This window comes from Notamacropus eugenii, chromosome 5, assembly GCF_028372415.1.
Source record: "Notamacropus eugenii isolate mMacEug1 chromosome 5, mMacEug1.pri_v2, whole genome shotgun sequence".
In the NCBI taxonomy this organism is placed as follows: domain Eukaryota; kingdom Metazoa; phylum Chordata; class Mammalia; order Diprotodontia; family Macropodidae; genus Notamacropus; species Notamacropus eugenii.
This window is the reverse complement of record NC_092876.1, coordinates 334741425-334975477: the sequence shown is the minus strand read 5'-3', so window position 1 is coordinate 334975477 and position 234053 is coordinate 334741425. Positions and strand designations below refer to the sequence as shown.

The window sequence follows — 234053 nt, the reverse complement described above, 5'->3', positions numbered from 1 at the left end:
TTTGTGCGAGGGAAAAGCCGGCCTGGGACCAGTAATCAAGGCAAATAAAGAAACAGGCCAGTGCTTGGAGTCTGAATAGGAGACGGTGCAGGTTAGAGGCCTTGAGAGCTCTCCTTCAGCTTACTGCTCCGTATTCTGGGATCACCTTTTTTGTGTTTTTGATAAATAGTAAAAAAATAAAATATTTTATGTTTTATATATAAATTATGTATGATATATACTAAATAAACATACACATTGTTTTCAAAGCTGCCCATCTTTGCTTCCTTTTTTTAAAAAATTTTGAGTTCCAAGTTCTTCTCCCTCCTTTTCCTCTCTCCCCCCTCCCTAAAATAGTAAGCAATTTGATATAGGTTATATATGTGCAATCATGTAAAACACATTTCCATGTTAGTCATGTTTTCTCAAATGGGAAAAGAAACCCACAAAATATAAAGTGAAAATTGTATGCTTCAATCTGCATCCAGATTCTACAGTTCTTTCTCCAGATGCAGACAGCATTTTCTATCATGAGTCCTTTGTACTTGTCTTGGATAGTTGCTGAGAAGAGCTGTCCTTCACAGCTGATCATCATACAATGTGGCTATTACTGTGTACAATGTTCTCCTGATTCTGCTGACTTCACTAAGCATCGGTTCATGTAAGTCTTTCCAGGTTTTTCTGAAGTCTGCCTGCTCATCATTTCTTATAGCACAATAGTATTCCATTTACATTCATATACCACAACTTGTTCAGCCATTCTCCAACTGATGGGCATTCCCTCAATTTCCAATGCTTTGCCACCATAAAAAGAGCTATATAAATTTTTATGTACAGGTGGGTCCTTTTCCCTTTTTTATGATCTCTTTGGGATATAGACCTAGAAGTGGTATTGCTGGATCAAAATTTTATAGCCTCTTGGGCATAGTTCCAAATTTGAGCCACCTATTTTCAAAAAGAGGATCAGGTGGCATGGCTAGTGTTTGAGCAGCCACTGGGGTTTGGCTGCTGTAGCTGCCACATCTGAGAGCTTTAGATCAAGCCAAGACGTATGTCTGGGTCTACCAGTCATTGCTGGACTTCCCATTTGAAAAAACTGGTAATGAGATAATTCCTTCCACTGTTCTGTAAAATTTGTTCACATTAATTTGTTCAATTAACATGGAAAAGACAGCATAAGATAAAAATATAATAGATTACAACAATTCTGATTTGTAGGTATTTTATTATTGGGAATAAATGATATCATGGGGGGCACTGACTGGCATAGCACATGGAGAGAAAACTAAGGTAATGGGCTTCCTTTTGAAAATTACTGGAATTTGTCCCAGCTGAGGACTCAGGAGCAAAATAAAAGAGAATCTTAATTGATTTGTATTCCATAAAAGCCGAGTAATGGCATAAATTTAGTTTTTCCCTTAGGCAAAAAAAGGTGATCCCAAAAGTAGTTTCTGTCTGGCATGGGAATGAAGGAGCTGAGCAAGTGGCTGCTTTGGGCTATATATGTCTCATTGTTCTACTCGAGGGAGTCTGAAAGATGCCCAAAGATGGGAGGGTGGGCACTAGAGAGTGATTCATACCCACTGGGTGGGGAAGGGGAGCGACAAGAATAGACTGGCAACACCCACATTCCGGAGGGGGAAAAATAAAAATTCTAAATCTTCCTCTCTTTTTTTTTTTGTTTTATTTTTGTTTTGTTTTGTTTTTTTAATTAAATTTATTTATTTAACTTTTAACATTCATTTTCACAAAATTTGGGGTTACAAATTTTCTCCCCTTTTATCCCCTCCCCCCCAAACACCAAGCATTCTAATTGCCCCTATGACCAATCTGCTCTCTCTTCTATCATCCCTCTCTGCCCTTGTCTCCGTCTTCTCTTTTGTCCTGTAAGGCCAGACAGCTTTCTATACCCCTTTACCTGTATTTCTTATTTCCTAGTGGCAAGAACATTACTCGACAGTTGATCCTAACACTTTGAGTTCCAACTTCTTTACCTCCCTCCCTCTCCACCCCTTCCCTTTGGAAGGCAAGCAATTCAATATGGGCCAAATCTGTGTGGTTTTGCAAATGACTTCCATAATAGTTGTGTTGTATAGGACTAACTATATTTCCCTCCATCCTATCCTGTCCCCCATTACTTCTATTCTCTTTTGATCCTATCCCTCCCCATGAGTGTTGACCTCGAATTGCACTCTCCTCCCCATGCCCTCCCTTCTATCATGCCCCCCATCCTGCTTGTCCCCTTATCCCCCACTTTCCTGTATTGTGAGATAGGTTTTCCTACCAAAATGAGTGTGCATTTTATTCTTTCCTTTAGTGGAATGTGATGAGAGTAGACTTCATGTTTTTCTCTCACCTCCCCTCTTTATCCCTCCACTAATAAGTCTTTTGCTTGCCTCTTTTATGAGAGATAATTTGCCCCATTCAATTTCTCCCTTTCTCCTCCCAATATATTTCTCTCTCACTGCTTGATTTCATTTTTTTTTTAAGATATGATCCCATTCTCTTCAATTCACTCTGTGCACTCTGTCTCTATGTATGTGTGCGTGTGTGCATGTGTGTGTGTGTAATCCCATCCAGTACCCAGATACTGAAATGTTTCAAGAGTTACAAATATTGTCTTTCCATGTAGGAATGTAAACAGTTCAGCTTTAGTAAGTCCCTTATGACTTCTCTTTGCTGTTCACCTTTTCATGCTTCTCTTCATTCTTGTGTTTGAAAGTCAAATTTTCTTTTCAGCTCTGGTCTTTTCATCAAGAATACTTGAAAATCCTCTATTTCATTGAAAGACCAATTTTTCCCCTGAAGTATTATACTCAGTTTTGCTGGGTAGGTGATTCTTGCTTTTAGTCCTAGTTCCTTTGACTTCTGGAATATCCTATTCCATGCCCTTCGATCCCTTAATGTAGAAGCTGCTAGATCTTGTGTTATCCTGATTGTATTTCCACAATACTTGAATTGTTTCTTTCTAGCTGCTTGCAATATTTTCTCTTTCACCTGGGAGTTCTGGAATTTGGCCACAATGTTCCTAGGAGTTTCTCTTTTTGGATCTCTTTCATGCGGTGTTCTGTGGATTCCTTGAATGTTTATTTTGCCCTCTGGTTCTAGAATCTCAGGGCAGTTTTCATTGATAATTTCATGAAAGATGATGTCTAGGCTCTTCTTTTGATCATGGCTTTCAGGTAGTCCCATAATTTTTAAATTGTCTCTCCTGGACCTATTTTCCAGGTCAGTTGTTTTTCCAATGAGATATTTCACATTATCTTCCATTTTTCCATTCTTCTCTCTTTGTTCTGTGATTTCTTGGTTTTGCATAAAGTCATTAGCCTCCATCTGTGCCATTCTAATTTTGAAAGAACTATTTTCTTCAGTGAGCTTTTGAATCTCCTTTTCCATCTGGCTAATTCTGCTTTTGAAAGCATTCTTCTCCTCATTGGCTTTTTGAACCTCTTTTGCCAATTGAGTTAGGCTAGTTTTCAAGGTGTTAATTTCTTCAACATTTTTTTGGGTCTCCTTTAGCAGGGAGCTGATCTGCTGTTCATGCTTTGACTTCATGTCTCTCATTTCTCTTCCCAGCTTTTCCTCCACCTCTCTAACTTGATTTTCAAAATTCTTTTTGAGCTCTTCCATGGCCTGAGCCCATTGCGTGGGCTGGGACACAGAAGCCTTGATTTCTGTGTCTTTGCCTGATGGTAAGCATTGTTCTTCCTGATCAGAAAGGAAGGGAGGAAATGTCTGTTCACCAAGAAAGTAACCTTCTATAGTCTTATTTCTTTTCCCTTTTCTGGGCATTTTCCCAGCCAGTGACTTGACCTCTGAATATTCTCCTCACACCCACCTCACCTCCTGATCCTCCCAGCCAGCATTTGGGGTCTGAGATTCAAATGCTGCTTCCCGCCTTAGGGCTTTTGGCGGGGGCAGGACTGCTATTCAGTGTGAGATTAAGTTCAGGTGGTCAGGTCAGGGCAGGGCCTCCTCGCAGGCTCACTTCCCTCAGGGGGTTTATGCACAGACCTTCCACAATGGATCCAGGCTCCCGCCCCCTTGGGGAGCCCCAGTCTGCAGCTGCCTCTCAGCTTCTACCTGGGGGGGGGGCCTGAGTTATGGGGGCACCCCACTCTCCTCTCAACCCTCCAAAGAGACTCTCTCACAGACCCCTGTCCCCTGTGGGTGGAGGGACTTGTGCGGCTGCTGGAGCTCCTGTCCCTGAAGCCTGCTCAAATCTGTATCTCTTGGTGCTGTGGCCGCGGCAGGTCTGGGCTGGGCTCCGCGTCTGCAGCGCGATGGACCTTTTGCGAGAGGTTTGCAGGTCCCTCTGTGGGTGGAGGGACCCGTGTGGCCGCTGGAGATCCCGTCCCTGAAGCCCGCTCGGATCTTTTCCTCTCGGTTCCGTGGCCGTGGCAGGGCTGCATTCCGCTCCCAGTCCCCGCGCCCAGTCCACAGTGCAAAGGACCCCCCGCGAGAGGTTTGCAGGTCTCTCCAGAACAGAAATCTCCCTCGCTCCAATATTCCGTGGCCTCTGGGTGCAGAATTCACCGTGAGTTACTTCCCTGTAGCTGTTCTATGGGTTGTGGGTTCGGAGCTATGTGTATGTGTGTCTTTCTACTCCACCATCTTGGCTCCGCCTACTAAACCTTCCTCTCTTGCAGTAGCACAGAAGGACCCTCTCTTCACTTATACAGACAACCCTTCACAAACACAGTGGTGCATTCACATCTAGAATATCCTGGTAATAGCCATATTCTATGTTTTTACTAAAAACAGGCCCCAAATGTCTAGTAATTACATGAACAAATATTGTATCTTTTCATGCTTTTTTTTTTTTTTACAATATGAGGGGTTTAATACCTACAAAGCATATAAGCAAAATTTTTGACAATTTCATTTTAAGACACTTCACTGGTTTCCCATACAATGCAAACTCCTCAAGAACAGACATAGTTTTGTTTCTCTCTTTGTATTTCCCAGAACCTATCATATAGTAGAGGCTTAAGAATGCATGTTGAAAAAAAATATGAGAAGACTCTTCTCTGCCTGTCCCTAACTTTGTCCAACACCCACCCCCATCGCCAATCTTCTCTGCAGAGGTGGGAGACTGTGGGTATGTAATACTGCATATAAAGGCAGAGTTTTCAAAATGTTGGTCAATTAATTTTTTTTCTTTTAAACTTTTTGTTATAAAGGACTTCTCTATGAGGGAGGGTACATTGGGAAATGTAGGTGACATAAAAACAAAAAGCAACAAATGGATTTTTTAAAAATACAAAAAGAATTTGGAAAAGAAAAAGGGAAATACTAATTGAATTAAGTTAATTTCCCATTCTTTTACTTATATTTTGTTATGAGTTGAATTTTCTACAAAGGAGATCCCAGATGACCAGATCTAGTGACAGTGCAGTCATTCCAACTTGAAGCTCTGGGAAATCCCAGAAGTCAACCAGTGACCTTTGTGTCCTTGGGGCTCCACAGAACCTCTTGTCTTTTCTCTTTTTTCTTGCTTTCTGTTCAGGGTCTGACTTGTCCCAATCCCTTTCATTTATTACTCTTATGGAAGAGAGATAAACAGCTGCGACCTTGGTTTTAGTACTTCAGTCACAGAAAGGCCATTATTAATTTTATGCCTTTCTAATTTTTGAATAAGCTTTTTTCCCTTCAGTTTTCCCTTTCTCCCAGATGATTCCCTCTGAATATATCCTTCTCTGTAGTTTCCTTCTTCCTTCTTTCCTTTGGTAATGTAGGCTCTACTTCTTTCTCACAAAATCCTTCATCAACCTAGCAGCCTTCTCGCTTTTTCAGGATGGCATATATTTTCCCTTTTGGCTTTTCTTTTTACTCATTTTACATTCTGAACATCAATCATCATATTGCCTTGCAATTTTCACTCTTCCTTTCCGAAGGGGCCCCCTGGTATTGAAGTGTGAGGTTTAATGGGGCATTGAACATCCATCTTTCATGGGGCTTGATTCTTTCACTAATATAAATCAGTAGAAGCCACCCAAAGGTTTATTAGACACTGGTCTTTCTACAAACAACCTTTCTCTGCTAAGTATCAGATCTGGGAGGCATGGGGCTCAGCTATCAGTGGTGAAAAATCATTGCAAATTTGGGGACATTATTGTGACATTATAATATGTGAGAGACACTGTAGAGGCACACACATCCATCTTTTGACTGGGCAATCTACTTTTCTATGTTACACAGGCCTTACAGACCTTCTCCATCTTTTGAAGATTGTAGGAATCTCCCAATCAATTAATTAGCAAGTGCTTACTAAATGTCTGATATTACATATTCCAGGCACCATACTAGGTTTGGGGGATACAAGGACAAAAATGAAATAAATCTCTTACCATTAAGGAGCTTATGTTCTACTATGTACATAAATAAGTGTATACAAACTATATATAATTTGGGGAGTGGTACATCAGTAGTTGGGAGCTTCTATATCAGGGGGTTCTTAACTTGGTACCTATAGATATTCAGTGGGTCTGTGGATACATTTCAGAGGGTCTGCGAACTTGGATGGGAAAAATCACATCTTTATTTTCACTAACATCTAGCTGAATTTTAGCATTTTCTTGAGCTATTTGAAAGCATTCTGAGAAGTCCATAGGTCTTAACTGGCTGCCAAAGAGGTTTGTGACACACAAAAAGGCTTAAGCATATCTGTATCAATGTATGCTAAAGAATTATTATTAATCAGATAGCATGAGGTCTGCAGGACAAGATCTTTGGCTCAAATTCTTCTGAATCTGTCCTCAGAACTAAACTATATGGGCTAGCCAGGTGGCACAGTAGCATCCTGAGGCGAGAGTGGGGAAGACCTGAGTTCACATCTTGCCTCAGACACTTAATAGCTCAGTTAACCTCTGTTGGCTTCAGTTTCCTCATCTGTAAAATGAAGATAATAACAGCAGCAACCTCGCAGGGTTGCTGCAAGGATCAAATGAGAGAATATTTGTGAAGTACTTAGCACAGTACCTGTTACATACACAGTAGATGTTAGGTGGCACAGTGCTGGGCCTGCAATCAGGAAGACTCATCTTTGCGAATTCAGATCCAAGCTCAGACATTGACTAGCTGTGTGACCCTGGACAAGTCCCTTTACGTCTGTTTGCCTTAGTTTCTGTACTGTAAATGAGCTGGAGAAGGAAATGGCAAACCACTCCAGTATCTTTGCCAAGAAAACCCCAAATGGGGTCACAAAGAGGTGGACACAACTGAAAAATATCTGAACATTGTTCGCCTACATTAATTGTAGAGATATTAATTGCCCAGGTATAGTTCTTTCTGAATGATGACCAAGAATGATTTAACCTATTTTCCAAAAAGGAGATAGATGAGTCTGTTGGACATAACTACAAAAAGCTATATTTGCTTTTTCCTCAATAAGTTCAAAGACTATGTCTGACCCAGTTGGGCAATCATTCTGGTCACTGGTCATTGTTACAACTGTTGCCTCATATTTTACTGAAAAAAAAAACCCACCAAACTGAGGTCATTCTCTAAGAGCTCCTTCTTCTCTTCCCCTCATCTCATATCACCTACATGCCTTCTGCCATTATCTCCTTCATTACTGACTGATATTATTGAATGACATTTTTCATTACCAAGGAAAACACCTCTGTAATCATTCACAAGCAATCCTCTTCCATCCTGTCTTCTCCACCGTCCCCACTCTCTCACTTACCTTCAGTCTCTCCTTATCGGTTGCTTGCCTATTGCCAAAAATATGCCCATGTCTTCCATCCTCAAAAACCCCTCACTTGATCCATCCACCCTCACTAGTTATCGTCCCATAGCTCTCTCCTTTGTGGCTAAACACCTTGAGAAAGCCATCTACAATCAGTGCCTCTGCTTCCTTCTTCTTAACTCTCTATAGTCTGGCTCCTGATCTCATCATTCAAACAAAAGTGCTCTCTTCAAAGTTACTAACACTCTCTTAGAACAGATGGCTTTTTGTCCATGGTCACCCTTGACCTCTCTGCAGCCTTTGACTGTTATTTGCCCTTTCTCTTTGATTGTCTCTTCTTTTCAGGTTTTTGTGGCACCATTCTCTCCTGGTTCTACTACCTATCTGGCTCTTCCTTCTCATTCTTCTTGTTTTCTTTACCTGGGTCACATTAGCTTCCTGAACATTCTGTAGGGCTTTGCCCTGAATTCTCTTTCTATACTTTTCCTTGTGATCTCAACAATTTCCATGGATTCAATTATCTTCTCTATGCTGATGATATTCACATCTACTTATTCATCCCTAATCTCCACTGACCACCTGTTGGATATCTCATACTGGATGTCCCATAAACATCTTCAGCTTAAGATGTTGAAAACTGAACTCATGATCTTTCCCCCTCAAACCCTCCACTCTTCCTAACTTCCCTATTACTGTTGCTGATACCATCATTCTCCTAGTCCTTCAGTCTCTCAACATACTGGTCATGTTGGATTCTTCATACCATCATTCTCCTAGTCCTTCAGTCTCTCAACATACTGGTCATGTTGGATTCTTCATTCCCTCTGACCCTGATATCCAGTATGTGGACTTCACCTTTGTAACATCTCTTATATGTGCCCCCTTCTGATACCACTGGCATATTTAGACCATCCTGGTTCAGACTCTCATTACCCTATACTGAACTATTGCAATAGCCTGCTGGTTGAGCCAGTTACAAGTCTCTCTCCATCCCAGTTCACCTTCCACTCACCCATCAACGTGATCTTCCTAAAGCTCAGATGTGATTATGTTGACCTTCCCCCACCTCCCACTCCCTAAACTCCAGTGGTTCTCTACCAAACATGAAATCCTCTGTTTGGTGTTCAAAGCCCTTCCTAATCTGGCTCCTTCCTATCTTTCCAGGCTTCTTACACCTACATTCCATCACATACTCTGCAAATCATTAAGAGTAGCCTTCTTTCTGTTCTTCAGAAAAGATATTCCATCTCTCAACACTTTCATTGATTGTCCTCCATGCTTGGAATACTCTCCCTCCTCATCTCTGGAATACTCTACCTCCTGGCTTCTCAAGCTTCCTTCAAGTCCCAACTACAATCCTACCTTCTACAGGAAACCTTTTCTGATCTCCCTTAATTCTAGTGCCTTCCTCAGCTGATAATCTCTAATTTATCTTCTATAGCTTGTTTGTACATAGTTGTCTACAGATTGAATGCCCCATTAGATTGTGAGGGCGTTGAGGGCAGGGGCTGTTTTTTGCCCCTTTTTTGAATCTCTGGTACTTAGCACAGTGCCTAGTACATATTAGGTCCTTAAGAAATATTTATTACTTGACTGACTGACTCACCTCATTGAAAAAAAAGTAACAGCCAAAACTCTTCACTGTTCTATCAGCAGCCTTTGTATTAATAGAGATCTATTCATGAACCAAAGCACATGACTTCAACATTGATTTCATACTGTGAATATATTTTTCAGAGCTATTAACAAAAACCATTGTTAAAACTGTAACAGTTTTGTAATAGATGAAATTGCAGTTTCCAATGGCATAAATTGGATGGTGTTTTAAGAATTCTATTTTTTAATTGCATCTAAAAATTTTTGAGAGGTGTAATGGATAGAGAGCTAGTGTAAAATTCAGGAAGCCCTGTATTCAAGTCATGCTTCCAATATATATAGTTTTATGAATCAGGGCAACTCCTTTAACCCTCATGGTACTAGGCAACACTAAGATAATTGTTTGTACAATATTTATTTCCATTGGTAGAAGGAATTTCTTCATTGGGAGTTCCCTAATACCTTTAAAAGCACAGAACTAATAAAAAAATAAATAATCTGATGCTTTTATTAGCAGAATCAGATACATGTCCTTCAAGTAGGAATACGAATATTACTCTGTATTCTTAAGACATTATCTTTTACTAGGGATGGGTTTAAAGAGAAATTAGATTTGTTGACCAGTTATTGCCATATGGACCAATTAAGCATCAATCACTGGGCAAGCGTCCACTAACTCTTAATTGGTCAACTGCATTAAATAACCAAAACTATTCAGTTATTTTATATTATTAGTTATTTTATATTTTAGTCAACTCATTCTGGTGGGCCCAATAAGGTGCATTTTTTGGTGTGACCACCAGGTGTCTCTATGGGACAAAGTTTGGCTAGATACCTTTTTTTTTTTCTTTAAAAAAAAATTCTCTCCTCCCAAGAAAATGGAACAGGTGGGTTCCACATTTGCAGAGGATGCATGGGCAGGGGAAGAGAATGTGATAAAACAAGCTCATCTCTTCCACGTAAGATGTCATGAAGCTTTGGGACTTTGACCCTGAACAAAAGCTTCCAGAGTGTCTTCTGGGGAAAAAAAATTAATGCCTCTCTCTATAGATATTCTTCTGCCCAAGACCTCGCTAAAATAAGTTGGCCTTGTGGGGCAAGAATACCAGTCTAGTGCATAGACTTCTGTAGCAGAAAGTCAGTGCTAGCCTGCCCTGCTGCACCTCTCACTAGAATCAATAGCATAGAACATCTGCTATATTCTGGTGGGTGCTTTTTAGAGATGCTGATTGGGAGCTGAATGGGAGTCTGATACTTGTGCAGAGCTTGCTTAGGACATTGGGTATCTGAGAAAGAAAGTGTAAAGGCCTTGAGAACCATCTGTTTATTTTAATTCTCCACATTCTATCCCTGCTGTAAACGAAATCAATGGAAGGCCAAGGAACTAGCTGGACAACATTTTTCTCAGCCTTTCACAGAAAGACCTTCTGGGAGAGACAGTTTAAAGTTAGGCTTCCTGCCTATACAGAGGGTATTACAGAACTACTGACTTAAACAGAATCTCTGCATTTTTGGTAGAACCTTGGGAATGCTACCAGGATCCTCTCACAATAAACTCCTGATGGAATTTTGTCCCAAGAAAAGTTTGCATGTTATCTGTTGTCAGAGAATGAAAACAAAGTAATGCAAAAGTTTTCCTTGTCAGAGCTGATAGAAAGTTTACAATCAAATTTATTTTTGTAGTTAAGGGCCCTGTGAGCACCTCCTTCACTTCCTCCAAATGGACTCTGATTCTGTTTTTAAATGTTTGGCCTTTAAAATGAGGTAACTGCTCAGTTTCAAGATTATGGCGATCTGGTTAACATTGTTAAGTTGGATTTGTAGGTTCGTCTTAGAATGGGTCGCTTGTATACCTTTCCTTCCAAGATCCCTTGCCCCCATCATCTATTGTTAGGGAGCAGCAGCCTTGTCAAGTGAACTTGGCCTAACAGAGAGGACTGGACTGGATATGATATCAGAACACCACCTTTAACACTTTCTAGTTCTGTGACCTTAGACAGTAATAAGATAGAGGTGAATTTTCATTGAATTTTTAAAAATTGGTACTATGATTTTACCACTATAGGAAACTTCTGGTGAAGAACTTTCTCTGCTCTAAAATTTATAACCTTAAAGAGCTGCCCAAGACTGTGTGTGGCCCACGACACTCCCAAGTATGACTTGAAGCAGATTAAAATGTATTGGGAAATATTTAACAAATAATATATTTTTTTAATATATTAGAATTTCTAAGTCAGTACATGGCCTTGAGAGATCCTTATATATGGTTTAGTGGCCCCCGTTTCTATTCGAGTTTGACTGATCCAAGGCATTCAGAGGCTAAGAAATTATCTGTCCAGGGTCACATAGTCAGACAGCATGTGATACAGGTGAGACTCAAACTCAGGTTTCCTGTACTCTGATGTCACCCTCAATCATATCACGTTGCCTTTTCATCATAATTCTAGAGCCAGAAGGAATCACAAAGATTAACAAGTCTCATCCCTTCATTTTATAGATGAGGAAATTGAGATCCGGAGCAGTGATGTGATATGGCTTGTCCATGGTTACCCATGTGAGAAAGTCAGAATTTGAACTCAGGTCCTCTCATTCCCCAACCATTTCTTCTCCCCACCCTTCCTATCCAACCCCCCACCCCCAGCCCCCCATGTTGCCAGTAAATATGAAAATCAGAATTTGAACTGTGGTCCTGGAACTCAAGAGCCAGAGTTGTTTCTGTTATGTACCACCTTTCTTAGCTTTAGTTCTTTAGTCTTTAAGATGTGAATGATAATACTTCCTGGGTGGTTGTTAGGATCAGGTGAGCTAATGTATGCAAGGTGCTTTGTAAAAAAATGAAAAGAAAAAAGGGGAAGGCCACTGAAACATTTTTAAAAATGCACAGAGGTGCAGAAGGAAGCACAGATAGGCAAGGCAATTTTGAAAGTAATGGGTCAAATTTATCATATATTTTTAAAAGCAAGTTTTATGGAAGAGAAATTCATGGTTTCTTCTACAGTCCTCTTTCTGTAGTTCTACTTGGGGTATGGAAATGTTCAAGGGTTTTTGGTGTTTGTTAAGTTCAAATTTTAAAATAAGAAACTCCCCAATATCCTTTGTAAATGTAAAGCACAAGACAAATGTCGGTGATTATTTTTACTATTGTGTTGGATCCATAAGGCATTGGAAGGGAGGATCGCGAAGTCATGCTGGGTGCTGAGATCTGTACCTAACGGGCAGGAACGCTGGCCATGCTGGCTCCCAGGTCACTGAGTCACCGGGACTCAAAGTAACCTGGAGTCTAGTGACTATATCTGGAGTCAACCCCATAGTGCACTTTGCATCATTAACAAATCTTGTGCATACGGTCCCCTCCATCACACCATAAGGGAGAGGAAGGGGCTGCACATGCTAAATGCCAAGTTTAGAAACCCTTTATTCCACTTTCTTACTATTTTAATTAATCACCTGGTGGGGGGATATTGGTATGGTTTCTTTATTGTCTTAATATCATTTATCATATCCTAATATTATATATCATCTAGTATAATACAAACTCCTTGAGGGTCATTTTGTATCCCCATCACCAAACCTGGTACTTTGTTGGTGTTTCTTTAATACTTGTTGAACATCCTCTAGCTATTAATTTGGTTTTCCAGCAATTTTAGGCCAAAATTAATGGCTAGATACATTTACCTCCAGACTCTTCCTCCTTTCACCCTTGCTCTCCCAGGTACCTATCTTGTCTTCATGTCACATCTGGCCAACTGCTTCCCTAGGATGACAGGAGAGGTTTAGGGTGACTGAGTAACCACAGCCTGCCTCCATTTCTTCAGGAGGTGGTAGGGTGAGTGGAGATCTCTCAGAATGAAGGGAGGGAAGGAGGGAAAAAGAGAGAGCCAGTAGATTCTGACCAACAGAAAAATGCAAACCTGGGGAGTGCCTTAAGATTTCCCCTTGCCACATCCTGAAACCCAAGGGTCTCATAGGGCTCCAGAATAAAAAGGACTATCAGAAAAGCAGGGCAGCCTGGATCTCTCCTAGGCTTTATGTCCTCTTGTGTAGTCAGCTGGCTCCCTAGTGAGACAGAAAATGTCTCAGAAGAGCCTTGACCTCTTGGTAGATATTTTAGAAAAAGGATGGCCCAGAGCTGGACTGAATCTCCCTGGGATGCTACAGATTAGGGGCTTCCTTCTCTTCCCAACCCCTCCAGGATGACCCTCATCCTGGACCCCACCCTCTAGTTCTGGCCAATGTCAGACCTATTCTGAGCCTGTGGGCTGAGGGAGTGGGGTGGCTTTGCTTAAAATGTTCATGGGGGAATGGACAGAGTTCCAGATTTGGAACCAGATCTGAGTGTGAATCCTACCTCAGGCCCTTTAGTAAGTACCTTAACTTCTTAAGTCACTTAACCTCTATCAGCTTGTCTTCTTGTCTGTAAAATGGGGATAATGATAGCCCTTAGCTTACAGGGTTGTTGTGAAGGTCAAATGAGAATATTCATATGTCTGTATATGTATGTATATATGTATATGTATATGTATATGTATACATATATATAACTTTGAAAATCTTAAAGCACTGTATAAACGTTAGCTACTATTATGTTAGCTCTCAGATAGTCTGTCAGTTATCATTTTCTGTTCTTAGCTCTGATGGACTTTCTGTAGACAAGAAAAAGGAAGGGAGGTGAAGCTAACTGGCATATCCATGGTTATGGAAGATAACAGAAACCCAAAGCTGGAGAACCCTTCAGAGGAAATCTAGCTCAACTCCCAAGCCTGAAGCTTGAATTCCTTCATTGTTGCCTGATTGGGAAAGCAGCAATACTTTAAACACACAATCTCTTGGCTTCTTATTAGCCAAAAATTTCCCCTTCCTCTTACCGCGTCCTTCTCCCTCCACCAACTAGAGTTATTATCACAAAGAATAATTTGAATATATTTCCTTTAGGCTACCCCTGTCTACCTCTACAACGTGGTGCTGATGAGGGCAATGGTGAAAGGATGGCTATTTTTCCTTTCCAGTGAGGAGGAAGGGATATGTCAGCTTCCATACAATTAAAAACTCAACCATTCTTTCGTGTCTAGGTTTCATAGGAATATTAGACAAGAGACACTGTATTGAGAATTAAGACAGTTTATTGTTTGATTGACCAACATGCTAAGTCTTCAGTTTTTTTTTACACAGTTTTATGGAAAGTCAATATGGCCACTTGTACCTCCTGAGCCAGTAAGAGACGGACATGCCACCATCAGAGCTTCCAACGGCCAGCCAAGTTACAGGGGAGGATTGGGAGGAAGGAAATGAGGGAAGGGGGCAAGAGGATAGTGAAGGAAGAAGATGACTCAAAGCTCCTCAGTTCCCATATCAAGATGTAGACTAATGTCCATGTTATGGAAACTATGACTTGATACTGATGTAAAACTACCAAGATGGTGCCCTGGCTCCCTCTCCTGAGGCTGACTTATTGAGTTATGCTCAACCACATTAATTAGCTTAAAGTGGGTTCAGTCAGGTGAATTTGTACAATAAGACCCAAGATGGTTGGAATCTAGAAGTATCTTACTAAAAACAAATTTATCTAAATCTTAAACATCCACAAACTTCAGGCTGCTTTTCATTCTGACATCATTAAGACATTTAGGTCATTGGCCAATGCTGAGGGTCCTCTAATCTGTTTATCCACCTTCAGGGATATCAGAATGGTCATGGAAAGCCTCCCTGCTTTGGAGTCCAAATCTCTCTTGTATTATCTCCCTACTTACACAGATGTTAGGTAGTATCTGATTCCTACTTATCAAGTTGGATGAAGAAATGACTATAAGACTTTATTTTCATCTATTACCCCAAGCACAAAGGCTCTAAAATTTGTGTTCTGTATATAATACACATATAGACACATCATCTGTATATAAATCTGGAGCCCCAGTTCTACACATATAAACGGGCACTGGATAAAGAATGCCATGTCCTGGCTTCTGAGACCAGAACAAATTCTGACATATGACTTTGGGTAGGTCACTTTATTCTTCTGTCAGTTTTCCTGTTTGTGAAATAGGGAGAATTACAATCCCTATCTCCTCTTACCTTGTAGGAATGTATCAAGAATAATTAAGAGACAGGAAAATGTTGTTATTCTTTGGGGGAAAGGTGATCTAGAAATCCAAGACCTTGGGGCTATCACTTAGCCATCCTTCTGATAATATTCTTCCCCTATTTTCCTAGTCTACTTTTCAATGTTTCAGTCAATCCTTTAAGGTGATATTACCCCCTTCTTTTTTGCCTGCTTCTCATCTCATAGGATAAGACATGAAAAGATCTGATTGTGATGTAATAAAACCTTCCAATAGTTGAAGTTTCATTACTTTATGACATGCCTTTGAGTATTTAGAAGCCAAGTGTCTTTAATTCCAGGCCAGTGTAGATAAACTACAAGGAGAATATCATTCAAAGACTTCAGAGTTCTGAGTTCTTTTCTTCTTGGGGTCTGATTTCTCTTTCTAGTTCTCATATATATCCCAGAACAATGGAATCTCAGAGTAGGAAGGGACCTTAGAGATCACCACACATCCTACCTGAAGCTTGAATCCCCTCTTTATTTTCTAATACATAATGAATACATCAGAGTGAGGAGAGATATGTTAGCCTAAGCATATATCTGGCCCTATGCCTTAGGGTAGCGCCATGGCAAGAACTTCTGCTTATGTTCATTAAAGAATCTTGTGACATGATGGAGGGAACAGAGTGGCTGGCTTGGGGGTGAAAATGATGGTGGTGAAGCCATTCAAAGAAAAGATTATAAGCTTACTGGATACCCGAGGTGGTCAGGTGCTCCCCAGTTGGAGTACATGACGACAGTTCTGATGTTTGGATTACTGACTTACTTTCTGATGCTATTACCCTTGACAGGCTTCCCCAACTATGCTCTCTTGTATGTTCCATTAGACCATTTTGGTTGTGGTTCAGTCCCCCAAAACACTTCTTTAAATGTTGCAATCCTGGAACTATTATGATCCTGATTCCACCTTAGCTATCCTGGAACCCAAATATTGAGGGCCAGCTGAAGACCCTGTCCAAATTGGAACCTCTCTTCTCAGTCCTTATGAGGGGAAATCACTAACTCGATTGAGGTCATCTCTGTAAAGGTATCAACTTTGCCCTTCTCTATCCTATTTGGATTTAGCATTTGTAAACCATTCTTTCTCGGGATATTGAGGGGGTTTCTCCTGAGGCTTTCTTCTAGGGAACAGATCCACTTTCTTCTTGGACCAAGTATGGTCCAGATCCCGAGATAAAGTCAAGAGATCACTGAGGTAGAGTTAAACCCCAGGGTGTTCTCAATCAAGGTTCCACTCTGGTTCTCCAAGCAAGAGCATGGTGATGCTACCTGGTTAGGATGGGAGAAAAAGGAGAAATGCACTTTTGTGAAGGAGGTTTGATTGCTGGAACAACAGTCCATGAGAAAGGAATTATGGAAGAAGGGAGGTGTAGAAAAAGGAAAAGGTCATGGAATGGAAATCAATAAGACAGGACGAAATAAAGGCCCTAACCTTTAAAAGGAGCATTCAAATGGGAGGGGCAGGTTTGAGTAAGGGAGAGAAGGAGAGGAGAGGGGAGAGCAGGGAAGGGCACAGGAAAGAGAAAGGGAATTGCTGTGTACACACCTGGAAAACCATGGCTGGCTGCAGGCAACACTAAGACAAGCTATATCTTCCACTGTGCACCAAGCATAGTTCCTCTATGGCTACTGATGGAAACAGGTTACTGTTCCCCTGATTTTGTGCACGTGTGAAGGGAAATGTCTTTCTCGGCTTGTTTTACAGGAATGTCACAAGAGAAAAAATGCTACTCTATGATGCAAAAAGAATCCATACATTCATTCATTGAACACACAGTGGAGATCACTGCAAATCTGTCCAGGACAGAGGTCACAAGTACTTCACTGCAAATAAAAGACCATACATTGTAACCCAGGGACATGAACGCCTTTAAGGTATCATGAGGTAACTAAGCGATCTTCCACCAAGCACCACGGTAAAGTGTGCGGCATGCGTATGCATGGAGCCACATCCACACATGTGCATCCACACACACATATGTACATATGATATATATATGTATATATAATGTGGAGATATTCTCATGTGCTATGTTTTTCCTCTAGTTGAACACATCGATGCATTAGTTTATTGATGGCAAGACAATTCACAAGTTATCTGACAAATATTAATTACCTCTTATTTTGACAGTTGCAGCACTTTTCATTTTCCAAGACTGTCATCACAAAGCAAATTCCAACTTGATAACAGTAGGAGAAACAAAAATATACATTGTGTGTGCACGCATGCACACGTGCATGTACGTGTGTGTGGCATATACACAATCTAGCTATGTATATATACTTATGTACACACATATATAAAAATTAAGCATGTGACACATCTGATTTTGGTGAGCACATTGATCTTTGTCCTTTGGGGAGAGAAACTCTTTTGGAAATTCTGTTTCCCCTCATGCTCACCTAAAGATAAGTTTCACTTCAAAGATCAGCCCCTATGCACCAGTACCTAATGCTGAAATGATGGGCAGGCGGACCTCTCAGGACAAATAAAAGAGGGTATTACAGAGTTCTCCTCTACTTGATAACTGTTGGGTGCCATTTTGGATTGGTTTCTGAGAAGTTCATTCCAGATGTGTTTTTATTCAGACTGTCTCCCTCTTGTGGAGGGATTCTTAAAGAAATCCAATTAGCCTGTCTAAAGGGCTGCCATGATTTTTTTCCCCTCATTTTCCCATCTCCCAGTGAAAACGCATCAGTAGCCTGAAGGTATTCTAAGTCAGGACCATGTTGGGGTGGGGGGATGTTACAGTTTCTGGTGTTGTATACAGCCAGATTTCTTTAAGGCTGAGTTTTCGTTTCTCCTTGGTCTTGGTTTCATGGGCCCATCCATATTTATTAGCATGGTTGGCCCATGGGGAAATGTTACTTAGTTTATAAAAGTCATTTCCAAAGGTGTTAAAATGGTCTTGGGGACTGAGACTTTCTCAGGAGTGAATCAAAAATGGCAAACACAGCTCTCCTTGAAAGGTGTGGATGTCACCAGCACCACTCCCCTACGCAGGCCATCAGAGGTCCCTGCAGCTCAACCATACCATAAAGTGACAACAGTGTAACCTTGATATTCATGACAGAGTGTGCGTATAGCTCATGTTTATACTACACAAGTGGAATGAAAAAACATCAAGAAATAATGTTTTTGTAGAACAGTACCCAACAATAGTAGCAACTAAAGGTCTAAAAACATTTATTCCTATAGTAGTTCTGCAGATACCATGCCCTCCCCACCCCCACCCCAAAATCATGTATGGAATAATACTGTATGATACACAATAGTGAGCTTGGGACACACTTCATCCCACTGATCTTGAGTTCACCAATCATCCCGAACTCACAGAGAAAGCAGGTGTTGTACACTGCTCAACATCAAACATTTTCTTTTCTTTCTGCACATCCCTTATAATGGATCCAAATATACATGTATATCAGTTTGGCAGGTAGGTCAGGAAAATGTTCAGGCCCATGGATATTTTCACCAGCCTGTAAAATTTACATTGGTCCTACCCACATTTGCTAATATAATTGCTTCCTCCCACTGTCCACTTACGCTTTAAATCTAACCATGTCCCATTTAGCAAAATATTCTCCAGACTCCCCCCTAAGGTTTTCAGGGGGATGGAATGGAGAAGTAATAGAAAGTTGATTTCGATCCCTTTAGGCCTGCTGCCAGATTTCCCATGGACCATCAAAGTAGCTTTTCTTTGAGGCTCAGGGCTTAGAGCCCAGACCCATTTCAACAGCTGATATACATGTATGTAGATATATATGGCCACAGAAGAGGAGTAAAGACATAATTACAGCTGTACTTGGCAGCATGCTTTTTTAGAGTCAGTGTTTGGTTTTAACCACTTGGAGTCTGTAGTAGGGGGACATGTTCTGGGTCAGATTGCCCGGGGTCAGAGCTTAATCAAGTTGCCTGGTTTTATTTATTTATAATGGACAGGATGGGGTAGGGGCAGTGAGAGATCAAGGAGTATGAGAAGGAGGTGTTGGGGGCAGGGAGAGGAAGGTCAAGTGATGGAAGAAGGACAGAATGTGGAAGGGGGGAAAATCTTCTCTATAAGTTTACAAATATACAAAAACAAAAGGCCCAACCTCTTTCAAATAAAAATGACTACATTTTCATCTGGCAAAAAGTTGTATACACATGATTTAAATTTTTTTAATTTTAACAGTTTTTGGCAATCTTAATAAAGTACAATATATTACAACCAAACCAAAAAATAGTTGTTTAAGTAACAGCTGTTAAGAGTGACATGAGCCCCAACACCCACCCTCCCTCACCCATCCCATCCCACCCACAAGAGACAGAGAGAAAAAAAAAATCCTCCCATCTTGATAAACTTTTTTTTCTTTTAGGAAGCTAACCAATAGGAAGCAACACAACAAGCGGGTAGTGTCAAATGAAGCTGACCAATCCAGGGCTCTGTATTAGCAGGAGCATCCGCCTTCACTAGCTGGGGGTTCTTGTGGTTTGTCCAACTTGATGTCAATCACTATGGATGATTCCATGCTAAGGAAGAATGTATCTCACCAAAAAGAAATCCAGTTAATTTGCTGGGCATCTTGGGAGTAACAGTCCATTCCCATTTTCCCCAGAGGCTGTTTCTAATCATTCATTGCTTTGCAAATATTTTTCTTTGGAAATACACTTACCTTCTTTGCTAATAGACTAGTAGACAATTAGAGAAATTACAAATTTATACATGAAAGAAGGGTCATATCACACAAGTATAGAATTTAAGGAATAGAAGGCACCTCAGCACTCACCTAACCCAACCTGTATAAGAAAGGCATCCTCGATATATATATATATATATATATATATATATATATATATATATATATATATATATATATATATATATAATATAACCAACTGACAAGTCTTCTAAGGAAACCCAACTCCATTGAAACAAATAGCAAAGTACAAGCATGTGGCGAGAAGTCATGTCCACGAGTCTATACTGAGCACACCCTCTCTGCCAAAGCTTTATTCACTCTCATAGTTGTGGAATCTCATTTCCACGTATCCAACTGCCTGGTGGACATCTCCACCTGGATGTCTTTTGGCCTCTCAAACTCAATATATCCGAAAAGAACTGATTCTTTCCGCTCTCTGAAATCCCTTAAATTGTAAGATTGACTTCAGACTTGACTTCAATGTAAATACTGAATCACTTGGTCCCTTAACCACTCTGGTCCATTATTTAAACAGCCTTCTCAGCTCCTAAGTTTCATTCAACCTTAGCCACACCCGGGGATGGCCATACCTAGATATCTCTGCCATCCAGAACTGTGCTGTCTCCAACATCTTGAATTCTGAAATTCCTCTTTGTCATTAGAATTTCCTTTCCTTTCTTTTCTCCCCCAGTCTCACACGTCCTAAACTCATCCTCTGCGTCTGCTCCCCCCCTCTCTATTCTCCCCATCCATCACACAAAATACAATTTTGCTTTCCACAGTTCACTCTAAGTTCAACTCTAGTTTTTTTCAACTAGTTTTCAACTAGTGGTAGTTTTTACCACTACTGGTATTTTACCTTCTTGGCCAATCAGGAGTGTGCTGGTAAATGTTTAATAATGATGTTTAACAAAAAAGAAAAATGTGTTGGACATACTTTTAAATTTTATCTGAATTATTAATATTTTATTTATTATTTTAAGTCCAGACAATCCATAATACAATAAATTAAGCCCTAATCTGTAGCATTCAAAAATTTCTGGTGTTTGAATGCTCGTGCTAAAAATTTAACAATTGACTTTAAGACTGGCTCAGATCAGTCTTCAACCTTGGTTTCATTGCTATCTGCTTTCTTCACTCCTACTCTCATATTACTATACAACACTAAAGGAAGTTTGTAATTGGGCCAAGAGGATTCATTACATATTCATTTTATTCTCATTTCAATGAACCCTCACTGCCACAGAGCAATCTTCTTACTCTGCTCTGATTATATATTTCGATCACACTCCCCAAAATGGTTGTTTCAAACATTCTCTCTTCTCATGCCTCCTATGTCTTCCTCATCTCGCTCTGCCTTAACAGATGGCCTCACTTTTCAATTTACTGGAAAAAAATGAGGTCATTTATCTTGAGTTCCCTCATTTCAAACACTCCATACCTCAAAATCCCTTATATATCTTCAGCTATCCTTAACTCCCTTTTCCAGTCTCTGAGGAAGAGATGGGCTCTTTTCCTTGCCCTTTTTTCCTTTCTCTAACCTTTCTTCATGTGTCTTTGATCCCAATCCTCTCCTATATTCTCTGAGAGTTTGGTCAGCTTCCCTTCCTTTTCAAGCTCTCCTTTTCCAATCGTTGTGTACATAAACAAGCTCTCATCACCCTATTCTTAAAAACCTTTACTTGACCCCATCATTCCCTCTAATCAGTATTCTTTTTTCCATATTATTGCCAAGCTCACAGAAAGACATGTCTGTCCTTGCTGCCTCCACTTCCACACCACCCACTCACTTCTCAACTATTTATAAACACACTTCTGACCTCACCTCAACTGAAACTGCTTCATTCAAGATTGCCAAGTTTAAACACCAAGTCCATTGGTCTTTTCTGAGACCTCAAACCTCCTTGACCTCTCTTTAGCTTTTAATTTGCTTTTTTTTAGGCAATCAGGGTTAAGCGATTTGCCCAGGATCACATAGCTGCTAAGTGTCTGAGGATGGATTTGAACACAGGTCCTCCTGACTACAGGCCTAGTGCTCTATGCACTGTGTCACCCAGCTGCCCCTCATATTTCTACTTCCCTTGACTTCTGAGACTCTGCTTTCTCTTTTCTTTCTTCTTCTGTTTACCTGACTTAGCATTTTCAGTATCCCAGATCACCATCTGTCTCCCACTCACCAAGCCTGACTGTCCTTCAAGGCTCTGATCTTAGTTCTTTTTATGTCTCTCTATATTCATCCATCCATCTATCCATCCATCCATCCATCCATCCATCCATCCATCCATCCATCCAATCTATATAGCACCACCATCTCTATCTTCTTCAATATCCTATCTTTATATGTCTTTCTATATCTATCATCATGATCCCTGTCATCTCTATCATCATCACATCTATCATTTCTGCCTATATTTCTATAATATCTATATATCATCACCATTTCTATCTTCACCATCATCTCTATATCTGTCTATATCTATCATCACGATCTCTATCATCTCTATTTAACATTACATCTATCTTTCTACCTACTGCACTCTCTCTCTCTCTTCATTTTATCCTTCTAGCAAAAATGTAAGTCCCTTGAAGGCAAGGTCTGTCCTGTTCTTTTTGGTTTTCACATCCCCAGCATACTACAGACTCAATGAATATTTGTTGAATTGAATTCAATATCAAGCCTGGTTGCTCAGTCATGGGACCACAATACCTGTTTATTTTGTTGATCAGAGGAGTGAAGGATGAGCACAAGACTCTGAAAGACCCTCCCCCAGTTCAATGCTTCTAATACAGCACTTCTCACAATGATCCTCCACAGCTCATGTCTTCTCCATATGTAAGAATAAAGATGGGGATAGCACTTACATAGTGCTTTAGGGTTTTCAAAACTACCCAATACACTTTCCATAACTGTATTCTATGAAAACGTTCAAAACTTACAACCTTGTCTGGTTTCTGAAAATATCTCACAGCCTGAAGGAAAAATTTTGCAGGGAGCAGCGGGGGACTAGGGGAATGGCAAAGGTGGTTTGCCAGATTCTGTGGTGGGCATTCAGTGTTAGGCCAAAGTCCAGTATACCTTTGGCATCTCCCAAGCTGCTTTGTTTGTATTCTAGCACAACTTGGAGATCACTAGAGCTAGGAAGGACAGGGGCTGTTTGGTTGAAAGGGTTGATCTGGGGAGGACACCTGATTTCATTTTTGGTGGGGATGGAGATAATGGAGTGGCAATAACCAGAAATTGAATGAGACTGAATCATGAACCTTATTAATTTGCTGAACTCAAGGAATATTAATTTTTTTTACTTTGTTATGAGTATAATCAAAGCCTTAAAAAAATCACTGGTTGGAATCATTTGAACTTGAACTAATATATTCTCTGAGACTTCTGTATTGAATCATTACAAAACTGGAACAAAGTATTCTGCAAATTGAACCCAAACTGAACTGATATTGATTTGACTTGAGTCTCTGTTAATAATTCCAAGAGCCTGGAGGCTGTTATAATACTTAGGTGGCAGAATGTCCTGCCATCTTTACTTCTCTCTTTCTTCTTCCTCCCTATTTCCTACTGGGTAATGAAGGGGACTTCTAATGGGAGCAGGAAATCAGGAATCATTTGGGAGGCTTCCACCCAATCCCACATTCCACCCATTCACAACGTTACTTCTTTAATAGGAACAAAAGAGTAACTAACCATCTAGGTTAGGCACTCAATACAATGGAATAAATAATTCAGGGATTTTTTTTTTAATGTCTCAGGGACTGAGTTGAATGATATGGCCAACATACAGAGAAGTCTGAGGTTTGTCATGGGAAATAGGTGCAGATAGCCCCACTAAATGATAATGATTTTAACTACTCTTTCCCAGCCCTCTGTGGGTTGTTATTGTTGTTAATTGTGTCCAACTCTTCATGAACCCATTTGGGGTTTTCTTGGCAAAGATACTAGAGTGGTTTGCCATTTCTTCATTTTACAGATGAGAAAACTGAGGCAGAGTGGAGTGACTTGCCCACCTTCATGAAGCTACTAAGCGTCTGAGACCAGATTTGAACTCGGGAAGATGAGTTTTCCTGACTCCAGGCCCCACGCTCTATCCACTGCACCTCAAAGCTTCCCTACCCTCTTTGTTTTAGGGTACCGTGAAAAGAGCATTGTAGTCAGATGACCTATATTCAAAATGTTTCTCAGCCACTTCCTACTTGTGTGACCTTGGGCAAGTAATTTCACATGTTGGGGCTTTATTTTTCTCATTTCTAAAAGCAGGGGATTGGTTCTCTAAGGAAACTCAGTTCTAAAGTATGATTCTATGACCCTCCTACCATCCTCCTCATCTATCAGTACCTGTTGAAGCAAAGGGCGCTATTATTAGTTTACAAGTTTGTTAGGAGTATAAAATCTCTGACCTAGGGGCAGGACGATTTAGGGCATTGACTTTGAACTCAAACAGACATGAAGGCCTTTGACTTAGAAAGTCACACACTGACGTCTGTGCGCTATTATATTAATATTTAATTTGTTAAATACTCTCCAATTCCATTTTTATCTGATTCTGGGAGTGCTGCAGGCCTCATTTTGCCCATTGGTATCTGATAACTGGTGTAGTGGATGGGGTCCTGTCTCTGGAGGTAGGAAGACCTCAGTTCCAAACCTGCCTCAGATATGTAATACCTGTAGGACCCTAGGGAAGTCACTAAACCTCCCAAAGCCTTAGTTTTTCCTTCTGTAAAATAAGGGGCTTACATTCACAGTGGTTTTTAACATTCCTTCCATCTCCTGTGATGATGTTTGGAACTGAATGCCGAGCTCCGGCTGTATTTAACATTCCCTGTCACTTTTCTTATCAGGTCCTCATTTCTGGCATGCAGAGGGAACATCCCAGTCTTTTCTCATTTTGGTAACACAGCCTTCATCTCAGCCCCCTTGTTTTTGTCTCTTATTTTTGCTTTCTGTGTCTTTTTTTGATATTATCTTGTAAACCTTAAACAGCTGTTCACTATCCCACCCTCTAATTATACTTCTTTCCCCTCATCATTCCCTCTTCTGTGCCCACTTAGCTATCAGAGAATCTGAGAATCCCTACATCAGAAGGGATCACCTGAGGGTCATTTAGGCTGGTGGTTCTGCCTCCATGCAGATTTATTATCAATTCTAGCCTGTGCCTAATCTGCGATGAAGCAGATGTTACTTCTCTCCTTCATATCCCAAAGGGAGGGAGGCCATGTGATTCAGTGGAAAGAGTTGGAATGAAGAACTAAGTTCACATTTTGCTTCAGAAACTCACAAGGTGGGTGATCCAGGCAAGTCTTTTAACCTCCCCACTTTCTGCTTCACTTTCCTTATTCATAAAGCAAGGGAAATAACATCACTTACTTCACTGGGTTATGGTGAGGGTTGAATAAGCGTTTTGAAAACCCTGAAGTGCTACAGAAATATTAGTTATTATTAATATTATTATTACTACTACCACTACCATTACTACTACTACTATTACTCCACTGCTCTTGGATCTCAAAGTTCTCACCATCTAGAAGTTCTATATTATAGAATCAAAGACTTTTAGGGGTGGAAGGGACTCGGGGGCTACCTATTTGAGTCCATACTCTAAAAAGAGACCCTCTGTCCCCTTATTACATATCCGAGAAACAATCACCCATGTTCTGTTTGAAGGCCTCCAATGGGGTCAGGCCCTCTACCTCCAGAGGCAGCCTATTAGATTTTTAGACAACTGTGGTAAGAAGATTATTTTTTGACAAGAAGCTTAAATTGGTCTCTTGAAAATGACCATTCCTTGATCCCAGTTCTCTTCGCTCTAGAGCCAAGGGGAACAAGTCTAATTCTTGTTCTTTAAATATTTTCAGAGAGCTATCATGTCCCTAGGAGCTGTGGTGGGAGAGTGGGGGAGGAAAACCATAAAAAGTTTTCCAGTCAACACATTCTCAGTTCCTTCAACTAATCCTTACATGACGTTGTCTCAAAGCCCTTCACTGCCCTCCAGTTGATATTGAACCCAACTTTCTCCTGTCACCATCTTAAGCCTCTCCCATCTTTGTCTAATGGATAGTCTTTCCCTCCTTACTCATTTCCTCCCAATTTATGTTGGGGCAGCTAGGTGGTGCAGTGGATAGAACACCAGTGCAGGAGTCAGGAGGAGCTGAGTTCAAATCTCACCACAGACACTTGACACTCACTAGCTGTGTGACCTTTGGCAAGTCACCTACCCCACTTGCCTCATCCTGGGTCATCTCCAGTCATTCTGACAAATATCTGGTCACTAGATTCCGATGGCTCTGGAGGAGAAGTATGTGACCTGCACAGCCCTCACTCACTCAAAAAAACAAAGTCAAGTGCAAGTCATGTCATTATTTCTCTGATGGTCTTCTTTGGGAATGAAGGATGAACACACACGCATAGCTGACATGTACTGTACTTCACATGCACAATCTGACTGGAGCCTAATAACCCTGTTAGTATTATTATGCCCATTTTACAGATGAAGGAAACTGAAGCTCTGAGAGACTGCTCAAGTCATAGAGCTACAAAGTGTCCAAAGTAGGATTCGAACCTAGATTTTCCTGACTCCAGGTCCTGCTCTCTATACACTATTGTTGTCCAGTCGTGTCTGACTCTTTATGGCCCCATTTAGGGTTTTCTTGGTGAAGATACTGGAGTGGTTTGACATTTTCTTTTCTAACTCATTTTACAGAAGAGGAAACTGAGGCAAACAGGGTGAAGTGGCTTGTTCAGCATCATATAGCTAGTAAGTGTCTGAGGCTGGATTTGAACTCAGGTCTTCCTGACTCCAGACTTGGCATTCTATCCATAGCTGTCACCTAGCTGCCCCTATTTGTAAGCATGAAACAGTGAAAAGAGTACTGAACTATCCCCAGCAGGCTTGGGTTCTAATCCCAGATCTCTTACTAACCAGCTGTGTGACACTGATCAAATCACTTTTCCTCCCTCTGGGTCTCAGTTTCCTTACCTATAAAGTGAGGGGAGCAGATTAGATGATCTCTAAGTCCCTTTCTGGTCTAAAAATCTATGATTTCAAACAACTTCTTTTCTTTAAAAAATTTTTTTAAAGACCACTTATTTTCTAAGACTTCCATCTTTGTTGTTTTTTCTGAGTTTCTCCTTAGGTTTCTATGGCCCTGGAATCATGGATTAAAGACTCACCAGTGCCAAGAATCATGGGAATATTCCCTTTCATGGATAACTTTGGAACTATAAAATGCTACATAAATATGAAAGAATATGGATGTAAAATCCCCACAAGCTGGCACCTTTGAAAAGATATTGCTCATAACTGGTGCGCATGGATAACGGACAGAGAAAAGGGGTTTATCCATTTGATTACATGTGATGTCTCTGAAGGTAAATGATTGAATCAGGATTTGAATCCACATCTTATCAGCTCTGAGTCCAGCACTCTATCCATTTTCCTATGATGCAATCTTGAGCACTAGACCTGGAATACCTGAGTTCAAATCCAGCCTATGCTACTTACTAGCTATAGGACCACTGAAAACTCATTTAACCTTAGTTTCCTTAACCATAAAATGGTAAGATAATAACAGCCTTAGCTCCCAGGGTTGTTGTGTTGTGAGATAACACTTATGACGCACTTTGGTTGTTCCCCTTCCCTATACTAGGCTGGCTATATCTTTAAACTACTTACGAAAATGAAAGCAGATAGGGTTAAGTGACTGCTAGCTGGCTCAGTCCAGCACCGTATTCATTTTCCTATAATGCTATCTAAATTTTCTATCTCCTCCAGATTATTCTGGATGCAGAAAGCCCTCAATAAATATTAGCTGAATTGAACAAGTTAAACCTGGACCGTTGTCTTTCTTGCCCATCCCTAGTTCTGGCTCTAGGTGTATGGTCCTAGAGTGCTAGATGTCCCTAGATGCCATGGGTATCATTATTTACAAATGTAGTTCCATCTGTGACTGTAGATCTATTGAATTCTTCTGTCCAGAAAGATTAGGCCTTCACATGTGGAGAGCAAACATTTGACAATGTGCTTTCCCTCCCATTTCTGGCATCCCTTCCCCCTCCCAATTTCCTTCTACCTGTATGAAGAACACTCTTGCGTCCAGCTCACTTAAGGAATTGCTGGAAGCGCTTGGCATTCTCAAGTCCAATGAGAGTCATGATGGTTAGGTTCAATTTTAAAAGACAGTGGTTCCTTTTCAAGAAATCTATTTTAATTAGAAGGAAACCATTAGCTGGCTTTGGGGGAAAATGCCACATCAGCATTTCCATGTTTCCCCTCTATTCTGTAATGGTTGGCAGAACCCACAAGTGGAACTGATTCAATGGTTGGCAGAGCCCTGGGCCTCTTAAGAGATTGAGACCCAAAGAAGGGGTACTAGTGCTGTTATGTTAGAGACTCAGGAACGACTTTCTGGATTTGATGATTCTAAGGAAATGGAAGAGGGACCCAGTTGCTTAATTGGACCAGTCCAAAGGCTATTTTGTTGTCTTCTTTGGCCAAGATTGCACTTAAGCCTTTCGAAAGAATTCTACCCTTTAAAAAAGCACTTTTGAGGATGATTTTTGTCTTTTTCGATAGCACATGTTAAGATTTCCAATCTAAGGTCCATTTCTAGCTCAGCTAGTTACTTCTTATTTCTGGCTCAGCTAGTTTACTACATGTCCTTGGGCAATTTACAGACAGCCAGGTTAGTGGATTGAGCGCTCCATTTGGAGAAGGGATGGGCCTGAATCTTCCCTTCTATATTCACTGGCTGTGTGACCTTATGAAAGTAAATAAGCCTCTCTGGGCCTTGGTTTCCTCATCTGTAAATGGGGTTAATAGTAGCACAAATCTCTTAGGGTGGTTGGGAAGTTCCAGTGATATAATGTACATAAAATACTTTACCAACCTTGAAGGGCTTTTCATGTCAGCTATAACTAGGGAATTCTTCCAGCCTTACTTTGCTCACATATCATGATGAGGAGGCTGGATAAGATGTCCACTAAGGTCCCTCCCAGCTCTAAATCCTATGATCCGTGGTGTGAGGGCTTCCTCCATGGAGGCTAATCATGACTCTTCCATGCCTTGTCATTTTATTAGCTACTAGGGTAAAAAAGAAAATAATACATCACCTCATGGCCAACACTCTGGCCTCTCCAAATTTAACTAGGATGGTCCTAATATGGCAGACACGCAGTCCACTGGTGAACTCAAACTTAAAGTCTTTTCAGTTTGGGAATAACTTCTAGATCCCCAGTGGCATAATCTTCAAGACCCGCCGCCCCCCCCCCCCCCCAATGACCTCAAGCCCTAGGCTCAAATCCAACCTCTTCCATTTACCAGCTATAAGACCCTGAACAAGCCAACCTCACTGGACCTCATTTTATACACCTATAAAAATGAGGGAATTGGGCTCAGTAGCTTCCAAAATTCCTTCTGGCTCTAACGCTATGATTTTATACCTCAATGAAGCAAATATTCAGCACCTCTGAAGAGTATAAGCAAAGAGAATCATCAATTTGCTTCCATCCTCGATCAGACTCCTTGGTGACATTGAAAAAGAAAACTCCCATTTTGCTTTATTACATGTTTGAAAGCAGTTTTATTTAAACCCTATATTAACCCTTCAGAGGTTTTTTAAGAATGCTAGAGAGCCCTTTAAATGTGCCCATCACCTGAAAAAACAAAACTGGTCAACAAACAAAAATAAGGATCTACTTTGCTTTATTTCTGAATTTGGGATGATTTCTTTAGGCCAGTTCAATCATGCTGTACATGTCACTGACAGAGATTTCTTCAAGAGTTCATGGCTTCGGGGAAGGAGGCAGAGGAAGGGAAGCCTTCTCTCTCCCTTCCCCAGGTTAACTAGGTCATTCTCTTTAAGGAAGGACTCAGAAGCCAATTAAAGCCAGCTAGGGGCAGAATGGATGGGGCACTGGATTTGTAGTGAGGAAGACTGAGTTCAAATCCTACTTCAGACTCCTACTAGCTATATGACCCTGGACAAGTCACTTAATCCTAGTATAATAACACCTGCCTAAGGTAAGGTTGTGAGGATAAAATGAGATAATATTTGTAAAACAGCCTCAAATCTTAAAACACTACAGAAATTCTACCATTCTTATCATTACTATTCTCATTACCTCATGGGCCAGATAATCAAGAAAGTCTACTTGCAAACCTATATTCCTGCAGCTGCACTGATAGCTCATCCCCACCTTAACTCTGCCAGATCAATCTAGATTTGTTTCTGAGAGACCTTGGTAGCAGTGCCAGCTGGCAAAGCAGTGAGTGAAGGCAGAGTATGCATGATGAATATGTGGAATAATTCTGCAGGGAGACCAATGAAAGGGTCTTGGTTCTTTCAGGCCACTAGATTCCATTAGTAAAATTCCTTCTTGGAAGGCACTAGGTAGCATTTTGGTGTCCAGCATTTCAGCACTTTTTATTTATGCATTAATGTATTCATTCAACCATCCAATGTGTAAGGTCCTATGAAAGGGAGATACAAAATTGAATAAGATCCGGCCCTAGCCTTAGGGAGTTTGAAATTATACTTTCAGAAACGAATTGTTTATTCCCCTTTAACAGATAGCATCTGAGGATTTAGAATGGAAAGAGGTTCTCAATTTAGATGTTCTCTGGTCCAAGCTTCTCATTTTACAAATAAACAGAGTCAGATTTAACCAGATTAAGGGATTTGCCCAAGGTCACACAGGTAGAAAGTTCTTGAGGTTATAAAATCATAGATCTCGAGTCAGAAGGAATCTTTTGGTCAATCCACATTTTGGTACCCTTCACATATCCCCTTTCCCAGATCTCCTTCTTGCTAATGCACTTCTTCTGAGATTATTTCCAATTCATCCTTTTTATATGTTGCTTATACGTAATTGTCAACATGTTGTTTCTCCAGTTAGATTCTGAGCTCCTTGAGAAGGGCAGGAACTGATTGTTCTCTTTGGTTTGTTTGCTTGTTTTTGTATCCCCAATATTTAGCACAATCCCTGGCACACAGTAGGCACTTCAAACTTGTCCCATGCCTTCATTTTATGGATGAGGAGGCAGAGGCCTAGACTGGTTATTGTGTCTCCTTTGCTCTCGAAGGTCATCCCAGACCAGTTAATTGACTTGTCCAAAGTCACACATAAAGTAAAGGGCAGAGCTAGGATTATGAATTTGGGTCCTTGTGGTCCTAAGCTCTTTCCACTCTACAGCACACTCCTTATTTTTGTTTGCTGGTCAGTTTTGTTTTTTCAGGTGATGGGTATATTTCAAGGATTCTCTAGCATTATTAAGCAACCTCTTAGGGCTTAATATAGAGTAGGTTTAAATAAAACTGGTTGCTTTCAAGCATATAGTGCAGTAGAAATAACAATGGCTGGAGTCCAAGGATAAAGTTTATTGTGTGACTTTGGGCAAATCACTTAAAATCCTGGGGTTTCAGTTGCCTCATCTGTAAAATGTGTGGTGTTGAACTACATGGCCTCTGAGGTCCCTTCCAGTCTTGGCGCTATGGCCCTATGACTTCTATTATCCTTTACCTACATGAAGTGATAACAATCTTTGATGAACTCCAATCTGCACATCAATGGATCAGTATTCTTTAAAGAACACCATTCACAATGCGGTAGATCAAGTGCCCTATGAAACTCACGGATCTTTTAACAAGGAACAATTTTTTTTTTATGTCCAAACTTGTGATTTTATCAGGGTTGGAAACTCCTGATATGGAAACTCCAGCTTCCAGTGTGGACTGGCAACTCATCTGTGACTTAACAGTTTTAGAGGAATGTCAATGTCATTGGGCAATGGATAGGCAAATGGTAATACACAAATGGAATGGAATTATTAACCAAAGAAATAATGGTCATGGAGAAGTCTGAGGAGTCTAGTAAGACATGAACTTCTGCAGGGTAAAATGAATAGAACCATGAAAATAATATGCAGAATAATTACAACAATGTAAATAGAAACAATACCACCTTCCACATCCCCCCACTACCCCCAATCCCTTCTTTAATTTGTAGAAGTGGGGGACTATGGTGGTGGAATACTGTTTATATGATCAAACACTAAGGATGAATTGATTGGTCTGGAAGAGCCAATTACTAAATCTTAGCGTAAGCATTTATATCTCAGAAATTGGTAAAAAGCTACAATTCAGGGCTTGATCTACTGCTTGCTGATTTGCTTTGTTTCATAGACTTAAGTGATGGAGAAATAATAATAATGCAAGTTAAGCTTAATAATTTGTAGGCTTTTTTTCCCCTGTAGAGCTGCTTATTGAACATTTTCTAGAGTATCCATGCTGAATGTTTAAGCAAGTTGTTTGTGTTCACAAGTCTTATGTGTCAGGGACAGGACTTGAACTCAGATCCTTCCTGTTTCACAGCGCCTCTCAACAATAATCCTGCCTGCTCCTTTTGCTGTATTTTGACTGATTATGCCTTGTGCCTCAGGCAGCTCTCAAGTAGAAATATTACTCCTCCTCTCAGGTATTATTCCTCAAGTATTTCCTAAGTCTTTCATAGCCATTGACTATCTGTGGAATGGGTGGATTGGTACACTGGAGGTGGGAGAGGGGGATATATACTCCAAAGAATGGCTTGCATTGGCCAGTCTACCCATGCTCTTTGCCATTGACAGAGATCCCTCATACCAGAGAGTCCACAGCAGAAAGAAGGTTGATGGAGAGGAAGGAAAAATTAAATCAAAGGATTTAGAGGTAGAAGGGGCCATAAAGGCAACCAAGTCTTATTTCTCCATTTGATCATTTAGCCCAGATAGGTGAGGCAACTTGTTCAAGGACATAGACATAAGTAAGTGGCAGGTCCATGATTCAAGCTTATGACTCCAAATTGATTTTCATCACTCCCCAACAGAGGACAGTGTAGAGTATGTAGGTAGGACCATGGAGAGTGTCCTGAGGCTGGGATACCTATCCTCTTTTTGAAGCAGAGATTAAAGAACGGTAGTATAGCATTAGGTGGTATGTCACAGTGGTGAGGTAGTACAGCGATTAGACTAGGAATCAGGAAGACATGAGGTTAAATCTTGCTCAGACACATTAGCTTTGTGACCCAAGACAAGTCACTTAACCTCCTTGGTTTCTCAGTTTCTTCCTATATAAAACAGAGGTAATAATAGCACCTATTCCTTAGATTTATAGTAAGGATAAGAGGAGATAATATATCTCCTTTGCAAACCTTGAAATGCTATGAAAATATTAGCTATTATTATCACTCAGAGATTCAGCCTTTCAATAGATTTGACTCTGATTTTGCCTAAGGCAAGTTTTGGCAGGTAAAATATTTTGGGCTAGATGGGACTGACCACAGAATCACAGGATCACAGATTTAGTGCTGAAAGGGACTTCAGAGGCAAACTAGTCCAACTCCTTCATTTGACAGCTGGGGAAACTGAGGCTCAGAAAAGATAAAGGATCTGTTTCAGATCTCACAAGTAGCAAATATCAAAGGGAAGATCACAAGACTCTTCTTGTTTCCTACTGGAGGCTCCTCCAGGGAAAGTGTAGAATTCCTTTTTGTTCACTATCTACCCCTTTGTTATCCTGATAAGATGGGACAGTTGCTGGCAGTTTTTCCCTAGAGGATCTATTTCCCTGAAGCTCATTTGCTCTACCATCAGACAGTATGGTTTGGGTATAGGCCAGAGATCTAAGAGCTTTATCATGCTACTGAAGAGTTGACATGTAAAACTCTGTCAGGAAAAGCTGAAGAAACTGTGATAATCTGCTATACCTTGTCTGAAACACAAAATTCCTAGCCATAAGTGACTCCTCTGGCACAAGGCAAATGAGAGGGAGCGACATAATGCAAAATACAGAGGGTCAGTCTTAGTTGAGCTGCAGCAAAGATCTGAGCTCGAATCCTGTTTCAGATAAGCACCAGTTGTATGACCATTGCTAAACTCTTTGCTTTAGTTCTGCTACCTCCGTTAATCTTATTAGTCCCATCTGTAAAATGGAGGTGATATGATGATCAAAGGAATTCCACAAATCACTATATAAAGGCTAGCAATTATTATGTTCCATAGAGCTTCTGGTTAGGAATCCTCATAAGACAGTATGACCCAACAGAAAAGGTCAGACTTGGAATCTAATTTCTGTCACGGATGACCTTAAGTAAATCATTTGCCCTCTCTGGACTTCAGCCTTCTCATCTACAAAATGTGGGGGCTAGTCTAGAATTCAGGGGTTCTTCACCTCTTTTTTTGTCCTGTATTCCTTGGACAGCCTAGGGAAGCCTATGAATCTCTTCTCAGAATAACGCTTTTAAATGCATAAAATAAAACACATAGGATTACAAAGGAAACCAAAGGTTAGTGAAAAAGAAAAATGCTGCTTTTTCCCATCCAAGTTCACTGACCCTGTGAAATCTAGCTATTCATGGACCCCACATTAAGAATCTTTAGTCTAAATGATCCTAAGGATCCTTTCTAGCCCCAATATTCTGATTTTTTAATCCTTTTAGGAATTCAACTGCTTTTTCTCCCCATTTCTTCTTTCTTCAATGTGTTCTCCTATGAAATCCTTGAATTTCGAGGCTGATAGTATTTTCTATGGACTATCTAATCCATCCTCTAGACAGATTATAATTTTCAAAGTCCACCAGAGGAATAATTTTCATATCGCTTTAAAGAATCCACTCTAGTATTAAGAAACTCAGTTCAAATCCTGCCTCACATATTTACTGTCTGTGTGACACTGGGCAAGTCACTTAACCTCACTTTGCTCCTTTGTAAAATGGGAATAATAATAACACCTACTTCACAAGGTTGTCATGAGGACCAAATGAAATAATGTCTAAGAAGTGTATAGTAAACTTAAAGGGCTATATAAATGTTAGCTATTATTTTTCATTATTACGTGAGAGCCAATTTTTGTTTTTGCATGTTAATAAAAGGAGAAGAGTCCTAGATAACATGTGTCTGCTTCCTTTCCATCCTTCTTCTACTCATATACAACCTTGGAAATAGTTCTCTGCTGCTTGGCTGAGAAACAATTTATCCCCTGGAAATAAGTACAAGAGAATGCTTGTTTCATTTATTTTACTAAGCATGCATTTCCACAGAGTACTGTGGCTTGACAAAGGCCATCAAGAATTTGGTAAATGTTTTGGGATGTACTTAGTGACAAGGCTCTTTGCAGGGAATACTGAGAATGCAGTAAAGGGTCTCAGCTTCTTTTCCTTGCAGAAAATGTCCAAGCTTTCTTTGTCTGCAGTCAGAAGTATTCTAGAATCATATGGTTCACTCAGGATCCTAGGCACTGACTCATAGGTCACTGGCAGGGGAGCTAAGATTTCAAGAAGGCCAGTACCATCATTTGGATATGATTCCTTCAGATATGATAAATAGATACTACCAGTTATTATACTTTTAATATTTTGTTCAGACTTGTTATTTCTTTGGTGTCTAGGGCTCCCCATCAAAGAACCTTCTTCCACAAATAATGAACCAACCACAACTGCTCTACCACTTAAGTCTTATGAAACTGATTGGGAATGCTTTAGAAGGTTAAATAACTTGCCCAGGGGTCTCATAGACAGTATGAATTGGAGAGAGGACATGAACCCAAATCATCCTGACTTTGGGTGCAATTCACTGGCCACTATTCTACATTCTTCTGCATAGATTAATATAACCTGAAATTTCTAGGATTATACGATGGAGGGAAAACCCATTAAAACAAACTCTGGATTCATCTGGATTGTTTTCTTCTAAAGGGATTTTGTGTCAGTGAGTACATTGGTGAAAACCGTATTCCCAATCTACAAGAATTGGAGACAAGAGAGGGAATACCAGACCTTCTGTAGTTAATTAGCAAATGTAAAGAAATTTTAAATCTGTTTTGAAAAAGAAAGATAAGCTTTGTGGGACTGGATTAGATTGGATATACCAATCAGCCCCACCCATGCCCTCCATATTTCTGGACATTTATCTGTATCTGTAAGCTACTATTTATTTTGGTGGGCTATCTGGGAGCTTAAGTGGACTTGTATAAAGAGGGTCACTGGGAGAGGAACAGATGAGGTGATATAAAGGATGAAGAGATAATTTTTACGTGTTAGAACTGGAAGGGAAACCTTCCTACCTTCTTGCTGATCGTACAAATCACACATGCTCTGGTCTCTTGGTCATTCAGAGCAACTATTACATGAACTGGGACTAGTGAATGATTTATTGTACAGGATTATTCCCTGCACAGAATTCATGGCACTCATATCAGCAGGACACTATTACCATGCTGAGACATGGAGCAGTAGGTTATATAGAGATCTCTGTCTGAATGAAATTTTACTAATGTACCCAGAATCTTGAAGGTGTAGGACTCCAGCCCAGTGCCTATCCCAGAAGGACAAAGAACTCACAGTTTCACTCCAGTTATATGCTCTTTTACCTTTCCCTCCTCCCAATACATCTAGCTTTCAATTTCCAAGCAGGTCGACTCACTGGTTCCAGGAAAAGGATACTCCCCTCTTTGCTCTTCTCCTGAACATTCTCCATTCCAGGGAGAGCTGATGCAACACGCCGGAATAGCTGGGAATTGGGGGTAGGGGATGGGGGAAGAAACACAACATGAAAGGCATCAGAATGAGTGTTGTCTTCCCCTCCCCTCCTTCCCTCCCCCTCTGCCTTCCTTGTGGTGTTTTCCATCCACCTTCTGGGAGCTGTAGCCTTTCAGAGCAATGTGGGAGATTGGTAGCCAGGGACAACGAGAGGCTCGTCATGGAAATAAGGAACTTGAGAATAAAGAGGGATGTGGTTGCTGAGGTCCATACAAGGGCTGACTCTGTAGTCAGGAAAAAGAATTTTGGCAAGGCACTATCAGAAGGCCAGACTCCTTCTCAAAGAAACTGTAAGTCCCAGGAATAGGGAGCTGAAATTCTGTCCTGTGCACTAAGAAACTAAATTTGAGCCAGGTGCATTGTTGTCACAAAGGTCGAGTGGTGTCTAGGAATACACATAAGCCACAGTATCATGGAATCATGGCATGACAGTTTTGTGTATGTGTGTGTGTGCATGCACCCACAGCCCTAGACCTCAATGCACTGTGAAACTGAATAATGACATATGGGAAGTCTGTCAGGAAGGGCAGGCAGGGGTTCTAGTAGATACCAGAAACATCTTTACTTACCCGATAATTTAAAACAATCACAACCATCAGGAGGTGTTGATGCTCATATGACAATGCAAAGTTTCCTGGTTTTCTCTCTGGGGCTTTGTGGACTCTAAGACTGTAGGATTTGGAAAGGCTATGTGATAAGTTAATAGAGAGCTAGCCTTGGAGTCTGGAATCCTGCTTGTGACACATATCACCTGTGGGGTCGTGGCCAAATCACTAACCTTTCCAATGCCTCCAGCCAATTCTTCAAGGTTAGAATTATAGGTTAGTTGCTGATCTGCCCTGGTGAATGAATTTTTCACCTTAGGAGTTCTTGACTTTGATGAAATCCCAGCTTTGCATTTTCCCCAAATCAGAGACTTTAGAGCTGGGAAGGAACCTGAAGGTGGTATTTATATCCAGTTCCTCTGACTTGAGATTCTATCCTCATTAAAAAAAAAATACTAGGTTGTCTTGTTAGAGTAGATCATGGGGTGTATGAGAATGAGTCCTGAGCTAGGAGCCAGACCTGCTTCTAGTACTGGCTTCACTTCTTACTACCTATGTAACCTCCACTGGGTTACTTAAAATGTCTCAGAACTTCAATGTTCTTGACCGTCAAAAGGACATAGCAATATATTAACCTACTGCAGAGAGGATCTCTTAAGTATAGGATGAGATCATAGGATCATAGATTTGGAGCTGGAAGAGATCTTAGAGGCCATCTAGTCCAAACCCCTCATTTTCTAGATGAAGCAACAGAGTCTAGAGAGTTTATGTGACTTGCCCCAAGTTACAGAGACAGTTAATAAAAAAAAACACCAGGATTTGAACCCAGCTTTGTAACTCCAAATTTGGCACCCATCACTGAACCGTGCTGCCACTTCTATAGCTTTACTGATGAATTAAGGGGGAAAGTAAAATAAAACAAAATAAACTAGAGAAGCCTCTTTGAAGAGGGGACAATTTTTCATTTCATTTTCCTCTCCCTGGTCCCTAGGATTGAGCATCGTACACAATAGGCACTAATAACTAATTCCTAATTGAAATAAATTAAGGAGACCAAACTAGATGTTCTCTAAGGTTCCTTTACCTCTAATGAGCTAATCAGACTTGGTCTAGTGTTTAATGAATTCTTGATCCCTAGCAAAGTCCTAAAATGAGGAGGTTCATCTCCCTGGAGCTTCCTTGAGAAGTTGTTTTTCCTTTGAACATAGTGGATGGTCCACCCTGGAATGGTACACTTAACCTCTTGTCTAAGTTTTCTTGGATTCACTTTTTTCCCTAGTGAGAACAGTCTTTTCCCCAGCTCTTTGTCATTTGATCATATAAATGGTAATTTGTTAGTAAATGCTCACACTTCCCTTTTTATAATATTGCTGTTGCATATGGTAAACAATCTCACTTTACTTGTCTGGTCTGATAGTTGCATGAGATAGAGTAAAAGTTTAATTGTTAGAGATTAATAGATGATTCATAGAGCTGGGAGGGAGCTGGAGATCCTCCAATCCAAAGATTCCTCAAACTGACAAAGAACACCATGAAACTAAAAAAGGCTTAAGAACCTCTGGACTCTCAATATGTTTTTAAAGGCTTAAAATAAAATACATAAGATTACAAAGGAAACCAACCATATTGAAATATAGTTATCAAAAAAAATTCTTTTAAGAACAAACCAAGTTCCTGGAATCAAAATGAAGAGTCCTCATTTCTAGTCCCATTCCCCTTCCCCCACTTTACAGATAAGAAAACTGAGGTCCATTTTCGAGAAACAATTGGAAGCTGCAAATGTAGTTAGGAACCAGTATCTTTATTATGAATCATTATTATGCCAAAGTTCAGTTTCTGTGTTTAAGAGGACTTTTTTCTACGTTTTAGGAGCTGATATTTTAAATGGCATTTTTCCATTTAAGAAAATGGAGTGATTCTGTATCTTGACATGATTTATTGTTTCAAGGAGAAGCAGATACTGTTGGAAACTAATGGAAATTATTGACTCCGGGTATACTGCTAAATCATTTGCATAACAGCCAGCACAGAAATGCACAAGTTTTTACATTAACATGCATTTTCCTCCCCACTCCCACTACCATCACTGAACAAGATGAAATGTAATAGAGATAAGTGTAAAGTCTTACAACTGAGTTCAAAAAGTAGATTTTGCAAGTACAAGATGGGGGAAGCCTAGCTAGGAAACAGCTTGCTTGAAAAAGCTCTGGAGGGGGGGGTGTTAATGGATTGTAAGCTCAATATGAGATTCAATGGCGTGTTATAGAGATCACCCTTCCAAAAATTATTTTAGGCCTCATTTGGAAAAGCACAGCTTCTAGGAATATGTAGGTGTTAGTCATCTTGTACTTAGTCAAACTTCATCTGGTATACTGATTGTCTAGTTCTGGGCACAATGTTTTAAGAAGGACACTGGTAAGTTGAAGAGTGTCCAGAGAGGGGCAATCAAGAGGGTAGAGGCTCCTGAGATCATGTCATATGAGAACTGGTTCAGGGAAGTGGAGGAGGGAAGACTTAGGGAGACATAATTAGATGTCTTTTGTGAAGACTTAAAATTATTTTGAGTCTCTTTAAAAAGTCAAAAGAGAATCCACTTTATTGGTTCCTCTACCTGTAGCACTATATGTACTATATTATATACCATTGTACTATAATATATGCTATATATTATTACAATTCCTATAGTATTAAAATGATTTCTTCAAAACTCAAGTGCTCAATGTGAGTACTTATTGTGAAATGTCTTGCAGATATCTATGTAAAGGAGCTGTAAACCAATGTCAATTGCCCCAGGCAGTTGTGGAAGGCAGGATTTTGTTATCCATTACCAGGGTAGAAGCAGCATGGGAAAGTGGAAGGTGGAATAGAATAGGTAAGAATAAATAGGCTCCAATCCTGGCTCTCCCACTTACTCTCTACGTGACTTTGAACCACAAAGGAATGATGTCTCTAGCTCTCAGATGGTTTTCTCTGGAAAATGAGGGGTTGGACTTACCAGTCTTTTCAACTCTAATATTCTGTGATTCTATGACGTTGCTATAGCAAGTAGCAGTATAGTGTGGTGGAAAAGGCATTGAATTTGGAGCTATGAGATCTGGCTTCAAATCCTACCTCTGATTTTTATTCTGGGCCTCAGTTTCATCATCTGTAAAAGGGAGTTGGATGAGGGGACCTCTAAGGTCCCTTCCAGTTTTATATCTATGATTTGATGAATCAAAAAGAAGCTGGGTCTGGCTGCATTAATAGAATACCAGTTTTAATGGGAACAGGCTACAGTAAGGGCAAAGTGAGTGTTTGGACCATCTGGTGACAAAGAAAGTGCCTTCTTTTTTCTAATGCATTGATTTAAACCTCTTTTGAGCTATTAAAGGAGCTCTGAACACTCAGCAAAAGATCTTGGAGTGCAGCTGGGATGAGCAATTGCATCTAATGGACTTAAGGCTGTTTGTTAAATCTGGGCTGAAGATAGGTCCTAAGTACTGACTAAGAATGGGATGCTGTCTGCTGGAAAATCATAGAGGTTCAGAGCTGGCAGATAGTTCAACTAGGGCCATCTAGTCCAACCCATACCCAAGCAGAAATCACTTTGACAATAAAAAAATCCAGGGCCATTGAATCTCTTGAATCTTATCCTCCACTCCCTCAATATCTCAATATTGCTTCCATATGGAGGTCTCAGAGCCTTGGACCTTGAGCAACTGTCCCATTTCCACGATTCTGTATCATATTTACTTAAATCACAAACCTTTCAATTCAACTCTGAATGCGAATGTCCCTTGTTTCAATAGCATGGCTCCTTTTTGCTTCCTGACAATTGACCTTGGGGGCATTGTGTACATGAAAAGACAACTTGCATAGCGACTGGGGGCACATTCAAATAACCCTGCATTATTGGGCATAAGATCTTGCCCATAGTCACAAAAATGAAAGGATATGGAGTTGAAGGGGTCTTAACAATTATGTAGTTAAATTCCTTAGACTTTACAACACTCCCAATAAAAAGTCCTTCAAACACCACTGATGATAGCATAACTTCATTTCATTTTTGGCTCACATAGGCTTCCTAAGCTTTCAGCTCAAGAATTCAATCTCTCCACTGTGAGAGTTTGCAGAGAAATTTTGCAACAAGTGGCACACTGAGCTGCTCTCCTATCCTCACTCTATACCATTCTAATACCCACCTCCACACCTTTGTGGATTCTTCTGGCCTGGAATACCATTTCCTATTCACCATTCATCCAAACCCTACCAAACAATTTTTTAAGGTTTAAGTAAACTTTCATCCCTGCATGAAGTACTCTCTTTTCCCCTAACTGCTTTCAGCTCACAGGGCTCCTTATCTTCTATGAACTCCTTCCCATGGAATTTAGAGTTTGCACTGCTCATTCAGGCATGTAATTATATAAGGTTTTGCATTGTTCTCTATCTTCTGTGTAAATGTTTCCCCATCGTGTTAGCTTGGCACAGTCGACAGAGTGCTAGGTTTGGGGTCAGGGAGACACGAATTCAGTTGTCACTTCTGATACTACCTAGTTATGTGAACCTGAATGAATCATCTAACTTCTATGTGTCTCAAGAAAATCCACTAAGTCACCAATGGAGTTTAATCTACACTGATGAAAGGTGTTGCCAATTTTCAAGTTTCCTATGCTGATGAAGTCACAGCTCCTTTAAGTCTCTTCAAATAGTAATTCAATGGCAAGAAATAATAGCGTAGTGTTGAATACATAGGAGATATTCATTGAATTGACTGGAATTGACTGATTTCTTCTTCCTACACTGGGAAAAGACTTTAGAAAATTCTATCTTCCTCAGAGCAAACAAAAATCACTAGGTCAACACCCTTTGAGAGTAAACTCTGTCAACAGAATCATCTTCAAGCACAAAGGACAAGTAGATAGGATAAAGTGAGTGGCAATATGCCACTATAACAGGGAGGTATATGTGTATATGAATGTTACGGCTGATGTCTGACATTAGCCTGAGGGACTGTCTCATGAGACTTACACCTTCCATCCTGTGATTGTCTTTTCTTTGATCAAACTTGTAAGTTGGATTCACACCTTAGGTGGGTGTTTTAGTTTATTTCCAGCATTTGACAGCCCTCCTGGCTAATGTATGACATAGCTCTATAAACCTTAACTGAATTGTGTATATTCTCTAGGTGAATATGTTGGATCAGAAGCCATAGATCTCTTACCTGCTTTACGTTGTATCCTGTCTTGGCACTGGTTTCAATAAACATGACACTCAATTCTTTGGCGCGCTGTTCTCCTTCTTCAATTGTTATTTGCCTATAGACACCACAGAGAAGGGGAAATTACAAGTGGCCCATCACAGTTTCACACTGGGGAAAGAAATGATGTCCCGCAATGGCTGTGGGTCCCAAATTCGATGTCCCACAATGATGGTGGCAGGAGAGCATTGGAGTGGGAAATAGCAAAATGAGCAAGCAGACTGGACACCGATCAGGCTTTTTTCACTATTCCAAATCAATGGGATGCCATCAGCACCTTGGACAGCTATCCCAGTATTGTGGGGCATCTGTTTTATGATGCCATATTATGTTGCTCCATGAATGGAAGATGATGATAAACTCCCAACCTTCACTCCATCTTTGCATGTGTTTCTCAGTCTCCATGGATTTACCTTTTCTGGTAATCTGGGATATGATGGACATTTTTCATTTTAAAATTCACAGCACATTTCACAACTTGCTAGGTGAAGGGTAGGTGAGACTGTGATTTTGGGTGTTGGAGTTGATTAAATTTCATTTAGCTTGACTGACAAAAATTGAATTTTTTTAGGAGGGAGATCTCTGTTCTCACCAGGCAAGTTTAATTAAATTGTATGCAAATTAGCATTCTACATTGGAGTAAGATCTAGCACTTTTTATTTTGAGGATGGCTGTGGTGATATTGAGCTTTGCCCAGGAGAATCAATCCACTGCCTGTTATAGTCCTTTCTCTGCTGCTACAACATCCTCATTTTCTGACTTTTGAACATAGCTGCTGCCTTATGAGGCCCTAAGGAAATGCACGCTTGTGACCTCCTGTCAGAGAACGTAGAAACCCCACAGTTTAATTCTACACACAGTTCTGCCTTGGTATATGGCACACAATCCCATGTTCACAGCTGAATAAGCATTGGTAAAGAACATGTCAGTTCTGCCTTGAACCAAAGTAAAAATATCCTGTGAAATACCCTAAGTTAGGGTAGGTTGGATAAGGACTACATTTTTGTATTTTGTAGAGTTAGAAACCTTTTTTCCTTTTGAAGGACTATCACAGGCAGAGACATCAAATGGTTCCAGAAACCGTTAGTCAGAAGTTGGAGAAGTCCAATTAGGAACTTTTTGGGGGGTTAAAGGTGGCTAGATTAGCCAACCTGGCAACAGAGGAGCTGAGGATACAAGCTTTGGTTTTTACAGATTAAAGTTACTACTCGACTGTAAACTCCATGAGGATTAGAATATCTCTTATCTAAATTCTGTATCTCCTTCATTATCTGGCACAGTGCTCTGCAAATGGCAGAAGTGAATAAATAACCACTGAATAAATGGATTAAAAAGAATGAAAAAATGGATTAAAAAGAATGAAATCCAGTATCTGGAGAATTAAACATATACACACACAGAGCACCACAGAATGTAAAAGTGAAATGAGGCTTATGGCAAATGTGAGATTGAGTGACTCTTCCATCTGAGAAAAGCTGATATGCCATAACCAGGCACATGTCAACCTGCAAGCTGGGAAACGTGAGGAGGAATATGTCAAGTGTATGGAGTGCTAGCAGCTACTGGCACCCTGGTAAAAGTTTGAAAATATCCACAGCAGCTGCAGTATGGAGAGATACTCCAATTGCTCGGGGCCATAGGAATTCCCAATGCAGCCATGTCCAGCCTTGACCCAGAAAAGAAACTTCTGCCCACAGCAGACCTTTTTTTTCCCACTTAGTCATGTGTAGGCATCAGGAGCATCAATTCTGATTCATTTTAGGTGTGATTCCTGAGGTTTCAAGTTTAGGTTTCAGTTTCTCCACCTTCTGGAGCTTTTCCCCTCCCGCTCTTACCTCTTATCTGCTAGATCTGTTTTGTTGCCCACCAGCATGATGATGACATCACTTCCTCTTTCTGTCCTGACATCATCAATCCACTTGGAGGTCTGTTGGAAGGAGTTGAGATCTGAGGGTGGAAAACAAATATAGAACTAGAGATAAGTATGGAAGAGAGAAAGGAGGGGGAATAATTAAGGGAAGGAAAAAAAAGAGAACAGCAGAAGAGAGACAGAAACAGAGAGATGGTACACTTCTTGGTAGAAGATGAAGTACTTGAGGTATGGAGATATTCCAGTAATAGAAGAAAGATGTTCTTTTTCAGCACAGAAGGAGAAAGAGAAAAGAGAAAACAGGATTCAAGTAGTATCTTTTACTGTGTACTAATAGTACATCTTAGAACCTTCCTGAGGACTAAATCTACTTTACAATGTGGTGATAATAATGAAGCTGCGATGTGGCAATACAATGAATTTACCATCCTGCCAACATGAATAAATTTAAGTTTCTTTCAGGGACATTTGGGGGACATTTCTCAGAAATGCTAGCGAATAATTTCACTTAATCAGGAATGATTAATTTTCTCTGGAACTTATTTTTCTTTAACATTTGCTAGTGAATCACTCTCTCTTTGCTTTTATAGACAAGTGATTTCATGAATTCAGATGTGAAAATCCATATGATGACTGGGAATATTAACTGTTTTAGTCAGTGCTATATTGTGGGGCTTATTTTATTTCCATGGAAGCCCAAATTTACCAAGAGTCCTATTTCTTTGTTTTCTATGTCTATGGCCTCTGTGTTTATGAAAGACAGACAGAAGTAGCCATTCGTTGGAGGTGTGTGTGTGTGTGTGTGTGTGTGTGTGTGTGTGTGTGTGTGTGTGTGTGTGTGTAGGCCTACAGATAGAGAAAGGGACTACAAGATGGGTTCTGGAGGACAGCTCAGCTCAAAGGCTTGATTAAAGGGAAGCCAGGACAGAGTAAACAAGGACATGATGCTGGCAAAGAGTTGTAGTGTAGAGGATCCTGTCATGGGTACAGTCTGACTCCCTGCCTCAGGTCTCTCCCCACTCCGATCCATCTTCCACACAGTCACCAAAGTGACTTTTCCTACAGATAGCCCAGACTATGTCACCTCCCTGTTCAGTAAACTTTAATGGTTTCCTGCTATCTATAGGATCCCATATAAACCCCTGTTTGGTATTTAAAGCTCTTCACCACTTGGCCCTCCCTTCCTGACTCTGTGGTCTTAAAGGGCATCACTCTCTTTTGTCTACTTTATGGTCTAGTCATACTAGTCTATTTGTTGTTCTGCATGTTACCCATCTCCCATCTCTGAGCCTTTGTAATGACAGTCTCTCATGCCTGGAATGCTCTTCTTCCTTATCTTCAGTTCCTTGGTTTCCTTTAAAACTCATTTCAGGTGTCATCTGCTGCAGGAAGGCTTTTCATGGTCCCTCCAAGCTGCAAGGGCCTTCCCTTCTCAGGCTTTCTGTATGTATCTTGTATGTCTGTTTATGTATATGGTGTCTCCTCCTATTTGAACTTATAAGCTTTTTAGGGGTAGGAATTGCTTTTATTTTTTCTTTATATTCTCAGGTTTAGCACAGTGCCCAGCACATACTAAGTAAGCACTTAATGAATGCTTGCTGATGGACTGATGGCATGTTGCAAAAAAGAACCTGCTTCCATCTCCCTAGACTTGGACTTTGGCATTTGATTCCTCTGCACCAGCACTGATGGGTACCATTGTTTCAATTGCTTACATATATTCTAGCCTGTGCTTTTCCAGCCTTGACCTGGGTGCTGGCTGTCTTTGCTGTGCATTGTGTATCTTGGTTGCAAGAGCAGCTGCAGCCAGGAGAGGCCAGCTCTGTCTACAGAAATGAAGGCCTTTCTTCTCCACACCCTCTTTCCTTACTTCATTTCCTTCCAGATTAACCTCAAGGAGGAATCTTAATTCAGTACAAAATAAAGCACCTGCCCACATTCAGCATCTCTATCATCTTCACAAACACCTGTAAAATTATCTATAACCATCTTTAATATAATGAGTTTTAGTAATCTTTTAGGGCTATGGAAAATTCCTCATGGAATTAGGATAAAAAAAAAAGAAAGTAGCAAACCCATCTAGAGTCTACCTAACAGTTCTTAACTATTTTTGAGTCACAGACCTGGGAGGCTGGTGAAGCCTATGGATCCCTTCTCACAATAATATTTTTAAATGCATGAGATAATGTACATAGAATTCCAAAGGAAACCAATTCTACTTAAATACAGTTATCAATTAAGAAAAAAAACCAGTTCATGAACCCCAGGTAAAGAACGCAAACAAAATATACATATCCATGCTCATGCCCTGAGCACCAAAATATTTCTGAGAAATTATAGTGTGGTACTGTTTTTCTCTACCCCCTCCCTACCCCCTCCCCACCATGAATTGCAAGCAATAGGTAACCTGGGCAGATGCAGGAAATAAATTGTGGTGTGCCTGGTGTTAAAATGAAGTCTCTAGACTCCTGCTGCTCAGCAAATGTACCAGGTGTTGCTGAGTGATCCCTAACACTGCCTTCTGCCAGGGTCTCATTACTTGCAATGCCATAATGACTACATAAAAGCCACTGCCACACCTAGATGTAAGGATCAGAAGATTTAAATTTTCCCCTTTAACTATGTAGTTGGGGCATTTTTGCTGGGTCACCATTTGGCCTGAAACACCAGCATGATATCTGCTACACTCATGCTACACTCACTTGTGATGTCATACACCACCACCGCCACAGTGGAGTCCCGGATGTAACTGGGGATTAGGCTGCGGAATCTCTCCTGTCCAGCAGTATCCCAAAGCTGCAATCGGACCTGCCAATGCGACAAAAAGAAAAAAGGAGGCAGGAAAGAAAAGGAAGAAGAGATGGGATATTAATTCTTTGTATGCCCAGTGCCCAGCCCAGAGTAGTCTAGCACATAGTATGGTACTCAAGAAAATTCCTATTGGATTGATTATGCAAAGGGATTGCATAAAGCAGGGCTAGCCCAGAAAGAGAATTATCAAAGGTATTATCACTTGAGGTTCTATACTTTTGGAGGGGGGGAAATGGGAGAAAGAGCTTCTTCTTAGCTTCCCAATCACTGGCACTAGTGCTGTCATAATAGCTAGCACTTACATTAACACCTTAAAGTTTGCAAAGGACTTTACAAATATTATCTCATTTGATCCTAACAACTTTCTGAGGTGGGTGATATTATACTCGTTTTATAGATGAGTAAACTAAGGCTAGAAGGTTAAGTGACTTGCCTGGGCCCATATAGTAAGTCTAAAGCAAGATTTGAACTCAGGTCCTCCTGATTCTAAATCCCATGCTCTATCCACTAAACTCCTTTGCTTGGGGCAGCAAGAGAAACCCAGTGCATTGGTTTTCCTCACTCTGCTTTGTCTTAGAAGTCATTGTGACCAGGTGGGGTGTCATGTACCGGGACATAGACTCCTCTTCCCCAGGCTCTGCCTTTGCAGGTAGAAAAGTTATCCTAGTTCTCAAATCTGGCACTTACCGTACGATCCTCCAAATACATAGTTTTTGATAAGAAGTCAATCCCAATGGTTGCCTTTAAGAAAGGAAAGATAGGGACAAGGTGAGAAAAATCCAAAGTTTTAGAGACCATAGAGAACAGAACTACATATTGAGCAAAAGGTTTGGTAACCTTGAATGTGAAAAAGAAGGAGGAGGAGAAAAGAAGAAGAAGAAGAAGAAGAAGAAGAAGAAGAAGAAGAAGAAGAAGAAGAAGAAGGAGGAGGAGGAGGAGGAGGAGGAGGAGGAGGAGGAGAAGGAGGAGGAGAAGGAGAAGGAGAAGGAGGAGGAGGAGGAGAAGGAGGAGGAGAAGGAGGAGGAGAAGAAAGAAGGAAAGAATGAAAAAGAAAGAAAGAATGAAAGAAAGAAAGAGAAAAAGGAAAGAAAAAGAAAGAAAGAAAAAGAAAAAGGAAAGAAAAAGAAAGAAAGAAAGAAAGAAAGAAAAAGAAAATGTTGCATAGAACAAACATCAGTCAGAGTCCCTCTTTTGAACCATCTGACTTTCAGGGAATCTTATACCATCCTTTAATAGTAATTATTATTCTTTTCCAACTAACAAACACTTGTTTTCTCTTTGTTTCCTCTCAACCCCTATCCAACTTCTGGGGATGAAGTGCATAGCCAAGCAAAAGAAATTCTTACATTGGCAAAGTCCATGCCTCATTGTGCATCTTGAGTCTTATTCCTCTGCCAGGAGGAAGGGAGCTTGTTTCATCAATTCTCTGGAATCATGGCTGGAAACCGCAGTGATCAGAGTTCCTAAGTCTTTCAAAAATTGTCTTTACCATATTGTTGTCATTAAAACTGTTCTCCTAGTTCTGCCTACTGCACTCTGCATCAGTTCATACAAGTCTTCCCAGGTTTCTCTGAGACTAAGCTTTTCATCATTTCTCACAGCACAATAATATTATATTACACTCAATTACTAAAAAAACTTGTTCAGTCATTCCTTGATTGATGGGCATGACCTAGTTTCTGGTCACCTTCCACTGCAAAAAAGAGCTGCTAAAGACATATTTGTCCACATGAGTCATTTTCCTATTTATTTGATCTCTTTAGGAAATATAGGCCTAGTATTGGTATCTCTAGGTCAAAGAATACCATCTTTCCTGTTGCCTTGATGAATTCTCTTCCTAAAGAACTTGAATTTACTCTCCCTTCCCCCAACAGAATAACAATAATAGCATTATCAGTATCAACTAAAATTAGTTGTTCACTGAGTGCAGACACTGAACTGGATAGCGTGATAGGGTAGAAAGGACTTGGAGTTAGAAGACCTGGTCTTCTCATCTTGGCTTTGCCATTTATTAACTGTATTCACAGGTACCTAAAATTCCCCAAGTCTCAGGTTTCTCATCTGTAAAATGGAAATAACAACTAACAATACACACAAACACACATACATATAGGGCTGCTGTAAGGAAAGTAAATTTTAAAAACTGTAAAGTATTATATAAGTGAGTTTATATTCCTGCTTTCAAAATGCAGGCAAACACCTGTTTTATTCTAGGTTCAATGGCTCTGATTTGCAATGACATGAATTTATCCTGCTCTCATACTACCTTTAAAAAATGGGACCAGTGACCTTCATGACCAATGAAGGAGGCTCTCTTTCAGTCTCTTCCTCTGTCCTCTTCCTTCTGGGGACCCTGGACAGGGAGGAAGGTACTACTGTCCACTACTGATCTCTTGGTCACGCCCTCCCAGTTTCCACTATTTTCAAGCTCTCATCTCAAAGCTGCTTAGCTTCTTGTTGCTGTCAATGGTAGAGGCCCAGCCTCAACTCCAACAGGGGCATGCAGCATCTTCTCATTGATCCTTTTCCACAGAACACTTCCTACTATTCTTTTTCCTTTCCTTGGACTGATCTGAATTCCTACATTCATTACACCGCAGGCACATATGTATCAAAACCATTTGTTTTTTAAAGGAAATTAACTTCAAGTGATGAATTGGGATGCACTAACATGAGAGGTCAGAAAGCAATTACTCCACACAGATAATGGTTTTATCTTCATTATGAAACATGGATTATGAAGGTATCAGTGGTTACTGACTTAGCTAACAGTATAACACAAAGGAAGGGATGCTAGCTCTGGGGTCAAAGGACTTAGGTTCCATCTCCACTAATGACAATAACTGTCTACCCATGACATCACAAGGTCACCTCTGTGACCTCACAAAGGTCACTAAACTTTCCTGGGTCTCAGTTTCTCCAAGATGGCCTCTGAGATCCCTTTCAGCTCTAGATTTATAGTCTTTCATGAGTGGAAACCAAAGCTTAACCAAATGGAATGATGACTCCTAATTGGCTCAAGGATGGAGGGCGGGGAGAATGAGCATTTATATAAAATTTACCATGTGCAGAATTGTAGTAGCTCAAAAAAAACGAGATGCACAAATTTTGAGACATCTCCACTTCAAATGTTCACATTGATTACTTGTACCCAATCTGTGAGTGAGCCTCCCAAAATCATGTTGGTTTATTCACCGACAGTTGGACATACTGTACCTTAACCCCAACCTAGTGATGTCATTTGGATTCTCTTTGAAAACAAAGGACAACAATCAACCACTATGTGCCAGGAACTGTGCTAGATGTTCCACAAAATATCTCATTTTATCCTAACGATAACTATGAGAGATGAATGCTGTCATTATCCTCATTTTACAGATGAGTAAACTGAGGCACCCAGCAGCTTAGTGACTTGCCACACAGGTAGTAAGTATCTGAGAATGGATTTAAATTCAGGTCTTCCTAACTCCAGATCCAAAGCTCTAGCTATTACACCACCTTGCTGATTCAAGTTTGGCAAGTGTTTAGTTTAAATCAAACCTTTGAGCTCCACCAGAGATGCTACAAGAGTAGATCTAAAATCCCCAAACTGGGGATTTCTGAGAAAGTCAAGACCTTTTCTGGGTTCAAGCCAAGAATGGAGCAGGCAAGTAGGGGTCACTGCCTTGATCTGGGGTCTCATGGAAAAAGCCAAAAGCAGGATCAAGCAAGAAGATCTGATAGCTAGACTGATATATGTGTTAGCAAGCTGTGAGCTCTGACTTCACTTACACACTTTTAATTAATTGTTCTTTTACACAATTTACTCTCTTCCCTTGTAAATAAACAGATAAATAATAACCAACATTTATATAGTGCTATAAGGTTTGCAAAGCACTTAACAAATATTTAATCCTTTCAACAGTTCTGAGAGGTAGGTGCTATTATTTGGGTGACTAAGGACACAAGTAGACTTAAAAGTGTGCTGGGGCAAGACAAGAAAGAGTTTTTGTTGTTAACGTTTGTGTTCAGTTGTATCTGAAACCTCATTTGGAGTTTTCTTGGCAGAGATGTTGAAGTGGTCTGCCATTTCCCTCTCCAGCTCATTTTGCCGATGAGGAAACTGAGGCAAAAAAGGTTAGGTGACTTGTTCAGGGTCACATAGCTAGTAAGTGTCTGAAACTAGATTTGAACTCAGATCTTCCTGACAGGCATAGTGTTCTATCCATTGAACCACCTATAAGTCCCATAAGGAAGCGTAGTAGTCAAGGGACAGAAATATCTCATGGTGGCAGTAGCATGTTGCTTAATGATAAGTATGTGGTGGAAAACTGCTTCAGTCTAGGTCAGAATTTACAAGAAGCATAAGGTTTCCAAAGGGAAGCTATTAGTCAAGGCAGTTTTCCCCTTCGGAATAGACAGAAAGTGGACCATATTCCCTGGGAACTGGAGGATGGTAGGCACAGAATTTCCCCATAGGGAATAATTCCATGGAAAAGACAATCTAATAGATTTATTTCATCCCGGGTCACTCAGAATTCAGTAGAATTAGGTGATCGCTGAGAGCTGAAATTCTACTTATCCATGAATCTATGGATGGTTCTGTCTTATCACTTCTTCTTTGACTGTATGTATAGTGACAGATACCTTTAGATCTTTTGTCTCTCTAGCACAGGAGATTCTGCTCAGTCCATGTTAGAATTCTCTTCTTGATCCTACCCAGTTCTATCTTCTTTCCCTAGAAGTCTCTCAGACATCTCCCTTCCTCTTTCAGTTCTTGGTGGATGAATAGACATGAAGACAATATATTGTTCTCAGTTTGCAAAGGAACCCCAGAGAACTGAGTACTCTGACCTTTAATTCATAATCATGATAACACAGGCAGCATGGTCTAGTGGACAGAGAGCCTGGTAGGCAGAAAAACCTGGGTTCAAATCTAACTTCAGAAAGATACTGGTTGTGTGACTTTGGGCATGTTACTTTAACCCACAATACCCCAGCTGTCTCTCTAAGGATGTAAATTGTATAAAATTTGTAGAGGAAGGTCCCTATGCCAATGAAACCCCACGTTCATAGCAGGCTGAACTTGAAGTCAGAAAGATAGGTTCAAGCCTTGGATATACTAGTGTTGTCATCCTGGGAAAACTAATTTCTCAGTATTCTAGGGACTTTTCTAGGAATGTAAGTTAGAGAGAATTGTTGGTCTGCAGTGGTTCTATACCAAGAATTCCCTATGAAATCACACATTCAGACTTTTTAAAAAAAGTTAACACTGTAGCACATCTCCAATATTACAAGACACTCCATCTCTCGGTTTCAGACATTTTTGCTGGCTGTCCCTCAGACCTGGAAAGCTCTCCTTCCTCATCTCTGACTCCCAGTTTCCCTGACTCCCTCCAAGTCCCCAAGTAAAATGACATCTTCCCTAAAGAAGCCTTTCCTTTTACCTCTTAATTCTAGTGCCTTCCCTCTCAATCACTTCCTATTTATCCTGCATATAGCCTATTTGTACATATTTGTTTACATGTTACATCAGATTGTAAGCTCCTTGAGGTCAGGGACTGTCTTTTGCTTTTCTTTGCATCCCTAGCACGTGGTATATAGTAAGCATTTAACAATGCTTACTGCCTGACTGACAGCCCTTCAGGAAGGCCAAGAGACTTCTTCCTCACTCATCTCTCTGGGCATTTTTCTTTTTCTTAAACCTTCTGTCTTGTTTCCTGCTCTTTCTCCTGTGTCCCTCTCTCCCCTGCCCTCAATTTGTTTGTCTCTCTTTTTCTGGGATCATATGCACAAAACTGGCAGCCCCCAAAAGTTTGGCTAAGCACAATAGCAAACGTCTGCATCCAGAGATCAGATGCCAAAAAAAAAAAAAAAACCATTCAGCGGCCTCAGTCTGTAGCCTGTGTGCTGGCTGCCGCCCAGAGAGAGAGAGAAAAAAACTCACCCACTGAGGCGGATTCAGATGAGGGAGCAGAGAATGGTCTGATCTCTTTGGAAAGAAAACAAGAAAACAACTTATTGTTAGTCCCTACTTGAGGACCCCTAGTACATTTAAAGACATATAGGTCAGCCTCAAACACCCTTTTCCCAGATTGTATAACTGCGGTTTCCTAGGGCAGTTATGTGCAGAGAAGAAAGTGAGCTGGATTCATGGTCGGAAGAGCTTTGAATCCTGGTGCAACCCTATGCCACCCATGTGACCTTGGCAACCTCATTTCTCTAGGGCTCTCTCTGCTTCCTCATTTTTAAAATAAAGGGTCTGGAACAAGATGGCCTCGGAGGTCCTTTCTACCTCTAATCTATGATTCTACGATTCTTTTATGTCTAATGGTAGCCATCTCTAGGGTGAGGGGAGGAGAGGGAAGAAAGAAAAAAGAAAAAAAAGAAATTTACATAATAACTTTATTATCTATTTCAAATGAATAGCAGATTGTACATAGGAGAACTGCAGTTTCATGTGCAATCATCTTTTTTATTATACTAAGTTATGGAAATGCTTGCTTTATTCCATAAATTAAAAATAAAATACATTTAAAATATTCTCATTTTTCAACATTAGCATGCTCTTGTGCCCCTGCGAATGCATAGTTTAGAATTTAATACATTATGGTGCGCAGATGAGTAGAACAGTGGGTAGAGCACTGGATTTGGAGACAGGAGACCTGAGTTCAAACTGACCTCAGACACTTACTCAGTCCAGGCATTTCAGTTGCGTCTGACTCTCTATGTCCCCATTTGGGGTTTTCTTGGCAAAGATACCGGAGTGTTTTCCATTTCCCTCTCCAGTTTATCTTACAGATGAGGAAACTGAGGCAAACAGGTTTAAGTGACTTGCCCATGGGTCACTTAATTTGCCTTCTTGGCCTGCGCAAGTCACTTAACCTCTCTTTGCCTCAGCTTTCTCCTCTGTAAAATGGGGATAATAAACCACTCCTTCCCAGTGTTATTGTAAAGATCAAATTAGATAACCCATGTGATATACTTTGCAAACCTTAAAGTGCTAGCTATTGTTATTACTCTTACTGTAATATGAATCTGACCATACATAAAAGGCAATACGGTAGAGGGCAAAGAACACTGACCTTGGAGGGAGAGGGTCGAGTCCTGGAAAGTTTAAGTGATTTGCTCATGGTCACTCACAGGTAGAAAGTGGATTCAAATCCTGAAGCTTCAAATTCAGTGCTCCAAATCTATTAAGTCACTTCCTAGGTGTGTGACCTTGGGTAAGTGGCTTAAAGTCTCAGTTTCTTCATCTGTCAAATGGGGACAATAAGCTTTGTACTACTTGCAGCATGGGGTCTGTGATGAGAAAGCTTTCTAAATGACACAAAGCTATATAAATATGAGACATTATTATTTTTATTGTCAGAAACATTAGAAAGACATCTGAGGTGTAGTATATATGGAGCTGATCTCAGAGTCATGAAAATCTGGGTTTGAGTCACCTCTGACGCAGAATGTTCATGTGACTGGCCAATTCATCTCAATTCTTTGGTAAATTTTTAAGACTAAGAACAAACAGGTGCTGATGTGTATTAGTGGAGGGAGTTGACTCACCAGGAGTTCCCTACAACATGAAATCACAAATAGGAGCCCTTTCCCCCACCCCCAAAACCTGAACTTGAGTTCATGTAGTACCTTGTTCCCAAAGCATTTAAAATATGTGCTCAAATGCTAAACAATGATTTCTGCTTCCCTTCTCCTGCTTGAAATGCCTTAATTTGGAATGCCGTCCCTAAGACCCTGCAGACCAGAAGGCCTGCTCCTTGAGTCCAAGTGCCAGCATGTGTCAATAAGTGTGAGAAGAAGCCCACATCCTGCCTGCCTTTTTAGTCTGTTAATTCCATGACCATTAGCCTGCAATCTGTCAGCGTGACGATTTTCATTTTAGAAGAAAAATGTGCTCGCTCTTTATGGCTGGCCCAGAAATGGGGATGTTTCTGCAGGTCACTAACTGGGCCCTTGGTAACAAGTTAAAAGGTTCTATTCATTTAGCATCATCAACATCCCCAAATCCCAAAGAACAAAATCTGCTGCCTGGAAACTGGGCCACACAGCCTGGAGCAGCGATCATTACTGGGAGTGTCAGAGGCATTATAACATATTCACAGATTTCACACCACTGCTCTTAAATCCTGATAGGTACCTCCTCCTTGAAGATTGCAACCCATCCAGGGTTTAGCAATCAGTCTGTTAACAAGCATTTATTAAAAATTTGCTATGCATCAAGTACTGTCTAATCTATAGGATGGTTGGAGAAGGGCAGGGGGGAATCCCTGCCTTCAGGGAGCTTATATTCTAACGGGAGAGGCAAACAATTATGTACACAAAAGATATATTTGTGTGTATATACATTTATATACACATCCATCCATCCATCCATCCATCCATCCATCCATCCATCCATCCATCAATCCATCCACACACATAGTGTAAGTGTAAGGTAATCTCACAGGGAAGGTACTTGGGGGATGGGAAGGGAAGTTGATCTAGAAGGCCTCCTCTCTTTCTACAAAAGGTGAGATTTGAGCTGAATCTTGAAGGAAGCCAAGACATGGACGTGAGGATGGAGAGACTTCCAGGCAACGGGGAAAATCAGTGCAAAGGCACTAAGTTGGAAGGAGTGTCCTCTGTGAGGAACAACAGAAAGCAAATATTGTTGGACTGCAGAGTGTGCAGAGGGGAGAAAAGTATAAGAAAACTGGAAAGACAGGAATAGGCCAAGTTGTGACGACCTTTAAATGCCAAATAGAGCATTTTTATAGAGGTTTTTTATGAGCTTTTGTTGTTCTGTTGTTTCAACTGTCCAACTCTTCATAATCCCATTTGGGATTTTTTCTTTGGCAAAGTCATTGGAGTGGTTTGCCATTTCCTTCTCCAGCTCATTTTACAGATAAGAAAACTGAGGCAAACAAAGTTAAGTGACTTGCGTAGGGTCAAATAGCTACAAGTATCTCAGGGCAGATTTGAACTCAGGTCTTCCTGACTCCAGGGAGCTCTAAACACTGCATCACCTAGCTGCCTTTTTAATGAACCAATGTATCTTTAAAAAAATCATCCCTTACCTGGTGGTCATCTTTTTGGAAATGAAGTCTCTCCACACTTGACTAAGGCTGGTCCTCTGACAACACACACAGTCTATTTGCTGGGCTCTCCAGTTAGGTGGGACAGTCCAGAGCTTGATGCACTAGGTTTTTGAGAACTCAAGACCATCTCTATGCCATGATGAAGCATTGGGGGTAGGGCATCAGTGAAGGAAGGGTCATGATAATAATATATATTGAACCTGAGCAGCAGCATGGTGTTAGAGAGTTGGCTTCAGGCTCTGGAAGACTTGGGCTCCAATCCTAACTCTGCCCCATGCCAGCTGGGCATCACTCTGCTGAGTATCAACATCCCAGGCATTATCTAAGACCATTAAGTTACAGACAAGGTGCTGATCTGTTTTGGTAAAGGAAACTTCCTTTCTGGGAATTTCCCACAGAAATTAAATCATAGGTCCAAGCCAAATACATACATAGAGAGATTATACATAACTCGTACAAATTTATACACATACGTATAGGAGAAGCAACATGGCATAGTATGGATAAACAACCAGCTCTGGAGTCAAGATGATCTGGGTCCCAGGTCTCTAACACACATTGGCTGTGTGACCCTGAGCAAGTCACTGTGTTGTTGTCCAGTCATTTCAGTTGTGTCCAACTCTTCATAAACACATTTGGGGTTTTCTTGGCAAAGATACTAGAGAGGTTCTATTCATTTAGCATCAACATCCCTAAATCACAAAGTACATTTTCTTCTCTAGCTCACATTACAGAGGAGAAAACTGAGGCAAACAGAGTTTAAATGTCTTGCCCAGAGTCACACAGCTAATGTCTGAGGCCAGATTTGAACTCATGAAGATGAGTCTTCCTGACTTCAGGTCTAGAACTCTATCCACTGTGCCACGCAGTTGTCAAGTCACTTAATGTGCATTAATTAACTGATTGATACACAAGTCTTTATTAGACACCTACCGGTATATGCTACATGCTGAGGGATACAAGGATGAGTATCTCTATCCTAATAGATCTCACACTCTTGCTGAGGATTTGAGATACATATACAAACATTACTATGTCAGGCAAAATGTAATATATTCCACAAAAGAGTATTTAAAGAAAATGCTCTGAAGGTTCAGATGACAGAGACACCATTTCTGCCTGAGGGAATTATGGAAGTTTTTTTTTTTTTAAGAGAAGATAATATCTGGGCTGGTCCTTAAAGGATGCATAAGATCTCAAAAGGTGGGGATGTAAGGGAGGTAATTTAATGCAGACTGAAAGAAGTGATCAAAGGAGCAGACATGGGAAAGAATGGGGTGTGTTCAGAGAGAGTGCTCCCGTTTCATCTAGGTTGCATATTTGGGACTACAGAATAGTTACATTTAGAATCAGAGAGTGGTAATGCTGGAAAGGTAATATGGCACCAGTTCATGAAAAACCATGAATGCCAAAATAAAGCATCTGAATTTTATTTGGTAGGCAATGGGAAGCCATTGAATATTTTGGGGCAGAATGGTGCATTGGATAGAATTCCAGGCCTGGAATCAGGAAGACTCATTTTCTTGAATTCAAATCTGGCCTCAGACACTAGCTGTGTGACCCTGGGCAAGTCACTTCACCTTGTTTGCCTCAATTTTCTCATCCATAAAATGAGATGGAGAAGGAAATGGCAAGCTCTTCTAGTATCTTCGCAAAAACTCCAAATGGGGTCACAAAGAGCTGGACATGACTGAAAAATGACTGAATGAACTATGATTCAAGAAGCTGAACCTAGGAAAGTTGTGCAGGATGGATTGAAGTGGAGTAACAGGAAGGACTGAGGAACTAGAGGTGTGGTGAGGAGGCCATTTCAACCATCTACGTGAGAGCTGATGGACCAGGGTGGGAACAGTGAAAATGAAAAGGAAGGAATAGATGCAAAAGAAACTTCAAAATAAGAACCATTAGGACTTTAGGATTAAATGGATGAGGGAAGGATGGAGGAGGAGTGAGGGAGAGAAAAGAGAATGGAAGGGTGATGGTACCATGAGAAAGAGGCAAGCAAGAGAAGAAGCCATCACTCTCTTATGGAGATTCCCAAGACTGGGAAGTGAGGGGGAGCTATATGATATCCCCATTTATACAGAGAGGAACTGAAGTACAAAGTGATGAAATGACTTTGTATTTCACCCAAAAGTACTGATCTGAAAGTCAGGAGACCCAGGTTTGAATCCTGCTAATTCTGTCTTACTCGCAAGGCTGGATGACCACTGGTCATCTATGTAGCGGAAAGGGTTTTTGTTCAGCTACGGGTTGAAACAAGTAGACTTTTGAGTCCTTTCCAATTCTATGATTCTTCATGGCTTCTCTGGACCTCTGTTACCCTACCTGTAAAATGCTACTTCACAAAGTAGCAGGTAGCGAGAAGCAGAGTCAGATCTTGTGTTCTAAATCCAGTATCTTGTTCAACAATCTCTGGGATGCTTTCTCTAGCTAACATTCTGTGAATGTGAGTGATACAATGAGCTGGTGGCAAATATGAGTCTAGAATCTTCTTTTCCCAATTCCCAGTCCTGGACTTAATTCACCTGGATCTATTGATCTGAAAAAGCAATTAACAACCCAGAGGCCCTCGTGAAGTACTCTGAATGCCAATGAAACCTGGCAAAGAATAGGAAAGCCATGCACAGGAGTGATAAAGGTCTTAGAAAAATACCCAGGGAGATAGAATTCATTCCTTATTACACAAGAGAAAGCCATTGCCAGAAGTGAATTACCATAAAACTGGTGTTTAATTTATGAGGGATGTTCAATACTGTCAGATATCCCATAGACAGTAATGGGATATAAGACAGGCAGTTATGATATTGGAAATTCAGGAAAAGATAGGTCGGTTGATGGGTCTGAAAGTACATCTCAGTTTAGAAAAAAGGATTATTAGAGGATTGAAGCTGATTCTGAGAGGTAACAGATTTTAGTACCACTTTGCAATGAGCCATTTGCTTAGGACAATGAATGAATGGATGATAAATCATTTATTAAGTATTTACTGTAGGCAAAGCACTGTGTTAAGTACTGGGGATACAAATAGAAAAATAAAGACAAATATTGTTTTGTATTAGTAGGTGTGTGTGTGTGTGTGCGCGTATGTGTGTGCGCACATCTCATGTGTTGTGTAGGGTAAGCTTGCTAGAATTAGGCTGACAAAAGAAAAAATGCCAGCCTCAAAACATTGGAAGGCTACATTGGTGCTCATGTGAAAAGTTATTTTCTTATGATGGAGAGAGGAAATGGAACAGGGGGTGACGTGTTAGAAGGGCATGTTAGTTAAGAGGGAGCAGATGACAGTAGTAGGGCAAGGTGGTTGGTGGGGAAGGAACTAAAGAAAGAGATGGGATGGCACTGAGCCCCAGAAGGCTAAACCTTGTACCCGGTGACATTTTAAAAGTTGAAGCAGTTAATTACCACATCTTGGGAAGTTCCACAAAAACAGGTGCATGCCTGTTAAGTCAGTATCTAACAGCCACTTGTTGAAGGGTTCCATTGTACTGGAAGTGGCGGGGAGAGGAGAGGCTCATTTCTACTTTGAAGACTAGATCACAGTTTGATTTAAAATGATAAAGGGCTGGCTGAGAGACCTTAGTAGGGACAGGAGTCAGTCTGAATCCAAACCTGGGAGAGCACAAGTAGTAAATATCCATGAATACTTGTCATTGCTTGAACAGAGGCCACTGTAAATCCAGGGCAAATCCTTTACGTAAACTGGGGTCGAGATTTTTTAAAGAGAAGGGAAATCAAGATCATATGTGGATGGGTAAAAAGAGATATTTGTAAAATAAGCTAACATTCACATTTGTAATATTATTTGTAAATATCTGTAAAACATTTGTAAAGACAGTATTTGTAAAGTCTTATATAAGTACACAATATTATTATTACTATCACTGGTTTCATCATCGTTGTTATGAATGGGGCAGAACATTAAGGGTAAAACATACCAGGATAACTCTCCAGCCTCGGTCCCCATGACACTCATAAACATGAAAAGCATTTTAATTTTTTGCCCTTCAGCAAGAATATTTCTGATTCAGCTGAATTTCACAAACATTTATGGAGCATCTACTGTGTGCAGAGCTGTGTTTTTAGTGTGGGGAAGGGGGTACAAAGATAAAGAGGACATAGCTCCTTGATCTCATGGAGAGGAGAAGAAATGTTCACCAGAAACTAAAAACAAAATGGAAACTTGATACAGAGGTAGAGAAGGAGGAAGACAATGAGCTCTATGGTATCTCAGAAGAAGGAGAGGCCCCTCTTAGTTGGGAGGATAAGTGACGGCCTGGTCAAGGTGGTAGCACTTAAAAAAGATCTTGAAGGATGGATTAGTTTGCAAATGGGAAGGAAAAGCCTTGCCATTGTAAGGATGGTATGTGCAAAAGAATGGAGGCCAGAAAGAACTGACCAGGGGGTCTTAGCCTTTGCTTTTTTGTATCGTGGACCCCTTTGGCAGTCTCATAAATACAGGGCTTACCATGTGCCAAGCACTGAGCTAAACGTTCTTCACAAATACCTCATTTGGTCCTGAGAAGCCTGTGAGGTAAGTGCTATTATCATCCCCATTTTCTCATTGAGGAAATTGAGGCAAACGAAAGTTAAAGTGAGTTGCCCAAAGTCACACAGCTAATAAGTGTCTGAGACAGGTTTTGAATGCAGGTCTTCCACACTCTATCTACTGTATAATTAGATGCAATGATCAAAATGTTATTTTTTTAAAATTCTTGTTAAGGTTAAGACCCCATAGTTCAACAGGAAAAGAAGTCTAATTTGGCTGAAGTTGAGAACATACAGGAGGCAATGTGGTGTAGTAGAGAGAGAGAGAGAGAGAGAGAGAGAGAGAGAGAGAGAGAGAGAGAGAGAGAGCGAGCTGGGTCTTGGAGTCAGAAAGAACTGAGTTCAAGTCTTACCTTCTGATACATACTGGCTATGTGGCAATGGAGGTGTGAGATAAAGCTAAAGAGGCATACTGTTGCCAGATTGTGGGAGGCCTAAACTGCTAGGTCGAAGTGGTTGGACTTCATTCTGTAAGTAAAGGAAGCTATGGAAGGTTTGTAAGTATTTGAATCATATGTATTATTATTTAGGAAGATTAATCTGGTAGCCGTGTGAAAGATGCCCTATAGAGGGGAGAGGATATTATAATCAAGAAGTTGGACTATGATAACCCCAAGGGAAAGAATTCCCAGACCAAATACAGAGCACTTTATAGACTGAAGTCTTTCAACAGAGGCAGCAGAGTCTAGAGCAGCGGTATGGAACCTGTGGCCTTGAGGTCACATGTGGCCATCTAGGTCCTTAAGTATCCTTTGATTTCAAAGGGCCATACTTAAGGACCTAGAGGGTCATCAAGAGGCTGCACCTGAGGACCTAGAAGGGCACATGTGGCCTCAAGGCTGCAGGTTCCCTACCCCTACTCTAAAGAATCCAGTCTCTTCATATCAGGAGGGTTATCAGCTTGCTGGGTGACCCTATACCTCTGCCTCCTCCTAGATTCTATAATGGAGAATCTTCCTTGATCTTTTCTACAAGACTGAAAAGGGCTAATTTCTTTAACTCTTAAGGATCAATGACTTCATCAACGTGGCTACTCTCTCCACCTAAAGCAAGTCACAAACCCTACTTACCTCAGTAGAGGATCTCATGTTGCTGGTGAAAAAAATCATCTCTCTGCAATTAATTTTTTGGAGATAAGCCTTTCCAAATATGACAAGATGCTTCTAGGATAAGTCACAGTCTATCCCTGAGCACCAGCAACTAGGTGGGTACAGTGGATAGAGCTGGACCTGAAGTTAGGAAGACCTGAGTTCAAATCCACCTTCAGACACTTACTAGCTGTGTGACCCTGGGCAAATCACTTAACATCTGTCTGTTTCCTTGGCTATTGAATGGGAAAAATAATAGTATCCACCTTCCCAGATTGTCACGAGGAATAAAATGAACTAATATTTGCAAAAAGAACTTAGCATAGCACCTAGGAAATAATAGCCTCTTAATAAGTCTTTGCTTCCTTCCTTCCCCGGACTCTGGTTTGAGAAGAACCTTTGAAACTCAGCAATACTTTCTTTAGCCCTTTTATTTTTGATCGTGAAAAGTGGCAGATATTTCACTTGAAATAAAACACAAGGTATTTCAGCAAGGGCATTGGTTTTCCCTGTACATTCAAAAACACACAGGTGGTTTTCATTTCAGTCTGTTAAGCCCGACATCAATAAATTATGCAGCACACATGGCTATACATGTACATTATGCCTATAGAATGTGTATGATGAGGCATATTGGACATATTGTCTATACATGGAAACCCCAATTAAACAGAAAAACCCCCAAGGAGAGAAAATCTTTTTGTAAAGTGCATGTCAAAGTCTTCTCTGTAATATACATTTATTATAATGTAATATAATTTTACATCCATATTCCAACAAGCCACAGTGGTAAAGTCTGCAGCGGGAATTTGCATGGCAATTTGCATATATTGGTTTTGAATTCTTACTCTGTCAGAAGTGAAACCCAATCACAATGTGTTGGTATTGTCTCCCAGCCCTGGTCCAGAACCTTGCAAGTGCTTAGCCAAAGGCATCGACAAGTGGTTAGAAGCAGATTGGTAAGGAGAAGTGCATTACAATAAGGTTTCTGTTGATGCTTTTTATACAGACCATCAGATGGAAGTATCAGGGCAAATCCATGCAAATTAGCATGCAAATGAGGCTGGCAAAACTTAATAAGGTTTCATATTGGCAAGTGAGCAATTCTGGGGGAGGGGAAGGGAGAGGAACCTTGGAAAGACTTCACACTGAATGAGCATGCAGGGACCACAGTTTGTCCTTGCTCTCGGCACCGCTAAAGAGCAGAAGGAAACCTGACATGGGGACAGGAGATGTCAAGGTAATTGGATTCCTTCTCCAACCTTAGGCAGTCATACCATTTGCTTTCCCTGACTCCACCTGTTCCTGGTGGCTAGTAATAAAATCCCTTGTATTTTGTACCCAGCTTGGAGCTGCCTCTACTCATTGAATTTCATTAAAATCCACTGGAAACTAGGCGAGGCACTTGGAAATCTTTATCAGTTAATTTTCTGTTTCAAGATGGCAGATGGAAGCATAAATCAAGCCTAAGGTGTATCTCGATGCCCTTTAATAGGGTGCCAAATGCCATAAACATCCATCAAAGGTTATCATGGAGAAAACAGGGACACCAAATGCCAAGCAGTCTAGACTATGACTGCTTTCAGTCATTTTTACACATAAGGACAAAGAAGTACCAAAAGGTCGAGTGATTTAGGCTCAAAGATGTTTGGAAGTCTGAAGCTTGAAGGGACTTGCCATAGATCACACATGGAGAGACAGATCTAGGATTGGAGGGCAATTCTTATCTCTGAGTACAGTGCTCTTTCTGAAGGATTAAGAGATGAAAGGGAAAGGTGAAGAAAACAAGCAATTATTGACTGCCTACTATGTGCCACTGTGGTAAGTGATTTTCAAATAGTATCTCATTTGTTCCTCACAACAGCCCTGTGCAGTAGGTATCATTATTATTCCATTTTACAATTAAGGAAACTGAGGCAGACAGAGTAGATTTTTAAAGCTAGGACTAGGATTTTACACTTTGATTTTTGTTGAGTCATTTTCAGTCACGTCCAACTCTTAGTAACCTTATTTGGGGTTTGCTTGGCAAAGATTACTAGAGTGCTTTGGGGGCAGCTAGGTGGTGCAGTGGATAGAGCCCCAGTGCAGGATTCAGAAGGATCTAAATTCAAATGTGACCTCAGATACTTGATATTCACTAGTTGTGTGAACTTGGGCAAGTCACTTAACCCCAACTGCCTCATCCTGGGTCATCTCCAGTCATATTGATGAATATCTGGTCACTGGATTCAGATGGCTCTGGAAGAGAACTGAGGCTGGTGACCTTGCACAGCCCTCCCTCACTCAAAACAAAATCAAGTGCAAGTCATCCCACTATTTCTCTGATGGCATGGTCTTCTTTGGCAACCAAGGACGAACACACTCAACTCTTCAAGCCCTCTTTTGGATTTTGGTTTGGTTTTTTTTTTTTCGGTGTTTGTTTTTTTTTTTTTTGGCTAAGATACTTGGAATGGTTTTGCCCTTTCCTTCTCCAGCTCATTTTACAGAGGAGGAAACTGAGGCAAACAAGGTTATATGACTTACCCAGGATCACACAGCTAGTAAGTATGTGAGGCTGAATCTGATCTCAGATATTCCTGACTCCAGGTGCAGAGAGGTCCATCCACTGGGTCACCTAGCTGCTCCTAAATGATTTTGTATCTATTTGGTATATGTTTGCTCATGTACAGGTCTCTCCTGATATAATTTTATATAGAATAACTCCAACAAGTCAGAGTGATAAAGTCTGCAGTGAGAATTTGCATGCAATTTGCATATACTGATTTTGAATTCTTTCTCTGTCAGAAGTGAAAACCAATCACAGTATGTTTATATTGTCTCCCAGCCTGGGCCTCCTTGAGGATAGGAAATATTTCACTTTTGTCTGTGTATCCCTAAAACTCTGCACAGAGTTTGGAATACAGTAGGCACTTAATAAATGCTTGCAGATTGATTGAATTCTGGGCCCCTCTCCTTTGGATCACTTAAATCCTTAATCATATCTCACTTTGTTTACCAGAGCAAAGGAACAGTAAATTCTATTTACTGACCCATCAAGATATTTGGGGATCGAGTCCTACTTCTACAGTACTTTTCCTGGTTTCCCAGAAGACAAGTCTCTACTGGCTTGTCCTACGGCTTTTTCCTGTCATGTCCTGTTCCATATTTTTCTATCAGTGATTTGTATGAATAAGTGGGTGATGTGTTTATCAAACTGGCACATGACTCAAAGATGGGAGGAATAACTAATATTTTGGATAAGACGATAAGTATTCAAAGAGATCTAAGGAGGTTAGAATGTAAAGGTTGCACTTAACAAGATAAAATTTAATAAGAGATAAATGAAAACTGCATTTGCATATTTTTAAAGAATGAGCTGCTAACTATGGGAGAGATCTATCGTAATAACAGTTCATTATTAGAAATTATAGGTCTCATTGACTACAAGCTCATTATGAATCATATAGTATGACGGCCAAGTTTGGGTTTTCTTTTTAAAGTTTTAATTTTCCTTTCTTTATTTTTCTCATTTTTTTTAAAGGTTTTTAAAGGTATCTTCAAATATCTGAAGGACCTTCATGGAGATGAGGATCAGACTCATTTTGCTTGGCTCCAGTGGGCAGAACACTTAATTACAGTTTCCTGTTACTTTTGAGTTTGTGGTTTGAAGTGTGGGGAAATGAACATGTCATCAGTTTGGAAAAACAACCAAATAGCAAGGGGGATAGAGCACGAGTTTTGGAGTCAGTAAGACCCAAGTTCAAATCTGGCCTCAGACAGTTACTAGATGAGTGATCCTGGGCAAGTCACCTAACCTCTGCCTGTCTCAGTTTCCTCAACTGTAAAATGCAGACAAATAACCTCTACTTCCCAGGATCATTGTGAGGATGAAATCAGATATTATTTTAAAGCACTTAGCACAGTGTCTGGCACAGCGTAGGGGCTGACTTTATAAATGCTTATCCTTTTTTTTCTCCCTCTTGTAAGACCCTCAGTCCAATCTATATCATTCCCAGTCACCCAGAAGTGGTACTTTTCTTCATCCTTTTCCTGCTTCTGCCATTTTAAGAAGAAGCATATCATGATGGGAAAGATTGCTGGCCTTGTAGTCAGCCGAAATGAGTTCAAATCCCACCCCTGACATTCTCTTGCTTGCAACAATGGACCAATTACCTAATGGTTCACAGAGACTTCCCTAATTTCCAAAATGAAGATGACAATAACACTTGTACTATCTACATCATGGGGGTTATTTTGAGGATTGAGAAATGCTCATAATTACATATGAGTTGATTTATTTAAAAATGTTTTGGGAGGGGTAGAAAAAAAGAAAGACATAGAGTGAGGGTAGAGATAGAAAGTGTAGATGTGAACCAGGGATTGATCAGAATAGTTTCAAAGGGAAGAGAGAGAGCATTTCTTGCTTAAATTGTCTTGTCCCCACCTTTCATTTTCAACAGACACAGTGTCCATGAAAACTAACAAAAAATAATTGAGTTTATTCTATTTCTTTAAAGCCTGTCGTCTGATTTTTTCAAACTTCTGGAAGATCAACACGCAGGGCTTAGTCTATAAAGTGTAGGAAGATGTCTCTTCTCTTTACTAAGAGGTAGGTAGGATAGGGGTAGAATGTTGTGCATATTGTCAGATGTGGCCACTGTTAGTGAGTAATTGTTCTGTTCTAGGATGGGGATGAGAGCTCTAGTCAAGACTGTTGTTGTTTAGTGATTAGAGATTTCTTGGCAAAGATACTGGAGTGGTTTTGCCATTTTCTTCTCCAGCTCATTTTACAGATGAGGAAACTGAGGCAAACATGGTTAAGTGACTTGCCCAGGATCACACAACTAGTAAATATCTGGGGCCAGATTTGAACTCAGGCACTCTATCTACTGCGCTACCTTGCTGTTCCAGTTAGGGTAGGAGAAGAAAAAGGAGGTATCCAAAAATTGTTTTTAAAATAAAAACAAAATAAAAGGTATCCTACACATCCCGAAGATGTAGGAAGAAGAAATTGAGATATTGGTCCATTACTCTTCTTGCAAATTGAAATTCAATTTAACATAATAAAATGCCCCAAAGCATCCTGGAATGCTTTCCTCACCCTTCTTACTTTTCCTCTCCAGTCTGGGTGGGGTGCTTAGCAACTTGGCATCCTCATTTAATTACCCATTTTGCCTGCTCCCAAACTGCCACCATCTGCCAGCAGCCTGAAGCAACACCTTTCTACCACCTGTCTAACAGGAAAGATACTTAGTCCTAAAACTGTGACATCAAAGAAACCTCAGCTGAAACAAAACACAAGGCAAAAATTTTGTTTTCCTCCTACTCATCAATCAATGAACAAATTATAATACTTAACACTTACATAACACTTTAAGCTTTGAAAAACTCTTGACAACTACTAACTCTCAACAACCCTGGGAGGTAGGTGCTATTATTATTCCCATTTTACAGATGAGGAAACTGAGGTCAACAGATGTTAAATGACCCACCCAAGATCTCACAGCTTGCAGGAGTGAATTTGAACTCAGATCCTCCTGAGTCCCGGACCAGTGTTCTCTCCACTGAGTCTGAGCAACTATTGTTTGCTAAACAGACCATTGCTTATGGCAACTCACCACCTAAATTGAGTTCTACAAGGTTTGCTAAATGTATATTTGCATATTTAATGGATACCAGTAGCCAACTAGGTGATATCAGCCCCAAACAAAGGAACCATTTTCTAAAAACAACAGGCTTTTTTTTTTTGGGGGGGGGGGGGGGGTTGTGCCTAAAAGACCAAGAATCAGGTCATGGCAGAGCTTAGGGAGGGTGTACCTCTTAAAAAGGCAAAATGGTCCTCCCCTCAGCACTTCACCAAATCATTGATAATACTGTGGTCATCAGATGTCAGAGGGCTATAGTTAGTGCAGATAAGGATGGAGACTGTCTGTCAGGCTGGCAAATAATCAGGTAGATCATTAGGGTGGAAGACCCCAGGGTTGCTACCAAGGATTAAGTAAGAAGCAGCACTGAGTGGTAGACAAGATATTCGAATTGGAATCCAAGACATGGGTTCAAACCTTACCTCAGATGCTTACTATTTGTGTTACCTTGGGAAAGTCTCTATATCCTGTTTCCTCATATGTAAAATGAGGAGCTTGGACTAAATGACTTCTGAGGGGTCTGCCAGTCCTAAATTTGTGATCAAGAGATGACATGGTACAGTGGACAGAGAGCTGGACCACAGAGTCAGGAAGACATGACTCCTGCTTCTGCTTTATATCAGATGACCCTGGGCAAATCCCTTACCCTTTGGGTCCTTTCTAGCTCTAAATCTATGATCCTTTGACTGTGGAGCCTGACAAAGAAATTCTTATCTAAGACCTCTGGGAAAACAATAAAAATATTATGAGAAGAAAAAAAGAACATATTTCTTATCATTGGTTCTTGAAAAACCCAATTAGCTCTTTGTTTTTTCCCCTTTCTTTCTTTTTTCCCTAGCACTTGGCACCATGCCCAGTACACTAGGGTTGCAGAATAAATGCTAAATAAATAAGTAGGTGCTTAATAAATGCTTAATGACTAACTCATTACAGGGTGCTTTAAGCTTTTTTTAATCTTTTGAAAGAGTTGCATCATTTCAAGACATGATCATTAAAGTACATTGTGTATGAAGGTCCTTTTTGGTCAAGTAGTAGGATATCAGTCATATATTCAGGAAATTATGAAAGCCAGTAGGTGGTATAGTAGTTAGAGCATTGGGAGTCAGAAAGACCTGAGTTCAAATCTCACCTCACACACTTAGTAGTTGTATGACTGTGGGCAAGTCACTTAACCTCGGCAGTTTCTGTTTCCTCATCAGTAAGATGAAGATAAGAGCACTTACTTCACAGGCTTGCTGTGAGGAGATAGTATGGGCAAAGCACTTTGCAGACTTTAAAGCACTGTATAAATGCTGGCCACAACTCTTGTTGGTATCACTGTTGTTGATATTATAATCCTGAGCTGGGAAGGAAAGACCTTAGAGATAGATCGTCTAGTATAGCCTTTTAAGATAAAGAAGCCCAGGTCCCAGAGGGGTAATGGGACTTGTCCAAAGTCACAACTAGTAAATAGCAGACTCAGAATCCAGGGCCCCGGACTCTAGACCCAATGCTAATCATTACACTGCTATGAAGGGAGCTGAGACATAGAAAAGGGAGGTCAGGATAAGACTGGAAGATTTTTACTGATAAAGAAGACAGGGGGGATAAAGCCCAATGCTTTGATTATAAATGCAGAGAGGAGACTAAATTGGGAAGTGTGAGAAACACCAGTGAGAATCCAAAAATAACCCAGAGGACCCCAGAAAGGTTGGCAATTGAGTAGAAACCACAGAGCAGGTTTGACCTGGAAATATCTGACTTTTCTTGGGCATAGGTAGGGGTGGGGGAATTTGAGGTGCAAAAGAAAACTCAAGGTCAGAGAGGCTTGGAGGTCACTGATAGTCTTGCACCATAACCTAATTATCTCAGGTTGAGAAAAGAATATGTCTTTAATGTGAAGATGATACAAGTGTGTGAAGGATCAGAAAAACTCAACTAATTATGAAAGGCCATCATGTCTCTCTCTGTAAGCTTATTTTTAATTGTAAAGTTGATTAAACAGAAAATAAAAAGGAAAGGAAGAAGTAGATATTTCAGTAGTACCTTTCTCAGACAAGATCTCTACAAGACATCTTTTAATGGATCTTGCCCCCAAATCTCTTCCCAATCTCCACCTAATGTCCTGACACATACATGCAGTGAGGGGAGATCAAGGACAACTATTTTTATTTCTCTCCAGTTAGAACAAGATGCTAATAAAGGCCAAGGTCACAATTTTATACCCATATGTCCAGTTAGCCTCACATAGAGAAAGCTCTGCTTTCAGTCTGCAGACTGTGCCCATCACCATGACTGCCCAGCACATAAACCCACCAAAAGGTGCAGGCTAGATGAAGATGTGGAAGGCTCAGAACAAATTGATCTCTGATCCTTGGGGAACCAATTGTATTCTCCTAATCTATGTTCTAGATGAAGTACCATTTCATCTACCAAGGATCACACATCATTACTACACTCTCCCTTAGTAAAGGAATTATCTATGCGATTTGTCCAGGATCTGATAGGGTGAGTCTATAAATAGCCCAGAACTATATGATATGATTCTCATCTCAGTCTAAGGGGTTTTTTTGGAGGGGAGGGGCGGTATTGGTGTTACACTTTATCTATCACACTGTGACAAAGCTTATATTTTCTTCCCCTTTCTTGGAAATGACCCCTATTCCACCAGGATTCTGATTAATTCTTTTTATCCTGATGAATTTTATTGTCTGCTGAACAAATCCAGTTATGCATCATTGGGGGTACCAGATAAGGATAAGTTCCGGCCTATATATAAGCCGTGTGTTTTTAGGTACATCAGGAAAGCCTTGTATCCTCAAATGATTTCTCTCACTACCCAGCCAATGATGCTTAAAATTCCCCCACTGGGGGGATTTGGGGATAAGGGATTGTTTCCTATAAAAATCCCTCCAGGAGGGGTGGGACTCTAAACTCTCAGTGTAATATCTGTGTTTCTTCCATAGAGCCGTGGGCATAAGGGAACTTCTAAGAGTTAAATCCCACTCTGAGATGATGGGGGAAGTTGGGGAAGGAGATGTAAAAGGGACTAATTTTGAGTAAGAGAGGTTGAGAACAGCACATAGCACCTTGCTAGAAAGGTCTGCGTCTTCCCTCTCCTGGTGTCTGGGAAGGACTAGGAAGGACAACTCAGGCAGTCCATGGCCTGATGAAAGGAATCTTCACCCCACCCCTAACACTTCCCTGGTGTGATGAGTGTAAATACCATGAAAAGGCACACACTTGAGAAAGCTGAAGGCCTAGGGTGCCCCCTTACTTGAAATATGGTGTGTTTGGCATTGCATCAATGGAATTCTAGCAGCTAGAAATGCAGACATGGATCTTCTGGGAGAAGTTTTGTTATAGTGACAGAACCCTCAGCACATGTCCTTGCCAGCTCATTAATGGTCATGGGGAAGGAGGGGGTGGAGCAGGGGGTGACAAATTCCAGGTTTTTGATCTACTGAACAATTGATGCCTAATATGAGGAGGACTGTGTCTGTTGATTGCATTGATGCCACTTGCTTTTATTCATTCCTAATAAAGTTGGTTTAAGAGCTGTATGAAAATCTGCCTGTGTACAAACATAATAGAAACACAAGAAGCATGGGCAAAGGCGAAGAGGTTGGATGGGGGCTGAGCCATGATCTAACTGATGAATTCATAACAAAACCTGCATCAAGAGAGCTTAATCTGGAATCCCTGAACTTTGGTTTAATTTTTTATTACTATATTTTAATATAATTAGTTTCCTTTGTTATCCCATGTATTTTATGTATTTAAAAATATTCTGAAAAGGGACCTATAGGTTTCATCAGATTGGCAAAGGAATTTATGGCTCAAAAAAGGTTAGAGTCCATTCCTAGACTAGCATAAGAATCTGGGACACTGCCTATAAAGGGGATACACCACAGCAGTTGCCACAGAGTCTACAAAAAGAACTGGGAGCTGCAACTGGTACCTCAGAGCACTTTCTGGTGTTGGGTGGTACATATTACATGTATCAAAAATATGGGAGAGGGTCTGAGAGAGTTTGATTAGAGCATTTCCTACCTATCATTTAAGTCATGGTGGAAATTAATTTATATTTTTTTCTAGCCCATTTGGATGGGGGAAGAGAGTGAAAGTAGAAAACAGCTGAAGATAATGAACAAGAGGACACTGGATGCCTGGGTGTGTGAGAGAGACAGAGAAAGAAACACACACGTACACATATACAGAGAGAGATAGAGAGATTCAGACAGAGTGAGAGAAGAGAGAGACACAGTGTAACAGATAGAGATATACAGAGTGACACTGAGAAATAGAGAAAGACAGAGATAAAGGTGAAAAAAAAGAGAGAGAGAGGAAAAGAGAAACAAAAGGAAAAGAGAGAGAGGAAAAAAGAGAGAAAGAGAAAGAAGGGGAGTTACTTTCATGGGGAGAAGGCAGGAAAGAATACTGAAATGAGACACTTTAGTTAGATAGATTAAGATGAACTTCACCTCCTTCAGAAATTTGCTTTTGCTTGACTCCATTTACATGTCTACATAAACATTTGGTGGGGGAGGCAGGTCCAGAGAGAACCCAGAACTCTGGATCCAGATCACAGTTTCAAGGTAAATTTACAGAATCACAACCACAGACTATAAGATCTGAAAGAAGAGAGATGATTTAGCTCAAACCACCACTTTTACAAATGAGGAAACTGAAGCTTAGGGAGGTTATTTCCCCCATATCATCCAGTCATTTGGTGGCAAAGTCAGGACAAGAAAGAACCCAGATCTGATCCAGAGTCTAATACCCAGCTTGGTATTGCTGCGCTGGTAAACAGGTGAAGGATGAATTAGCCTTTTTATTTCAGCAGTGCTCCTCTGAACAGAGCTCAGCTGCAGGAAATCACTGCAGTAACCAGGGACAGAAATGCTAAAAAGAAAAAAAAGAAACCCCTAAGCCAAGGCGGGATATTTTTATTAGGTGACGAGAGGCAAAAGGAATCCTGACAATGCAGCAGCACATTCATGGCACTAACCAAAACAGAAAGCCTACCTGATACAGAGACCTAGCCATTTACACATCATCCTTGCTTGGGCAATAATAATACGTGGCATTTATATAGCACTTTATGGTTTGCAGAGTGTTTTACATATGTTAATTAATTTACAATTACCCTACCATTATTATTTTCATCTCCACTTTACAGATAGGGAAACTGAGTCTGGGAGAGTTTAGGTGACTTGCCCATGGTCACACAGCTATTAAGTTGACTGAGACAGGATTTGAGTTCAGGTCTTTCTGCTCCAAGTCCTGTGCACTATCCTGTGTTACTTAGTTACCTCATTATAAGTCACAGGCTCTCCCTGACACATAGGATGTTAGAGATTAATCAGTTGGATGATGTTATAGAGGGCGAAAATTAGTCCCAAAGCAGTAAAGTAGTGTATCTCAATTTTAATGTAAGTTAGGAGAATTGGTATTTTAGGGGGGAGGTAATTGGGGTTAAGTGACTTGCCTAGGGTCACTCAGCAAGTGTCTGAGACCACATTTGAACTCAGGTCCTCTTGACCTCGAGGCTATTAAGCCACTTCGCTGCCCTGTATTCTATAGAGCAATGGAGCTCTAGAATCTGAGGACCTGAATTCAAACCACAGAGGCTTTTTTGCCTCTGTGACCCTGAACAAGTTGTTTCACTTTACTGAGCCCTAGTTTCCTCAGCTTTACAGTGAGGAGGTTCGATTAGGTGACCACTGAAGTTCTTTCCAGCTCTAGGACTAGAATCTAGAGCAAGAGGCAATATTCCAACCCAGGGCCTCTGATTGAAGCCAGGACTCTTCCCACTAGGAAATGCTATTTCTCTAGTGCAGTTAATGACTTCTTTGAGGGACTGCTAAACAATGAAGCCGCCAAAGGGGCGATGATTGTCTTCCTACCAGGCTCCAGCCAGGACTCAGGATGATTTATTTTTTGTTGTTGTTGAGTTAACTTGGGGGAAAAGTGTGGCTGAGTGAAAAGTTTTTGTAGGCAGTACGTTTTTTTTTCTACCGTCTTGCAAAGAGGTTTCTATCTTAACTCAGTCTTCTCAACTTGGCCCCAGAATTTTTCTCTAGCTGCCTTATCAGAGGGCAGTGTAGTCCAAGGTATTCAGAAAGCCAGGAGACATGGAAAGCAGGAAAGACAGAGGAGCTGATGTTGGAGGAAAGAACATGGAAGCCAAGGTGAGCTTGGTTTTTCCCAAAGACTTGTAAACCAATGGAAAAGGCATCCCTTTTTGTCTAGTTTCCAAGAGAATTCATTAACACGAGAGTATATGAGTATAGAATTAGAAGAGGACTTTCATACTAATTATAAGGCTAATAGCTTGTTATTGAAGGAATTCCATCTGTGGCCAGGAAGAAAGATCACACCAGACTGGAGATTCTAATCATTTTTCTGTCATGGACCCCTCTGCAGTCTAGTGAAGTCTATGAACCCCTTCTCAGAATAATACTTTTAAATGCATAAAATAAAGCGCATAGGATTGCAAAGGAAACTAATTCTGTTGAAATAGTTATTTAAATTTTTTAAAAAAAGTTCATGGATATGATATTAAGAACATTGCTTCTCAATTTTCTATCATCAATCAATGAAACACTCAACATTTAAACACCTACTGTGTGCAGGTTCTAGGGATACAAAGATGAAAATGAAGCATCCCTTGCCCTAGAGGAGTTTACACTGTATCAGGGGAGATACTATGTAGCTTCTCAGCACACCAGTTTTTGTGTTGCTTTAAAGATCTGGACGATGGTGCCCACAGAAGGGCAAAGGACTCCATGGAACTTCCTGTGCGCATATTCCAAATGAAAAAACAGAACAAAACAAGAAGGAATGATCTTTCTCCAGTGCCTCCCTTTCCTTCACGCAGATGCATGCACCAAAATCCACCAAAACTAATGGAAAAATGGATGCTGCTTTTCACAGAACACAAATGAGAAATATTATAAGTAAATTACTAATTCATACCAGAAGCCAGTTGTGTTTTTGTCACATTATAGACTTTTCAACTCTTTGCAATCTGTCTTCTCCCCTACCTTCACCTTACTACTGAAACTGTTCCCTTCAGGGCCTCTACTGGCCTCCTCATCACCAAACCCAAAGACCTTTCCTCAGTTTCCCTTCTTGTTCATCTCCTTTTCAGTATTTGATGCTGTTGGTCTCGAAACTTGTCCCTCCTTTGGCTTCTATGAAACCGTTCCTACATCTCCATCTGTTCTCTCTCTATCACCTGACTCTTAAGCCATTTCATGTCTAGGGTCTTCATTTTCTTTTGTCACCCTCCTTCTAAGCACTCTCTCGAGTTCTGGTCTCAGGCCTCTTCTCTCTGCATCCATTCTTCCTTGGGATTCTGATAGACTCCCATTGACTTCAACTTTCACCACTATGGAAACCTACAGCAAACCATCTCTTTTTTGGGTTTCTACTTATATTCTACATCTCTCTACCCATACATCCTTCTAGGACCTCCAACCTCACTTGTCTAATATATCACCTTATTCCTTCTGATCTCCCCAATTTATGGCAACAGCAGCACCATTTTCCTAGTTACTGAATCTGGAGGAAACTTTGTAATCATTTTTTAAAAATTTTTATTCTTCCCCTTCCCCTAGTTATCACATTTATCTACAGAGCCACAGAAACTATGGTATCCTAGGAGTGCAAAACCAGCAAAAGTCCAGAGAGTGCAAAAAATTCACATGTAATTTTCAGGGTCACTCCAGTTAATGGAGAAGGCTTCAGAAAGTTCTATCAAACACACAATAGCCGCTGACTTTGTGTAAAGTCATCGTTGCCCAAGAGTTTTTGGAATTGCTATTCTCCATTATATGTCATAATACTTACCTCCTACGTCCTTATTTCCTTTACCTGGAATGCTACACACCCTTCTAAATGCAGCTCTGGAGCCAGAATTGAGAGAAAAAGATCCTTCTGTACCCCAATTAGCTGCCACAAAGCCTCTGAGGCAAATGTCAAGCAACTCATTCCTCAGATCTCTGCTCATAACTTTACTGACTTTTGTTTAGCACATAAGATTTAACACACTTGGGTATATGATTTTCTAGACCATAGCTTATTAAGAACTAGAATAGAGGTAGGGCTGTTATAGATAGGCGATTGACATTAGGAAAAGCTATAGCCTGATTTAGGAAGGAGATAGAAAAACTAAAAAGCAAATGTAGAATTGTTATATTTCATAGGGCAATAAGAGATGTTTTTAAGGATCATCCCAAATCTTAAAAAAAGGAAGGCACATTATGTTGGCTCCAAAGCATTAATAAGCAGAGAAATGTAAATTAAAACAATTCTAAGGTTCTAATTCATGCCCATCAGATTAGCTAAGGAAAATGGCAATTGCTGGAGAGACTATGGGGAAGCAGGCACATTAATGTATTCTATTCTACAAAGCAATTTGAAATTATACTTCAAAAGTCACTCAACTCTACGTACCCTTTGACTCAATGATACCACTCCTAGGCCTATATCCCAAAAAAGATCAAAGAATGAAGATAGACCTATGTGTCTAAAATTATTTATAGCAGCTATTTTTATAATAACAAAGAACTGAAAACTCTACCGGAGAAATGTTAAACAAATTATGATATACAAAAGTAACAGAATATTATTGTACCACAAAAATTAAACAGATAGTTATAGAGAAATCTAGGAAGACATGTGCCAACTAGTGCAGAGTGAAGGAAACAAAACTCGAAGAATCATTTATACAGTTACAAAACATTATAAAGAAAAACTTTGAAAGACTTAAGGATGTTGATTAATGCAATGACCAGCCATGATTCCAGAGGATTGATGATGGAGTGTGTTACTCACCTTTTGACAGAGGTACATATAGCATAGTATAATATAACATACAACATATTATGAAGTAGTGTAATAAAACATCATAATAGCAAAAATATAGACCATTGAATCCTGTTCAGATGGTACTTCCTAGTCACCAAGTACTTTCCATGCCTCACCTCATTTAAAGGGGTAAAGGTAAGAGGTAAAGAAGAGTGAAGGTATAAAACAATGCACAAATTTTCAGATACAACCAATGTGAGAATTTGTTTTGCTTGACTACACATACTTGTTACAAAGACTCTTCTTTGTTCCAATGTGGGATATTGAGAGGATGAGGAAGAAAATAAGTATGTTAACAAAAATGCATAGTTTATCTGGTATCTGTTAAGTTCAGAATAAGAATAAATATATTTTTTAAATGTATTAGAGTTTTCTGTTCAAAAAGTTACTAAAATATATAAAATATTTTAGAAAGATTTCCATAATTCATTGATTAGAGTAAAATACATTTTAGTGTTTTAAGGCCAAGCTTCATTTATCTGGAAAATTCACTTCTGTGAATCAAATAACGCTTGATAAAAGAAGTAATATTGTATTACAAGAGAAAAATTCCACAGACCATTGGGATAATCTTTATGGACCCCAAATGGTCCTCAGAATACACCGAGAACTATTCACTTTAGAGATCACTTTATCCAAACTCTTGTCCCCAAACAGGAAGACACCTAACCCAATGCAGAAAAATATATCTCTAGGGAAAGAAATTTCACCCTTTTCCTTGATTACATGTTGGGAACTAAGGAAGAAAGTCTCCTGAATGACAGTGAATTTAGAGTTTTTGTTTTTATTACCCAGTAAGGGACTAGTCACTTAAATATATAACACAACAAAATATAATATAGAATAACATAGTATAACCTGACACGACATGGTGATATGGCATATAATATACTATGGCAATAGGATTTTGAGCATTTTTTAAAATGTATTTTTATTCTAAACATCATAATGATATAATATGATATGATATGTTATATAATATATGTGTATTTTTCTAAACATCACAATGATATAAGATTTGTTATATATGTGATGTAATACAAGAGAATGTAACACAATAGGATATAATATGACTTAATATAAGATATAATGATATAGTATAGTATAATATAATATGTCATGACGTGAGGTAATATAATGATAGAACATATGATTTAATATAAGATGCTATATAATATAGAATAGTATAATACAATGTACTGCCAAGTAATATGATATGATATAATAATAAATATATAAAATACTGAATCATGTTCATATAGTACTTCCTAGTCACCAAGTACTTTCCAGGCCTTACCTCATTTGAAGGGGTAAAGGATCTCACCTGATATGTATTGTCAAAGCTGTCATACATGAACCGTGTGATCAGAGATGTCTTGCCAACTGTAAAATAAGAAGATATTTCAGCTAAAACATTCCAAAGTTAAGTTCTTTATTATTATTTTTTAAAATACCTTTTCAGTGAGAGAAATACAAGTCCTTACTGGGGCTAAATCCCAGAAAGAGCGGAAGAAATAAATGAATGATGAAAACCAAAAACATCTATCCCACCTTTGCCACAATTCGGACTATTTAGAGGGGGAGGCCCACAAAGCGATGCCAAAATTTTTCCTACAACCTCCAGTAACAGAGAGGCTCTCAGAGTTAAGGGAATTGTCTTCACTTTAGAGACATAGTAGTTTTTTCAAAGAATTCTCAATCTAGAAGAAATTCAGAAGGTTCAAGTTTATCTAGTTTAGAAGCCAACTAAGTCATAGCATTTTTGCACTGAAAAAATAATTTTACCCTTTGATTTTACGTAGAAGGAAACTGAGGTCCAGAAAAGTGAGATAACTTGCTACAGGTTCTACAGGCAAAGGTCAGTAGCAAATGAGAATTCAAGCCCACGTCCTCGGACTCCAAAGCTAGTGTTACTTTCACTCACATTGGTTCTCCAACTTTATTTGCTCCTGATACTGTACTCTTTGACTGGAGGAATCCCAGCACATTGAATATTTAAGTTGGTAACATTCTGAGAGAATAAATATACACTTCCTTTCAAAACTATAAGCCATCTTGTTGAGGTGGTCTTGAGTTTAAACTTTTGCTTGCTTTATGAATATTATGCGTATATATCACATGTTCTTTGCATGTAAGATGCATATTAAGCAAAATTATTTATACATTTCTCTTATCTACAATAACATTCTAAATTTCATAGAACATACCAGGTAAAACACAGCACAGCCTTTGAGAACTACTGTTTGATGGTCACCCTCATACTTGTCCAGAGAAAATATCTGTTTTGGTAAAGGTACAGAAAAGAATTTTGTCTTCATTTAATTTACTGCCAGTGAGACCTCCAAGAAATAGAGGCAGGCAAAGGAAAGGGTGTAGCCAGTTCTGGTTTGAGTGTAGCATTTAAGCAGATCTTGAGCATTCTTTACCAAACCAGATTCAGTTAGCTGGGAATAAGAGTTTTCTAAGTACAATAGAATTTAAATAGGGAGTAATGCTCAGGTCCTGGCAGCAAGGTAAGGGCTACAGAGTACAGTGTGGGGCCTCAAGTCAGAAAAGATCTAAGTTCAAATCCAGCTTCAGATACTTACTAGCTGTGTGACCCTGGGCAGGTCAATTAACTCTGTTTGCCTCAGTTTCCTGGAGAAGGAAATGATAAACCACTCCAGTATCTTTGCCAACAAAACCGCAAAATGGGTCTGACAGAGTCAGACATGACTGAATAACAACAGAGCTCAGGTCCACAACATTTTTCAAGATGGAAATTATGTCATCCAAATTTTTTGGGGGGTGGGGTGGGGCGTGGTTCTTCTTACTTGACAAAGTAAACAGTCCTGGTTCTCAAGGAGCTCACAGACTAACTAGGGGAGACAACATGCAAACAACTATGTGAAAATAAGATACATACAGGATAAATTGGGGGTAATCTAACAGGGAGTACACAGGTAATTTTTTATTTTTAATCTCTCCCCTCCCTCACCCAATGGCTTTATTCCGATTTGGCTCCCTGCCTAAATTCATTTGCAAAACACATTCAAAGTCTAGGCCAAGTAGGCTAGAGAATGGGGCAACTACCAGAATGCAGGATCTGGAAACAAAAGACCTGAGTTCTAATCAGAGCGGCGCAAGGAGCTGTGCAACTTCTATCTCTGTGACCTTGGGCAAATCACTGAATCATTCTGGGCCCATTTCCTTACCTGTAAAATAAACAGGGCCTAATCTAGATCATTTGTAACGTTCCTGACAGTTCCAAATCTTGTTCTGCAAATAAAGAAGTCTGACTAGAGAGTTGTTGTTCAGTCATGTCTGACTCTTCAAGACCTCATTTGGGGTTTTCTTGGCAAAGATATCAGATTGGCTTGCCATTTCCTTCTCCAGCTCATTTTACAGCTGAGGAAACTGAGGCAAACAGAGTTAAGTGAGTTGTCCAGGGTCACACAGCTAGTAAGTGTCTGAGCCCAGATTTGAACTCAGGGAGATGAGTCTTCCTGACTCCAGGCCTGGTACTTCGACTATGCCACCTAGTTGCCCATATGACCATGGATAAAGCATTTAATGTCTCAGTGGCCTAGATACTTGAGAGCATAATTTATAAAGAAGTGGCTTGTCTTCATTATTGGAGGAAGTCTCCATACTGGGAATTCCCTATATCTGATGAAATCATAAATCTAGACTAAAAACTAAAATTAATTAGACTATTCTTGAAAATCAACATTAGTAGATTTTAAAATTCTTATGTATAACATACACATATGTATACATAGGTACATAACATATTTTATTTATATGTACAGGTGGTTCCAAAAGTCTTAGTGAAATTTTAAGCTTTAGGTTATTAAAGTTTAAAACTGAACTAAGATTTTTGGGACACTGTATAATGTATTCATATTGATTTAATTGATCATAATCTGGAACCCAATTTGTTTTTTTAATGTTTCATTATTCCAAGACTTGAATCCTTAAGGAAGATAAATTTCTCACAAGAAGTCCTCAGTATCCAATGAGAAAAGAAAAAAAAAATTAAGTAGGAAAAATGTTTGCTTTATAGACTATGGATACACAGGAATCAAGATATCTCTTGGGAAGCCCATGAGCAATTGATTGTCCTATCAAAGTACAGAGTATGGCTGGTAGAATTAGATGATTTATCTCTGTTGTGCACGTTGGCTAAGGACCAAGAGGGCCGGCGGAGGGTTCCTGCTGAATTTCTAGAGGCCTGGGATGACTCAGCAGGAGGAGGATTATCGTAAATCTCCTGAGACAGATCAGAGCAAGGCTCTGATGAGAACCTCACTACAACCCGATTGCATCCTGGAGGGACATTTTGTGGGGGTGGAAATGGGATATTAGGTCATCTCCCTAAACCCACTCCTAAGGGAAAAATGTGTGTTCTTAGAATGATGACTATGCCATGAGATAACCATGAGCAATACAGGGCCTCCTTCATTGTCGTGTAGGGAGAAGGAAGATTTGTCCCCCCCCAGACTGGAATAAAGTACCAGTTTTGTGGCTGACAGAAACACATAATAAAGTCAGAATATGGCTCGGTGCTAGAGACACTGATGCTGTCTCATCACTTACCTTTTGTTCTGATTCAAATTTAATTGCATGAAAGGAGATTGGGAACTTGTAACCCTAAGTGAGACGGAAAAGGGTTGCTATCTCCAGCCCAGACACGGGTGTTAAATAGAAAAGATTTGATCTTAGCCTGGGGGAGGGGTCCGTCTGACTTTTGTTAACTAAATGCTGTGGCTACATCGAAAGAGCTGTCTGCCCGTCCTTATCAGGGAACAGTTTTCTAGCCACTACACCCAGATGGCTGACAGATGGAGATGAGCCTAAAAGCTGGTCCCAGGAAGCAGCGCCCAGCAGAGACTACCTGCCCAGCCACAAGTAACACCAGCTGAGACTAAGCACTCCTCCGTCACCAGTAATGAAGAAACCATGGGGAGCTTTTATTGTGCTTAGCGGAAACATCAGTCTAATGACCTCACCAAAAGCCATCAGTGGTCCCATAGTATCGGAGACTGTTTCCCCTCCACAAATATGTCCTGATGGTACATACATAGGTAGAATCCTCGTAGGTCATTCCTATACATGCTTATTCTTCCCAAAGATGGTTTTGAGGGACAGGGGAGTTCCATTACTACTTTTTTTTTTTCCTGTTATTTCATTAAACATCTTCTATTTTGAACTAAGCCACCCCCTTTCTAATTTAAAAAAAAAAATTCATCCCAAGTGGCTTGTGGTTTTGAGGACTCACAGAATAGCTTGAACATAGGGTAGTTATTCTAAAGACCCTATCCATGTGTGAGAGGGGCACACCCCAGCTTTCATATCCATACGCATCTTTTGTCTGACACTTCCCCCAGAGATGGTTTCAGATAAGGCTCTGAATGTGCTTTCAGAGATGATGCCTTGCCTATGAAAGTACCGTTGGACATAGTATATGAAAATTGCTACTTTTCACTTACAATGCAATGACCTGTGGAAACATTTCATGTAATTCTAAAGTGAATCATAAATAGATTATATTTATATAACACCTTAAGTTTCACCAGACACTTCACAGGCATCATCTCACAACAATGCTGCAAGGTACAGGTTTTATTCTCTCTTTTACAGATAGGAAAATAGGCTCAAAGAGATTAAGATTAATCTAAGGTCACAGGGTTATTAATAAGTGGCTGACTCAAGTTTAAAAGTCTAAGACCCTAGTGTTTTCTCACACTAAAGCCAATATTCTTTCCAGTAGAACATGCTTCCTTGCAAGGGGACGACCAAGATACTTGTTTAGGTGTTCTCAGCTGACTCTGGGTCTCATTCTCCACATTACACAAGTGCCAGGGGGTCCAGGCAAAACTAAGAGGTGCTACCAATCCCAGCACCTCCATGTTGCAAGTGTAACACATAACACCACCAGAATTTTCAGTCATCTAGCGAATATTGATGGAAGTAGAAAGGCTGCTAGTAGAACAATGATTTAGTGATTGCAGGCTGCCCATTATTTGGTCCCATAAAGTGGATGAGCAGAATGTCTTTCCTGAAGTGGTCAGGTTAGAGAAGTATTTAAAGGAAGAGCTCATTAGTGACTGGGAGACTCAAAATGGTGGTACCTACGTAGCTGACTGGTATGTTTATTGTGGTGTTGAAGGGATTTTTGCAGGTATCTAGGTTGGGCTGGACTGGTAGCTAGATGGTATAACAGATACAGGGTATAATGGATAGAGTCAGTCAGCCAACTAGAATTTATTAAATACCTACTACATACCAGGCACCATTCTAAGTGCTGGAAATGCAAAGAAAGGAAAAGAAAACATAAAGTCCCAGCTCTCAGAGAGTTTATAGTTTTAACATAGAAGACAATAATGAAGGACTCAGTGCAGTCATGCATACAAATAAGATATGTACAGGATAAATTAAGGCTAGTCTCAGAGAGAAGGAACTAAAATGAAGGGAGATTGACTTCTTGCAGAAGGTTAGGACTTTGGTTAAAACCTAAAGGAAGCCCAGGAAGCAAAGAAGCAGACATAAACAGTATTCTAGCAGAGAAAATATTTTGAGGAGGGAGTTGGAGGATTGTGTGGAAGCAACCCCTGGGAGGCCACTGGAACTTAGAGTAAGTGGAGGGTAGTAAGGTGTAAAAATACTGGGAAAATAGGAAGGGACCAGGTGACGAAGGGCTTTGAATAAGGATAGAGAATCAAATTTGGAATCAGGAAGATCTGAGTTTGAATCCTGCCTCAGACATTTACTAGGTCTTTGACCTCAGATAAATAATTTAATTTCCTTGGACCTCTGTTTTCTCATTTATAAAATGGGAACAATGATGGCACCTAACTCACTGGGTTCTTGTGAGGTTCAAATGAGCTCATGTATGTAAAGCTCCTTTCAAGACTTAAAGAGCTAAGTGTTGGCTATTAGTCTTCTTAATCAAAACGCTTCTTTGCCTACCCACAGAGCATGCCCTAATAGGGTATAGCAATGAAGCCATGAAGCCTTTCTGTCTTTCTGAATGGTAGCAGCTAAGCTTGATTCCACCTCCCACCCCTTGAGAAGCAGGCTGCTCGCAGAGGCTGCACTAGATGGTTGTAACTCAGACAACATATTGGTGAAGGAAATAACAGTAAAGATATTTGCAGTCTGTTTAGAAAATGCTGCATGAAACTGAGGTGGTACAAGATTATTTCTCAGACAACCCTAAGACAAATATTGTCTTCTGGGGGTGATGTGTATACATTACATAAAACTATCGAGTTTTTCTACCCCAGAATATCTCACTCACTGGCCTGACACAGTATGAGATTTTATAATAGAAGCTTTATCCCAAAGGAATAATGCATTCTATCTCCAGGGATCCCTGGTTTAAATGCAGATATATCTGGAAGAGGTAAGCTATTAAGCCATTATCATCCATTAACATCTTTTTCAACAGGACAGCTTAGCTGAAGGCAGGACCTTGAGAAAAAAGAAAATAAAAAGGGTACCACAATACAATGCCAAAAGTCCCAGATTTGGAGTCAGGAGACTTGAGTTGAAATTCCATCTCTGTCACTTATTACCAAACCACTTACCCTCAGTTTCTTTATTTGGGAAATAGGATTGGAGGAAGGGGAGAGATTGGACTTGATCATCTCTAAAGATCCTTTCAGGTCTAAATCTATGATAATAGGATTCATCATATTAGAGATGAAGAAACTGGGGCCAATAGAGATTGTGACTTACTCAAGGTCACACAACCTGTAAATGTCTGGAGCTCAGTTCTTCCTGACTCCAGATTCAGTGTTCTAGAGACACCTGCCTGCCTCTAAGAAAACTCTACTTTGTCAAGTAGACCTGATGTTTATAGGGTTTTTATAAGACTCTGGGATATGGGCATCTTGGATGATCAGGGGTTTTCCTAGTCAGCCATTCAATAATGTCGTCTGTGGCAACTCTGACAAGAAAGTCATCCACATTTAGCCTGACCCACATTATTCTAAGACAGTAACAGATTTTTTTTTCTGAAGTTTTTTCCTTGGTAAAACTGGAGATAAATGATTAGTGAGAAGTGAAAGTTGTAGCATATTGAGCAGGAAGAATGGTGAAAAACAGAGATGGAATTCTACCCAACTCAGGGTGAAAGGGAATCATGAAGTCATGAATAGTAAATAAACAGAATGACAGACTTGGCATCACAAAGATTTGCGTTCAAAGCCCACTTCAGATACCTGTTAGCAGTGTGACTTTCTCTGGGCTCTCAATTATAAAGTGAGGGAATTGAACTCAATGGTCTCTGAAGTTCCTTCCTACTTGACAACTATGATCCTATGGTCTTCTCCTACCTTTACGACCCAACTCAGGTGCCCCTTCCTTGGTCTTCCCAACTAAAAGTGAGGTCTCTCTTCTCAAATTTCCACTCAGTTTGGATTTTCCCTAGGCTCAATATGTGTGTGTGTGTGTGTGTGTGTATGTGTGTATGTATATATGCATGCATGTATATGTATATGTGTGTACACTCATGTATATACACACAGAGAGGGAGGGGAAGAGGGCAAAGGAGAGGGAGAGAGAGGAGGGATAAAGAGAGAGAATGAGAAAGCTGCTATCAGAGATCTGGATACTTGTCTGAACCCTCCTACTGGGTTATAAATTCATGGAAGACAGAGACTGTCTTGCTTCACTGCATTTATCTATATTGCTTTATTCAACTTTGCATTCTGAGCACCTAGTACATCGAGTACATTGCACATAGTAAGTGCATGACAAATGTGATTGAATTAATTGGATTGAACCAAGATCAGGGAATAAGGATTATAACATAGATTGCAAAATCTCATCCACTAGAAAATATATACTAGCATTTATAAAATAAAAATCTGATATCAAGAACATATAGTCATATCCTCTCATGTTAACTTCTCAACATTCACTGAATTGGTCATAAGACCAATATCTATCTAATATGTTCATATGTGTTTGTGTGTGTGTGTGTATATATATATATGTTACTAGGACTACATATAAACCAGGATTATATAGCTATATGTGTGTATATATACAGATATACACACATATGTATATACACGCATATAATACATATATACACATATGCATATATGTGTGCATCTATTTATATATGGATTATATATATATGTGTCTGCGTGTAATTGTGTATATGCATGTATGCCCAATAGCATTAATTATGCTCAATTAGATTTTTTTCTCCCTATGCTCTGCTTTTAAGATAGAGGCAAATATCAAGAAAATGAGCTGGCACACACAACAACAAAATCCAAAGAATGTCTGGGAGGCCGTGCACAATTAATCCAACACCTCCCACATCTCCATCTATGGCTTCAACTGATTATCACTTATACTCAAAAGTACAAACTCCTCAATCAGAAAAGAGAAATTTAATTATTTCTATTATACAATGCCTACTAAGGCAGGAAAGGAACCTCACACATTTCTGAAAAAAATTTCAACCACAAGTATGGAAATGAAAAGGATTTCCTCAGTAATCTTCAGAAAAATACTGAATTTTTCATTTTCTCCTAAATCATTCATATCAATTGAAATTCTGCTATAGTCTCATTAAGTTGCATTTCTATCATATGATATCTCCCACTTGAAAAGGCCACCTAAGTTGGCATCTGTCAACCAAGACGAAAGAGACAAAGGCAGTATTTATGAAGAAATTCAGCAGAAACAATGGAGGACATAGATTAGTCAGGAAACCCAAAATTTTATTAGACAGCAGATAGATCTACGGAAAACACTGCAAACCCTGTCACTCTCCTTTCTCTCTTTATATTTGTTTCTCATAGAAGAATGTCTCTATGGAATTATTTGCCAACAACAAATGACTGTTCCTTTCACCTACAGACATGGGAAGAGAATGCACATGGCTGTGGATGATAGGGGGATAGCCTTTCTATGGGAGAGTGGAGCTGATGGACGTTTTTATAGCTCAAAAGGTTTTTATAGGCTACCTATGAGGCAGCAGGAGGCTTATATAAAATATATAAAACCAAATAAAATCACTTTGGCCTTCTTTGGTCAATAGTCTGTGCTCTGATCAGAAAAACCCCAGGGCCTCACATTGATGTTACAGCCCAATAGGCTCAAGGTTTTCAAAAGGATACCAGAAACTGCCAGGTTCTAACTAGGGCAGGACAGCAAGAGCTCTGCCCTAGGATGGGGAATTCAAGGGTGGTGATACTTCCTGTGCTCCTCTGAGAAAGAAAGAAAGAAAGAAAGAAAGAAAGAAAGAAAGAAAGAAAGAAAGAAAGAAAGAAAGAAAGAAAGAAAGAAAGAGAGAAAGAAAGAAAGAAAGAAAGAAAGTAGTATCAATGGCTGTGTGGTAGTCCTGAGCTGGTTTGGATTGCCAAGGTAGATGGGACCCAGTTCTTGTTGTCTGGGAGCTACATAGCTGTGGCTCCACCTCTAGCTTGTGAGGTTGAGACCAATGAAATATCTTGAGAGACAGATTTTCAAGGGTAATTAATAATCATTATATTAATTTGGTTAGCTAATAATCAATAAATTGATGGTCAGTGGCAATGCTCTTGGCAACCAAAGACAAAAACATGGAGAGCTTGAAAGCTTTAAATTTTTTTTTCATATTTTGAGGGGGGAAGATGAAGCAATTAGGATTGACTCGCCCAAGGTCGCACAGCTAGTAAGTGTGAAGTATCTGAGGCCAGCTTTGAAATCAGGTCCTAAAATTCTAGGGCCAGTGCTCTATTCACTGTGCCACCTAGCTACCCCAAGAGTCTTATTTTCAAAAGGGAATACCTCAGACAAATGAAAATCGACCCTGATTGGTAGACATTTTAATGAACAGGTGGGTTAGAAGTCTTCATTTCCTCCTGCTGAGAACATGGCTTGATCATTTGCAGCCATTTGGGTATGGGGATCCATCTCCATTTAGACCACTCTGATTGGTTTTCTCCTTCATGAGTTGGGTTGGCCTAAATTCTAATGGAGGGGTAGAAGGACAAGGCTTCTTTTCCTCAGGGTAAGAACTGATCCAGATTGGATTCTGTTTATACTCTTCCAGATGTGAGGTCTCTTAGTTGGATGGGATCCTGCCCAAGATTGACGAGCATGAGGGATAGGGGTAATCTCAATCAGTCATGTCCTTCAGAGGCTGACCTTCCCTGGGAGCTGAGCCTCAATGAAGAAATAGAAAAAGAAAAAGAAAAAGCCTGGATTCTAATTTAATAATTGGTTATTAATATGACAGAAAAATAATTTTTCTCAAGGTCTCTCTAGCAGTGGCTGGGAAGAGAAAGCAAATGCTGTAGCTGTCAGGAATCTGATCTCTGGTCTCTAGGCAGAGAAAGGGAGGTTCATCCTGGCCCTGAGAACTGACAATCCGGTTCTCCCAGTGCCTATAGCATTTTTGAGCAGCCCAGATTCCTAGGTGACAATAGTGAATGAAGGCAGTTAGGGGCAGTTAGGGGATGTGGACCATTTACTGCCCATACATCACTTCAACCTGGTATGAACTCCTGCTTCCCCTGGAAGAGGTTGGGGTTGCCCTACCTGGCATTGGTGAGCTTGGAGCCAGAGTGCAACCAAGAAAGACTGAACATCACCCTTCCCCATCCCCACTCAAGCTGTTGACCTAAATTATGAAATAAGGTAGCAGGAGCGCCCCACAGACCCTCTGAATGATCCTTGACCAAATCTCAGAAGGCTAGATTTCAACACCCTCACTGAAATCCCACTGGCTTGGGCTTCCAAAGACCAGGATTTTAGTCCTTGCTCCAACTCTAGTTCGGGTCCTCTCTTTTCTCCTCTGTAAAATGAGGGCGCTCTACCATCCTATCCAGCTCCAATAGATTCTACATGACTCAATCTCAGATCAGCCTCAACTTCAGTAAGAGTTGAATCAACCTTCCTTTGTGACCCTGAGAAAGTGATTTCCCTTCCCTGGGGACTCAGTTTCTTTCTCTATAAAATGAAATTGAACTAGATGACCCCAAAGTTCCCTCGATATAAAACATATTGTTGTGACACTTTAAGGATTTGGGGGGTGGGGCTGGCTTCAACTCCTATCTCAGCTCTCTTCCCTAGAAAAAACTATTTGAAACAGAGAATGACTACTATTATAATCCCCAACCCTAGCCCTCAGTAATCAGGCTTTTGTATCTCAAGTAAGAAGAAACTAAGCTTAGCATCCATCTACCTATTGGAAATGATTAGTTAAAATTGGAAATTACAAGATGGTTTCCTTCTTCTCTTTCAAAGGTCTCCAATGATGGGGTCTGATGTCCTAGACATTGAATTGCTGAACAAAGCGATATCCCACCTGAGGGTGCCTTTCTTGTTTCAGGTGAATTGTGATTCAGTCAATTAATCAATCGCTCAATAATCATTTATTGAACCAGGAACTATGCTGATGCTGGGATTACAAATAAAAAAGTGAGACAGTCTCTGCCTTCAGGGAACTTCCATTTTACTCCAGGCACAAAAAAGTCATAGATCTGAGAAGTCAACTTTTCTTTTCTCCTAAGTTTCACATTTCTGATCCCATCCTGACACATAAACCAGGATTTGGGAAGCATCTTCAGTGATACGATATTTCTGCTGCCTCCATCTTCTTTCTGTCTGTGACTATTACTTGGTATTTGCATAATAACCCAAATTAGAGTCGGAGCAAGGACTAAAATCCTGGTCTTTGGAAGCACTTCTCAGGCATTGATTATCTTCCACAATATGCCTGTGAGTCACCATTAGGATATTATGCCATGTTATTAGTATCATCATTAAGGATGCTATTTTACAGAAAGATAATGACAAGATATGCATGGTGATAGCAGCTCCAAGACAAATGCATTATTTTCTGGGAAACTGGAATGCAGCTGCAGTAAGTGGCAGAGAGAGCCCTTCCCTATAAAGGAATTTTGTTTCAACTCACGATTACCAGGAAGGACAGCTAAGAGAGACCCAGGAGTCCTGGAAGTGAGAGGTAGATGGTTGATATAGAAGAAGCAGGAAAAGAGGCAGGCAAGGAAGGACGGTCAATTGCGAAGAAATAAGGTATACCAAGTCATCTTGTTCTCTCCAATCTCTCTTTAGCATCATCACCCAAGAAGGGAGCATCAAAAGCTGCTTCTCCCTCCCTGAGTTACTGCCTTTCATAAACTTATAGATTTATAGCTAGAAACGACCTCTGGGTCCAACACCCCTCATTTTATAGATGAAGAACCAAGTCTCAGAATAGTTAAGTGACCTGACAAAGTTCATGCATGTGGTGAGTAGCTGAACTGGGATTTGGACTGAGATTCTCTGGATTCCAAATGCAATATTCTTCCTATTGTACCATGCTGCTTCCAACTCCCTCTGGTTTCTCCAATAGCATTCCTTTTTCCACTGTGGTCCAAAGTCACAGTGAACCACTAAATTTTAGTTCCATGTGGGAATTCTGGAATGTAAAATACACAACAGGAAATGTCGAAAATTCAGGACTATTTTCCTACCCACATAGACACAAATCCTTCTAAGCTTAAGTCCATGTTCTTCATGAGTTGCTATAACTAAACTAGCACTCAACTGGGGCTCTCTTGTGCTAAGCCCATAAGAACTTAGCTGGGCTAAGATTCAGATGACAGACACACAGTCTATATTGCTAAATCCATATACAAATTCTTTTCAGCCCAGTGAGACCTGCTAATACTCTCTGGGCAGCTAAGTGGCACAATGGATAGAGTCCCCTTCCAGGAGTCAGGAAGATCTCACTTCAAATCTGGCCTTAGACATTTACTAGCTGTGTGACCCTAGGCAAGTCACATAACCATGTTTGCCTCAGATTTCTCATCTGTCAAATGATCTGGAGAAGGAAATGGCAAATGACTCTAGTATCTCTGCCAAGAAAACCCCAAATGGAGTCACGAAAGTTGAACATGACTGAAAACGACTGAACAACAATGAGAAGTTACTGCTCTCACTTGGATGGTATAGCTTTCGAGAATTCCAGGCCACTTTTGTACGATGAGAGGCAATGGAGTAAGATTTTCACAGAGAATAAGTGGCCCATAATGGTGACCAGTAGAGTGTTAGATACCTTCTCTAGGTGCAGGTGTAAAGACTTCAACAGTATTGCACAAGTACTCCTTGATAACATTCCAATTTAGTTTACTCTACCTCACTAGATCAAAGCTCATCCATCTCGTGGCCCCACAATGTTCTTGGTAGCACCTTTTTCCCTGTTTCCCTCACTTCTGGTCTCTGAAGAAGTTAAGGACATGACTGATTTTATCTCTAGCTCTTCTTCTAGCACGTAAGATAAATTCTGGGACATCAACTTGTGCAGAGGATAAAGAGCTGGTCTCAGAGTCAGAAGACCTGAGTTCAAGTCCTGCTACTGACTGAGTGACCCCAGGCAAGTCACTTATCCTCTAAATAATCTAGGCATTTGTCTAAGGCTGTAAGCTGTAGATCAAAATGCATTGGTAGAGGAGTTTCCTCAGCAGGAATGTAATAAAATCATAACATTTACCACCATCACCCCCTCAAAAAAAAGGAAAGAAAAGCTAAAATGCAGCACATAAGTTCCATCATTGTAACATGAGGTAATGGAAAGAACCCTGGACTTGGGGTCCTTGATAGGGATCTATGGGACAGTTCTTCACCTCTTTATACCTTAGTTTCTTCATCTATAAAATGTGGATAATAATTCTTTCCATATCTTACTGGCTTGTTATGAAGAAATCCTGAGGGTACCATATCATGAAATATGGGTAATTATTTTTATTAAACTTTGATCCTCAACTGACCTTTCTGGATGGTTTTAACTTGCTTAAATCAGGAATATTTTGCAAAGAAATAAAAATGCCAGCATTTTCCCTCTCTCAGTAATCTCTGACTTATCCTGTATATAGCTTTTTTGGTATACATTTGTTTGCATGTTGTCTCCTCCACTAGATTCTAAGCTCCTTGAGGGCAGGGTCTGTCTTTTCCTCTTGTATCTTCAGTGGTTTACACAGTATGTGGCAAGTAGGTGCTTAACAAAAGTTTATTCAGTTGAACTGAGCTTGATAGATGATGTCTAAAGTTCCTTTTAACCCAGGGATTCAATGATTTTGAGGCAGGGCTAGACTAGGTATTGGCCATATACCAATCTCCATTCTATAGTTCATGCTCAGTTGATCCCAGAATTTATCTTGTCATTTCTTCTCCTTTAGATAGCTTACCCCAGTCTCCTTGGCACTTTGTCAGTCTCTCTATTTATAAATTCATCTCACTTTGTAAGTCCAAACAGGTAGGATCCCTAGCTTCTGTAGGAGCTCAGTTCTAGAAGCTGCTCCTACAGGAAGTAATAACTCCAGTCATTAGTGCCTCCCCCTCAAAATTACTTTCTTTATTTGATATTTAATTTTCTGAATAAATACCTACCCCTCCCCCAATAAAATGGAAGCTCCTTGAGATCAGAGGGATTTTTGGCTACTTATCTTTAGTATCTAAGTGCTTAACATAAAGATGTTTTGTGTGTGTTCCTTAGTTGTGGAAGAAGATCATGCCATAAGAGAAATGATGACATGATTTGCACTTTGAGTGAGGGAGGGCTGTGCAGGTCACCAGCCTCACTTCTCCTCCAGAGCCATCTGAATCCAGTGACCAGAGATATTCATCAGGATGACTGGAGATGACCCAGGATGAGGCAACTGGGGTTAAGTGACTTGCCCAAAGTCACACAGCTAGTGAGAATCAAGTGTCTGAGGTGAGAGTTGAACTCAGGTCCTCCTGACTCCTGCACTAGTTCTCTATCCATTTCACCACCGAGCTGCCACACTAAAGATCTTTTAATGCTTTTTTTTGTTTGTAAAGATCTTTTAATGCTTGTGAAAAGAAGGAAGGTAGGAAGAAGGAAAGAAGGAAGGAATAGGGAAGGAGGGAAAACCTTCTCTAATTACACAAATGCAAGGAAGCAGGAGAAAGTATCTTTTCATATCTCTTCTTTAGGTCCACCAATTTCCTTGCGTTTTTCATGGTGGTTGTCTCCAAGGGGAATCTCTTCAATTTTTATATTTTGATATATTTCTATCCCTCTCTTTAGGTCAATAATCTGTCTGTTAATTTCCAAGATGGCAGGGACTTGTTGTAACCTCAACTAGCTATACTACAAGGAGTTCTTCACCAGTTGTGTCTCAGATACACACTGTGACTTCCCTGCTCAAATACTTTTCCTGGCTCCTCATTTCATACGGCATCAAGCTAACTTCCTTTCCTTGACTTTTTAGGTAATTTATAATCTGAATCCACCCTGTAAAATTATTTGAACTCCTCAATCAGCAAAGAAAAATTTAATTATGCTTATTACATTGTGTTTACTGAGGCAGCAAAGTAGGCTCACACTTATTTAGAAAGAGTTTAACTGCAAACATGGAACCAAAATGATTTGGTAGGTAATTTTCCCAATAAATTCAGCTAAAACAAACCTTCTCTGAGCCTCATGGACCCTCCAGTAAATGGAAGAAATGGATTTTCCAGAAGGCCTACACAGATCTAGCTCTAGCATTCCATGAGCCCCACAGTTCTTCCAAAAAGTGAGAGGAGTGGCTTTTCCAGAGGGCCTGGCTCTAGGTCTAACATACTTTAGTCCTCATGATCCCTCCAGCAAGTGGGAGAAATACATTTTCCCAGTCTGGGTGATACCAATGAATCTTCAGACCAGAGGAATTTGCAATTCCTATCTGAATATCAAGGCTCAATGTTTAAGACGGGATCTTGGTAAAGTTTTCTTTCCCAGATATACAAAAGAGTCTACTAGCAAATGTAGAAGACCAAAAGCTATTCTGTAGTAGATTTGTAAAAGAATATGAACAATTATTGAAAAAATGACAAGTTACTAACTTTTAATAAGGTGAAAGAATTCTCCAAATCACTAATAAGAGAAGTGCAAATCTCAACTCAAAGGCTTTACTTTACACCCAGCAAATTTGGAAAGGTGGTAAAAGACAGGAATAGTCAGTCAACATTGGAGGTGTTGTGGGAAATTGGTCAAAACTAATGAATTGCTGGTGGACCTATGAACTGGCTTAAACATTTTGAAAAGCAATTTGAAATTATTTAAAATGCTGAAAATATTCTGATTCCTTTGACCCAGAGATTCTATGGCTAAGTACCTACCTCAAGGATGTTAATGACAAAATATTTAGAGCAGTACTTTTGGTAGGAGCAAAGAACTGAAAATAAAGTAGATGTCCATCATTTGGGGAATGGATAAACAAATTGTGGTATATAAATGTAATGGAAAATTATTATTTTGCTGTAAGAAATAATGAATATAATGAATACAGAGAAACATAGGAAGGCTTATATGAACTTGTACAAAGTGAATTTAGCAGAACATGGAAAACAACATACACAACATGGAAGAAGAACAAAATAATCAAAACTGAATTCTGCAAAATTAAAAAGAGCAAGTTTGACCCCAAAGAAGAGATATCAGAAGATGTCTCCCACCCCTTTGAAGATATTGGGCATATTGTTTTCCTTGTTCTGCTTAATTCACTTTGTATCAGTTCATTCTTCCTATGTGTCTCTGTATTTACCACATTCATTATTTCTTAAATCACAGTAATGATTTTTCATTAAATTCAGGTACCACAATTTGTTTTTCTGTTCCCCAGTGAATGGGAGTATTTCAACATACTGAAAAATACTCTGTAAGTTTTGCTTTTCCCCCTTTTTTATTCTTTGTTATAATTCCCCGTAAGGGGAAGGAGGGACACTTTGAGAAATAATACATAATGCAAAAATAGAAATATAATGTAAAAAAGTTTTATGTAAAATAATACATAATGTAAAAACAAAAGGTATGTATAAACATTTAATTTTTTAAAATGATAAAATGTGAGAACTTGGTTCCTGTGGGATATGCAGAAGTGGCGTATGAGGAGGGGAATAAGGCTATGTTAATTGTGAGCCTTTAGCCCAGTCTCTTCCCACTAATCCTACTTCCCAGAAAAACATGGTTCTCTTCTCTCTTACAGGGAAAAGTAATGAAAAAGCCATAGGGACGATGGCTCAAAATGCATGAATTCATGTACCCTTTACTTACTACCAATAATAAAGCTCTGAATATCAGAGATACCTGTATTGTTGTAGCCATAGGTGATCAAAATAGGAAGATTTTTCCCTTTCGAATAAGGCCAGCCTTGTTTGGAGGTTCAAATAACCTTTTCCTGAAAGTATTAGTGGTCCTTAAAGCTGCTTACTCCTGTTCCTGGAGGCAAGAGACTGGACTTGAAGATCTTTTATTTGTAGGAGTCTACAGTTACTTGCCATGTCCTTTCTAGACTTTTTTTTTTTAAACAAAGGGCTACATCATTATCAACCTGAAACTCATTTCTAATAAGAGCTCCCAGGAGAGTGAAATTGAGATGTTCCCTAGAACACAGGTTCAGTATGACAGGCACGGTTTTATTAAAAACTCAGAGGCAAATCATTATGGTTCCTTCGTTTGTTCTCTATTCATTGTTTTAACAGCTTTATTGGAAACCTCTGGTTGTTTAGACCCAGGAAGGATGAAGATAGATAATCAGGAAAAGAAAAAAGGTGTCCTCAGGATCAGATTTAGAATGGAAGGGTCATTAGAGATCAGATCATCAAGTCTTTATGCAAAGGTTCACATATCTAAAGCTGGAAGTCCACCTAATTCAACCTGCTTGTTTTACAGATGAAGAAATTGAGGCTTGGGGTGGAGAATGACTTGCCTGAGGCCGCACAAGCAGTAAGTGTTACAGTATGGACATGAATGCAGGTGTATTGGCTTCAGAGGTCCTATCCAATGGCCATGCTGCATTTCATACATGAAGATCCTAGGGCCAAGAAACATAAGGTAACTTGGTCAAGATTACAAAGGTAGTGTGTAGAACAACTGAGATTTGAACACAGGTCTTCTGGTGACAAATCTTTAGGTCTTTCCACTATACTTTTTGGTGTTTCTTCCTTCCATTCAAGAATCTAAGCAGGATCAATCGATCAACTAATGAAATAAACAAGTATTTATTGAGCACCTTCTGTGTGGCTAGCACAGCACTGAGTGTTATGGGGGTTCCAAGTCTAAGACCTGGGCCCTGCCTTCAAGCAGATTGTATTCTATTTTGGGAGTACAAAGAAATAAGTGCTAGATTGTGGGGTATTGGATGTAAGGCATTAGAAGTATGGTCTGGAGTAATCAGAGGAGGCTTCATGGAGGAGGTGGGAAATGAACTATGCCACAAAAGATAGTCATATTTGAGATGAATGTTTGTCTAAGGGAACAGTTGAGTAAAGGCACCAAGGTATGCAGGAGAAGGGACAGCAAGGTGGTGCAATGGATAGAGTGCTGGGCTTGGAGTCAGAAAGACTCATCTTCTTGATTTCAAATCTGGCCTCAGATCCTTCCTAGCTGTGTGACCCTGGACAAATCACTTAACCTTCTTTGCATTAGTTTCCTCATCTGTAAAATAAGCTGGAGAAGAAAATGGTAAAACACTCCAGTTTCTTTGCCAAGAAAACTCCAAATGGGCCACAAAGAGCCAGAAACGACTGAAGAACAACATACATAAGAAAAACCTGTGTGAGGAAGTTTTCAGAGGAAGAAATTAAAACTATCTATAGTCATATGAAAAAATGCTCTAAATCACTATTGATTAGAGAGATGTAAATCAAAACAACTCTGAAGTATCACATCACATGATAACATGATAAAATAGGAAGATGATGAACACTGGAGAAGACATGGGAGAGTTGGAACACTAATTCATTGTTGGTGGAGCTGTGAGCTGATCCAACCACTGTGGAGAGCAATTTGGAACTATGCCCAAAGGACTACAAAAATGTGCATACCTTTTGAGCCAGCAATATCACTTCTAGGACTGTAAAAGAGATCATAAAAATGGAAAAGGGTCCCACACGTACAAAAATATTTATAGCAGTTCTCTTTGTGGTGGCCAGAAACTGGAAATCAAGGGCATGCCCATCAATTGGGGAATGGCTGCACAACTTGTGGTATATGAATGTAATGGAAGACTATTGTGCTATGAGAAACGATGAACAGGAAGACTTCAGAGAAGCCTGGAAAAACTTTTATGAACTGATGCTGAGTGAAAGGAGCAGAACCAGGAGAACTTTGTACACAGCAACAATCACAGTGTGTGAGGAATTTTTCTGGTAGACTAAGTACTTCATTGCAATGCAAGAACCTAAAAAATTCCTAATGGACTTTTGAGGCAAAATGCCTTCCACATCCAGAAAAAGAACTATGGAAGTGTAAAGCAGAATGAAGCAGACCATTTTCTTTTGTATTACGTTTTGTTTTGTTTTATGGTTTCTCCCATTCATTTTATTTCTTCTGTTCAAATGACTAAGGTGAAAATGTATTTAATAGGAATGTATGTGTAGAACCTATATAAGATTGCATGCCATCTCAGGGAGGGAGTGGGGAGGGAGGGGGGAAAGAGGGGAAGGGAGAGGAAAAAATTTAAGATATATGGAAGTGATCAAAAACTGAAAACAAATAAAATAATTTTTTAAAAAAAAGAAAAATAGAAATGTCTGTGTAGTGGAAAATGAGACGACTCGTCAACTATAGTGAAGAGTGTATACTGGGGAGCGGGGGGAGTGGGAGATAAAGTTGGAAAAACTTAGTGCTGTCAGATTGTGGAGGGTTTTGAATGCCTGATGAAGAAATCTGGGCATCATTCCTATAAATCAAGGGTCTTCAAACATTTTTGACTGAGCACCTTTCTGAGTAAAGTGTACATATTTACTTACTCTTAAGTTATTTATATGTGCTATTATACTAATAATGATATGCATCAAGAAACATACAGAACTAGAGTATTTAAAAGGGTGGATGAAAAAATATTTGAATCTAGAATCACTAAGGAGTTTATGGAGAAGGGTTCTTTGTTTTTGTTTTTTACTGAGTAGTAAGTTTACATGACCAGACTTGTACTTTTAGAAAAATTAATCTGGTAGCTGTATTCAGGCTGGATCTGGGAAGACAAAGATTTGAAACAGGGAGATGAATTAGGAAGTTCAATAGTCCCAGAGAGAGAGGCAATGAGGGCTTGAACTTCAGTGGTGCCTATGTTAGTAAAGAGAAGACATAAGCCAAGATGACACCAAGGTTGGGAATGTGGATAACTAGAAATACATAGCGTCAAGATGGCAAGTTTTGAGGAAATGATAATCTAATGAGGTCTGCAATGCAGACAGCCATCACCCTGTGCAACTCACTGTGTCCCACTGCAAATGAAAAGTAGGGTTTGAGATGAGGAGGAAGCACATTTCTTACCTACCAGTCACTTCCTGTTACCTAGAACTTAGCACCTTTCATAGGCATGATGTGATGCAGAAGATGAAGTCATTGGAATTGGGGGTAGGGAGAAGGAGAAGTAGGGGTAAGCTCCTACAAGGGACTTTGGTTATGGTGAGCTTATAACCACACTGAGGCAGCAATGCCCATGGGAACCCATGAGGCCAATGGTAAGAGTGCAGATTGGGAAAATGTGGAGATAATGGATAAAGGGGGCAGTACAATTATGTTGGAGACCAGCCTATACTTGGTTATCTAGTGGACAGTGAGTTACAACCCATTTCCATGCTTCTGATTTGTTCATCAATGATTCTTTGGGTCACCGCCACAGCCACCAGTGAGCACACAGGTCTCACTTTGGAAACCATTGCTATAGAAAAGGGGGAATTATTAAAGATCTTTGATTAGGACAGTGACATGAGAAAAACGGAGTTTAAGAAAGATTAATCTGGCAATAGATTTACGCTAATTGCCAGAACCTGGAGAAAGGACTAGAGGTAGGGAAACTAGGCAGAAGATTACTAGAGTAATTCAAGCATGAAATAATCCCATTAGGGAGGTATTAAGGGGAATGAAGGAGAAAAGGAAAAATATTTTTAAAGAAATGACAGGATTCAGTGACTGTGGTTTTAGTGACTGAAGGAAAAGAAACAACGTAAAAGATTTTGAAGGTTTTGGGCCTAATGCTCAAATAATTATGGTATAATGAGAGAAATGAGTTAAGTAGGGAAGGGAACAAGGAGGAAGATGAGCTTATTTTGGAACAGGCTGAGTTGGAAGGGACAGAGTTGTTTAAATGGAGACACTATAAATATTATCTTAAACTCAACATGTCTCAAAATCATCTCTCTTCTGAAATTGCTATTACTGTCAAGGACACTACTGTACTCCAAGTCACCCAGGTTCCAAATCTCGATGTCCTTCTTAACTCCTTATTCTTACTTACCCATGTATTCAATCAGCTGTCAGATATCATTTTTTCTTTTTCTAAGCATCACTCATATGCATCCTCTCCTCTCCTCTCATACAACCACTACTCTAATTCAGTCACTTATCACTTCTTACCAAGATTATTGCTATTACAATCATCCTTTCATTGGTCTCTCCACTCTAATCTCTCCCTACTTCAATTCATCTTCCACACAGCTTCCAAAGGGATTTTCCTAAGGTTGGGTCAGATCATGTCACCCTTCTTCTCTCTCCCCACCACCAATCAATACTATTACGTATTACATACACACATGCACATATATGTATGTATACATGTATGCATGTGTGTAACACACATATATGCATATACATATACATCTGTGTATATATGTATGTGTATATACACAGACATACACGTGATATAAAGTCCCTTGTTTGACATTTTATAGCTCTTAACAACTTGGTCCTTCCTACCTTTCCAGTATTCTTCTATTCTACTCCCACAAATTCTATTATCTATCCACACTGGCATATTGGCTATTTCTCATACATGACATTCCATCTCCTGGCTTGTACATGGCTCCCCATGCCTAGAATGTTCTCCCTCCTAAACTCTGATTCTTAGAATTCCTAACTTCCTTTACAATTCAAGGGCTACCACCTCTGGAAGATGTTCCAGATCTCACCCCCATGCAAAACCCGCAGCTGAGTCTGCCATCCCCTATAATGTCATCTGTTGCTTCCATCGTATTTAGCTTATATGTTCAGATTTCTATGTGCTGCCTTTCTTATTGAATGATATTGAATTGATCCTTGAGGCAGTTTTTTTTTTTCGTTTTTTTTTTCCCACCAGGGCCTTAACACAATAATGCTTTGAGCTCATATTTTTAAACGTTGCTGTCGTTGGATCGTTTTCGTCATGTCCTACTCATTATGACTCCATTTGGAGTTTTCTTGGCAAAGATAATGGAGTGGTTTTTCATTTCTCCAGCTCATTTTTTGAGTGGTTTTTCATTTCCTTCTCCAGCTCATTTTACAAGTGAGGAAACTGAGGCAAACAGGGTTAAGAGACTTGCCCAGCAACATACAGCTAATAAGCATCTGATGCTGGATCGGAACTCAGGAAGATGAGTTTTCCAGACTCCAGGGTCAGTTCTTTATCCACTGAGCTACCCACAATGGCTCATAACCTCCTAATAAATGTTTCCATTGGCTCAGTGCTTCTTTTTCTTCTTAAATCTCTTGCAATCTACCTTCCACTCATATTTAAAGTGTTTTCTCCAAGGCCACTGATGACCTCCTAATTACCATTTTCAATAGTCTTTGCTTATGCCTTCCGTCTTTGACGACTTTGTAGCATTTGGAACTAGCTTCCCATACCTTCCTTCTCAATACTGTTTAACTTCTTAGATTTTGCAAGACCACTCTCTTTGATATCCTCTTACCTCTCTATCCACTCCTTCCGTCTCCTTTGGAGGTGGTTCCTCATCTTCCTCCTACCCCTAAAATACTGGTGTTCCCTAAGACTATTCTTATTCTTTGTAAAAATAACTAGCTTTTAGAAGGTTTGCAAAATGCTTTACATATGTTATCCCACTTGGTCCTCACAATAACTCTGTGAGGTAGGTGCTATTATTATCCCTATTTTGTAGATCAGAAAACTGAGGCCTAGAGACATTAAAAGACTTGCCCCATGTCACCTAGCTAAGAAATGTCTGAGGTAGGATTTGAACTCAGATCGTCTTGACTCCTAGGCCATCTATCTTTCTACTGTCCCATCCAGCTTTCTCTTATATCCTTGGCAAGTACACTTTCTCCTGTGGTTTCTGCTAACTCCCAAATATAGTTGACATACAAATATGTGTATATATAGAGTATGTAGGTAGTTTTCTTCTTAGCTCCAGATTTGTATTTCCAATTTCCTACTTTCACCTGCCTTCCCCTGCCTGTCCTGCTAATACCTCAAACCCAACATATCCAAACCAAATATATCTCTCCCCTCCACATGCTCCTCCTTTGATTCCACTACTTCTGTAAAAAATACCACTGATGCTCCATCATTCAAGTCTGAACCTTTGAGTTTCCTTGACTCTTCTTTCTCTCTAGCTCATCCTCCTCCATGTCCAATCATTTGCCAAATTCTATCTATTCTACCTATTATCTTCTGGATAACTTCCTTCATCTCTATTTCCACTACTGCTGTCCTAGTACAAAACCTTTTTACCACGTGCCTGGATTACTGCAACAGCCTATCTACACACCATTCCCCCCAAGTTCCTCAACTATCTCTCCACCCCAATGTTATGGGGTGTTGTGTGCATGTTGTCCTATGTGTATGTTGTCATGTATGTATGTTGTCATATTATGGACAAATGAATCTTAGGCACATGTGCACAGACCTAATCACTTCATTCACCTGTTCTAATTCCATCAAAGATGTTGAAAAATACTTAGAGGATAATGGAGCTAGAAGGGATTACAGAGGTCATCTACTTTAACACACTAGCCCCCATCATTTTATTGACTAGGAAACTGAGGACCAGAGGCGAGGAAGTGACTTGTCCAAGGTCACATGTGGTCTTTAGGCTGCTAGTCAAGGCCCTCCCCAATCTGGCATCAACCTAGTTGCCCAAACATTTCACACTATTCCCCTCCATGTCTCTAAGCTCCATAGAGCATGGTCCCCTCCATGTCCAAACTGGACTACTTGCTCTCTCCCATACACACTCAGATCCTTCCTGTCTACATTCTTTTGTTTATTCTGTTCCCTGTCCCTTGGATGCCCTCCCTCTTTGTATTCATCCTGCCCATTCTATCTCTTCCAGAAAAAGCTTCCTTGTTCTCCTCAATCAGAAATGGTCTTTTTCTTCTTGTCTCTAGAGTCAGAGGACTGGCTTCAGTTCCCATCTCTGATGCTTACTACCTATGTGACCTTGGGGAACTTACTTTACTTCCCTGGGCCTCAGTTTCCTCATTTGTAAAATGACAGAATTGCACTACATGGCTTCTAAGCCCTATATCTTCCAGTCCCATATCTATGATCCTGTGATTCCCACTTTTGTTTGAATCCTGGCACGTGGCCTTTTGTTTGTACTTCTCTTATAAGTTTAATATGTATTAGTTTGTATTATGGTTATTTGCCATATTTGTTATGAATAATAGCTAATACACACACACACACACACACACACAAAATGTTTTCAAATTTGCAAAGGGCTTTATATATGTTATCTTCTCTGATCCTCAGTCACCCTCAGAAGTAGGTGCTATTATCACCACTTTAGAGGAAGAAATCAAAACTAAACTCCAGAGAAGTTAAGTGATTTGCCCCCAGGTCACAAAGCTAGCCAGTAGCAAAGGCAAGATTTGAACTCAGGTTCTCCTGATTCAAAGTCCAGTGTTCTATCTGTTAAAACAACAGGTGATGTTTCTTTTACCTTTGCGTCTTCTCTCCTTCTGCTATACTCTGGCTGAATGCTTTGTGATAATCACCAATAACTTTATTGAATTTAATTGCACTCATTTTGCCTCCACCCCTACCCATTTCAGAGTCACAGGGCTAAAGCACAAGCTTTTAGGGCTAGAGTAAGAGTTCTTACTAAGCTCTCCTCCAGCTCCAGAATTCCGTGACTATCAGTTCAAATCTCCTCTGGCACTGCACTTGACTCCACCAGCCCACTAGAGCTACCTTTCTCTGTGAAACATCTCTTGCACCTAGCAGTAATCCCACCTCCATCTGAAGCATCTGTGTTGACCTAGAATCAATATAATCATCTTCTCCAGGTTCCATGAAAAACCATCGAACAGAGACGTTGTTTTGTTTTATATTGTCTTTGTTTTTTGCTATTTCTTTGTTTGGATTTGTTTCAGGCAACTTCTAGAACTAGTTAGAACTGTGTTAAAGTGGAACGGGCCACCTCAGAAAAGAGTGGGATCCCCCTCATTGGATGTCTTCAAGCAAAGACTGCACAAAGCTTGTTGGGCATGTTGTGGGGGGGGGGAGTTTTCTTCAGGAAACCATTGGACTCAGTGGCTTCTGGGGTCTATTCTAGATTTGGAATTCTGTTCTTGATTCTGGCAATTGGTATATGAGCTTTGGCTTACATGCATGAGAGAGCAAGCTCTATTTTTGGTCCCTATTGACTCTCCCCCTCTTTCTTGTCATCATGGTACCAGGGACAGAGCAATTTGAATACTTAAAAAAAATCTTTTCATGGATAACTTTTGTTTCTGCCTCCCTTTCACTTCCAAATATGTCTATCCCTTTCACTTCTATCCAAAGAAGAATCCCTCAAAACAAATAAAAGAGAAAAAAAGGAGGGTGAGGAAGCAGTTCAGTAAAACTAATCAACAGATCAACTCCTCAGTCTGACAATGAAGACAATATTCTGTACTCATAGTTTCCAACTTCTTCAAAGAAAGGAATTCTATTTTTGCCTTCCTTCTTTGGGGACAAGCTTGATCATTATAATGACACAGGGTAACTTGAGCACCATAGCATGTAAACACTGACGGAGCTTTACTGTTTACTCTGTGATTTGTGCAGGTAGTTGCCTATGAACATTCAAACCCACTTGCTTTGTGGATCATAGGAGCAAAGATTTCGGTATGGATGGGACCCAAGGTGGCCAGATGTCAGAGTGGATAGAGCACTGGCTTCAGACACTTGCCCTGGGCAAGTCACTTCACCCTTGTTTGCCTCAGTTTCCTCATCTGTCAAATGAGCTGGAGAAGGAAATGGCAAACCATTCCAGTATCTCTACCAAGAAAACTCCAAATGGGGTCACAAAGAGTTGGACACAATTGAAAACAACTGAACAACAATAAGAATGGGACCCAAAGTCATTTTGTCCAACATCCTTGTTTTACACACAAGTCAACTTAAGCCTGAGGGATGAAGCATGTATCCAAACACACCCAGGTAGTAAATGGCGATCACAATTTGAACTCAGGTCCTCTAACTAGAGACAGCTAGGTGGCAAAATAACAGAGCTTTGGGCCTGGAGTCAGGAAGACCTGAGTTCAGATTTGACCTCAAACAGTTACTGGCTATGATACCCTGAACAATTCACTTACCCTCCATTTCCTCAACTATAAAATAAAAATGATAATAGTAGCTGCCTACTCAGTAGAATCAAATGGCTTCATATTTGTAAAGCACTTAGCGAAGGGGCACTCAATGACAAATACCAGTCATTTCATAAGTGCTTATTCCTGTCTTCCCAGACTCCCAGTCCAAGGCTCTATCCACTCTATCAAGGCTGTTTCATTATATAATTGCAAAGACCATCCACCCTCTGAGGCTGTGGTCCAGCCCCTCATCACCTCATGCTTGGATTCTTGCATCTCTGGCTGGCATCCCTGACACATATCTCTTCTTGCTTCAGTTCCTCCTCCTCCGCTCAGCTGTCAGAGTATCTTCCTTAAAGCCCAGGCCTGACCATGTCACCTCCTTCTTAAGTAAACTCCAGTGACTCCTTATCACCTCTCAGATCAAATATAAAATCCTCTGGAGTTCAAAGCCTCTCCAAACTTGCCCCTCCCACCTTTCCAGTCTTCATATGCCTTAAACTCCCTGCTCCTACTCTGATATGGTGACATCAGTTACTCTGATGTTCTTTAAACAAGATGCTCCATTTCTCAGCTCCAGGCATTTTTGACTGGCTGTCCCCCATGCCTGGAACACTCTTCCTTTTCATCTCCACCTCCTGGCTTCCTTGGCTTCCTTCAAGTCCCAGCTAAAACCCCACCTTGATTCTAGTGCCTTCACTCTGCTGATCATTTCCAATTTATCCTGTACTTATAGCTGGTCTGTTTGTGTGTGTTGTCTCTACCGTTAGTGTGTGAGCTCCATGAGAACAGAAACGTTGCTTTTCTTTGCATGCCGATTGCTTAGGACACTACCAGGCACGTAGTAGGTGTTTAAGAAATGTTTACTGACTGACTGACAAAGCCCTACCTATAAGCACAAGGCAAGAACACCCCCATTTTTTCCTTTATATAGTCACTTTTGTTCTATTTTGTCCTTGGCCAGATTTTTCACTCTTTACCAGGGCCTTAAGGTCAAATTCTTTTGCAAAAGAACTTGCAGTTTTATCTGTACAGTAAGGTTTTAGAATTAGAAGGGCTATAAGGGTGTTCCTGTGGTTTTACAGATGAGGAAATTGAGGCCCAGAGAACAGCACTGATGCACACAAGGTCACATTGCTCAAGTGCCTTTAAGATGAAAATTTTCTGCAGGCATATGGTTTTGTTTGATATCTTTCCCCCCAAGAAAATCCCTTGTGTTCCCAGCAGGACTAGAAAATTCAGCAGAGCCCATAACATTCTCCCCCTCCCCCCATGGCTATTCTATTTATTTTCTGACCCAATTATTTGGAATTAAACAATGTGTTTATTCCCTAGAGCCCCAGGAAACTGCCTGCAACTTGACTTTGAAGTCTTAACACCACAGCAGCCTCACTGTGTGACCTGGAGGAAATCAATTAACCTCCTTGGGCCTCAGCTTTCCCACCTGTAAAACAAGGAATTATTAGTCTGGTTATTATGGGATGTGCCTATGCCCTGCAGAAATGGTAGGAGTCCTTGCAAATTAAAATGATTTCCAATGAAAGCAGTCATATTCTGATAGCTGTTACAGCATTCCAAGACTGATCGACCTGGGTACCAGTTAAGGTTCTCACACAGAAATTAAAGATGCTTACTCAGGCAGTAGTGTATCCTCTTCACGGTTATTACAAATTGCAGCACAGTTACTATGAACCTTTATAATATGTTTCTCTGTTGATTTTGCCCTGGTCAGAATATAAATATTGAGGGCAGGAATTGGCTTCCATCCCCCACTACAATGCCTTCCACATAGTAAGTGCTTAATAAAGGTTTTCTAAATTCAATTGTTGAATTTTACTACTAAAGCAAAAGCATGAGAAGAGCTGAGAGGTAGTAAGGGAAGTAGATATATCCAAAAGATTTAGAAAACAGTTCCCAATCCACATTCAGAGGTGAAAGAAAAAGAAAAAAAAAACCATGATAAAGATGATGACTTTCATCTGGCTAGTGTTTTGGAAAGTAGGTAGCAACGTGAATAGAATGCTGGGCCTGAAGTCAGGAAGACTGGTGTTCAAATATGACCTCAGATACTTACTAGCTATGTGACTCTGGGCAAGTCACATAACCCTGTTTGCCTCGGTTTCCTCATCTGTCAAATGAGCTGGAGAAGGAAACAGCAAACTACTCCAGTATCTTTGCCAAGAAAACCCCAAATGGGGTCACAAAGGGTTGGACGGAATGGATATAGTCAGAGATAGATGCATCTTGGTATAGAGAGTCAACTTCAGGAATCAAAAGAACCTCTTTTCAAGTCCTGCATCTGGCATATACTATCTGTGTGATTCCAGGGAAGTCACACACTTAGAGTAGTCTCTAAGACAAGAAGGTGCAGATTTATATTGCCATGATAATGGCTAACATTTATATAATGTTTACTATGGGCCATATGTGTTCATATGAACTATTTGTGCCCAGCCTGTGGGTAGAGCCTTCCAAGCTCATATTGGTCTGATCAGCCACAGTCAGACACACTGTACCTTGACCCTAACAGAGTGATGTCATTTTGGTCTTCTTTGAGAACAAAGGACAATGTGCCAGATACTGTGTTTAACGCTTTACAATTGATATCTCACTTGATCTTCACAACCTGGGAGGTAGGTGTTATTATTATCTCCCATTTACAGAGGAGAAAAATCAGGCAGCTAGAGGTTATCTGACTTGCCCAGTCACACAGCTAGTAAGTGTTTGAGGCTAGCTTTAAATTTAGGTCTTCCTGACTTTGGGGCCACTGTACCATCCACTAGCTGCCCATAAAATGTTTCTTGATCAGGCATCTCATATACTAATGAAATAATGAATCTAGTCCAAAAGAGGGGAAAAAAGCACCTAGCACTATGCTAGGACCTAGGTACACAACAGAATAAACAACCAAAAGCAAAAACTCCAGTATCTGCCTTTAAGGAACTTATATGGTATTTGTTGGATACAATACACCAATAAATAATATATATGTGGCTTTGTATGCATGACATATATGTGTGTTTACATGCATATATGCATATGTATACACATATACGTGTATATATACACACAAATATGTACAGGGAGGTGCTGATCCTTAGTGAGATGGAAAGAAAAGCTTCCCTAACATTGAGCAGTATTAGCTAATAAAAGGATGGGTTATAGAGGGAAATTGTGTAATCTCTTTCCCAAAGGGTTTGACAAATAGGCCAGATCTCAAGTTTTTTCTGAGATGACAACAATGTGACTCTGTCTGAAAGCGGGGAATGAGCCAGATAACTTCTTGTGGTCCCTTCCAGCCTTTAGAGACTATGCTTCTATTGTGAAACTAACAAAGTAAAAATGTACCATTTTCCCAGCCTCCCTTTAATCAATGCTGCTTGATCGGGGCATGATGACTCAAATAACACAGATCGATGCATAGAAAAAGGAAGCCATTACTTTGACTGAAAAGTGCTTTTTATGCCTCCTCTGGGTTTCCTTGGGTCTGAATGCACCTTCACCAGGAGGGATGAAGTATCTACACACAGGCCCAGCACCTTCCCTCATCTTCCATAGCTAAGGTCACTAGGGAAAGGATGGGCTGTCCAAGTCAGGGGCTGCCTTTCATCTTGAAAGCACAGCACTTTGGGGATCACTTACTGTCGTCTCTGAATGAAGCAAGGGTCCATTTCAGGAAAGCAATTCTGTGCTTTCTGTACCACATAAACCTCTTTCCTGACTCAACTCCCCCAACTCCTCCCAATGGAGAAGAAGCAGAGCTAGATCTGCTGGCTGTCCAGGATTGGCTAGCCCTTTCAGCAGGGGCTGGGGAGTATTCATCTCCTTCAGTCTTCCCTATTGCCTTGGGAATTTCATGAAGGACAAAATGCACAATCTGTCATGTCTCCTTTACTCTCTTTTTTTCCTCTGGCTTCAGCTAAGCTCATATCCATTTCATATGTACATGATGTTCATGGCATTAAAAGATAGATGAATAAATGAATGAGAAAACATTTATTAAGTGCTTACTATGTGTCAGATACTTTGCTAAGTTCTGGGGAGACAAGTATAAGTAAGCAAAGAGCTTCCATTCTGAGTAGATAGAGGTACAGAAAAAAGGGGTTGTATATGACACCATGAATCTTTATTAGTACAGCTTTAAAAAAAAAAGTGTTGTTTTTTCAGTAATATCTGACTCTTTGTGGCCCTATTTGGGTTTTTCTTGGCAAAGATACTGGAGTAGTTTGCCATTTCCTTCTCCAGCTCTTTTTATAGATAAGGAAGCTGAGGCAAACAGGGTTAAGTGACTTGCCCAGGGTCACACACTTAGTAAGTATCTGAGACCCAGGAGTCTTCCTGACTCCAGCTCTGGTGCACTCTCCACTGCATCACCCAAGCTACCTCTTTTAAAGTATATATTAGATTTAATTAATCCTTAACTAACTGGCAATTCCAATATTGCCCTGTTTGTGCCTCTTCTAAACTTCCTTCTGGTCTCTTCTATATATTTTAATTTTTCATTTACATTCTTTTTTTCTTTTCTTTTTTTGGTGGACTGGCAGTGGTGGTATCACTACCTTCCCACTCTCACTTCTAACTCCCACCATCCAAACAAATAATAATGATAAAAGTCCTCCCTTGTATTAAATACACATAGTCAAGCAAAATAAACCAACACATTGGTCTGTCTCATTCTCTACCTCTAGATTATTGCCATTTCAAAAAAAAAAAAAAGCATTTCTTAGGTGCCTGCTCTGTGGCAGGCACTGAGCAAAGTGCTTTAGAAATATTAACTGGCTTGATTCTCATAAGGATCCTAAGAAATAGATGCCATTATTATCCCCATTTTACAGGTGAGGAAATTAAGACAGAGCTAGAGTGAATTTCCCAGTCTCTCAGAGCCAGTATGTGAGAACTAGAACCCAGGACTTCCTTACTGAGGCTGCCTGTCTATTCATGATACCATGCTGACTGTCTGCTGGTTACCTGGATGTCCTTTAACTTCACTGGATATGAGTTTTCTTATCTATAAATTGAGGATATTAGCATGACTCCAAAAGAATGAGAATAAAGTCTGCTTACCATCACTTGGCAGAGAGGAAGCCATGAAGTGTGATAGAGACCTGAACTTGACATTAGGGACCTCCAATTTCAAATCTGTCCTCAGATACAACTTGACTGTGTGAGCCTCGGCAATTCACTTCCATTCTGTCTTCCTCAGTTTCCTCACTTTTCAAATGCAGATAATAATAGCACCTATTTCCCAGGATCCTTGTAAAAGCACTTTGCTTAATGCTTGGCACAGAGTAGGTACCTAGTTATTTTTTTTAAACAGCAATAATCCAGAGGTACAGAATGAGGCAGAGGTGTTCACACATGACTGATGTATTGATATGTTTTTATTAGCTATGTGTATTTGTTGTAAGGGCTTTATCATTACTACTGTTATTATTTTTGTGGGTAGGAGAGTTAAAGAAAGGAGTAGAAAGGAAGTGATATCTACCCCCACACACAAAAAGAAAAAAGAAAAAAGGAAAGAGCATAAATGAAAAATTAACCAAAATATGTAGAAGAGACCAGAAGGAAGTTCAGAAGAGGCACAGACAAACAGGACAATATTGAAAGTATTTAGTTAAATTTAACATATACTAAAACAGAACAAAGCAACAAATCTATAACCTCTTTTCTGTTTACTGTATAAAGCAATCTTTGTTTGTGGATGTTTGTCCTTGATAATACAAAAGAAAATTAAGAATTTTTTTAAAGAGGAAATTGAATTAGAAAACTTTCAGTCAATCTGTTGGCTTTTCTTCAGAGCTCCTGGTCATCTGCAGATTTGAGGAGCGTGCTAACTATGTCTTAATCCAAGTCACTGACAGAAATATTAGAGAGCACAAAGTCAAGCACATAGCCTTAGAAGCTCCATGGGAGATTTCTTATCTCATTTAAATCAAACTGAATAACTAGAGTTCCTTCCATCTGTAAATTCCATGATTCTATGAACACTGACCTGAAATAAATTAGACTGCATGTAAGAACTTCAGTAATGGTAAAAAATAAGAGTTGGGTTGAATTCAAGAGATGGTGGGTCATAATATAAAGTGCACTGAACTTGGAGACAGAAGATCTGAAGTCCAATATTTATGAGCTCAGTGTCCTTGGGCCAGTCAGCTCACTTTTCTGAGCTTCAGCTTCTTTTGAGTGAAAGGGAATAATGACTTCTAGTATTACCTATCAACCTTTTCAGAGTTGTCTGGAAGAGCCAATGATATAATTTATGTAAAGGTCTTTGTGAGAACAATATAAATAACAGAAATTATTATTTTATTTTTCCTCTAAAATCAGAAATGACTGGAAAAGAGAGGGGAGGGAGGGGAGGGAGGAGAGGAAAAGAAAGGAGAAGAGGGGAGAGAGAGGGGGAGAAGAGGGGAGAGGGGGAGAGAGAGAGAGAAAGAGAGAGAGAGGAGAGGAGAGGAGAAGGGAAAGAAGGGAGAGAAGGGAGAGAAGGGAAGGGAAGAGGAGGGGAGGGCTGTACTGTTTGAGGCCAGATTTGAAGGCAGGGTCTACTGACTCCAGGGGTGGCACTCTATCCACTACACCACCTGGTTGCCTTGGACCCTTGATTACTCTGTGACATTCCAACTCCAGGCCAAAATCATGGAATTTAATTCCATTCATATTTATTAAATTTCTACCATATGCATATGTTATGTTCATATGCACTGCCTTAAAAAGCAGGTTAGGAGCTGAGGATACAAAGACAACAAAAGCAAATAGGTCCTACCCTCAGGTACCTTACATTCTACCGGACATCCCAGGTAGATATATTTTTTCTCTTGGAATGTGTGGTCTTTTGGCCACGGCAAATTGGCATGAAATTAATGAGAAAACAGTTTGAGTGCAACAAAGATTTGTATTCCTTATTCTTCTCCTCCTCTTCTTTTTCTTCTTCTCTTTCTTCTCTTCCTCTTCCTTTTTCTTCTACTTCTTTTTCTCCTCTTCCTCCTCCTCCTTCTTCCTCCTCCTCCTCCTTCTTCTTGTTCTCCTTCTTCTTGTTCCTGTTCTTCTTTTTCTTTTTCATCTTCCCTTTCTCCTCCTCTTCCTCGTCCTCTTCCTTTCCCATCTCTTTCTGCTTCTTCTTTGCAATGACCTTTTTTTAATCTTAAAAAAATTCTAATTTTATTTGCAAATTCTCTCCTTCCCTGGACCTTCCTCCTCACCCATTAAGAAGGCAAAAAAAATATGATATGCATTAATGTTCCATTTCTATTCACCTGAAAATCAAATTCAGATTTACTGAATTTACTGAAGCTTCCAATTCTAGGAGACTTCAAAGTCTTCCACTCTATTACGTAGGCTGCCCACATGCTTTAAATGAAGTTTCTCAAAATACAGACTATACTTCTTCAGGCCCTTCTCAGTCCCACCTACTCTGTTCCACCCTCTGCTCTGTACTCACTCAGCACTAAAAAAAAAAAAAAAAAGAAAGAAAAAAGTTTAAAACCTCATTTAAAAGCCATCCCCTTGAAGGCAAAGATGGTAATTAAGAAATGATGTAAAGCTATTCATTGGGCACTTTAATTAAATATGCTAATTCCCTTTGAGCTTCCTCTGTTGGAGTAAGCTGGATTGACTGCTCTCCATTGAGAGATTTGGGGGCTAAATTGGTATACAGGGAAGACTGCAGGAGGGAGGGAACATCAAAATTGTGATTGGACACTCAATTTGACACAGGAGTGCTTCTTATAGCACGAGGCCATGAGTGCAAAGGAAATCTGGCCAGTGCCTCTTCCCTCGGACCTTCGTGTACTCCTACAAAATTTGTCTCTATGCCCTTTCCCAGGCCGTTTCTCCTTACTAGAACACTCTCTTATTACCCCCCCCCCCCCCATAGTAACCAAGCTTCCCCATCCCTCCTTTTAAAGGGTAATTGTTCCAAGAAGGCTTCCCAGACCCTGTGGGGGTCTTGCCTAAAGTCAGAAATCACTTAAATTGGAAAGGATTTTAGAGATTATTTAATCTATCGTCCTCCTTCTTGCAGATAAGGAAACTGACACCCAAGGAGGTTAAGTGACTTCCCCAAAGCAAGATTTGAACCCAGATTCTGACTCTAGATCTGATGCTGTTTCCACTGTCCAAAAGCTGACTGTGTTCAGTCCCAGGACCAGAAGAGCTAAATTCAGAGGCTCATCACTAGAACCAGCTGATGGATGTTTTTTTTATTTTTTAGTCACAGACATTCAAGGAGCCCATATGCAAAGGCATGGCAGGGTTGCCATCTGCATTGGTTCAGAAAGTAGCTCAGGAAGCCTTCTTCCACTCTAGTTAATTTCAGTGCTTCCCCTCGGTTGATTATTTCCTATCTATCCTCTAAGTAGCTTACTTAGTATATATGTGTTTGCAAGTGACCTCCCCTGTTATACAGTAAGCTCCTTGAGGGCAGGGACTGTCTTTTGCCCCTTTCTGTATCTCCAGTACTTAGCACAGGGCCTGGATTAATATATAGGTGCTTGATGAATGTTTGGTGAATTGAATCTAAGTACCTGTAGCAGTAAAATCATAGCTTCCTCAAGAAAAATGACTTGGCCAAAGTCACAGGGACAGTAAGCATTCAAAACATTGCTTTGATACTTACTGCTTGGGTGTTCCTGGTAGAGTCACTTTCTGGGCCTCTGTATCTTTATTTATAAAATGGAGTAGTTGAGCTTGATAAAATCTGAGATCCCTTCTGGCTTTAAATCTATAATGCTATGATAAACCTATAATCCTATGATATCCAGAAAACCTTCCTAATATCAAGATAAGGAATGAGACATTCAAGGTAAGTGGCCCAGGAAACTCTTCTCCCTACTGCTTTCTAAGCAAGAAGTCTAGCTGATTTGGGGGAAAAGAAAACAGAAAGACAGGAGAGGACACGGGAGGTGAGGAGAGGAGAGGGAAGAAGAGGAGGGGAGAGAGGAGGAGGGGAGAGCAGAGCACAGGAGAGGAGAGGAGAAGAGGGGAGGGGAGGCATTGTGTGTATTGCAGCTTTAGAGTAACCAGTACCTCAAGGACCACAGAATCTTCTTCCTTGATTATGCGTCTGAAAAAGTAACCAGCTGTGCATTTCCCTGTCCCTTTTGAAGATCTCTCACAACATGTCCTTGGAATAATTTCAATATTTGTAATCTACAACTCCAAAGGAAGACAGAGATGAAAAACCAAGGAGAGAGGGAGAGAAAGAACAGAGATGAATCCCAAGACTTAGTGAAAGGTGATGCGCTGAATAGGAAGCACAGTGTCTAAATGGCGGGGAAAGAGAATAAGCAAATAGGATAGATTAGACATACATTAACCAGGTGGCACCACAGTGCCTAAAGTACTGGACCTGGAATCAGAGAGACCTGAGTTCAAATCTAGCCAATTACCAACTGTGTGACCTTGGGCAAATCACTTAACCTCTGTTTGCCTCAGTTTCCTTATCTGAAAAATGGGGTAATAGCAGCATCTCTCTCTAAGGATTGTTTTGAGGATCAAATAAGATCATTGTAAAGTGCTAAGCCATATGGCACATATATAAATGTTAGCTATTATTATTATCATTATAAATCAGTATGGAGTTGAAAATAGATATATTTGAGTGGTACATGAAGAAATCATTTCTACAGCTTTCTGAGTTACCCTTTGTATGTGAAGGCAGATGCAGTGTGGAATCTGAGTTTACAAATACAAAAAGTTCCAAAAGGATGGAGGTACTTGTGTATTTTTTAGATAAAAGACAGTATCTCCAGAGTAGTAACTCCACAAGGGCCAATTGCTAGAGAGCAGGCCCCCTGAGAAAAATGGCAGGTACTACCTGGTAAACGGGGCAGAACTAAAGAATCCAGAAAAGGGGATGAATTATAAGAGACATGATACATAAGAGGGCTGAGAGATGCATTACAATAGGCAGATTTTCAGAGAACACAAGTGGGGCCCCTATAAGAACTACATCCTAGCCACTAAAAATCAAAAACTAAAGATGAGATTGCCCAGCCATTGTCAGAGATCTTGGGAAGACTGTGGAGAAGGCAAGAAACACCACAGGATTGGATAAAGACAAATGTTATCCCTCTTTTCAAAAACACGGAAGAGAACAGAATCTGAAAATTGTAGACATCTGAGCTTGACTTAGGCTACAGGAAAAATTCTAGAACGTTACATTAAAGTGACAGTTAGTGAGCATTTAGAAAAGGAGCCAGGAATCACCAAGAGCCAATATGGCTTCATCAAAGACAAGTCACGCCAGACTAACCTTATTTCCTGGTTTGATAGGGTGATTAGACGGGCAGATCAAGAAAATGAGTAAGATAGTTTATCAAGATTTTAGTATTGACAAGGACCCACATACTATTCTTGAGAAATAAATGGACAGGAGTAGGTTACACAACATACTTTCAAGTGGGTTTAGAACTAGGTGAATGACCAGATTCAAACAGCAGTCATGAATTGTTCCATTTGAGTGAGGTAAGAGGTCTCCTGTGGAACTCCCCAAGGATGTGTGCCTGATCTTGTGCTGTCTAATAATTCTATCAATGACTTAGATTAAGGTGTAGACAGCATGCTCATTAAACATGCTGATGATGCAGAAATGGGAAAGATAGCTAACAGACTGGCTGAAAATCAAGAACACAAAAGATCTTCATGGCTAGGACAAGGGAGGGGAACCTGTGGCCTCACAGCCACAGGTTACCCTCTACATCCTCAAGTATTGCCCTTTTCAGCTAAAAGGCTGCACTTGAGGACCTCGAGGCCACAGGTTCCCCACTCCTGGGCTAGAAAGTGGGGCTGAATCCAATCAATAAGACAAGTCTTGAGTCAGAAGTCTCTTTGAACTTCAGGCCTTTTAAAGGCCTAAAGCTGGAGTCTTGAGCGGAATGCCAATGAGGGGAAGTTCTGATGATAAGGACAGGGCTTAGGGGTTGGGACAGATTCCCTGAGCAACAGCTATGGTGGCTGGGAGCAAGGACTCTAGGGACTGGGAATGGCATGGCAGCAACCATTTCTACAGGGAATATTTGTAAGTCAGAAACTATGTTTTACTGCTCTTGCTGAAACATGAAAACAATTTTGTATTCCAAGAACATAAAACGTGGCCAAGAACAGCGAAGTCAGAGGCTGATCCCTGGGGAGACAGGCTGAGAAGGGCAATAGAACAGAGTCAGTGCACAGAGAAGGTTCTCAGCTAAACAGTCCATATAATTCCTAGCTTTTCAAGTATGATCCTCAACCTGATACATAGGAGAAAGGAATCTCAGACCTTGCCCAACCTTCATCCAAGAGGAGGAGTAAAAAGAATTCAGATGGCAAGTTCTTTTTAATAAGGAAAAAAAAATCAACATAATACTAGCTGTGTGACCTTGGGAAAGTCATTTTACTTCCCTGAGTCTGAGTTTTCCCATCTGAGGTGGCATTATTGGTAATAGGCTTAGGGTCAGGAGGTCATGAATTCTAATCTTACCTCAGATATTCACCATCTGTGTCACCCAGGACAAGTCACTAAATCTCTCTCAGGCACAGTTTTGCCATCTATAATCATTAGCACTTATCTTCACAGGGCTGCTGGTGTAGATCAAATGAGATTAAGGTCTGCAATTTTATTATTATTATTATATCTGTACAATAAAGGAGTTGACCTGGATGATCTCTAAGTGACTTCTACCTTTAAAAGTCTATGACTCCTTGAGCTGTATTTGGATGAGTGTGGATCTCAAGGGAATAGTAGACATTGTAAATACTATAGTCAAAGGGCAGAGAATCTAGGTCAGATCTCTGGTGCCTCAGGAGCAAGACAAGGAAGGTCTGAGGAAGAGAAATAACTTTCTCTTTTCCCTCCATGCCTTGAGGGGCTGGATTTCTTTCAACCCTATTCTTTTTTTTAAATTAATTTTTAGTTTGCAACACTCACTCTTATAAGATTTTTAATTCTAAAATTTTCCCCTCTCCCCAAGATGGCATGAAATCTGATATAATCAATCCCTTTCTTTCATTACTTTCTCTCTGTACCATAAGAAGAAGGTAGGGGAGAGTCAGGATTCCCATTTCTGCTTCTAAATAGCTTTGAGGACTTGAACAACTCATTCATTCACTTCTTGGAGCCTCAGTTTCTTCTTCTGTGAAATACAGAAATTGAACTTGATAATCCTTAAGACTGCTTACAGTTCTAACCATCCCTCATTTTCTTTTCTTTGACTTCTCTCTTCCTAACCTTTCACACCAATCTCTAGACATCTTTTACAAAGAACCCACTCCACAATTATGATTGTTTTCAATGAGCCTGATTTTTGTCATGGACAAAAGGTATCTAAAGGTTATGTGAAGATAAGAATTTTAGACAGCTAGGTGGCATAGTGGATAGAGTGCAAGACTTGGTGTTAGGAAGACTTGAGTTCAAATCTGGCTTCAGATACGATATAACCATGGCAAGTCACTTAACCCCTCTGTGCCTCAGTTTCATCCTAAAATGAGGGGGGTTTGACTCAATGGATTCTAAGCCCTTCCAGTTCTCAGTCTATGAGCCTCTAATCCTAATTTGCATGATCAAACTATAAGGAGAAAGATGTTGAAGAGAAGATTTCATCAGAGTTATAGAATTATGGACTTGGAAAGGAATTTAGATGTCATCTCGTTCAGGACCATATTTTAAAAGTGAGGAAATGAAGGACCAGAGAAGTAAAATAACTTGTTTTAAGTAGTTAGTGGCAGAACCAGGACTAGAATCTCTCTCTGTGTGTGTCTCTCTGTCTCTCTCTCTCTGGCAATTAAGGTTAAGTGACTTCCCGAGGGTCATACAGCTAGTAAGTATCGGAGACCGAATTTGAATTCAGGTCCTCCTGACTCTATCTACTGCACCACCTAGCTACCCCATGTCTCCTACTTCTCAACCCATCACTTCACCAGGAAACCTCCTTACCAAGAAGAAGTGAAGCTGATGTAAGAGGTGGGTCTACGGTCCGAGTCCCTTTGCTGCAGCTTACTTCATCAGTATCCCCCAGGGTTATAAAAATGCTTTGTAAGCCACAAAATGCTGTAAGGATGTGAGCTGCTATTAAAACATAGTGTAAGCTGGAGAGAGATCTGTTTCAGAATTGAAAGAAGGTGATTCACAGAGCAGAGCGACACTTAGTCCTGGTTCTCCCAAAGACACTATACTCAGCCTGGGTGTCACAAGCAGGGTGTGCCTGGTGTGTACACAGTCAGGCTGCTGCTGCTGCTGACCGTAGGTGGCTGCCTACAGGCTTTGCTGTGAGAAGCCATGAAAATCTCGCCCACCCCAAAATGCCTCCCCCATCAGCTTTCCACAGTGACTGAAACTTCCACTATGAGTCACTTCTCTAGGCTAACCCTGTTACAGTGAAAATTCCCCCCAGAAAAGGGCTTCTTAAACCATTTTGTATGTTGAATCCCTTGGCCATCTGATAAAGCCTATGAATTCCTCCTTCTTAGAGTACTTGTTTTAAAAGCCTAGACTACAGCACAAAGGATTACCAAGAAAATCAATTATACGGAAGTACAGCACTCCAAATTTTTCAAATTCAAATTTGCCATACAGTGATATATGTGCTTCTTTATCAACATGTCACATAACAAGATAATACATGTAAAATATAAGCAAGTTGAAGAGTCTAATAGCTTTTCAAAGTAGTGATGAGCATAAATGATATTTTGAGATATCTGTGACACTGATGTGATTTGAAAATATCTATAATTTCTATTGGTGATAATGTCACAGGTGCCGTTATTCCAACTGCAGTTTGTTATTCATAACTGAAGGGAATGATAAATTTCAGCTCAGGGTTAGCGAAACCAAAAATGTAATTCCTTCCCCCATCGAAGTTTCAAAGACTTCCTGCAATGTATTCAGAACCCTTTTGTGAATCCTAGGTGAAGACCCTCAGCACCACAGGAATAATGCCATAAGCCATTATTGGTCATTAACACCACTGTTGGAATTCATTTTATCAGGTAGCCTGGCTCTGCAAGGAGGTGAGTGATGGAGGGTTGGGGGATGGGATGGCAGTTTGTATGGGTGAGGGAAGGTAGGAGGAAGGCTTCGTTATAGAAAGGATCAAAGACTTACATCAGGAAATTTGGGCTTGAGGCTTGACTCTTCTTGTCCAAAGTCCCATTTTGCCTGGTTGTGATGTGGAGATGACTGTGGATTTCCCAAAGCTCTGGTAGCTAGAAAAGCTTTTGAGTGTGGGTCTGGTGATGGGCTATATGACAGGATCACAGATTGAGAGCTAGAGGAGATCTCACAGACCATCTAGCCCAACGTCTCAGGCAAATAACATGGAGGGAAATCAAATGACTTGCCCAGGGTTCTGAAGGCAGGTAGCCCACAGGTAGGATTTCAAGGGAGGTTCTCTGACCCCTGACTTTGCGTTGTCTTTCATTGTATCATGCTGCCTGCATGTGTTCATTCAGTCCCAGGACCAGAACAGATAAATTTCAAGAGCCCGGTGTTAACAAGCGACAATTATTTTATTTATAAAGCCATGGTGGGGTTGCCATCTGTACTGGTAGGAGGAGCCCCCATATCAATCACATCATGGATGCCTGAACTATTAAACACTGTCCTATTATTCTGCATTGGCATTCAGAGCCATTGCTAGGACTTTTAGCACACCAGATAAGTACAGCAAACCACTGACATACAGGGCAAGGACACCCTTAGCAGAGGGGCCTTAACCCATCTTAACACCCATGGGGGTAGGATGGAAGAAAAGTTCAGCCTAGACTACCATCTGGTCGCTTCCTATTTTAACTAATGATTCTTGTTAATGAGGTACTAAGCTCTGTTGTTTCTACAAAGCCCTCTAAATTCGGAACCCTGGGGGCAAAGTCTCAGTCAGCCTTTCTCTCACTCCGCCCCATTCACAGCTCAGCTAAAAATTCCTTCCAATTCTAGCTGGCTAAGGCAGACATTAGATGGGGTGGTTACCCCATTTAGCATTGAACCTGGAGTCGGGAAGATTTGAGTTTAAATCTGGCCTTCCTGGGCAAGTCCCTTAACTAATGTCTGCCTCAGTATCCTCATCTCTAAAGTGAGGATAATAAGAACGCCTATCTCTCAGTGTTATAGGATAAAATGTGACATTTGTACAAAGCCTTACAAATTTTAAAGCACTAAGTTGTAATTATTTACAATAAGTTGTAATTATTATCATTATAATTATCAATAAATCTAATCTAAACTGTTACATAGCCATAGTCTGTTAATGCATCCACAGACATAAAAATGCTCAAATACAATGAACAGCCAATTTGACTGGGATCTATTAAAACCACTGTCCTCCTTGGGAAGTTCTCACTTCTGCTTTATAGCTGTTCCTTACCTTTTGGCCTCACTCTACAGGATCACAGGATGGCAGATTTAGAGCTGGAAGGCACCTAAGGGGCCATCGATTCTAAATCTCTTGTTTTACAGATGAGAAAACTGAGGCAGAGAGAGGCCAAGTGACTTGCACAATGTCACACAGCTAGTAAATTTCTGAGGCAGGTTTTATGCAAGTCTAGCATTCTATTCACTGTGCCACCCCACCCTCAAATCTACATTTTCAAATGCTTCCCTCATCAAAGATGCTTCTAACTGGCAAAAATCAGGTACAGTTAAAAAACACAAAATTTAAGAGTGGGTTCTTTGTCAAAGATGCCTAAGGAAATGATGTGAAAGAATGGGAAACAACAAGCTTTTAATAATTACTTATTATATGTATGATGGGGCAGCTAGATGGCACAGTGGAGAGAGTGCTGGGCCTGGAGTCAGGAAGACTCCTCTTCATGAGTTCAAATATGACCTCAGACACTAACTGTGTGATCCTGGATAAGTCACTTAACCCTGTTTACCTCAGTTTCCTCATCTGTCAAATGAGCTGGAGAAGGAAATGGCAAACCACTCCAGTATCTTTGTCAAGAAAACCCCAAATGGGGTCATGAAGAGTTGGACACAATTGAAACAACTGAACGACAAAGTATGTCTGATGTGCTCAGTGCTTGGGACATAAAAATGGCAAGAGGGAAAGTGGTCCCTGTCTCTAACAGTTTACGATCTACTAGGGGATTCACACTGACTATTTGTGCCTGACCTGTGGTAGAGCATTCTAAGCTCATGTTGGTCTGATCAGCCATCGTCAGACACACTGAAACTTGACTCTAACATAGTGATGTCATTTTGATCCTCTTTGAGAAAGAAGGACAACTAACCAACCAACCAACCAACCACCACATCCTACTAGGGGATTAACAATGAGACAAGCAAGTACAAGATAATTGCAGTGTAGGGAGAACAATACACACGTGGAGGTCAGGAAAGCTTCCTGGAAGAGGTAGCAGCCAAGCTGACGCTTGAAGGAAGTGAAGGATTGCAAGGGAGGAAGGTAAGGAAGAAGAGCATGTGAGTACCAGATGGTTTGTATGAAGCCACTGGGGACAGGATATCGATAGAAGACCAAGTTCAAGGCAATAGTGAGTAGGCCAGTTTGTCTGGGACATAAAAACTGCTAACCCTATATGGAAGTTTATGGATTATCTCATCTTATCTCTTCAAGGCAGATGCTAGTAGCCCCATTTTATAGATTAGGAAATATTAGAGCTTAAATGCCTTGTCCATGCATTGTTAGTTCCTGAGGCAGAATTTGAACTCAGGTCTTCCAGACTTCAGGACAAATGCTCTACCCACTCCATTAACTGGTTGACTTTCATTGAGAGTCACTACAGTAGTTGTATGGGGAAAAAAACGTCTTGAAGGGTTATGCAGAACCAGACAGCTAGACAGAAAAGGGCTTTAAATGTCAAGCCATGATACTTTTTAGCTTTCCCCCTAATAAGATGCTCGTTCTCTATTCAAGTTGTCTAAACACAAGATGGAGACTTTATCTGTGACTTGGCAAAATGAGAGTTATTCATAGATAGGTGTAACATATTGGCCTCCTTGCTTCAAGTCTCTTCCCATTCCAATTCATCTACTCAGTGTCTAAAGGGTTTTCCTTAAGCACAGGTGTGACCATGTCATCCCCCTCCCTCAATAAACAGTGGCTCCCTATTACCTCCAGAATCAAACCAAAGGTCTTCTATTTAGCATTTGAAGTTCTTCATACCATGTCCCCTTCTTACCTTTCCAGGCTTACATTCTACTTCTCTCCACAAATTCGACAAGCCTACTGGTCTACTTGTAGTTCCTCAAAAAGGTTGCTCCATCTCCCCTCTCAGTGCCTATGTATTCACTGTCTCCAGTGCCTGGAATACTCTCCTCAGTCTCTTGGTTTCTGGCTTTCTTGGCTTTCTGACTTCTTTTAAGTTTCAAGTCAAATTCTACTTTCTGCAAGTGGCCTTTCCCAGTCCCCAGCCCTCCCCAGCTGTTAGTGCCTTCCCCTCTGAAATTGCCCTTATATACCTTATATATCTTATGTGTGATAATTTACACATCTCTCTCATTAGAATATAAACTCTATTCAGGGAATCTTCCTTCCTTTCTCCCTTCCTTTTTTATTTTCCTTCCTTCCTCCTTCCCTCTTTTCTTCTCTTCTTTCCTTTTTTATTTTCCTTCCTTCTTCTTTCTTTCCTTCTCTTCCTTCTTTCCCTTTTTATTTTCTTTCCTCCCTCCCTCCCTCCCTTTCTCCCTTCCTCCATCCCTTCCTTGCTTCCTTCTTCCCCAGTGCTTAGCACAATGCTTCACACATAATCAGGACTTCTGGACTGACTGGTTATCACTTGGCCAACACCTCTCTCCCCTCCTTGCTCCCATTTATCAATTTTTTTCTGAGGCAACCCGAACTGAACACAATACTCCATGTATTGAATGATCTGGGCTGAATACACAGAGACTGCTCCAGTGCTGCCCAAGATAGAGTTAGTTCTTGCCTCTTATGTCGAACTTAGAGTTAAAACTCCCAGATCTTTTTCAGACAAACTGCTCCCTCATCTCATGCTTGTGAGTTGAGAGACAGTGTGGTACAGTGTTAAGAGCTTTAGCTTTGGAAATAGGACCTGGATTCAAAACCTGCCTCTGGTAGATACCACTTATGTGACAAAGAAAGCTACTTAACCTCTAGGGAGCCTCAGTTTCCTCATCTGTAGAATGAAGGGGTTGGACTAAATGGCCCTTAAAGTCCCTTCCAGCTCTAAATCTATGCTCCTGTGATGGGACAAAACAGACAATATCAGCACAGACTAGAGCACACTCACCCAAGTACGTCAATGATATCCTCTCAGCACTTCCTGAGTTGTCCACTCTAACCCACTTTTGTAGTATTACTATCTTCTCAGTATGACATGGATAACATATTCCTTACCTCACTGTAAACATACATACTCTATGGATAATAATAGCACCTACTCAACAGTGTTGTAATGTAATATATATGCATGTATATAAATGTACATGCATATGTGTATGCTTATATGTGTACAAGGGAGGGGGTAAAGGTATAGATTATGCTCCAAAGTATGTATATTTGTATCTACATAAATGTACATATACACACATTAATACATATACAGGATGTTCCAAAAGTTTTGGTGCAGCTTTAAGCTCTTTTGGGGTCCCTAACAAAGTTAATAAATTCTTTTGGAATTTGATAGTCAGCTCATTACTTTCACTATTAGAAATCTACACTTGGTAGTTAAATAAAATATTTGAATATTATATAATGTATTTGAGCAATGGAATGTGATAAACATTGAGCATTTTAGAAATCCTTTAGTTTGCCAACCTGATACAGGATATTTGCTCTAATCTTAGCAGAATGCTCTCGTGAGTTTTTGCTATGTTCAAGAACATTCATCACCTCTTGGCTAAGTTCTATTTAGGCTTTTAACATTGAAAGTAATGAGCAGGTTAGCACTAAGGTTGAATGCCCCAAGCCATACCCACACAGATACAGTTATGGATTTGGGGGAAGAACTGAAATGGTTCTCTCAGATTGTGACTTATTCATATGATAGAAAATGAACAACAGCTCAGCCCTTCATGCTTCCCTGGGCAAGAAATCTGAAATGCATCCAACTAGAGCTTCTAGGATGCCACCTTCCAACACCCAGGCGCCAGCTCACCCACTGCCAAATAATTCTTACCATCCTGATAATGATGAGGGGCAGGATGATGATAAGTGACTCCTGTCACTTCCACACTCCTGACTTATAATATACATTACACTGATGGAGAAAGAAAGGCTTTCTGACAGAAAAGTTCCCTGATATTCTCATTTTACAAAAGGCATAGAAACAGTCTAGTCTATTAATCCTTGGCTGTAGTCATCAGTACCTTGGAGATGGGGTAAAGGTACAGGTTAGGCTTAAAAGGGGATTGGAGCTCTGATACTTGAAAAAAAATTAATTGGATTTCTTATCAATGTTCACATATTTTTCCTGTAATTTGAGGAAAAGTGAAGTGACAGACTTTTAAGAGATGATTATAGTGGAAGGAAATGGGATAGTATAGTAGCCTGCTGCCAATGGATAAATAACACACTGACCTGTTCTCTGCAACCAAAGGCTTCAAAGAGCTCCCCATTTCTGATCTGTAGAAAGTGCATGTGCCTATCAAGAAGATGTCATTCAATTCTGTGATTTGGGGCATCAATTTCCTAACCAACAGCCTCCCTCTATTCAAAAAAGCAATCAAGGTACAGAAGGAAGGTAGAGAGAGAGAGAGAGAGAGAGAGAGAGAGAGAGAGAGAGAGAGAGAGAGAGAGAGAGAGAGAGAGAGAGAGAGAGACAGAGACAGAGACAGAGACAGAGACAGAGACAGAGAGACAGACAGAGACAGGGAGAGAGAGAGACAGAGAGAGAGAGAGAGAGAGAGAGAGAGATAGATGATAGACAGACAGATACAGACAGGCAGATAGAGAGACAGATAGATACAAACAGACAGATAGATAGACAGACAGACAGATACAAACAGGAAGATAGAGACAGACAGACAGATAGACATATTGTTTTATAAAGAATAATAACTGGGGAGATAGAAGGAATCTCAGAGGCCATCTAGTCCAATTCCTTATTTTATAGACGGGGAAACTGAAGCTCAGAGGGTGTAAACAGCTTGGCCAAGGTCACACAGGTAGTCAGCAGCTGAAGTAGGATTGGAATTCAGGCTTTCTAGATCCCAAGTCTAGCCCTGAATCCTCTATACTAGCTGATGGAGCACTGAATGATGAAAATGCTGAAAATTGATGGCCGGTCAACAAACATTTCCTAGGCAAGGCTAATCTGATCCTAAAAGGATTTACCAATATTTTGTAAACAAAAAATGAGACTCTTTGAGTGTTATGTGAAAAAGTACTAGAAATCAGGAGACCTGGGTTTGGCCTCCAGATCTATCTATTAATTATGTGACTCTGAGCAAGTCACATTTCTTCTCTGGGTCTCTATCTCCTTATTTGTAGAATGAGGAAGTTGGGTCAGGTATGATGAATCCCCTTGATAGTCAAGTGAAGCCTATGGTCCCCTTCTTTAAACAATGTTTTAAAGTACAACTAAATTTCAGTTAAAGGTTAGAGAAAACAAAATTGCAAAAAAAAAAAAAATTCTTGTTCAAGTTCATGAATCCCCTGAATTCTGTCTATGGATCTCAGGTGAAGATGACTTATAAGATCCTTTCTAGCTCTAGGTTCCATGTTTCAATGATTCTGCTTGTCTTTCCCATCAAAGGGTTAATTAAGGAAAGCTGTGGAAAATGTTCAGACCCAAGGGCCTTAGATATAAGCCAAGTATGTTGTTTGCTGGGTGTGAGCTCAGAGACCCAAAGGATATACTGCCCCAAAACACCTCCCCTAAAGATCTCCTGGAAATTCCCAACCTTCTCACCAATTCTGATGCCTTCTTAAGTATTTCAGCCTTTTAACTCAGGCTATCCTGGAAAGGTGACATTTCAACAAGTGGTGCTCAATAGGTCATTTTAGAGACTCATAGCACCCCAGAGCTAGAAGGATCTCAGAGGTGGTGGTGGGAGATAGCATAATGGACCATGAATTTAGAAGAAGACGACTTGTGTCTTGTCTAAGTCATACTGAAATTGACTAGCCCACCAGGACAAGAACCCACATTTCCAGATTCCCCAGGCTAGGATTTTTCCACTACCTTTGATTACTTAAAAAACAATCTTGTTATGTTTTGTATATTGCTCTTACATCCCAATGACTCCTTTCTTGACCCCCAAGAGCCATCCTTTATCAGAAAGAAATATATAGCAAAACATACCTGATATATTCAGCTCAGTGAGGATGAACTCAAATAGAAATGGGGCCACTAATCCATACATGAGGATCTCTGTGGGTAGCATATTGGCTCAGTTTTAAAATGTAATGTTGTCTGTGCTTCATAATATTTTATTTTGTTAAATATTTCCCAGTTACATTTTATTCTGTTTGGCTGTACTTAGGAATACTGTAGGTGGCATGCCCCGGTGGACTATATGTTTGACACTTCTGATTAGCCTAGTGGCCTATTATCAATTATTAGGGCCAATGTTAGGAAAATTATAGAGATGTTAAGTTTCCAGTGGTCATCTGCCCCTTCTCCTCAGGGTTTTTTGCCCTCAGTGGTATCCCTGCTCCAATACTTCTATACCTCAAGTGTCCAATACACTCATGTTCCCTCCATATTTTCAATGATAAAAACCTGCTTTCAAGGAAAAAAATCTGATAAGCTCATTCACACTGAATGATTTACTGTGTTACCCTTTCCACATGTATTTGAATTTTAAAAGGACAAAGTTTAAGCTAATAAATAGATGAATGAATAAACAGAGAAAGAAGGGGAAAGGAAGGAGGAAAGAAAAAGAAGGAAGGGAAAGAGGGAAAATGGAAAGAATGAAGGAAGGAGGAAAGGAAGGAAAAAAAGAAGAGAGGAAAAGAGGGAGGAAGGGACTGACTCTGGATGGGAATAAGCCAGTAGGCCAATGGAGGAATTTTTTTGTTAGTGGGGAAGGAGATATATCATACAAGAAACTGTTTCCTAGTGGGATGTTCACTTTCATTTAGTTGTTAGCCAGATTTTCAAGGAATAGGACCCACCGTGGATAAGTTTTAATAAAGGGATCCTTGTAAGTCACCTGTAGAGGTGAGGTTAAGGAAGCATGTGGGTCATTGGACCCCAGTGTGGTATAACGGAGCATTGCCATCTACAGCATTCAAATCTCAGTGTGACCTTGGATAAGACCCAACCTCCCTAGGCCTCTATTTCCTCATTTGTAAAATGAGAAAGGTAGAACAGATGATCTTTAAGGTCCTTTCTATCTTTAAATCTGTGGTCTTTATCATATTTTATTGTATATTGTTGGCTGGAACTATTGTTTTATTTAACCTTTGTGACATCCTCAGAATGTGTCTTATATAAATGTCATATTATTCTTGGCATCTAGGGTAGGGCCCTGTCATGGTTGGACCTGAATGTCTGTTGAATTGAATTCTTGCCATTACCACATTTTAATAGCTAAAAAGGTAGTGGCATTTACATAATGCTCTCAGGTTCACAATGCATTTTACCTGTGGTAACCCATTTGGAAATTCTATCCATCCTTCAGGGCATAGTGTGTTAAGGATTTCTGCATTTTAACTCAGGTAAGATGTTATCCTGGAAAGGTGACATTTCAGCAGTGGTGTTCATTAGATCATCTCAGAGACTCAGAGAATCCCAGAGTTAGAAGGATCTCAGAGATAGTGGTGGGATATAGCATAATGGGCTCTGAATTTGGAATAAGAAGACTTGTGACTAGTCTTAAGGTTATACAGGAAGTGTCTAGCCCACCAAAACAAGCACCCACATTTCTGGTGGGTTTCTGTTTTCCGTATTTCTGTTCATGAAGCCTCCCCTGAATCCTCGCAGGAAGAAGGGATGTTTCCTTCCTCTGACCTCTCATTCCATCTTATTTGTGTCTTTCATGAACCTCATCACATCCTGCTTTGTGACATCGAATTTTGTGTTCCTTTTACCTCTACCAACTCTTCAAGCTCTGTGAGGAAAGACATCACGTATTATTCATTTGTGTATATCTGGAAACACCAAGCTCATAGCAGGCATTCAGTAACTACTTACTGAATTCAATAATGTGGGAAATACAAGAATACAAGACCGTTCTGACCAGTAAGAGCCCCCTTAGACTCCTACACCTCAGGATCAAATGAGATAATATACATAAAAGTGCTACGTAAATTCTAGTTATTTTCATCATTATCTCTTTTGTAGAACAATCCTCAGGTCGGCAGGGTTTCCAGAGGTCACAGGAACATACATTTAAAGCTGGAAGAGACCTCATGGACTATACAGTCCAACCTCTCCCTTTTACAGAAGAAGAAACTGAGACCCCAAGAGAAGGGGGGTTAAATGATTTACCTAACGTTAAACAGGTCGTATAAATATCAGAGTTAGTTGTTATTTATTAGCGTTCGCCTCTTGGTGACCCCATCCGGGATTTTCTTGGCAAAGATAGAGTGGTTTGCCATTTCTGTCTCCAGCTCATTTTACAGGTGAGGAAACTGAGGTAAACAGGGTGACTTGCCCAGGGTCACACAGCTAATAAGTGTCTGAAGCTGGATTTGAATTAAAAAAGATGAATCCTCTTGACTCCAGGCCCAGCACTTTACCAAGATGCTACTTAGCTGCCCAGGACTAAAAAATAATAATAGCTAGCATTTATATAGTGTTTTAAGATTTACAAAAAGCTTCACAGATATTACCTCATTTTATCTTTACAAAGACCCTGGGTGGGAGAGGCTATTATTATCTCATTTTGTCTTTTGTACTGAAAGTCACACAACTAAAGAGCGTCTAGGGCAGGATTTGTACTCAGATTTCCCCAACTCTAGGTCCAGTGCTCTAACCACTACACCACAGAAATTTAAATTCAATCCTCTGACTATGGATGGAGCCAGGGCTTTTTGAACTCTGCCTACTTGTACCCCACTGGCTCATTTGCTCATCCCTCCTTGAAACTCAAATGACGTAAGAGAGATGAGTAATAGTCTGAGTCATCAGTTCCAAAACAAAGACTCTTTACAACTATTCTCAGCAGGTTCTAGCTCGCCTCATAACCCTCCAGGCTTTTCTTGGCAATTTCTGTAATAAGAGTATCACCTTGCTTATATAAATCTGGTCCATTTGGGGATTTTGGTTGCTGGTTTGTTTTTTTCCTTTAACCTCATCTCTGCGTAAAAAAAGCAAACATGCAGATTCATACTGTCAGATACCTTTTGTTCGTATTTGGTCAGGTGATTCCGTCTTTTTAGTAATTAGCCAGCCTGCCATTTGAACTCCCACAATTCCCCCAGGCAGATGTCTGCCTTGGCCTCAGAGAGGGCATTGAAAGTCACTGTCAATCAAGCAGTTTCCCTGTGGCAGAGATTAGCTTCTCAGGCCTAGCTCTCTGATGGGACTCTAGTACTACATGCTCCCCAAAGGTTTTCCTCAACAAAGGCTTGAGCAGAGCTGTCCAAATGAGTGTCTAATTTGGAAAAAAAATAAATGCCTGTTTTCGTTGGAAGCAGGCGGCATATTGTGACCCAAAGGGACTTCAAGTCCCATTTCCCCACTCGATGAGGTAAGTCAGCTGGATTTGCACTTGCTGAAATAGCACCTATAATTTTTCATGGCATTTTTCTAACAATGGCAAACCCCATTATTCTGAGCGTCTAATCTCCCTTTATCTCCATAGCTGTCTGTTTACACAGCCCCTTTCACTGTAGTACCCAGGGCTTTGACAAGATGTAATTTTACAATGAAACAGTCTTTTTAAAAGTGTTGAGTTTAATTCATCCTAAGCCTGGGTTTCTATAAAAGTTCCTAATGTCCTCCCCTCTCCTACCCTAACCACAGCAGGTGACTGACTTCTAGAATGGCAGTTTCCTGTGTCTATAAAACCCCTCCCCAAACCAAGTAAAGGTATGGCTGCCTGTCTTAAACAAGTAGAATGTTACACTCAATCATGGGCAGAGGCTGCACCATGGCATTCCATGTAGGGTCAAGAGCATAAAATGGCTCCCCATTGCCTGACACAGCAAGTCTAAGTTACAAGATGAGGCCCTTCACATCCACCTCCAACCTAGCTTTTTAACCTGTCTGTTCACTACTCTCCTACTTCACCTTCCACTCAAGTCAGACCATCCCCAAGAAATGAAGAACTCACTACTGGCTGAGCTTTTAGTCAGAAGACACATGCTTTATTTATTCTGAGTTTTGGAGAAAAGACAAGTCAGAACATTTGTTGGGAGTGGGGGTGGGAAAGAAGGCAATTTCTTGACCCAAAGGAAAAAAAAGAACTGTAGGGACAGAAAAAAAAAATCTGTTGGAGTCAGACATCAAACAACTAGAGGAGCTCTTATACAGAAAAGCCTACATTTACGACTGTGATTACATAAAGTGCTTCCTGTAGATAATCTAATCTGATTCTTCCAAACACTCTATGATGAGGTGGATGGTTAAGACTGTTGATAGTTCCATCTTACAGACAAGGAAACTGGGCTTCAGAGAGAGGTCATTTGTATTTCTATTGATGATACAACTAATTAGTGATGGAATCAGACCTGAAATCCAGGTATCTCTGGCTCCAAATCCAGAACTCACAGGGCAGGCAAGGTTCTTAAAGTACTGGTGGAAGGGAAATTGAGTTTGTAAGCAAGAAAGGGAGATAGGGTACAAGCTGCTGTCCTGGAGCTTATTTTACAGAATGTCAGAGCTGGAAGGAACCTTAGAAGTTCATCTAGTCCAAACCATCAATTTCCCTATTGAAGAAACTGAGGCCCCTCCAAAAGTGAAATGACAAACTTATTAGTGTATTTGTTATACTTCCCTGTACTTCCCCTCTCCCCACCCCCACCCCACATACACTTAGATATAAATTCTTGAGGACAGGGACAGAATATTTTTGAAAATGTTAAAACTCAATCAGCTAGTTAACTAGTATTTATTAAACCTCTCCCATATGCCAGGCACTGTGCTAGGTGCTCTCAGGATACAAAGAAAGATAAAAGAGAGCTCCTGTCCTCAAGGAACTTACAGTCTAATGGGCTAGCCAACGTACAAACAACCTGATCCAAAATATAGCACTTTGCTCCCCAGGAGGATTGCCCATGTCCATACAGCCAGGGCAAGGCAGGAGCTCAAACCCAGATGGTTCTTCCCAACACTCCAAGTCCAAAGTCTCCTCATTACACCATCATTAGTATAATCCCCTCCCCTCCTAGTAACTCCAATGCAAAGGCAATCATCACTTTATCTGAATAGTTGAGGCCAAAGTGAATCAAAGGCTCACCTCTCATTTCCCTTGGGCTCAGAAGTTCAGTTTAATTCTCACTTGATCTTGCAAATGGATAGAGCATTAGATGTGGAGTCAGAAAGATGAGTTTAAATCCATCCTCAGACACACATTCCATGTGTGACCCTGGACAAGTCACTTAACCTCTGTATCAATCAAAGCTTTATTAAGTGCCTACTATATGCCAGGCACTGTGCTAAGCAATGGGGATACAAAAAAGAGACAAAAGACAAGACCCTGTTCTCAAGGAGTTTACAAACTAATACGGGGAGGCGATATATAAAGAAGTCTATACAAACAAACTATATACAGGATAGATAAGAAATAATTAGCTGAGGGAAAGCACTAAATTAAGAGGAGATGGGGAAGGTTTCCTGTTGTTGTTGAGTAGATCAGTCATGTCCGAGTCTTTGTGACCCCATTTGGGGTTTTCCTGACTAAGATACTGGAGTAGTTTGCCATTTCCTTCTTCAGCTCATTTTACAGATGAGGAAACTGAGGCAAACAGGGTTAAGGGACTTGCTCACGATCACAGCTAACAAGTATCTGCGATTGGATTTGAACTCAGGTCTTCCTGACTCCATGCCCAGCACTTTATCCACCATGCCACTTGGCTGCCCCATTATATTGCATACATGTATACATACATATCAGGCATGGCTAACGCAGAGACCTGTTTTGCTGAACTATACAAGTTTGCAATGGGTTTTATTTTTCTTGCTTTCTCAGTGGGGACAGGAGGTAAGAGGAAGAGAATTTGGAGCTGAAAATAAAAGAAACTGAATTTTTAAAAAAAGCATGTTCAGGCTTCAGGTCTAAGATGACTTTATCTGTTCAAAAGTCTCACAAAGGGACTTTACCTGAGGAGGAGGGGATGGGGGTGGGGAAGTAGGGAAGAAGGGATGTATAATGAGTGTAATAGGCTACTTAAGATTTGTTCATAGATTCCTGAGAGTTTTTTGTGGCAGAGGAAAAAAAAACAGGTCTCATAACTGGAAAAAAAAAAGGTTCATTTTAGCATATTGAGGAAGTTCCTAAGCCAGCCATGACCATCTCTTCTCCTGACTCTCCTACGTGGGTATTAATACTTTTTTTCTATTTTGTTAATATTTTCATTTTTATGGATATTATTTTCCCTTCATGAACTACTTTTAGCCTGAAGGTCCCCTTTCAACTTCTTTCTATGCGTTGTCTTCACCCATTAGAATATAAACTCTTCGAGGGCAGGCACTATCTATTTGCTTATATCTATATACCTAGCACAGTGCCTGGCCCATAGTAAGCAGTAGTAAATGCATTATCTAGCTACTGAATGTTATTTGCATAACAGAGAAACATGGTGCCCATTTGGAAACAGCACTAGCTAGGGTGTCAAGATACCTTGGTCCAAATCCCTACTGTGATAGTCATTGCCTTTGTGACCTTGGGCAAGTCACTTAACAAACCTCTTAAAGGTGAGACATTTTGACTGTCTGATCTCCATGCTTCTTCTGACTCTAAATCCTATAAAATCATAAGCCTTGGAAGACCTGAATTCAAATCTAAGTTCTATTTATTAGGGTGCTGGTCCTTGGAAGTAAATTAGCTTTCTGTATTTAAATGTATTCATTTGTAAAATGAGGATAGTAAAGCTTTTTCTCACATAAGTGTTGTAAATGAATATGGCTACTATTCTGATTGTTACTGTTTTTGGAATATTAAAGCTTTTGCCTTTTCTCCCCATCTAGTCCCTCCTTTTCTGTCATCTAGCATTCCCAGACCTTTCATTACTTTTGCTCACAGTAAAACCCTTTAGCTCTTAATTCATTTCCACAGAATGGCCTGAGACATGTCCAACCTGGAACGATGATTGATAGGGCAATGCTCAGATGTGACTGAAGGCTATAAGGTCAGGTCCTGTGATGGTGGTCCTAGATGGGCTATTTCCAGATTGACTTTACTTTGCAAAGACATCTTTCTGCCAAAGCTACTACCCTCCCTACAGCAACTCTGGTGCCTGGACTGAGCACAGAGCTGATGGGTGAGACCTCGTTACATCTACCTGGTCCCAGTCACCTGATCACATCGTCTTCCTGCCATGATCTCACATCACAAGTGAATTCTCCCTTCTCCTCCCCCCTCCATCCTTTCCAACGTTCCTTCTGGGAATAGTAATTAAATCAATAGCATCATTGCTTCTGGAAAGGGCACGTCAGATGTTGCCCTATGCCCTCCTCCCTCTCCATAACTTAACTCTTCCTTGGCTCTCCCTATTAGAAATAAGTTCTTCCCACTGCGTGCTTAGCACATGGTAGGAGTATAATAAATGCCTGCTGTCTTGTTGACTTGAAATCAGGGACTGTTTCTCTTTTTTGTACAGGTATCCCCAGCACTTAGCACAGTGCCTGGGAAATGATAAACATTTAATAAATGTTTTTCATTAACCAATCAATCAATTCTTTCATTCCAGCTCTATATACATTGGACCCCTGTTATATTATAGCTGCTCAGTTTTTCTACAATCTTTCCCTATTACCCTAATGTTAACTTTACACAAGCTATTGCTTCCTGGCAGCAGAACCAAAGGAAAGTGTGCTCTCCCCCTCTCCCCCTATCAGTAGCTGCCTGGGGAGGTCCACCCCATTTGACTCTTTCTGTGAGTCCCCAGGGAAATGGAAGGACCAGAAAGATAGGGAATTGCTCTTTCCAGTAGCTGTACTGATCTGGTGTCTTCTCCAGGGAGCTGATTTCCTTTCTTCTGACATTTTGGGTGGGTGATAATAGCAGTGACCAGCAGACCCTCTAGTGCCTACAAAATGACGTACAAGGGAGGGGAACCTTCAGCCTCAAGAACACATGTGGCCCTCTAGGTCCTCAGGTGTTGCCTTTTGACCAAGTTCAAGTTTTACAGAATAAATCCTTTTATTAAGGGGATCTGTTCTATGCAGTTTGGATTCAATCAAAGGGCTGCCCTTGAGGACCGAGAGGGTCACATGTGGCCTCGAGGCCAAAGGTTCCCCACCCCTGCTGGTCTACAACGACATCTGACTGTCACTAGGGTTTTATATTGTACTAAAGCAGCAAGCATTTCTTAAGTGCCTACCTATTAGGTGTCAGGCACTATCCCAAGTGATAAGGATAGAGAAAACAAACAGATAAATGAAACAACACAAAGATTCAGTATCAACAACAAAAGGTCCCTGGCCTCCAAGGTGCTTCCATCCTGATGAATGGTCCCATCCCCAAATCTCCAGATCCCAGTGTTAGCACAGCAGGGGATCACCCAGTTCAACCTCTTTATTTAATAGCTGAATGGGATTGTCTAAGATCACATAAATTAGAACTAAAGCTGTATCTGGAGTCAAGAAGACCAAAGGTCAAATCCAGCCTCAGATACTTACTAGCTATGTGATCTTGGACAAGTTACTAAAAAATAATTAAAATAAAATTTAAAAAAACAATCTGTTTTCCTCAGTTTCCCCAGCTGTAGAAAGGGGGGGAAATAATAACACCTACATAAGGATCAAATGAAATAATATTTGTAAAGAGGTTAGTGCAATGCTTGGCACAGAGTAAGCACTACAGTAATGCTAGCTATTAATATTATTAATAATATTATTAGTCAGTGGTAGTTCTAGGCCTCCTGATACCCAGGTCCACGCTCTTTCCTTTACACCATGCTGCCACTTCCCAGAGGACAAAGAAATATTTCTCAAAAAGGAAGGCTGATTAAGCTACCAGGACGAGGGCAAGATTTGCTTCACTGGCTCTGGAGCAAGAAAAGACCTTAGAGGTCATTTAAGGCAAGTACTAATTTTTACAGTTGAGAAAATCAAGGCCCTTAGCGGTTGAATGACTTACCTAAGGTCACACAAATAGCATGCAGCAAGCCAGGAAACCAAACCAGGTATTTCTGAGGCCAGGGTCAAAGTTTTCTCTCTGAAGCTGCACCCTTCAGAGAAAGAGGAAGAAGGGACTCCTCCCCAAAGTAGGGCAGGTTCTCATTTCAGTATGGCAGTTGACAAACTAGCTCTCTTGGATACAAAAACCGGATGGCCTTTGAAAGCGTCTCTGGGGCTCTCATAGAGAGAGACAGAAAGTAGCTGTCAGACAAGAGAAAACTGCAGTTGATCAGCCGGCTCCCTTGAGAGCCCAGACTCTGCTTTGACAGAAGCTGCCTGGCCAGGCTGCTCAGAATGTCCCCTCCATCCCCCATCCCCACCAGCTGCACTCTCTTCCTACCCCAAGTACACAAACCCCATCTTTAGCCCTTGAGTGTTGGGCTCCAGCAGGGCTCACTGTAGGGAAGTAGCGGTACAGAGATCTCCCCTCCATAGTCCCAGCCGCTGCTTCCTAGATTAACCACCAGGTGAGAAACCAGGCCCCACTGCCCCACCTCTGCCTTCTTTCTAGGCTACTTCCTACAGCCTGACTTTTCTCTTATGGTCCTGAAGAAAGACATGATGGGATTGCTTTGAAACCCACAACAGCTACCCCAGGCTACCTCAGGGATGCCAGCTCCACGTGGGAAAGGAGGCTGCCTAACAATTAATCATTCCACATAGCCAATCTGTCACTCTCCACCTGGGAGGTTACAGCAGCCTTCTCTTTTCAATAAGGTGCTAGTGCTGAAACCTCTTGGATCCTCCCCAAACCCCTTCCCCCTGGGTGATTTTCTCCTTTCTTTCCAAAAAGTCAGAATCATTTGGATGCCAGATTGCCAGCACAAACTAAAAACCACCATTTCTCATGACTATCCCATGAAACCAAAACAGTTCTGTGAACTTTCTAAAACCTTATAATTTCTTCACTTTAAAAAACCTAGGTGAAAGAGATTCGGGTGTCAGAGTGGACCACTCACAGGTAGCAATCGGGTGCTGTTGTTCATTAAAGAAAATAGGAAAAATAGATGAGGTGAGCAAAAGTCTTGAGTTTCTCACTGTATATGGCAATGGCCTATTAAGCCAAATCCTCTTAGAATAATTGTGACCAAGTTGAATCTCTATACTTCATAGAATCATAGATTTAACGCTAGGAGAGACATTAGAGATGGCAAGATTTGCAGCTAGAAGGGATTTCAGAGGTCATCTAACCCAACTTCCTCATTTTAAATTAAATTTTGTTTTGTTTTCAGATCTGCACTTTTTCCCTCCCACCTCTCAACCTCACCCCCCTAATTGAGAAAACAAAAGGAAAAAAAACCCTGTTAGAAACATATATAGTCAAGCAAAATGAATTTCCACATTGGCTGTGTCCAAAAAATCCTGTCTTAATCTGTACTCTCTCAGGTACTGGATACCATGCTTCATCCCAAGTCCTCTGGAATCCTCTGATCATTGTCCAGTCTCCTCCTTTTACACATAAGGAAACTGAGACCCAAAGAGGCTAAGTAATTTACCCAAGGTCAAAAATGCTGTGGCAAAGCTAGGATTGGAACCGGTGTTCCCTGTCTCTAAATCTAATGTTCTCTACCTTGTACCATTTTCTTTTGAAGTAATTGAGGTTAAGTGACTTGCCCAGGATCACACAGGTAGCAAGTATTCAAAGTCAGATTTGAAATCAGGTCTTCCTGATATCAGGGCCAGTGAGTGCTCTATCCACTACACCAACCTAGCTGCCCCTGCACAATTATTTTTAAGTCTTATTACTGTTGCTTTTACACCACATTCATTTCCTAATATACCCTCTTTCCCTGTCCCCTACTACCCAAGGAATCTTTTCTAATAACAAAGATTCGATGCACCTGAACCCCCACCCCACACATAAACCAGTTCATCAAAAACAAAGGACACATCACCTGTGTCTGAGAATGCAGGAAACGTTTCCTACCCTTCGTCTCCAGTCTCTGTTGTGAAGCAAGGGAGGTACAGGCCTTCTCTGAGGTCAGCCTTGGTCCTTATGATGACATAACATGAAGTTTTGTTTTATCGTGCTTCTCATTTATGTTGTTATATTCCTTTTATAAATTGTTTTCCTGCTAACTCTGGTATTTTGCAAATGAGGTAATAGAAGCCCAGAGAAGGGAAAGGACCCACCTGAGGTCAAAGCTAGTATTCAAACCCAGTTCCTCTGACTCCCAAGACAGTCTGTTTCCCATTTGGCCTCTGAGGAAGAGTTAGGATTGGCCCTGGCTGTAAAATAATTACAAATAATTTCTCTATCCCACCACTCTCTCTCTACTGTCACCTCTAAGGAAAATATATATGAGAAACATTATAAATAGAGGAAAATTCTGGGCAGGAAATCAGAAAGCCTGGTTTTTGCCTTAAGCTCTAGTTGTTGCCACATAGTCTTAGAGAGGTTGGTTTCTGAATTTTAGTTTTTTTCCCCTTTGAAAAATAACGGGAAAAAATTAGAAGGTTCTTTCTCTCTCTGTTGTTCCCCCTCCTTCCTTCTCTCCTCTTTCTTACCCTCCATTTCTCTCTTCTTCTCTCTTTCTTCCTCTCCTTTCCCTCCTTTCTTTTCTTTCTCTCTCCCCTTCTCCTCTTTCCTTTTTTCCCCATTCTCTTTTCCTTTTTATTCCCCTCCTTCCTTCTTTCCACTCTTTCTTCGTCTCCCTTCTCAATCCTCTCTGTCTTTCCCTTCTCCCCCATTTCTCCCCTATATCTCTTCCCCTTTCCTTCTCCTTCTCCCTTTCTCTTCTTTCCTTCTCCCCTCTGTCTCTATCTCTGCCTCTCCCTTTTTCCTCACCTCTGAACCTCCACCACTTCCAAAGTCACACAGCTAGTCAATGGCAAAGTTAATATTTAACTTCGACTCTCAGAACAGTGCCCTTTGCTATGGGAGTTAAGATTCTAGAGCCAGAGAGATCTGTGAAAAAGCAAGTCCCAATTTCCCCAAGAAGCTTCACAGGCAAGGTTGCATGTCCACTATCCTTGATGTCCTAAAACGCAGAAATTGAGCCTTGCTCCCCTAATTGTTGACTGGTAAGGTTGAGAAGTTAAGTCTAGACTCTAGAACATGAGCCAGGACACTGAACATTTACAAGTAGCTTACTCTAGAACAGAAAATAGGAGGAGGGGCTTTCCTAGCTCCCCACCCTAATGATTCCATTTCCATTGAGAAGTTAGCATCCTCATAGAAACACTGTCAGAAGAGCTTGTCCTGGAACTCTCTAGTGGTCTCAGTAGGAGACCATAAGAACAAACAAAGGGGATTAATTACCTTGTCTCAAAAAGAGAAAAAGGCAACAGAGTCTGAGTGATTTGTCCAAGGTCATTAAATGCTGTAGCATTAAGGCCAAGCAAATTCTCTTAACAGTTTGGCTACACTGCCTGGATCTATGGAACTGAGCCAAACAGTCTCTGGGGACATTGAATGATATCATGAAAAATTCAGTGGTCGGGGAGTCAGGAAAACCTGGATTTTACCCCCCAGTTCTTCTAATAATTTGGGAATGTGTGATATTGGAAAAATCATTTTACCTTATTTATCTCCATTTTCATACCTTTAAAATGGGTACAATGACATTTTTTGCTGTTCACCTCATAGATTCATTGTGAGGAAAGAACTTTGGTAGCTGGAAAGCAAAATGTGAATCTTAATTATTCAGACCACAGGTGGGTTCTGGCACAGGACGTGAACAGCTTTTTGTAGTCATGAGCTTAAAAAAAAATCATCTCCAATGCCTCCTTCTTAAAGCAAGAAGTAAGGATTGGACAGAATGACTCTGGAGAGAACTGGACAGATACCGGACACAAGGTTGTATCCATTATTAACTGTGGTCATTAGATCAGATGGTTTTGCTTAAATCTCACTCTTTTATAATAAGGCAAAGTATACTTTGAAGTAGATGGTTTTCCTTCCAAGAAATCACAACTCCAAGGATAAAATGCATCATTTGAACTTAAAATGAAGGTTCATTCCACCTTGTTGTACTAATAGAGAGGAAAATTTAAATAAAATGTTTTCAAACCATAAAAGTAAGAGGTAACTTCAAGTCTGGGATCAGAAAATTTAAAACCAGGAACAGAATGAGTTGAATTCTTTTAAAAATGTAATTCATTTCCACTGATTTATTAAATGCTTCCTCTATGTATGCAATGGCATGGCTAGACAACAGGAGCAAGTCAGTGGGGTTGAGCTAAAATGAAATATCTGGAGGGACTGATAAGGTTGGATGGAGCTGAAAGCCCAAGGATGGATTTGCATGTACTGAGGTAACTTGACAGGTTTGGAGAGAGAGAGAGAGAGAGAGAGAGAGAGAGAGAGAGAGAGAGAGAGAGAGTGTGTGTGTGTGTGTGTGTGTGTGTGTGTGTGTGTGTGTAGACAGATGGATATAGATAGATGCTATGTCATATTATTGCAAAATTGGTAAATAAAACAATATGTTGTGAGAAAACTATAATGTTGGATGGGACTTCAAAGAAAGGGAAGCTTCAATGGAGGCTGGATGACCATTTGTTAAGGACATTTAATAGGAGATTCCCTTTTGGATAGGGGTTATACCAGATGGTTGTACCAGATGCAGTTCTTAGTCTGCACCCATACATAGCTCCCAGGCTAATGTCACCTCTTTGTTTTGGGGAGAAATCAAGAAGGGCTGGGTGGTGATGCTATGGGAATGTTCTGTTTGAAATCCTAAGAGGATGTGAACGAAAAGAGTGAAGTTACCTTGCTTGGATTTTAAAATGAGGTTGAGGGACTTGGCTAGAAGACTAGATAGGATAGCTATCAGGATAGATCTTCTCTATCTTACTGTTGAGATGAGAAGAGAAAATAGGGGAGTGGGCCTCCGGGAGTCCTTGGTCATAATCCTCTAGATGCTAGAACAGAGGTAGTTCTTGGTAATGGAAATAAGTATCTTGTTATCTCTTTAAAGTATTTCCAATGGGATTTTTAAAACTCTAGTTGTCAACATAAGGCAGAGAGCACCTCTGCTACTATTCCCCTGGGGTAGGGACAAATGCCTCTGTGTGTGTGTGTGTGTGTGTGTGTGTGTGTGTGTGTGTGTGTGTGTGTGTGTGTGTGTGAGAGAGAGAGAGAGAGAGAGAGAGAGAGAGAGAGAGAGAGAGAGAGAGAGAGAGAGAGAAGGAGAGAGAGAGGGAGAAAGGGAAGATGAGGAAGAGAGAAGAGAGAGTGGGAGAGGATACAGAGAGAGAGGAGAGGGAGAGGGAAGGAGAGACAGAGAGAGAAAATGAGGAAGAGAGAGGGATAAAGAGAGAGGAGAGAGAAGAGACAGAAAAGAGAGGTAGAAGAGAGGGAGAGAGAGAGAGGGAGAATGAGGAAGAGGGAGAAAGAGAGAGGAGAGAGAAGGGGGGCAGAATGAGGAAGACAGAGAGGAGAGAGACAGAGACAGAGAGAGAAAGCGCACCTGCATCATATGTCTGCTAACATTAATTAGAGCTAACATTTATAGTGCTTTAAGGTTTGCAAGACAATGAACTTTATGGTATCCTAGGCTCTGGGGGAGAGGGGAATAGAGGGAAGGCATAAGAATTTATTAAATGCTTACAATGTGACAGACACTGTGCTAAGTACTATATTATCTTGTTTGATCCTTGCAAAGTAGGTGCTATTATCTATTCCATTTTACAGATCAAACAGAGGTCAAAAGGACTTGCCCAGAGTCACACAGATAGTTTAGTATGGGAGGCCAGATTTGAACTGTGTTCTAGTCACTCACAGTGGGTACCATTGGTTTCAGAGCCAGGTCTTTGACATAATGTTGGTATTAGTCAGGTGGTATTAGTCATCAATAGTCTCTTTTCTAGTATCCTTCCTATGCCTTTTAGAAGCCACTCCTGATTCTCCCCGGTATCTTCCCATATCAGAAAGAAACTAGCGATGAGTCACTAACACCTTGGAATAAATTTCTTTAGAACCACCATATCATGGTTATCAAAGATTTAGAAGTCATGTCATCCAAACTCCTACTACATGGATATGGTATTCCTGGTATAGTAGAAATGGCACTGGCTCTGAAATAAAAGGACCTGGTTCAAATCTTGCCTCTAAGGCTTACTATTTATGTGACCTTGGATAAATTACCTCAACTCCCTGGCCCTCAGTTTCCTCATCTGTAAAATAAGGGGGTTGGACTATATGGCTTCTAAAGTCTCTTCCAGTTCCAATCTCTTTAGAGAATAAGAACAACAAAGCCACACTATACATACATCTGTTCATCATTTCTTTCTCTGGATGTGGATCGCCATCTTCCTTCATAGGCTTCCTTTTTGAAAAACACAAACATTTCAGGAGGAAATAGTACAATCATTTCATTTTAAGAACCAAGAGAGCAATCTACAAGAGGAAATCTTTAAGAGAGGAATTTCATCCATGGTAGAATCAAAATAGGGAAGGAAGTTCAAGTGGGGAAGGTGCCAGTTAGGTGACCCTTGACATCTAAGACTGGCCCCTGGCCACTGTCTCTGCAGGATGCAGTACTAGGGATAAAGCTGCCCTTTCAGCCAACTGGAACAACAGGAGTAGCCATTTTTCAGAACTACCCCTCTTGCCGCTTCCCCACCTAGCTGCTACAGCTGATCTTAGCTCCAGAAAGCTACAAAATTGAGCTCGGGTAGAGGGAAGGAATTACAGGAAGGAGTTTTCTTCAGCTTTCCAGGTGTTGAGAAATAACAAAACTCTCCTTGAAGCAGTATTCAGTATTCCAGAATTCTGACAACGCCTAAATCCCTCTCTTCTCCACCTCTTCTTGCCCAGGGCATAGAAGAGTCACATGGCTTGCTAATAGAAGAGTTCTGTTTGAAATCCTAAACTCATAGAGGCACTCATCTTATGGTAGAAGTAGGAAAACAGCCAAAGTTTTCATCCAGATAGAAAATAGTCCTGTGCAAAGGACACATATAAGAGAGAGGGCATCAGAAGATATGGGCTTTGATCCTGCCTCTACTATTTTCTAGCCATGGGTTGTCAGATAAGTAATTTGATTCTTCTGAGACTCTGTTTCCACATCTCTGAAATAGTAGGCATCTCTCCCCTGCCTACCTTATAGGTTTGACATGGAAAATAAAATGATATATTGTATTTGAAATCGCATAATTCTGTACCTAAAATGGTCTCTATAAATGGAAGGTGTTATTACTCCTGCTTAAAGCAAGCAGGAAGCTCCTCTCCATTTTCCCCCTGCCCACTTCATGTTTGTGTGTGAGGTAGGAGAGATAAAAAAGGCAGAAGAGGGAAGGAAGTGGAGAGGAGGGAAAAGAAGAGAGGAAGAGGAAAAATGGAAGAGGGACAAGAGAGGGGAGAAAGAAGTAGAAAGGGAAAGGAAAAGGGGAAAGGAAGAGAGAGTAGAGATGGATAAGGGGAGAAGGAGAGTGAGAGGAAAAGAAAAGAGGTAGGAATGGTAAAGGGAGATGAAAATAGAGAGGAAGAGAGGTAGAGGGAAAGAAGGGGAGGGAGGAAGAAAGAAAGATGTGGGGAAATATATCTTTAGCACAGTCATAATGGTGCCCTCTGTGAGACTTATGCCAAAGAGCTACATGTGTGTATAAACATATATGCATGTATATGTATATATACGGAGACAAGAACTGAGAGCCAAGAGTGGAAGAATGTTCAAACAAGAGATCAAAGGAAGCCCAGAACTCAAGCAGCAGGAAAGGGAGGACAGTGAAAGAAAGAGAGAGGTTAATTAGCTTGGTAGAAGCTGTGGCTCAGAATCCACCTGCTGTTCAGAGTCCTGGAGCTAGGCCAGTGATGCAGCTCTGCTTGATGGAGAAGAATGAAACATCCAACCTCTGAAGGGCCCTGGCTCACCTTGGACTAGGCATTGAATCAAGCACTAGAGGATGTAAACTTCTCAGCAAAGAGCAGAAGCAAGGGAAGGAAGGACCTTGGCCAGTGACAGGCTACTCTAGGGTGCCCACATACAGGTAGCCAGAACCTAAGAGTCTCAGGGAAAAATAATTTTCTGACGAGACAAAGCTAGACTCAGTAGCTTCTACTGTGTACCTAGAGTCATCAACTTTTATCAAGCTATACTACGATAGACTCTTATCCACACTGCCTGAAACAAAGTAACACTTTTTTCTTCCTAGAACATTACTAGTCTGAGAATGTATTCACCCTTATGACAACTAAAAGGAGGAAAATTCACAGACAATTATTAAGTGCCTATTATATGCAGAACATTGTGCCAGAAACTGCAGAGATGCAACGATGAATAAGAAATAGTCTCTGCCTTCAAGTCTAGTGGGAGCGCAGCATGTAACACACTTATAAATAACTGTAATTCAAATTTTAATCACAGATCAGAGTTGGAAGGAACATCAGATGTCATCTAATAAAGGAGGCAGGATGGTGTAAGGAAAGAGTTCTAGATTTGGAATCAGAAGACCCGATTGGATGATCACTTGTCACATGTTACAGTGGGAACCCCTTTGGAGTGGATGGGGCATTTAGGTGGTGCAGTGGATAGAGCACTGGACTTGGAGTCAGGAACGCTCGTCTTCCTTAGTTCAAATCCAGCCTCAGACGCTTACTCCTATCTGTGTGACCCTGAACAAGTCACTTCATCCTGTTTGCCTGTTTCCTCATCTATCAAATCAGCTGAAGAAGAAAATGTCAAACTAGTCCAGTAACTTTGCCAAGGAAATCCCAGAAATGGGGCCATGAGGAGTCAAACGCAACTGAAAAGACTGAACAACAACTTTTTGTGCTTGGGTTGGACTAACTGGTTTCAATCCATTCTCTGATTCTGTGACTCTGGTCTCAACTCTGCAACTTACCACCTATGTGACTTGGGCATTTTATTTCTCCCTCTCTAGTCCTTGGTTAACTTATCTATAAAATCAGAAGGTTGGATTAGATCTAAGGTTTTTAACCTAGCATTTCAGAAGGTCCAAACTTGATTGAGGAGAGAGAATTACATATTTGTTTTCATTATTACTGTCACTGAAATTATAAATTTTATAAAGAAAACATTCTGAGAAGGGATTCATCCATGGGCTTCACCAGACTTCCAGCGAAGTCTGTGACTCACACATAAAAAGGCTAACAACTTCTGGGTTAGAAGATTTTTATAGTCACTTCCAGCTTTAAAATCCTATGACCCTCTCCCCAGAATATGAATTCTGTCTATAGAATCTACAAGTAGTCATCCAGATTGATCTTGAAAACCTTCAGTGACAAGCAAGGCAGCGTGTGCCATTTTTTGGACAGCTTAATTTGTAAAGCATTATAATTATTAAGACATGAAGAGTGCATTTTAAAAAAGACATAAAATGCTAGATGAAATAATACAAAGGAAAGGGAGCTGACTCTAGAGTCCAAAGGTCTGGGTTCAAATCTTGCCTCTGATGCTGACTATCTGTATAAGCTGGGCAAGTGATTTAACCTCTCGGGGCCTCAGTACCTTCATCTATAAAAAATAAGAGGATTAGATTACATGGCCTCTGAGGTCCCTTTTAGGTCTGTAATCCTATTCTATAATTTTATTCTAAGTGTGAGGAAGAAGAGAATGTTTCCAGCTGATGGGGTCAGGGATGAGATGTAATGAGAGGTCTCTGAAGCTGTAGGCAAAGGAGCTTGTTATGGCAGCAGAAGAGACAGGTATGTTGTCCTTTTAGGAAATGTCATTTGTTACTCCCTGGGCTATGGTGATATACGGCCAGGTTGCTGGAACTGTCGGAATGCCCCTTATGTCTCTCTTTCTATTATTCAAAACAGACAGGTGGGACTCCATCCCAAGAGATTCCTAGCATTGCCAAATATTCACAAGTGAAGCATGAATCTGCCTCCCTTCTCCCAAGAGTGGAATAGAAAAGGGAGAGTTTCTATTGCTTAGAACTTTTCACGCACCATCATGCACTTCTTGGCTTATCCCCTGGGCTGCTGGGATTTTGGAAACATGCCCACTGTGCTCTTTTATCCACAGTCATGGAAGACTGGGAAACCACAGAGAATCTACACACTCACTTTGCCCATTAACTTCTACCTCCTCCCTGCAAATCTTTTAAGATATTCTCTAGTTTAGACTTTTCTCTAATTCACATGTTCCCCTCTGCACTCGATACATATTTACTACTCCCATCAGGGTTTTTAGGGTGTTAATTAAAACAACTACCCTTGAGGTATATAGCCTTTGACCCAAAGATCTCACTGTTAGGCCCCATTAAGGTGAAAGACAGAAAGGAATGCCCCAAAGGCACCAAAATATTCCAAAATTCTAAATATTTCTAGTAGCAAAGAATTGGAATCAAACAGATGTCCAGAAATTGGGGAATGGATAAAAAAAATTCGTGGTATAGCAATGCAATAGAATATTACTGTGTAGGAAGAAATGGTGAATGTAGAGGATTCAGAGAAGCATGAGAATACATATGAACTGATGCAGAGTGAATTAAGCAGAAGCAAGAAAACAATATACACAATGACTACAACCGATGTAAATGGCATAAAGAACAACAAAAGAATGTGTCATTATAATAATCCCAGAGAAAGGTCCATCTTCCTCCCTTCTCTGCTGAGATTGGGTCATGGCTGTGTAATAACAAATACACTGCCAAGCTCAGCTGAGGAGTTGACTGGTTTATTTTTGCCGAACTACTTCTTTTTTGTTTTCTTTTAAAAAATTCTTTGTTACATGGAATGGCTCACTGGGTGGGGCAGGAAGGAGGGAAGTATTCAGAAATAAAAAGGATATAAAAAACAAAAGATTAAAATTATTCTTGGAATGAAAAGAATAAACACATACTTTTATGTCACCGGATTCATCTTGCTTTAATATGCTAGTAGGTCCTGATTAGAAAAACAAATCAGTTGAGTGAAACCAGTAAATTGATGACAAAAAACATTAACCCAGACTCAATATATGGATTATTAATGGGCTGTACTCAAGGTAGCTATAGCTACTAAGCTGGTTGGGCCCTCTCCCTTTGTTTCTGTTATTGTTCAATCCTTTATCAGCTCTGTCCTTCTCTTCATGACCCCATTTGCGGTTTTCTTGACTAAGATAATAGAGTGATTTGCCATTTCCTTCTCCAGCTCATTTTACAGATGAGGAAACTGAAGCAAACAGGGTTAAGTGACTTGTCCAGGATCACACAGACTGGATTTGAACTCATAATGATGATTCTTCGGGATTCCAAGCCCAGTGCTCTATCCACTGCACCGCTAGCTGCCAATTTCTCTTACCTATCCATTTTTCTTACTGTATATACAAAGAGGAGTCAGTAACTACAGCACAACTATACTTCTCTGCCTAAATATTTCATATGCATCTCGAACATATTATATCCTCAAAAGAATTCATTTTCTTTCTTCCAAAAGCCACTATTGCTCCAAACTTCTTTTTGTTGAAAGGCACCACCATCCTTGCAGTCACCCAGGTTTGCAATCTCAAAGTTATCCTCAACTTTTCACTCTCCTTCACTTCCACACCCTAAATGGCAATCAGTCACCAAGTCCTACCAATTCTTCCTCCATAACATCTCTCTCATTCACCATCTTCTCTCAGCTCACACAGCCACCACCATACTTCAGACCCTAATCACTTCTCATGAAGACTATTGTAATAACCTTTAATCTAGTCCCATGTCAATCCATCCTTCACAAAACTCCCAAAATAATCTTCCTAAAGCAAAAATCTGACCATGTCACTCCTCTCCTCAAGAATATTCACTGACTCCATGTTGTTTTTTGGATAAATTACAAATTCTTCAGGGTGGTATTTACAACCCTTCATAATTTGGTTATAGCCTACCTGTTACTCTCTGCACTCATCACTCCTGCTCCTATGTCTGAGGCTTTTTGGAATTTACTCCCTCCTTGCCTTTACCCTTAACATCCCTTTAAGGCTCAAAAACCAGTCCCTGCTCTCAAGATGCTCATGTTCTAATGGAGATAATACGCAAATGACTATGTACACACATACTACACACACACACACACACACACACACACACACACACACACACACACACACACACACACCCCTGTTAAAGGCACGTCTAGAACTCAGATCTTTGTGACTTCCAAGGTCAGCCCTCATTTACTCTGGTACTCTGCCTCTGCCTTGCACAAAATATTTAATAAACATCTGTTGAATTGAAAGTATTTTTCTAAATTTTTTTCTAGAAACATGAACTAAAATGCTGCCAATCCTATGTTGCAGAAATATGAGTATTATGGCTTCATCATGATAACGAGAATAGGGAGTGAATATATTATAAGTAACTTCTATGTGAAACGCAAAATTTTTGACTCTTTTCATTATGGAATATGAAATCATAGAATGGAAAGAACAAGAGGGTTCATGTAATCCAGTCCTTCTCTTTATGAATGAGGAAACCAAGTCCCAGGAAACAATAAAGTCACAAACCAATTTAATGGCAGAGCTAGGATGAGTACCATGGCCTTATGCTCTCACGCCCTTTCCAATCCTCCATAACCACCTCTGTCTCTGTGTGTGTGTTCATGTACATAGATGTGACTAGCATGTACCCCCAAAAGGCAGAACCTGAAGCAAAGCAGACAGTGAATCTATCATAAGTTCATAGATATAGAGTTAGAAGCGACCTTAGAAATAGCTAGTCCTTACAGTCATATAAAAAAATCCTCTAACTCACTACTGATTAGGGAAATGCAAATTTAAACAACTCTGAGGTACCACCTCACACCTATCAGATTAGCTAACATGACAAAAAAGGAAAATGATCAATGTTGGAGAAGATGTGGGGAAACTGGAACATTAATGCATTGCTGGTGAAGTTGTAAATTGATATAACCATTCTGGAGAGGAATTTGGAACTATGCCCATAAGACTATAAAACTGTGCATACCTTTTGATCCAGCAATATCTCTATTAGGTCTGTATCCAAAAGAGACCATAAAAAAGAGAAAAGGACCCACATGTACAAAAATGGTACTAGCAGCTCTTTTAGTGGTGGCAAAGAACTGGAAATTAAGGTAATGCCCATCAATTGGGGAATGGCTGAACATGTAGTGGTATATGAATGCAATGGCTATTGTGTTATAAGAAATAGTAAGCTGGTAGATTTCAGAAGAAACCTGGAAAGATTTATGTGAACTGATGCTGAATGAAGTGAGCAGAATCAGGAGAACACTGTATACAATAACAGCAAGACTGTGCAATGATCAACTTGGATAGACTTAGCTCTTCTCAGCAACACAATAATCTAAGACAATTCCAAATGACTCATGACAGATTATTGACATCCAAAGAAAGAATTATAGAGTCTGAATAAAGATCAATGCATACGATTTTCTCTTGTTTTCTTTCTCATGGTTTTTCCCATTTGTTCTGATTCTTCTTTCACAATATGACTAATGTGGAAATATGTTTAATATGATTGTACATGCATAGTCTATATCAGATTGCTTTCCATCTTGGGGGAGAGGGGAAGAAGGGAGGGAGAAAAATTTGGAACTCAAAATCTTATAAAAGTGAATGTTGAAAACTATCTTCATAAATAATTGGAAAGAATAAAATACTATTAAGTGGAAAAATAAAAAAATAAAAATAGCAAAAGAAATAACTAGTCCTACCCTCTCATTTTACAGATGAAGAAAAGCAGGGCCAAAAATATGGAACAGCAAGGATTTGAACCCAGGTTCTCTGACTTCTAAGTCCAACACTTCATGTTACACTATAATAATCTCATAAAAGAAATCAAATAAAATCTGACCCTCCTTTCAATTCCTCCTCTGCTCTGGTTTTTGTGAAAGTCTCTGTTAAAGAGTAACCAGTATGGTAGAGATAGATGTTAAGTAAGAGAGGGAGAAGAAGAAAGGGTGAACATAATTGGAAGCTAGGGGATGATGTTGGTCCCTGGGGAAAAGATCATTCATTGCAAGCTTTTATATTGCTAAAAATGTTTCTGGGCCAATCAATAAGTTAAAAAAATAAAACAACCTACATACACAGGCTGTTCTTGATTGATTTGTATTTTTAAATGCTACCATTTACCAAAATAGTCTCCAAGAACTGTAGAATCTTAGAGTTGGAAAGGACCTTAGAGGTCATAGTCCAACTTTCCACCTAAAGCTTGTATCCCAGGGAAACCATCTCCACATTTAGGCTGTGCTTTCCAGCTTCCAATGATGGGGAATTCCTCATCTCCTTAGGGAACCCATTCCATTTTTGGAAAACTCTTGATTATCAGGAAGCTTTGCCTGTCATTTTTTGCCAAAACTTGCCTCAGTGTGGCATTTACTCACTGGTCCTAGTCCTTTCCTCCAGAGCCAAAAAAACCAAATTACGCCTCTTCTATGTTGTAACTCTTTCAACGCCTTGAAGGCAACTGTTCTATCCCCTTGATTCTTCTATTCTCCAGGTTAACCAACCCCAGTTCCTCTAGCTGATCCTTGTATGATATGATTTTTGAATCCTCTTACAGTCTTGGTTCTCCTCTTCTGAATATACTCTAGCTTGTTAATGTCTTTCCCAATGTGGTCTGACTAGAAGAGAGTGTATCAGAGCCATCACTTCTCTCACTCTAGATATATTTTAACTATGAGTTACATTGTGAACCTTAGACAGAGTGCTTCTGGGAGTGAGCTAGAACTGCAATCAGCAAGGTCCTAGTTAAGACCTTAACATACTCTACTGCCTTTATAATACAGGAGCTAATTAAACAGTTAATAGATTATACCAATCCATCAATTCCCCTTCTCTCATCTAGCTTTTGGTCACTTCACCACTAATTGGTGTATTTTCCAGTGGGTAGAAAAGGGTGGATCCAAAGATAAAGATAGTGGCCTTCTGACTACATATGGGCAACCCCAATTAAGGAAGTGCATTTATGATCACTTTTATGTAACAAAGTACACAAACCTATTAAAGCATAAGCTCCACAAGGACAAGGACTGAGTCTTACTTAAGCATTGTCTCTCTTGCACCCGCTATGCACCCACACATGGCCATGCTATGCTTAAAAGATTGAATAACAAAGTACTGCCAAGTAGAGACCCCTGCTAGATTTGCTTTAATGAATGAAAACATCTTGAAAATGAGCACCGTCATTGGTGCAAGTAGCTATTGTTATACTGGGTAGTAGACTCACATAAATGTCAGATCTGGAAAGAACCTCAGAATATCTTGTTTGCCCCTGCTATCATTTTACAGATGAGGAAACTGGCAGCAACAGTACTGAAGTGATGTGCCCAAGGTCACCAAGTTAGTCGGTAGCAGAGCTAGGAGTAGAATCCAGGTCTGCCAGAAAACAGTTTATCTAAACAAATTAAATATTCCTCCCACCATTATCCATCTTATATATATTATTAATTAGCCTAGCAATTTCTTTTCTTATTAACAGCACACAGGCAATACTCCTGGTTGAATGATCAGGATATCTGATATGGTGGTATCCAAATGAATGAGACTTTCCTCCTTCTATAAACACATACCATTTCAGAATCTTCCCTTCTAAGAATTTTTTTCCTCTTCTATAATGAAGATACAAGGCTGCTTGCTGCTTCTCAGTAGAGTCCCTAGAGATTTGGGCACAACTTCTTTTATGAGGGAACAGATGTGTTCCTGTTGTGTAAGCTCCCTGCCTACCATCCACAGAGAGAGTTTCCGGCTCTAATCCAACCAGGCTCATGAAATGACTCTTATTGGTAACCTGTTCCACATATTCCCTTAGATTGAAGAGTACAATTTGGAGGGGCTCATTGCCCATTTAGCTTTGGGTTTTCTTGGCCCAGTAGCTATTCATTCCATCAGCCCCGGTATTGTGCATTTGAGGGATCAGTTTTTAGATACAACTCTGAGATTTTCAGAGTACCAGGACAGGAAATGGAGGTTCTAAAGCCAAGACTCTCTGTGAGCTTGACAATCCTAAGCACTGGTATTTATATAGATAACACTTTAAGTTCTTGAAGTGTTTTACAAACATTTTCTCATTGGATCCTTAGAGAAACTTTGTGAAGTAGGTGCTATTATCATCCCCCATTTTACAGATGAAGAAGCTGAGGCTTGGAGAAGTTAAAGTAGGATTTGAACCCAGGTCATCTTAACTTCAAGTCCAGTATTCTATCCACTGTCTTCAATTTTGTGCATATGTGAATATGTCTATGTTTTAGAGAAATAGTTAATTGGATAGATATGGAGAAAGTGATATAGAAAGGCTGAGACAGAGGTATACACAATGCTAATGATACAGATAGAGTGAGAAATGAGTCTGGAAAGAGAACTGAAAGGAGCTTAGAGAAAGCAGACAAGAAAGGTCAGAGGTGTGCTGCACTGTCAATGCAGATCAGAGAGGTAAAGAGTATGTTTTGGTTGGGCTGAAGTTTCCACTAAAACCTAGCCTGGCACTTCTTAAGAGTAGTGAGTTTTCTGTACCTAGGCATTCAAATTTCTGAGGAACCACTAGCCTTTGATAGTAGGTGGCTCAATCCAAAGCTGGTGGGTTTTATTAGTGGTCTGTAATGTTTGACGTAACATGTACAAATGGAGGACTCCTCTGGTATTTCATCTTGTCTAGAGCATAGCCTATAGCAGCCCTGCCATCAAAATGAAACATCACAAAGCCAGGCATTTATTGAGTTGGTTAATCTGAGTCAATCTGCAAAAGGTCTCATCAGTAAGGAAGTATTTAATCACCATTATCTTTCTGCTTCACTCAAAACATAGGGTTCAGCATCTAGTTCTCACAAGCTAGGTTAATTGTTTCAGTCAAGAAGAATGGTTGCTGTTAATGGTGACAAAGGTGGTGGAATCCCATGCAACTTTGCCTCTTCCAGTTGGAGGTGCTAAAGAACTACCAAGAAGATACAATGCCCCTAACTCCCTTTTCTTTCACCCTGTCCAGTTATAACATCCAAATCCAGGCATTCATAAAGCTGCTACCTTATATAAGGAGATGTATCACCTCAACTTGTAACTGAAGAATTAAGATTAGTTGTGGGCTGAGAAGAAAAAGAGGTGAAATTTGGGAAGAACTTGGAAAACATGGCTGGAAATTGAGACCTGGGTTCCAGTCTTGACTCTGACACTAGCTATCTGTGGGACTTTGGGCATATCATATCACTTTCCAAAACTCAGTTTCCACAAATGTAAAATGAGAAGGTTAGACTGCAAATATCTAAGTTTCCTTCCAATTTTAATATCCCATAGAAAATGAGAAAACAAATTCAGATTGCAATTCTTAGGATTGATAGTGGTTGGTAGTGGTGGTAATTCAGCACCATGATCCTGGACAGCAGTCACGGTTCATAGAGGCCAGAGTGTGATTAAGGGAAGCAGGAGGAGTTTGGAGAATTTATACTGCATCAGGGACAGAATGGAAGGTGAGGGGGTTAATTTGATTTCAGTTCACTAAATTCTGTCTCTGGGGAGAGTAGACTGGTAAGACATTTGGGGAGCAGCAGTTAATAGTAGCTCCACTCTATATGATGAATTGGAAAGCCCTTTCCTGTCAACAACCCTGATCTTTTGACTCTAAGCTCAGGGTTCTTTCCATTATGCCAAAATGCCTCTCAGATGTTATGTGGGGTATGGTATGTCACCTCCCCAAGCCCTCATTTCCCTTTCTGTCCTATGGGAAAACAAAGTCATACGCTTGTCAGGGGTGTGGAGAGAATTAATGAATTAAGAGTTAGGGAACAACTTCCAGATCCTAGTGTGGTATTCTTTTAAAGTCATCTAAAAATAAGCAGCTAATTTGAGAGTGGTGGGTTTTTTCACCCTCATAAAAAGAAACTCTGATTAGGGCTATGCTTTACACAGCCTTCTGAAACACAGGGTGCGTGGGAAAGTGGAATAAAAAATTCAACCCGCACTTCTCCTCCCTATTTGTGATCTATTCCAGTATCTCTCTGTGTGTGAATACCTCAAGGGGTGGCAGTCCCAGAGAAAGAGTCTGGAATTTAAAGGATTAGGTGAGATTTTCTTTATGAAAAGTAATGATGGATCTTCAGGAAAATATTCTATCAACTCTTCACAGCCAGGACTAGAAGCAAGAAAGATAGTAACCAAGGACAATTTAGGGGAGGAGGTGAAAAGGAAGTCATAATGAAGGACATTTTTAGTATGACTCTTTAGAACTGCATATATTTTTAATTCCAGAAAATCTACTTTCTACTTCTATGTTTATTTTGTTCTAAGTTGAGTCACATAGTCAGGAAGACCCAAATTTAAATATCCCCTCAGAAATTTGCTAGCTATGTGACCCTGGGCAAATCACTATAACCTCTTTCAACCTCAGTTCCCTAATTTGTTAAATTGGGATGATAATAGCACCTATCTCTCCAGTTGTTATGAGAAGCAAATGAGAAAACACATGTAAAGTGCTTTGCAAACCTTAAAAAGCAGCAAAACCTTAGGCATTGTTGATACTACTGTTATCACATGGTGAAGGGTTGAGCGCCTTAGGGACAGCAAGATACAAGAAGTATATTTTTCAATTCATTTCAATTCCATAAAGAGTTATTAAGGATCATGTTGTATACAAGGTATGGTATTAGATAGTAGAGATTAAAAAAGTGAAACAATCCCTACATTCTACAGAGGATAGACATGTACACAGATACATAAACATAAGGAGAACTGAAGATGGAGAGAGCGTTGACTGGAAAGGTCAGGAAAGGCTTCATGGAGGAATCAGCACCTGAGCAGAGCCTTGAAGGAAGATAAAGATTTTTAGAATCAAAGATGAGAAGAGAATACTCTTCAGGCATGGAGAGCAGCTTGTACAATGTACAGAAGTAGGAAAATGGATGTAGTCCATTAGTAGTCTATAGTCCAATGGGAAGCTAGGTGGCACCATAGTGCATGGTGCACCAGGCCTGGAGTCAGGAAGACTCACTTTAATGAGTTCAAATCTTGCCTCAAGGCACTTACTACTACTAGTAGCTGTATAACCCTGGACAAGTCACTTAACCCTGTTTGCCTCAATTTTCTCATCTATAAAATGAGCTGGAGAAGGAAATGACAAATTACTCCAGTATCTTTGCTAAGAAAATCTCAAATGGGGTAATTACTGAAAATATCTGAGCAACAACAAAATAGCCCAGTGTGACTGAAACTTAGAATATGTGAAGCAAAATAATGAGAAAAGCTGACTAGGTAGATTAGAGGTGGACTGTGGCAGGCATTAAACACTAGCCTGGGGTTGGTGTGGACAGAGTTTTGTATATCCTCCTAGAAGTCACTTACTTCTTGTTCCTCCAGGAGCACTTGCTCAACTGTACTAGTCTTCACTGAGCAGACTTTCCACTGAAACAGATCTGGTGCACACCACATCACTGCACCCTTAATTTGCACGCTGTTGCATAAAACTGCAATAGATGTGAAGGAGGAAGACCTGAGTTCAAATAACAGCTCCACTGCTTACTACCCATGTGACTTTGGTCAAGTCTATTGGCCTCAGTTCTTTGAAGGGAGAGAGTTGAAATACACGATCCCGGAGGTCCTTTACACATCTCAATACTATGATGTATTATTTTCTGTTTATATTTTTCAGTCTTGCTCCCAGAGCTAGGACCACATATATGTGAGTCCTAAGCAAAGTCTGAAAAATTATTCTTTCCCCCTCTGCAATGTGTGTGTGTAATAAAATTTAAAAAATTCTAGAAATTTTGACTTTTACCTCAGGATAAGATGGCTTATCACAAAATAAATGCCTAGATGCCATGGACAACAGTATTTTGTGCATTAAATATCTGCACGTTTATAAAAATAATTTAAAATATTCTTCATTCTACCCCCTTGTATTTAGTGTTGTAGGCAGCTAGCTGCCTACCTGTGCTAGCCCTAATCCTTTTCTGCTTATTTACATAGTTTATGGGTTCTTTATGAGAAGAGATAGTGTTTTATATTTATTCTATATGGCACACAAAACCTAGCACAAGGTTGGACGTGTGGAAGGTTCTTAGCAATTCTGCTAGTTGAGACACTTCCCCTTCTCCTCACACTCACCTGATCCTGTCCTGCTTTTTCCAATCACCCTCCCCACCCCAATCTCCCCTTTTCCCCACTCCCTCCATCCAGGTCAAGGCTTCCCAGCAGAGGGAGAGGTGAGAACACTCGGTCAAGATGGACCTTTCTGAGAATCCAGTTCCTTCCTTTCCAGTTTCATTGATTTTTGTTTACTCTGTAGACAGGAGCCACCCCCTCAATGGGAGCAGGGATACTGGAAGCTTTGCTGGAAACCCTGGTAGGCTTCCTGGTCTCTTCTCTGGGAGCCTCAGCATCCAGGACACTCTGTCCTGTTTGGCACATATGAAAAGAAAAATGCAACTTTGTAAAAAAAAAAACTCTTTGAATAAAGACTTTAAAATGAAATGTGAATAGATCTGTATTCCTCAACTATGTCTATGAGATATTTTAGTGTCTTTTCCATACTGTGAAGTTCTCAGGGAGATTGCTGATGGGGAGATGGAGAAATATCATGGAGATAAATTAAATTTTTTTCTACTGATGAAACATTTCCTTTTTCAAACAGATTTGCTTACATAGAAATACCCATATACCTCTACCCATTCACAAATATACACAGATGCTTTAAGAAGGGGGCCCTCTGGGCCCATTGCCCTTTGTTCAAAGGACAAAGCTGGGTAATATAAAGAACCCTATCTTGGGATTCAGGAGTTTTGTATTCTAGTTCTTACTCTGACCCTCATTTGCTTCACAACATCAGCCATGCTTTGGGCCTTAATGTCTTCATCTGTAAAATGGAGTAACAGGTTCCGATTGTGGAGTTAATTTCCCATATTAACTTAAAAAAATAAAAAGGCAACTCTCTTTTCTCTTTTAAAATTCCCATCTGGTAACTGTGGGTGAGAGGGTCTTCTGTAAATGTATTAGATAAATTGCTTCTGATATTAGAAATTCTTTATAACCCAAGAATTCTCTTCTATGACCTGTGTGAGTTTGGAGACTGGACCATCTGGATAAATATGCAAGAGGAGAGCCCAACGGGACCTCTCTACAGCTCAGCATCCAGCACTGATGGCCTTCCTTAATTAGGATTTACTGAAAAGCTTTCTGGTGATGATGCCCTGTTTTCCATTTCCTACAGATCCAATTAGTGAAGAAGGATGAATCTGACAGAGCCATCTGAAAATGGTTTCTTTGTCCTCCCTTTGTAGTCAGGCACACAGAAGATAAGGATGTAAGAGGACGTTTAGCTCTTGCTGAAGACCCAAAAGTTCTTTAGCAAGGGAAAGATTACAGAATGAAAAATCACCTACAGAATGGGAAGCAATGCCAGGATTTAATCTAACCAACCAGGAATGCCTGTTTGAGTGACGTCAAAGGCATAAAGACTCACTTAAGAAAAAAACAAAACCAATTTTCTAATAATAACATCATATTTCTATAACATATATGGTAATGAACCACTTGATGTATATCACCTCACTGAATGCTCACAACAAGCCTTGTGAGGAAAGCAGGACAAGTATAATTATAAACCCCATTTTATAGAAAGGGAAGTTGAGGCTCAGAGAGATTAAGTGATTTAAATAGACCACACAACTAATATGCAACAGGGTCAAATGAAGATAGAATGAGAGCTAGAGGAGATGTCAGGGGCCTTCTAGTCTAACACACTCATTTTATGGGGGAGAAACAGAAGCTCAAGGAGGCTGAGTGAATTAACCAAGGTCACACAGGTAGGAAGTATCAGAGATTGGGTCTGAACCTAGATGCACCTGATTCAAGAACCCTGATTCTTTTCTCTGTAACATATTAGTACCCAGAAAAAAAGGGCAGCTAGGGTGGTGCAGCTGATGGAGTGCCAGGCCTGGAGTCAGGAAGAACTAATTTGAAATCTGGTCTCAGACAATAGCTGTGTGACCCTGGGCAGGTCACTTAACCCTGTTTGCCTCCATTTCCTCATCTATTAAATGAGCTAGAGAAGGAAATGGAAAACCAGTCTAACATATTTGTCAAGAAAACCCCCAATGGGGTAACGAAGAGTTGAATACAACTGAGCAACAAATCCAGAAAAAGTTAGAAATTCAAATCTGGAGTCAGGTATCCTGACTCCCAATCTGGTTCTCTCTCTCCCACAGTCCACTACCTCCAACTTCCCCACTTAATTATGGAAGAGGATGATCATCTATTTTTATAGCTTACCTTCCTTCCTCACTTCTCCTCCTCCCTATGACTGCTCATTTTTTGACTCTCCCATTAGTCTCATTTCCTCCCCACCCCTCACCCCAAGAAGAATAAATAAAAGCAGCTCCAATGTTAGCTCCTGGGTAATGGCAGGAAGATTTGGTGAGGCATGAGGCTGAAATTCACAGCTGTAATGAGGCCCTAGAATTATAAATGAGATAATGGATGCAAAGTGCTTTACAAAGTACGACGTAAATGTCAGCGATTGATACTGCTGTTGCCTGTAGGTTGCAATGCTTTCTCCCTTCTCCATGAAGCCAATCCCTCAGTGGTCATTCTTTTGATTCATTAAGCTCTTGGAATGCTCCAAAGCTAAAGACCCCACTAACTGAAGCTCTACAGACACACATTGTTCAAAGAATCAAACTGGAAAGGTCTGACCTTTTGATGCCCACTGGGTCCCTTCCCTTCCTATTATGACTCTTGCTTACTGTTTTTAGTTGACTTCTCTGCTCTCCCACTTATCCACTATTCTGTGCCCATGTCTCTCTCCACATCTCTTCTTCAGGTTAAACAGCCTCAGTTCCTTTACCTGGTCATTATGTGGCATATATTCTTGTCCTATCACCGTTCTGATCACCCTCCAGCTCATCGAGGGCTTCCTAAAAAATGGGACACCCAGAAATGAAGAAAGACATCAGTGGGGAAAGACAAAAGATATAACAGTCCCCCAAGACAAATTTCTGTTTCATCAAAGGCACTACTTTATAGCATTCATCTTTTCAAGGTTCCCTTATTTAGAACATAAATCAGAACCGCAGAGTCTTCTACCTTCTGTCTAGTTCATTTGGTCTATAGAGTAGGCAGTATGAAGTGATAAAGTAATGGATTCCTAGAGCTGCAAAATGCAATGTGACTCTAAAAGTCATTCCAACCATAGGATGGAAATGTCACTCTGAAAAGCTCGTCCATTCTCCCTGGGTCTCGTTATGTATATGTCTTTCTACCTATGCCTCTTCCTCTTTCTTGCTTTTACTTCAATATTATCAATCTGAGTCTTTTTCATTCCATCTTTTTTCCCCTTTTCCTTACTGCTCTACTTCTTTCCATTAACTTCGGTAGGGAATAAATACCATAAATAATTTTTTAAAGATATACTTAGTTCTGTAAAAATATCATCTACTTTTTATTCAGGAAAAGCAAATGAGTCAAACGTAATTTTTTTAAAACAAAAAAAGAATGATCAATTTATGTGACTTTCCCATAAAGGGAAGGAACTGGATGATTTTGCATTAATTTCTGAATCTTATCAATATGGTCCCAGATGCCTTAAAATCCCAGAATCTCAAAGTCACAAGTTGCCTCAGAGGCCACCTGGTCCAACCCATACCTAAACAGAATCCCCTCTATCATACTCTCACAGGTAGTCCAGCCCTTGCTTTAAAGTTTTTCAGTAATTGAGAACCCACTGCTTCCCCAAAACAATTCATTTCACTGTTGGATATCTAAGTGTCAGGGAATTTTTTCCTCCCATAAAGTCAAGATATGCCTTTCTTTAATTTCCACTGACTGCTTCTAGCTCTGCTTCCTGGGGCCAAGGAGTAAAAAGCTACCGTTTCTTCCATATGATAGCCCTTCAAACACTTGAAGACAGCTATTGTGATGTCCCCTCCTCAACCAGTGTTCTCTTCTTCAGGTTAAACATCCTTAGTCCCTTTACCTGGTCATTATATGGCATGCACTCATGTCCTACCACCATCCTGATCACCCATCATTTCATCCATGGCTTCCCTAAATGGGGCTACCCAGCATCCTTGGGTGATCCTTGATAAGCATCCTTGGATTTTTACCTCTGATGTTCTGAATACTATTCCTTTATCCCAGGATGATAGAATTTAAAACTAAAAGGGGAATCTTAGAAATAATCTAATCTAAACCCCTATTTATTTCCTATATAATACAATAAACATTTACTGAACACTTACTCTGTGCCAAGCACAATGCTAAGTGCTTGGGACACAAATAAGAAAAAGATAATCTCTACCCTCAAGAAGCTACTGGCTTTGGAAGCCTGATGAGGGTGGAGTAGAATCCAAAGAGAGCAGCTGGTGAGCAGTGAAGAATTGGCTGGCTTTCTGAGTCCCCCTTAAATGGAAGCTTTGGGAGTATTTTCTTTTTCTCTTCTGTACAGCCCTTCCATCGGAGGGTCAAAAACAACCAAAGGTAATGATGAGGTATGAGTATTAAAGCTGATGCAATCTCCTTGAAGGTGAATTTCCTAGTGATGGCAAACCACTCCAGCATCTCCAGTATCGTTTGCCAAGAAAAGCCTAAAAGGGTTCATAAAAAGTCAGACATGGCTGAAAAGTGACAACTATGTAAATAGATACACATATTTGTTGTACAGTTGTTACAGTCCTATCTGACTCTTTATGACCCCCTTTAGGGTTTTCTTGGTCATTTCCTTCTTCAGCTCATTTTACAGATGAAGAAACTGAGGCAAACAGGGTGAAGTGGCTTGCCCATGGTCACAGAGCTAGGCCATGTCTGAGGTCAGATTTCAACTCAGGAAGAGGAATCTTCCTGATTGCTAGCCCAGTACTCTATCCACTGCACCACCCTGCAGCCCTATGTGTATACATATATCCTATATACAAACATAGACATATATCACTTGCATGTTGTCTCCCCCATGAGACTGTGACATCCTCAAGGATAAAGAATATCTTTTACCTTTCTTTATATCCTCAGCACTTAGCATAGTATCTGCAACAAGCTTAATAAATAATTATTGACAGACTAGTCAAGTTGATAGAGGATGTCCAAGGTCATACAGTTAGCAATTTGCAGAGCTGAAATTTGATCCCAGGTCCTTATTTTTCTGCTCTAACACTCTAGAGTTCTATTCTCAAGAATATTCATCATCTATACAGAGAGCTCCTTCCCTAGTTTTCTAGCTACATTCTTCCAGGTCTGCCTCTCAGACCCTGGCTTGGACAATGAGGATTACAGAGGCAGTGCTGGATATCTCCTTGCCCATGTCTGTTTTATTACAGTGAATGTATTAGTGTTTCCCTTGATATAAAAAATCCTTAAATTGAGATTTGAAAAATCTCAGCTTTTCCCTTAGTATTGAAAGACTGATATTAGATGACACAGAACTATTGAATTCAAGCCCAGAAAGGACCTTGAGAAGTAATCTAATCCATCCTCTTGCCTCTAAGTTGACCCACACCTAGAACTTCCTCAATGGGAGTGAATCCATTTTTTAAACAAAGAAAGTCCTCCCTTGGGGTTCCTTTCTAGTTTTTAGTAACCCTTTGTGGTCTTTGAACTCATTCCTTCTAAGTCAACTATCTCATACAGTGGTGGTAACACTTAACCTTCAGACAGTATGGGTTGCTAGAAGCAGTTAACGTCTGCTCATTTTCCCCCCTTTCTCTAAAGGGCCAGCGGAGAGCAAAGACAGAGTAGAGAGCAGAAGACAGCAAAAGTTAAATAAAAGAAACTCTTCCCCCAAGACTGACTTGATGCTAACGGTCTCTCACTCAGAAAAATGGGTTTTACTTCTTTCTCAGTGCCTGCTAATGAAAACCAGAGCACAACAGGCACTCACAAGGAGATAAAACCCTTTTTCTAACTAAGAGACCCAAGAAGGTAGGCCTTCCTCAACTGCACAGAAACTTGATGCAATTAATCTGACAATGCCTCAATGAGACCCAGGGGTGCTGATTAAAAATATCCTTTAATTATAGATGGAGTATAATTAGGAATCTGTTCTACCCAGAGAGGCCAGTGCAGTACCATTCTCTGGCAAGGGAACATCCGACACAGCCTAGGTGAGCCTCAAAGGCATAACCAGGGTTGGAGAGGCTCGTCTGGAAGAAGACTAGGAAAGTCAGGGAGGATGAAATGCAGAGCTGTGTGTGGGGGCCGCAGGGGGAGCTCTTGAGAACAGAACTCTAGAGTGTCAGAGAAGAGATCATCCAGTTCAATCACCTAACTTTACAGCAGACAAGGCTGTGGTATGGGGAGCTGGGGTAACGTGCATGCTGTCACATAACAAGTCTGGAACCAGATCTTCTCCCATACTATTAAGCGGTATTCATGTGACAGCAGAAGAATGCTCCAGTATCAGGGGCCGGAGAAACTTTAAAAAGGAAAATCCTTTGTTAGGCAGCTTGGTAATATAGTGGATAGAGCACCCTAGCTAGGGTCAAGGGGTTCAATCCTGCCTTGGACTCTTACTAGTCGTGTGATTCTGGGCCAATCACTTTAAACCTCTGTTTGGCTCCGTTGCCTCCTCTGTAAGAGGGGGATAAAAATATCGTCTATTTCCCAGAGTCACTGTAAGAATCAGATGAGATAATATTTGTAAAGTACTTTGAAAATACCAAGTGCTATATGAGTGTCATTAATTATTGTTGTTGTGGGTTGTTTTTAGTGTTATTAATTCTGGCCAAGTGATCCTCCTCAGACTACTTTTCCCCTAATAATTGCCTCTTCCCTCCCCCATTCTTTAGTCTAACTACACCACACCCTAGGCACAAGGGCAAGAAAGGCAGACGTTTGTCTTTAACACCCACCTCTCCACATTTCTACATTCTTTATCATGGCACCCGGTGCCCAAGCCTGCTACAGCATCGTTTCCACATCTGCCCTCCCTTAACAAAACTCCATGTTCCAAACCAGGCTTTGTTTTTCTCTATCAAAACTTACCTGTCTGATGTCCTTTCCACCAAGGCCTTTTCCAAGGTATCATCTAATAATTCAGGCTAAGGTGTCAGTGGCTAATAACAAACAGTGCCTCTCCCCTCCCTCCACCAATGAAGGGCATTTGACTTCTTGTTCCTAGAAATGAAATATCTTCATCCAAAGGAGTGACGCTATAACAGTAGAATTCCAGGTACCAGTACAGACCACTGAGGGAGTGGGTGCAGGGCTTTTTTCACAGTACCCTTCAAAGCTCACCATGTAAGTAGGTGCCCATTTGCCTAGGTATAAAACCCAACCTGCCTCTACAACTCCTTAGGAGAGATGAATATAATGAGTGAATAACCAGACAAGCATTAAATAAGCACCTACTGTATACAGAGTACCACAATAGGCACTGGGAGAGAGGTAATACAAAGTTTATATAAGATATAGTCTATGTCCTCATTGAGTTAACAGTCTAGTAGTAAAATCCAACACAAAATATAAATAGCTATAGAACTATAAACAAGAGAGACAGGATCATTGGAAATAATCAACAGAAGGAAGGTGCTAGAATTAAGGAAGATCAATAAAGGCTTCCTGGAGAAGGTGAGATTTTAGCTGGGAATTGAAGGAAGCCTGGAAAGCCAGGAGGTAGAGTTAAGGGGGGAGAGCATATAGATGGAGTTGGGAGATGGAGGATCATAGCCTGTGTGACTGTGAAAATAATGTGGTGCCCTTGGCAGTAACAGGGATGTTCAGAAGCAGGAGGCCTCATGTGGCCCTCTAGGTCCTCAAGTGTGGCCCTTTGACTCAATCCAGACTTCAAGGGGATTTGTTCTGTGAAATATGGATTCAGTCAAAAGGGCCACATGTGGCCTCGAGGCTGCAGGTTTCCCACCCCTGATGTAGGAGAAAACATAATGAGTACAGTTTTGGACATGTTGAATTTAAAGAGGTCTTTGGGATATCCAGTAGGCAATTGTAGATTCCAGTGAGAATGTTATACAGCTACTTAAGTGTCTGACACAGAATTTGAACTCAGCTCTTCTTGATTCCAAGTCTAGCACTCTATCCACTGCACCACCTAGTGAGAAATTATTAGTACTACAAGATAGGCCTCCTTGGCTAGCACAAGTAGCGTGGAAAGGACACTAGTAAAACAGCAAAGTGCAAGCTCTCATGTCTGAACTCATGTTATCTTTCCTTTGGTGAGACCTCGGCTCATAAGATCATAGATTTAAAGCCTCAGGGACCTTAGGGACTGTCTCATTCAAGCCTTCATTTTTCAGATGAAGAAATGAACTGAGGCCCAGAGAGGGGAAGGGAGCTAGCCATTAGGCAAGCTATCCTTGGAATCTAGGGGTTAGATAGGTGATTGGGAGGAAACCTTGATGAGAAGAGGGATGGAAAAGAAAGAATTTTCCAGGATTCGTTTTTATACCTTATATGATCTACTTAGCTCCTAAGTAGTCTGATTCTTTAAAAATCATTCTATTGACCTATAAGCATTTAAATAGCAATTGAAAATGTACCCCCTGGCCAGGTCAATACTGTTTATGCCAAGATGGGAACAATTTTCCTTTTTTTTCTATTTTATGATATCAAAGATTACTGATCCACAGAGAAAAGGTTAAAAAAACTTTAATTACATTCACTTTATTCTTTAGAGAGAAATGTAAAATGTCCTATTATTTTTGTTAAAAAGTATAGAATGAGAACTATAAATTTTCATATAACAAATAACATACATAAATATACCTCAAGTATTGAATTTAACATATGTGGTGTACATATAATTATCTCTAACTGTACCTCCTGGGATCAGGAAGTCTTATCTTCCCAAGTTCAAATATGACCTCAGACATATTTGTCACACGTAGCTGTGTGACTCTGGGCACGTCACTTAACCCTGTTTGCCTCGGTTTCCTCATTTGTAAAATGAGCAGGAGAAGGAAATGGCAAACTACTCCAGTATCGCCAAGAAAACCCCAAACGGGGTCACAAAGTGTCAAATATGACTGAACAACAACTAGATAAGCTTAGAGATGCTTAGCACCTGATGGCTGAAATTTTATCACCAGTTGAAATTTCTGACCACAGTATTTTAGGAAGACTGTCTATTAGTAAGCTGCTGAGGGACTGTGATCTGTATCAGTGGAGGGAGTCTTCTTACCAGTGAAATGAGGGTCTTTCAAAGTATTGGAGTACAGATACACTTAGGCACAAGACAAACTGTCACACCATGGGTCACACTCCAAAGCTTTTCCAGCTGGGTAAGATCTGCCATCATCAGCGTTACACCCAATGCCATGGGAAGCAGGGAGGAAGACTTCAGTGTAGAATGCATGTGATGTTAACAGCTGATATTTCTATGGCACTTTTTCAAAATAAGCTACCTTCATTATTTTGTACCCAAACTTTATTTAAAGATTTTTATGGCATATCTCCAAGGAGAGGACAATGAGCCAAAAAAAGATGATCTTTTTCTTTTTTTTTTTTGCTGGGGGAAGAAGAGAGAGGGGTCAGTACTCAGGATTAAATACAGTCTAGTCAAAAGGGAGGAAAGACCTGGGTCTCTAATAATATCACTTGAGATCTAATAATCTATGTCTCTTTCATTCCTGCTGTGCTTTTATATAAGCTACTCTCTGTGGGGAGGGGAGGGAGGGCCCAGCATGCATGGAATGCTTTCCTTCCTCATCTTTTCCTCCTAGAACCCTTAGCTCCTTTCAAGGCTTATCTCCTGGGCACCCCAACAAGAAGTCCCTCCTGATTACCTCAGTTATTAGTGAGCTGGATTCACTTGTGAGTCAAGACATCACTTTTCTGATGTCATTTGGTCCTATTCTTAAACAAAGGAAAAACAATATTGTGAGATATTAGCGCCTTCCACTAAACTTATGTGTAACAGTGGATAGAAAGCTAAAAGACCTGGGTTCAAGTCCTGCTGTGGACACATACTATCTATGTAACCCTAAAACTCTCAGGGCTCTAGTGAACTGTCTTAAGATTATAAGATAAGGTGCCAACTTGCATTGGAGGAGGAAATTTCCTTACCTGGAAGTTCCCTATGGCAATGAAATCTAGTTCCTATCCCTATTATTTTGTACAGATGTTTTGTTTTTCAGTAGTGTCCAACTCTTTGGGACTCTATTTGGGGTTTTCTTGGCAAAGATGCTGAGTGGCTTGCCATTTCCTTCTCCAGCTCATTTTACAAATGAGGAAATTGAGGTGAACAGGGTTAAGTGATTTGCCCAAGGTCACATAGCTAGGAAGTGTCTGTGACCAGATATGAGCTCAAGAAGATGAAACTTCTTGACTTCAGACCCTGCGCTCTATCCACTGTTCCACCTAGCTGCCTTGTGACATAGTTTTTACTTACCTGGGAACATGTAGGGTCTTCCCTCTTCTTCCTCACCTCCCTTAGATAAAGCTCCTTGAGGGCAAGAACAGTCTCACTTTACCATTTGTATTCACAATGTTGAGCACAATGCATATCCTTAATAAATGTGTCAGACAGATAGTTGTTGGTTGTTTGGTTAGTCCTAAAGGTTTTATTATCCCCATTCTGCAGCTGAGGAAATGGACGACATAATTACAAGTATCTACAGCAGGATTCAGTACAAGACTCTAGACTTCAGGTCTGGGGCTCTTTCTACCACAAAGTGTGGAAACATACTACTCTGCTTCTATGCATTTGAAGGAGACAGGAAGGAAAGGAGGGAGAGACATAAGCAGAGACCACAGCCCATGAGACTCAGAGAGGGTGGACCGACACACAGGAGGACGCTGTATTACTATATTCACATATTTCCTGGGACCTACGGACACCAGAGTCAGTTACCACCTTTCTTATAACTTGGAACTTGAAATGGTCACTGTCTCTCCAGCATCCCAAGTCCCTCATTAACTAGGAAACAATTTCTACTTTCACTTTTAAACTTCAAATATGACTTTAGAAATACAGATCTGTTTTCCCATGGACTTCTGAAGGTTTTCCAGACTTACAAAGGAAATTAGACATTGGAAATTTCCTTCAGAACCTCAGAGGCCTGGGTCAATCTCCCCTGCTGGGCCAGCAAGTCCCTTTGATATTCAAAAGCTGTCAGATGGTTTTATCTCAGCTGGGAGATGAGGGCTGCGCCATTCCACAATGTTTGAGAATGTTACTGAATCTAACACTTATTTCATCATTCCTTACCTTTTGTTCCAGCTTCTCTGCCCCTCCCCCAAATTAAAAACAGTTGTTTTTGTGTTTTTTTTTTAATTTAGCTGGATCTTGATGAGGAGAATGCAAAAATAAACTTTTTGGGGGAAAATAAAGCAAAATAAACAAACATTTATCTTCAGAGACAAATGAGTTTAGTTCTCTCCACAAGCTGTTCAATAATAATAATATTTAAAGAGTACTTACTCTAAGCAAACACCGTGCTAAGCACTTACAATTATCATATTTTCTGATCCTGACTACAATCCTGGGAGGTATTACCTTCATTTTATAGAAGAGGAAACTGGGGCAAATAGGTAAAATGACTTGCTCAGGCACACACAGCTAGTCAATGTCTGAGGCCTATTTGAATTCAGGTCTTCCAGACTCAATCTACTAAGCCACCTATTACCAACATCCAAGAGAGGTGGCCCCCAGAAGGGAAATTATTCTCTGACCTATTTCAGTCCTTTCCACAGGTGCTGTGCTCAGGATGAAGCATCCCTGATGGGACTCTGGAAGGGGTGGGATTGACTAAGGTCCCTTCATTAGACTGATAAAATCTCTTTGGAGCTGGGAGATTTTCTCATTCAGTTTGCAGGATTACCTTAGCTCCATAAACAGTGGCTATGTTCTTAGGAGGCACTGACCTGCACTGATGATGATGGAATAAAGGTCAAGTATAAGGCAGATGGAATCCAAATCCTCCGGTCTGTTTAGGGGTGGGGGTAGAGATAGTTGCAATGGAGGACAGGAAGGAGGGGGATGCTAACAGAAAGAAAGAAGAAAGCAGGAGGAGGGGATGGGCCAATGGACAAGAGGATTGTAAATCCAAAGAGGGAGAATGGAAGGAAGAGAAGCAAGCTGACAGAACCAGCCACAGAGGCCCTGACAGGAAAGGGAAGTGTGGAGAACACTAATGCCTAATTAAAAACCATGCGAGCTCCCCTGCGGAGCCCTGCCTGCCTCGCAGGGCCAATGAGCTGTGCTTGGGTAGCTCCTAAGGCAGTCTTTAGGAAGGATTTGTAAGACAAGCAGCCTTCATTCAGAGAACCCGGGTCTGCCTTTGTGCTTTCCAGGGCTGAGAAAAGCTGGGAAGGTGGGCTGAGAGGGGATGCCACAGAATCTGTGGGTAGTGAGTTGTAGGGCCAGGTAAGTATATGGACCCTATTCAGGGTATGGGACACTATTAATGGGAATTCAGCTTGGAAGAGCCAGCAGACTCTGTAAGGGAAGCCAATAACCCTGGTTGCTGCGGATGATGATTTTGTTGTTTGTAAGAGAACTAGCTGGGAGTTGTAGCACAAGACTGTAATCCCTGTTACTGGGAGACTGAGGCCAATGGATGCCTGGAGTTCAGGAGTTCTGAGCTGCAGGGGGGGCTGAAGGCAACTGGGCATCCATATTAAGTCTGGCACCAATATGGTGAGCAGCGAGAATCAGAGGGAGGTGGGGAACCAAGCTGCCCAAGGAGAGACAAACCAGCTCAGGTTAGAAACACAGCAGAGTGGACAGAGTGCCAGACCTGGAGTCAGGAAGACACATCTCCCTGAGTTCAAATCCAGCCTCAGACATTTCCTAGTTGTGTTACCTTGGGCAAGAGACTTAATTCTTGCCTCAGTTTCCTCATGAACTGGAAAAGAAAATGACAAACCACTCCAGCATGTTTGCCAAGAAAACCCCAAATGAGGCCATGAAGAGTCAGAAATGACTGAATAACATCAGAGTTAGGTTAAATGGCTCTCCTCCATCCCCCCCAAACCCTGGTGTCCTGTTCATACTACCCCTTGCTCCAAGCAACTGGGCTGACCAAATCATATTCAGGATTCCAGTCTCTTCCCTAAACAAAGCTGGTTGTTTCTGATCAATGACTCTCCCTCCCCATGTCCCATCCCTAAGGTTGTAGAGGTGGGAACATAAGGAACTGCCATCATCTTCAGAGGATCATGGGGTTTAGAGCTGGAAAGGACTTAAGAGTCTAAGAACACAGATTAATGTGTGGAAAGGTGAGTTCCCATCTTGGGGCCTCACAGGAAATCAGTACTAGATGGAGAAAAAAAAATGCTCACACATAAAGACCAATGGAAGCAGTGTGGTTCAGTGGGCAAATGCTAGAATTGGAGTCGGGAACACTTGAGGTTTAAATTCTGTCTCTGATGTTTGCTAACTATGGACAAGTCAATGGACTTCTCTGAACCTCTGTTTTTTCATCTATCCAATGGGAAGGATAATATCTGTACTTCCTACTTCTTAGGGCTGCTGTGAAGTTCAAACAAGACAATGTATGTAAAGCATGCTTTGCTCATCTTAAAGGACTATATCAATGTCAGTTGTTGTTAGAAGTGCGGCGGAAGTTGGAACCTTTCTGCATCTCAGCTTCCTCATGTAGAAAACGAAGGTGTTGGACTAGATGATGTCCAAGGTCCCTCCCAGTTCTAAATCTATGAGCCTATGAGTTAGGTCTTGCAAATATGAATTCTGCCCATTCCACAGATGAGCTTCAAGGAAGGATAAGTGACATTCACAGTCACACAGCAATCCTGTGCCAAATCATGCAATTCCCAATCCAGTTCTCTTTGCAAGACATTATTCTTCTACTCAGGTCTCTAGGAGTCTCACCAAGTTGATGAGACTGTTGAATGTTGTTTTGGATTATTTTTTCCTCTCTCTCTCTCTCTCTCTCTCTCTCTCTCTCTCTCTCTCTCTCTCTCTCTCTCTCTCCAATTGTGGCCTTCATTGACCATTTGAGAGCAAAATATGACTTCTGGTAAGTACCCACTGGGGTTAGTAATGGATGTGTACTTGAGAACTGTTTCTGTCCAGGTGAATGAACCTACCTCCGAGTTGAGTTGCATAGGGACAATCCCTTTCTAGGGGGTATAAAAGAAGGGGGAACATTGACACAGGTCACCTGGGCTTGCATTTTTTTTTCCAAAGGTCCTTTTTGTTGGGAAAGTGAAAACGTAATGGCAGTTATGTATTATACATGTAGAATGGGGCTGCAACTGTTGCCTAGCAACCAGCTGCAAGTATGTCCTGGGGAAAGGACCAGTAAGAGTAACTGGGACCTTGGCGCTGGGCCCCAGGTGTGTGCTGGCATAGTTATAGGGCACCAGAGAATCCCCCAGCCTTTCCTGGGAATTGTGGGGAAGGGGAAGAGGTTTTGTGTGTGTGTGTGTGTGTGTGTGTGTGTGTGTGTGTGTGTGGTATGTGTGTGTGTGTGTGTGTGCATGCAAAGACAGTGATAAAGAGTGAGGGAGAGAGACAGAGACAGAGAGAAGATGCTCCTTAGAGAAGTGAAGGTCGTGGAGGTAGGGAAAGCAATGACAGATGTTAGCAGCAGGAAAGATGTTAGCAGCTCTTGTTAGGCAGTCCAATTTAAATTCACTCAACAAACATTTTTTAAGTGCCTACTGTGTGTAGAATGCTGTGTTATAGAAATATGTGTTGTTGATTAGGTACTATGTGGAGCTCACATAAGCCATAATCCTTGTCCTCTCCTGTCTCATGGATCTCAGAAGGGGTGTGTGGCCTATGTATAAATCAATATAGTTTAAAATAATGCAAGAAAATGTGTCAAGTGCTATGTTTGGAGGGAAGGGTAAGAGGTAAGGTCCTTAGCAAATGGCAAAATCAAGGAAGAAAATGTATTGGGCTTGAAAAAGGGTACGTAATGAAGAGGGCGCCCATCACTTGGGGAATGGCCAAATTATAGTATAGAGGTGTGACAGAGGTCCATAGTGCTGTAAGAAATGATGATGGGGATCGTCTCAGAAAAACTTGGGAAGACTTGTACGAACTGGTGTAGAATAAAGTAAACAGACCAGGAAAGCAATTTAAACAGTAACAACATTGTGAAAAAATCTTGATCTCATTGATCTCTGATCAATGCAGTGACCCACCACTATGGCAAAGGACCAGTGATAATCTCCTGACAGAGAGGTGACAGAATCAGGATGTAGATTAAGGTACATCTTTTTGGAAATAGCACATGTGGCATTTGGTTTTACTTGACTACGCACATTTGCTTCAAGGACGAGCAACACCAGGAGCTAAGATAAGTGCCCAGAAAGGGATGAGTATGTGTGTGTATGTAGGATGTCAGAGGGGCTCAGATGGACTCAGGGTAGTTACCAGGTGAATGTGTTGTTACTGTTCTCTCTTAAGACATCTGGGAACCTTTTCCTGCCCGTCAGGAGTTGTTTCAGTTGTTGGTTTCTCTCTTACCAAGCTGGCTTGTTTGAAAAACAAGGACTCTGAGATTTCCCTTTTCTCAAGAGAAGATACTTCTAGGACAGATGTTCCTAACCTGGGTCCTTGGATAGATTTCAGGTGTTCTATGAATGTAGAATGGGAGAGAAAATATATTATTTTCACTAACTGCTGACTGAAATGTAACATTTCCTTCAATTATTTGAAAATATTATTCTGGTCTGGCATAGTTGTATATATCTATAATCCATGGGTGCTGCCTCAGTCAAACTAACACCTGTTAAAGACTTTAGCTCAGCGGTAGGGAACCTGCGGCCTTGAGGTCACATGTGGCCTTCTAGGTTCTCAAGTGTGGCCCTTTGATTGAATCCAAACTTCACAGAACTCATCCCTTTAATATAAGGATTTGTTCAATAAAACTTGGACTCAGTCAAAAGGCCACACCCAAGGACCTAGAAGGTCACATGTGGCCTCCAGGCCTCAGGTTCCCCACCCTGCCCTAGCTTAAAAGGCCAAGGCTTCCCACTTCATCCAGGGCCATCTCCAGTTGTTCTGGTCCACATCTGGCAACTGGACGCAGATGGCTCCAGAGGACAAAGTAAGGCTGGTGACTTGGCACAGCCCTCCCTCACTCAACTCCAATTCACTTGCATGTCATGGCATCACCTCCCTGACATCATGGTCCTCTTTGAGAACAAAGGACAAGTTACTAGGAAGGTTGAAGCTGGTGGATTGCTTCAAGTCAGGAGTCCTGAGCTGCCAAATGGGTGTCAGGACTAAGGCTAGCACTAGTAGGGTGCTCCCAGGGCCAAAGGGCTAGATGCACGGCTAAGGTCAGAAACCACCCAGGTCAAAAAACAGAACAGGTTAAAGCTCCCATTCTGATCAATACTGGGACTGGGTGATATTATGCATCCAGTCTGGGGAAGATAAGGAGACCTAGTCTCAAAAATCATACAAAAACCCAACTCTGAGAAGGGGTCCACAGACTCCTCCTAAAAGGATCTATAACACAAAAACAATGAAGAATCTCTGTTAATAGGACTGAAGGTAGTTCTCTCCCTAACTGGGGTCAAGTCTTGTGGACCTCTCCTCCACACGGACACACACATTTAATATAAAACTTTAAATATTTAATATATATAATAATATATATTTAATATATATAAATATTTAATATATAATTTAATATAATGCATTATATTAAACACATTTAATATAATACCTTAAAGTTTAAAGGAATGAGACAGTTGTGTTACTTATGGTGTAACTTTTGGGGGAAAAAAATCAATGGATCAACAAGTACTTAGAAAATACTTGTGGTCCTCCCGTGGGGCACTAATACAAGGCATCTGGGTGGCAGTGCAAATAGAGTTCTTGACCTAGAGTCAGAAAGACCTGAGTTCCAGTCCAGCTCCAGACACTTTCTAGCTGTGTGTCCCTGGGCAAGTGTCTCAGTCTGTGTCTGCTTCAGTTCCCTCGTCTGTAAAACGGAGATAATATCAGCTTCTGCCTCCCAGGATTGTTGTGAGGACAAAAATGAAATAATATTTATAAAACACTTTGTAAAATATAAAGTTCCATGTAAATGCTAGCTGTTTTATTATTATTTTTATTATTACACAGACACAAATTACAAAAACAAAAATGAAACAGTTTCTTCCCTCAAGGAGTTTACAAACTATCTGGGAAAGAAAGGAAGGCAGAAAGAAAGAACACACACATCTATTAAGCGCCTACAGTGTTCCAGACATTATGATAAGGGCTTTACAAATATTATCTCATTTGAGCCTCACAAGAACTCGAGAGATAGGTGCTGTTATTATTCTCATTTTACAGATGAGGAAACTGAGGCAGCAGAGGTTGAGTCACATAGCTTGTATCTGAGGCTGGATTCAAATTCAGATTTTCTTGACTCTGGGTCCAGCGTTCTATCCATTATACCACCTAAGTTACCTCTGAAAGATAAGAATCTTTATGGTGAGAACCAAGGAGGAATTTAGCTTCTAAGTAACAGGGGGAATCACTGATTAAAGACATGGAAGACATTCAAAATAGACATATATTATTTTTAAGGGAAGGCTAGTGCAGCTGGAGGACTCAAAAGACCTCATGTAGTAGGTGGTGTTTGAATTGAGCCTTGAGGGAGACTGGGGCTTATACCAGAGAGGGTATAGGGGGAGGGTGTGTGTGATAGCCAATAAATTAATGGCTTATTGACTTCTATGGCTGTGGATTTAATAACCTCTAAAGTGGGAACAACCCCCACAGCAATAATGACGTTTATAGAATGCTTTCAAGTTTGCAGAGCACTTATCTTGCATTATCTCCTTTGAGCTCCACAAAAATCCTCTAAGATAAATACCCCAGAGAAACTTCCTATCTCAAAGCACTTCTCTGAAGAACTGCTGAGTGTCCATCAAATTATTTTGAATACTTTAAAATGTTATATGAATGAAAGGTATTGTTATTGCGACCTCTGTCCTGATCATTAAGGGAGCAGGCACTACTAGGGGCTCTCTAACAGGCTCACTTCATGCTTGGGCCCCTAACCCCTCCTGCACACATAAGTGACAGGCACGTCTTAGAATCTTTAGTTCTCAGATCATGTAGTTCACTGTCCCTGGAATGAAACCAGTAAATCATAGGACCATAAGAACACAGATTTAGAGCTGGAAGAGATCTTAGAAATTGTTCCACTCCAAACTCCTCATTTTCCCAGGGATTTACCCACGATCACACAGGAACATGTAAAAGAGCTGGGATACAAAGTCAGTTCCTTTGACTCCAAATCCAACATTCTTTTCACTGTACTATCATTTCCTCAATTCAATGAGATCTAAGAGAATCAGGAATACTGGATCCCATAAATAAAACTCCCTTCAGCACTGGATAGACTCTTCCCATTCTTGGTGGATTCCTGCCAGGCTATTAATGACAAAAGTACAGAAATTCTTTCCCATCACAGCCACTCTGAGATGGCTCTGATATCTCAGGATAAACAGACATGGTTAAGGATGCTGCGATTCATTTTTTAATCTGCTAGTGAGGACTGGTCATCTTAAAGATTTCTTGAACTTTCTCTGATCACACAGAAAACCTTCCCTTATCTAAAACACACTCTTCTTTGCTTTATAGTTTCTTTTTCTGTTCCCCCACCCCCGCCAAGCTCTGAGGCCAGATTCCACCCTGCGCAGAAAGCCTCAGCTGTCTTTACTGCTAAGGCAATTGCCGTAGGCTTCGGCTCTGACCTGTAAGTGAGTTTCCTTTGGAGCTGTGTGGGAGAAAATGGATCTGGCCCAATTAAGTCAAGGACACTCGCTCTGTTCTCCAACCACTTTAGCAACCTCTGCCCACAGACTTAACATTTCCATCCATCTTAGCACAAATTGGGCCTTGGACTCTCTGGGTGGAGGCAGTAGGGTTTTGCGCTCCTCTGGGAAACGGTCAGAAACCTTTTTAATCACCACTGCTTTAAACAGCCCAGGAAACATCACCTGGTGCTTACCCCCCTCCCACCACCAACTCAAATCAGGTTTTTTTCACACTAGCCATTTTTTCCTTAATTGAAAGAGGTTTTTTGTGTTTTCTTTTTTTTTTTAATCTGAGCTCTCTGAAATCTCTTAAGTCATTCAGGATAGCCTGGAGTTTCCTATGACAGCTGACAATTTAAGCACCAGATCTAGTTGGGTGACCCTTGGCAACTCATTTAAAGTCTCTGACCCCCAGTTTCCTCATCTTGAAAATAACAGCAGCACCTGCTATGAGGTTCAGAGGATAGAACGTATGTAAAGCACTAAAGTGGTACACAAATGCTAGCTATTAGCTATTTAAAAAAAAGAAGTTTAATCCTTTGTGGAGGGAGCTCTTTGTAAAGTACACCAACCTTCCTTCTTAAACAGAGTATAATCCTTTTCCTGATGGATGGCATTTATAATTTATTTGTACTAATGTTTTCTATAATATTGTGATTTCATATGTGCTATATTTACATATTATACATTACATGTACAATTGTATTATAGTTTTATTATGTACTCTATGTATATATAACGTATTGTTGTTTAAATGGTTTTGGTTGCGTTCAATTCTTTGTGACCCCTTTTGGGGTTTTCTTGGCAAAGATAATGGAGCGGTTTGCAATTTCCTTCTCCAGCTTGTTTTATAGATGAGGAAACTGAAGCAAACAGGGTTAAGTGACTTGTCCAGGGTCACACGGCTAGTAAGTGTCTGAGGCCCGGAACTCCAACCACTGTGTTACCTAGCCACCCCCTGTAGAATATACTATATCTTATATATAATTTTATTATGTTCAATATGCAGTATAATATATATTACATAGAGTTATTTATAATTTTATTACAGGCTGTATGTATATAGAATATATTGCATATTATGTAGAAATTATATTAAGATTGTATTATACACTATATACGTACCATGTTACATATTACATAATTTGTTTATATGGTAATATATGTTATATGTAATTATTATAGACTCCATATAGAGAGAATGTATCATAAATTTTATGTATAATTGTATTGTGATTTTATTGTATACATGTGCATATCTAACGTATTATATATTATATGGGCAGTTATAGGTGGCGCAATAGTGCATAGAGCTCTGGACCTGGAGTCAGAAAGACTCATCTTTCTGAGTTCAAATCCCTCCTTAGATATTTACTAGTTGTGCAACCCTGGACAAGTCACTTTACCCTGTTAACCTCAGTGTCCTCATGTATAAAATGAGCTGGGGAAGTAATCTGCAAATCACTCCAGTATCTCTGTCAAGAAAACCCCAGAGTCACAAAGAGTTGGACACAACTCAGCAGCAGCAACATAATGTTTATAATTTTATTATATGCCATAGGTAATAGAGTATGCATTATATATAATTCTTTATAATTTTATTTAAGGCTTTATGTGTATAGCCTGTACACGATATTGTACATTGTATACACTTATTATCATTTTATTATACACAATATGCATACATTATATAATATGTAACATTGTATATAATATAGTATACTATGTATATCATTTTATTATAGCTTATATGTACATAGCCTATTTATAATACTGTATGTTATATATAATTATATTATGATTTTATTGTATACTACATGCACATATTATGTTATGCATTTTATTATGTACTATATGTAATACAGTATACCATATAAAATTATTTATAATTCTATTACATTATAGAATATATCACACATCATATATTTAAAATTGTTAGATGCTAGATTATATAGTATACATTACATAATTATATTGTGATTTTATTATATGGTATAGGTTAGACATATAAGTATGTTTCATTTTTAAATATACTATAATTATAAATAATTATAATCTACATGTGTAGAAAATGTCATACTTTATAATTATATTATTATTTTACTATGTACTACATATAATTACAATTTTACTATATGCTATGCATATATATATTCTGTGTCACATATAATTATATTGTAAATGATTAATGTCATTTATTATTAGCTAGATGATATCCCAAAGCGTAACCCAGTGATGTTCTTGGGAGTTTAATGAGGTAAGTAGAGCTCAGAATCAGTTTTACTGAATGAACGACTGTCAGCCTGGAGAGCCTCTTACAGAACACCTAGGTCCAATGTCCTTCACTGATGTGGAGTCTGAGGCCCTGAGAAGTTAAGTAATTTGTCTGGAAATTTCCTGTCCTAATTATCTCCAGACCATTAGTTTTTAGTTCCTGGTCTTTGTTTGTTTTTCAGATTTTTGTCTCTACCCTTGTGAGAGTATCACTGTGCCTACTTGGAGGAGCAAACTTCCCCCACCCTTTTTAACTCTTGTTGTTCACTTCATTACCCTGTTTTGGGGTTTTCTTGGCAAAGATACTGGAGTGGTTTGTCATATCCTTTTCCAGCTCATTTTAGAGAGGAGGAAACTGAGCAAACAGGGTTAAGTGACTTGCTCAGGGTCACACAGTTGGTCAGTGTCTAAGGCCACATTTGAACTCGGGTCTTCCTGACTCCCAGTCCAGTACTCTATCCACTGCACCACCTAGGTGCCCCTCTAATCCCTTATAAATTTGAAAAATGCTTGTTAGAATTATGTGAAAAGTAAAAGAAAAATAGTTCTGAGTGAGGGCCTTAGGAGTTCACCATGAGTGAACTCCATGAGCTTTGGTAGATAGTTTGTCTACTTAGGTAGTTAACACCTAATAAATAAGTAAACCTGTGCCCCAGCTTTGCAAGCTGCAATATGAAGTTACCCTGACATCAGTCTCAATCCCTTGTAAATAGCTGGTCTGTATTTATTGGTCTCTTGGCTGATTACTTGATTAACCATTCAATTAAATTCAATGAATATTTTTAAATTCCTATCACTAGGAATATTGTCATCACTGTGCTGACTATACAAAGACAAAACTAAAAAATAGCCCTTATCTTCAAAGAGGGCAGTGAGGTGATGCAGTGGGTGGAGTGCTGGGTCTGGATTCATGAAGACTCTTCCTTTGTTCAAATCGAGCCTTAGATTCTTACTAGTTGTGTGACCCTGGGCAAGTCACTTAACCCTGTTTGTCTCAGTCTCCTCATCTGTACAAAGAACTGGAGAAAGAAATGGCAAAATACTCCAGTATCTTTGCCAAGAAAATCTTAAATGGGGTCCTGTCTGGGTTGCACTATGTCTACTGGAGGCAGCGAGGTGACTCAGTGGGTAGAGTGCTTGGCCTGGAGTGGGGAAGACCTGAGTTCAAATCCAACCTCAGACACTTAATTAATAGCTGTGTGACTCTAGACAAGTCACTTAACCTCTGTTTGCCTTAATATATCAGAGAAGGAAATGGCAAACCACTCCAGTATCTTTACCAAGAAAACCCCATTGACAGCATTGTGATGCTAGGATCCACAGGTTCATGAGGAATTGGACATGACTGAAGACTCAGCAACAACAGATTTTCCAAAGGTCAAATCCCTCTGGAGACAGTACCTTCTGTTTCCCAGGATCCTCTAGCATTCTGATAGTGGCTAGGTAGGACAGAATAGAACTATTACCCACAATCCTTTGTGGGATGGTTCCCTTCTCTTACATTTTTTTCAATCAGGATTCTGTTCATGGAAATGAACACTGTCATTGTGCTAATGGGTAGGGAGTGGAGTAGTTGAAGTAGTAGTCATGGAAGGAAAAGGGTCACAATGAAACATTGAAAAAATACACAGAAAAGAACAGGAATAAGTTCAAAAAGGGACACAGACAGGGAGGGCAGTGTTGTTACTACTGAATTTAATATATATTTCCAAAAAAAGCTGAACATTTGAGAGATTTAGGGTTTCACATACAATCTTTTTTATGTATAAGGAATGTTCAAGTTTGCTATGTTTATAATTTTTTTAAAAAACTACACATTAAAAAAAATGCTAGCCACTGCCATCTCATGTAGTTCCTAAAACAAAACTTTAGCTCCATTCCAAACTTACTATACTAAAGTCTAATCTAAATTTTATAAATTTAAAAAATAATGATGTTTCCCCTTCTACAAAACCATCATTTTCCAGGGAAAATCATGATTCTATCTCCGGATCTTTAGGTTCCACAAACCCACTGCCTCTCCACATATGGCATTTGGCTTGACTTCATAGGTTTAGTTTTCCGTTTGTTTCCTCCTAGGTACTGTGCCTACAATTTGGATAAGCTGCCACCAGATGGATAGCAGTGCAGTCATTACCCAGTCTCATGGTCCAAAGAGCTAAGCATCAACCAACATGGTTAATTGAAAAATATAGATTAACATTCTCTCCAACTCAATTACACATTTTTTCTGTAAAAGGAACTTTTAATTAAGACACTAAGACATCAACATGAACTAATCACAAATTATTACACTTTAAAAGGTGATACACAATCCAGAGGAAATTCTAAAAGCAATCTGGAAATTAAGAGTACAAATACAAACAGAGGTGCAATTAGGTATCTAGATGCTCCTTAACAGTTATGAATCTAAATTCTCTTTCCCTCTCCTGTTTTACACAGAAGTTTCTCATCTGTGGCATTTCAGGTCTTTTTCAAAAGCCTCTAGGAACAGAGTCAAAATTCCCCTGTAGTCTTTCTTTCAAGCCTAATAAGAGGACCTTGCCTTTGATTACTTTCAGTTAATGCCAGAAAAAGCATTCCCTGAACACTGCTTCGGCCCTCCTGTGTCTTCTCCCTTCCAAGGCCTTGAACAAAAAGAAAAAATAAAGAACATGATGTCCTATGCCTTATGGTTACCAATGTGACACTCCCATGAATGGCCTTTTCCAAATCAGATTTTCCTCCACTTTCAACACTTCTCTTAAATTTGGGGTTTTGCCCTTTGAAGTCCCCAAATGCTGTCATTCTCCACCTGAATCAAATGGCCACCAGGCAGCAGACATGTCAGAATAGGCTGTGTTAGCATTCTGTAAACTACTACTTTCTATAAAGGGGTATAGAGTAGAAAAAGCAACCTAAATGAGGAATTAACTTTTAAAAACTTGTTTAAACAGAACCCCCAAAGGCCGAGTATAGGACAATGTTTTCTGTTGTCAAACTCGTGCCATACTCCTCCCTGCAATTCTGAAAAGTTGAATTACTTAATGAAATGCTACAAAATTTCTAAACCACCCAAGCTGTTTGTATGGAAGACTACCTGAAAGGATAATGTGGATCTTTTCACTTTTGATATGTCAGTACCTATATTTTGTGAATTTTGCTATTCTACATGTAACCGTTTCATCTTCTTTAACATTCTGTCTAGTGTTTACTCACTTTTGAGAAGGCAAAAATATTTGTTCTTTCATTCATCTATCTATCCATCCGTCCATCCATCCACTCGTTCAATACCTATCAACTACTACTATGTGCCCAATACTCTGCTAGAGACGATGAAGTGATGTCCAAAACAAGCCCCCGTCCTAAAGGAGTCTACACCCTAGAGCAAGAGTTCTTAGCATTTTTTTTGTGATGAACACTCTTGAGAAATCTACAGATCCTTTTCCAAAATAATATTTTAAAAGCATAAAATCAAATATATAAAATTGCAAAGTAATTTTACAGCATATATCACATTGAACCAATTATATTCAAACATTGAAATGAGGTTATCAAAATATTAAAAAAAAAGGAAAAGAAAAATTCCATAGATCCTAGGGTAAAAACCCCAGTTTTACTGGCAACAAATTACAAGGCATGAACTGACTTTAATATTACCAAAGAAAACTTACAACAAAGTTATCTGACATATTTAACTACGTAATTGTTATTTTGCTGTACAGTAATTTGGTTTAAATGGTAAGCAATTCATGTAAATAGGCACCACATGACTATAATTAGTTTTACTTTTACACAGACAAATCACATTTTAAAAGTTTTCCTTTCCTTGCTTTGCCTGTTTTCTGTTATCAATAATGTCCATTTCTCCCAATACCAAGTACAATTTAATTTTCATTACATACACATTAAGATGTAAAGTTCTTTTTGATTTCCCAAAAGTTAATGCTCTCTGTGCACACCCTTCCATGCTCCCTCCACCTCCTCCTATCACTCAAAGCTCCAGTGATGAGGGCTCTGGACCATTCAGCTATAGCTTAGAAAGAAACAGCCTGACTCTAAGAAGCTCCCGACGGTAAGCCCCCAACCAACAAAACTAAGTTTCTGAGTTCAAATCTGGCCTTAGACACTTAATAACTGTGTGATCCTGGACATGTCACTTAACCATGTTTGCCTCAGTTTCCTCATCTGTAAAATGAACTGGAGAAGGAAATGGCAAACCACTCCAGTGTCTTTGCCAAAAAAACCCAAATGGGGTCACCAAGAGTCAGATACAACTGAAACAACTCAACAAGAACCAAAGCTAAGTCAGTTCCATTCTTCTAGCTGGACTCATCCTCTTCAGGGAAGGGGGTAGAAACTGCAAGAGCCCTCCCTAGACGCTCTAAATTAAGAAGATGGTGTTGTGTAGTGGAAAGAGCACTGACTAACTCTGGAACCAAAGGACTTTGGTTCAAATCCTCCCTTTGATAACTACTACCTATATAGACAAGTCCCTCAACTTCCAGTCTCAGTTCTCTCATCTTGAAAATTAGCAGATTGGACAAGATGGTTTCTGGAGTCACTCCAAGCTCTATATCGATAATCCTGCAACTAAAACAGGTTTACCTTGAGTCCCAATGTCATCAGATGTCAAGGCTGAAGGGAGGATTTCCTGCCCTCTCCCTCACCCCCAAACTATATAATCAACTGAAATTTATTAGTACTGCAATGCAAATGATTAAGATGAGATATTTTTCCATCTTGATGGGGAGTTAGATAGCAGAAGCACTGCGTGCCCAAAGTGGGGAAATGAGGACACCACTCAAGGCCTCAAAAAAAAAGATCTCTGGGGCAACAGAGCAGAAGCATTTGGTTAGAAAGCAAACTAAAACTTTTCCTGACATCTTATTTATTTATTTATTTTTTGCCTGGGCCTATCAAGACTATTCTCTCTGAGGTCAAAAAGAAGCACTAACGAAGCACTCTATGGAGCACAGAGCAAACTTGTGCAGCTTGGAGGGTATATTGAATCTAGCTCCTTGGTGGTACTCATGTTCCAGGCAAAGTCTTAACCTAACTAGGCAGGCACAAGGGGAAAAGTCTGAGAAGCTAAGCTATACTATGCATACATTTATTGTCATTTAGTGGAATACCTGAAAGCATCCTGTTTTGTTCTACAATGTGTCAGTTAATGAGATCAACAACTGTCCAAAAGGGTTCAACCTAACAATCCACACCAGAAAAACTGAGTGGATGAGAAATGCCTCTTGTCACGACTGATGGGCAGCTTGATGAACAGACAATTTAGTTGGTCAATCAGCACGTATATCTCAGATGAACGTTACCTACGGACTGCAATCTGGATCCAGAATTGATTGAGAAGAAAAGAGCTGACTGGGCTTAATTTGGGAAATTGTATAGGACTTTTACCAATCCCAAAATGTTTCCTTAAAACAAAACAAAACAAAAAACCTTTTCAACATCAATATTCTCCTGCTGATGTTATATCACTGTGAATCCAGGAACATCATGATCTCTGATGAACCAAGATCAAAATTCAAGAATCAAAATCCAATTCCAAAGGACAAGGGAATGACCTATATTGGGTATAACTAGGTTGTCGAATATTGTTGATGTCAAATTGTGCACGATAAATAACATACAATATGTTATCCAGGAAAATTACAGTGAGAAAGGGAGGTGGCCTGGGCATGTATTAAGATCAAGCGATAAGAGATGGCCAAAGTGTTGCCCGGGTACCCAGAAAGTTTTAAAAGACCCTGAGAAAGGCCTCCAGTATAGTTGATAGATTCTTTAAGGATAATTTATGGGGGGACACGGACAAAAATCACATAAAATGAAAAGATTTGAATGAATTGTGATCTACACCAGTGGTGTCAAACGCATATAAAAACAGATCCCTGTGAACATGTTGGCTTAGAAAACCATAATTAAACATTACCTGTGTGGTGGTGTATTTTTTATTATGCCAGACATTTCCCAAATACATCTTAATCTGGTTCCAGCAGCGAGTTTGACACTTCTGATCTATAGTTATGGATAGAGTACCCACATAGGTGAGATTACAAATTCACAGAAGTATAAGTCAATTCAGATCTTCCTCTTCATTCCCAGCTCCCTAAAGGAGTCTAATAGTGGACCTGAAAGGAATCTTCACATCCATGAGAACTATATCTTTGGAGGTAACCAATTCTTCTCCTCCACCAAGGACTAAACACAAGAGGCATAAATGTAAGTAGAGGATGAATTTGGGTCAGGTTCATGGCAGAACTGTCCAGTCATGGAAGGCATCAAAGTACAGTGGAATGGGTTCTCAAAGGAAAGACTCTCCTTCTTGGGAAGTCCTTAAAAGTCAGCAGGGCCTTCATTATCTATAGACTACAACATATTATCCCATGGATTCCTTCTAGCTCTGGAATTCTGTGAGCTAATCAGTATGGTTTAGGCACACCATTCCTTAAGGCTCAGGGACCTATTGTGTGACCTCTCAAGGCCAAGGATAAGCCTGAGTTTCCATCCTTCAATACTGTCTTTACAACAGCACCTTCATCATACATAGGGATGATCACTAAAGATGAGTTGGACTAGGAAATGGCAAAACACTCCAGTATCTTTGCCAAGAAAACCCCAAATAGGATCACACAGAGAGTCAGATACGACTGAAAACAACTCAACAAGAACTGAAGCTAAGTCAGTTGCATTCTTCTAGCTGGACTCATCCTCTTCAGGGAAGGGGGTGGAAACTGCAGAGCCCTCCCTAGACACTCTAAATTAAGAAGATGGTGTTGTACAGTTGAAAGGGGACTACGTCTGGGGATCTTCGAATTTGTCACTGGACATGGCCTCACCATGCTCCTATGGAGCAAATGGACAAAGAAATAAAATCTTTCCCTGTTTTATAGAAAAAGCAGCTGAGGCATAGAGAAAAATATTCTGGGACTTCCAGATCAAATGGATACTGAATAAGAAAAAACCAAAATGGTCTGCTTTTAAAATGTTTTTAAATATTATTGGTAAAATGTGTTTCGATAAAAAATGAGCAAATAGGAGAAATCATTCTTGTCCCCAAATTGGCCTCTTTCCATTAATATGTTATCATATACTTATCAGTCAATTTGATTAGACATCTATTGTGTGCAAAGTATTATGTGAGGTACTGGGGCCATAAATACAGAAATAAAACTCTCCTGAACCTCAGAGAGCTTATATTTTATTGGGAAAGCCAATATGCATACATATAATTATCTACAAAAAGAGATGCAAAATAAATATTTGGTAATTTGAAGAGGAAAGACACCTGGGAGATCCGGAAAGGACTTATTCATGTAGGAGGTACTGTGAACTGAGATTTGAAGCACACTAGGAATTCTGAGAGAACTGCCCTTCCTGTATAATAGTAACACCCATCCAAATAGGATAAGAAACCAAATTCCAAATATTCTCAAAAATCTAACCAACTCATTCACTGTGTTCACGAACTACAAAAGGGTTTATGACTCTGACCTCAAAGAGAAAAAAGACAAATGGAACCTTTGAGTAAGCAGATGTCACAAAGCCATATATCATTCATTAGCAAATGACAATAACTGCTAGATTGTGAGCTCCTTGAAGGCAAGGTCCTATCTTATTTATATTTGCCCAGCACAGTTCATTGCATATAGGAAGTGTGCATTTAGTGAACATTGATGGAATGAATGGTTCAATGTTAACTCATATAAAACAATACCATTACCTATTTGAAGGTGGATACCATGTGAATGGCAGCTAAGTGGCTCAGTGGTTAGAGTTCCATTCTGGAGTCAGGAGGACCTGCATTCATTTTTGGCCTCAGGATACTTATTAGCTGTGTAAGACCTTAGCAGGACAAGTCATTTAATCTTGCTTGCCTCAGTTTCCTCATCCGTAAAATGAGCTGGAGAAGGAAATGGCAAACCACTCTAGTATCTTTGCCAAGAAAACCCCCAATTTTGCTCCCGACCAGTTCAAGAATATCCTTGGCAAGAAGTCTTTTGGAAGTGGTGAGACCAAAATGTTTAGCATAAAGAATCCGACAAGACTGAAACCACTCACCAAAAACAAAACCATGTGAATGGCTGATCTGAACCTTGTCTTCAAAGCAATTCATTATATTCATTGACTAACCATTTCCTTAGTTCTTGTGGCCTGATTTTCTTTAGAAATTCAACATTGCCACTGGCAGATAATCTGCTTGATTCTATATCTGTCTCATCCCTCTCTCATAATATAGCAATCAAGTCATTTATTACCATCCTGGGTTATAGGACAAATAAAACCGTCTTCATGCTGCCATTTTGCAGAAGCACTTGCAAAAGACCTTTTCTCACCAAGAATAATTCTTGTATGTGTGGGGAGCAACATGGACCATTAACTGTTCCATTTTCCCCTCCAAATATCACATGATCACCCTGTCTCTCACCACAGAAAGAGTTCTTTGGGGGTCCCCTCTGTCTGAAGTGAATCCTGTCTCCTCTTCTTCAGTTTCCTTGTTCTTTAACTCACTACAAACAGGAAAGAGGCTATTACCCTGTATAAGGTTTACATGTTGTCTCCCCCATCAGATTGTAAGCACCTTAAGAGTAGTGATCCTTTTCTACTTTTCTTTGAATCACCAGCAGTTAGGACAGAACCTGGCACATAATTGGTGCTTAATAATGATTGTTGACTGAGTGACCCTTCCAGGCACTATTAAGTACTTTATGAATAACTCAATATATCTGATTAACTTGATCATTCTGGGTTTGATCATTATCCAGTTCCTTGACTGCTCCTCTGCCTTCCCATTACCCAAGGTTCAAAACTTCAACCTTCTGTGAGAAAGAGTTTAAAGTAACTGGCCAAAATAGAAAATTTTGTGACCTGTGGATTTCTGGTCCCTTTCATTATTACCAATCATGAACATCAACTTAATTCAATATTTATTGATCTCCCATTGTGGACAAGTCAGGATGCAAAAACAAGATCTATTTATGATAAATGGAATGATTCCTTTTTTTCTATTTTCTCTGCAAAGCACCAGATTTCACAAAGAACAGAAGTCAAGCTCAGATAGATATCAATTTGCACAATAAGTATCTTCTTCACTAAATGATGAATATATAACTTTTCAGTCTATGGAATCCTATTTCCTAGTGACAGACATGATTATTTCTGAGTTTATGATATCATATATTAAGAGCAAGAAGAGACCTTAGAGTACACCTCATTTTATAGATAAGGAAACTGAGGTCCTGAAAGGTTAAAGGGAAGGGGAAGAAATAAGCATATATTAAATGCCTACTATGTGCCAGGCACTGTGTTAAGTGTACATATCTCATTTGATCCTCATGACAACCTTGGGAGGTAGGGAAGTAAGTAATAATATAAGGAAACTGAGGCAGACAAAAATTAAGGAATTTGCCCAGATTTGAGGTCAAATTTGAACTCAGGTCTCCTGGACTCCAGGGCTGGAATTCTATCTTTTGCCACCCAGTTGATTTGCTTAAAGTATTATAGGTAACAACTAACAGAGCTGGGATTGAAACCTGAGTCCTAAGACAACAAAGAGTCTTTTCTCTAGTCTATATCATGCTTCTTCTAATGTATATAAGATGGTCACTATACAATATATTCTACATTCCATTATTTTATTATGGAAAATTAGAATAGGGATAGAATAGAGAATTTAAGAGCTACAAGTGTTCTTAGAGATCCTCCTTGACTTTGCATACATTCCATATCTGGAATGCCCTCCCTCCTCACCTTCAAATCAGGGAATTCCAGCTTCCTTCCAAGCACCACTGAGGTTCCCTTTACTACATGAGACCTTTGCTGATGCTCCCAGTTGTTTGTACTTATTTCCTTTGGAAATTATTTATCTATTACTTTATATAGTCTTTGCATTTATATATATATGCATATATACATGTGTGAATATGTACATATGTATATACCTACACATACATAGGTATATATACTGTATATACATATGTGCATATATCATGCGTGTGTGTATGTACACACACATATTCCCTTGAGGTTAGGTACTATTTTAGCATTTTGTCTTTTTACCTTCCTGCCTCACACAACATCTTGTACATAGTAGGCTTACTCTGAATTCAACTGAATTAATGGAATGAACCTCCACATTTATAAGGCTCAGAGAGACTGGGTGAATTACCCAAGGTCATAGAACTATTTAGAGGCATCCTAGACTCCAGGTCTCTGGGATTTCAGTTCAGTGTTTTCTCTAACACCCCATTTCTTTGTTTACATTTCCGAGAGGTCTTTAATTTTCTGTCCTCTTCATTCCCCATTTCTCAGCCAAGTAATTAACATGTAAAAGGACTGAGGGAACTATTTCAAGGCATCCCAGTATTGATGGAGGGCTTTTGAAATGCAAATAATCATCTTCTAAATTTTTTTTATTTGCTAACTTGGTCAATTTTCTTAAAACCTGGTAATCATACCTTATGTCCTGGGGAATGGGCTATACCCTACACAGAGAATTCTTCAAAAAATTGTATTACCTTTAAAATAGTTTTCTTAATTGAAAAAGTTATCTTTTCATTCATCTTTTTTTTCCTGCCTCTGTTTTCTCTTAATTTCTCTTTATCTTTAGTCTTTCATCTCTTACTTATGGATTTCCTTATCTCTCCTGCCTCTCTTGGGCTCTGTTCTTTTCCCAAGTCAAGGTCATCTAAAGGCCCCAGAATTTGGTACCAGGTAGCGAGCCATCAGAGTGGGAATTGGGAGATCTAGACTTTATTGCTGGCTCTGTTCACTTGACCTTGTGACCTCGGGCAAGTCACCTTTGTGGACCTCAGTTTCTTAATCTGCAAAATAAAGAAGTTGAATTGAATACTTTTTAAAGGCCCAAGTCCAGCATGCATTTTAAACTCTTCAATATTCTATGATCTAAGTAGTTTACAAAGCTTCATCCCACCCTATGGACTAGCGAAATAAGATGAAGATTTTCTTTCAAACTCAGACTAAAACACCTTATCCCTTAGGCTATTTCTGGTGCCCTATGGCTAAATATGGTCATAGAGCCATATTTAGAGATGGAAGGAACCTTAGAGGCTCCTTAGTTTAACTCCTACATTTTACAGATAAGAAAACTGAAGTCCAGGAAGGTTGACTTACCCAAGGTCATAAAAGGTAGTTGGGTAAGGATTTGAACCCACATTCCTTGATTTCAAATATCTCACTCAGGCGGTGCATTGTCTCCCTTATATATATGTCTAACACAAATGGAAATTCCCCTCCCTCCGAAAGCCTAGACCTGGGATCTCAGATGAATAGAGCAGGTCTCAAGCTGGAGAGAACCTATGCATTTACTTCCAGCGAGAGAATAAGAATGCCCAACTCAGTGAAAATGTTGTCTGGGGGATGATGAAAAATTCCACTCACAGAGCTCCTGTCCCTTGGGGCAAGTTAGAAATGTCAAGTTAGGCCCAAGGAGAAAGCACCCAAGTCTAATGAAAGGAAACAGTCTCCTGAGTTTCAGCCCCGTGCCTGTGCTCAGACGTTTAAATGCATCCAGGAGCCAGGGAGGAGAGCAGTCTCTCAGCCCTAAGGCCGCAGATCGCCACACCCACTCTCAGAGCTGTCAATGTGCTTGGTCCCTCACACAGGCACAAGATATCAAACAACGTAGCTATGAAGAAGAAATCTGGATCAGTCTAGAAGGATAAGATGTTGAGTTCTGGGAGAGGCTGGGCATGAGAGACACACCTTTCACATAGTTCATGGATGCTCTTAGCTGAAAGGGGATCACAGGCCCTATCTTGGCCAGGAGTGTGACCTATTCCATGTAAATGCAGATACACCTCCTTTCTCAGATTGAGGAACCACATTGAAAACCAAACTAAACACTCATCCTACCCATAGCTCCACTTCAGTAAGTATCATCAAAGATCAGAGATGGAAGGAAACCTAGAAGGAAAAACTAGCTTAACCTCTGAAATTTACAGATGAGGAAAGAGGCCCAGAAGGGTTAAGTTACCCAAGGTCACACAGCTAGTAGGGCCTAGGACTAGAACCTAAGGGCCCCCCGAAATCTCAGGTCAGTGCTCTTTCTACACATTCCTCTCCTACCCCTACCCCCACTACCTCTTGCTCCCTTTCTCTTGGCCTGTGACTTCTGAAACCTCCCTGGTCATTCTCCACCAGAAAATTGCCTCTTAGAGACCAAGAGCCAAATAGAGGGGCAGCCCCTCCTGTGGCATAGCAGGAAAGAGAAGCAGCAGGTTCCGCCCGTCATCCCTAGTCAGGTCTGGTAGACTGGCTGCTTCCTTCTCCTTCTCCCTCTTCCTCCCTGCCCCCTCCCCTGGAGATTTTTTTTTCTCTGTTATTTATGATGAGAGATGGCAGGAAAGAATGACACGTTCACACACTTGGTGGAAGGACCAGGGTGTGTCTCTTCTCTCCTTTCTTTGCAGAACCAAAGCGGCACAAACCTCTTGGGAGTAGTCTGACTTTCTCCACCTGATGTCCCCCCACCCCCCCAAAAAAATCCCTCTCCTCCTCCAGTCTTCCTCGGGGCACCTCTAGCGAGAAGCCTGAGAGGTAAGAAACAATCAGTCTCACCGTCATCACCTGAGGACCCCCTCCCTAGCAAATAAACACAAGACTAGAAGAGATGGCCAATACTAGAATCTTCTATGCCCAGTTTGAGGTGAGAGGCAAGGCATTAATATTGAAGCTACTTCCTCGAACCCCAGTCTCTCCAATCTTCCTGGAAGAGCAGAAGCATTAGCAAGTTTCGTGGCCCCCCCTTTTCTTTCCCTGAAACCAATTTTGACTTGGGGGGGGGGTGTTCATATTCTTCTTCTGCCTTCTGCAGCTTTCTCCCATGCCCAGAAGCAGCCACGCTTGAGATCCCGGCGGTGCCACTCGCACACTGCCCACCGTTCCACGTAGGGGCACAGTTCCAACCATCTAAGTCTCCAACACGCCGCCCTCCCCCACCTTCCCCCCAAAGCAGACGGGGTGCACCCCAGAGCCCAAGTCCTGGTGTAGGAATAAAAGGCAATCGGGCTGCCTGCCCCAAGCCCACTCCCTCCCCGGTCCGAGCAGAGCCCACCCAGTATTGCGTGCAGCACTAGCTGCCGCACTATGCAAAGCGATCGCCAGATCCGGAGCCCATTTCCAGACTCCAGCCTCAATCAGTCGCCCGGCTGAAGCATCTTCCTGCCCTCCCTCCGTCTGCCCCCACCTCCACGGCCACCCTGGTGCCCAGGGGCCACTCTAAGTGTTTTATTTCCTTTGTGTGTGGGCGGGGGGGGGGGCAGGGTAAGGTGTGGGGTGGGGATGGGGGGGGCGAGGATGAAGGGAAGGTGTGCACTACAACTGCAGGGAGGTTGAGGGATGGAAGGGAGTGGGAGAGAATCCAAAGTGGCACCAGACTTAGCCTCCAACCCTGGCAAATAAACCAGCTACTCACCGCTTTGCTCCCCCAGGAAGACCAATTTGAATTTTCTCAATGGGTTCCCAAAATCTCCTCCTGCGGACATGGTGTTGGCTCTGGGGTGTGGGAAAAGGAGGAGAAGGAGTAGGAGCGAGAGGAGGAATAGAGAGGGGAGGACTGTGAAGAGGAGGAAAGGGATGAGGAGGAGGAGGGAAGAGAGGCAGGCTACGATCCAGAAGGGGGAAGGGCTGGATGCAAGCGTCGCCGGCTCTGCAGCTTCCCCCGGTCCCCTGACTCGGGCTGCGCTGCGGAGGAAGGGGTGGAGGAGAATGCGGAGGACGACTCAGGATGCCGCCCGCGCGGGCTGCAGAGCTGGAGGGAGGGCGCGAGGTGTCGGAGCGCCGACCGTCTGAGCACAGGGCTGGGGATGCTGAGGCGGTGTGATCTCGGCGAGCCGGGGGCTGGAGCTTCTCCCCTCCCCACCTCCAGCGCCTGCGCCCTGTCGGCTCTCTCCCATCCTCTCTGATGTCATGCAGGACCGACAAGCCAATGCAGTGCTGCAGGGAGGCTTTGCCTAATGCATCTGAAAGGAGCGGGGGATGGCTGGGGTCACTGTCTCACCAGCCGCCCCTGCTGCCGCCCCTGCTAGAGGAGGCAACGCGCCCTGGACGACGGGGCGAGCAGAGTGCCCTGATCCTTCACCCCTTACCGCCTCGCTCCCACCCTCCCCCTTTGAGCCCAGAAAGGGCTAAGAGAGTGGGACAGAGATATTTATTTCCTACAATGTCAAGCTAAATCTATCTGCATTACTCCAGATCAAAGGGGAAGAAGCCCATGAATTAAACACCAATATACACCACAGCTGAGTCCATCTAGGAGAGAAAATGGAGTGAGAGAGAGAGAGAGAGAGAGAGAGAGAGAGAGAGAGAGAGAGAGAGAGAGAGAGAGAGAGAGAGAGACTGAAGGGGAGAGGTTATTCCTTCCACTCTAGACATCTCCAGCCTCCACCCTTTTCTCCACACAATGCTGAGGAAAGATAAGGTCACTAGTTAGAAGTATGCTGCACAACAGCTCCAAAACCAGAAGCAATTTTTAAAATCTAAATCTCATATAATCACTTGGAAACATGAAAAGTAGGGGATGGAGAGGGAGTGATTGCTAAAAGGTAGATAAATCCAAGAGTACTCAACTCCACCACCTGACGATGTGGCTCACACAAAATTCTACCATCTTTCAGAAAATAATTTGCGTTGGAGTTCTTGAATCTCAGAGTCCAGGGTCTGAGAGCTCCAAAGATGATCTAGTCCTCTTTCTCTTACTGCCAGACAAGAATGTTCCTAACCCTGCCTAGAGAGAAGAAATGGTGTTTGTCTTTCAAGGTCCCCAGTGGAGATTAAAATGGCTTCTTCGATTGTCCGTTCTAGTGACTGATGGGCCATCATTCCCCAGAAGATACTTCCCCCTATGACCTGAATATCTCCTCACCACCCAGTTCTTGGACGTCCTGCTTTCTCTGGAGCATGAAGCTTCCAGCAAAACAATCCAGGTTTGGGCTGACGGAATTAACAAAAGGAAGAGGAGACTCCTCTGGCAGAATTTTCTCCCATCTTAGAGTGCTTGGCCTGTTCTTTCTCAGCGTTCTTTCCAGAATATAACATAGAGATCAGTGAGCTAGAGAAAGGTCATTGAGAACAATCTTTCATCAGCTCACTGTGAGGTACCAAGCAACATCCAAGATGGACTTGAGAACAGTGCCCTGACAAGTGTTGGCTTTGATGAAATAACATTGCCACCCATCTCCCTCCTCCTGAGTCCTGTGCTTAGTGCCTCCTCAAAAGTACACAATGCTTTCAATAGTGTCCCTAGACCCTCTTATTGCCGAAGAAACACTTTTATATTTCAGTGGATCTGTGATGTCATCAATATAGGCATTCCCTCTGTCACAGCAGGTCTCTCACCTTCTGTGCCTTCTCACCTTGATACAGTTCTAGTCCATTTCTCCCAAAGATTCTCCTAAAAGAATTCCCTTAATGTGCTGTAGGTCTTCATGTGTTTTGAACCTGCTTTGTGTTACAGAATTCTTGGGCAGTCTGGTAAAGCATATCCCTTCTCAGAATGAGATGTTTTTAAATGCATAAAATAAAATGCATAGGATTACCAAGAAAACCAATTCTATGGAAATATAGTTATCAAAATGTTTTCAAAAATTAAGTTTGTGGACATTCAGGTTAAGAACTGCTCTAGACTTTTTTTTTTCACATTTCTTGGGTAACAATGGAGAACTGTTCATCTGTTGTATGCCACACATGAACATCCTGCCTTCTTGTCTGATCACACATTTTTCCAATAATATCCCTCATGGCACTTGAACAGAGATTGTCTTTGGAAATAGGTTTCAACCCACTTGCATACACCAAGCAGCTCTCTAGCTCTATAGTGAAATGAAATTTTGATTCTTTGGAGTTCATGCTGGTCCAATATTGGCAATCATGTACTATCGCCAACAGACCGTGTAGTTTGCTTGTTTATTCTATAATGATTGCTCTTTGTGTCAGGAAGCAGCTTGGATTGTTAATAGCTCTGTTCTGTTCATTTTTCACTCACTAAACTTTGTCAGCAATCATTTATTAAGAACCTACTATGTGCCGGAGAGTGTTTTAAGCACTAGACTCATTTAGTTTAAGGCTAATATCCTTTGAATACATTTTGAGAAAGCCCCTCTGATGATCTGAAGCTTGATATCATCTGCAAACAGAAGTGTCTGGAGGAATTCGCTGTCCACATGGAATCCCTCTTCTGTTTGGACATAGAGCTAAGTATTGCCTGTGACAGTGGTGAGAAACTGGTGAGTATACATTTTCCTGTGCTATGCCTCTCTTGACATACAAGAGAGTTAGGGAACAAAGTTATGTCTGTGGTGGCATTTATGAAGGAATCTTTTATGACCATAATATACACATGAGAGATTTTTGGTTGAAGGAAATTCTTTAAGGCTAAGTTTTGCTCTAGTATAGAGCAATTTTTATTGTAACCAACGAACAATAAACGTAGCAGAACCTTGTATATTTTGACCCTTTCTGTCACTTATGCTACTGTAACGTGTTCTCTTGCAGACTACCATTTGTGAAAGGCTGACTGTTCCTCTTGCATATTTTCATCAAGAATAACCTTGATATATGGTCCTCATTCTCATAAACATTTTATAAAGATGAGAAAGTAAGAATATAGGTCAGGAGTTATTGATGTTTTTTCATTCACCTATTTTGGAGAAATAATAATGTCCATGACTTTTATTCCCATTCTTTTGGTATCTTCTCCTCCCTGAGATATCTTATAAAACAATTTCTTATTGCTGTCAAGATTCTATTACTTCCAGCATGAATTTGTTTTGTGTGTACTTCTTCTGGCCTAGTTGATCTTTTCAACTTTATTTTCTAAAGTGCAATTTCAACTTTTTATATATTGTACCAGGCACCAAGATGATAGGGAACAAATATGGTGATTCTCTGTCATTGATGAAAAAGATGGTGTTATAGAAACATTGGCAGATTTCTTCCATTTTCTATTGGTTTAATATTCTCCTAATTTCATCTATCAATGCTGTTGGGATGATGTGGTTCACTTGGGTCTCACATCAGGCTTTCTAATAGAGAATAATTTTCACTTTCATGGCTTTTCTTTGCTTTATGAGGGGGGAAAACATCAATAAAAGATTTGAGAATTATGATACACACCATGACTTGAAAGTTGGAGCAGTATGCTTCCCATCTTCTGTCAAGAAGGTGGTGGACTATAAGTATAGAAAAAGGCATATATTTTTCAGACATTGCCATTGTGTTAATTACTTTTGTTTAATTAAATTTTTGTTACAAGAGATGATTCTAATGGGGGGGGCATGTTGTATGAGGGAGTAATAATTGGGAAGTCACAGTAATGAAAGAAAAAGGAGCATGAGTAAAGTATTTCTTTTTTAAAAGAAGCATAAGGAATGTCATCAAGGAGAAATATCTATAAAAGAAGCCATGCTGGTCATGTTGTTCTAGTTCAGGATAATAGATAGATCATCTGAGTTCTATATTGTACCATCTAAATGTAGAAAGACTTACAGGATGTGTTCAGCATATTGACAGGAATCTCTGAGGAAGGATCATGGAAGAATGTGGATAAGAATTCCACAGGACCAGAAGTCACAGATGTTTTGTGGTCTGTACCACAGATCCAATACCAATACTTCCATCAATGAGATATTTCTATTGAATTATTGAAGAAGGTGTCAATGATTTCATAGGTTATCCTGCTTCTAGAGGAATTATTTTTTTTAAAGAGGAAGACAGATTGACCCAAACGAACACATATGTAATGGTAGAATTTCAGCAACCAGGTGGGAGAACTGTTTAGAGGTAAAGAAGGGGAGAGAACTTTTCAGCAAACCAAAATCACAATACCTACTCTTCAAGTTGATTCTTTATCTTCACTTGCATCAAATACTGTGTTCAGTTCTAGGTACTATTTTAGGATAATAATAAGTTGGAATAAATCCAGGAGAGGATAGATTGATAGACAGATAGGTAGATAGGTGATAGATAGATAGATAGATAGATAGATAGATAGATAGATAGATAGACATAGAGATCTCCTTCCTCTCACTGAGCAATTAAAAAATTAAATATAATACTCTTAGAACAAATGCATAATATATTCCAACAAAAGAAACTCCCACATTATTCATGTCAAAAATGTCTTACCTACATTTTAAGTCCATCACCTCTCTGGCAGGAGACGAATGGCATCTTTCATCTTTAGCCCTTTGAACCTGTGGTTTCTCTTTGCATTGATTAGGGTTCTAAAGTCTTTCACAATTGTTTTTCTCTATAATGTGTGATTATGTTCTATTTATGTTCATTTCTTTCTTCATCATTTTGTACAAGTCGTCCTAGGTTCCTCTGAAACTCTCATCCATCATTTCTTATATTACAGTAGTATCCTAACATATTCATATTTTGCTTAGCCATTCCCCAGTTGATGGGAACCTTCTTATTTTCCAGTTCTTCGCCATGAGAAGGGTTGCTATAAATATCTTTATACATATAAGATCTTTTCTTCTTGCTTTAATTTCCTTAGGGTATAGCCCAGTAGTCACATAGCTAGGTCAAAGGATATGGCCGGCTTAATATCTTTATGGGCATAACTCCAAATTGCTTCCAGAATGGCTGGGTCAATTCACAGCTTCAGTAACAGTGCATCAGTGTGCCTGTCTTCTTGCGGCCCATCCAACATTTGTCATTTTCTTCATGTGTCACCTTTGCCCTCTGATGGGCAGGAGGTTGAAGCTCAGAGTTGCTTTAATTTGCATTTTGCTAATTATTAGTGCTTTGGACCATTTTTAATATCGTTATTGACAGCTTGGATTCTTTCAAAGCTGTCTGTTCATATCCTGAAGCTATTTATCTATTGAAAAAGCTTACATTCTAATGACAGAAGATAATACATTAAGGGGTCCTGGAAGAGGGAAGGAGAAGAAGAAAAGGGTACCTGCTTGGAACCATGATGAGATGTCTGTGAAGTATTGTAGCGGCCTGGGCCCCATCAAAATAAGGTAAAACTCACTTTTTAGAAAATCTGAATGATTAGGGGACTTGAAATGACTCTGTGTGTCGTAAGTATAAGCTATGAGTTGATCGAAAGGACTAGACTGAAAAGTTGATTGAAGGGACTAGAGATGTTTAAGCTGGGAAAGAGAAAACTAGAGATGGGGCATGATTATGTTGTTTGTTGTTTAGTTGTTTTCAGTCGTATGTTACTTTTTTGTTACTCTTTTGGGGGTATTCTTGGCAAAGACACTGGATTTGTCATTTCCTTCTCCAGCTCACTTTACAGATGAGGGAACTCATCTATTAAGTGACTTGCCTACGGTCACACAGCTAGTAAGTGTCTAAGGTCAGATTTGAACTCAGGAAGAGGAGTCTTCCTGATTCCAAGAGCGGTGTTTTATATACTATACCACCAAGCTGTCTTTAAATATTTAAATTAAAAAATTAGATAAATATTTAAATAAATATTAAATATATTTAAACATTTAAATTTAAATGTGAAGGAAGGCTTAGACTTGTTTTGTTTAACCCTAGAAGACAGAAATAGAAGCAATAGATGGAATTGATAGAGGCAGATTTTTACTCAATATAAGACTGTAAGTGACATCTGCTATCATCTTCCCATACAACCCCAAATACTACTCCTTTTGGGGGGGGGGCAAGTATGTGAAGCAGTGGATATAGTGCTAGGCTTGGAGTCAGGATGACTCACCTTCTTGAGTTCAAATCTGGTCTCAGACACTTACTAGCTATGTGACTTTGGGCAAGTCACTTCCCTCTGTTTATCTAAGTTTTTTCATCTGTAAAATGAGCTGGAGAAGAAAATGGCAAACCACTTCGTATCTTTGCCAAGAAAACTCCATACAGGGTCACAGAGAGTCAGACATAACTGAAACAACTGAACAACAACAACCCCTTTTTTGAGCATCTTTCCTACCAAATATAACATAACTCCCACCACAACCATTTTTGATTATCCTTAGTTTTTCTCATAAGGCTTAGACCATTCTGAGCCTCAACACTCATGCCATTATTACTGTATTGTGATATTCTTTTGGATGCATCATCTGTTATATAACTTTTCTTCCATCTTCTGTACATACTCAAATGGATCTGTGATTTCGTTCATTTGAAAATTCCTTCCAATAATTCAATCAACAATCTCCTCCGTGTCTGCCCATCCTGTGTAACTCTAACCATGTCCTGTTTTAAGCTTACCACAAGGGGTCTACCCACCAAACCAAAGGCCTCCCTCTAGACATCACTAGAATACTTATACTCTGGTTACCCACATATCATCCTTCACTCTTTTCTTCTCTTCCTTGATGGCAACATGTATTTCTGTTCTGGGGATTCTTCACTGGTTATGTGTTGCATTCTGCTCTCAACGCCCATGCACTTCTCCATTGCCCTCTGTTTGATTCATTTTAAATTATTTGGATACTGTTGTATTCTCCATCTTGCTGCCAGACAACAACACTAGCAGAATGTTGGTGTCCTTAAAAAAAAGTTTTGAAATTTGCTGAAGGCAATCCAATCCACTCTGCTCCTATTCAACTCTGGGTCTAATTTCTGCATGTCTATTTTAGAATTCCTCAGGCTGGTGAGTTCCTTGTAGATCTACATTGGTTTCTTCAGATGGCTCCCATTTTCATCAGCCTTTGAACTGTTTCCATTTATATGCTCAAAACTTTGTTCTTGAGAATTTCCTACACTGTTTTCCTCTGCAAAATCCCTATAATGCTACCTATCTTTAATAGGATCAAAGGATCATAAATCTAGAGCTCATCATGAGGTGCAAAGATTTTAAACTACTTCTCCAAAGCATGGGTGAACATCACAATTGAGATTTGAATTCATGTCCCTTGACTGAGATGGACTGTTCTTTCCATTTTATCATAATTAACATGAATGTCATAGTATATCTAATACTACCTACCTTCTCTATCTTTTCTATCACTCTTTTAAAGAGGAATTTTTGGTTCTCATCTCTTCCACCCAAGTAATCAGTGAGAATCAGATGCAAGGTGGAATTTCCTCTCACTATTTCCTCCACCTTTTGAAGGGTGAAATTCTCAAAAAGGCAAGGCAAGAAATTATTCACTGCTCTACTTTAGTAGAGAGTTCCAGATGCCTGAATAACTGAATTCCCCAGTTGCTACCATATCATGCATCTATGTCAGCCTTTTGATCTGTTTCTTGAACTCTTCACTATTTACTATTCTGTCCAGGTGGTCTATAGTTCATTCATGACAAAATCACATCTGTTCCTTCTTCCATTGCTATTTGCCATTTGCTTTCCCACAATGCCTTCTGCTCTATTTCCTGGATTTCTTTACCTGAGTATATTCTCTTACTGTACAGTGCTGCCCTGTTCCTCCCTTATCTTATTTCCACTCTTATTTCTTCTGAAAAGGTATATCACACTATACCAAGATAAGGTCAAAAGGGTACATGATTTAGACATAAAGGATGATAACATAAGCAAATTAGGAGAGCGAGGAATCATTTATGTGTTAGATCTATGGAGAAGGGAAGAATTTATGATGAAACAAGAGATAGAGAGCATTATGAAATGCAAAATTATATTTAAAAGATTTTGCACAAACAAAGTCAATGCAACCAAGATTAGAAGGAATTCAGAAAGCTGGGAAACAATTTTTATAGCCAGTGTCTCTGATAAAGGTCTCATTTCTAAAATATACAGAGAACTGAGTCAAATTTGTAAAAGTGTAAGTCATTCCCCAACTGATAAATGGACAAAGGATATGAATAAGTAGTTTTCAGGTGAAGAAATTAAAGCTATCTATAGTCATATAAAAATAGTCTACATCATTATTGATTAGAGAAATGCAAATTAAAACAACTCTGATATACCACCTTACACATATCAGATTGGCCAATATGACAAAAAAGGAAAATGATAAATGTTGGAGAAGATGTGGGAAAATTGAAACATGAATGCATTGTTGGTGGAGTTGTGAACTAATCCAACCATTCTGGAGAACAATTTGGAACTATGCCCAAAGGGTAATCAAACTATGCATATCCTTTGATCCAATAATTCCACTACTAGGTCTATATCCCAAAGAGATCATATAAAAGGAAAAAAGATCCACATGTACAAAAATATTTATAGCATCTTTTTTTTTGTGTTGACCAAGAATTAGAAACTGAGGGGATGCTCATCAACTGGAGAATGGCTAAATAATTTGTGGTATATAAGCGTAATGGAATGCTATTGTGTTATAAGAAATGATGAGCAGGCAGACTTCAGAAAAACCTGGAAAGACGTATATGAACTGATGTTGAATGAACAGAACCAGAACATTGCACACAGTAACAACCACATTGTGTGATGACTGACTTTGAGAGTCTTAGCTCTTCTCAGCAATGCAAAAATCTAAGACAACCTCAAAAGACTCAGGATAGAAAATATTATCCACATCCAGAAAAAGAACTTTGAAGTATGAATGCAGATGGAAGCATACTATTTGCTCTTCTTTTCTTTTGCTGTTTTGTATCTTCTTTCTAGTGGTTCCTCCCATTAGTGCTAATTCTTCTTTACATCATGAATAATGTGAAAATACATTTAATATGAATGTATAAGTAGATCCTATATCAGATTGTATACTGTCTTGGGGAGGGGGAGGAGAAGGAGAGGGAGAAAATTTAAAACTCAAAATCTTGTGGAAGTGAATGCTGAAAATTCAAAATAAATAAATAATTTTTTTAAAAAAAAGACTCATGATGGAAAATGCTATCTATATGCAGAGTAAGAACTATGGAGTTTGAATGCAAATTGAAGCACACTATTTTCTCTCTTTTTTTTCTTTCTCATGTTTTTTTTTCCCTTTAGTTCTAATTCTTCTTTCACAACATGAATAATGTGGAAATATGTTTAATATGATTGTACATATATAGCCTGTATCAGATTGCTTGCCATCTTGGGGAGGGGGAAGGGAAGAAAGGGAGGGAAAAAATTTAGAACTCAAAATCTTATAAAAGTGAATGTTAAAAACTATCTTTACTTTTAATTGGAAAAAAGAAAAATACTATTAAGGGGGGAGAGAGAAAAGTTATATCCATCCATAGTCTCATTTAACTATCTATCTCATTCCATCAAGTCTTAATACTTATGAGGTCAGATTTGCCTCTCTGTGCTAGGATGTCTATTTGCTCTTACTTGTTGCCCCAACTTTGGGCGTTTATTTGTATATAGACATCTGAAGCTGTGGCTCTTGGATTTTCTTTTCTATAAATTTCTGGGTATCTTCATTGCTAGTCTTCTTTGTTTGTAATTTGTTGTGTGGGTTACAGTGACCCTTATTCAGGGTAAAAGAGGCTTCTCAAGGTAGAAGGCAAAAAGGAATTTATTACTATCTCATGAGAAGGGGCACTTCCCACGAGACCATGGGTGGTGTCAGCAAAGGAGTGCACCTGAGCAAGGTGGAGTACAACACTATATAGTCCCTGAAGCAGAAGTCTGCTAGCCTCCCTTCCCATTGACTGGGAATCCAGGCTTACAATCTAAGCATGAGAATCTACCCCAAAGACAAAGAATGCAGAAAGGATCGTTGCTCACCAATGAGGGTTTTTGTTACCAAATATGGAACTTAAAGAAAGAGTGCTGAGGTGGCATAAGGGGTGGTGAAGGGGAAAGTGAAGTGGGGAGGGTACATCAGGTCACATGGCAGGAACTTTGGTGGTTCTCCTCCATCCTGGAGCATTTTATTTGTCTAGGTAGCTTTGGCAGGAAGGGTGGAGGTTTTGGGGAATTCATGCCTGAGGAGTCTTCGCTTAACCTGTTTTCACTCATTTGTTCTCTATGGTATCTGTCTTGATGCATATAGACAATTTTCTCCCTTTCCCACCGTTTTCCCAATATATAATGCAAATACCTCCTTAATAGTCTTTGGTGCTTGCACTCATTCCCTGGCTAGTAGTCTGTCATTGCTATATTTTAGGAACTTAGGGATTTCATCTTAATGAGTTCAAATGCAACCTCTGACAGACACTTACCAGCTGTATAACCCTGGGCACTTAACCCTGTTTGCCTCAGTTTCCTCATCTGTAAAATGAACTGGAGAAGGAAATGGCAATTACTGTAGTATATTTGCCAAGAAAACCCCAAATGGGTAATGAAAAGTGGGACAAGATTTACAACAACAAATTACTTTTTAAATTACATACTAGTGATTACATATCATCTTAAAAGTACTTTGTTAAGACATTTGCCTCTTAACAATATGATAGGCACATTCAAATTTATTTGATTTGTATCAAAACTATACTTCCTTTCCCCTTTCTCATCAACAACCAATCAATAAACATTGATTAAATGCTTACTGTGTGCCAGGAACTATATAAAATTCAGAGGATACAAAGAAAGGCCAAAATATTCCCTTTCCTTAAAGAGTACACATTCTAGAAGGGGAGACAATATGCAACATACCAGATACAGAGAATATATGTAAAGTAACAATGGAGAGGAAAGCTCTAGCATATGTGAGGGAACCAGGAAAGGCCCTTTGCAGAAAGTAACATTTGAGGTGAGTCTTGAAGGAAACCATGGATTCTAAAAGGCAGTGGGAGGAGACACAGCAATCTAGGGATTAAGGATGGCCAATGAAAATATAGAGATATGTCTTAGGAAAAGTAGGGAGGCCAGTATAGCTGGACAATAAAGTACATGAGGAAATCAACATGCAAGAAGATTGGAAAGGCAGGAAGGGGCCAGGTTGTGAAATTTTAAATTCCAAACAAAGAAATTTATATTTGGTCTTGGAGATACTGAAGAACTCTTGGAGTTTACTGAATGGATTTGTGAATATGGTCAGAAGTGAACTTTTGGCAGTGATGTGGAGGATGAATTGAAGCAGGGAGGGACTTAAGATAGGAAGACTAATTATAATTAGAAGGCTGTTGGAATAATACAAGTGAGAGATGATGAGAACAGAAGGTGGTGTGTGGCAGTGGAGAGATGGAAACAAATACAAGCGATGTAATAAAGGTAGAAGTGACAAGAGTTGGCAATTTACTAGACAGCATCTTTCATTTGCTTAATGAATTTGTCATTATCACCAGTTTACTTTATCAATATTTTCCTTACTCTTTCTTACTTGTTTTGCCTTGCCAACTATCTTCTCATTTTCATTCCCTTTGAGTCCTTTAGGTCTTTACTTCCTTTTCCTTTTCTTCTCCTTTCTCCTCCTTCAGCTAAAATTCTTCCCTTCCAAATTATCCTCAAGTTCTCTGAAATCTCTCTTCCTCCAAATTCAACCTCTGACCTTTTTCATAAATCCAACTTCTCCCTCAAAAAACACCGTCACAATTTCTTCTTGCCTTAATTCACTTTAAGTCCATGTCTCCTTCACTGTTCTTTTTCCTCAATTTTCCCTCATAAAGGTCAGAAATAGAAACCATTTTTTTCTATTTTTTCAGTCCAAAGATTGTTCTTCTTGATAAAGAAAGCAAAGGCAAAGTAAGAGTTGCATAGTCTTGTCTTCTCTCTATAATTCATTATCCTTGTGCTTTCTGTTCTGAATAGAACATCTATCCCTTCTTTGATCTTTTTTCTTGCTCTCAACATGGCTTTTTAAAAGCTCTCTTTGTTGTCCTTAGCATTCATTACTAGCTTTTGCTCCTTCTGAGTTTCAGCACTTCTATTATTATTCATGCATTTTTATAGTGATTTTGACAATTGGCTTAATAATAAATCCTTTCTCAAAGGCCCCTGGTGGCAGAACCCCACAGTGTGGTAAACGCCTGTTTAGCCATAACAGTTAGCCAAAAGGGCTAGGAACAAATAAGAAACACAAGGATTTCATTTCCCATCAAGTACAAAGAGAAAGGGAAATCTTTCAGTTACCTACAGAGAATGTTCTGTGTTTATGTTTCTCATACTTACTAAGAACAGTGATCTGTGCCCAAAATGTAGGTCAGCTTTCCTACTAGAAGAGGAATTCCAAGTGTCATGTCCTTCCAAGTCACGAATTATCTTTCACTAGAGGTCTTCAAGCAAAGGTAAATTAGATGATTATTTATTGGGTATAGCTACACATTGGACCAGATGTCCTGTGAGACACCTTCAAATTCTTAAGATTCTGTGATACAGGGATACCTCTCTTGAGATTTGAAGGGAAAATGAAGTATTATTTGAAAGAGTAGAAGAATCACTAAGAGAAATGGAAAACATAGGGAAATGAATTTGAAGTGACAGAAGAGAGTTTTCACTAGTGTCAAATCACTGAAAATTAGTGAGATACTACTTAGAACTAAAATATATCTTTAGAAGAGTATGCTTCATTCAAAAAGAACTCATTGGGAACAAAATATATAGAAGATATGTTGATATGAGGAAATCCATGAACTGGATGGAACAATCATGGCAAAGACCATTTGACTGAAGACCAAGAAAGAGAAGCAATATTGTGATATGACTATACTAGAGACTTTCTGGTCAGAAAAAATATTGGATAATGAGTAAACCAATAATCTTGACAACTTCCTGGGAAAATTCTGGAATGCATTATTAAAGGAATAATTATATCTAGTCACAAAGATCTGTTATAACTTCACCAAAAATAGACATGCCACACCAAACTCATTCCCTTTTTAATAAAGTTACTGGAATATGGTCAAGGGAATTGTATTTACCTAAATTTTAGCAAAGCACTTGACAGAGCCTTTCATATTATTCTTTTGGATGAGATGGAAAGATAAAAGTTAAGCAATAGTACAGTTTGATGCATTTAGAATAGGTTGAATGACTATACTCAAAGAATAAGTATTGTCAACCAAGGCAATGATAATGTGCCCTTGGGATCTGTCCTTGGTAGAAAATAGAAGCTATTCTGTGTGAACTCCCTTCTTTCTCTTATTTGAAACCTAAAACCCCTCTACATCATCACACTTTCTCTCCTACTTCACTCCTAATAGATCGCTTTTCCCCTTTGTGAAAACAGTTGCTCTACTTGTCCATTTGCTCCTATCCATTCCCATCACCTCCATGAGTGTGGCCCTTCCAAAAGTCCATCTCCTTCTCATCTCCAATCTCATCTTATCCATATTGCCTGCTGCTTTACAAATATGTGAAGGCCTCACTCCTTAAAACAAACAAAAAACAAAAACAAACCTTTGGGTTGGCCCTGTTATCCCCTCAAGCTATTATCCTGTATCTCAATGGTTTCCAAACTTTTTTGGAGACTTGATCAGGTTTTTTAAAAGACTTCTCAATGTATGTATATGTGTATGTATAGATGTATGTATATTATATAGATATGATGTGTATAATATAATACTATAATATGTGCATATGATATATGTATAATGTATACATATGTATGTTTATTTATATTATATTTGCATATAAATCATATGCATTCATTATTATACTAACATATACACATGATAAAAATGTACATAAAATAGAAATCTCAAAGGATCAGATGAAATGAAACAAGTATTTAAAATAGGTTATTTTATCTGTTAATGGTATGCAATATTTTTGCTTTCAATTATTACTAATATCATTTAGTAAGAGCTATGTGATTGAATTGCTTCATTATTTTTCTTAAACATTGTTTAACACTTCTTGATATAATTTCTGGTTCTAAATTCAGTTTGTTTTGATTCTTGGTTTTAATGGCTGACAACTGGAAAAAAAAAATCTCACAAAGATAAGTAGACCCAAATTGAAAAAAGTTGATAGTTGGCTATACTTTCTAAATAATGATTCTCATTTTTCAATCCCATCTACCAATTATGAAAAGATTTTTAAATGAAATTTGAGTAGTAAATTTGCATATTTCCTGGTGTCTATAATTGGTTTTTGTAAACTAATCAGGTGTTTTACTTTCATATTTTAGCCACTAAGTCTAAAACTCAATGTCTGGAAGATCTTTAAACAGCTTAGAAAATCTGTTTCCAAGTTTTTTAACTGTTCAGAGATGAGGTTTGTTTTAAATAATTGAAATGCATACACGTCACCAATAAAAGCTTAGTTTTTAAAATGTCCTGCGAATCATGATGGCTTTATACTCTTATCAGCTAATATCTCAAGTACATATACATGTAGAGATAGGTCCATTGTTAACAATAGTGAGTATAAGTCCATGTTTCAAGTAATCTTGTTAATAATTTCAAACTTTTTTGTCTAACCTCAGATTCGATTAGCTTGTCATAATTTTCACTTCATACTATGAGCGGCAGAGGCTGAACTAAGAGGAGAGACATCTTTATTATTTTCTTGTTATTCTTTTGCACTCACATTGTTAATGTTATCCTCAATCTAAGGTTTCCTTGAAGCTTCTTTTTAAACCACGTGTCCATTTCCTGACCATTAATTTAATCAAAACTAGGTAAAATAATCCATAAATCCACTTAACTAAGTACACGTAAACTATAATAATACATAATGTCCACTTGGTAACACATCTCTGATGAAGTATCCCAGGGATCTCTGTTCAGCCCTGTGCTAATTTAACATTTTTAATAATGACTTGGATAAAAGTATACATGGCAGATGTCATATTTGAAGATGACAGAAAACTAGGAGGGATAGCTAACACACCAGAGGACAGAATGAGGAACCAAAAAGATCTTGACAGCATAGAATTTGGGGACAAAATGATTAAGATGAAATTCTATAGGGAAAAATGCGAAGTCTTACGCTTGGATTCAAATAATCAGCTTCATAATCATAAGATGGTGGACAATCATAGGGTTTTATTGGATTATAAGCTCAACATGAGGCAATATTATAATATGAAAGCCATAAAAGTTAGTGTATAAAACAAGGATAGTGTCCAGGAGTAGGGAGATCATCATTCTGCTGAACTCTGCTCTGGTAAGAATAAATCTAGAGTGTTATGTTTAGCTTTAGACACCATGATCTAGGAAAGACCACATTAGCAAATTGGAGAGTACCAAGGAGAGTATCCGAGATGCAGAAGTACCTTGACTGCATTCCATCTTAGAATCCATTTAAGAAACTAGGTCATGTTTAGCTTAGATAGAGGAGACTGGTAGAAGAAATGGTAGCTATTTCCAAGTATTTGACTCCACTGTTCAAAAATCTTTAGTAACTCTCTAATTGTCTCTAGGACAAAATAAAAACTCCTTGAGCTGGAGGTAAAGAAGCCTCCCATTATCTGGCCCTTACCTCCCTTTTGAGATTGCTACCACATCAATCTCCTTCATGAAAACAAGATAAATAATGGTCAATTAATCAGAAATTTCAGTATTACTTTCATTTACATCATCATAGTCATTTTCTATGTTATTCTCCTGGTTCTGCTTACTATAATCAGTGTTAGTTCATACAGGTCTTCCTATGCTTCTTTGAATCTTTCATATCCAATATAGAACACTTATTTAAATTACTATTTAATTATATCTTTGTACTACAACATACCACATATACCATAAATTGTTCAACTATTCCATGATATTCTGCTGGCACAAAATTAGTGGTATTAATATTTTGGTATATCTAGGGGGTGATAGTAACTGCTTTGGAGAAAAATGTTACAGTTTCTGTTTTCACCTGTCCAAATGAAGAGAAGTAGATCCTTTTTTTAAAAAAAAAAAAAGCTCTAAATCTTGGTAACTGTGTTTTCTATATCCTCAGCCTCCAATTAGGGGGTGGTAGTAATTGCTTTTGAGAAAAACGCTACAGTTTCCACGTACCTGTTCAATGGAAGATAAGTAGATCCTTTCCTAAAAAAAGGTTCTAAATATTGGTAACTATGTTTTCTATATCCTTAGCCTCCCCCTTTTACCCCTTTCCTCCTTTGGTGGTGCACCTTTCACTTGAGGTGCACAACTCAATCAGAGAAACAAATCTATAATTAGTCATTAATACCTGTTAAAAATTATTACATTGGCTGTGTCTGAAACCATAGGCCTGACTGTACATTTTTAGACCAACACCTCTTTGTCAAGAGTTTTGTAGCTGTGCTTTATCATCACTTCTCAGAAAACACACTTGCTCACTGAAGTGATCAGGATTATTTTTCTTTATAATATTCTTGTACAAATTGCTCTCTTTGTTCTGGTCATATCACTCTGCATAAATTCATACAAGTCCACCGAGGTATCTCTAAAATGGTTCATTTTATCATTTCTTATGCACAAAATTATGTTCATACATCATAATTTGTTTAGCCAATTACCTATTGGTGGCAACCCCTTTAGTTTTTAATTCCTTTCTGCTACAAAAAGAGACATTATAAGTATTTTATTCGTATGTGTCCCTTTACTCTTTCTTTTATCTCTTTGGGGTTATCAGCCTCATAATGGTATTGTTGGGTCAATTTAGAGACTTTTGAGGCATAGTTCCAAATTGCTTTCCAGAGTAGCTAAACAAATTCATAGCTCCAACAAAGTACTCAGTCTTACAAACTCTTACCCCTACCTCTACTCATCCTGACTATGAGTCTGGTTCTCTCCCTCATCTCTCAAACTTTCACTCAATTCCTGCTTTTCCTTGCATTTCCTTATGTCTTAAAAGAGGCCATGAGATGCCTACTTTATGTTTCCAGAGAATCTGGTATTATTTCAGTTTGTATTTACTTTTTTTTGTAGCACATCCCTCTTTTATGAAACATTATTACATGCAATTGGGTGATACCCCTTAGGTTGGTACATTAGTACATATATCTTGACACTACAGATGGACCATGAGCTGAATCCATATTTGAATAAGAAAAGGATAGTGCCATGGATTATATTTGGGAAACTGTGTAGAACTAACAGTAATTCCAAGCTATTGTCAAAATCTATTTTTAAACACTCTTAAGATACTATACGGTTGTGACTCCTAGGGCACCCTCATCTCAGATATGTCATCATTGCAAGAGACCCAAAAAACTATGGAAAGGAACACAGTGGATATAAGTAGGCTGAAAGACATTACCAATAACGATTTGTATGTAAACATGGTATGAAAGAAATTATCAAAGACATGTATGGCTAAGATAAGTCAGTCATGTAGCAAACACTATGCCTAAGTCCTGTACCCATATACACAAAATATTAAAAGATCCAATGAAAGTTTTCCAACGTGTTTGGCAGATAATCTATGAAAAGTTTTTGGAACAGAATTGAGTAGAATACTATTGTGATATAAGAAATAATACAAGGAACAGTTTCAGAGAATCCTGAGAAGATTATTATCAACTGATACAGAATGAAGTGAATAGAACCAGATGAACAATTTATGCACTAACAGTAACATTTTAAAAACAAAATCTTTGAAAAACTTATGAATTCTGAGCAATTTAGTTACCAATCATGATTTCAGAAGAATGACAAAACATGCTACCCACCTCCTGACAGAGAGGTGATATACTCAAGATGCAAAATGAGACATACATTTTTGGACATAATCAGTGTAGGAGTTTATTTTATTTGGCTATGAAATTCTAATACAAGGTGTTGCTTGTCTCTGAATCTTTTCAGTTTGGGAGAGAGAATTTGAGAGAGGGAAAATAAATGCATTTTTGTAAAAAGAGTAAAATAACAAAAGTTACAGAGCAAAAAAAATTGCAGAAGGATGTGACTAAGATTCTTTCAGGATGAGAAGGTATGGATGAACTGTGATCTGTACCAGTTGAAGAAATACTCATACTAATGAGATAATAGATTTGTCATAGTATTGAAATAACCCTCTGTATATAATAACATCAACACACCTTTATTATTCTAGTTTTTGGAGCTATACAAACCCTTGGAAGTCATATGATCTAGTCCTATGTCACCCATGTGATTTTTACTCATAATTATGAAAATAAGAATGTTGTTGGAATGCAACTTCTTCATTATCTAAGAAAAAGTCTGTGCTTGATATTTCCTGACTGCTCTTTTGCATTCTTCTTAGATGACCCAATATTGATGATTTTGATAGTTAGAATAGATGATCTCTAAGGTCTGCTCTAGTTGTAAACTATGATCCTATGAAGAAATTGATCTATGTGAAACTTTACCCTCTAGCACATTCAGAGATGACTAATTACATTCCTTCAAGTAAATATTATAGGAAAAATAAAAATAAAGGGACCTATAGTGTTGAGAGCCAGGCCAATGGCTTGGGCTATCAATATCAGAATCATGGCTAGGAATCTGCATCCTAATAACAGTAATCAGGCATGGTCATAGCAAAGGGACAGACTGCAGAATAGCTAATTAGGCAGCAGTTTAAGTTGTAGTGGAAATCAGCAGAGGTTGGGTTTGTGGGAGGAAAAAGGCAGAGAGAGTTCTAAGTCATTGGCTCAGGAAGGGTGTGAGTCTGTAAACTGAAGGTATTCAGTACTTTGGATAGCTCCATGGGAACAGAATTGTTCCCATGGAGCTAGCAGCCCCAAGGCTACTTTGCTGTGATTGTCCTTTGAAAGCAACTCACTATTTATTAAACGGATCTCACCCAGTAACTTTGTTGTAGTTTGTCCTTCATTCTCAAAAAGGAACGTGGCATCAGGGAGGTGATGTCAAGACCTTCAAATGAATTGGATTTAAATAAGGCAGGGCTGTGCAGTCACCAGCCTCCCTCTCTCCTCTGCAGCCATCTGGATCCAGTGGCAAGAAGATGACTGGAGATGGCTCCAGATGCAGTGGGAGACTTGGGCCTTTTTAAGATAAGGTCTTTTCCAGGTCTCAGTTTGTCTGAGGAAATGCTCATTCAGTGATAAAGGCTAGGTTGTTGTGTTTTCCTTCATTCTCTAAGAGGACCATGACATGAAGATGATGACATGACTTACAGTTGACTTTGATTTGAATGAGGGAGGGCTGTGAAAAATCACTGGCCTCACTTTCTCCTCCAGAGCCATCTGGTCCAATGGCCTGATATTCATCAGGATGACTTGTGTCTGTCTTTCATTCTTGAAGAGGACTATGACATCAAGATGATGACATGACTTGCAGTTGACTTTGATTTGAATGAGGGAGGTTCTGTGCAAGGTCACCAGCCTCACTTTCTTCTCCTGAGCCATCTGGGTCCAGTGACCTGATATTCATCAAGCTGACTGGAGCTGGCCCCAGGGTGTAATGTGGGATCTTGGTCTTTTTAGGCTAAGGTTTTATCACTTTGAGTGAGATACACCCATTCAATGAACAAGCTTCTTTAAGTAGTTACTCAAAGGATGGCTTTCAAGAAAAGAAAAAACAACAAAACAATCAAACTGGGAGGGAAAGACCCTCAGGGTTCCTGGGTAAAAGAGAAACAGTTACTATTTAGTAATACATTCACTCTTGCAAGGTGGGAAGGGACCTGGTATCCAATCTACGAGCTTCAGAGTGAATAGCGCTTAAGGCTTGTTCTTAAGTCTTGTAGTCAGTAAACCCAAAGGAGAATAGGCAGCTTTTGGCCATGGACATGTACCTTCCCCTGAGTAGAGCATCAGAAAAGAGGGACGGGGAGGAAAGGGGAGGCTACTCACTCACTGGTGGTGTTTGTCCTTCCTTCTCGAAGAACACCATGACTTCAAGATCTTAAGGCTAGGTAAAAATGAGTCAAAGAATGGCCTCTTTTACCTAGTCAAAAAAAAACAAAACAAAACAATCTGGGAGGGGAAGGCCCTCAGGGTTTATGGCCAAAACAGAAACAATTGCCTTAACACTCACTCTGAGCCATCAGAATCCAAACAATGACTAGATTGGTGACTGAGTCTCAATCTCCATTCCCACAGAGAGTTTTCAGCATCTTTGTCAGGTGGGAGGACCAGGTCTTCCAGTCTGATCTGATATTCTTTAGCAAAGTTTATGTTCTCCAAGTGAATAAGCCTGAAGCTTGGAGAATGGACACAAAGCCATTAATGCAAACAATTCTCTGATCAACCAAATGAAATTTTGTTTAATTTCTCCTTTGAACATCTTTCCAGCTAACTAGAGTTATTGCTAAAGAACACTACTAACATTTAATATTAGATCTGAATGGGGCCTCTAAGACCACATATTCAAAGGACCATAGGAAAGGACCTTAATGACATTTTAGTCCAAATCCCTCATTTTATAGATGAGAAAAATAAGCCTTAAAAAAGGGAAGTTGCCCTAGACCACATGGAGATTTCTTATAGATAGGGCACTACAATTTACATATCTTTATTCCCATTCCAGTTGATGCAGCACATATATAAATGGATATGGTACACAGAATCACCCAGGTTGTTCCAAGTTATGAATTCCATGTCTCTGCAGATGCTTGGTGAATCAATGCCATCTGGTCATATTCTTTTCTTTATTACTCTGGCTTTAGTAACAGATCCACTGATTGGACAAGACAAGGGCGTTTGGCTTATTTAGCACCATAAGCAGCTAGGGAACTGGAGATGCCAAAGCAGCTGAGCCTACCTAACCTTTGAACATCTGGAAGAGACTCAGCAAATGGAGAGAGAAAGGGGGTCCTGGAAGCAGGATCAGGCAAACTGAGACTACAGAGGTTACATGAAAAAAAAGGAGCAAGGAGACTGAGTTGGTTTACTGATAGGACTAAACACAATTTGGCCTGAATTTGGGAAATCTAAGGTTATGTTCACATACACAAAGTGAAGCAGAAAATTGGAACAATTAGCTAGCTAATTTAGTCCTGAATTAGGAACTGAAATTGATGTAAATAAGAATGATGCTTCTCTGTAAATCCGGTACTTACTGGGAAAGCTTCTAATGTTTCTCATTGTATATATATTGGGTTTAGATATATTCTTTTTAATGACATTATAAAAGGTTCTTCTATGTTGAATCCAATTGTATATCTTTGATCCTATGACCCATTCTCTCCTTACTCTCAACAGATGACTTCCATCTCTTACTTTATGGAGGAAATTGAGGACATGTGAGGTGCATTTTTTCAGCTTTCTTCTTTCACTCCTGTAAGCCTCAGTGTCTTTTTCTATTCTCCCTGATAGTCTCTGAGGAAGAGGTCATCCTTCTCCTTGCTAAAATTAACTCTTCTACCTATACTGTCTATGTCATCTGATCCTGTCTTCTTTAAGATCTTGTTTTAATTAATAATCATTTCTCTTATACACCTTCAGCATTTTCCTCTCTATGGTTACTGACACCTTGTCATCTAATAAATATACTCATCTCTCCATATTAAAACACACACACACATACCTTTCCTTGACTGTTACATTCTCATCATACTATTGCTCTATCTTCTTTCCGTCACTATGAAAATTTTTGGAAGAGTCATTAAACTCATTACCTCCATTCCCTTTCCAACTTACTCACTCTTCAATCTCTTTCAATCTAGTTTCCATTCCTACTACTTAGCTAAAACAACTCTCTCCAAAGTTACTAATGACCTTAATATAAAATTTTTAAAAATTTGCCTTTGGTCTTCCTTGACTTCTCTTCAGTATTTGATGCTCTCGATGCTTTCTTCTTCTTTGAATTCCACCCTAATGTACTCACATGGTTCTCTTTTTCCTTCTGCTTGTTTTCTGTCTCTTTTGTTGAGTTCTCGTCTTTCTTTCTCCTCTTCAATATGGGTATTCCCCCAGGTTCTCCCCTTGGTTGTCATCTCTTCTTTCCGTATATCATCTACCTTAACCATCTCATTCACTTCTATAACTTCAATCAAGCAGCCCTGAAAAGGACTCTCAGTTCTATATTTCCATTCCTAATTTCTCCTCAGTTCTTTAGTTCCAGCTGCCTACTGGGTAACTTTCCTTAAGTTTCTTTCTGATATCTCATCTCAGTCTCAGGATGTCCAAAGTGAACTCATCACCCCTCCCCTCAAAATGAAAAACTTTCCCTTCCTCTAACTTCTCTATTTCTTGATTAGGTGGTGATAATATTCTCTTGATCTCATAACATTGAGACAATACACATTTAAAGTTTTATTGATTCCTTTTGCTTTTATAGCACATTCACTTCTGAGTATACCTTCCTCCTCTCCCCCAGCTCAGTGATATTTCCTTTGTATTGCAGGGTGTATTTTTTTTAAGATTCTCAAACTGTTTAGCAAACCTAGTCAACATATTGACTATGTCTGACAATGTGTACAATATTCTATGCCCATAGACTCCCAGCTTTTCAATGAAAGGAAGAAAGACCATTTTTCTAACCCTTCTCTATTGCTAAGCTTGATCATTATAATTATACAGCATTCAGTTTCATGTTATTTTTTTTTTTACATTTACATTGCTGTAGTCAGTGTATGTTGTTTTCCTAATTCTGCTCTCTGTATCAATTCCTTTAATTATTCTCATATTTCTCTGAAGCCTTAGAATTCCCTTTGATTTTTTCCCTTCTCTGTCTGAAGATCTATTTAGCTGCCAAATCTTATTGATTCTACAGCCACAGTAGTTTTTGAACTCTATTCTGTCTGCTAATTCCATATCCAGGTACTTATTTCTTCTTGCCTAGATTACTGTAACAGTCTCCTGACTAGTTTTCCCTAATTCCAGGCCATTCTATTTATAATCCAACCTTCATAACACTCTCTGAGTTAGAAAGAACCTTCGAGGTCATCTGGTATAGCACATACCCAAGCAGAAACCACTTCCAGAGCATCTCTTTCCTCCAGCTTAGCTTTCCAGCCTCATCTCACATTACTATTCTTCATATACTCTGTCCCATCCAAATTTCACCACTCTCTATCCTTTCTTCTCATCCTGCCCTCTCCTATTTCCCTGCTGTTGCCCACATCATACCCCCCCCCCCCACCTGGAATGTAGTTTCCTCAATCTATCTCCATATGTTGAGTTTCTTCCTTTCTTAGAGTAAAATTTAGGACCCACTTCTTTCTTCCATGAACACTCCTTTGATCTCTCATGTGAATGAGATCTCTTACTCCTCAAATTTCTCCAGGCATTTTGCCTGGATCTATCTTTTTGGCACTTTTCATACTCTCTCTTCAGTCATAGTTAGTTTTCTAGTTGAATGTAGTCCATTAGATTGTCAGCTCTGTAAGAATAGGATCTATATCACGCCTGTCTTTGTATTCTTGACACCTAGCACAGTGTCTTGAACACAGTAGGCAGCTAATAGGTGTACATCTATTGAAAAGTAATGGTAATATTAATGAAAACTCATATCTAAATCATATTTCAAATTTGTTATATCATTAAATCCTCACAACAACTCTGTGAGGTAGGTAGTGTAAGTATTAATATCTCCATTTTGCAGATGGGGAAACTATATCAGAGAGGTTAAGTGATTTGTCCAGTCCTTCCTGAAAAGTCATCATACTCTATGTAATCAAATCTTTTGTTGACAGAAGCTATGTCTTAGGTTTCTGTATTCCAAGAGAAAGTGAAATGAAGAGCTTTTAGGGAATTGCTTAACTGTTTCATTCTTTTTCCATCCCTTCCCTGACCCCCAGACAAGGCTAAGTAAGGAAACTAGAAGAACTATCTTGGATCCATTTTTGGTTTAATCTAAATTGTGAGTGACTGATTCTATCCATTACCAACTTGGAATAAGGAACAGGGATGTATATATTCTGAGCAGAGGTAGAAGGATGGAGAAATTGGCCAGTTTCCATTATTTCATTTGAAGCAAATCCTACAAATAGCCTGCCATCCCATATACAGATAATATAAGAGACTTTTGGATCATCCAAAACACTGTTCCTTTCTCTTAGTTGATAATTCAATTCAAATTAACAGGCATTTATTAAACACCTACTATGTACCAAGTACTTTATGAAGTACTGAGGATATAAAAAGAAAAAAAAGTGGAAAAAGTTCTTATCCAAACAGGGTTTGCATATGCAAAAGAAATACAATACATATTGTATATATGCAGAGAAGTAAAGACAATGAACACACAATGATGCAAAATAATTTCCAGCAAAAAGGATCACTATGGGGTGGAGGGAAATTAGGGAAGGTGGTGTTGAGGAAATTAGACTGGAGCAGTGCTGTGCAAGAAGTCAGGGATTCTATGAAGCAAAAGTGAGAATGCCAAGAGATGCCTATAAAATAATGCGGTTAAAAGAGCATTTCTCATACATCGAAACTGCAAAACTGCAAAAACCTGGATGAGAGCTTTGGGTATGCAGAAGAATTTCCTGTCCCTGGACCGAGCAGACAGAAAAGGAAGCATGGTCAGACTGAGCGCTGGAAACACTCCTAGCAGGTAGTGGTGGAAGGCAGAGACGAGTTCCATCTTTGCCTGAAGCAGAGCCTGAGGTCATGATCAGGATTCTCCCTCCACTTTCTTTTGGATCTGTTTTCAGTAGGAAGTTGAAAGGCTATTTATTAGTCAGTCAACAAGCACTTAGAAAGTGCCAATTATGAGCCAGGCTCTGTGCTAAGTGATGGGGAGAAAAAGCAATAAGCAAAAGGAGAGACAGTTTTTGCCCTCAGGGAATGAAGGATTCCTGAGTCCTTCCTCAAAATGGAAGATCTGGAAGGAATTCCCCAATGGAACAAGGGATCTATGGGGCAAAGGGATATTCTAGTGTAAGAAGGCTTCTGGGGATAAGGAAGCTTCCATGGTAGCACAGTCTGGAGAGTCAGAAGCAGAGCCACAAGAGGAGCGAGGCAGTCTGTTCATCCCAGGAGGGTAAATTTTCTAGGCTAGTCCTCAGAGTGAGAAGGCATGGTTTCCCCTTAGGTGAGATCATTCTCTCCTAGATGAGATTTTATCCTGCTCTCAAGTCACCAAGTCCCTGGATTATCTTTTCTCTAACAAGTGTTTGACAAGAAGGGAGCTGAACTGATTGAGATTAAACTGCTACCCTCTCAGCTTGGTAGAATTATTTCTCTCCAAAGCAACCAGGAACCATGTCTTCCATTTGTATGTATATTGGAAATAGGGCAGCTAGGTGGCACAGTGGATAGACTACACAGGCGTGGAGCCAGGAAGACTCATCTTCCTGAGTTCAAATCGGGCCTCAGGCACTTACTGGCTGTATGACCCTAGACAAGTCACTTAGTTCTGTTTGCCTCAGTTTCCTCACCTGTAAAATGAGCTGGAGAAGGAAGTGGAAAACCACTCCAGTATTTTTGCCAACAACAACAAAACAAACAAGGTCACAAAGAGTTGGACATGACTGAACAACAATATATTGGAAATATATGATATGTAATAGATAGGCAGAATTCTTCCCCCAATACCCTTTATGAAGAAGGGAGAGTAAAGGAGGGATCACTCAATCACAGTCATCCTCCTACTCTCTGCAAAGGCTGTTGTTAACCTTGATAAGGTTCCAGCAAAGGAGAATGAAAAGAAGTGATCAGAAAAGTAAAGAACCAGGAAAGCAGTGACCTGAAAACCCAGAGAGAAAAAATATCAAAGAATGGATTTGGTCACCAGTGTCAAAAGCTGCAAAGAGGTCAAAGAGAATGAGGAGTGAGACAAGGTCATTGGATTTGACAACTAAGAGATCATTGGTAATTTTGGAGACAGCAGTTTGGGTAGAACAATGATGAGGTTGGAAGCTCATTGTAAGAGGATAGGAAGAGAGAGAGGAGAGAAAGTGGATGGCCTTTTTGAGAAGTTTTAGCTGCAAAGGGCCGAAGGGATATAAAATAATGGTTGGTGGGGATGGAAGGATGAAGTGAGAGGGATCAGGAGGGATATGACAGTACCAGGAATTGGTGGGGTAGGAAAGATGCTATGAGGAGACTCTGAAGGAATCAGGGGACCTAGATTCCAATTTCAGTTTTACCACTTACTATCTGTATTTAACCTTGGGCAAGTGACTTAACCTCTTTAGGCCAAAGTGTCCTATGTGGCATTTAGGGTCCTTTCCACCTCTGAGTCTGTGTTCACATGATCCTAAATTCTTTCTGTAAGAGGAAGCAAACTTGCAGTAGAACCTTGAAGGAAGGTGAAGATTCTAAAAAGCATGAAGATAGAAGGCATCCCAGGAGTAGTAGACAGCCTATCCAAAGGTCCAGGGGTAAGTCATAATATAATGTTTGGAAATAGCAGTTAGACCACTTTAGCTGGAATATAGAATATGTGAAAGGGAGGATTGTAAACTAAGCCTAGAGTGATAAGCAGGGAGTCAGAATGTGGAGGTCAACAGAGCATTTTGTATTCTATCCTAAAGGTAATAGGGAACCTTTGATTATTGTTTATTAGGAGAGAGACCTGGTCAGAACAAAGTTAAAGGAGGATTATTTTGGCAGCTGTGGGGATACACTGGAGAGGGGAGAGCTGGGAAGCAGGAAGAGTGATTGGAGGATATTGTAATAATCCAAGTGATGAGGGTCTGATCTGGGGTGGTACCCTAAGTGGAGAGAAAGGTATAGGTGTGACAGATGTTGCAGAGGTAGAAGTAACAAGACTTGGCAACTGATTCAATATGATTGGTGAAGGAGGAGACAAAGAAGATAATCAGGAATGTCTTGAAGATTGGGAAGCTGAATAACCACCCCTCACTATGATTGTCCTCTGACCTCCTTTCATTAGTATTCCATAAACTTGGCAAACTGAATGTCTCCAACATTTCCCTCAGTCATGGCCAAAATGGCTTAGGAGGAAAGACAGCTATTTGAACCTTCAGAAATGAGGTATTTTTGCTGGAATATGGGGAAGAAGTGTCTAAGGATGAATATTATAGAGGTTTTGTTCTGTTATACTTTATTGTCAATGACTTGGAGACAAAGAATGTATGCTTATCAAATATGGGGATGACAAGATGGTTGTTGGATGAGTGGGAGTGCCAGATAACACATGGAATGGTGGGGTGGCTCAATCAGGTGCCAAATAGATCACAACAGACTAGAGCAATGGGAGGAAATTTTAATAAGACGAACTTTGATAGACATGAATGTCCTGTGCTTAGATTCAATAAACCCTAGCTGAACAAGTACAGGATGGAAGGAGATCCTGCTAGATAGCAGTTCATAAAACAAAACAAAAACCCCTTGGAGTTTTAATATCCTGAAGTCTCAATATCAATACTGTGACATGGCAACCCAAAAGGCTATTGCAATAATATGCATTAATAGAAGTATAGTGTCCAGAAAGAAGTAGGTGAGCATCGGGGTATCCTGATCAGACAATTTCTGGATTACTGTGTTGAGGTCTAGGAGCTACATTTTAATAAGTACAGTGATGAGCTGTATTATGTCCTGGGGAGAGCAACCGGTTATAAGAATTAATGATATTTAACTTGAAGAAAATATGTGGGATAAAGTAGAGGTAAGAAAGCATGAATCCAATCTTCTTATCTTTGAAAGGTTATCATATGAGAGAAAATCTAGATGGGTTCTGCTTGGTGCCACAGGCCAGAACTAGGCCCAATGGCTGGACATTCTAGATCACAAGATACAGGAAGATGGACATTCAGCATTAAGGAAGAACTCAGTAATTAGGACTGTTTTGTGAGGTTCCTCATCAACAGCAATCTTTAAGTAGAAACTGAATGTTACCTGAGCAGATGTTGTAGAATGGATTGACAGTTTGGGTAGAGGTTGGATGAATGGCTTCTAAGATGCTTTTCTTCTCCAAGAGTCATGAAGGAAGTTCCAAAACTCAACCTAACTTGGTTAGTTTTAGAAAAATATGATGTTGGGGGAAGCAATCTCACACAAGTTAATTTCAAAGAAACAATGAAATGGTTTCACAGAAAATCAATTCCTGGAAAACTAAATTTGGCCTATAAAAGTTTTGAGTCACTCTTTACAATGACCTGAGCACCCAGGCATATGCTAGGGTCATCTCAAATTGATTTGGAAGGGCCGATTTTTAATTTTCAGTGTGATAGTAGCAGCAATATTGTAATGATGATCAGTTGTGAAAGACTTAGCTACTCTGATCAATACAATGATCCAAGACAATTCTAAAGGACCCATGATAAAAAAATCCTATTCACCTCAGCAGAGAGAGCTGCTGAACTCTCTGTAGTATAGAACTCTCTGAGTACAGATTGATAAATTTTGTTTTTCTCAGTTTCTTTTTTTTTTGCAACATGGATAATACAGAAATAATGTTTTGCATGACTTCACATCTAGGGTATCATATTATTTGCCTTCTCATTGGATGGGGAGGGACTGGGTGGAGGGAGAAGATTTGGAAGACAAAATTTTAAAGGTAAAAATAGATAGGGAGGGGGCAGAGCCAAGATGGCAGAGTAACAATAGGGACTTGTAGAGCTCTCCTCACAAACCCAGCCATATACCTGTAAAAAATGACTCTAAACAAATTCTGGCACTTCAGAACCCACAGAATAACAGAATGAAGCAAATCTCTAGCCCAAGAGAGCCTGCAAGGTCTGTGGGAAGTATCTATTGCCAGACTGGGAAAAGAGTGCAGTCCAGTGTGGGCCAAACAGGCACAAACAGGACCTGAGTAGGCCTGGGCAGGGCTGGAGTGGGGGGGGTGGTTCTGAATCACTGGCACCTGTGGCAGTTTCCAGACTTCATGACCCCAAAATGCCAAAGACAAAATGGAAAGTCAGTGGAAATAACCTGTCAGGCTTGTGTGAGAGAGGAGCATGGTCTGGAGAAAAAGTGATGGAGAAAAAGTAAATAATTCAGGTTAAACTTAAAAGTACATGATGTCTATGAAGAGTCCGTTGTTAAAGATTTACCAGCATGCTCCACACTCATCAAGTCCAACTCCTTCATTTTAAAGAGAAGATTGAAATGCAGAGAAGTGAATTGACTAACCTTAGAGAACACATAAGGAAATAAGCATTAAAGGTAGATAGATCTGAATTCAGGTCTTCTGCCTCGGGAACCACTGTACTTTCCTATCTATAATTGAAAATCAAGGCTCTAGAGCTCTGGAAGTCAGTGGATCTCTCTGAGGTGAGGGGGGATAGGCTAGATGTGGGCAGTAGGTAAATAGGAGGTATATAGTATATATTAATAAGTAGGAGGTAGGGTTCTGGGGTTCTTATTGCTGCTGACCTCAAAGGAGTTCTAGCCCAGGGGTTCTTCACCTTTATAGTGTCACAGACCCCCTTGGGTAGTTTTGTGAATCAGTCTATAGAACCTTCACAGACGAATGTTTTAAAAATACATAAACAAAATACAAAGGATTATTTATAATAGAAACCAATTATATTGAAATACAATAATAAAAAAAATTCAGAAAAGTTCACAGACCCTCAGGTTAAGAATTCCTGATCTAAAAAGAGAAAGAAAAGAAGTTGTAGCCTTTGGGGATAGGGTTTTGATCATGGATTTTGCCTATAGCCTGGAAAGCAGACAAACCATGCAGCATGGGAGTAGGGGACAGGACTGGATCTGTATGGGAGAGGAGAGGTTCAGGAGCAGCTGGGGGCACATCAAATTAGAGGGAAACTTAATGGCATCATGATCCTCTTTCTAGAGAGCAACCATTTGGCTTTTGGTCACAACTTTATACTGATGTTTAATTATGAGGACTGGTGATCATATTAAAGTTTGGAGCAATGAAAGGACTGCTGGGCCAGAAAAGAGAGATCTGGTTCAAATCCCATCTCTGCCTATAAGCTCCTTGAGGGCAGGGTCTATCTTTTGCTTCTCTTTGCATCCTTAGTCCTTACCTTGTATACCTAGTATACCTTGGCTGGTATACAGTAGGCACATCTTTAATGCCTGTTTATTGATTTATAATTGAATGATAAGATTTATAATTGGGTGATCATGGGCAAGGGACTTCTTCTCTGGACCTCAGTTTAATCGGGGGACAACAGCACCTTCCTCACAGGGCTGTTACGAAGATCAAATATGTGCCAAGGAGTTTGCAGACCTTGATGTGCTAGCTAGAAATGGCAGCTGTTTGTAATATGAAGGCTGTTGCCTAATAACTCTAGGCCGGAGATCAATGCAGATATTCCTGCAGTAGAACGTCAGTCATCAACAGCAGGGCTGGGATGAGAGCAATGCCCCCTTCAGATCTTTCCTGGGATGCTTCTGCCTGCTTTGGGGGCCTGATGAACTAAAATTAGCATAAGGAGCTGCTTTAGAATTGACCTTCAAATCCTTGCTTGGTGATTCAGAGACAATAGGATGTATGGATCCTTAGAAAGGTAAATCCTGCCATCTACTGGCAGATTGCAGAGAAACCTGGAAACATGCTATTGAATTGACCATAGAAAAGGATCTCAGAGACCTTCGGATAGTGGGTGCAAGTTTTACAGAACAAATCCTTCTATGAAGGGGATTTGTTCTGTGAACTTTGGATTCAGTCAAAGGGCCGCACTTGAGGACCTAGAGGGCTACCTGGGACCTTGAGACTGCAGGTTCACCACCCCTGATTCTAGTCTAACCCCCTTATTTTACAGATGAGTAAACTTCCCTGTCATTTACTAGCTGTGTGACCCTGGACAAGTCGCTTCACCCTGTTTGCCTCAGTTTCCTCAGCTGTAAAATGAGCTGAAGAAGGAAATGGCAAACCACTCGAGTATTTTTGCCAAGACAACCCCAAATGGGATCACGAAGAGTCAGACATTACGGAAATGACTGAATAACAAAAGAGCTGAAGCTGAGTGAAGCCCAGGGGTTGCCCAAGGTCTCATAGGTAGTAAAGTATCAAAAGCAGACTAGGAATCCAAATCCTCTGGCTTCACTGTCATTTACCAACTTGCATTGACTTCTCCATGACTTTTACTTAAAGTAGGGATTCTTAACATTTTTTAATATTATAATCCTCTTTGGCAGGCTGGTATATTTGTCAGAATAGTTTTTAAATACACAGAACACAAAGGATGACAAATGAATTCTATTGAAATACAGTTATCAGGGTAGCTAGGGGATGAAGTGGATAAAGCACCAGCCCTAAAGGTAGGAGGACCTCAGATATGTAGTAACTGTGTGACCCTGGGCAAGTCACTTAACCCCAATTGCCTCAGAAAAGAAAGAAAGAAATACAGTTATCAATTTAAAAAATAAAAACCAAGACCAGAGACCTCCAGGTTAAAAACCTCTGACTTAAACGGACTCTGAAAATCATCATCTAGAACAGGAGTGGGGAACCTGTGGCCTTGAGGCCACATGTGGCGCTTTAGGTCCTCAAGGGCTGTCCTTTGACTGAATCCAAATTTCACAGAACTAAAGTTTGAATTCAGTCAAAGGACCTCACTTGAAGACCTAGAAGACTGCATGTGGCCTCAAGGCCATAGGTTCCCTTCCCCTGAGAGAGTTAGACCAGTATACCTCTAATTCAAACAAACTGAAAACTTTAAAGTTCTTCCCCATGTCCTAGGATCTTAGTATTCAAAGTTGGGAAGGACCCAAGAAGTTATTTAGTACAACCCTTCTCATTTTTCAGCTGAGAAAACTGAGGCCTGGGGAGGAGAAACAACTTTCTCAAGGTCATAGGGATTCAAACCAAGGCATGAGATCATAGATCTAAGGCTGGAAGGAACCTTAGAGACCATCCAACCCAGGGATGGGGAGCCTGCATCCTCGAGGCCACTTGTGGCCTTCTGGGTCCTTTTGACTGAGTCCAGATTTTACAGAATCAATCCTTTTATTCAGAGGATTTGTTCTGTGAGGTTTGGATTCAGTCAATGGGCTACCCTTAAGGGCGCAGGTTCCCCATCCCTTCTCTAGACTCTACAAATTTTCTAGTCTAATCCTTTTCATTTTACACAGGAAGAAACTGAGGCTTTAGAAGTTAAGTGATTTTACTGAAGTCATATAGGTAATAAAAATCAGAGTTAGGGCTTGAAGCCCACTGTCCCTTTTCTTTCTGCTACATTCGTGCCTCCTTCAGGTACCATATTCATTCTTTGTATAGTACCCCATCGGCTTTGTTTAACAAGATGGAGAGAGGGAGTACAAGGGCAGTTTTGAAAGCATTCATTGAGCTAAGGAAAAGTCTTCATTTGGAGGCTGGTCAGCAGATGAAAAAAGAACATGAACTAAAACTACAGTGAGAAGGATTTAGGTTAAGGCCTGGGATAGGTTTCCAAGAGACAACACAAAGTCCTGTCCTGGGTAACATTGAAAGTCTACCAGGCCACCATCTGGGATAGCTTAGGTGGAGTATAGACTATGCTTTATTTTAATTAACTTAGGAGAGAACAAGAAAGGCCTGTTAACCACTTCCACAATAGCGTAATGGATTGGGGGTGGAGTTGTAAGGCAGGCCCCAGCTTATCAATGGGCTATATTCCAAAAGTTCATGTGTAAGTCAGTTCTTTGGAACTCAGTCAACATTTTCTTTTAACAACACTGTTATATGAAGTGATCAGGTTCCTAACTGACCCCTAGAATCCAATTGAACTGATCTGGTGCTGAATTACAAATTAAAGCCTGGCTAATGGAAAAGACAAGTGGTTTTGGAATCCAGAGGACTGAGTTAAAATCCTTGTTCAGAATAAGATCACAGATTTAGAGCTGGACAGATATTAAAGCCCAACGCTTTTCATTTTGCTTATGAGGAAACTGAGGCAGAGAGTGGTTAAGTGACTTGCCTAGGGTCATGCATCTAGTAAGTATCTGGGGTGGAATATAAGGCCAAGTCTTCCTGGCTCCCAGGTCAGTGCCTCCTCACAATAATATGCTGCCTCTCAAGCCATTCTAACACTATATGACCCAGAGCAAGTCCATTAAGTAATCAGGACCATCCCATAAAATATGCATGGGAATGAGTTTGCACTTTGGTTCCTCCAGTGGGGCACATAGGTTTGGCCCTTTGCCTTTGACACAAGTGACCAGAGGCTAGTGCTTGGTTCCTGGTTCATTTGAGTGGAGGGGAAGGTGTTAAAGCGGACTTGCAAGAGCCAGGAAGAACCATTCCCTCAGCCAATAGATAAGAGAAAGAGGAGAAAAGCTCCTCTCTCCTTCCATGAAGACTCTCTGTTGGGGTCAGAAGCAACTCTGGGTCTCCCTTAGACTTCCAGGGAACCAGGAAGAGGAGTCAAAGGGTCAGAGGCAACCCCTGATCTCCCTTAGACTTTCAGGGAGCTATGAAGAAGAGTCAAGGGATCAAAGGCCACTCCTGGTCTCCCTTAGACTTCCAGGGAGCCACGAAGTGGAATGAAGGGATCAGAGACCACTCCAGGTCTCCCTTAGGCTTCCAGGGAGCCAGGAAGAGGAGTGGAATCACCATTGCTGGCACCTATGGTGACTGCAGGCACATGGCAGCCAGAAGATGTGCTTGCCTGTGTGACTTGCCTGTGCCTCAAGTTCCTGACTGCCTCTTCTTTTTTGTCATCAATAAAATAGTTGGGGGAGGGGAGAGAGAGACACCTGTCCTCAGGGGATTATTATGATTGTAAGCTGTTGTTGCTAGGATCATAGTATTTTCACCTAGAAGGGGCCGTAAAGATTATCTGAGTTCCTATCAGATAAGGAAACTAAGGCACAGAGCATTCAAGTGACTGGCCCACCATCACATAGGTAGCAAGTGGTAGTTATAGGATTTGAATCTAGATTCCCCTTCATCCTCCTCCCCATCCAGTGCTTTTAGCATTATACCACACTAGTGGAACTGAATCATCATATGCCACAGGGATGGGGATGGGGAGGAGGGGGAAGGAGACCAGTGGGGAGAGGGTGGTAAGGAGCTAGAGATGAGAGTTCGGGAAGGAAGGAAGGAAGGAAAGAAAGAAGGAGGGAGGAAATGAAGGAAGGAGGGAAGGAAGAAAAGAAGAAGGGAATGAAGGAAGGAGGGAGGAAATGCAGGAAGGGAGGAAGGAACGAAGGGAGGGAAGGAATGGGGATGAAGGCTGAGGATGATAAAGCAGTTGGTTGTGGCTCTGTTGTGGAAAGTAGTAAGATCTGAGAGGGGGATCCAAGAGTCAAAAGGAAGCCAATAGGTTTGCTTTTCTTTCTTCCTTCATCTCCACCATGGCCAATGGTCACTGAAGCTGTTTAAGAGGGAATGGTCAAAGGGACAGGATGAGGGCCATATAGGATCACCAATTTAGAGTGCAAAGGGAGCTTACAGGTTATTTAATTCAACCCTTTCATTTTACTGATGAGAATTTAGTTGCCTCATTTCAGTCATATCCAACTGTTCATGACCCCATTTGGCATTTTCTTGGCAAAGATACTGGAATGGTTTGCCATTTCCTTCTCCAGCTCATTTTATAGATGGGGAAACTGAGATAAACAGGGTTAAGTGACTTGCCCAAGGTCATACAACTAGTATCTACGGCCAGATTTGAACTCAGAAAGTCGAGTCTTCCTGACTCCAGGTCTGGTGCTTTGTGAACAATGGTACCACCTAGCTGCTCCACTGATGAGGAAACTGAGGCCTGAAGATGTTCAATAGACTTGCCAAAGTCCCACAGGAACTAAGTAGCCGAGGCAGGATTTGAAATCAGGTCCAAGGACTCCCAATTCAGCACTTGAGGTACAGAGGTCCCCACTCCACTGTTCTAACTGTACTTCCCTGTTCTGACTTACTTAGATTCATTTGTAAAAGAAGGCTTTAGCATTCCCTTCCTAACTCCAAATCCAAGGCTTTCCCAGTCTCCCAGAAGAGAATGGGTGGGCCAATGTCTGGCTTCTCTCAGGGAAAAGGAAGGAGAAAATTGCCCTTGAGAATTCAAAAAATATAATTCAATTCATTCCAATGAACATTTATTAAGCATCTCCTATGTTTGAGGCACCAAGCTAAATAAAACAAAAGCCCCCACTCTTACCAGCTTCAATTCTACCAGGATCATACGACCTATGCACAAATAAGTGTCATAAAAGAAACTAGGAATTTTTGTATCTGAAGCAAACACTATAAACCATGGGTCAGGCAAGTAACTTGAGCGGCCTCCTTTAGAGCAGAGGGTGGACCTCACACAAGGGAGGAGGGTGGCAGTGGGCAGGGCAAAGACATCTTCCTTTGCTTGAGATTCCTGGATAAGGTCCCATGAGCAGAAACCTCGGGATACTAGAAGGCTAAGGCAGGGGAAGTGGCTCCTGGAGAGAGGAAGCAGACCATATGGTGTCTTACTGCTTTAATTAATTATTCTTGGTAACTAGGTGCTAAATAAGGTTAATTGCTTTTTCACACTTGGCACCTAAGAAACTTGACTGGGGGGTTGGGGTGGAGTGGTAATCAAAGTGTGGGGGGGTGTTGAGATCAACCCCTTTACAACTCTAAAAATATTATGAGATGATAGAGCCAGAAAGAGCTTTCGGGATCTATATCACAAAGGAAGGTTTATTCAAGTCTCCCTGAACTTGAGCTTGGGTGGGGTCCAATGGGATTGTAATTCTAGGGGCTTTTTATTATTGTCATTGTTTAAGGATCAGTGTGGTTAATTGACTTGCCCAAGGTCACACCACTAGTTGGAGTTTGGATTTGAACTCAGGTCTTCCTGACTCCAGGGCCAGTGCTCTAACCACTGAATCACCTAGCTCCCCTCAAATGCCACCGACTTATTGACTGATAGAGATAGATGAGACCTTAGGGAACCCCTTCCCTTCCTTGTCTGATCCCTTTATTTTGTGAAGGAGAAAATATAGGAGCAGAAATAGCATTAGAGCAGGGACTACCTCCGCATCTCCTTCCTCCAGGCTCTTTTAGTCAAGTTTTTGAAATGTGACCTTCCCTTCTTAGATAAGGACATTCCTGAACACAGCTCCTGATCTCATGACTCAAGACAAGCAGGTGAGAGGGAAGAGAATTATCTTTTTGGGATGTCCTTGCTTTCCAAGTTCACCCACCCCAACTCGTCAAACTTCCCTAAGGGAGTAGGACAGGAGTCTGGTCTCTGAGCTGTGGACCAGGGATCCATCGCCCCAATCTATCTTCCCCTTCTTTTTGTCCTGGGCAACAGAAGCACACCTCCAGGCTGAAAAGAGGCTTCCTGTGGCCTCTGCCCTCACTCTCCCTCACCCAGAGAACTCATTACCAAAGCTGATCACTTCCCTAGCAGGAGCTTGAGGATCTACTGAGGAGACTAGGAAACATGGTGGGAGGGGAAGCATGCTGATCTTGGATTTGGGAGACTTGTGTTCGAATCCTAACTTGCCGCTTTTTCCCTTTATGACTGAATTCTTTCCCTATCTGGGAAAGAGGGGTAATGAGAGGATTTCCCTGGGTCACATCTAAGATTCCTGAATTCTTTACCTTTTCCTTTCTCTCTCTGTCCTATGTCCTTTCTCCTTTAATCTTTTTTTTGCTCATTCTTCCTTTTTCCTTCTCTTTTCTTTAACTAACTATAATATAGATCATTTTGTCCTTCAGTTATGTCTGACTCTTTGTGACCCCATTTGATGATTTCTTGGCAAAGATGCTGGAATGGTTTATCATTCGCTTCTCCGGTTCACTTAACAGATGACGAAACTTGAGGCAAACAGGGTTAAATGTAATGATTATTTGACCCCAGTAATGCACTGCACACCTGTTATCCAAGAACAGCCTAGCCAAATTCAGAGAGGCTTATTACCAAGTTGACCTCTGGGTAACTGGCCTTTTTTGGAATTAGTACCTCTTGAAGTCATCTACTAAGACACAGACTTCAAGGGAAGGTGTACTCATATCAATCAAAATACAAAATCTTGAAGTGCTGAAAACTTAGTATCATTCATTGTGAAATTGATTAGACAGTGACATAAACCAATTAGATTAGGCCCCTCTTACTCAGAGGAAGGAGATAAGTAGATAAAAGACAGCTAGAATTACTTCATGAGTATTTCCTGATTCAAAAGGAATTCTGTCAATCCTTGTGTTTAGCCATATTTTCATGAGTGTATCCCCTTGACTCCAAAAGAATTCTATTAACCCCTGTGTTTAACCTTTTGTGACCTATTCATGGTTGGCACACTCAAAGGTGATCGGGGATTGCTTAGCCTAGATTAGAAAATCCAACTCCCTTTGTCCACCCAACGTATAATTACAAGGTCCTTAATAGCTGTGGGCCATATGACTATTTATTGGGCATTATCTGGACAGAGTCACCCTTCTGGGACCTATTAAGCATATAGCTTAATTCCCACTGGCCAAGTTAAGATGTCTCCTCATTAAAGGGAAAAGAAGCAGTTATATGTGTCTCTGCATCTTTCTGATATGAGTGATTACATCCACATGGATTATATATTAATCTATAATCATTTCAGTTCAACCAAGTGAGAATAAGGATTTATCTAAGTTCCTGAAACCTAATTCTCAAAAAGTGTTTCAAGTCCTTATTTATTAATTAAAAATGAATGGGACATCTTATATTTGTCTTGGAAAAGTTTTAACAAACCAAAATAACTGACTGTAGAATAAATAAATAAATAAATAAGTGATGCTTAATTATTTTTTTTCCTCAGTAGAGAAAGATTGCCCATCTTGATCTCATTAGGATATCTTTCTTATGGTTTTTCTAGCCATATCAGTTCCTGAGAAGAGGCATCCAGGAAACTAATTTTACTAGCTGGAAGTCATCTTTCCTACATCCCCACTGCCTTTTTCCTGTCCCATTTGAAACTCTTGGAGACATTTCCAGATGACTCTAGGGAGTGAAACTCAAACCCTCATCAGCAGAAGGGGTCAACTTTAGGAACAGTTTCAAATTATTGATCGGTCAACTACCACTGAGAGCCTACTATATGCTCAGGACTATGCTGAGGTATTTGGATTAGTTATGGATTTAAAATTATTTCTGATTTCCTTGGCAACAGACTACTGAGAGTAACTGGATTGTGAAAATCTCGAGATATCTAGAACTCCCTGGGCAGTGAGTTGCCTCGGATAGCCAAGTTTTATGGATGCTTCACCCTTCCTTAGGAGGACTAGAGGGTTTTCATTTTAATTTTGGGTGACAATTTTTCTAAACTATTATAGGCATCCTTGCCTTCTTAAATAGAGTGTGCTAAATCTATTTCAGCTTTTTCTTAGTGGCTCCAGGTCATCATTATGAATGTTAATTGTTGGATTGGGTTCTAATACAAAATGCCCTTAGGGACCATGGGGGAGGAGGGTGAGTAGAGAGGAAGCTGTTTGGTTCCAAAACATGCCTAGGCTGCTGCTTTTTGGAGTTTGTAGTTTTCTATTTATTTCTTTCCTGTCAGCTGTCTAGCACAGAGGATGGAGTGTAAGACCTGGAGTCAGGGAGATCTGAGTTCAAATGTGAGCTCAGACACTTACTAGCTGTATGTCCCTGGATAAGTCACTTAACCTCAAGCCTGCCTCAGTTTCCTCAACTGTAAAAGCAGAATAATGATAGGACTCTTCTTCCAGGGTTATTGTGAGGACCAAATGAAATAATGTTTGTAAAGCATTTTAAAGTATTATAAAGGCTGTAGAAGTTTTGCTGTATAAGTGAACCTTAAAAAGTGCTATAAAAATGCTAACTTTTATTATTCTTTTCCTACCAGCAGACCTACCTATACCAGTCCTCTCTCCTCCCTTGTAAACTGTTTTTTTTATCTGCGATTACCTTGGAAACTGGATGATCAAGATATGGATACAAACAGTGCTCTAAGGGTTGGAAGGAATTAGTAAGGGTCATTTTCCCAGGCTCCGGCTTGAGGCTCATTCTGCAATTCCAGATCCTATAATGCCCTTTCCCCTTTATCTAGGAATACCATACAACTTGTACCTTATCCTGTGTTCCCTCTCCTGTCATTCATCTTCCTCATCCTGTGTCATGACAACTTTTCCTTATCTTTCAGGCAACCACATTCTTCACCTTGTTTGTACTTATCCTGACCCTAAATCTCTAACCCTTATAAGAAAACCCTCAAATTACATCATCATCCTATAGGCTGTATAGCTTCCTGTCTACGTAAGTCTGGGTTTTTTCCTATCTCAGGACCTTTGTTCAGCTCCTTGCTAAATCTCAGGTCTGTGTGTTTTTACATCAATAAAACTCCCATTAGCTAAAGAGAGAGTCTAAGTGAATTCTTTCATATCTGAATCAGCTCTTCCAACTGGCATCTCAAGAACCAGGCTTATTAGAACTAAGTGTAAAGGATGAGTAAGTCATCTGTGAGCCAGGTTCTGAGAAAAGGGCAGGGACTTATTGCTCAGACGAGTTTGATAGCCCTCTAGTCTTTTTTATTTTTAAACTTACTTCCTGATCCGTGACTGCTTTCTGGTTTAGAGAAGTTGTCAGTTGACTGAATTCTAGATAAGTGAGATTTTACAGTCCTTGACTTAATGAGCATTTTATACTAAAATCTGGGAAGTGTTTTTCTCTCCTCCTACCTCCAACAAATTATCTCACTTGATTTTCACAACATTCTTGTGAGGTATGTTAATATACCCATTTTACAGAGAGGTTACATAGGGATGCATTCTTACAAGTTCCAGTGGAGACTCCTCTTTCTACAGCTGATCCCGCTGTGGGAGAGGATAAGCAGCTGTTGTCTTGTTAATGGCTTTTACTCCCTATCAAGGACACTGACTTTACCCTACTGTGTAAACTCATTCATATGATAGAATTTAGGTCCAATAAAACCCAAATGGAGTTTATGCCCACTTTTTATTACATTTGGAAGATGCCTAGAATGCTATGAACAGGGTAACACATTAAATTACTAACAATAAAATGGTCATCTTGGCACTATAAAGGGACAGTAAAAGCGAACTCGCTACTAGTTTTCTCAGTTCTCTTTGGTAGTGAGCTGTTTTCTTTATCAGCTGAAGGCAGCACACAAAGAAGTTTAGTTAAATTGCAGCAGAAAAACTGAGGTCATGTGCAGAGACAATTACCACCCCTCAAATCTGTGGTTTCAACTCTGCACTCCAATGTTAGAATTGTGGGGTGGGTGCAAAGAGTTAAAAGGCTTTTGTATGAACTATATGTGCAAAGTGAGAGTTAAAAGGCTTTTCTATTTTTTTCTTTCTTTCTTTTTTTTATTTAACTTTTAACGTTCATTTTCACAAAATTTTGGGCTCCAAATTTTCTCCCCTTTTGTCCCCTCCCCCCCAAAACACCGAGCATTTTAATTGCCCCTATCACCAATCTGCCCTTTCTTCTATCATCCCTCTCTGCCCTTGTCTTCATCTTCCCTTTTGTCCTGCAAGTTATTTGGCCCTACAGGACAAAAGAGAAGATGGAGACAAGGGCTTTTCTATTTCTCATGGGGACAAGAACTGAGAACTTTAACAATGAAACTGACACTCATTTGTTGGTATGGAAGGCTTCCTGCAAAGAGAGGTGTGATTTCCCTTGGTATGGCACTCAGTTCAACATACAGGTGGGTGCCTCATCAGGGTTATTTAGAACCTGTTTGGAAAACCAATTTAGAAGATAAAGATAGAGTTCCTGACTTAGAGGTGGTACAGTGGGGTCTGGAGTCAGGAAGACCTGAGTTCAAATCCAGCCATAGACATAAATTGTGTGATCTGGGGCAAGTCACTTAACCTCTTTTTGCCTTAGTTTCCTTCTCTGTAAAGTGGGGATAATAATAGCACCCCCTTCCCATGGTTGTTGTGAGGATCAAATGAGATTAATCATTGTAAGGCCCTTAGTACAGTGCCTGACACAGAGTAAATACCATATAAATGTTAGCTATTATTATAATTAGATATTTGTAAAGCACTTAGCCTGAAAGCTTAGCACACGTACTTAATAATGTAGTTCCTTCCTTCCTACTTCTGGAGATACCTTCATTTCCCTATAACATGTACAAGGATGCTGATTGTCACAGTTTGCATTCAGACCACTAAAGGGGACTAACACTTCCCAAGGTAGCATCTGTGTCCCAGGTGGTGATAGCACTGTGTGGTGAGATCTCACCAGTGCCATTGTGACAATGTGGTTTTCAGTAGTCATTTTTTTCTACTCTCTCTAGCCCTTTCCTTGTGACAATAGCCACATAGGAGAAAGTCATCCAGCACCCTAGGGTCATAGAGTTGTAAGGGACCTCAGTACAAACCTCTCATTTTTCAAATAAGGAAATGGAGGCCCAGGGAGGGTAATGGCCTTCCCCGGCTCTTGTAGGTATTAATGTCAGGGGTGGAATTGTACTCAGGTCCTCTGACTTTAGAGCCAGTGCTCTTTGTTAATGGTATCTGTGCTTCTCATCCTTTCCTCTCCCGTGCCCATTCCTCTATTGAATGTCAGATATAAACTTAATAAAGAGCCTTAAGAGGCAGAAAGGGGTGGGGGGGAGAATACACATTTATAGGCTCATGGGTAGACAGTAGATAGGTAGGGACATCTGAATCAGAAGACTACTGTTCAATAGGGAGTTGGAATATCTTCCTGTCTGCCATGTTGATGAGAAGCCCAATCCAGAAGCAAGATATGATGGATCATAACACAACACTGGAGGGGAACTCAGAGATCTTTTCTTCCAACGTTCTCATCTAATAGATGGAAAAAAAATGTAAGCCCCAATGCCATGAACATTCTATATGCTAATCTGCTGATTATTAGTCTCCTGACCAGGGAAGCAAACACTGGACATGGTCACTGAAAGGGCCCATTTTAGTCTGAAATAAGTACTTGAGATCTCAGGGAAAAGAAAAGGGAGAAATAGTGTTTTCCTAGCTGGGCCATATTCAGACATTTTGTACTAAAAGGATCCCAGAAATACTTAAGGGGCACATGGAAATGTAAGCAGCTGGATGAAACCACCAAGAAATACCAAATTGAGACCCAGGTATTCCCAAACAGGGTGGTGTGTCATCTCCTTGTACCGCTTTTACAGTCATGGCCTTAGCTTCTGATCTGAGTTTAGAAAATATATCAGAAAGTGGTTGATAGAAGTGTAGGAGCAGAGGGGAAGAGGTAACATTTTGGGAACAGAAGCTGACATTTTATTGACTTAAGGACAGAAAGACACTCATGTATGCCTAGCATAGGATCCCACACATTTTAGGCACCTAAGAAGTGCTTTTGTTGGGGACATTGAAAGAAGACCTTTTATCCTAATTCTAAGTTTCTGTATCTGACTTTGAGTATGTATTTCTCTCACGCTCATATCTCATAAGAAGCCTTCCAGTTCTGCACAATAGGAACAGGACAGACATGGTTTTAAACATGTTTATAATTACAAATATACTTGAAGAGAAGTACAGTCAACTCCCAGTGCCAGTGATGGTAATGTATGTATATTACAGTTTGTGGGGACAAACTTTCCTTTTAGAGCTACTGCCTTTTGAGGTTACTAGCCCTCAAGCAGATCACTCCCTTCGTTAACATCTCATATTTGCTCCATTTCTTTCTTCATTTTTTCTGTGCAGCCTGATGGGAAGAGAGCTCTTTGCACTGCAGATTCAGCCCCCTGCCCTAGTCCAAAGAAGATTTTAAAAGGCGTAGGTCCGCTAAAGCAGGTACTTTATGAGAGCGTTCTCCTTCCTCCTCTCACTCTAGAGGAGGAGTTTCTTCCAAATGAAAGTGCAGTTGAAATGAGCTGAAGTGTCAGGTGAAGGAAGCCAAGGGAGGGAAAGTAGATATTTCTCCTTCTCCATTTCACATCTTCACCATAACAGGGCCTTGTTCTTTGGTATGAGGTGAATTCCCAAAACATCAGATAAAAATAAAATCATGCAAATTCAAAATTAGCCTTGATATTGACACTTCCTATTTGGACAATCCATCATGGAGGATTATCTGTGCTTCTGCTGAATTTCTTCAGTGAGAATGATGAGGAAGAACTGGCTGGCAAGAGATCCATCTCATGCCAGTTTCTAAAATGACCTCTATTGGAGACTACTAGAGGCACTTTGAGGCCAAGATTTTTGAGGGACTAGTCACCTTTCCTTCTTGGGCTCCTGGTTGGGTTGGCTAAGGAGAGAGTAAAGTCATCAAAAGTGACTCTACTGGACAGTGGAGGCTCCAACATTTCCTGAAGATGAGAGGGACCAGCCTTAGTCACTCAGTTCCCACTTGCTCCTAGTTCTGTCCATTATCCCTACCTCCAACACAGCTTCCTTTCTCTGTCCAGCCTTTAGACATAGCGTGTTCCAAGCACCTACCACAGCCAAAATATTACGTCCCAACAGACTTGCAAAAAAAAAAAATCAACATACTCCTCTCTTTATCTCTTTTAGAAAAGGAAATAACCACTCTGTGTTACCAGCAAAGTGTTTCTCCACATGGTCCCTGGCCTCTGGCCCAGAAAGAAGGTCAGTGTTCTGTATCCTGGGTGGTTAGAGTCTCCAACTGTGCTTTATGTTGCAATTCCCTTCTTTGAGGGTCCAAGTTCTATTTCTCTGGACATTGGAATGCCCTAAGTGGAGAGTCCTGGTCAGATCCTGAGAAGTGACTGGTTGACCTCTGTTGAGGTCAGAACTCTGAATAAGGGGCTAGCCCTTGGCGCCACATCCCATGGAAGCTGGAGAATCCTTGGCCAAGGGTTACATGGTAATACAGATGAGATACACATTTATAGAGCTCAGTTAAGTAGAGCATTTTTGAAAAAGTAAAAAAAGGGTCAGTTTTTCTCCTCTCTTTCTCAGTTACAAAAAAAAGGGGAAACTATTTGTTAACTTTAGTAAATACCAGCTTTGGGGGAATGGGGTTGGGAGAGGGATGCAGCTTGGAGTCCAGTTCTTCTGGAGGTCATAGCTGGGGTAAATGAAGAATGCTAAATCAGCCCAGATGCTTTTTCCTGTACATTATACTCTTTATTTTTCTTCACCCTCCAGCTGATGAAGATGAGCAGTAGTAACCCCAGGGCTTTGTAGGCTATCTGCAGTCCCAGATACCTGCCAAGAGAAAAGAGAATGGGCATTATAGGAAAAGGCTCTCAGCTTTTACGGAAAGTCCCTTTCATTAGTCTCAGGAGGTCTGAGGTGTGGGAGATGCTCATAATAGATTTAGAGCTGGAAAGCACCATAGAGGACATTTAATCCAAACTTCTCTTTTCACAGTTAAAGAAACAGAGGGTCAGAAGGGCTCAATCAGTCACTTAGGTAGAAAGTGGTAGCCCTGGCATTGTAATGATAACAGCAGCTCTATTTCCTTTTAGAGTTTGAAAAGTATATTATCCACTTGATGCCCACAACAACTCTGTAAGGTAGGTCATTTTACAGATGAAGAAAGGGAGGCTGCCAGAGGTCAAGTGATGTCATCACCATCATCCTCATCATCATAGTATTTACTTTAAGGTTTACAAAATACTTTATAAATATCTCATCTTGTCCTGAGAGCAAACCTGGGAGATAGGTGCTATTATTATTCCCATTTTACAGATGAAGAAACTGAGACTGCCAGAGGTTTAGTGACATCAACGTCATCCAGATTTACAAGATACTTTACAAATATCTCATCTTATTCTGACAGCAAATCTGGGAGGCAAGTGTCATTATTATTTCCATTTTACAGATGAAGAAAATGAATCATGGATCTGGAAAAGGTTCCCCATGCCTGGGTTACATGGTTTACTCAGTGTCATACAGCAAGTATCTGAGGTCAAATGATATTAAAGAAAAGACATGACCATCTGCTTTGCCACCGTACCTTATCCACTCTGTCATCTGCAAAGTGAGGGGCAATGGACCGGATGACCTCTGAGGTCCTTTCCAGCTCTAAATCTGTGGTCTTATAAGCCTTTCTTCCCTTCTCTGAACCCTAAGGACAATGGGACTTTTTCATCTGACTTGTCCTGGAAACTTCCCATATGTCTTGTCTCCCCACTAGAATGGGATTTCTTTGAGAGAAGGGGCTGTTTTACTTTGCCATAGTAAACACTTAATAAGCACTTTATTCAGGGCAGCTAGGTGCTGTGAATAGGGCACTGGGCTTGGAGTCAGAAATGTTCATGGTCCTGAATTCAAATCTGGCCTCAGACTCTTATTAGCTCTGTGACCCTGGACAAGTCATTTAATCCTGTTTGACTTAGTTTCTTCATCTGTAAAATGAGCTGAAGGAAATAGCAAATCACTCCAGTATCTTTGCCAAGAAAACCTCAAAGTGGGTCACAAGGAGTTGAACGTGCCTGAAGCAACTGAACAACAACAAAAAAAATGTTTTATTCATTCAAATAAAAAAGGGGGAAAAATTTTAAGGGGGTACATTGGGGATACCTTAGCTAGTTTTGCACACAGGGCAAACATAGCTTTGGGGCCTGAAGATAGTAGCATTTGTTTCTTCATCACTAAGATGTTCTTACCTACCTCTGCATGCATAGATTTTTTCTTTCCTTTCTGAAGAATCCAAATTAACTTTCCATGAGACCAGATTAACCTTCCTCTAAAATGCTATTTTTGAGATACATATATTCCTCTACCTCTTCCTTTCTCCTCTCTCCTTTTACCGATGGCATAGAATCAAGAAGACTTGAGTTCAAATCTTGACTCAAACTTATTAGTTGTGTGACCTTGGGCAAGTTACCTAATCTGTTTTAGCCTCAGTTTCTGTACCTGTAAAATGAGGTGGATGGTCTGAATGGCTTCTAAGGTCCCTTCCAGCTCCCTCTCTTCTCTGAACCCTAACCCCAAACCAAAAATAAAATAAAAAAACCAAGCAAAGACAGACTGATTTTCTTTAGGCCTGCTCCTGCTGATGGTGCAGTGGATAGAGCACTGGGCCTGGAGTCAGGAAGACTTGGGTACAAATCTGGCCTCAGATAGTTAATAAACTGTGTGACCCTGGGCAAATCACTTAACCTCTGCCTGCCTCGGTTTCCAACAACTATAAAACAGGGATCATAGCAGCAGCTATCTCATGGGGTTGCGGTGAGGATCAAATGAGATAATATTTGCAAAGTGCTTAGCATAGTGTCCTCTGCACATAGTAGGTGCTATATAAATGCTTAATCCCTTCCCACCCTCTACCTGAAAATATATAATGAGCACATCTGGAAAAACCATCCACATACATAGGCATCCCTTCACTTCTGTCACC

At 40.2% G+C, this 234053-nt stretch overlaps 2 protein-coding genes across 5 annotated transcripts in view; both read right to left on the bottom strand.

The window, feature by feature from the left end:
* Window positions 1-19466: 19466 nt before the first annotated feature.
* Window positions 19467-188362, bottom strand: RAB6B (RAB6B, member RAS oncogene family). 3 transcript variants are annotated; one of them, XM_072613615.1, is made up of 9 exons: window positions 134300-134349; window positions 133657-133898; window positions 77592-77650; window positions 47771-47824; window positions 46975-47080; window positions 44238-44349; window positions 42367-42460; window positions 36526-36592; window positions 19467-19864 (listed from the first exon to the last, which is right to left on the bottom strand). In XM_072613615.1, the coding sequence occupies exons 3-9, from the start codon at window positions 77619-77621 to the stop codon at window positions 19800-19802; spliced, it is 528 nt and encodes a 175-aa protein (XP_072469716.1). In that variant the 5' UTR covers window positions 77622-77650; window positions 133657-133898; window positions 134300-134349; the 3' UTR covers window positions 19467-19799. The 3 variants fall into 3 exon arrangements, with proteins under 3 accessions (XP_072469716.1, XP_072469715.1, XP_072469714.1); XM_072613614.1 differs by having other exon boundaries at window positions 134192-134311; XM_072613613.1 differs by lacking the exons at window positions 133657-133898; window positions 134300-134349 and adding an exon at window positions 187917-188362.
* A 41870-nt stretch (window positions 188363-230232) lies between these two features.
* The window catches only part of SLCO2A1 (solute carrier organic anion transporter family member 2A1), a 138726-nt gene continuing 134905 nt past the window's right edge, over window positions 230233-234053 (bottom strand). For both annotated transcript variants that reach the window (XM_072613639.1, XM_072613640.1), the window contains 2 exons: window position 234053; window positions 230233-231913 (listed from right to left, as the gene is read on the bottom strand). The exon at window position 234053 is cut by the window's right edge and continues 123 nt beyond it. In XM_072613639.1, the coding sequence (XP_072469740.1) occupies window positions 231793-231913; window position 234053 (122 nt within the window). In that variant the 3' untranslated portion in view covers window positions 230233-231792. The remainder of the gene's footprint in view (window positions 231914-234052) is intronic.

Excerpts from the sequence above, each read along its gene's own strand:
- RAB6B (XM_072613613.1), bottom strand. The coding sequence starts at position 187,986 with ATGTCCGCAGGAGGAGATTTTGGGAACCCATTGAGAAAATTCAAATTG. Across the intron at positions 47,825-77,591 it reads GCTTTGACAATACATATCAG|GCAACCATTGGGATTGACTT; the intron begins GTGAGATCCTTT and ends CCTTTCTTAAAG. Across the intron at positions 42,461-44,237 it reads ACAGATCTAGCAGATAAGAG|GCAAATAACAATTGAAGAAG; the intron begins GTAAGAGCGGGA and ends TGGTGTCTATAG.